General features: G+C 38.8%; 1 pseudogene; it reads right to left on the reverse strand.

The window, feature by feature from the left end:
* Positions 1-70,384: 70,384 nt before the first annotated feature.
* Positions 70,385-242,660, reverse strand: LOC149244434 (exocyst complex component SEC5A-like; annotated as a pseudogene).
* Positions 242,661-263,719: the final 21,059 nt, after the last annotated feature.

A 263,719-nucleotide genomic window follows, 5' to 3' on the forward strand; every position in this document is an offset into this window, starting at 1 on the left:
GTGGTTGGAATCCCAAGCCCACCTAAAAAGGGTTGTGGCCAGTCGAACTGTGGAGAGCCTGGTTGTAGTTGTGTTGAACATAGGGGAGGCTCTCATCCCATGTGTGTGGATGCTTTGAGTTGTACATGCACAGAATGTGTACGATCATCTTGTTGACAACCTCTGTCTGGCCATCAGTTTGAGGATGGAAGGCTGTGGACTTAGTGAGTTTGGTGTCCAGCATCGACTAGAGACTGGACCAGAATGTACTGAGGAACCTACTATCCCGATCTAAGATGATAGACTATGGGATCTCAAAGTGTACCCACACTCATTCAAAGAAGAGTTTAGCAGTGGCTTCTGCTGTGATATTCTTCTTGTAGGCCACCATAATGGCCATCTTCGAGAACCTGTTAGCGACCACAAAAACACAATCATTTCCATGCTTAGTGGAAGCAAGGCCTCACATGTAATCCATGGAGATAGATTCCCAAGGTCGACTTGGGGTAGGCAGCGGGTATAGAGGCCTTGCTTCTTGATGGTCGGTTTGGCATTGGCGCGGGCAGTGCATGATCTGATGTACTTCCCGACATCCTGTCGAAGATTCAGCCAATAGAAATACTTCTATAGTACTGCCACCATTTTTTCGACCCCGAAATGCCAGCAGCCCGACTATAGTGTGCTTCCCAAATCATCTTGGCACCCTCGCTTGAAGGAACACAAAGGTGACCCAAGTGGCATAACAGGGCATCCTTGAGGTAAAAATCTGGAACATGCTAACCCTCCAAGAGTGTCTGGTATGTGTGGCCGAATTCTAGGTCACTTTTGTAGAGAAGTGGCCAATCAGAAGTCTCGTGCCCACAAGAGTTGAGCACGGTGGTTAACACCATGGTCGGTGGTCGACTGAGGCAATCTGCAACATTATTGGTGTTGCCCTTCTTATACTTGATATTCAAATGGAACACTTGCAGGTATGTGGACCACTTTTGATGGCGATCATTCTACAATTTCCCTTGGGTTTGTATGAACTGCAGGGGTCGGTGGTCTGTGTGGATGACTGTTCCTTCCCCAAAATATAATGCTTCTATTGTCGACAGGCCTACATAGTGGAATACATCTCTTTTTCATAAGTGGGATACTTCCAGACTGTGTCTGAAAGTGTCTCACTATCATATGCCACTGGATGCCTGTGATGAGTAAGGACTGCCCCAATAGCATAGTCAGAGGCATCTGTCTCGACCTCAAATGGTTATTGCAAGTCTGGTAATGCGAGCATTGTTGCCGAGCAAAGGAGATATTTCAACTCTGTGAATTCCTTCTATTGAGAATCAGACCAAAAGAATTTTTCTTTCGCTCCTCCCTTAGTGACTTGACTCAAGGGCCAAGTGATATGAGAAAATCCCAGCATGAACCTGCGGTAGAAGTTGGCAAGATGTAGAAAGCTATGAAGCTCTGTCAGAGTGGTTGGAGATGGCCAATCCTGAATGAGTTGGATCTTGGCTGGATCCACATGCACCCCTTGTTCATCAATAATGTATCCCAGATACTAAACCTGGGTCATGCCAAAAGTGCATTTCTCCAAATTGGCACATAGCTTCTGTTGCCGCAGTGTTTGGAGAACCTGTTAGATGTGGTGGAGGTGCTCTTCTCAACTCTAGCTGAAGATCAGGATGTCATCCAAGTATACCACTACAAATGAGTTGGTGAATCGCTACAAGATGTCATCCATTAGCCTCATGAAGGTTGCAGGAGCATTCGTCAATCTGAAAGGCATAACCAACCATTCGAAAAGGGCCTCCTTGGCTTTGAAGGCAGTCTTCCACACATCAGAGGGTTCGGTTGGTACTTGGTGATATCTTGACTTCAAATTGATCTTGCTGAAATATTTTTCCCCCTTTAGTTGGTCCAGGAGGTCATCGATCCGTGGGATCGGGTATCTATTATGAACAATGATCTTGTTCAGCACCTGATAGTCAATACAAAGTCTCCAAGTCCCATCCTTCTTTTGTACCAACACGATCAGGCTCCCACAGGGAGATGAACTTGGATGGATGTGACATTTTTGCAGCAGCTCTTGAATCTGCCTCTTGATTTCATCATTCTCTAGAATGGAACACCGATAAATTGGTCCATTTGGCATCGACGCCCCTGGGGTTATATCGATGGAGTGCTTGACATAACAGTGCAGAGGAACCCCTGCGGGGGAGGTGAAGATGTCCTCATACTCCTCCACAACCTTGTCCATCTGTAGTTGTCATGCCGAGGGGCCCTGTTTGGAGGTCGTAGTCACAATCTTCTTCTTTCCTTGAGGGCATATCATCAGGAAAAAAAAATTTCCCAGTTTTGGAAATGAGCTTACTGCATTGTTTTGCGGTAAACAAAGAGATGGTAGTAGGCAGTGCTACCTCTGTCATCCTGTACAACTTATTTCCCAAAGTAACAATAACAACACAGGGCCTTGATTCATACACAACATATCGCTTCCACAAGTATGGTTGTCCTAATAATACATCAAAAACTTCAATGGGATTAATGTCACACATTACCTCATCATTGAAGGGCTTGATGTTGTATGGAAGGCGACACTGCTAGCTCACGCGAAGATCCCGTCCTTGGTGAAGCCACCCAATGGTGTACTGTTGTGGATGTGTTGTGGTTGGTAAGCCAAGCCGCTTCACAACCTCTGCTGAAATGAGGTTCTTTTGGCTCCCACTGTCAACAATGAACTATCGCGGGGAGCCCTTTACCCACATCTGGGAGTGGAAGAGATGCTCCTCCTCCTTTGGATCTTTGGGTTCCTCCTTCTAGATCTTCATGGTGGAAATGGTGGCATTAGGCTCCGCATCAATAATCTGCTTCCCTTTGTCGTTCCCCTTGTTGGGTTCTGAATCAGAGTCAGAACATGCATATGATTCTAAAACCTTTAGCTCGGCCACTAGTGACTACTTGGCCTGACACTCACTTGTGTTGTGAGTGGAGGTCTTATGGAACTCACACCACTTTCCAGTGTCCTTTTTTGCCTTCACGGCATTTTTCTTTGCTTGCACCTTTGGCAGTTTGTCTTGGGTCACCCCTCTTTGGATTTGTCCTTTGTTCTGCGGTTTGGGGGCACCTTTCCATTGCTTCGGATTAGAAGATCCAAAGTCTCACTTCTTCTGTTTAAACTTTTGCTCGACCTTGACGGCATATCGGTATGTCGTGCTGAGTGAGGAGATGTTCAGGAATTCAATTTCTTCCTAGATGTACTTATGCAGGCAGCCATGATATTTGAGTAGCAAATGCTGCTCTGTATCCTTGATACCCAAATTTGTGCGAAGGGTATGGAAATATTGGTGAACTCCGGCACATCTTGGTCCCTTCCCTGTCGCAGCATGGTCCACTTTATGTATTGATCCTCATAGCTTCCAACAGGGCAGTATTGCTCCTTGATAGCATCTCGAAATGAATTCCAAGTGGGTGCGATTGAAAATAGTGAGCCTGTACTTTCATCCTTCTGCTCGCAGTAGGTTTCCCACCAATCTTTGACATGGGAGGCTGCTTTGAGAAGAGCGAAAATAATCTTTTCCTGACTAGAAAAATCATGAACAAAAAAATAACCCTATAGCAGATTTAACCATTTATCGATGACATCTGCGTCTATCTAACCCTCGAATATGGGGATTTCATAATTAACTTGTACCTTAAATGGTGTCACATTTCCAGAGTAGCTGTTGGAAGCCGATGTGTTGCCCCTAGGTAGTTGTTAAAGTATCTTGGCAAAGCTATCCATCATCGTGTTCCTTTGTCACTTGAGGGCTTCTTTGAGCAAGATTTTGATAGGATCTCCTGCCCCCTTTTCTTTATTTTCATCCGCCATGGGAGGCCGTCAGGATTTTCAAGGTTGGTATTGCAAAGGTTTGACCAATTCAAGCCCTAACTCCTTATATCCTGACCTCGTTGGGGACATGCAAAGAAAAACAGAGAAAAAAAAGCAGACTGCTCTAATACCACTGATCCATATTTAAATAGGAACACAACAAATTACAGAGATAACCATAAACACAGAGATGCAACAAAAATAATACTTCATTTCATTAATGTAAAATATTGAAATATGCTTACAAACAGGAATAGAAATAAACCAGCTAGGGCGATGGTAGCTTATCTTTGAGAAGAGATGTGGTGGCTACATGCCTCTGAACTACGTTACAATGAGTCTCAAGGGCCTTTTTATTATTGAACAATAAGAGCAAACCCTAAACAACTAAAACTCTAACTCGAGGAGATGTAACACTAAGAGTTTATGGGCCCCGTTGGGGTGAGTTGGATAGACAACTTCTCGGGGTTGCGACTTGGTCATATTATCTCTGTTTGACGCGCATGATAGCCCATTGGAAAGATCTCTTCGAGGACTATGATGGAAACGAATATTTTAGACAAAAAAATTGTTCGCAGTATATGTTAGCTCTGCTATTACTTTCAACCTTTTAAGGACAAATGCAGGCCCGATTGGGTTATTGATGATCAAAAAGGGGGTCACAGCAGTTGGTTTTCCTTCCTTCCTTCATTTTATTTATAATTCTATAGCCCCCCGCTACCTCCAGTTCCTCCTCCTCCTTCATGTTTCTATGTTCCCATAGCTCCTGCTATCCCTGTTTCACATCAGCATTTAGTATAAAACCCGTGTTTTCGTAGCTGTCGAGTGCTAGGGTTTAAATGTTGTAAAACCCTAATGATGTGACCGCACATCATAACCCGCCCTTTCCCGTCACATCCACGCAAGCCCATACAATCGCATCCGCGTCGTTCGATCAAACCCCGTAGCGATCGGATAGCATCCGCAACACCCACTCCCGTAACCTGCACACGCAATAGCACGCAGGGAAAGCGGTTTCCCACCGGACCCCCCTGCCACGCATTGCTCATTGAATGTGCTCATGCCCCCGCATACGGATACCGCCTGCCCTCCTGAAGCGGTACGGGGAAACCGCTTACCACCTACTCGTATGTTCCCTACTCATTAAAACTCTCACATCTTTGCCGCCCGATAGCCGTCAGATCTTCCCGACCGCGATCCAAGCCCTCACGTTTCTCCATCCGCGTTTTCTCCCAATAACCCCTGTAAATCGATTGCAACCGTTCATCCACACAATCCAACAGCTGGTATTTATCTTCCTCCATGTTGCCCGTGTCCATAGCCTGTTCTCTACTGCCAAAGAATGAAGTCGATCAACTACCCTATACCTGGCGCAGTTATTCCTCAACCACTACATTTAACAGAAAGGATGGCCAAAGAAGGAAAGGACAACCTCGAGCAATTATGAGCATTTATCAGTCATGGAATGTCTTTGATATTGTACTCCAACTACTCAAGAAGGACATTAGGGTACTAGAGAGTGTCAAATTACTTTGATATCAGAGACCCATATCAGAGAGTTAAAGTGGTTGGTGGTCCATTATGACCCCTCCACGCATAGGATAGAAGATATTATTGTAATCAACCTCCATATATACTGAGAAACAAGATGTAATGAAGGTTGATGGAGATTCTTTTGGTGTAAAGTTCAACTTCTGGAGACTGTAACTATTGTGATACCTGCAGTGTCTGGTCTTCATTTTCAGCTAATACAAGCCTCTTTTGTTGTTAATTGCCCACTTTCCACTTCTTCTTTGTTCCAGGTTGTGCCTGTTATGCATTTTTCATGTGCTCTTGATGTTTAGCATTAGAGGGGCTATCATCCCACCTTTGTGTTAAAATCTAGTATGTAACATTGAGTGTGTATGCAAGTTTCTGTTACTTTAATGCCAGAGAGCTGTCGTCCTGTCTGTGCATTAGGAAATAGATTTACAGACCTTTAACTATTTGCAGCCAGCTATCACAGGGTCCTTTGCATCTGCTGGTGTGGTCAGTATTCTCCATCTTCACCCGTTCCTCAAATTGTGAGTAATTGGTGGTCTAAAGCCTTGTACTCTGGGTGTGTTCACCCATGTCTGGGGTTAAGCATAGTAGAAGTGCTTATCTGGCTTGAATATGCATCATTCCTTCCATTCATCCACCATTTTCCAACATTTTTGTTGAGTTTGTAACGTTCCCGAGCATCTTTGATATACAACCTAGGAGAGTTTCTTGGGGTGATAACATTAATTGGCGTCATTGCCGGGGAGAGGAGATTGAAGCTCAGCTTCCCTGGGAAAATGCCACAGTTCCAGATTTTGATGATAGACAAGGTCTGGACACATTTTCTGGTTGTAATCATCTATCTGGCAACTCCACTGGAGGAAGACTGAGCTTTGGTGACTCCAGATTGAAGTTCTGGCTCAGTTTGTGAGACATACTCGAAGAAATCCTTAGAAATCACCAGCTGAACCAGTTCCTGATCCTGAGAGGACTATTAAATCGAAGAAAGCATCACAGAAAGGGGCATCTGGATTAGGTAAACCTAAGGAATCTCATTCATCTCTGAAAGATAAAGTCATAGCTGAAGATGTACAGTTTGAAGATTTAGAGCCCAGCACTGTTAATAAGGAAATTCCTTCAGAGATTAATTCAGCCCCTTGTGCAGTTAGTTCCCCTTTGAATCTCAGTCCAAAGAAAGCTTCCCATATAGTCCAAAACATCCCTTTGTCTCTGTCATCTATTTCATTGTTTCATACTGCTCAATCTGCCAGTGTCCTTCCACATATCCCAATCATGGCAGGCCATCAAGCACCCACGAAGATAGAAAGAATTGTAGCTGCCAGATATGGACCTTTGGTCTTGCCTGTTCCTTTAAATCCCATGCCTGTGGGAGAATATCAGAAATATATGCCTAAGCTCACTAGCACAGAGGGAGTAACAACTGAAGAACACCTTGAGGCCTTTCACAACTATGCTGATAACTTAGATATAAGTGAAAATGATGTGTGGATGAGAGTTTTTGTCCAGAGCCTTGATAGAGAGGTCAGGAAATGGTTTAGAGAATTACCTTAGAGATCTATAACTGATATTGAAGCCTTAGATGATGCATTTTTGAAGCACTGGGGAGATAAAAAGGATTTGCTATATTACCATATTGAGTTTGGTAACCTGAAGAGGGAAAATGGTGAATCATTGCCTGATTTTAATAAAATATTCAACCGTATGTATAGTAAGATACTAGCTGAGGTAAAGCCTACTCCTACCTCTTCCAAACTCACTTATGCCAATGCTTTTGACTCTGCTTTCTACTTGTTATTGAGAGAAAGAAGATGTGCCACTCTAGTTGACATGCAGGATGCAGCCCTAGAAGTAGAATCCAATATCATGGCTACAGAAAAACTCAAAAGTCAAGCTGATAGAAGGAGGCAAAGAGGTTAGGCTTCTACCTCCTCTACTTCATCTTCAGAGCCTAAATTAGACAAAATGACTAAGATGATAGAGTCACTGGCTGCTGAAAATTCTAAGCTAAAGGTTGAGCAGAATTCAGGGAAGACACGACAACAGAACACATTTGCTCCAAGAAATCCTAATCCATTCAGAAGACCAAATGAGCAGTTATAAATAATTCAGAGGGGTGAAGAATCAAAATAAGATCAAAAAGTTAAAGATCCTTTTCAAAATGTAGTCATGGAGGAGGAACAATTTGAAGATGAGGATGAAATTCACTGCATCGAAGATAAAGGTAGTGTTGCATTTTTGACATTGGCCGCTTATGAAGAATCATTGCTGCAGGAACAAGATAGTCAAGAATGGGATAGAGAAGTTGTCCTACAAACTGAGGAGCAGCGAAGATATAACCTAAGGTCAAATGCAAAAAATGTCAAAGAGAATCCTGCCCAAAGAGATGCTGTCCAAACAAAGTCACAGAATATCAGACAGAGAAGACCAGCAGCTGATCCAGTCATTCTCAAAGCTCCAGTTCAAGAGGTAAAAGGTTCTGATAAGTTATCTTCTTCTTTCAGCTTTGAGTCAGAAGTCCAGAAATTAAAAATATATGTGCCTCTGGTAGAGTTGGTAAAGAGTGAAGTATTTAGAAAGCCTATCCTTGAGGCCCTTGAGCTGAAAATCACACAAATCTCCACTGACTCTGTCAATTTGCAAGATGACAAGCCTGCCATTATGCTTAGCCCCATGATTGAACCTGTTGACAATAATTCTCCATCTTTTATGTCTCCTTGACCATTCATGATAAAATCCTCCACAACTGCCTGCTAAACACAGGGGCCAGCCACAATTTAATGCCTAAAGCTGTCATGGAAGAGTTAGGCCTTGATATCACTAGACCATATCATGATTTATTCTCTTTTGATTCAAGGAAAGTGAAATGCCTAGGATTAATCAAAGATCTGGCCATTACCCTAACTCAGCTACCTATGAAGAGTATGATGATGGATATTGTGGTAGTAGATGTGCCTCCCACGTTTGGCATGTTGTTGTCCAGAGGGTGGAATAAGAGGCTAGGTGGGACATTACAAAATGGTCTATCTTATGCCACTATCCCAGTTTTTGGAGGGGAAAGCAGGAGATTGTACAGAGAAGCACAGTTGGGATACATCATCAATGATGAGAAGAATCCTACTAATCATCCCATATATTCTGTGGACACTGACTTTGGATCATGTATTCTTCAAATAGAAGAATCTCAAAAGGCCTCAATGTAGCTCAGGAAACCAAGAAATCAGGCCGAAGAAGAGCAAGGAAGTTAGGTTTTGGAGATGTTCTTTGATGGAGCATGTTCCAGGGAGACTGCAAGAGCAGGGGTGGTGCAGATATCTCCACAACAGAAGAGCACACAACTGTCTTTCAAGTTGGCTTTTCATGTTACCAATAACATAGCAGAGTATGAGGCTATGATATTGGGCCTTAATGCAACAAAAGACAAAGGAATCAAGAATCTGAAGGTATTTGGAGATGCTGATTTGATCATTCAGCAAGTAAATAAAACATTTCAGGCAAAGCACCCAAGGCTAAAAGCGTACAAAGATTAGGTATGGAGAATCAGAGATTCTTTTGATTATTTCTGTATTTCATATATTCCTAGAGCCCAAAATCAGCTTGCTAATTCCCTTGCAGTGTCTGCTAGTCTATTTATCCCTCCTACACCTCCCAGACTAGTTTATAAAGTCCAAATGAAATATAGACCATCCTTGCCTGACAATGTCCACCATTGGAAAGTTTTTGATGATGATGATGAGATAAATAGGTTTCTGCAAGTCATTGATGAGTTTTCTGAAATGCAAATTGACCAAGAGAATGAAGCCTTGGAAGAAAGCCCCAAATCCCAGCTTAGAAACAAAATTGGTAAAAACAACATTGTCCAGCTTCCCAGCAATCATATTCCTAAGGGTTTAATTCCTTTAGAAAGACTGTTTAACCAAAATGATGTGCCTTACAAGGCTGCCCAAAAAGAAGATCAATCTGCAGTCTGTAAGCATGATATAGGAAGTCCAGGTCAGCCTAGATACGTAAATTTGTCCACTCATCTGTCTGCTAACCAAAGTTCTGAATACTACAAATTAATGAAGCAATTTGCTGATGTGTTTGCCTGGGAGTATAGTGACCTGAAAACTTATGATAAGAAGATAATCCAACATAAAATCCCTCTGGAGAAAGATAATATTCCTTTCAAACAAAAGCTGAGACCAATAAATCCTATGCTTCTTCCTCTAATTGAAAAAGAAATTAAAAAATTGTTGGTTGCCAAGATTATAGTTCCTCTTAGATAATCAAAATGGGTAGCCAACCTAGTAGTGGTGAGGAAGAAAAGTGGAGAAATCAGACTATGTGTTGATTTCAGAAACTTAAACAAATGCTCTAAGAAAGACAATTACCCCTTACCCAAGATGGAGCACTTCCTGCAGAAGGTCTCAGGGGCCAAAGTAATGTCTTTCTTGGACAGATTTTCAGGGTTTAATCAGATTGTTGTGCATCAAGATGACCAAGAGAAGACTGCATTTACCACTCCTTGGGGCACTTTTATGTATGCTAAGATGCCTTTTGGACTGATGAATGCTAGAGCTACCTTTCAGAGAGCTATGGATATAGCATTTGTGAGAGAGAAGGATAAATTTGTTCTTATCTACCTTGATGACATAACAGTATACTCCAGCAACCATCAAAATCATTTGTAGCATTTGAAAAAGGTGTTTCTGAAGTGCAGAAGGTTTGGAATTTCAGTCAATCCTAAAAAGTCACAATTTGCTTCAGAAGAAGGAAAGTCGTTAGGACATATTGTTTCTGCTGCAGGTGTCCAGATTGATCCAGAAAGAGTAAAAGCAATAGAGACCTTGTTTGTCCCAAGATCAAAGAAGGATATTCAGTCCTTTTTGGGCAAAATTAATTTTGTCAAGAGGTTTATACCAAATTTTGTAGAACTGGTGAAGCATGTTACCTCTGTTAGTGCCTAAATCTACCTCAGGTTGAAATGGTACGATCCAGGGCCAACATCAAACCACGCTCAGCCTGGTAGCTAGCCCTACCAGGTCTGGAGAGGGCTCTCTCCGGGTCAATCTCAGCAAATTGTGATCGATGAGGGCTTCAGATAACTGAAATATCTACTGATATTAGGCTAGGAATATGTGTGAAAATGTTTGATTGAATAAAATGATGTTTTTGTTGGCTCTGATTGAAAGGTAGATTTTGGGTGCGTGGTTGAAGGGAAAGTACCCCTAGGGTCCTTTGGGCTAAGACTCTACCAGACTGAAAATTGCTTATACAAAGAAACACACACACACAGCCATCTTTTTTACTTTTAAGCAAATTCTAATGTTTAGGGTACATACCTAAGGTCCTACGTTCGAGAAGACCGTTAGGGTGCAAACCCTTCTTGGAGTTCCCTTCTTCTTTCTTTGACCTGCAAGACAAACAAATCAAAGAACACAACAGTACATGTATAGAAGTTTATGTATAAATCATCTTTATGCTATAAAGTTAGTTATAAGAAACCTTTAAGTAACCACTTTCATAAGAATTCAACACAAGAATCTCATAAGCATAAAGAAAGATTATTCGGGAACAAAGACGTGTTTCTTTATATATAAAGGCAAATAAAGTACATATATCGGAAAGATATCACCTGAACACCTTCAGCAGGCTCCAAGCAAGCTTCCTCCCGGATTCGTTCCAGCCTCCAGCCTCCAACAAGAGCTCCTTCCAAGTCTTACTCAATGATGATGTCAAGGATGAATGATCACCAATACACATGGAAACAAGGGTTTCCTATGCAAAATGGGGGAAGTGCAGAATGCACCAAGGACTTCAGACCTGGTCTAAGGGAAAAATCTCAGCATAATAATCTTGCTCTCCTTTCTCTCTCCCCTTGGCCTTCCCTTTGATGTCTTTTTATACCCTCTCCAAAGTAGTTTTTTAGTTAGGAGTTGGTTGGGAACAGTTGGGCCACGGGCACTAACAGGTGATCCAGCAGGTAAACCCGCGATCACCGCCCGAAAAAGAGGAAATTATAGTTTTTTAAGTGTTTTAATAGATACACGCGGGTTGGGTATGACAGACCCGCGTGTACACGCGTTTAACACAGGGCAAAGTCGCGTATAGGGAATAAAACACTGTTTTTTAAATTTTTGGACCAGGTCTGGAAGGAGGGGTTGCCCTAGGCCATAAGTGCAGCATCACAAACCATAAGAGTGAGATTTGGAGCTATAACAGATGCCCCCTAATGTATGAGGTTAGAAGGGGAACATGATGGCCGAAATACATTAAGTAAGTACAAGGAAAGGAACTCTGCCGAAAAACCGAGGAGGACTTCACCAGAATTCAGCCTGCCAAGCCACCGAAAGGAGATCAGAAAGAAACACTGTCTGAGGCGGGCATACCCATGCTCAGGAAAAGTAAAGCATGTCCGCATATCAAGTACAAGCGGATCCACTAAGTATACAAGTATAAATGACTGTAAAATACATAATGGATCATCTGATCATAATGAGTAAGTACATGTCTGAATATCACATATAAAACTGTCAATGATGCTGAAAGATGCAACGGATCACTGAAATCAAAGACTGATCCCATAAGGTACCAACTGAACATGATGGAATAGGATGGTACTACACTGCAAACTCAGGTGCCAACATATAGAATGTCGCCATGACTGACTGCAACATATAAGGTGGAGTGGTATCAACTAGCAGCAACAGGAGCAACTGTCAAGTGAACCAATGAATGCTGATACAACCTGAGGTCTTCACCGACCGCCGTGGTACATTTCTACACCATGGGAATAAATGATCTGAAGTCGACCATGTGAGAAATCGTTTGATTACCGGTCATTGATGTATACCGTTAACAAACGCGAGACTACTCACCGATAATGATAATGAGCGTCAAGGTACCCAGTACAATCTAACAAGTGTGAATAGATGAGCTGAAGTCGAACACCTGTAAGAATCTATCAATCAGGAGACAATGATGGTTTCCCACTGTCGATAGCGAGGAATCTGCCACTAATGACTGCAAACCCCAAGGTACTGCCAAATGGACTCTAGATCTTTGCCCCAGAGCAATGAGTCGGAGTCGATAGGGAAAGATCCGCTAGAAGGAAGGCATTAAGGCATCCTCCATCAATCTAGCGCGAGTGTAACCCGTAGGCCAATAATGTGGAAGGAATCGGACGAAAAAGATGTAGTAACCCAACCGAAGTACGTTTCCGGCGTACACAAGATGTGGCTAGCGCACGGCAGAAACCCTCTGAACCAACCAATAATGAAAGCTGACACAGAGGCGAGGTATCCACCAATAGGGTCAAATGGAAACCAAGGTACTGCACGAATCCCAATGTGTGATAATGTATGCTGATGTCGAACACAAGGGAAACCACTCAGTCAAAGACCCATGATACTGATCGATGCTGAGCACAAGGTGACCTATCAATAATGAAAATAGGGCCAGGGTGCGGTCTCTAGGTCTGCCCTCAGAGCAATGTGTCGTCGTCGATAAGGACAAGACCCGCCAGCAAGAAGTCAATGGGGACCTTCTCAAACCGGCACGAGTGAAGGACCAATATAACTGATGTGATGATAGACATGACACTGACAACCAGGGATGGCCGACTGAAAAATGAGTCAAGAGACACCGCAGAAAGGCCGACTCAGGCTAACTTCCCTTGAACAAAAGCACGACTCAATGTGACTATGTGGCAGCATATAATGAATCTGTATAAGTTCGTCATGCAGGAGGCACGAACGAACCCTCCATATGATTGGAAGAGATAACCAATCGGGGGAGAACTGACTCGATAAGAAGGTTATGGCTTACCTAAGTCAAACTAAATCCCACCCATGCGGAGGAGACTTTGTTTTGAGTGCTTTGTTCAAGGGCGACACGACTGACTCTAGCTGCCAACAATAAATGGAAATAATGTCCCTGCTCCCGCTCTTTTTGGAATATTTAATTTTTTTGTCTTTTTCTGATAAGCCGGAAAAAGAATAAAAGAATGCTATGGTACAGTGGAAAGAACGAGTGTCGGTGAAACAGATGATCTAGTTCCTGAGAAAGGAACGTTCCTATGCTCAATGCAGGGAGGTGAAAAACTGGTCAGTGACACTCAGAGGTATGTCCCTTCCACGGATCTGGGTATGTCAAGCTGCAGAGGTCAAGGGTATGCAAGGTTGATTTTTGCAGACGTCATGGTCAAAAGTGGGCTTAAACACGAGTCCAAGTGAAGCCGGCTATAGGCCAAAAGGTGCAAATGGTCAACATGCAATGCAGAAGTACAACTCAACACACATAGGAGCCTCTAGGGTATAAGGCCAGAACGAAGCGAAGAAGCAAAGAAGAATGAGTCTTCAACGCATAAGTCATGGCGGGACTACAGAGGACTCCCGAGCCTACTCAAAACGAAGCAGCATGGGCAACAAATGTCAGTGAGGTGCTAACTAGGATGCCCATGTAAAAGGATGGCTCTACCATCATGTCATGATTTAAAGAATCGGCGAGTGAAAATGGCTTGCGAACCATAACATGATGGGGTCGACCCTACGGCAGATGTATCGGTCAAATGGAGGCTAGTATGCATAATGCAACGGAAAAATGGTGTCCCTAACCTATATGCCAGTGAGAACACGATACCTGCCATGACGGGTCAGCAGTCATGGAACCGTCTCGAACCGTCGAAAAATGTCCAAAATGTCCTGAAAAACAACTCAATCTCGACATTCCAAGCTCCCAAGTTAAAAGTGACATGAAACCAAACAAAATAAAATTTTGAAAAAATTTTGCATTTTCAAAACTTATAAAAAGAAATTTTGGACTTACCATTTTCACCGTTTGACTTGGAGAGCAAATTGTGGAGCAAAAGGAGCAAACTTTCCCCGTGACTTATTCAACCGTTCAATCTTGCCGAAAACTTCCAGGTAAGCACTAAACTTGTCTTGCAATCAATTGTGATAGTTTTTAGGAAGTTTAATTAATGTTTCACCGTTAGATTTTTGCAAAAAATTGCTCTGCGGCGTACACGCGGGTTGGATGTATATAAATCGCGTATACGACGGCCCTACACGCGACTGTGTATAGGGTAAACCGCGTGTACGCAGCGAAAAATTTTTATACAAAAAACTAATGGATGAAAATGATTTTTTCTTCCAGGATGACTCTCACACGGCGTGAAAGAGAGCACTCAGCTGTAGATAATGAAGTTATGGACAATGATGAGGCATTAGATGCCTTACGGGGATGCGGATTGTTAAAATTCTTCAAGTTGCCGAATATGAAAGCAAATGTGCGTCTGCTCGAGAGACTTATTGATTATTGGGATGTCGAGGAAGAAGCTTTTATGATTGATCAGATGCCACTCAGGATAGAAGTGGAAGATATATATTTCATCACGGGCCTTTCCCGAAGGGGAGAGGTAGTACACTCCCGGGGCAGGACCCGGAATAGTCTCAGCGTAGACGACTATGTACAACTTTACTGCCCAGGTCATCGAAAGGTCGGGAGTCAGATCTCGATCCCACACGTGGCGAGTTTGTCACTGCGGATAATCTTGTTCACCATAGCTCGAGTGAACGGATCATCTTCGCTACATCAGGCATCACGGGTAAACATGAGCGTAGCAGTGGACTGTCTCACCACGGTGTTTGACTGGTGTACTCCTCTACTTGCCAACATGAAGGAGCAGCTTGCTTCTATCAGGAAGGGACAGACCAAGAACTTTGGGTACGGAACCATTTTATGTACTTTTTTCTTCGAGAAGGTTCCCGCACTCCGCCCCAGGGTAGCAGTTCCCATCTGTAGTCCACGTGATCCACGCATGGGCCGGTGGGCTGACTTGATGAAACGTCTGGGGGGTGGGGAAGTGCCCAGGAATGCATTCGACGACGACTTTTTTGCTTGGTGGGAGCAACAGATCATCGCCATAGACGACTACCCCTATGCTGGACTGGATTTCCGAGGAGATCCTGACCTAGTGTTACCACCAGACGCAGCATGGGGCGAGATCGGTAAGATGTTTTTGATTTTTATGATTTTATGATTTTTAGGATTTTTCAAGCATAATGATGAACTTTGAAAAATATATTTTTTGATGAGATTCAAATGACTGATATGATGATCATGTTCCAGACATTGGGCCTGTGCGACCAGATGGATTCCCACGGCATGGACGGCGTGGCCGAGGAGCCGAAGAGGAGGCTGCGAATGCGGAAAGGACGCTCAACAACGTCCAGCGACACTTGGCGAGATTGAGCTACCAAGTACCGATGGCCGAGATAGAGGACCTTCCTCCAGATATGCAGCGTCATGTGGTTGGGATGCCACGTGATTGGGTTCGCGTCTTTCGGCGCGTGGCCACTGCTATAGTTAGTTATTTAGATGCTCATCCAGAGCCGAGGCATTAGATATGCCTGACATGATTATGGGCATTTGACTCCCAATTTTGTATATTTTGGACACACATATGTACACTCGAGACACTTTGCGATATATATATATATATACAGTTTGACTTTTTGATGCATGATTTTATGATGATGAATGATTGATATGCCAGTCTAATGCTTGATTAGCGATAGAATCAGCTAACCAATTTTGAGATCTTGGAATGTGCAAATAATTAATGTAAGTAAATGATCTTTGCAACAACCTCACCCTTAAATATTGGCGATATAATGATGGATCTCTAACCCGATAAATGTTATTTAACTGAGACACTATCAATTGAGAATCAAGATACACTACCAACGAGTCGATCCCATGAGAGATTGCCTCGGATAATAAATTGATAACAGCTGTATACTCGGCCATATTGTTTGAAGCAGGACCGATACACACGCCTCTCGATGTCATCAACTGACCAGTTGGGTAATAAAGTACCCAAGCTGCGGAAGCAAGATTCCGAGTGTGCCGACTAGCACCATCGGCGAATCCAAAATAAACCAAATCATCCATCAACACCTGCCAAAGCAGACCAAAAAGTGCTGATATCAGAGAACGCTCGATAAGATATGTACAAATATACATAAAATACAAAGAAGTCATCGCCCGGTAAAACTAAGCAAAATACTTCTTTAAATAGAGCCCATTTCGGGGCTCCGCCAGCTTGTTTCCTTCGAAATCAATTAACTCATACGATCCTTTTTCTAATACTCGTTTGATAATGAAAGGACCGTACCACATAGGCTTGAATTTGCCTGCCCCCAAGGCGTCCTTATCTTGGTCATAGACCAAGACAAGGTCACCTTCAGAAAAGACACGAGGTCGGACAGACTTATCATACTGAGTTTTGACCCTTTTCTTATGGGCCTCATTCGTCGTGGCGGCATCTCGACGCTGCTCATCGAGATGTTCCAGGTGAACAAGGCGCTCCTCGAGACTCGAAGTCTCAGGAAGAAGCTCGACAGCCAATTTCAGAGATGGAATTTCACATTCGACCGGAAAGATAGATTCCACCCCGTAAACTAACTGAAAAGGAGTAAAACCAGTAGCCGTTTTAACGGAGGTTCGGTATGCCCAAAGAGCCGGATACAACATAATGTGCCAATTGGACCGATTTTTATCGATTGTCCGTTGGAGTATCGTCTTAAGAGTTTTATTGACCGCCTCGACCTGTCCATTGGCCTGAGGATAGTAAGGAGACGAATGCTCTTGACGGAAACCTAATTTAAAAGCCAATTCGGACATTAGCTGATTTTGGAAATGACTGCCATGGTCAGTGACAATCTCTCTTGGGATACCGAATCTTGAGATAACTTGATTGAAAAGAAACAAAGCTGCCGTGTCACTGTCGTTCTTATAAGTAGGCATGGCTTCAGCCCACTTCGTGAAGTAGTCTACAGCCACGATAATGTACTTGTGATTTGCCGCTGAGGGCGGATTACAAGTCGTAAAATCAATACCCCACTTAGTAAAGGGACCGACGGTGACAACGGGAAAGAGGGGAGCTGGATGCACACGCATCTTGCGAGTAAAAATTTGACACGGGTGACAGCGTTTTACCGCTTCCACACAGTCCTTAAAGAGTGAAGGCCAAAAGTAGCCGGCACGTAAGATGCGCTGGGCTGTAGCAAGCCCGGATAGATGACCACCACAAGCTCCACTGTGGCAATCATTAAGAACAGAGTCTGCTTCCTCTAAGGTTAAACAACGTCGAAGAATTGAATCAACCCCTCGACGGTATAAAGTGTCACCAATGATAACATAGTTTTTAGCCAGGTGACGTAACTTGCGACGTTCATCCTTGGAGGAAGTAGAGGGAAACTTCGAAGTCTGGAGATAAACAATGATATCTCCATACCAAGGGTCTTGTGAAGAGATGAGGAATATATGTTCGTCGGGTAAACTTTCCTCATAAACTACATCCTCTCCACAAGGAAGCTCAGAAATTAGCTCTGCGAAGACCATAGATTTCTTAGACTTGGCGGACAAGAACTCGAGGTCGAATTCTTGTAAAATGACTATCCATCTATTATATTTGCCCCCAATCACTCGCCTACTGAGGACAAATTGGAATGGATTGACCGCCGCTAAGACAAAAGTTTTGCGTAGCAAAATGTAATGACGGAGCCTCTGGACAGCATGGACTGCTACCAAGGCCAACTTCTCAACTGGAGAATAGCGGAGTTCAGGGCCTATCAAGCCTCGGCTCAAATAATAAATCACGTGCTCGACAAGAGCATCGTCTTCCTGAACTAGAACCATACCAATGGTAGATTCTGCTGCAGCGAGATATAAAAGGAAGTCTCTACCGTAATCCGGTGGACTCAAAAGCGGGGCAGAGACTAATGCCTTTTTCAAAGCATCAAACGACCGCTGCGCAAAGTCGTCCCACAGGAATGGAACTCCTTTCCGTAGCAAACGCATGAACCCTTTAGTGATCTCGGCATAGTTTGCTATAAACCTTCTTAAGAAATTGGCCTTCCCTTGAAGACTTTGAAGTTGACGAATTGAAGACGGGGGAGGCAACTGAACTATTGCCTCAACCTTGAAGGGATCAACCCGAATCCCTTCATTGGAAACTATAAACCCTAACAACCGACCTGATGTAACCGCGAAAACGCACTTATTAGGATTCAACCGGATTTTGTAAAAACGACATCGCTCAAAGACTAATCGAAGATGACTAGGATGATCAGTTCTCTTTCGAGAACGAGCAGCGAGATCATCTAAGTATGCCTCGATGATATGTTTGATGTCGTGGAAAGCGTAAGACATGGCCCGCTGAAAGGTGGCTCCAGCATTTTTAAGACCGAAGGGCATCTTTCGATATGCAAAGGTACCCCAGGGACATATGAAGGCAGTCTTATGCTGATCCTCAGGACGAATAGAGATTTGATTATAACCTGAGAAACCATCCATAAAGGAGAAAATCGCATTACCCGCACACTCGTCAATAATTTGATCAATAAATGGCGTGGGGTAATTGTCTTTTGGACAAGCCTTGTTTAAGTCCCTAAAATCGATGCATACGCGGAATGTTCCTTGCTTTTTGTCCACCGGGATTGGATTCGAAACCCAATCCGTAAGAGGAACAGGGTATATAAAACCCGCCCTTAGCAGCTTCTCAACCTCAGCTTTGATAGCCGCTGCTTTCCTAGGGTTAACCGGCCGAAGCCTTTGACGAATCGGTTTTGCGTTTTTGTACGTCTTGATCTCATGTTGGACTATAGAAGGATCAATGCCGGGCATTTCCTCATAAGACCAAGCAAATACATCACGATATTCCTTGAATAGGTCAGTGTAAATTTGAATTTCTTCAGGGGAACACTCACTTCCGATGAAGATATTCTCGATGATGTTAGGATTCTTAGAGATGTTTATAGGTATCGTTTTTGAGATTACCAACATATTACCTTCAGCACGTGTGTGTGTTGGAGCCAAAGGGTTCGATACCGTACAAACATCACTACCAACGAGCTCGGAGAATCTAGATTCTACTTCCTGCAATGGAGGAAGAAAATATGAGCGATGGTGTAAGTCTTCCCAAGGTCGATCTATACCCATCATAATTTCGAGGATTGCTTCTTCAGAAGGTAGAACCGAATCTAAGCAGTCCAAGGCAGAGTTAGAATCAAAGCTCCAAGCGGGGGCCACATGACCATCTAGCTCCTCTTCGGAAAAGGGAGTAGAATGGTTATCTGCAGAGTCTACGATAGCCTGATATCTAAGCTCAGCTGCAGATATAGGAAATGCCATTCCATTAACTTGCCCTTCAACTAATGTGGTCGTAGGCGAAGGCAAGGTCCAAGGGTCGGAAAAATGATGAGTTCGGAAGAACTCCTCTCGAGAAGATTCCTTGGATGATGAAATAGCATTGATTCTTGCAAAAGGAGAGGGAAGATCAAACGTACCCATCAATGAGGAATACATCCCTACTCCTAAATTCTCAGTCGGCGGGCGAGGGTTATCCACCAAAGGAACAGTAGAGTCGGAGGTTGCTTGAGGACTACCCAAACTAGGAACAACAAGAGTGTTGTCCCCAGCGGAGTCGCCAATTCTGGTTGAAGGGAAAGTACCCCTAGGGTCCTTTGGGCTAAGACTCTACCAGACTGAAAATTGCTTATACAAAGAAACACACACACACAGCCATCTTTTTTACTTTTAAGCAAATTCTAATGTTTAGGGTACATACCTAAGGTCCTACGTTCGAGAAGACCGTTAGGGTGCAAACCCTTCTTGGAGTTCCCTTCTTGTTTCTTTGACCTGCAAGACAAACAAATCAAAGAACACAACAGTACATGTATAGAAGTTTATGTATAAATCATCTTTATGCTATAAAGTTAGTTATAAGAAACCTTTAAGTAACCACTTTCATAAGAATTCAACACAAGAATCTCATAAGCATAAAGAAAGATTATTCGGGAACAAAGACGTGTTTCTTTATATATAAAGGCAAATAAAGTACATATATCGGAAAGATATCACCTGAACACCTTCAGCAGGCTCCAAGCAAGCTTCCTCCCGGATTCGTTCCAGCCTCCAGCCTCCAACAAGAGCTCCTTCCAAGTCTTACTCAATGATGATGTCAAGGATGAATGATCACCAATACACATGGAAACAAGGGTTTCCTATGCAAAATGGGGGAAGTGCAGAATGCACCAAGGACTTCAGACCTGGTCTAAGGGAAAAATCTCAGCATAATAATCTTGCTCTCCTTTCTCTCTCCCCTTGGCCTTCCCTTTGATGTCTTTTTATACCCTCTCCAAAGTAGTTTTTTAGTTAGGAGTTGGTTGGGAACAGTTGGGCCACGGGCACTAACAGGTGATCCAGCAGGTAAACCCGCGATCACCGCCCGAAAAAGAGGAAATTATATTTTTTTAAGTGTTTTAATAGATACACGCGGGTTGGGTATGACAGACCCGCGTGTACATGCGTTTAACACAGGGCAAAGTCGCGTATAGGGAATAAAACACTGTTTTTTAAATTTTTGGACCAGGTCTGGAAGGAGGGGTTGCCCTAGGCCATAAGTGCAGCATCACAAACCATAAGAGTGAGATTTGGAGCTATAACAGTGCGGGGATTGAGGCTCAGTCCTGTACAGATCTCAATGGGGCAAGGTAGGCAATTGTTTTTGGCACTTAAAATTGAATGATATTGAAGGAATAGATAGGTGAGGTGTTGAAGATGGCAAGAGAAACCATGGATCCTCCCCAAATAGCTGAAAACATCAAGAAACTAAAGCAAACTTCAAGTAGAGCATTGCAATTTCAATGGATTCTACTTACACTCTTGTTTGTTTAGTTCAGAAGAAACAAGATAGAGAATGGCATACATTACATATAAGCAAATTCACAATTACAAATAAAAGCACTGTACCAAGACAAATTGCCACATGAAGCCCAAAGACTGCTGCAAATCCTAGTCTCAATTCCTTAGCCAAAATGCTGATATGAGTGTACAATGAAGCTCAAGGCTTTCTCAAAAGTCCAACCATCTACCAAAATCCAACCCATAGACTATGAAATTCATAAAATATATACATTTTCTCATCCTTGTACTAAGGGATTGAGCTCAACCATTTTCTTCAAAATAGAATCAGTTACATTAAACTTGGGTCTAATTTCTGAAAATAGGTGTTGAAGATGAACTCGTATCTCCTAAACCATAGCACCCGTTACAAAAATGAAAATGGTTTTTGTAGAAAAGGTCACATTGGAGAAAAACCTCTCTCAAATTTTGGAAATTCGTTTCCAGTTGCTCGAAATATGTTCCACAAGTTCATCTCTAAAACAGAAAATCATTAAAAATTTAAATCTGTGAAAATGAGCTGTAAAGATCTAGTCACGTATCCCAATCTATGACACTTGTGAATAAACGGAACGAGGTTTTTGTTATATGGCCTGTGTTTAACAAAAACCTCCTAGGTTTTTGCAAAATTACTTTCCATCTGTTGTACAATGGCCCTGCACTAAAATGACTAAAACAGTATAAAATATAAAAAATTTGTTTTGTTTTAAACTAGGCTCCAAATATCACCATATATCTCCCACATAGTAGCACCTCTGCATAAACTGAAGGATATTTTTGTTATTTAGTATGTGATGAACAAAAATCTCTTTCACTTTTGAAAAGTTCCTTACCATTATTTCAGAAACTGCTTTTGTACAAAACTTGTCATTGTGTGCAGCAACTGACCTCAAAACATGCATAACCAAGAATCACTCATTGATTTCTTCTAATCCAGGAACCTGTTATGGGAGTGTGATATACCGTTGGAAATATTTTTCCGAGCTTCTTTGATGGAAACACTTGTGACATGTTTTGTGCTGAACATCATTTGTAAAACATCTAACAAAACTAGACATAATAAGTGCTCATGTTGATCTCTGGTGATAGGCTGCGAAGACTGGAACTAACATCGGGTCCATTGGGGATGGTGTTAACACCCAGGTTGTTCCCTATGACTCCCAAGGGAATACGGCCGGGGTAACCACTAACCAATCTTTGGATCACTGTTTCTAGCCAAACTGTGATCAGAGAGGGCTCTCTCTTTATGATTTGTAACTGTTTATGATAGGGTTTTAGGCTAGCTATTATGCACAGGTTTTGTTTATGTTTTGGTTGAAGAATATCCTTCAGATCTCTTGTGATGTGATTTTCAGAGAGTCAAGTACCATTGGGCAATGGAGTCTGTGGCTGTATGTGTTTGAAACTTTGAGATGAAAGATGGAACTTACAAGGCCATTTGAGTGCTTAATAGAACAGATTTTTGATTAAATGACTGGAAACAGGTAACACAAACAGTGAAAGCATTTAAGAATTTTCACTTATTGTTTATATATTCCCAACAGACAGGTTTGAGAGGAAAAGACAGAGGTCTCAGGGGCAAAAATTGAATCCCTGAGAATGCCTATCACAGTAAAAGACACAGTTTTGAAGTGCAGCAATTAAGAATTACAATTCTGTCACTGTATCTGAGGAAAACATGTATAATAGCTCAGTTTGAGTCCAGGGTAATCATGAGTTAAGTCCTGGAACTAGCCTTTCACCTTGCTATCAAGTGTAAAACATTTAAACAACAAAAGAGAACAAAAGACTCGAAAACATATAACAAAGAGATTTGAGAATACTTATTGTTTTATGCAACACCCTGGAATCCTGTAACATTCATCTTTCACCACAATACATCAAAGTACACCAAGCCTTGGAAATTCCATTCTTCCTTTGTATTACTTCTCTGAAAATATTACAGTAAGAGAGAGTTCTCAAAAGAAAATTCCAACAACCCCTTCAACTGCTGTGAAGGGTGAATATATACTTGCGGTGATTTACAAAATATCTGAGTTTTGAGTTATCTCAGATTGTACATTCTTACCAACTACTTAAGATATTATGACCAAAATTTAGTACAGCATTGATTACAGAGTACAGGCATTTTAATGCTCTGTCAGAAGATATTTTAGCCTTTGGGAACAGCTAAGTCGGTCGAGATATTCTGAATAAATGCTGGAAGACCTGTCTTTAAGGCTTGTACGCTGTATCCTGGACTTTTCACTTGTGATTGTGACTGCTGTTTGTGGTGAGTCAATGGTCCTGCTGAGTTGGCTCAGCCTCTGCCTCGTCCTTGTAGATATCTTTCTTCAAAATTGTGCCTGCGCATGTATGCTCATTTGCCTGGAGAATTAGCGCTACTGATTCTGGCCTGACAAAACTGTCTGTGTCAAATTTCTCCAGACATCCTGTGTGGGCAGTTGGTGTGCTAAGATTGCCCCTAGAGTTTCATCTGCTTCTGTGAATTTGAAGAAGTTAGGTGGTGTATCGAACAGATGCTCAACTTCATTCATGAGGAAAAATAGGTTCTCCACCCTGTCATACATAGTCTGCCCGGTTGCTGGCCCTGCGTCTGCTGAAGTGCTGGGCTGTTTTGCAATCTCTGCTACTGCATGGGCATCAATTCTCTTATTGTAATTGTCTAGGGTGAGCAGTCTTCCTACACTGCTTAAAATGCTGGGGAGGCCTCTGTTCTGTAGTGCCACGAATTTTTCCAGGAATCTGTTGATTTCAGTCTGCATATCCTGTGTCCTCCTCTCCAGTGTTCCAACCAAGTTCCTCAATGTTATAACTCTTTTGGCTACAGCAATTGTTTCTGTCCTGTTGGTGATTCCCATGACAGCTAATTGAGAGCTAGTCTTATAGTTCAGAATATTGATCATCCTAGTGGCAGCTTCTGGCATGTGTCCAAGGCTTGCCCTGGCTCTCTGTACTTCTCTGTTTGCTTTAGTGATGAGCACCATTTGCTCATCCATGGTCTCAATATATTGCCACTGGTTGGCAATGGACCGCCCAATGTTGCTCCATAGCACTGCTTTCATTTCAGCTGTCACTTTTTCTAGTGCAAGCTCTTTCTCTAGTTCAACAATTCTCCTCTTAAGAGCTCTTACCTCTCTCTCCTTGGCTGCCTCATTCTGTTTGCTCTTTTCAAACTTTTCATTTACCTTAGCCAAGGTTTTCTTAAGTTCATCCAGCTCTTTCATTTGAGATTCCATGGCTTGGATCTCAGCTTGCAGCTTTTGCATGTCTAAACTAGTATCCTGTTCCGATGTTGTAGTTGTTGTTGCTGTGGATGGCGCTGTAGTTGGTGCTGTAGCTTCTGTTTGCTAAGGAGGAGGAGTAGTCTTTGGAGGGACTTCCTCAAGATTTATTATCACAGGAGGAGGCTGGGAGGGTTGGCCCTCCTCTCTTTGCTTCAGTGCTTCTTGTAGTGCTGCCTTTGCAGCTTCAGTTTGTCCTAGCTGGTCTTGAGTCCTAACCAGCTCTTTGTATAGGGATACCAGCAGGTCTGTAGTATCCTTTTCTTGCCTTTGCTGGGCAACTTCATCTGTTTGTGGATGGATGGTGGCCGGGAGTTTGATTTTCTTTCTTAGGGCCGCCATGTCTGCATCCCTTATCTTCAGGAGTTCTTGGATGCCTTTGACATCTTTAGGATCATGCCCTATATCTATAATTACCTCTTCCAAGGACTTGATCCTATTGTCCTTGGCTTGTGATGATGCTCTTTCTAATTCCAGCTGAGAAGCTGTGTTATCCAGGCTGCTCTTTAGTTTGTAGTTCTCCAATGTCTCATCTGCCAGGGAGGCATACACCATTTCACCAGTTTGTTTATGTAATTCAATCTTGTCCATAGGGTGTATGTCTTTGGCAAGAACCTCCATGTTGGTTCTTAGATAGTCCGAGGTGGACTGAGGATGCAAAGTTGTGGGCATGAAGTGGCTCATTATCATTTTGCCTTCGCTCACATCGAAAGCAGACATGAGTCTCTGCTGGTTGCTAGGAGCTAGGTTTAACAAGTGATTATACAGCTGCACTTTTATGGGATCACTCCTCCTTTTGATGTCAATGAATTGCTGCTTTATACTTGACTGCCCTTCTTTATGTTGACCGGAGGAGCTGACCTCTCCTCCCATAGTCATGTCATGTCCACGCTGAGATGAGCTGGCCGAAAGTTCTCCACTGGGTGGGCCCATGCCCATGGCTTGCCTTACTGCTATGTCCTCCTCTTGGGAGTCATTCAGTCTTTGTCTCTTCTCTCCTCTGATGAAGGATGAGGTGTGGGGGGTCTCTCTCTCCCTTTTCCTGGTCAAGTCCTCCTTTTGTGGTGTTTGGAGGACTGCGGTGTCTACATTGGTGTCTGTCCTGGGAGGCACCTCTGTTTGGGGCTGCTGCTCAGTGTGACTAGGTAGATCTGTCCCCTTTTTCTGCTGCAAGGGCTGCTGTTCACTGGACTGTGCTTCTTCTTGTTGCTGCCCCAGTTCTTGCTGTTCCATTTCTTCTTGCTGCTGTAGCAAGGTGTCAACTTGTTCTTCTGTCAATATAGGTGGCTGTTCCACCTGTTTTCCTTTGTCTTTGCTTGCTGCCTGGGATGTCTTCTCAGTAGTTTGCTGCTGTGCTGCTGAAGATTTAGCAGCTGTTCCAATTTGCTTTCTGTAGGAGAGGGGCACCTGTCCACAAGTTTCCAAGTCAGCTTCTTTTTGCACATTCCTAGCTTCTTTCTCAAGTAATTCTTCCTTAGTGACTTGTTCTACTAGTGTACCCTCTTCCCAATCTAGTGCATTGGCATACTGTTCAATTTCAGGTTGTCTTTTATGTGCATAGTTGCCCAATTTGTATCTAATTCTCCTGAGGGAGATAGAATGATTGGGGTCATAGGGAATCCATTCAAAACTGGTCTGCAATCTGAGGCCTTCCAGGATGCTGTCTGCCTCTTTCCACCCTTCCTCTTTCCTGTTATATAGGAAGGAACCTAGCTGGTTTCTTACCTTCAATTGTGACTTCTTGTTTCTACTCTGAAAGTGAAGGTAATCTGAGTTCCCAAACTGCCTGAAATATTCTAAGGCAAAAAGCCTCATGGGGACATACCTTGGCAACCTAAATGGGTTCAATTCACAGCCATATATCCTAATGACTGTGTGGTTCTGGTAGAAGTACCAGTTGCCAATATTGTAAGATTTGTTCAAATGTAGAATCCTCTTCATTTCATCGGTTAATCTAGGAGGAGGAGTACCTTGCAGCGCTGTTAGGGCTGGATGAACAAATAAATCAATAAACTCACAGTATGTATAGGGTGATACTGAGGTAGAATGAAAGACAGAGGTCCAGAAAACAACTGATCTTGGGATTCCTTGGGCATTGAGTGGCCTCAAAGGAACTGAGAAGGTAGCTGGCTGGTAGAAAAGGAATAAATGATATATATAGGAGGAGTACCTGAACAGTCTCTCCCTTTTCAAATTCATGAACTGCTCATGGATTTTCTCTGCTATGTAAGTTGCATAATCATACTGCACAGCTGGAGGCTTACCAGGGGCAAATATAGACAGCATTGCCATTATGCTGTCATCTACATCTTCCAACCCCCTGAATCCTAGGACATAGCCAATTAGATCCACCAACATTCTGCCCAACTCATTTAGATATTGGTACCCAATAGGAGGGGTTCTGACTGTTTCAGAGCCTGGTGTGACAAACAGTTGGTTGATTTTGACAATCTGGTCACTGGACAGCTTGATCCCTCTGTTAATCAGATTCTGCATGGATAGAGGGGTCAATTTCTTGGCTGTTTTGAAGCGCAGCATCTGGTTTATGCTCTCTGGGGTGATCTGGAACAGGACTAGGCCTGTGGGGCTCATGACTGCTCTTTGGCTGGGGTCATAGCATTCCTGGCAGCTATAAATGAGCTCTGGCATAGGATTGACTTGGGGAAGGTTGTATATGGGCAAATTTGACTCCCAAATCCCCAAGATATCTGCCCCACTGAGGTGCTGGGCTCTTAATTCATTCAACATTTGAATATTGTACTTGGTTCCCATGGGGAACCAATCCAGCATTTGGTAGTCCATGTCTCCCAGGGCTTTCCATGCTAATTCCTGGTGAGGAGCATTGATGGGCTTAATATTCAGTGCAATAGGGGTCTCCATAGCTCTTCAAGTTGCAAGAATTGCAGGTGGACAGGTGGAATGGTAAAAACACAGTCTGGAGGCAGTTCTCTGTGGAAACAGTTGATGTTTTGAGTATCCAAGGGGAATTCTCTCAATAGCAATTGAAATACTACTGGAGTCTAGTGACAGAACTTCTCTGTGGTCTAACTGAACTCTCCAATCGGGTGAATTATATCTATTAGGAGCTCTGCCGGAAAAATGGTGAATTACAGTGGTTTTATGTGAATTGCAGGTTTCTAAAGCTCTGCAGGTACTTCTTGGCCCTCACAATGACAATGGTGGATGAACAAATGGAAATGAACGGTGCAAATAGCGTTTTTATGGTTCTACTATCCCTCTGAGCAATTTCAAGCTTAATGAAGGTCGTATGGAGGGCGAAACGGTCTAAATACCTGTAATTCGATGAGCAGAGGTTGAAGCAAAGGTGCACAGTTGCTGCTTGAGGAGGTCGCCCGGGCTAATAGACTGGTTGGCGAAAATTAGAGTGCAAACGGTCATGCAGAGCGTCCAACAGAAATAACAGTGAAAGTGGTAAAAAACACGGGAAAATTGGTAAATATGGGTTATTTTACCAATTTGGCGCTTTTTTCTGCTGACGTCAGCATGACGTCATTGGTGGGTCATGGTGAGGTGACGTCAGCTGACGTCATCGGGCGACGTGGCAGTGGGTGACTGGTCAAAGGGGCGGTGAGGTGGCAACCCAGTCAGCAGTGAGGTGGACCAATAACAAAGGCAGGTACGAGCAGACAAGGACGTGGCGGCGAGTCAGCGACGGGTAGGTGGCAGTCAAACCGCAGCGGTCACGGTTAAGGCCTTAACCGCCGCGGTTTCTCGGGGCGGTTTAGGTACGGCGCAGAGGCTGTCAGACTTGGCTCCGAGATGGTTCATCGATCGACGCGTGGAGGAGGCGTGACAAGGCGCAACGTCACTTTCCCGGAGGTTAAAGTGCCGCCATAGGATGCGCTCCGATATTGATGTGGACCGTCGGATCTGATGGGCTTGATCCGACGGCTGGCGGAGGAGAAAGATGCGCGCTTCATACTGCGGGCGGAAAAGATTAAACTTTGTGGGTTTTTATGGGTTTTTTCAAATGTTTCGTTTAACCAATAATGTGGTAGGATTGGGGAACGTGCCAGAGGCGGGTATTAACCTTTGCAAAGGTTTTTATAGGCAAAAGGGGTTTGGAGAGGGGGTTTTATCAATGCAGAGGTGATTTGAGGGTAAATTAACTTGCAGCAAAGGGGAAATAGGGTGGAATAGGTTCACCAAAGTGGCCAGATGCCATTTGGTCCCTTTTGAAAAATACACGGCTATTATGCCTAGGGGAGGGAATATACATAAGATTTGGGGTTTTATACACCTTAGTGTTAATATTATTAGGGGTGGGGGTAAGATAGGGGAGGTTATATAGTAGAATTAGGAGTTAATATGAATGAAGGAGGGGAATTAGAAAGGGGGTGTTAGTGATGGACTAGAGAGGGAAAGAAAAGAAGTTAGTGATGCTCTTTGCTGTGAGTTCATGGAATTCACCACTTTGTTTGCTGATAGATTTATTGCCTTGGCAAGAGACCTATTGATGCCTGTGTAATGGTGATCATATTCTTTCTGCAACCACAACTGCCTACCCAACTATTTTGCCTAGCATTTTTTGTTTCTTCTTGGAGGGGCACTTGGACTTGCAACCCTCAATTGCCTTTTCTTTTCTTTGGCTTTTTCCTTTTCTCTCTATCTACTTCTACCCTTATGTCTTCCAAGGTCCCAGATTAAACTTTTGGGAACCTTTGCTTCTCTACCTGAACTACTTGTCTGCCAAGATTAAGCTGTTTGGACAGACTTCTTTCTCTATTCTACAACTCAAAATTGAAACATGGCATGATCCAGATTAGACTGTTGAATCATCCACAAAATTTGAAATAAGGTCCTCAATACTTGAAACACTTTACCCAGCTCTTGCTTTCTAAGAAATATGGGATCTTTGGGATACCAGAGCAGAGCATATTTGGCTTTTCTCTTGCCAATCATGAAATATGAAACCTATTACTATAGGTATCCAACAGTGGCTCCACATGGGGATGGTTTTTCTTTTGAAAGACCAAGAACAGCAGGTCAGATTGCCTTATTCCTTGACTGCCCATCTTAATCTTTGAAATTTGCTGCATGTAATCTGTCAAAATTGTGTGCCTTTTCTTGGAGAACCTCTGATTCTATCTGCCTGTTGCTGCTAGGTGCAGCATTTGGGAAAACCTTTTTTTACATTCTAAAATAGAAGATAATATGTAAGGCTGCATATATACAATGAACCTCTGAATTTCTATCATAGTGAACAGTCAAAATAGTGCTTCAGCATCCTGCCATTGACAGGACCTTCATCCAGTTCAGTTACAGTCAAACTTTTTAGGAAGTAGGTGTTATTACCTTGTACTGCTTGGACAGAAAATGGTCCTTTCCATAAAGAATCAAACTTCCCATGTTTTCCTTTCTCTTCTCTTCTTGCATCCCACTTTAGAACTTTGTCCCCTACATTGAAATCTTCTGCTTTAGTTCTTCTGTCAAAGGCCTTTTTTAGTTTCTCTTGTAGTATCTGCACTCTGCTGAAAACTTGTTCTCTGGTCTGCTGTAAACAGATTATCTGGTTAATCCTTCTTTGCATGTCATTTGGCTCTGCTTGGCTTTCTTGTAGAAGTTTCATAACCGGCACTCCTAGTGATGAAGGAAATCTGGCCTCTAATCCATAGACTAACTCATATGGGCTGGTCCCAATTGATCTTTTAGTGGTTAATCTGTCTGCCCATAAAGCATTTACTAGTTTCTTATGCCAGTTCTTTTTGTTCTCTTCCAGCACTTTCTTTATGATGTTTATCAGGCTTTTGTTTGATGATTCAGCAAGGCCATTTCCTTGAGGATAGTAAGCTGTAGAATGGCCCAAAGTAATGTGAAATTTATGGCAAAAGTTCACCATTTTCTTGGATCTGAAGGCAGCAGCATTGTCTGTTATTATCTTGTCTGGGCAGCCAAATCTAGCCAGTATATTGTTTTCCAAAAATTGAATGATTACTGAATCATTTGCTTGTCTGCATGGGACAGCTTCAATCCACTTGGTGAAGTAGTCTGTTGCTGTCAAGATCCATCTGTGTTGTCCTGAAGATGAGGGATGAATTTCTCCAATGAAATCCAAGCCCCATTGTTGAAAAGGTCTCTCTGTTGCAATGGGCCTCAAAGGAAGTGGCAGCAACTGTCTTTTGCCTTCAAACAGTTGGCACTTGTGGCATGATGTTGTGAATTTCTTCACATCAGAGAACATAGTGGGCCAGTAATAACCAGCCCTTAATATCTTGTCTACAGTGGACTTCCAGTACAAATGTCCACCACAGTCTCCAGCATGGAATTCTTGCATGATATTGTCAGTTTCACTCTCAAGAAGACAGTGCAGCAAAATACCTTCATGGTTTTTCCAGAGTAGATTCTCATCTATCACACAAAATTTAGATGTTTTCATTTTTAGGAACCTAGACTTAGTTCTGGACAGTCCTGGGGGAGCACACAGGTTTTGTAATACATAACAGATATCAGAGTACCATGGAGATTGTTCAAAGGCTACATTGATCTTTGGAGTCGCCAGCTCTGTTTCACTGTCCAGTTGGTTGATATCTAAGGCTTGGAAATTTGCTTCTGTCATTAACTTGGCCAAACCTTGCCCTTTTATCAGCTTTGTAGGCTTTATTTCAATGTCAAATTCAAGTATGTTTGCAATCCATTTTCCTCTTCTACCCTCTAAGTTTTCTTGTGTGAGAATGTCTTTGACAATAGGACTTGGTACATAAGCCACAACATGGGAGTAAAGGATGTAAATCCTAAAGTCTTTGATAGCTTTGATTAAGGCATAGGCTTGTTTTTCCATTATTTGGTACTTTAGAGGAGCATCTCTAAGAGCTCTGCTGAAAAAAGCAATGGGCTTTTCATTCCCTTGGTCATCTTTCTGTAATAATACAGCAGCAATAGTATGCTGGGAGGCAAAAGAAAAAATAATAAAGTCTCTGTCAAACTGAGGGTTAGTTAACACTGGGGTTTGAGTCAAGGCCAATTTTATACTTTCAAAGGCTTGCTTTGCTTCAACGGTCCACTTGACCTTTGAATCCTTCTTTAGCATGTTGTTTAGTAATCTGATTAACTCTGCTAAATTTGGGATAAACCTTCTCAAAAAGTTGATTTTTCCTAAGAATCCTTGCAGCTCCTTGACATTCCTTGGGTGAGGCATTTGTAGGATAGCTTGTATCCTATCTGGATCAATTCTTATGCCATCTTTCGAAATGATGTGCCCTAGAAGTTTCCCTTCTTCCAAGCCAAATAATGACTTCTTGGGGTTTAAGGAAATACCATATTTCCTGCATGTTATGAAGATTTGTCTTAAATGTTTCAAGTGTTCTTGGTCAGATTTTGAAAAGGGTGTAAGATCATCTAAGTAAATGACCAAGAAGTCATGAATTTCCTTTGCAAAAGCAATGTCCATTGCTCTTTGAAACGTTGCCCCTGCATTTTTCAATCCAAAGGGCATCTTCACATACTTGAAAGTGCCCCATGGGGTAGTAAATGCAGTTTTGTCTTGATCATCAGGGTGTACCAGGATTTGATTGAAGCCTGAGAAACCATCCAACAATGATATTCTTGAGGCCCCTACTACCCTCTGAAGGATGTGATCCATTTTGGGTAAGGGGTAGTTATCTTTGAGTGACACTAGGTTCAAATTCCTTAAGTCTACACAAAGTCTAATCTCACCAGTTTTCTTTCTTGTAGGGACCAAATTTGAAATCCACTCAGAAAACCTGATTGGTGCTATGATACCAGCTTTGAACATTTTTTGTAATTCCTTTTCAATGGAAGGAAGGAGCACAGGATTGATTCTTCTCAATTTCTGTTTGAATGGTTTTTGATTAGGCTTGAGGGGAATGGTGTGCTGGATAACAGAGGTATCATAAGACTTCAAGTCCTCATAACCCCAGGCAAAGACATCTTGGAACTCTTTAAAGAGATCAATATATTTGGGCTTTTGATCAGGGGGCAAAGCAGCAGATAGCTTTATTATTTTAGGCTTGTCAGTGGTACCAATGTTACATTCTTCAATTGTTGCATCTAATGGCTGCATCTTTGGTTTCCTGGGGACATCATTTGAGTCAAAAATATCCTCTAGTGGGGTAAGGCCTGCTGGAAGAAGATTGTCTTTGAGTTGTATGATTTCATCTTCAGCGTTGCTCAGCTCTTCACAGTCAATTTGGTGAATTTGCTGAATGTTTTCTTTGTTGAAAATGGTTGGACTGAGTAATTGTTTGGCTGTTCTAGGTGACATTGGGTGGTCAGACTGTTGAAACTGTAATTGTGATTGACTTGCTCCATCAACTATTTGAGATTGACTTGCTGTCTCAAGGTCAATATTTAATCCTGTAAACTCTTGTTGCAAGGTTAAAAAGTTGTTTATTTGCATGTCATTCTCAAATACTTGCCACTCTTTGACATTGTTTGGAATAGAAGGCCTATATTTGACCTCTGCCGTGAAACAATTGTTGGGTTGTAGTGGAAATTTGAAGGTGCTGGCAAATGTTGCCAAGCTATGTGCATGGAGATTGTGGCCCCTTGAAATTTTTGTGATAACAAACTCAGGAAAGGTCTCTAGTATTTCAATTACAGCAGACCTATAGGACCTCAGCCTTTTGTCATTGGTGACAAAATTCCCTTTTACTTGTTGAATTACTAGATCAGAGTCCCCCATGATTGAGAGGCTATGTGCTTGTAATGATTTTGCAATCTTGAGGCCTAGTAGCAGAGCTTCATATTCTGCCATGTTGTTAGTGCATTTAAAGTTCAATCTATAAGCCCGGCCTTCTGCATAGCCTTTCTCTTTGTTATGTATCCATACTCCAGCTCCTGCCCCTAACTTGTTAACTGAGCCATCAAATTCTAGGACCCACCAGATGCCTTGCTGGTCAGGAGATTTCAAATTCTGTTCATGGGATGGTAGTGTGAGCATGAGTTGGGGTTTGTTCTCCCATTTGTTTTCTAGGATAACTTCATCATTTGCTTGACCATCTTTGACCACTAGAGGAGAGCTAAAGTGTCTTGTTGAACTGATTGATGTTTGACAGGTGCTACTTGTTTGATCAAGGTTTTGTTCTTGTATAAGTGTCTCCGTCTTAATATCACTGCTTGAGAGGCCTGCACTGTCATTAAAGAGGATAAAGGAGTCTATGTCCGAATGAACAGCGTATATTGGGAAATTTTGGGGTTTCTCTTCACTGCTGACCATATATTTCATGAGTGTTTCCCTATAAAGTCTCTTTGGTTGTCCAAAGACAGAGATGGTTGCATATGACATGTCTAATTGCAGGGAGCCTTGGAGTTTCGCTCCCCATGATCTTGATAAGAGCATCCCATATTTGGGTGGGATATCAGCAACAACAACATCCATTAAAATGGTTTTGTTGGGAAATTGAACCAAGGACACACATAAATCCTTAATTAGGCCCAAGCATTTGACTTGACTAGAATCAAAAGAAAACAGGTCTTTGTATGGTCTTGTGATGTCTAAGTTTAATCTTTCCATGACTGCTTTTGGCATCAGGTTGTGAGAGGCACCTGAGTCAAACATTGCATTATGCAGTATTTTGTCATGTATATGCAAGCTGACATAAAACGGTAAAACCCCTGTGACTACTGTTTTTCCATCTACCTCTGGGCCAAACAGTAATTCTGGAGTGTCATCTAGCACATTTACATCATCTTTGCTGTTGGTGAGCTGAAGGGATTTTTTGATCTGTTGCTTATATATGTCATGCTTGGCTAGCTCTGAAAGGGGAATTGCTATCTTTAACTTGCCAATCTCTGTTCCTAGGTCAAAGGGTTTATCAATTTGGATTTTGGAGTCACGGGTAGCAGTTCTTTCTCTGTTCATTAGATCTTCTTGGTGGATTTCATCCTGATTTTGGAACCTGCCCCTTATATTGATGTCTTGAGGGTTAATGTTTGGGTTAGGGTGAGAGGACGAGGCTGCCATGGGCTGTTGTGGTGGGGACAGTAGTTCAGTGACCTCCTCAACCACTACTTCCTTTGTAGGCAAGTTTGTTTTGTCATTAGGTTCAGTGACTAAGGTTTCTTTAGATTGTTGTTTCTCCTTTATCTTTTCGGGCTGATTCACGTTCACAGTCCTACTCCTTAGTTTGTATTGCTTATGGACTTCATAGACAGCAGTATCATATCCTTGTTTAAAGTCAAAGGATTCTCCTGATTGAGTTTGGAATGTTTTGCTTTCATCCTCCTCATGGTCCTCCTGAGTTAAGAATACATGACTTTTGCCATCCAGACCTATTAGGTTGATTTCAAGATCCTCATTGAGCTGATTTGCTGAGGAAGTTTCTGCATAGTTTTCTTGAAAAGGGGGTCTGATATCTTGGTCAGCACCTGTCTTTCCTATATTGGGGTTCTGGACTCTCCTAAAATTTGGGTTTCTAGGAGGGTTGTTTTGTGGTGCCTCCCATGATGATTTCCTTTCTACTGATTCCACTCTCTCACCTAGTCTTTTCATGCTGTTTAGAATTGCATCTAACTTTTGATCAAAACCCGAGGGTTCTTCTTTGAAACCAGTCTTCTTTTCCAGCTTTGCCCTGTTTCTTTTGGCAATTAGGTTGGCCTCTACAGTGACTGCAACCCTTTGGGCTTCTGCAAGGGTTGGAGGGTCTCTTTCTCTCAACTGATAGGCCATATCAGAATCAAAACCATCAGGGAAGTTATAAAGGGCCAAATCAGGAGGGGGCCTTAAGTTCTGGGGGATAGCATTGTATATGTTGTTAAACCTAGCACAATACTCCAAAACCGTTTCTTGGGGACCTCTTTTAATAGTGTTATATTCACCAAGTATATGGTGCGGATCTCTCTTTTTCTCCCATCTGTTGGTAAATTCCTGGTATAGAACTTCAGGGGTTGCAATGGAATTTGCATTTAAGGATCTAAACCAAGTTCTGACATCCCCAGTTAAGCTTTGAACAAAGATTCTCATCCTGACACTGTCATCATCTATTTCATAGGTCTCAAAGTGGTCTTGCATCTTTTTAGCATGCTGGATGGCTGTCAAAGGGCCATGGGAGTCAAAAAATGAGAGTCTAGTTTGGTAGTCTTGGGGTAGAGCTGGAGCATTGGCTGGTATCTGCAGAGGTGCATATCTGTTAGCCATATTTATGGGGTTTATAGGGTTAATAGGAACAAATGGGACAACAGGGATTACAGGTGTAACCGGGTTAAGAGGATGGGTAATAAGTGGGGAACTGGTTGAGGGAGTATGTGCAGATGGTGAAGATGGAAGGAGAGGACTTTGAGGGGTTGATGGTGAACTGGGGGAATTGGGTGTGGAACGGAAAAGAACTTTGCAAGGAGTGGGAATGAGGATAGGTTGGTCCGAACTTATATTTGAATCAGCAGGCTTGTCCTGCTTTTGCTGTCTCCTTATGTTCTTTGGTATGATATTTGGGTTATCGACAATGATGGGTTGATTAGGGTCAGGGTTTGCCCTAGTGTGCCTTGGGTTTCTTTTGGGAGCCAGCTTCTAAGTATTCTTTTAGAACTTTATACAGAAGTTTTATATGTACAAGGACTGAACAAGCATTCTGGAATGACTATATAGGTCTCAAAGCTAAGATGAAGTTTCCCTAGCTAACTCTTCCCTAAAGCTGTCCCTGTATTAGAGAAACAGTCCTAAGGCCTCTTGGCTAGTTTCAGGCTTGATGGTAGCTTTGGAAGATAGATAGTAATTGAAAAAATCTTAAGTCCCCAGTGGAGTCGCCATTTATGTTAACACCCAGGTTGTTCCCTATGACTCCCAAGGGAATACGGCCGGGGTAACCACTAACCAATCTTTGGATCACTGTTTCTAGCCAAACTGTGATCAGAGAGGGCTCTCTCTTTATGATTTGTAACTGTTTATGATAGGGTTTTAGGCTAGCTATTATGCACAGGTTTTGTTTATGTTTTGGTTGATGAAATCCTTTAGATTCTTGTGATGTATTTTCAGAGAGTTGAGTACCATTGGGCAATGGAGTCTGTGGCTATATGTGTTTGAAACTTTGAGATGAAAGATGGAACTTACAAGGCCATTTGAGTGCTTAATAGAACAGATTTTTGATTAAATGACTGGAAACAGGTAACACAAACAGTGAAAGCATTTAAGAATTTTCACTTATTGTTTATATATTCCCAACAGACAGGTTTAAGAGGAAAAGACAGAGGTCTCAGGGGCAAAAATTGAATCCCTGAGAATGCCTATCACAGTAAAAGACACAGTTTTGAAATGCAGCAATTAAGAATTACAATTCTGTCACTGTATCTGAGGAAAACATGTATAATAGCTCAGTTTGAGTCCAGGGTAATCATGGTTAAGTCCTGGAACTATCCTTTCACCTTGCTATCAAGTGTAAAACATTTAAACAACAAAAGAGAACAAAAGACTCGAAAACATATAACAAAGAGATTTGAGAATACTTATTGTTTTATGCAACACCCTGGAATCCTGTAACATTCATCTTTCACCACAATACATCAAAGTACACCAAGCCTTGGAAATTCCATTCTTCCTTTGTATTACTTCTCTGAAAATATTACAGTAAGAGAGAGTTCTCAAAAGAAAATTACAACAACCCCTTCAACTGCTGTGAAGGGTGAATATATACTTGCGGTGATTTACAAAATATCTGAGTTCTGAGTTATCTCAGATTTTACATTCTTACCAACTACTTAAGATATTATGACCAAAATTTAATACAGCATTGATTACAGAGTACAGGCATTTTAATGCTCTGTCAGAAGATATTTTAGCCTTTGGGAACAGCTAAGTCGGTCGAGATATTCTGAATAAATGCTGGAAGACCTGTCTTTAAGGCTTGTACGCTGTATCCTGGACTTGTCACCTGTGATTGTGACTGCTGCTTGTGGTGAGTCAATGGTCCTGCTGAGTTGGCTCAGCCTCTGCCTCTTCCTTGTAGATATCTTTCTTCAAAATTGTGCCTGCGCATGTATGCTCATTTGCCTGGAGAATTAGCGCTACTGATTCTGGCCTGACAAAACTGTCTGTGTCAAATTTCTCCAGACATCCTGTGTGGGCAGTTGGTGTGCTAAGATTGCCCCTAGAGTTTCATCTGCTTCTGTGAATTTGAAGAAGTTAGGTGGTGTATCAAACAGATGCTCAACTTCATTCATGAGGAAAAATAGGTTCTCCACCCTGTCATACATAGTCTGCCCGGTTGCTGGCCCTGCGTCTGCTGAAGTGCTGGGTGGTTTTGCAATCTCTGCTACTGCATGGGCATCAATTCTCTTATTGTAATTGTCTAGGGTGAGCAGTCTTCCTACACTGCTTAAAATGCTGGGGAGGCCTCTGTTCTGTAGTGCCACGAATTTTTCCAGGAATCTGTTGATTTCAGTCTGCATATCCTGTGTCCTCCTCTCCAGTGTTCCAACCAAGTTCCTCAATGTTATAACTCTTTTGGCTACAGCAATTGTTTCTGTCCTGTTGGTGATTCCCATGACAGCTAATTGAGAGCTAGTCTTATAGTTCAGAATATTGATCATCCTAGTAGCAGCTTCTGGCATGTGTCCAAGGCTTGCCCTGGCTCTCTGTATTTCTCTGTTTGCTTTAGTGATGAGCACCATTTGCTCATCCATGGTCTCAATATATTGCCACTGGTTGGCAATGGACCGCCCAATGTTGCTCCATAGCACTGCTTTCATTTCAGCTGTCACTTTTTCTAGTGCAAGCTCTTTCTCTAGTTCAGCAATTCTCCTCTTAAGAGCTCTTACCTCTCTCTCCTTGGCTGCCTCATTCTGTTTGCTCTTGTCAAACTTTTCATTTACCTTAGCCAAGGTTTTCTTAAGTTCATCCAGCTCTTTCATTTGAGATTCCATGGCTTGGATCTCAGCTTGCAGCTTTTGCATGTCTAAACTAGTAGCCTGTTCCGATGTTGTAGTTGTTGTTGCTGTGGATGGCGCTGTAGTTGGTGCTGTAGCTTCTGTTTGCTGAGGAGGAGGAGTAGTCTTTGGAGGGACTTCCTCAAGATTTATTATCACAGGAGGAGGCTGGGAGGGTTGGCCCTCTTCTCTTTGCTTCAGTGCTTCTTGTAGTGCTGCCTTTGCAGCTTCAGTTTGTCCTAGCTGGTCTTGAGTCCTAACCAGCTCTTTGTATAGGGATACCAGCAGGTCTGTAGTATCCTTTTCTTGCCTTTGCTGGGCAACTTCATCTGTTTGTGGATGGATGGTGGCCGGGAGTTTGATTTTCTTTCTTAGGGCCGCCATGTCTGCATCCCTTATCTTCAGGAGTTCTTGGATGCCTTTGACATCTTTAGGATCATGCCCTATATCTATAATTACCTCTTCCAAGGACTTGATCCTATTGTCCTTGGCTTGTGATGATGCTCTTTCTAATTCCAGCTGAGAAGCTGTGTTATCCAGGCTGCTCTTTAGTTTGTAGTTCTCCAATGTCTCATCTGCCAGGGAGGCATACACCATTTCACCAGTTTGTTTATGTAATTCAATCTTGTCCATAGGGTGTATGTCTTTGGCAAGAACCTCCATGTTGGTTCTTAGATAGTCCGAGGTGGACTGAGGATGCAAAGTTGTGGGCATGAAGTGGCTCATTATCATTTTGCCTTCGCTCACATCGAAAGCAGACATGAGTCTCTGCTGGTTGCTAGGAGCTAGGTTTAACAAGTGATTATACAGCTGCACTTTTATGGGATCACTCCTCCTTTTGATGTCAATGAATTGCTGCTTTATACTTGACTGCCCTTCTCTATGTTGACCGGAGGAGCTGACCTCTCCTCCCATAGTCATGTCATGTCCACGCTGAGATGAGCTGGCCGAAAGTTCTCCACTGGGTGGGCCCATGCCCATGGCTTGCCTTACTGCTATGTCCTCCTCTTGGGAGTCATTCAGTCTTTGTCTCTTCTCTCCTCTGATGAAGGATGAGGTGTGGGGGGTCTCTCTCTCCCTTTTCCTGGTCAAGTCCTCCTTCTGTGGTGTTTGGAGGACTGAGGTGTCTACATTGGTGTCTGTCCTGGGAGGCACCTCTGTTTGGGGCTGCTGCTCAGTGTGACTAGGTAGATCTGTCCCCTTTTTCTGCTGCGAGGGCTGCTGTTCACTGGACTGTGCTTCTTCTTGTTGCTGCCCCAGTTCTTGCTGTTCCATTTCTTCTTGCTGCTGTAGCAAGGTGTCAACTTGTTCTTCTGTCAATATAGGTGGCTGTTCCACCTGTTTTCCTTTGTCTTTGCTTGCTGCCTGGGATGTCTTCTCAGTAGTTTGCTGCTGTGCTGCTGAAGATTTAGCAGCTGTTCCAATTTGCTTTCTGTAGGAGAGGGGCACCTGTCCACAAGTTTCCAAGTCAGCTTCTTTTTGCACATTCCTAGCTTCTTTCTCAAGTAATTCTTCCTTAGTGACTTGTTCTACTAGTGTACCCTCTTCCCAATCTAGTGCATTGGCATACTGTTCAATTTCAGGTTGTCTTTTATGTGCATAGTTGCCCAATTTGTATCTAATTCTCCTGAGGGAGATAGAATGATTGGGGTCATAGGGAATCCATTCAAAACTGGTCTGCAATCTGAGGCCTTCCAGGATGCTGTCTGCCTCTTTCCACCCTTCCTCTTTCCTGTTATATAGGAAGGAACCTAGCTGGTTTCTTACCTTCAATTGTGACTTCTTGTTTCTACTCTGAAAGTGAAGGTAATCTGAGTTCCCAAACTGCCTGAAATATTCTAAGGCAAAAAGCCTCATGGGGACATACCTTGGCAACCTAAATGGGTTCAATTCACAGCCATATATCCTAATGACTGTGTGGTTCTGGTAGAAGTACCAGTTGCCAATATTGTAAGATTTGTTCAAATGTAGAATCCTCTTCATTTCATCGGTTAATCTAGGAGGAGGAGTACCTTGCAGCGCTGTTAGGGCTGGATGAACAAATAAATCAATAAACTCACAGTATGTATAGGGTGATACTGAGGTAGAATGAAAGACAGAGGTCCAGAAAACAACTGATCTTGGGATTCCTTGGGCATTGAGTGGCCTCAAAGGAACTGAGAAGGTAGCTGGCTGGTAGAAAAGGAATAAATGATATATATAGGAGGAGTACCTGAACAGTCTCTCCCTTTTCAAATTCATGAACTGCTCATGGATTTTCTCTGCTATGTAAGTTGCATAATCATACTGCACAGCTGGAGGCTTACCAGGGGCAAATATAGACAGCATTGCCATTATGCTGTCATCTACATCTTCCAACCCCCTGAATCCTAGGACATAGCCAATTAGATCCACCAACATTCTGCCCAACTCATTTAGATATTGGTACCCAATAGGAGGGGTTCTGACTGTTTCAGAGCCTGGTGTGACAAACAGTTGGTTGATTTTGACAATCTGGTCACTGGACAGCTTGATCCCTCTGTTAATCAGATTCTGCATGGATAGAGGGGTCAATTTCTTGGCTGTTTTGAAGCGCAGCATCTGGTTTATGCTCTCTGGGGTGATCTGGAACAGGACTAGGCCTGTGGGGCTCATGACTGCTCTTTGGCTGGGGTCATAGCATTCCTGGCAGCTATAAATGAGCTCTGGCATAGGATTGACTTGGGGAAGGTTGTATATGGGCAAATTTGACTCCCAAATCCCCAAGATATCTGCCCCACTGAGGTGCTGGGCCCTTAATTCATTCAACATTTGAATATTGTACTTGGTTCCCATGGGGAACCAATCCAGCATTTGGTAGTCCATGTCTCCCAGGGCTTTCCATGCTAATTCCTGGTGAGGAGCATTGATGGGCTTAATATTCAGTGCAATAGGGGTCTCCATAGCTCTTCAAGATGCAAGAATTGCAGGTGGACAGGTGGAATGGTAAAAACACAGTCTGGAGGCAGTTCTCTGTGGAAACAGTTGATGTTTTGAGTATCCAAGGGGAATTCTCTCAATAGCAATTGAAATACTACTGGAGTCTAGTGACAGAACTTCTCTGTGGTCTAACTGAACTCTCCAATCGGGTGAATTATATCTATTAGGAGCTCTGCCGGGAAAAATGGTGAATTACAGTGGTTTTATGTGAATTGCAGGTTTCTAAAGCTCTGCAGGTACTTCTTGGCCCTCATAATGACAATGGTGGATGAACAAATGGAAATGAACGGTGCAAATAGCGTTTTTATGGTTCTACTATCCCTCTGAGCAATTTCAAGCTTAATGAAGGTCGTATGGAGGGCGAAACGGTCTAAATACCTGTAATTCGATGAGCAGAGGTTGAAGCAAAGGTGCACAGTTGCTGCTTGAGGAGGTCGCCCGGGCTAATAGACTGGTTGGCGAAAATTAGAGTGCAAACGGTCATGCAGAGCGTCCAACAGAAATAACAGTGAAAGTGGTAAAAAACACGGGAAAATTGGTAAATATGGGTTATTTTACCAATTTGGCGCTTTTTTCTGCTGACGTCAGCATGACGTCATTGGTGGGTCATGGTGAGGTGACGTCAGCTGACGTCATCGGGCGACGTGGCAGTGGGTGACTGGTCAAAGGGGCGGTGAGGTGGCAACCCAGTCAGCAGCGAGGTGGACCAATAACAAAGGCAGGTACGAGCAGACAAGGACGTGGCGGCGAGTCAGCGACGGGTAGGTGGCAGTCAAACCGCAGCGGTCACGGTTAAGGCCTTAACCGCCGCGGTTTCTCGGGGCGGTTTAGGTACGGTGCAGAGGCTGTCAGACTTGGCTCCGAGATGGTTCATCGATCGACGCGTGGAGGAGGCGTGACAAGGCGCAACGTCACTTTCCCGGAGGTTAAAGTGCCGCCATAGGATGCGCTCCGATATTGATGTGGACCGTCGGATCTGATGGGCTTGATCCGACGGCTGGCGGAGGAGAAAGATGCGCGCTTCATACTGCGGGCGGAAAAGATTAAACTTTGTGGGTTTTTATGGGTTTTTTCAAATGTTTCGTTTAACCAATAATGTGGTAGGATTGGGGAACGTGCCAGAGGCGGGTATTAACCTTTGCAAAGGTTTTTATAGGCAAAAGGGGTTTGGAGAGGGGGTTTTATCAATGCAGAGGTGATTTGAGGGTAAATTATCTTGCAGCAAAGGGGAAATAGGGTGGAATAGGTTCACCAAAGTGGCCAGATGCCATTTGGTCCCTTTTGAAAAATACACGGCTATTATGCCTAGGGGAGGGAATATACATAAGATTTGGGGTTTTATACACCTTAGTGTTAATATTATTAGGGGTGGGGGTAAGATAGGGGAGGTTATATAGTATAATTAGGAGTTAATATGAATGAAGGAGGGGAATTAGAAAGGGGGTGTTAGTGATGGACTAGAGAGGGAAAGAAAAGAAGTTAGTGATGCTCTTTGCTGTGAGTTCATGGAATTCACCACTTTGTTTGCTGATAGATTTATTGCCTTGGTAAGAGACCTATTGATGCCTGAGTAATGGTGATCATATTCTTTCTGCAACCACAACTGCCTACCCAACTATTTTGCCTAGCATTTTTTGTTTCTTCTTGGAGGGGCACTTGGACTTGCAACCCTCAATTGCCTATTCTTTTCTTTGGCTTTTTCCTTTTCTCTCTATCTACTTCTACCCTTATGTCTTCCAAGGTCCCAGATTAAACTTTTGGGAACCTTTGCTTCTCTACCTGAACTACTTGTCTGCCAAGATTAGGCTGTTTGGACAGACTTCTTTCTCTATTCTAAAACTCAAAATTGAAACATGGCATGATCCAGATTAGACTGTTGAATCATCCACAAAATTTGAAATAAGGTCCTCAATACTTAAAACACTTTACCCAGCTCTTGCTTTCTAAGAAATATGGGATCTTTGGGACACCAGAGCAGAGCATATTTGGCTTTTCTCTTGCCAATCATGAAATATGAAACCTATTAGTATAGGTATCCAACAGTGGCTCCACATGGGGATGGTTTTTCTTTTGAAAGACCAAGAACAGCAGGTCAGATTGCCTTATTCCTTGACTGCCCATCTTAATCTTTGAAATTTGCTGCATGTAATCTGTCAAAATTGTGTGCCTTTTCTTGGAGAACCTCTGATTCTATCTGCCTGTTGCTGCTAGGTGCAGCATTTGGGAAAACCTTTTTTTTTACATTCTAAAATAGAAGATAATATGTAAGGCTGCATATATACAATGAACCTCTGAATTTCTATCATAGTGAACAGTCAGAATAGTGCTTCAGCATCCTGCCATTGACAGGACCTTCATCCAGTTCAGTTACAGTCAAACTTTTTAGGAAGTAGGTGTTATTACCTTGTACTGCTTGGACAGAAAATGGTCCTTTCCATAAAGAATCAAACTTCCCATGTTTTCCTTTCTCTTCTCTTCTTGCATCCCACTTTAGAACTTTGTCCCCTACATTGAAATCCTCTGCTTTAGTTCTTCTGTCAAAGGCCTTTTTTAGTTTCTCTTGTAATATCTGCACTCTGCTGAAAACTTGTTCTCTGGTCTGCTGTAAACAGATTATCTGGTTAATCCTTCTTTGCATGTCATTTGGCTCTGCTTGGCTTTCTTGTAGAAGTTTCATAACCGGCACTCCTAGTGATGAAGGAAATCTGGCCTCTAATCCATAGACTAACTCATATGGGCTGGTCCCAATTGATCTTTTAGTGGTTAATCTGTCTGCCCATAAAGCATTTACTAGTTTCTTATGCCAGTTCTTTTTGTTCTCTTCCAGCACTTTCTTTATGATGTTTATCAGGCTTTTGTTTGAGGATTCAGCAAGGCCATTTCCTTGAGGATAGTAAGCTGTAGAATGGCCCAAAGTAATGTGAAATTTATGGCAAAAGTTCACTATTTTCTTGGATCTGAAGGCAGCAGCATTGTCTGTTATTATCTTGTCTGGGCAGCCAAATCTAGCCAGTATATTGTTTTCCAAAAATTGAATGATTACTGAATCATTTGCTTGTCTGCATGGGACAGCTTCAATCCACTTGGTGAAGTAGTCTGTTGCTGTCAAGATCCATCTGTGTTGTCCTGAAGATGAGGGATGAATTTCTCCAATGAAATCCAAGCCCCATTGTTGAAAAGGTCTCTCTGTTGCAATGGGCCTCAAAGGAAGTGGCAGCAACTGTCTTTTGCCTTCAAACAGCTGGCACTTGTGGCATGATGTTGTGAATTTCTTCACATCAGAGAACATAGTGGGCCAGTAATAACCAGCCCTTAATATCTTGTCTACGGTGGACTTCCAGTACAAATGTCCACCACAGTCTCCAGCATGGAATTCTTGCATGATATTGTCAGTTTCACTCTCAAGAAGACAGTGCAGCAAAATACCTTCATGGTTTTTCCAGAGTAGATTCTCATCTATCACACAAAATTTAGATGTTTTCATTTTTAGGAACCTAGACTTAGTTCTGGACAGTCCTGGGGGAGCACACAGGTTTTGTAATACATAACAGATATCAGAGTACCATGGAGATTGTTCAAAGGCTACATTGATCTTTGGAGTCGCCAGCTCTGTTTCACTGTCCAGTTGGTTGATATCTAAGGCTTGGAAATTTGCTTCTGTCATTAACTTGGCCAAACCTTGCCCTTTTATCAGCTTTGTAGGCTTTATTTCAATGTCAAATTCAAGTATGTTTGCAATCCATTTTCCTCTTCTACCCTCTAAGTTTTCTTGTGTGAGAATGTCTTTGACAATAGGACTTGGTACATAAGCCACAACATGGGAGTAAAGGATGTAAATCCTAAAGTCTTTGATAGCTTTGATTAAGGCATAGGCTTGTTTTTCCATTATTTGGTACTTTAGAGGAGCATCTCTAAGAGCTCTGCTGAAAAAAGCAATGGGCTTTTCATTCCCTTGGTCATCTTTCTGTAATAATACAGCAGCAATAGTATGCTGGGAGGCAAAAGAAAAAATAATAAAGTCTCTGTCAAACTGAGGGTTAGTTAACACTGGGGTTTGAGTCAAGGCCAATTTTATACTTTCAAAGGCTTGGTTTGCTTCAACGGTCCACTTGACCTTTGAATCCTTCTTTAGCATGTTGTTTAGTAATCTGATTAACTCTGCTAAATTTGGGATAAACCTTCTCAAAAAGTTGATTTTTCCTAAGAATCCTTGCAGCTCCTTGACATTCCTTGGGTGAGGCATTTGTAGGATAGCTTGTATCCTATCTGGATCAATTCTTATGCCATCTTTCGAAATGATGTGCCCTAGAAGTTTCCCTTCTTCCAAGCCAAATAATGACTTCTTGGGGTTTAAGGAAATACCGTATTTCCTGCATGTTATGAAGATTTGTCTTAAATGTTTCAAGTGTTCTTGGTCAGATTTTGAAAAGGGTGTAAGATCATCTAAGTAAATGACCAAGAAGTCATGAATTTCCTTTGCAAAAGCAATGTCCATTGCTCTTTGAAACGTTGCCCCTGCATTTTTCAATCCAAAGGGCATCTTCACATACTTGAAAGTGCCCCATGGGGTAGTAAATGCAGTTTTGTCTTGATCATCAGGGTGTACCAGGATTTGATTGAAGCCTGAGAAACCATCCAACAATGATATTCTTGAGGCCCCTACTACCCTCTGAAGGATGTGATCCATTTTGGGTAAGGGGTAGTTATCTTTGAGTGACACTAGGTTCAAATTCCTTAAGTCTACACAAAGTCTAATCTCACCAGTTTTCTTTCTTGTAGGGACCAAATTTGAAATCCACTCAGAAAACCTGATTGGTGCTATGATACCAGCTTTGAACATTTTTTGTAATTCCTTTTCAATGGAAGGAAGGAGCACAGGATTGATTCTTCTCAATTTCTGTTTGAATGGTTTTTTATTAGGCTTGAGGGGAATGGTGTGCTGGATAACAGAGGTATCATAAGACTTCAAGTCCTCATAACCCCAGGCAAAGACATCTTGGAACTCTTTAAAGAGATCAATATATTTGGGCTTTTGATCAGGGGGTAAAGCAGCAGATAGCTTTATTATTTTAGGCTTGTCAGTGGTACCAATGTTACATTCCTCAATTGTTGCATCTAATGGCTGCATCTTTGGTTTCCTGGGGACATCATTTGAGTCAAAAATATCCTCTAGTGGGGTAAGGCCTGTTGGAAGAAGATTGTCTTTGAGTTGTATGATTTCATCTTCAGCGTTGCTCAGCTCTTCACAGTCAATTTGGTGAATTTGCTGAATGTTTTCTTTGTTGAAAATGGTTGGACTGAGTAATTGTTTGGCTGTTCTAGGTGACATTGGGTGGTCAGACTGTTGAAACTGTAATTGTGATTGACTTGCTCCATCAACTATTTGAGATTGACTTGCTGTCTCAAGGTCAATATTCAATCCTGTAAACTCTTGTTGCAAGGTTAAAAAGTTGTTTATTTGCATGTCATTCTCAAATACTTGCCACTCTTTGACATTGTTTGGAATAGAAGGCCTATATTTGACCTCTGCCGTGAAACAATTGTTGGGTTGTAGTGGAAATTTGAAGGTGCTGGCAAATGTTGCCAAGCTATGTGCATGGAGATTGTGGCCCCTAGAAATTTTTGTGATAACAAACTCAGGAAAGGTCTCTAATATTTCAATTACAGCAGATCTGTAGGACCTCAGCCTTTTGTCATTGGTGACAAAATTCCCTTTTACTTGTTGAATTACTAGATCAGAGTCCCCCCTGATTGAGAGGCTATGTGCTTGTAATGATTTTGCAATCTTGAGGCCTAGTAGCAGAGCTTCATATTCTGCCATGTTGTTAGTGCATTTAAAGTTCAATCTATAAGCCCGGCCTTCTGCATAGCCTTTCTCTTTGTTATGTATCCATACTCCAGCTCCTGCCCCTAACTTGTTAACTGAGCCATCAAATTCTAGGACCCACCAGATGCCTTGCTGGTCAGGAGATTTCAAATTCTGTTCATGGGATGGTAGTGTGAGCATGAGTTGGGGTTTGTTCTCCCATTTGTTTTCTAGGATAACTTCATCATTTGCTTGACCATCTTTGACCACTAGAGGAGAGCTAAAGTGTCTTGTTGAACTGATTGATGTTTGACAGGTGCTACTTGTTTGATCAAGGTTTTGTTCTTGTATAAGTGTCACCGTCTTAATATCACTGCTTGAGAGGCCTGCACTGTCATTAAAGAGGATAAAGGAGTCTATGTCCGAATGAACAGCGTATATTGGGCTCCCACATTAATAATTCCAGACTATAGCAAGGAGTTCCATGTATTCTCATTTGCCTCTGAAGACACCATTGCAGTAGTTCTATTGCAAACAGGTGAAGAAGGTTCAGAGCATCCGGTGGCATTTTTCAGCAAAAACTTGAGGGATGCTGAATTGAGGTATGATATTATTAGAAAACAAGCATATGCTCTTATCAAATCCTTGAAAGCTTTCAGATTTTATATCTTGCATTCCAAGATAATTTCATATGTGCCCTCTGCTGCAATAAAGGATGTCTTAACACAACCTGACGCTGATGGAAGAAGGGAAAAATGTATTGCAAAGATGATAGAATTTAATATAGAACTAAAGCCCACCAAGCCGGTTAGAGGTCAGGGTCTTGCTAGATTGTTAGCTGACGAAAATTGCAGATCATTGGATATTGATTTCCTGTGCACAATTGCATAAAGTGGTCAAACAGATGAAGAAGAGGAAGCAGCTAAACCAGAGAGAAAGCAGTCAGTGGAAGAAAATCTAGCTTCTTGTGATTGGTATTCTGCAATAATTAATTTCTTGTTGAAGCTAGAAATCCCTTCAGGCTTAAGCACAAGTCAAGCCAAAACTTTAAAACTTAGGGAAGCTAAATATTGCATTAATGAAAATCTGCTCTACTGGAGGGATCCATCTGGAATGCTTTTGAGGTATCTGGACAAAGAACAGTCAATAGAAGTCATGCAGCAGTTTCATTCCAGCATGTGTGGAGGACACCATTATTGGAAAACCACTGCTCACAAAATTCTCAGAGCTGGGTACTATTGGCCCACTTTATTTTCTGATGTATTTTCATTTGTTAAATCTTGTGACAGGTGCCAAAGATTTGAAGGAAAATAGCAGTTGAAGTCTCTGCCCTTAAAACCAATACAGGCAAAAGGACCTTTTCAGCAGTGGGGCTTGGATTTCATTGGAGAAATCAATCCACATTCTAGTGGCCATCACAGATGGATATTAGTATCCACTGATTATTTTACCAAGTGGATTGAAGAAATTCCTACCAGAAAGGTTGATCATAATGTGGTCATGAAATTTTTGACAGAGAATATCTTTACCAAATTTGGTTGTCCACATAAATTAATCATAGATAATGCAGCAGCCTTCAGGGCAAAAGAATTGGTAGGAATGTGTGATTCTATGGGTATTCAACTTGTTCATTCCACCTCATATTATCCTCAAGGAAACGGTCTAGCAGAATCCTCTAATAAAAGCCTGATAAGGATAATTAAGAAGCTGTTAGAGGACAATAAAAAGAATTGGGATTCAAAGCTCAAGTATGCATTGTGGGCTGGCAGAGTGACCATTGAAAGATCCACAAGGAATTCTCCTTTCAAGATGGTATATGGTACTGAGGTTGTATTCCCAATTCATTTGACTCTCCCTATGGCAAAATTCCTTCAAGCAGAACAGAATGAAGAAGAAGACATTGCAAAGAGGATCACTGATTTAGAAGAAGTAAATTAGATTAGAGAATAGCTGGTTGAAAAGGTTGCAGCACATCAGAAAAAGATCAAGGATGCTTTTGACAGAAAGACAAAAACAGATAATTTTCAGGTTGGAGACTTGGTCCTTAAATGGGATGCACTAAAAGAAAAGAAAGGCAACCATGGAAAATTTGATGCTTTCTGGACAGGGCCTTTCATCATTTCTCAGATTCAAGGGAACAACACATTCATACTTAAAAGTATGGCAGTAGAGGTAGTTTTTGATGGCCCAGTTAATGGGCGTTTTCTGATAATTTATGTGTTTTAAGGTCTTTTGGCCTTAAAGTTGTAAATATTTTATTTTATCAGTTTATTGTAGGCAAAGTAGACTCCATGCCCAATGGAACACTAGGAATTTTGCTAATTTGTTTTCATTAGGAAGGCATTGATCTGCAGGTTCTTGAGACCTCACAGGGAGGATCTCATCCCCAGAAGGAGCCAGTGTTAGCTCTGCTATTACTTTCAACCTTTTAAGGACAAATACAGGCCTGATTGGGTTATTGATGATTAAAAAGGGGGTCGCAGCAATTGGTTTTCCTTCCTTCCTTCATTTTCTTTATAATTCTATAGCCCCCCGCTACCTCCAGTTCCTCCTCCTCCTTAATTTTTCTACATTTCCATAGCTCCCGCTATTCCTATTTCACATCAACATTTAGTATAAAATCCGTGTTTCCGTAGCTCTTGGGTGCTGGGGTTTAAACATTGTAAAACCCTGATGACGTGACCGCACACCATAACCCGCCCTTTTCCATCACATCCATGCAAGCCTGTGCAATCGCATCCCTCTGTCCGATAAAACCCCACCGCGATCAGATAACATCCGCAACACCCGCTCCTGTAACATGCACGCGCGATAGCACGCAGGGAAAGCGGTTTCCCACCGGACCCACCTGCCACGCGTCGCTCATTCAATGTGTTCGTGCCCCCGCATACAGATACCACCTGCCCTCCCGAAGCGGTGCGAGGAAACCACTTACCGCCTACTTGTACGTTCCCCACTCATTAACACTCTCGCATCTCTGCCGCCCGATAGCCGTTGGATCTTCCTGACCGTGATCCGACGGCTCACATTTCTCTATCCTCGTTTTCTCCCGATAACCCCTGTAAATCGATCGCAGTTGTTCGCCGACGCAATCCAACAACTGGTATTTATCTTCCTCCATGTTGCCCGTGTCCATAGCCTGTTCTCTGCTACCAAAGAATGAAGGCGATCAGCTACCCTGTACCTGGTTTAGTTGTTCCTCAACCACTACATTTAACAGAAAGGATGGCTAAAGAAGGAAAGGACAACCTTTAGCAATTATGAGCATTTATCAGTCATGGAATGTCTTCGATATCATACTCCAGCTACTCAAGAAGGACATTAGAGTACTAGAGAGTGTCAAATTACTTTGATAAAGCAGCAGATTGTATCAAAGACCCATATCAGAGAGTTAAGATGGTTGGTGGTCCATTATGACCCCTCCATGCATAAGATAGTACATATTGTTGTAATCAACCTCCATATATACCAAGAAACAAGATGTAATGAGGGTTGATGGAGATTCTTTTGGTGTAAAGTTCAACTTCTGGAGACTATAACTACTATGATACCTATAGCGTCTGGTCTTCATTTTCAGCTAATACAAGCCTCTTTTGCTGTTAATTGCTCACTTTCCACTTCTTCTTTGTTCCAAGTTGTGCCTGTTATGCATTTTTCATGTGCTCTTGATGTTTAGCATTAGAGGGGCTATCATCCCACCTCTGTGTTAAAATCTAGTATGTATCATTGAGTGTGTATGCAGGTTTCTATTACTTTAATGCCAGAGAGCTGTCATCCTGTCTGTGCATTAGGAAATAGATTTACAGACCTTTAACTGTTTGCAGCCGGCCATCACAGGGTCCTGTGCATCTTCTGGTGTGATTAGTACTCTCCATCTTCACCTGTTCCTCAAACTGTGAGTAATTGGTGGTCTAAAGCCTTGTAGTCTGAGGGTGTTCACCCATGTTTGGGGTTAAGCATAGTAGAAGTGGTTATCTGGCTTGAATATGCATCATTCCTTCCATTCATCCACCATTTTCCAACATTTTTGTTGATTTTGTAATGTTCCCAAGCATCTCTAATATACAACCTAGGAGAGTTTCTTGGGGTGATAACAGTATATTTCCAAAAAGACATCATTTAGGGCCTCAAAACGGCTCTGAAAGTTTAGGACCTGAAAAACTACTAAAAATATTAAACTATGCTACAATTAAGGAAACTAAAAAACTGAAAGAAGCAATGGTGGGGGTCCAAGTGGAATTGATGGGTGGCCACCAATATCCACCTAGATCATGTGTTCTCTACGAGATTCGTTGGATAGTTTGGTTGTTGCAATAGGTAGCAATACAACTACCTTAAAGTTTGACGAAATAGTCTCATCCTTGTTGTCGGAGAAGATGAGATGAAAAAATATGGAGGTCCAGAATGGAGATGCCTTGTCTGTACGAGGATGGTCCCAAGATAGAAACGAAAATAAGTCCTCGAGTGGGAGATCTAAATCTAGAGGGAGATCTAAATATCCAGAAAAACCTATAAAGGTGTGCTATAAATGCGAAAAAGAAGGCCACTTCAAAAAGAACTGTAGATCTAAAGCTCTTGAGAAATGAAAGGGATCTAATAATACTCCTTCTATAGAGGATAAAACCACCTCAAATGAAGGTGGGGATGTGTACTTGGCTTATTCTTCAAGTACACATGTAGATCATGAGGCATGGTTGATTGACTCAGATGCACCCTTTCACTTCACTCCTCACAAGCAGTGGTTCTGCGAGTATAAGAATAATGATGGTGGTAATGTCTTCTTACGGGATGACAGGAAAGCTAGAATCATCAGATGTAGAAAATTCAAGATAAAGTTGCAAGGTGGAAGGATTAGAACACTTACAGATGTTCTACATATCCCTTCATTGGCCAGAAATCTGATTTATGCATGCAAGATGGATGATGCAGATGTAAAAATAGTGTTCGAGAAACATACCTGTAATATGGTTCAGGGAGCACTGGTATTGATGTGGCGAGTTCAAATTGGAACTTTGTACAAACTTCTAGGCAACAATTTTATTGATGGGTGCAACAATTTTGTGGTTCATGAAAGTGGAGCAGAACGTCTTGTGGTCTCTAGAGAAAAGACCATGCTATGGCATCAAAGGCTTGGACATATTGGAGAGAAGGACCTTTGAATACTTCATGGTAATGGTATCGTAAAAGGCATGTCTAATTTCTTTGTGGATTCTGATTTTTTTGAACATTGTGTATGTGGGAATCAGAATCTGTTAAGTTTCCCCTCTAGGGCTAAGAGGGCGAAAGGAATATTAGAGCTTATGCATAGTTATCTATTTAGACCTGTGTCAATTCCATCACAAGGTAAGTCTGTGTACTATGTATCATTTATATATGATTTCTCAATGAATACATGGATATATTTCCTTAGGAAGAAATCTAAGTCTTTGACAGGTTTAAAGATTTAAGCCTTTGGTGGAAAACCAAACAGAGAAGAAGATAAAGGTTTTGAGGACAGATAATGGTGGAGAGTTCTACAAGAAGGAATTTGAAGAGTTTTGTAAGAAGTGTGGTATAGCATGACAGAAGACTACTCCATACACACCTTAGAAAAGAGATTTGCAGAAAGAATGAACATGACACTGATCGAAAAGGCAAGAAGCATGCTCAGTGGGGCCAGGTTAGGACAGGAATTCTAGGAAGAGGCAGTGGAGACTGCATGTGACCTGGTTAATAGATCACCTTCATCAGCATTAGAGGATAAGTCTCCACATGAGGTATGGATTGCTGAGAAACCCTCTCTTTCACATGTGAGGGTATTTGGTTGTGATGCATATGTACATGTGCTAAAGAAGAAAACAACCAAGTTGAATAGTAAATCCGAAAGGTGCATCTTTATTGGGTATAAGGATGGTTTAAAAGGTTATAAGCTTTGGAACCTAGAAGCAAGGAATGTTGTGTTTTATTGGGTAGCATCGGATGTTCTCTAGCTTTGAAATTTTGTGGAGGGGCTAGAACACATGAGATCTCAAAAAACCAGAAAGCGATTGGAGAAATACCACCTAGATGAGGAGTTATTATAATAATTAATATTTTTATTCCATTCCTAAGTCTAATGTTAGGAAAATAAGAATATTAATGGGTATTAATAAGAATATGGGTGTGTTGTAGTGGCTAAAACCACCCTCCAAAATTGTGCCTTAGCCTCGTTTTGGAGCCTCCCTTCCAACCTTCACAGTAGCTTGCCTTGCTTTGTCAAGTTCACAAGCTGCAGTGTCTTTCTTGCAGAAAGGCAGCCTGTCGGTCACAGCTTGATCCATTCCCCTCATAGGTTGTTCACCCGGACTTAGTCTAGTTGCAGGCTGAGTATCTTCCCCTTGAAAATTGTGCATTTATGGAGGGCAACCAGCCTTCCCCCCAGAAATTGTGCAATCCTCTCTCGCAGCCTGCTAGGCTCTAGGATTGTGAAATCTTGCCTACCAACACTCCCAGTCGGATTTGCGCAAATTTCCCTAGCAGGGCTACTCAACCCAAAATTTGCGCAAATATGGGCATTAGTCAATTGCTCTACCCAAAAATTGCACAAATCTCCTGGCAATTCAGCCTAGCTCCCAGTCAAAAATGTGCATTTCCTTCAAGCAGTTGAACAACCTCTTGCATGTGCAGCTCAGTTGACTAGTTCCCTTTGAGACTAAGAAAAATAGACTTGCATGCATAAACTGCTTCTCCCAAGGAAGCATGCAAAGGAATCTCTTGTCTCAGGGATCTATGTTTAGCAGTTGGGGGTTACATGCAAGGAGAAATTCAGAAACCTCCAACCAGGTGTCGCTTCCCCTAGATTTGTGGCATGCACATCACAACCTCGATGTTATCAAAACTCATCATCCAGATGCTGCGATCTCATTCCTCACATCAACCTTGCAGCTTTGACATCCCACATAACATCTAGGAGCAGTCGGCACATTTAGCTCAGCTGTTTTAGGGTAAGCCCGCTTCCCATGCCTTGTGCTACATTTCTATCGCTTTTTGTGTTTTCACTTGTGGGAGTTTGATTTTCTTGATTTCTTTGAACGCTTGTTGTTGTTTACATATATACTAGCGTGTCCTAGATTTGTTTCAGTTTTCGTTGCTATCTCACTATTGTCGCATGCATGGAAATGTTTTGCACAGACGTTCGCCCAACCAGCGAACTGCCTCACCCGCATGCATGTTGATCAGTTTGTTGAATCTTTCTTCATGTTTTGCATGCATTATTAATCACTTCTTCTATCACTGAGTGTTCCCATGCATTCACTGACTTATTTGCTTTTAGTTTCCCATCAATGAGTCGAGCCAACCTTGGCCCGGGCTCTTCCTTCACCAAGGCTGCTTTGTGCAATCTAGGAAAGGAAGGCTCACCTTCCTCTCCAAATTTGCGCATTCCTACCAAACACTAGCCTCCAGGACTGTTTTGCACATTTCTGGAGGACAGTGGCTACTTGGCCCAAGAAATTGCGCAAATTTGTCCCTAGGCCAACATCTCTTCCGAGCTGGAATTGCGCATTGCGCAATCTCAATAGTCAGCAGCAAGATTGGACTGTGCATTGCGCAGTTCCAGCAGTCAATTAGTCTCCGAGTAGCCCAGACTATGCCTTGTGTAGTCTTTGTAGTCGATCTCCTGAACTCCCAGCCGAAATTGCGCAACCTTCATGATCATTCACCCAAGTATGTTGCAAGTCAATTCTCGTGTTCATTTTGGTTTTTGACTGATAGATTGCTTTCCATGAGTGTTTCCATGTCTCTAGGTATCGCAGGTGTTCATATGCCTCTAAGAAGTATAGGTACAATGGTTTCCAGGAGAGCAAAGATGAAGACACTGTTTAGAGCACACTTGGGGATGCAGTCGATCAAGTGCCTATGGACGTTCCTACCCATGAAGACATCAAGTTGTTCGTAGACAAGGACATCAAGATATGACAGTAGCAGCATCACAACGAGTAGCACCATGAACAACAACTGAAGACAACATACCAAATGCAACAAATGCAAGAGGAGGGTTGTTGACAACATGGAGGTGTAACAAGGTTGTGAGTTGCAGCATGTCCATTAATGATGAAAGCAACTTTGGAGACTCCAGCTATGAGGTGACAATGTGACATGAAGATCGTGCAAAGATAGAGAATGGAACAAAGAAGGAGTTGCATGTGTTGAAGTAGAAACTCAAGGAAGAACATGAAGTTGCACATACAGATGAATGAGTTGTATCACGACTAGGAGCAAGAGAGGGCGCAACATGCACGCACAGGTGAAACTGTGATTTTACAAGTTAAAGATCCATCCCAGTAGATGGCACAGAGCAGACATGGTGAGCAATGTTGTTGATCGCATGCAAGGGATTCATCAGCATGCATGTCATTGTGCACACGCATGTAATCCAACCCATTCAGCACACTCACCAAGGCGACAAAAAGAAGCAAGTATAACTAGAGCTGAGCATGTACTTTGGCAAGATGATGCGCATGACCACCAGCACACACATGAAGATCATCACAAACACTATGCAACAGTGTGTTTCCGGTTCAACTGCACCCAAGAAGACCATTTGCATGTTAGCAGACGAGTTGGATGAAGGAGCTGAACCAATGCACCAGCTGCAATGGAGGCAAGAGTTCGCTTCAGCAAGATAACACCTTGAGGTGTATGTACACCATCATGGACGACGAAGCTTGGCATCATCTCAACACCTTCACCATCACAAGCATGTCAAATAGTTGGGCTCATCATAGTGAACCTTTCACATGAACCTTGTTGTAACAATCGTTGCACTCGTTCAGACTGATCCATGATTGATGTACATGTTATCTTACCTTGTATGATGTGACTGCTGCATCCGAGTGGACTTCTCTATTGGAAGTTGTGCATGTCCTTTTGTGTTCCTAGCTGAGTTGGTACTGATCTTTCAACTTGGAACTCACCTTCACCTTCTTCTCCCTTCGAAGTGTTAGAACCTCTCATACACCTTCCTTAACTCACTGCATCAGTCACACCCTTGCCACTGATAGAGTTATCTTACTTTCCTCTATGAGACATCATAGTGAAGGAATTACCTTACGACCCACTGTTGGGACTCCTACACCAAACTGTCTAAGGTCTAATTGGCACTTCTTACCCGGGAGATCCCCTTGACATGTTGGCAGGTCCAGCACTGTCAATAGGGTGATAAACGTCTACGTAATGAGGATCAAGTCTATTTTAAGCTTAGCCATTCATTAGGGACTCAATCTTAGTCCTTGATTCATCAAAAAGAAAAGTATAAGAAGAGGCTTGAGGATCAGTTGGAGATACACTTGAGAGATCAATCAGTTTTATTTTTCTTGGATGAAGTTTGTTGAGAAAATCAAACAAGTGATCTGTTGCAGCAGAGGGGCAATGATAGTTGAGGTTGGAGGATCTTCTCCAGGACCTCGAATACACAATAGAGAGAGGTAGAGGGATTCCAGAGGATGTAATACAGACCTATGGAGGCTGACATGGGGCCAGGAAGGGCCCATGCATTCCCAGCGTAGGGGTTGAGCCACCCTCTAGCAGAAATCTGAATTCAGCTAGGGGAGAAACATGTCTAGCCGATAAGTTTGACATCAGAGTTTAAGAAGGCAGAGGAAGCAGTGTAGTGCTGATGGAGTGTCCCAGTGTGCTCCACACAGGCCCATGTAGCTACTGCAAAGGGGCAACGTAGTTGTAGCCGAGGACAGTTAGTCCAGTCATCGAAACAGAGAGATTTTACTGGGTGAAGTGAGGTAACCTTACTTAGTTTTCTTCCAGTATATTTTTATCTCTGTAACTAGATAGCCAAGAGGGCATTCAAAGTTGTATTCAAAACTACTTCTTAATAATAGAAAACCCTCAGAGCTATTGCACCGGATTTCCTGCATTGGGTTTTTTTGGGGATGTTTATCCGAAAATAACGATGTCCCTAGTGTGTTTGTCTCGTTCTATTTTTAGTTCATGATATGTATATATGTGTAGTCTGCAATAGTGTTTTCATCATTGTTTAAATAATTAAATAACTTGTTGAATGTAAAAACAAGTAGGAGATGATAAACTGGTTATTGCAATAGGATTTCTGATGTGTAGATTCATAAATTTTCACATGGTATCAAAGGATTGCAGATCATAGGAGACTGAAGACACCAGCCAGGAGATCCAGAGAATTTGTTGCAGAGAGTCAGCTGTCCCAAGTGACAATGTTGTTCCAGAGCCAGAGACATAGAGGGCGAGTGACGCAATGCAGAAGAAGTGACGCAAAGGGTCACACAATGCATGCGTCAACATTCTCAACCAGGTGATGGTGACGCACTTGTTGGGAGTAGCCCATGCAGTAACTACATCAGCTGTTTAGGCCAGCACAGAAGTAGAGAGGGGTAGATTTGGCTCACATAGAGCCATGTCATCTTTCCAGACTAGGAAGGAGTGACGCAATGGATTGGAGCAGCTGATCTAGGTCACACAGTGATTGCATAGAGTGAGAGGAGCTCATATTCTTTGGTTATCGGGGCTAGGGGAGCAGAGCATATTTGATCAGAGGAGATGGTGGGACGTTGTTGTTGTTGGTGCAGAACAGTGTCTGTGGAGACAAAGCTGAGGTAGAGGGAGTCACTGCCTTGACAGGTTTCTAGCCAAAGAAATCTAGATATGGGTTGCAGCAACAAAGGAGGATTGGAGAGGAATGATTCGACATTTGGTCGGAGGATTTTCATGAAGGAAATCAAGACTCAGAGGGAGTCTATAGGAGCTTGTTTCTTATAGGATTTCTAGCACCAAAGAAATCCAAACCCGAGTCTTGCCAGATTAACAAAAGGAGAGGGAGAAGAGAAGAAATCCTATTTTTGAGTAGAGATGGTAGTCAATGGATTAAGGGATAAGGAAATATTGGATGGACCATCTAATTTTGTCATATGGAAGGCCAGGATCGTGGAAATCCTAGACAAACATCACATCAAGGACTATACCTTGAAAGTAGTTGTTTTTCTGGTTGACTTTGATTTGTTAAAGAAGTATGAGGAGGCCCAGGTGAAGGCCAAGTACATAATCCTAGACGAGGTAAAATATCATGTAGTACCACACATTGATGAGAAGGACATATAAAGGGAGATGTGGGAGATGATGACCACCTTGTACCAGGGCACTTCCATCCAACAAAAGATGCTATAGGAAAAGTAGCTGAGACAGTACCAGATGCATGAGGGAGAGGAGATCGATGCCTTCTTCCTCAGGTTGCAAGGGATTCATGACGAGTTGACTTCAATCAGAAACTACACTAGATCCCGAGTTCATGGTTAGGAATACCATGAATACAGTCACCGAGGATTGGGAGATATTTGTTTAAAGTATCTTGGGCAGAGCGACTCTCCCCAGTAGGGAGGAGATGTGTGAAGCTCTTGAACAAGAAGAGATGAGGAGGTTGACCAAGGCAGGGAGTAGAGGCAAAGGAAACCGATTCAAAAATCACGAAGAGGAGGATGCAGCTTTCGCATCATCGGGGAAACAAGGGCAGCAAAAGTGGACGAAGAAGTATCTTTGCAAGGTCAGATTCTTCAAGTGTGGGGAACTCGGACATTATGCCACTTAGTTCCCCTAGAAGAAGGGCAAGGAGGAGGCTTCTGAATCAAAGGTCACTCAAGTAAAAGCTAACAAGGAAGATGAAGATGACGATTGTGCCATGAGTGCTCATGCGCCTCTAGAGAATATGTGGGGTGACATGGAGTTGTAGTCGAGAGGACTACATACGTGCAGGATCCTTATGGTTCCCAAAATGTTGGATCACATATGGTTACGAGAGCCCTTAACTACAGTAGAGAAATGACGGGTGTTGGTTGGAGTGAGGTGTGATGGAGCGACAGTGGCAGAGCTAGAATGCCAAAGGCTGAGGCAGCGTAGTGGATTTTGTAGCAGTGCGAGAGGCACAGAGCGATTTGCAGCAGTGCAGTAGCTTCAGAGGGTTAACACATATTAGCAGTAGAGGTAGCTTCAGCAACACGAGGAATCTAAACTGACCGATATATCAGTTTTGGCTGAAGTTTTAGTATCTTACTTCTTGGCAACTGAGTTGCAGTGCAACAGTTAGCAATGGCTATGCTATGGACAACATGAGGTAGCATTTTGAGAGGGACCTGTAGTATAGATGTAGCAGTGGAAGTGGCATAGTCATGGGTAACAGCATAGGAAGAAGCAGTGCAATGGATGAATGGAATTAGACCGAGCATTAGTAGCACAGAAGACCGATGCAATGGATCAGTGTAATGCTTCGAAGGGGAAGTATTGCTAGATCACATTCCTCGCTAAGAGGGACTTTTGTTTTTGGGTATCGCCGGATGTGCTCTAGTTCCTAAATTTTGTGGAGAGGCTAGAACACACGAGATCTCCAAAACCAGAAATCGTTTGGAGAAATTCCACCCAGATGAGGAGTTATTAAAATAATTAATATTTTTAATGGGTTCCTAAGTCTAAACTTAGGAAAATAAAAATATTATTGAGTATTAATAAGAATATGGGTGAGAAAATTCTAAGTGACGAGGATAAAGTCTGTTTTAATATTAGATGTTGATTAGGGACTTAATCTCAGTTGTTGAGTCATCAAAAAGAAAAGTATAAGAGGAGGCTTGAGGGCTAGTTGGAGATACACTTGAGAGATCAATCAATTCGATTTTTCTGGGGCGAGGTTTGCTGAGAAAATCGAACAAGTGATCTGTTGCAGCAAAGGGGTAGGGATAGTTGAGGTTGGAGGATCTTCTCTAGGACCTAGAATACATAGCAAAGAGATTCATAGAGACACCAAAGGAGGCAACGTTGACCTAGGAAGGCTGATACTGAGCAGGAAGGGCTTGCATATTTCCATCGTAAGGGTTGAGCCACCCTCCAGTAGAAATATGAATTCAACTAGGGGAACAGCAGGTTCAACTGAGAAGGCTGACGTCAGAGTTTGAGGAGGAAGAGGAGGTAGTGCAGTGTTGACGCAATGTATCAGTGTGCTCCACCCAGGCCCATGCAGCTACTATAAAGGGGAAACACAGTTGTAGTCGTGGGACAATCAGTCCAGTTGCCGAAATGAAGAGAATTTGTCGGGTAAAGTGAGGTAATCTCACTTAGGTTTCTGCCAGTATATTTTTCTCTGTAACTGGATAGCTGAGAGAGCATCTAGAGTTGTATTAAGAACTAGTGCTTAATAATAGAAAACCCTCTGGGCTCCTGCACTGGTTTTCCTACATTGGGTTTTTCTAGGGATGTTTGTCCAAAAATAACGGTGTCCCTTGTGTGTTTGTCTCGTTCTATTTTTAGTTCATGATCTGTATGTATGTGTAGTATATAATAGTGTTTTCATCGATGTTTAAATAATTAAATAACATCTTGAATGTAAAAACAAGTAGTAGATTATAAACTAGTGATTGCAATGGGATTTATGATGTGTAGATTTAGAATATTCACAGGTTGTGTACAGTCGAGATGTGGTGTTTAGAGAGGTCAAACATGTTATTAAACATGAAATATTACCAAATGAACTTAAGAAGTTAGATTTTGAGCTAAAGGAGGAAGAATGAGACACTACAGCAAAAGAGGAATAAGAAGATGAAGAGCCTCAAACTCTAGTTGTGAGAAGATCAGTTCGAGAAAGAAGGCAACTAGAAAGGTATAGTCCATCTGTTTTCTGTTCAATCTTTGTTTTATCTATTACAAATGATGATCCCAAAACTGTCAAGGAGGCAATAGATTCAGAGGATGGAAAACTCTAGAAAGAGGCCACAGTTGATGAACTGACATCTTTGGACAAAAATGAGGCTTGGGATCTGGTGGAGTTTCCATATGGAAGGAAATCCATTGGAAGAAAATGGGTTTTTAAGAAGAAGATTAATGCAGAAGGGAAGGTGGAGAAATACAAGGCTCAGTTGGTAGAAAAAGCTTATTCTCGGGTGCCGGGAATTAATTTTTTTATATTTTTTCTCTTGTTGCCAAGGTAGATTCTATTAGATTACTTTTATCTGTTGTTGCTATTTTTTATTTTTAGATACAATAGATGGATGTGAAGACAACATTTCTTCATGGGGATCTGGATGAAGAGATCTACATGAAGCAACCTGAAGGCTTAATGGTGAAGGGAAAGAAAGAACTGGTATGTAGGTTAGAAAAGTCTTTGTATGAGTTAAACAATCACTGAGGATGTGGTATGATAAATTGGATACATTTATACAGGGACTTGGCTTCACTGAAAGAAAATTTGATCATTTTGTGTATTTTAAATTAATTGGTGACCATGTTATTTATCTGGCATTATATGTGGACGATATGTTGTTGATCGAAAATGAGAAAGAAATTATCCATGATTTGAGGACCCAATTATCCTCCAAATTTGACATGAAGGATCTCGATGCTGTAAACTATATTTTGGGCATGAAAATTAAATGAGATCAGGCAAAGAGGAAGCTCTGGTTAAACGAGAGGAAGTATTTCGAGACAATACTGCAAAAGTTTAATATACAGGATAGTAAACTGATGAAGGTTCTTATTCCTATAGGTGTAAAGTTATCTGTTGAACAGTTTCCCAAGACATAAGAAGAGGAAGGGAACATGTCCCGTGTTCTATATGCAACTGCAGTCAGTAGCTTGATGTATGCCATGGTATGTACTAGACCAAACATTACACATGTAGTGGGAGTATTGAGCAAGTTTATGCCAAAACCAGGAAAGGAGCATTGGACAACAATGAAGCAATCTTTCAGGTATTTGTGTGGCACTAGTGATTATGGTATATGATACCAAGGAAGACTAATATTCGACAGAACTTTGGACATACGTGGCTTTATTGATGCAGACTGGGCTAGAGATGTGGACTAGAGAATATCTACAAGTGGTTATGTGTTTAAGCTATTTGGAGATGAAGTTAGTTGGATGAGAAAGAGGTAGCCTGTAGTGGCTCTTTCAACTATAGAGGCAGAGTACATGGAAGCCACTCATGCAAGAAAGGAAGCAGTTTGGTTGTAGAGATTGTGTCCAAGTATGGGCTTAGTACAATGAGCTAGAAGGATAGACTGTGACAACCAAAGTGCAATTTTCTCGGCAAAGAACCCTACTTATCTAATCAGGAGATCAAAATTTGCACAAAATCCAACGTTGTCAAAATGGTGTGGAACTTGAATGAGTGCATAGTACTCGTCAATCGGATTCCAATGGTGGGAATTTCACTCAAATCCGAGCTCGTATGCCGAAGTTATAGCAAGTCAAAGTTCAGGTTTGGCTTGGACACGTGGCACGATTGAATGACATGGTAAAGGTCCCAATGAATGGGGAAGCGCGAAGTGGCAGGCTTTCATTGGGTTTCGCATATCACATATAAAAAAAACAATGGTCGTGGCTTAAGAATCGGCTCCCAATAGTGTCGATTTGCGATTTTCGATATCATAATCACACATCACTGAATGTTAAGGAAATCAGCCCCAGGAGTAGTCAAAGTTGTCATTTGATATATTGGAATCGCAGAGTCGGGTTGCGATTTGCGATAATCACAATCGCATATCGCACTAGTATCTCGTCGATATATATGTTACCGAGGGACTTCATCAATGCGATTTTCATATGTAATATCATTTTAGAGTTGTAGTTTATAACTCGTTGGGTCTACCAAATTACGAGATCGCATATCGCAATGCGTTAAGTCCTGAATATAAGAATCACTCCCATAAAGCCGATTGCGATTTGCGACAAAGCTGCAGAACCATCACCTTTTCGACTGGACCAACCACTTTGTATGTGACCACTCAACCTTAACCACGAGATAGGCAGGGAAGTAGGCAGGACCGCTAATTTCGGTGGAACTACTAGAATTAACTCTAGATAATGAATTTAACTGGCAGTGAGCTAGATTTGGAGGAGAAAATTGTGGAAAGATTGACATGAGTCATAACTAAGGCAATTTTCGACCAAAAGGGATGCAGAAAGAGGCTAGATAGCCATTTTTGAGCATTCTGAACACATTGGAATAGGTTTCAGGATCAAAGGAGCACTTCTGGTTATATGTTTTGCAAAGTGAAGCCTATGGGTGCCATGGTCAACCAGAGTGTTGATTTAGTTTATGGAGGAATTTGAAGATGGAGATGACCTTGCATGGGTCTTCCAGCCTCCACGTGATTTCTGTAGCATCCATTACATTGTTGTAGCTTTATTTCTTCTTTTCTCTATGTGTTTTGGAGAAGCGACTCGTTTATGTACTTCAAGTGGATTGTGGTACTGTTTATGTTCTTTGAAGTTGGAGTATGGGGTCTTGGTGTAAGATGCATGTGTTTTCTGAAGGTTTACATGTTTGACTATAGGTTAACATGTGTATGGAGTGAGATATTCTTTCAGAAGTTATTTCTGTGAAGGAGAAACTAGCCATTCAATTTCAGCAGTTTATGCACTCTTCTTTTCTAGATATTGAGCATAATGAGAAGGGGTCATGCCTCTAGGGATGATCCAAGGAGAGGTAGCCTAGGAGGGGTGAACTCTTTTAACAATGGCTAGTGTATTACTGATTGAGGCATTCTTCCATTCAATGTTTTAGTTTCATGTTTTAAGTTTTCTTCATGAAACTAACTTAAGTAAACACACATGAAATTCATGTTTTTTACTTGCTATTTTGGAGTACAAACCTCAAGCACATTTTTATATTATAATGAGGCTCTTAGAACAAAAATATAATATTCCAAATTTAGGTGAAGTTGGTATCAGAGATTAGGTTTTCTTTGTGCAAGGAGGAATTGGCTGTTGTTTGCAAGTGAATGTGTTTTGAAGCTCAAGTGAGGAGAAGGTTTTGAAAAGGAGAGAGATTGTTATATTCTCTACCACCAAGTTCTGCCTCAAATTGCAGTAGAAGCTTTAATCAAAGCATGTCCTAAGGAGGAGAGCCTACAAGAATGTTAGTGGATGTGAAGGCTTTTAGAAAGGCTTTCTTAGACATGGTAGAAATGGTGAAAATAATCTATGAAGAGAGGAATACCAAATTGCAAGGTGAAAGCTCTAGACGTCCAAGAGGAGAATGTTCTGCAAGAGAAGAAGGTAACAAGAATGGTGATAAACCACAATCTTCATGTTTTTCTACAACTCTTATGCAAGATGGCAGTGTAGAAATTCCCTCAGAGAAGGTAGATGGGCAAGTTTGTACCTTTTGCCCACATGATGTAGAAGATGGGGTTCTATTAGCACCCAAATTCAAGGAGCTGAAAGAAGAGAGCCAAAGAGTCCAAGAGGACACATCCAGAATCAAAAGGAAATTCGAAAAAATATTTGTATGTCAATCAAAAGATGAGGCAAATGGTAATAATTTACATGCTTCTTCCTTATATGAAAGTGTTGATGTAAATTCATTTGCAGCCTTTGAAAAACATAGTAAAGGCATTGGATCCAAGCTCTTGACCAAAATGGGTTACAAGGGAGGAGGCCTTGGAGTAAACTAGCAAGGCATTAAAAATCAAATTGAGGCCAAGGAGAGATCTAAATATGAAGGTTTATTCCACGTTGCAAAAGGAGAATGGTCTTCTAGAGACAACTCATGGGTATCGTGTTCCTTTTGCCATAGGAGAGGACATGAGAAGGCGAGATGTTGGGATTTGCATCCAGGATTGGTTCCTGCTTGGTTCCTCAAGCATAAGGAGGACTTGAAGTGCAAAACATCTCCAAAGAGAGATGAAAAATTTGAAGAAGAAGGGAAGCTAAGTTCTTGCAATGCAAGTTCCTCACGCAAGAACCGTAAGACAAAGGACTCCAAAAAGAGTTATGATCGTCCTGTTAATTCGAATGCTTTTCATAATGGAAAACAACATTCTCATTTGAATAACATGTTGAGGAATATGTTTTCATGCTCCTTTTTCCTTTCATCTAAACATTGTGTAGATAAGTGCAATAAAAGGAAGGAAATCATCAAGGAGATGTTTATGTCTAATGGAATTGAGACTGAAAAGAGAAAATCTCATCCAAGGTTAAAGGCAAGTGAGCCAAGAGGAGCTCAAAAAAACTTTTGTACTCACAACAATATTGGTGGACATTGGGTCAAGAACTGTTGGAAATTATTTCCACAACTTCATCCTCGTAAGGGAAAGCAAATCATGCAAGCACCAGAACATGAAGCGACAAAAGAAAAAGTGGCACAAGATGTGACCATCCCTGAAGTAGCTTCAGAAGAAGATAAAGTTCAAATAGAGGGTTCATTTAATTCGTTGGGTAAGAAATGGGTGGACTATTTATCCAGCTGAAGTTTGTAAATTTTTGTTTTGCACTAGTTGCATATCCCCATAGTTGGGTAATTTGTAAAATTGATGTTCATAAATAAAGCACTTATATGCAATACTATTTTATTTAAGCATTACAATGCTAGTTTGGTTTGTTGATAGTCAATTTGAATGGAAAATTTGGGAGTCAAGTTTATTCCATTTTGTAAAATGAATTTCTATTTGTAGTTTCAGAAAGCATTTTAAAACTATTGTATGAGTAGTTGCAGCACATTTAGTATGTTCCAAATGTGTTTAGCACTCAAGTTATACAAGTATTCACTCTGTGAGGCTTGTTTTGGTCCATTTGGCAAAGTATTTTAGGATCTTATCCTCGATAAGGATTTTGCAGATGAGCACCTTGGAATTATTCTTGGAAAGGATGATGCTTTGGATGGCCCTAGTGACATGGACAAGTTGATAAGAACATCCAACTTGAATTATTTATCACGTTATATTTTAAGTTTAGCTTGAGAAAAAGACAAGACAAGTACAAGTCAGGGCACTGCAAACATCGATTGGATCAATTTGGAAAAATGAAGGAATTGTACCTTCAAATGCTAAACAATTGAAAGTAAACTTTTTGAGACCAAAAGTTTCTCAGCAGGGAAGAGTGATGAGGAGCTCAAAATTTGCCTAAAATTGAAAGTTGTAAGAATGGTGTGGAACTTGAACGAACACATAGTTCTCGTCATTCTAATTCCAACAGTGTGAACGACACTCAAATCCGAGCTTGTATGCAAAAGTTATAGCAAGTCAAAGTTCAGGTTTGACTTAGACATGTGGCAGGATTGGATGACATGGCAAAGGTCCCAATGAATGGGGAAGTGCCAAGTGGAAATTTGCCATTGGGTCATGCATATCACATATCGGAAGAAAAAAAAACTAAAACTAATAAACAAAATAAAAACAATGGTTGCAGCTTAAGAATCGGCCCCAGAGGTGCTGATTTGCGATTTACGATATCAAAATAGTACATCACAGAATGTTAAAGAAATCGGCTCCCAAAGCAACCGGGGTCGCGATGTTATATATCACAATCATAGAGTCGGGTTGCGGTTTGCAATAATCGAAATCGCATATCGCAGCAGTACCTCGTCGATATATATGTTACCAAGGGACTCTGTCGATGCAATTTACAGATGCGATATCCTTTCAGAGTTTTGGTTTATAGCTCGTCAGGTCTGTCGGATTGCTAGATCACATATTGCAATGTGTTAAGTCCTGAATATAAGAATCACCCCCGGCAAAGCCGATTAGATTTGCAATAGAGCTGTGGAACTGTAGCATTTTTTGCCAGACCAACCACTTTGTATGTGACCACTTGACCTTAACCACGAGATAGGCAGGGAAGTAAGCGGGACCGCCAATTTCGTCGGAATGACTAGAATTAACTCCAGACAATGAATTTAACTAGCAGTAAGCTAGATTTTGAGGAGAAAATTGTGGAAAGACTGACAGAAGTCATAAGGAAATTTTCGACCAAATTGGATGCAAATAGAGGCTAGATAGACATTTTTGAGCCTTTTGAACTCATTGGAATAAGTTTCAGGAATAAAGGAGCACTTCTGAATAGGATTTTTGCAAGTGAATCCTATGGGTTCCATGGTCAACTAGAGTGTTGATTCCGTTTATGGCAAAGTTTGAAGATGGAGATTACCTTGCAGGGGTCTTCTAGCCTCCATGTGCTTTCTGCAAAAGCCATTACATCAATGTTGTAGTTTTATTTATTATTTTCTCTATATGTGTTTTGGAGAAGAGACTTGTTTATGTACTTTAAGTGAATTGTGGTACTCTTTATTCGCTTTGAAGTTGGAGTATGGGGTTTTGGTGTAAGATGCATGTGTTTGCTTAAGGTTTACATGTTTGACTGTAGGTTAACATGTGTATGGAGTGAGAACATTTGTAGAATTTGTTTCTTTGAAGGAGAAACTAGCCATTCCATTTCAACAATTTATGTACTCTTCTTTTCTAGATACTGAGCATAATGAGAAGGGGTCATGCCTTTAGATCTAATCCAAGGAGATGTAGCCCAGGAGGGGTGAACTCCTTTAACAATGGCTAGTGTATTACTGATTGATGTATGCTTCCATTCAGTGTTTTGGTTTCATGTTTTAAGTTTTTTTCATGAAACTAACTTACGTAAACAAACATAAAATTCATGTTTTTTACTTGCTATTTTGGAGTACAAACCTCAAGCACATTTTATATTCTGATGAGGATCTTAGCACAAAAATCTAATATTCCAAATGCAGATCATTATCATTTAAAGACAAAGCACATTGATGTTCAATATCACTTTGTGAGGGATATGGTTGAGGACAAAAAGGTGTTGTTTGTAAAGGTGGACACTTTGAGTAATGTTGCAGATACATTGACAAAGTCTGTGAGTACTAAGAATTTTCTTGGTGTAGAGAAACAATGGGTGTTGCATGGTTGGACAAATCACTAAGCTCTCTTGTGACTCCATGTGTGGAAAGAAAACAAGAAGTGGGCGAATGTTGGGTGTGCGTTATATTCTTTCCACGACTAGCCCCATGCGCATATGGTTTTGTTCATGGGTTTTGCACATGGTTTTAGGCATGATGGTTTTCTACCCACGGTATCTTGTAGATCCGGTTAAGGGAACTATGATTATATTCTAATCCAGGATTAATGGATTGGGGTTTATGAATGCTTCAACACACACACACACACACACATATATATATATATATATATATATATATATATATATATATATATATATATATATATATATGTGTATTGTAACATTGAAAGGAATAAAATGAAAAATCGATCTGCTAGTCTCAGTTTTGGGATCTAGGGGGAATCTTTGTATATTTGTTTTATGTTTCTCGCCATTATATAGTTTTTGTTTTTAAGGATTCGTTTGCAAATAATTTTTGTACATGGTTAAAACCTACAACTTGTGAACCATCAAACCATGATTATGTATCCTTAAATACGTCTTAGAGCCATATGCCCCTTTTACATAAGTCATAAAATGCAACTTTATTTAAAAAATAAAAAAGATAAAAATAAAAATAAAAACAAATAATTATAGTTATACCCATGAGCATGTAATTCCATGAAAAATAAACTTGATTCGTTACCAACATCTGTATTACTTCAAATACAATTACATAATTAGCCAAATCAAACACTCTTTATCTATGTACTTCTTATTCACATGTTTTTGTCAATGCTCCACATTAATCCTTGTAATATTTTTTCATGTGTTATTTACCATGGTTCATATACCATGAGCACTTCTTCATTTTCTATCTCGCATATTCCCACAATTTCTTTTGTATTAAACCAAGCATTCATCTAGACCAAAAGAATCATCTATTCCTCAACAATTCCAACCTCAAATTGGTGATATCAAAACCAAAATCAATAAACCACATGCTTCTGAAATGTTACACATCTTCCAAACTTATTTAGATCAATCTACATCTTAATGACGGAGCATTGTAGTTCACCCAATTGAATCAAAAAACCCTATTGTATCTTTGGAGAGTCCCATCATAACACTACACTTGAGCTATTCATGCACTACCTCTCATGGACCATGCAAGCATAAGTAAACCAACACTACCATGTAGATAAAAAAGAAAACCCTTCCATACACAAGCATGTCTCACATAATAGTAAGTTCGAACTAATAAACATTAGCTTCAAGCTCATAAAATATCCTCTCTCCACTTATCAATTTAATCACATGAAATCTCCATGATTTCATGTGTATACCAAAACATGTGACCTTATTACTTACTCGAAACTTGTTCACACCTTTATGAGTAGAAAAAATATTCATACACACATGTCCTCCAATATGTGTGACTCATCCATCTTCTTTTTACTCATTGATTGCTTGGTTTCCATACCATCTCGATTCCATTTTGACCAAACTATGGTTTTTGATCTCTTTATGCTTCCAAATGCTCACTTTGTTATCCTCCTTTCATAGTACAAACAATTGCACAAGGACTCCAATGTCCTCCACACAACAACACTTTGTTATCCTCCTTTCATAGTACAAACAATTGCACAAGGACTCCAATGTCCTCCACACAACAACAGTTATAGTTGTGACACTACCATGTTGAGTTTTTCTTATATCATGTAGCATTGCCCCACTGCGTTTATGTCCATAACTTTGTTGAATATGCACAAAGCCATCACATTCAAAAGGCACTCACATTGCCTTATGTCCTTTGTCCTTTTCCACTAACATTAATTGCAAATGCATCTCTGCAAACCCAAAAACATGGATCTGGCTTTGGATATATAATAGATTCAATTATATTTATATGATCTCAATGGATCTAAGCATTCAAGTAAAAATATCGTGCACCACTTATACATCTATTTTGATCAAGCCAATCCTTCAAGTGCTTATCCATCAATTTTTTCATTTGAAAATTCATGCGCCATTTGAGAAACACCCAACCCATTCTCACTAAAGTGTTCATATATATCAAGCTTTAATGCTACATGTTAAATAAGAAAAAAAAATGCATAAGAATAGAAAAACGGAACATAACAAAGACATATAGAACCAATATTTACAATAAAACCCTTAAAAAAAAACCATTATCTAATTGATATCTATTATCTCTTTAGCCAAACTTTTGATGTATGAAATGCTTTCCAAAGCAATTATATCCTGAACGATGAAGCATATGATATCACATCAAATGGTTTATTGTCTGATACTTACCCTACTTTGTCACTTGAGAGATTCTTGTAAGGGTGATTTGTTATATGTTTATTTCTATAGCATTAAGAAATCCAAGCATATTAGCATACAGTTACGAGTCATCAAGAGATCCGTATTTACACATGCAAAGTATATTAAAATTAATAGCAACTTAACAAGTATTTATAACAACTTCTACTTGAACCATTCTTGCTTCAGAGAAATTGCATGGATCTTAATAGTTATAACCAGCGCTGAAATTTGATAAGGAAAGTGTTTATAATAGAGCACACCATAAACCAGAAAACAGCAGTTGATAAAAGTTATTCAAAACGCATTTTCTTAAAGTTGTAATTAAAATCTCGCGAAAATGAATTTAAAACCTTTATCAACGAGAAATCCTGGAGCACCCTTTATCAACTTGGGATTTCCCAGCAAATCTCGGTAATAAGACATAAAATGACAATGGCTTTCAATCTGGATTTATTTGTTCCAACGGTTAAGAAATTTTCAACATACATAAACAGAGTTCTAAGCTCACTTGTTTTAGATCTACAAAATCAGAGACAAAACACAGGCCGAGTGCTTTCAAATATTCAAACAGTGATGGCCTTCCGGCCGGGCCTATCAGCCACTTTTAGGGTTTTGGCGATCAACTTCTGCGCGCGTCTGCTCTGAGCTTCGATCCGCATGCTGTCACTCTTATCCACCTTCCTGTAAGGCTTCTTCAGTTTCAATCTCTTTATCTTCGATTTCAGAATGCATACCAGATTCTCCAAATGATTCCCCATGCCTTCCAAAACCAAAAAATTAACAAAACACAATTATTGCATGCATATTTACCATAAGCAGTTCACAGATCTTTAAAATCCTGCACAACAAAACACTAATACGTAATAATGAAATTTCATTAAGTCAAATTCGATTCTATTAATCGTAGGGTTTTTTGGGCATAGCTGTTACAAACCCTATAGCAAATCAGAGAACAAACGAGCCTGAAAATCCTAGAGAAGCTCATGACTTTGAAAGCAATACACAGAGAATAATAGTGAAAACTTACCAGAGAGCCTAAAATGCAATAGAAGAGCAAATGAATCAGAAAGCTTCAAAAGCTGGTGATCTCTTACACTTCTCTGCAAGTTTCTGTTAGAAACTAATTGTCATATATAATGCATAAACTGCACTGGTGGATGTACAAACTGGGCTTCAATGGCATGCCACTTCATAAGCATTAATTACGTACCACGGGCACCTACTCTGGTCCCAAGTAGCGTATGCTCGCCCCATGTGGTGTGCCGTGTGAATTATATTGGCTGGAATGTGAATGGTGCAGTTTAACGAGGCGAAATTTAGCTTTCTAATTGGAAACATATTATTTATTTCTTATTACTCTTTAACATAGCATTTAATTTATATTTCTAAAAATATAAAATTTATTTTAATATTTTTAAAGAGTCTGAGGAAATTTATATTCAATTACTTGAAATTATATTTTTTTAATTAAATTAAAAAAAAAAAAAAACAAAATTAACTAAATTTTAAATAAAAATAAATTGAAAAATCTGATTTAATATTATATAAAAAAGTTTATTAAATTGAATGATATAAAAAAAATTCATTTTCAAAATATATAATAAAATTTATAAACCACACAATGAACGATACTGGTTGGTTCGAAACGCGTCGACAAATGATGTTTCATGTCATCTTCGCGAAAAATCTTTTGTAAACTTAAAATTTATAAAATTATTTTCCGTGCATATATATTTGTTGATCAACATTAATTATTATATGAGTAATAATAATAATATCCATTTTTAAGGTCACAGCCAAGCCAGACACCAAATTGGTGTATGAGACGCCCTTGTTTGTGGGACAAGGGACCCACCTCCGCACAGCAATTTGATTGCTAAGTCTACGAAGGCATACATACTCTACCCCCCTCTGGTTTTGAACCTGTGATGAGAAAGTATTTTTCAAGACTAAAAGTGACATACTCTTTAGTCCCAAGGTGTTTTGGGAATTGACCAACACCTTGTTTCACTTCAGAGCTCATGAGTATTAGTTCATATATATATATATATATATATATAAACAATTAAATGGTGTTCTTTAAGCATGTTACATTTTAGAGTTTTTTGGTATGGATTCAATACTCTGAAAAACCGTTTACAACTCAAACTTGTGATTCCGAGAATTTTTTGTGAAATTATAGGAAAATTGGATAGAAAATATGCAAAAAAAAAAAAAAAAAACAAAACAAAAAAAACAAAAAAACAAAAAAAAAACAAAAAAAACAAAAAAACAAAAAAAAAACCTTTAAAACATAAAACAAATAAACTACAACCAATTAAACAGTTAAAAAAAATAAAGTGATAGTTAAATTTAATTAAACTAATTTTAATGTGTATCGAAATAGTTAAATATAATTTATTATATGCTCGTTGCTTTTACTTGGAATGTACAAAACATACCATTCCAAGAATCCTTTTAAGGTAAAAATACATTTAGAGACTATTTAAAATAATTAAATTAGGGTAGTTTGATTATGAGATATTATCAAATTGTCTTTTTCTTTTGATCAATTATGTTTAAAATTTGATAGAGATTTTTTAACATTGTAAATTTAAGTGAATTAGGTAATATAAAGAATTTAAGTATATAGGTGGATTTCAACCATATATTTAAAAAAATAAAATAAAAAATTGTCTAAAATTGTATTCTAAACTTTTGATTCAAAATATAGAAAAAAGTTATTTGAAAAAATTTATTTATATTTTATTCAATTATTAGAATAATTTTAATATTATATTATTTATAGAATATTTATTTATATTTATATTTTTTTCGTTTATTGATTTTTCAATGTAATAATTAATTAAGTTGAATTATATCTATAAGAGAATGATTTTACTATTTTGTATTTATTATGATTGAGTGACCTTTTACCTATTTATTAAAATTTAATAATGATTTTTCTAATTGAATGTGTTTTATTGTTATATTTTTTAAGTTGATTTTTTTTTAAATAATTTATAATATTTATATTACATTAATGGTTAAGAGAATGCTTTTTTTTTGTAAGAAGTTACAGGTTCAAAGCTAAAGGGAGTAGAGTATATATGCCTTTGTTTTAACCTTAAAATTAGATAATAATAACAATAATAAAGTAAATTTAAAAAATTATAAAACATGTCAAAAAAATCTAAAACCTATATAAATTTATGTATTATTAGAATTTTAATAAAATTAAAAATAAGAATAATTTTTTATATAAATATGTAAACTCTATATAAATATAAATAATATTATTAAGAACCACTATAGATTTATCTTAACTTCGGATATATCATGCATTTAGAAGAAGCAAAAATTTTCTGGTATAAATCTTTTATCAAATTCTGCATTTTAAAAAAAAGGTATCTTTTAAAATATTTGACTTTTTTAATGTTTAATAGATTCTAAATTAAGATAATCTATATTAATTATAACACCATAAAGAGAAAGTTTATTCTGTTTAAATTTTAGGCATAGTTTAATTTATAGATTAAATAGATTTTTTTACTGGAATTTCGCAAAAAAAATCACAATTTCAAAAAATAATATGATTTTTGTTGTTGTTTAAAAAACATTTTTGAATGTATAAATAAATTTAACGCCCTGAAAAAAGGTAAAGCACTCAAATTTCATAGACTAAATAACTCAACTTCAAAATTTTAAAAATATTTATCTCAAATAAAATATCCTAAAAATTCCATTCCCCATATAAATTAGACTACACCCAAATTTATATTTTAAATATAACCAAAATAAAAAATAGATTCTATAACTTTAATATCAGTGTTGCAAACTAGTTCTACTCATGTTTTCCCTAATTGACGTTATCCCGAATCAAGTAGATATATGTTGAGTGGAACTCATCGCGGTATATGGTGGAGTTCACGTTAAATATTTCAAATTCAAGGTATGCATGTTATCTTCGCACTATAGATGATATCATGTGATGTCAACTTATTGGTTGAAGGTATATTATTGTTATTTTAATATATATATATATATAAAATGATTTATTGGTTGGAATCTTGTTATATAATTTTTAGAGTTATTATGATTTTATTATTTAAAATATAATTTTAAATGTATAAATAAATTTATATATATTTTTAACAAATTAAACAATTTAAATTTATGATTTTTAAAAATTTGGAGTGTAATTTAAACTAGATTGATTAAGAAAAATGATATATATAAAATTTAAAATTATTAGAATTATAAATTTAGAGTATTAAATATATAAAATTTAAAGAATTAGTCTATTTATAGACGAAATATTGTTTTTCATTTGAATTTATCATAATCTATTTTTAAAAGTTGAATCCATTTTTCCAGTAATCTCGGTCACATCATGAACTTAAAACGTTTATTACTATACCAAATTTCACATGGAGACTAAATATGGTGAAATCTAAATGTTTACATTTTACTTTTTTAAGGAAAAAAATGTTTTAAGCTCATGATGTGACGGCGTTTCCTGGAAAAATTGATTCAACATTTAAAAATACATTTAGTTTATAGGATGGCATAGTCTAACTTATAAAAGAAATTTTATTTTTCACTTTTTCTCATTAATTTTAACCAAAATCCCAAAGAGATTTTTTAAAAATTGAGTTTAAATTGTTTAATTTGTAGAATTCGAGTACCCCACAGGGTGTTAAATCCATTTATGCATTCAAAAATATATTTCAAACAACAAAATATCATATTCTTGCTTGAAATCCTATGGCTTATTTTGTCCACAAGTTACACTGCACCATTTTCACCATTTTCAGTTTAAAGCAATTGGATCTAGTAGTCCAAAGAAAGAGGTTAAAGTTCAACACCATTTTCAGTTTAAAGCAATTGGATCTAGTAGTCCAAAGAAAGAGGTTAAAGTTCAATTAACCAAACCAGTGAAGCTTAAGAACTTAGGGAATGTATTCCTTAATAACACTACTTCCAAGGTAATGTTTATTAAAAGGCATTATCAAAAAAAGATAATAAAATGATCTCATGGTATGAGGATGAAAAAGTAGAAGTGTTTTGGCATCTCATCTTTGCCACACATAGATAACTTCAGCTATGAGATCCTCATGTCCTAGTAAATAAACTACCACCCAAAGGGGTTTGATCCAATGATGGAAAGTGAGAAGTTAACCACGATGGGGAAAGGTTACATTCCCATGAGGGATTCCTTGGACCTATGGGGGAACCTTGAGGTTGTGGTTGAGCATGTGGTTGCACCTAGAGAGACCATATTAAATGGTTTCATGACTTGTGCACAAATAAGTGGGTCAAATCCCACACTAATGTCCTCGTTCTAAAGAAAAAGAGTTTGAAAGAGGGGGACAGGTGTTTTACAGCCATGAGGAAAGAGTGTTCATGGGAATTAGATCAAATGAAAAATAACCAAGTGGAAACTTATGGCCTCTACCAAGGTATTTTGCTTGCTAAAGAAAACCATGTTCGATCACTCATAGTTTTGGGAGATTCTATGTTAATTGTTTAGCATATGGTCAAGGACTCTTCCCTAAAGGATAAATCTCTTGAAATAATTTTATAAAGAATTAGAAAAGTTGCAGAAGACATATCCTCAGATTTATTTCATATCCTTTGGGATATCAAAAAAGAAGTTAATCTCCTATTAAAGAAGGGTACAAATAGATTCTTGGGTATCTAAAGATAAATGGTCATCACAAGCCTTCCCTCTTGCCTTAGAAAATGATGTTTTTATTTAAATAAAGAGGAAATTGTATTTAAAAGTATTTAGGGGGCCTTGTTTAAACATGGCACCCTCAGGAAGATAATGCATCCAACTAAGATCAATATTCATTACACCATCATATCACTAGTCATTCACGCTAGGATGGTAGCCCTTTCCAACCTGAGGAGTTCATAGAACTCCACAATCCAAACCATGCTCTCATGGGTTGATTGAGAGTGTGGGATTATTGTGAGTGTATGGCTCTCTTCTGCAACCATCCTCCTTGTCACGTGACTATAATAGGACGTGGTATATGGTAGCGATGAGGGAACTTAGTAGCAACATTTCAAGTTGGAAAGTCCCCCCCACCCCCATCCGAGTGGTACCTTTCAGTGGGTCTGAATGGATTTGTTGGAAGAATATTTGTTATTGATGTCAAAGCAAACACTAGCAAAAGAAGATAATTACATAGGCTTGTATTGGACATCAATCACTTTCCAATGAGTATTCACTCCTCTCCTAATTCCTCCTCATTGAAGAGAACTATATTTTACAAGTTAGAAAATCTATATTTTGTCTCTTAAGTCAAGTCGACCTACATAAACATAAGTCATCCCCTCTCCAAAATGCATGCCAATTCATACATGGACGAATTAGTATAAATACAGCATATGAATTCTCCATTTTCGCATCCAACTCAAAAAAAGAAGACAAGAAAAGAGATTGGACCTAATGTAGAAGGAAAAAATTCATAGCCCATGAACTTAGAGGCAAGGAAAAGCAAGATTTTTCTATTGTTTTTCTTTGTTTTGGATTAGGGTTAATTGGTGGACATTTATTTACTTTTTCAAGCCATCTAATGTTGGAATACAACCTCCTTCGTTTCCTCTTAAAGTAGAAGTCTCGAACCTCTAGGAGCAGAAGTCTCAACCCTGCTATAATATAAGTCTAAATCCTATGAAGCAAAAAATTCAGGCTTCATACCTCGCCCTATGGAGCAGTGCTTGGCCCTTGACTAGGGAATCTCTGTGACATTTAAAACTCAAAAAATTTGGCCTAGTTCGGACCTAGTTTTTGTTGCACTATTTAGATAAGTTTGGATTTTGAAAAAGGCTAATTTGGACCATAATTAAAGTAGTCTTGGAGCACTCTTGAGGTCACTTACAACAAACTTGAGTTGGCTTGAGTGTAGACATTCTTCGAGAAATTTTTTTATCATATTATTAAAAATATTTGGATCCTCTCTCTTGTGAACAAACTTGACATTATTTCATCAAATTTTGAAGAGTTTTTGCAGAAAACTATTTGGAGTGCCTTTGAAGAACTTTGGAGCAATCTTTTTAAGCATTCATCAACAAGCTTAAATACATGAGAAAGTTCTAGTAACAACCTGTAGAAGACTTTTTATGTAGACTTGAATCCATTGTTGGAGTGGCCTTTAGAACATTTGTTGTGCAGACTTGAAGAAATTTTTGGAGAGGCCTTTAAAAGACTTGTTGTGTAGACTTGAAGCCATTGTTGGAGTATGTTATGAGACCAGCTCAAGAAAAGATAGAAAAGATAGATCAACGCCTTAGAATTCAGCCTCTTCGAGGGGGCAACCTCCTTTACATTACATAAATGAACAATTCTTCGATGATACAAATGAAAAGATCTCCTTTCTATATATAGGAGTCTAAGGGGTCATAACATAATCAGAGCCGACAAAGCAATAATAATGTAAGGGCACAATAATAACAATAGTGGGCTTCTATGGGGCACATTAGTAACAATATGGGCACTACATGGGTACATCAATATAATAAGTGGGTTGTACTAATAACAATAAGGGGTTACACTAGTAGAATAGGGGCCTAACATGCCCCTCTCCTTCAAAAAGCGTTGTCCTCAACGCTTGAGTAGTTCTTGATGCTTCTGTATAAAATTCTTGTCCTCCCATGTGGAATCTTCATCGGGTAAGTTCTTCCACTTGATGAGATACTCTGAAATTGATCGATTTCGTAGCTGTCAGGTTCTTGTTTCTATGACTGCTCCACGTTCCAATATGATTTTTCCTTCCTTTTCCATATATGGCAATATTGTTTGAATTGGGATCTTTTGCAACTTTTGAATAAGTGTTCATATTTCTTTGTCCTTCTTCCATTCATCCCTTGCTTCGTTTATCGAATCTAGTTGGATAATAGAAATAGCACAAAACAATGCTTCCACATCCTCATCCTTGAAGAGTCTTCCCATTTGGTAAGGTCGCCATTTTTTAAGTGCATGTAGTATTGCCAACATTTCCTTGTCATAAAGAGCTTGCTTTAGATGTAGCAGTAAAAATACCCAATCGCCTACATCAAAACATTTTTCACTATGATGTTGATCTACCAGTTGTTTCATTTGATTTTGCATCGAAGTGGCATTATCCTTTAAAAGTTGGAGAACTTGTTGTTGATGCTCGATGTGATCTTTCACTGCTTGAACCTTTTTCTTCTTGATATGTCCTTAGAGTTTGAGGAGTTGTAATTTCTTCCAATCCTTTACAAGATATGTTCGGATTCATTTCTTGACACTCGATGTGATCTTTCACTTCTTGAACATTTTTCTTCTCGATATGTCCTTCTATCTTGATAGTTTGAGGAGTGGTAATTCCGACCAGTGAATTACAAGATATGGTTGGATTCATTTCTTATTTCTTGATGTGATCTTTCACTTATTACACCTTTTTCTTCTTGATATGTCCTTTTATCTTGAGAGTTTGAGGAGTGGTCATTCTTGCCAATAGTTTACAAAATATGTTCTGATTCATTTCTTCTTTCTTTAGGGTCGGGTCCTAGCATATATCCTCTTCTTTTGATGTTTCTTGATCTTTTTCTTCCTCCTCTTCATACTCTATGTAAAATAATTTCTTCTCATCACACTTATGACCTTTAGTGCATTTGCTATCACAATTGTAACAAAGCCCTTTTTCTCTTTTTTCTTCCAATTGTTGTGGTGTAACCCTTGTAGGTTGTGGAAGGCTAGGAGAAACAACACGTCCATCTTTAAAGTTGTGAGGGGTAGATTCCCTTGTTGCCATAATTTTACTTTCAAATATGTCACAAAGCCCTTTTACTCTTTCCAATTGTTGTGGTGTTGCTCTAAAGAAAGTGTTGCTCTTTGTATCCTCATAATGTGCTATCATTTCCTCCGTGAGAATTGACCACGTAACAAGTTGTTTACAAGAACAAAGCCCTTTATACCATAAAAATTAATCCGGTTCTAAAATGAAGATGCAATACATACCTTTTGTAATAGTGGTTCACCATGTAGATCAAAATATTGCTCCATTTGAAGTATCCAATTTACCGGATCCTTGCCATCAAACTTCCTCATCTTGCTTTTTCTTGATTTTAGGACTTCGATCTTGAAACGACTGTAACTCTATACTTGTGGATATTTAAGTTCTGAAATTTCTACCTATAGTAGCCCTCTGTGTCCTCTTTGCAATGCTACTAGTCTGATCCAAATTGGATTCTCCAAAAAAGAGTTATGCACAATCACCCAAGATGACCTAATTATAGACCTTTCCAGAAGAGCGCACTTGTATGAAGTTCCACGTGTCAAGTTTTCGACCTTTGGCTCTAAAAATGATATACAAGAAGCTACAGTCCGTCCTCTTTCTGTACCTTCTTACGAAATTTCAATCCGATCCCCAGAGAGAAAGTTATGACGATTTTCCCCAGGTCACCTGTTTTGAATGTAATTCAGGAGTCTGCAAAAGACCAACTGCCTCAGAGCATATCTCCGCAAATATTGCGCAAAAAGATCTAAAATTTGGACCCAAGGTTCAGCGCAATTTCTTATCAAATGGGTTTTTTTGCGACTTCTGAAATGTCACAGAAAAAAAGTTATAGCGAAAATGCCACGATGACATGTTTGGAGCAGCAAAACCATAGAATCCAAAGCTCTGATACCAAATGTTATGAGACCAGCTCAAGAAAAGATAGAAAAGATAGATCAACGCCTTAGAATTCAGCCTCTTCGAGGGGGAAACCTCCTTTACATTACATAAATGAACAATTCTTCGATGATACAAATGAAAAGACCTCCTTTCTATATATAGGAGTCTAAGGGGTCATAACATAATCAGAGCCGACAAAGCAATAATAATGTAAGGGCACAATAATAAAAATAGTGGGCTTCTATGGGGCACATTAGTAACAATATGGGCACTACATGGGTACATCAATATAATAAGTGGGTTGTAATAATAACAATAAGGGGTTACACTAGTAGAATAGGGGCCTAACAGAGTAGTCTGTAGAACTGTTGAAGAAAACTTGAAGCCTTTTTTGGAGACATCTTACAGAGGTTGATATTGAAGTGTTTTCGGAAAGGTTGGAGCCTAGGAGGATTGGAGTCCTCATTTTGACCAAGTTGGTGCTTGGATTTTTTGAGAGGATTGGATTCCTTATTTTGACCAAGTTGGTGCTTGGATTTGTTCAAAATTGGAGACTTCAAGGAGTAAGATATTTTATTGTACAAGTGAAAGCTTGTGAATTATTGTTAGAGGATTGGAGTCCTCGTCATATTCATCAATAAAATTATTTTTTGTTCTATTTCTTGTGTTCTAGTTTAATTTGTGATAAAAATATTAACTAGCATAATATAACAATTGAAAGAAATATTGAGTCACATCCCCTCTCAGCAAGGAAAATTTTAAGAACCCCCCCTAAATTTATATGTATAATAAATGGGTGAATCTCCATGGTATATAGGAAAAATGGAAGGCGATTTTATCAATAATATAATATGTATATATAATTTTTTGGCGAATCTCTCACCAGGCATGGCAAATATTTTACTCAATTATAAAATCTTGTAAGATCTTGGCGAGTCTTTCACTAAATAATAAAACTTTGTAAAGTCCTAGTGAATCTTAGCATTGTGAACTCTGAGAGAATTTTTTGAAAAGGTATAAAACCATATATGACAAGAGCCACATGGTGGCAATATCACTGTTTTTTTTCACATTTCCACGACATGGAAATTGTTTATAAAATTATAAAAAAGCCAACCAAGTCCCTTATAATATGCAGGTAAGCTTATAATAGAGTCTGATACCTCTACTATGCTTGTCTTCATTCAAGTGTCATAGCTGCTATACTTAACACTGTGAATCACAACTCTCTCAGAACTCAACTCTATAGTGTAATTAAAACCTTTGGAAATTGAATCTGACAACTCTATAAAAAGGATTAGTGAAATAGAAGCTTTTGTGAATGAGCCCACTTACTATCACTACTAAACAATCAATCTAGACTATGAAGTCTTCCATCTTGATCATAATCGTGCTCACGAACAAGGGAGTGCGACCACCTTGCCTGACATAATGGCCATCATAGCTTCCAATAATCAACAACCACCTTGCAAGGACATCCTAGCTCATGTCTCATGAATTTTATTCATCAATCTTAACTGATATAAATCTTATAAAGATAATATTAGAATCCTCTCCAGATTCACTGTTAATACAAGGGTAAAGGAAATTTTCTAGCTTAAGGCACTAGCCAATACCAACTTTGGTATTTGTGACCCCTTTGTGGGGATGCACCTACCCTACCCCGTTGGGTTTCTACCTTGTAATATAGTTCAAGGATCACAAGAATTTCCAATCTTCCTACTCCATTAGACACACTTTATATGCTATACATAGTGAATGGAAAAGAAGCATTATAGAACACACAATTTCACAGAAGGAAGAAAAATCTTAGCCAGTTCAATATCAAAATCTTAACCACTAATTAATAAAGAATAACAAGTAGTGTAATGAATTGTTCTAAGTTATTTATTTACAAGCTGTAAGGAATGTAGTGGAATGGAAAATATAACTTAGGCAACCCTTCAATATTTTCTACTAATATGTTTGTGCATGTACATATGAAATTAAGAGCATTGTTGAATACAGAGTTTCCTTTTCTCTTGCCTCCATTTTGACAAATCAGTGTGAAATCAGTGTCACTTTGAATCTCCTTTCCTGTGTGGATGTTTTGAAAAATCAATGTGAAATCAAAGTCACTTTCAATTTCCTTTCCTACAAGGGATCACATCCATAGTTGATTAGTAAAAGATAATCTACTATATATTATGTTCAAGAAACTGACTGCAATCTACAGTGGAAATGAGACCTCAATTCTTATTCTGAATTTGAATATCTCAAGACAACATAAGAGATAAAAATGCATATGGCCTTAGTAGCTAGAAAACAATCACTCCATCATTACAAGACCACCTAGATTTCGGCACTTAATCTAAATAATGGCACTAGTTGTAGTGCTTATTTGCATTAACACCATGGAAAAGCAACAAGAATGTTTCAAAGCACACTTATTGGAAAAGTTGTAACATTTCGAAAATATTTAATGATAGCATCTGAACCTTGTAGCTATGGTGGGGAAACTAGGGAACCCAAATCTTTGAAGATATCTCATACCAAATCTGAGAAAAAAATAAAAAAGGGAAAAAATCAAAATCTATAAATCAAGAAATGAATTGTTTACAAATCAAATACAATTCCTTTAACTAATAGTTAAATTGTGGTGATATATTTAAATATTTAGTAAGAGGGGAACTTAAAACTATGGAATATTACCTTTGTCATTACTGTCATCCCTCAGTGACTAAGATTACAAATCAATACTTATGGAAAGATTGTAAGAAATTCAGTGAAATAGTAAAGCATAACCTCTATTTTCAAGCAAAAAAATCAAGAAATTGTTACATCAAGAGCCATAATTGACACATAATCAATGAATCAAGTCCTTGTATGGCATAGGCTTTTTTCACAACCTCTATTTTCTCAATAACTAAATCAAGACATTGTATTTGGTTATTGCCAAAAGGAAACTGCGTTCAAATTTGGAAGAGGATCTTATCAAAAGACATGGATTTATTCAAAGCTACAAAGCCTAATGGGTTACTGAAAAATAAGTTGGAATATGGGATCATGATACTTAAATTGAAAAAATATGCTTTCCTTTTAGAAACATTACAATTATACAATGTTTTTTGAAAGCATTAGAATTTGAAATTGGGCCTTTCTATCAAGACAAATTTTCATTAATAGAATGTACTTTCCTACGTGAAGCATTGTAGATATCCAAGAAAAACTTGAAAAACATAAGAGAACTTAGCATAATGTACTTTCTTTCCTTCCTTAACATTCCTAAAGAGTTGAGGTTCCCCAAGTCATCAGGTAACTTTTGAAGGAAATGAAAGTTAGTATTAGTCCAATTCACAACTAAAGATGTGTCACAAATATGAGGGGGCATCTCCTCCAAATCACAAAAGTGCTCCAGGTTAAAATCTAGCATTATTGGAAGCTTAATGCTCGACTTGGTGTTATTGAACCCAGACATTTTTCCAATCTTCACTAAAAGCTTAAAGATAGCTTCTCTAAGTTCTACATGACTTTACTATGTTCTTGAAGTGGGGGCACATGCAGCCTTTCCAAGTGAATAGTCTTAAACTAAGTGAAGATAAGGTCGATAGATCATTCAGTGTGGATCTCTTTAGCCCATAATTGAATACTATGTCCCTCTTGAACCCATAATTGAATACTATTAGGACTTTCAAATTTTTCATGGAACTCAAAAATGTTCGAAGAAAGTATTTGCTTCCAGAAAAGAGTAAAACTAAAGCCTCTGCTTGAGGACAATTGATGTCACACCACTATACTTCTCCATGGAATCTGTATAGGTAAACCACAAATGAAGAATTCCATTAGAATATTGTGTTTATTGAATACACAAATGAAATCATTGCATTTCTTTAAAATATCTTTTGAAATCAAAATTACCGAAATTACATTTCCATGACCTAGAGGGTGTAGGATAAAATTCACTCGTGTCACTCATAGAAAGCATGAGAAAAAACCTAATACTATATATAAAACCAAGAAAAATTCAAATTCATCACTTCTAGGGACCTCGTAACCACCTTGCCAATACACAAGTATGTTCCTGTTTTCAGTTAGAAAAATTACCCAAATTACAATCTGTTTACTCCAGCCTATGTTGGAAAGTTATAGAAGGATGACTAGTGTAATCAATCCATTCTTTTTAGCCCTAGATTTGTTTCAATTTAAAACAGAAGTATACAAATATACTTGTCCAATGTCTATGCTTTAACCATTCACCTTAGGATGTTTTTACAATATAGTTTCCTAAGTATATTTAATATATTCATTATCATAAAAACCAACCTATATCCATCTTAACTCCACATCTACCACTCTTAGGGGGATGGAATCTATTTATCCCTCTGAGTACTTGGGTCTTATCCCTCTGAGCACTTGGTAGACCCAGAATTAAGATGGATCTAAGATGATAGAATTTCCCCTTTAAATAGTCTATGCTCACATGAATATCATGGTCTTACCATGGGTCAATACCATGGGTTATCATAAACCTGGGCTTAAAAATTACTATTAGTAATCTATAAAAATTAATAAAATTAATAGTTGATTTTTATTTTAACCAAGCTAAAATGTTTAACCTACATTAAATTACAACATCCATTTTTACTCTTGATCCACCAAGCCCCGAGAGGGATCAAATATTTTTTCACTCTATGCTAGTTTGCATATCACGATATTTAATACCTCTCAGGGGTTAGTAGATCCAGAGTAAAGATGGATCTATGCTCGTTTAATTCCCCCATTTAAATAGGCTACATTCCAGGTGAATACCATGGGTCATACCATGTGCCATTTTGGTGAATACCATGGGTCAATACCATGTGCCATTTTTATTTTTATTAATACTAATATTAGGGTTAATAATGTTTTTTGCATGGTATTAATAATAATCTAGCCCATGGTATTTGTTGCATAGTATTTTGCTCATAGGTTTCACCTAAATATAACGCATTTTTTAGTGTTCCTAAATATAAGGTGACTTATGGAGTAAATATAAAAAAATGTTTTATTTGTTTATCACGCCTCTTGTTTATTTATATTTTTATTAATTTACCATACCTCTTTTACAAATATGGTATTTGGCCCATAGGATTCACTTAAATAAAACCTTTTTTTTGAACCTTCATAAATAGAACGAGGGTTATGGACTAAATATAAAAATAGGTTTTATTTATTTACCATACGTCTAGTTTATTTATATTTTTATTTATTTACCATACCTTTTGAGTAAGTATAAAAAGACATTTTATTTATTTACCATACCTCCACTTTACTTATATTTTTATTTATTTACACCCTTGCATGTATATAAGGTGACTTATGGAGTAAATATAAAAATTGTTTTATTTATTTACCATACCTCTCATTTATTTATATTTTTATTAATTTACCATACTTCTTTATAAATAAGGTATTTGGCCCATAGGATTCACTTAAATAAAACCTATTCTTGAAAATTAGGGCAAATGGAAGGTTGTAACTCCTAATTTCAAGGGCTAGATTTACCTTTTTTACCCTCTCCCTTAAAATAAGGTGGGCTATTTGAGGTGATTTGTAAAAATGTACTATGATACAAAATAGTCGCCCACTAAAAATTTAAAACCCCGTAATTCCCCCAAAGGGCGAACATTCGCCCCTAAAATTTTCCATGCCTCTCAGTATTCCCAACAATTGGAATTAGATCCAACTTCTTCAAGATTAGCCTAATAGTTGGAAGAAGTATTTTTGAATCACAATGGCTAGTAAAGATGGTAAGGCCTCCCAATTTGATGGATCATTTTTTTCCTTTTGGAAGGTCAAAATGGAGTACTACTTAATGTCTCTTGGAGTAGATGTTTGGAAAATTTTCAAAGACGGATACAAGATCTCATTTCTTCTTCGAATAGATTCGAAGAGGAAGAAATCATATGTGGCAAATGAAAAGGCCTTCAATTCTATAGGAAGTGGTCTATCAGATTAAAAATTCACCAAAGTTATGGGTATTAAAATAGCTAAAGAGATGTGGGAAAAGCTCATCTATATTTATGAAGGAGATGAAAAGGTCAAAAAGAAAAAGCTTCAAACCTATAGAACGTAGTTTGAAAGTTTCAAGATGAATGATGAAGAAGAAATTGTTGCTTATTTTCTTCGAGTAGATGATATAGATAACTATCTCAAAGGACTAGGTGAAGATGTCAAAGAAAAGATGATAGTCCAAAACAACTTGAGGTCTCTTGTAGATCGTTTTGATTCTAAGGTTTGTGCCATAGAAGAACTAAAAGATTTGGACTCACTATCAATGGTTTAACTTCATGGAATTCTCACAAAATACAAAATGAGGTCAAGAAATTCAAATCATAAGGAAGTGACATTCAAGGCATTCATGACATCAAGAAAGAGAAAGAATTGTGATTGTCATAGTGATAATTTTGACACTGAAATGGCACAATTTTTCAATAATATTAAGAAAGGATCCAAACTAAAAGGTAAGTTACCTCCCATTTTCTTTAGATGTGGTAAAATAGGACTTTATGTAGCACAATGCCCTTTTAAATATGATAGTGATAATGAAGATGAACCTAAGAGAATAATCTTCAAGAGGAAAGGCTCAAACAAAAATCATTTCTTGTCCAAACAAGATAGTGATGACTCTAATGAATAAGAAAAATACAGTGGGAGCAATGAAGTATTGTCTGTGGACTTCAAAAATGAAACAAATAGTTCAAAAGAAGAATAAAATCTAGAAGAAATAGAAGGAAATGTGGAGGAACTATTGATTAGTGCCATAGAAGAAAATGAGATACTTAGGAAAGAGAATGAAAAGTTATCTAGAGAAATCAACTCTCTCAAAACCAAGAAAGAAGATGGTAAAAGAAGAGAAGTGTTGAGCAAAAAGCTAAAGGAAAAGGAATAAATCTACAAAAAAATAGAATTTGAAGTTGTATCACAAAAAAGAGAGTTGGAAAATGCCAACAAGAATTTGAAGAGTTTCTAGACCTTGGATTTCATTCTCAACTCTCAAAGACCACTACATGACGAATATGGACTTAGCTATACAGGAAAATCTTCCAATTCAAAGGAAGAAACCAATTTCCATCATGAAGAAAAGCCTAGAATTTTGGTTGGTGTCCTTAAATGATCTTATCATTATAACCTTGCAGGAAACAAAATTCATCCAAGGAATGAGAAGCAACCCCTTCCTGAAAGGAATATTTCATCAAGGAAAGTTTATCCTAATAGGTATTGGAAAATTATTTTACTTGGCCACTATTTCTTTTGTAAAAATTTCAGTCACCAAGAAAAACATTGCAAGGCTTATCAGAGTAATCATCAAAATAAGATTGTTGAACCAAAGAGGAAAGGCTAAATCATGACTTATAAATACTTTTTGCCTTTTTCAAACTATAGTATAGAATGTTACAAATGTAATAATTCAACCCATATAACATAAAATTTTCCTCTAGAATAAAGAGAGAAATTTTGGAGAAAGAAAACTGGAGAATCTACCTCTGAAAATTGCAATCTAATTTTATGTGCTCAGAAAAATGAAAATCAATGGTTTGCAGATAATGGATGTTCTAGGCACATGACAGATTACCAAAAAAGTTCATCTTAATAAGCAAATAAAAAGATGGAAATGTGACCTTTGGAGACAATGGATCTGCAAAAATTGTAAGTAAATGCATAATGAGTCTCATCAATGGCAAGGGAAAAGCACAAAATGCAATATATGTTGAAGGAACTGTGCATAATATTCTAAGTGTCAATAAAATATGTGATCATGGACATTATCTCATCTTTTTTTCTAAGGAGTGTTAGATAAGGAGATTATCTTTAGGAAAATTGGTTGGAAGACATGTAAGAACAACATATAATGTATACATTCTTAGTGAAATTCAAGAATAAAGATGTTACGTGAGTCAAGAAAATAAAAGTTGGTTATGGCACAAGCGTTTGGGACACCTAAGTTTTGATAACTTGGTGAAGATTAGCAAAACTTAAGTAGTATGAAATTTTAGCTTTTGGTAGCAATGGATAGGTGGTCTAGTCTATATGTTCTCTAAGAGGATAAGGAATACAAGAGGATAATTATCTCCAAGACCTAGGAATTATTTCTAAGGAAAATGCTTCAATTATATTCATTAGCCAATTACTAATTATTTTCCTAAGTCTAAATTACGGAGAATCACTAATTAAATCATATTAACTGAGGAAAATCAAATTTTCTCTAGATACTTCTAGAAAAGTCACTTGATGAGGTCAAGATGATCTTAGCCATCGATTGTGATGAGCTCATGGTCATTGGTTTCCAAATGAGATATTATGAGAGAAAGTTGATGAGGTTTTAGATAATACACAAAGACACTTAGTGGTGTGATTTGGAGTGAAAGCAAGGGCAGAGAGGGAGACACCAGCAACGGGGCTTCAGCAGAGAGATTGGGAAGAGAATTTTCGACGAAATTGTCCATAGAAATTCAAACATTATAGTGATATGAAGGGAGGCTAAATTATTTTGTAGAGAGGCCATACTAGGAAGTGTGAATTCTCTAGTGCATAGAGCTAGGAAAGAGATCCATTTCCATTTGTCAAAGACAAGTGCAGAGGAGGAGCGAGTTTCTTAGTCTAGTTGTAGGTAGAAGAAGACATTGCAAGAACAATTTTCAAGAGGTAGTGAAAATTCGAGTTTGGACCATGCTCATTTTCAGATTTCCAATGTGAGTTGCAGGCATGAGGTGGAGTTTGAGTTGTTTTGTAGAAGGAAAACTATTCTTTCCAGTTCAATTCTTCTAGTAGAAGTGGAGAAAAATATTCACAGGAGATTTTCCATTGAGAGCCAAATGGTTGTTGTATTTCTTAAATTGGTAAAGAACTATTAATAATATAAATATGCATCTGCAAAACTATTTTCCCCATATTAGGTTTTTCCAAGGACTATTGTCCAAAAATATGAGTATCAATAATTTTTGTTTGTGTGCATTATTTTCGAGCTCTTGTATTTATTTGTGAACATTGTAGTGAATTAATCATTACTTGATGTAATAATTTCTAAAGACAAATAAATTGTATTAGTTATAAGATTAAATTTCTAGTTACTACAATTAAGGAAATTTCACATGGTATGAGAGTTAATCTAGGTGCAAAGGGTTTGCAAGAGTAAATGAGTGCTCTAGAAGAGAAAGATGAGGCTTTTAACCTAGTTCAATAAATTCATATTTCTCTCATTTATTTGAGTCTCACAAATTTCTAGAGATGGCATGACATGATTAAGAGATCAAGACATATTAGATGGAGCCTCCAACTTTGGCGTGTCGAAGGCCAGAATATCATTCTTATTGGATGAGTATGGACAAAAGGAGTATGCATAAAATGTAATTATCATACCTTTAGATCCACAATAGCTAGCAAGCAGAAGAAAGAAAATTTGAAATCCAAGAGGATTATGCTTGATGGGGTCAAGGACCATATTCTTCTACATATTGTTGATATGGACACAACAAAGTAGATGTGAGATGCCATAGTAAAATTGTAAAAAAATCTTTCAGAGAATAGGAATATGATTCTCAAAGAGAGGTTGAGGACCATGAAATAACATAAGGGTGAAGATGTGACCCCCTACCTCAACAATGTTTTAATTTCCATAAATGAATTTATTTTAGTAGGAGACAAGCCAAGTGATTATGCGTTAGTACAGATAACACCAAATGGGTTTTCCAAGGAATGGAGTATGGTTGTCCAAGTGATTTATAGGTCAGACACACTTCTAGGATGGGATCGCCTATGGAGTGACTTCACTAAGGAGGAGTTTAGCCTCATCTTATTTAATGGCACTAGTAGAAACAACAAGGCACCAAAGGTAGAAAGGGAAGATGAAAATGTCACACTAGCAGGAAAGGGAAAGGTGAAGAAAGAGTCCAACAAGGGATCTAGCTCAAAAGGAGAGAAGAAGAAGATTTAACAAAGGTCAAGTGTTTTGGTTGTGGTCAACATGGACACTATGACATCCAATGTCCAAAAGGAAGGAAGGATAAGAAGGGGAAGCAGACAACAACTTCAACGAACATTGAGGATTTGTCTTCTTGGTTGGAAGATGAATTCACTCTCATAGCTTTCCTCTTTAGCTCAATGTCCACAAGTGTTTGATACATAAAAAATAGAGCATCAACACATATGAAGAAGATTAGAGACTATTTCTCCAGCTGCAAGGAAGAGGAGATGGACTTCCAGATACATATGGGAAACAGGATGAAGTGTACTCCAACTGGGAGAGGTTCCATCAACATTTAGAGGGAGTCAAGCAAGAGAAACAATGTTGCAGGTGTCTTGCATGTGCCAGGTTTGGGCATGAACCTAATTTCAATTTTTTCACTACATGATAAGGGGTATGATGTTTACTTCATAGGGAAAAAGGTGTATATCAAGGACCTGAGTTGGAAGAAGTTCAAATAGATTGCCGTTCTATTCAACAAGTTATATAAGTTGCAATTCAATTCTCCAAAGGCACTTAGCAGTAGCACTAACAATGGAAAAGACTTGGGAGAGCTATGATAGGAGGATGGGACAATTACATCATGGAGTACTTGGGTTTCTCATGGATACCATGACAGGGGTTCCATAATTGAGCACAAAACATGATGATATGTGCAAGGGGTGAATTATTACTTAGGAAGTTAGCAAAGGCAATATTCCCAAGGAGTGACAATAGAGCCAGTGGTGTGCTTTAGTTAGTACACTTAGATATTTTTGGCTTGATGTCCACCAGATCTCTCAAAGGCTATGAATATTTCATGACCTTCATAGATTATTTCTCTAGGAAAACCTAGATCTATTTTTTGAAGATGAAGGACGAGCTCTTCAGTCGCTTCCAAGAGTTCAAGGCTCTTTTGGAGAACATGATAGGTAAAAATATCAAGGTGCTTTGAATGGAAAATGGAGGCGAGTATATGGGTAAAACCTTCATTGGTTTTTATGTGAAGAAGGACCTCAAGAGAGAGTGGCCAACTCTTAGGGTCCGACCTTAACCCCTTTATTAGTGTTTTAATCCCAAGAGGCCCTGTAAGAGTCATGATTAGTTAGTTTAATAAATAAATCTTGTAATCATTTTAAGTGATTGACCTGAATTATAAAAAAGGGACCATAATTAGTTATAATGGGCTATAGATAATAAATAAAGCAGTTAAACCACGTTATGCAAGGGGCCATGAGTAGTTAGGTTTTTGGGTCTCGGGAAACTATATATTGTTGAAGATAGTAAGGGAAGTCTTGGCTTGTGTTGTGTAATTGAGCTCTACTCTACTACAGGTTGCATCCTCAAAGAGGCAAGTCAACAATATTGCTACATATCTTAAGAAAATATTTACATTATTATCATCTAATTGTGTTATTTTCCATGGTATCTCTGGCATATTTTACACTTATGATATTTTCTGCAGGTCAGGCATACGACAGAGCACTTTCGAGGGCAAACTGCACCACCCATTTTAGAAAAAAATAATAGGCTAGAGACGTGTTCCAACATCTTTAAATTATAAAGATTGTTTAGTCAATTTAATGTTTGTAAATTGTAAGCATAAATTATCGACCAGGGCAGGTAAACTGATGAAGTACAAATGCACTGTATGTGTTAGAAGTTGTTTAAGTTAAGGTTATTATGTTATTGTTATCTAAATTAATGTAAAACTCTAGAGTCAGTATTGAGATGATGTTATTATGTATACTAGGAAGTTATTTCTAAGATTTGTTAATCAATTACTCTAAATGATGTTTCTAGAATTACTTCTAATTGAATTGAGATTTTTAGAATAGTTAAATAATGATATTAACTCTTTTCAATGAATATATTAAGTTAATCTACTTTTCAACTTATCACTTGTTTTTCGATTTTTTTTAATGCTGCAGCTAAACAATTTTAATTATGGAAACATGAAATGACATAAAGAAAATCCTATTTTATCAATTTCAAAAATGAAATATGCTTGAGTTCAAATGCTAAGAAAGATTATCACTCTTATCTACTGCAACTTCATTCAATGCAAAAGTAAAGCAGAAACAAAATTACTAAGCTATGAAATAACTAAACTATGAATGAAACGAAATGACTAAGTTATACTAGATATAAAGAAAATGAGATGATTGAGTTATGCTAGGTATGAAGAAAACAAGATTATTGAGTTACACTAGGTATGAAGCAAACATGATTATTGATACAGAGATCAATCAAGTGACCCTAGTTGTGAACTCCATTGAACTGCATCATAAAAATATAAAAACAGGGCATCCATAAATAAAATCTATGAAATAAAAGAAAATCTAATTACATTGAATCAAAGACCTGATATTCACGCAGGGACCCTCCACGAGGTAGTCAGTAGCTTTAATCAACAACACATAAAATGTATGAACCAAGATATTTGCATTAATCCGAAAAAGAGTTTCTATAGGATCCTTGAAAATTACATACAATGGTGCACCCTTAACACCCAATTTCCATTGTTCTTATAGAGTTTTTAATTAACAATATGAGAAAGTCAAGCCTACAGGTCTTCACTACAATCCTTATCAAAACCAAATCATATCGCTTATTTGTTGATTTGCTATTGAAAAAGCAAATCAATAATATCTCTTGAAACTCAAACTTTGTTCCAGCACATTATTTTGCAGTTGGCCGTCATGGTTGACCGTGTTGTGATGCAGATATATTGATCAATTAGATAAAAAAAATAGGAAGAAATCCATGAGAGGATCATTTCCTATCTACCCATATACTCCTTTTTTGAGCTGGCACACTTGAAACCTGTCAACAATGCAAGTAGCTGCGGATCTGTGGATTAGCTGCAGAATCAAGACAATTTTGTAGCTACATGTAAACTTTAATAAAATAATAAGGAATATTGACAAAATATGAAAAAGAGGACATATGAATGCTTACCTTAACAAAAACTTATATTTATTGCATTTATTTGGATGATAGTGATGGGAAAAAGGAAGTAACATGGATGAAAAGGGTGTTAGGATAAAGTAGTTTTTGGACTCTACAAAGATTTGTCATTATGTGCATCAACATGTGATCGGGGAATCATACATGTAGGAACTAAAAGAAGTGGTCATGTTTGTTAGAATCCCTTGTAACCCTTGTTGGTACCCATTCTAGTAGTATCACATTAGACAACACCTGTACATAGACTATACTTCAACATACTTCTGGTATATTGGAAGTCGCATAAGGTTACCCTAAAACTAACCTTAGATAAGTCATCGATACTCTTGCTGCTATAGTATAGCAATAATATCACTCGGGGAGATTATTCACATGTACCTAGGGTAGTCAAGTAGTACAACTAATGGCATGATCGATACTCCTTAGTTAGAGATTTGAAAGATTGGGTCGAGTACTATTATTGGAACCCTAGTGCATATCATGATATGTAGCACCTCACACTCTTTATTTTCATAGTTCCCTCACTTCTTATTGATTTGCACCACATTTTGTGGTATCTAGAAGATGGGGTTTCTTCCACTTTAGTCTTGATCAGTTGGGATAACCAAATTTCGATGGATTTTTCCATATCCAGCAATTGGGGTTTCTACCTTCACAATATTGATCAGTTGGGACTGCCAAATTCCTATACAATTTAGAGTATCGATATTTTGCGATTTCAACTGCCACAATATTGATTAGCTAGGAATCATACTCCTCTTAGAGAGAAAAAAATTGGTGGCCCCAAAATTCCACTTCCAAGAGACTTAATCCACAAGATTCAGGATGACAAGTTGATCGCAATGATACCATCCACCAATAAGCATCCATTTTTCCCACGTTCCAAATTTTTTCTGAGGTGCTTTCAAGTGACCTAGATCAACAAACTCCTAATGTTAAGTAAACAAAAATTTTAACTTGAGAAATTGCATGGTATCTATGAGGGCTCAAACTATGGAGAACCTCTAGAAAAAAGTGGAAGACATCGAAGCAAGCATCACTACCAAAACCAAAGGCACAGTTAAAAATTCCCTAGAACCCATACTACCATACAACAAGGATAAAGGCCCCATGGGGGAGGGAAGCCATGTTGATGGAAGCCTAGAAGGAGAATCTGGCGACAATCGATATGAGGGGTATCATCATTTCCACGGGGGCCACCAATATTCTAGAAATAAGACACCCAAGATTAACATGCAAAAATTTCATGGTTATAAAACCCAGTAGTGTGGGTGGCACAAATGGAACGATATTTTAAACTCAACAATATCTAGAATTATGAAACTAAACTACATGTGGTAGCTTTTTATTTGGACGAAGAATACTCGTAGTGTTGGAAATGGCATCAAAAATGATATACAGGAAAGCAAACTTGGAATATATTCTCTAAATCCATTTGTGCTCATTTTGACAAGGACTGTCACTTTCTCGGTCACCTCACAAAACTCAAACAAACTGGTATAGTCTGAGACTACATCACGACATTTGAACAACTAGTCATTCAGACCAAGGGCCTAGGGGAACCCTTCTATATGGAATGTTTCATGGATGGCCTCAAGGAAGCCATCTAGACACATGTTAGAATGCATCAACCAACTACATGATTGGAAGCTTTCCATAAAGCTTTAGATGCAAAAGCTACTATTAATGCCCAATCTAGTCATCCTTCATTCACATCAAAGGCATGTCCCACCCCTACTAGTGGCCTCACCCAAACCCTTAAGGTGCAAAAGGTTTCACCAACGGAAATGGTCAAAAGTAGAGGATAATAACTATGTTACTATTGTGATGACAAATATTCCATAGGCCAAAAATGCAAGGAACCAAATTTCTTTCAGATTGACGCCACAGAAAATAGCCCAAAAGATGAGATCCAGCCTACTAAAGTGTCAAGGGAGTACGTAGTTGAACCCCAAGATACCACAACAGATACTACAACAATTCCCAATGAATCAATTATATCCCTCCCACATTAGCAGGTATTTCTTCTCGAAAAACTCTTAAAATCAGGGGTGTTATTAATCATCGACCAATAGTGGTATTGATTGATACTGGCAGCACACATAATCTTCTCCATAAATGGGTTGTTGAGGCCATGCATTGTTTTGTGCATGTAATATCCAATTTTCATGTCCTTATAAATGATGGGGGGACCATGAAATGTGAAGGACGTTGTGAGAACATAAAGCTCCATATGTGGGACTATCACCTTAAAACACACATGTTTTCCAATGAAATGGGAGGATGTGACATCTTCGTTAGAGCAAAATGGCTTCGAACATTCAGCCTCATTATCATGGACTTCTAAGAGATATATATGAGCTTCAAGCAATATAGACAAAATCATATGCTCTATGGGCTCTAGTTAGGTGTTCCTACTATTCAGCTCGCATACAATGGATAATTTTTTAAAAAAGGACACCATGGGGTAGTTGCTCAATTCAATACAATCCAGAAAATTAAACCAATCCCCACCAACATTCATCTAGATCTGCAACATGTGTTGAGTCACCATCAACATGTGTTTGAAAAACCAAACGAACTACCCCTTTCTTGAGTTGAGCATAATCATAGCATCCCTTTGATTCAAATAGTCAACCACCCAATGTCTACCCCTATAGGTTTCCATTCATATAAAAGAATGAGATTGAAAAGATTATTAAGGAGCTACTAGAGGTAGGTGTGATTCATCCCCAATGGTCATAAAGTTTGTCCCCGCGTTTTTTGATGATATACACATCTACAACAAAACATGGGAAATACATCTTCAAGGAAAATTAGATGGAAAATATGCCAAAAAAGCCCTTTAAGATGAACAAATAAACTAGAACCAATTAAATAGGTAAAAAAGAATTATAAAATAATAGTTAAATTTAATTAAAATAATTTTAATATGTATATCAAATGATTTTATCTTTTTCTCAGTTGCTTGGAATTCAAAATATAATTCATTATATAATTGTCACTTTTTACTTGGAATGTGTAGAACATACAATTCCAGGAAATCCTTTTAAGATAAAAATACATTTAGAGACAACTTAAAATAATTAAATTACAATATTTATAAGGATGGTCTAATTAGACTATTTATAAGGATACTCTAATTATTAGATATTATCAAAAGTTTTTGTCTTTTTCTTATGGTCAATTATGCTTGAAATTTGACGAAAAAAAATTAATATCTGAAATTTGAGTGAATTATATAATCTAAAGAAAATGGAATTGATGGGTAGGATATTTGGCGAGGAAAAACTGACTATTAAGAACTAGGGTTTACAAAAGAAATTAAGCATTGGGCACAATGGAAGGGCATAAGGGGGGGAGCACCACTCCCTCCTATAGTAAGACAGTCTCCAGTCGCGGCAAGAAACTGCTGGAGGCTGAAAAAGGGTTTTTAGGAGGAGGAAAATAAGACAATAGAGACACACAGGAGTAGGAGAATTGGCAGGAAAACATCAGAAGAGAGAAAATAATAGAGGAAGATAATCAGAACACCGAAAAAAAAAACAAAATGGACCGTGTAAGCCTAGGTCAACTATCATACCCAAAGTGGTGTTAAGTGATCCAGCGCTGCAAGCCCATAGGGACCACATGGCGACTTATGTAGTCATTTGTAAATTTATGGGGTTATGGCCAATGAAGAAGGCTTTACAAGCATGGATAAAGAATCACTGGAAACCTAAAGGGGATATAAACCTACACCTTGGATCAAAGGGTCTCTTCACTGTAGTATTCACTAACATTGAGGATAAAGACAATGTGTTTGAAGGAGGGCCCTACTTCAATGCTGTTGCGGGCCTCTATATGCGGCCTTGGGTAATGAATTTTGTCCCAGAGCGAGAGACTTTCACTTCGGTCCCGGTTTGGGTAAGACTCTACTCCTTACCACTGGATTATTGGCAGCCAGAATCATTATCAGCAATAGGAAATAAACTATGGCATTTTGTAAAAATATCTGAGGCCACCAAGAGGGGAAAGTACACTTCCTTTGCCCGTATATGCGTGGAGATGGATCTCTCTAGAGCTCTACTAGATGAAGTGATTCTGGAAATGGAGGATCATGAACTACAAGATATTCTTGAAAGGGAGCATCTAGATCTAGAAAAATTCCTAGAGCAGGGAACCACTGAAGGAATGGTTCATTACCACAAGGTGAGTTGAACAGAGTGCAACAAATGTTTCTGTGGAGAACTTAGGCAAAAGGGTTGGGAGACAGAAGAAACCTCGAGAGTTAGGACAACGAAGGGGTGAAAACAATGAAAACCGCATCACGACTCGCTCCCAGGAACCCAGACAGGAAAAGGGGTAGGAGGAAACAAAACGAGCTGCTGATAGAATGTGGAAAAATGATGATAGGTTCAGGTAAGATGAAATACCTAACCAGCTACTCTTTTACAAATATTTCTTAATGAAGCTCACAACTTGGAATATTAGGGGTCTAGGGAGTAAAAGGAAACAAATGAATCTTAGCAATATAATGAAAGAAGAAAAACCAAATATGATTTTCATCCAGGAAACTAAATGCTCAATAGAAAAAATAAGAGAAATACACATCAAATGGATTATTAGATATGAATTTCTAGAAGTCAAAGAAAACAAAATAGCAAGAGGTATTCTCACCCTTTGGAACCCAAAAAAGCTAGGTATCTTGGATGCCAAAGCATCTAGGAACTATTTATCAGTGGTTATTCAACCTTTGGGAGACAGGGAAGTTTATTTAATCACAAAGATTTATGGTCCAAAAAATCCTAACGACAAACTTAGACTGCTTACTTCGCTGGAGGATCTAAGATACAGACATTCAGGAATACCATGGATTTTAGGAGGAGATTTTAACATGATCAGATCTGTGTCGGAAAAAAAATATGGAACAAAAACACTAGGTAGACTCCATAGCATTTTAGAATTTTATAAACAATATGAGGTTAGTAGACACAGAGACAAGTAATGGCCTCTTTACCTAGAACAATAAAAGACGAGGAGAGTCTCAAGTAGCCTCAAATCTAGACAAATTCATTATCTCAGAGGACATTATGCTCACAGGCCTTGATATGTCAGCGATGATACTCCCTTTTGGGGGCTCATACCATTGGCCTGTTCAACTTGAGGTATCCTGTATAAGAACCCCCATAAACAGACCTTTTCGGTTTGAAAATTTCTGGCTCACCCATCCAGACTTTATCGGAAATATTGAAAAATGGTGGAAAGAGGAATTACAGTTTCAGGGCACGAGAATGTTTCTCTTGCATAAAATATTGAAACATATTAAAACTAGGCTCAAAGATTGGCATAAGAATGAGTTTGGCAACATTTTTGAAGCTAAAAAAGTTGTTGAAAGGAAAATATAGGAAATTAATCAAACCCTTATCACCGATGGCTTCAATGAGGGAAGAAATGAACATGCTAACAATCATCAATAGGAATGGGAAGAATTATGCAAACTAGAGGAAATATTCTAGAGACAGAAATCAAGAGTACAATGGCTAAAAGAAGGAGACAGGAATACAAGGTTTTTCCACAAATCTACCATGGAGCACATGTCTCACAACAGGATCTCAACAATCAAGGATTCCTAAGTAACCAACTCAACACCCACAAAGATATAGAAGTTGTGTTGGTTCAGCATTTCCAAGACATAGCAGAAGAACCTCTCTTAGACAGATCACAATTCATCAGTGACTTCACAAAGCACATTCCTAAGCTAGTAACAAGAGAAGATAATTATAATTTTAATAGGCCTGTGAATGAAGAGGAGGTCAATGAAGTCATCAAATATATGCAAAATGGAAAGGCACTAGGCCTAGGTGATTTCAATGTAGATTTATTCAAAGCCTATTGGGGTATTGTCAAGCAGGATATCCTTAATGTAGTGGAGGACTCCAGGAAAAATAGAACTGTTTTGAAGGCGCTCAACACATCTTTCATTTCCTTAATTCCAAAACAGGATAATGCTATGACACTAGATAGATTCATACTATAGCTTTATGCAATGTGGTGTATAAAATAATTTCCAAAATAATTGCCAACAGGCTTAAACCCCTCCTACCAACTCCAGTTTCTATGGAGAAAACGGGGTATGTGGAAGGCATACAAATCCTCAACAATATCATTCAAGCTCATAAAGTGGTTCACTCTCTTATAATCAATAGGTAGGCAGGAATGATTATGCAACTGGACCTAGAAAAGGCATATGATAAGTTAAATTGGGCCTACATGAGGAAAGTTCTTCTAGCTTATGGATTTGACCACAACTGGGTCAGATGGGTAATGGCCCTTGTTACTACCTCTAGTTTTTCAAGCCTATTAAATGGTTCTCCATCAAAGCCCTTTAATCCTTTGAGAGGTATCAAATAGGGAGATCCTCTCTCCCCTTTTCTCTTTATTCTTATGATCGAAGGACTAGGCCTAGCTATCAAGTCTACCAAAGAAGAAGGTAAGATCCAAGGTCTCAAACTAACTAGGAATGGAAATGCTTTGACCCATCAACAACTTGTGGATGACACCATGCTACAGGGTATACCTATGGTCAAGGAATCTCTAGCTTACAAACAAATCTTGAAAGAGATTGCTATGGCCGCGGGTACAGAGGTAAGCCTCTCCAAATCAAAGACTTTCTTTTTTAACACTAACATTGCTATTTACAGAAATATTTCTAGAATTCTAGGCTTTCAAAGAGATATGCTACCATCCAAATATTTTGGAATACTGCTAATAGACAAACCTTTAAGCAAGACAGTATGGGAGCTTTTGATTAATAAGCTACAAGACAAGAGATGAAAATGGATGAGTAGGTCTTTGAACTTGGCAGGTAGGCTTGTGCTTACAAAAGTTGTCCTACAATCTGTTCCCATCTTCATGTTCTCAACCCTTCCAGTGCCAAAAGAAGTCATGTAACTATGTAGATATATCCAAAGATATTTTCTTTGGGGTAAAGGGGAAGAAAAGAAAAAATGGGCCTTGGTAGCTCGGGAAAAGATATGTAAACCTAAAACACATGGAGGTTTAGGATTGGATGATCTTGAAGCACTAAATAAATTTTTGGGGGAAAAATTATGGTAGAGATGGCTAAAAGATTCAGATGCCCCCTGGGCACAAATTTGGAAACAGAAATATGCAAACAATTGGCAAGACAAGGATCACATTAGAATGTCTAGAATCATCAAAGGCTCCCACATCTAGAACAAATCTTGGGAGAATAGAGCCATAGTTCAAAAAAATAGTTTCTGGGAAATTAGAGATAGAAACCTTGCATGGTTTGGGAGGATAAGTGGCAACAAGAACCTAAAATGTTAAGAGAAGACTTTGCAAATCTCAAGAATGATACTGACACCAAAGGGTTACTCAGAGTAAATGAATTTTGGGATCAAAGAAATAATGGAGGAAAATGGAGAACTTGGAAGGAAATGGATTACATGGATAATGCCACCTTGAAGGCACAGGCTGATGCTCTAACAACCAGCTTGGATAAGGCGAAAAGGAATATCTTGATATCAGTTGATTTAGAACAGCTAAGATGGGGAAATAACAATGAAGGCGCCTTTAACCTTAAAGAGGAAAAATGCATAGCCCTTGGGATTGACTCGACAAACCCGGATTGGGTTTGGAAGAGTCTTTGGCAGACCCAAGGATGGATGAAAATTAAACTGTTCATGTGGTTAGTGTAGCATAAGAAAATTCTAACCTGGGAAAACCTCAAGAAAAGAGGTGTTTTTGGCCCATCCAAATGCCATCTATGTGAATCACAAGAAGAAACTATGGATCACCTTCTCAACCTCTGTACATTTACTTCCACATTGTGGAATGGGATTGCCTCAATATTCAGACAAATAGATAGGGACATGGGCAGCATTACCAATACACTAAAGAACTGGAGGAAAAACTTCTCTGATTATGAAACATAAACAAAACTTGGGCTTTAGCTCCAAGCTTCCTTATCTAGGATGTATAGAAAGAACACAACAATAGAATTTTCAAAAATAAAAAGGTTTCTCCCCAGAGCATCATGGATCAAATTTTAAGACAGCTCAAGGAGACGGTTGGATCTCTAATGCAAAAACCCCCTAAGAATCTCCCTTTAGATGCTGATGTGCAGATTCTACTTTAGTTGGGTATGCGGGGGCTTATTACTCAGGCCAATAATAGAAATATAAATCAAATTTTCACTGATAAAGACTTTTGGCATCCTCCCCCTCAGGGATTTATGAAATGCAACATAGATGGGGCCTCAAAAGGAAATCCAAGCATGGCTGGGTATGGGGGAGTGATAAGGGATGAAAAGGGTTGCATACAATGCATTTTTCATTGTAATTTTGGGAAAGACACAAAAAATATGGTGAAGCTCATGGCCCTAGAGCATTGCTTAGAAATCCTGAAGAACAACAATCTTCATAACATCATAATTGAAGCAGACTCTGAGTTGATTGTCAATTCGATTAAGAAAATATGTTGTGGCTCGGCTCTGGAAAAAGTTTCGAGACATCAGAGGCTTCTTCAAGTTTATCAAAGGATCCAATCCCACCTTCAGAACATGAGGACCCTAAGTTTCACGCATGTGCGACGGACTGAAAACAGATTGGCGGACATTTTAGCCAATGAAGGAGCTCTATGTCCTAAAAGCAGCACTAAATATAGATGGAAAGAGGTTCCTCGGGGCAGATTGAGGGATGAATGTCTCAGATAGGTGAATGTGGACCAAGAACTCTATCAGAATAGGGGATACTAGCAGTTTGTAGAGTTCTAGAATTAGTTGATGTACAGTCTACATGCAGCAGCAATCCTGGGACATTATTGAAAACAACATCCAGTCCTTTGTCAGTTTTATCAGCCCAGAACCGTTCAGACCCAGGGTTCTCAGGTGGGCGATGATTTACAGCAAAGGGATCTCTATAAACTTATCTTATAGCACAGATCAACTCTGCTTTGGATCTGTGAGGAGCTGGGATGGCGAGCATGCAGTAGGGAGAAATGGCGGCATTCCGATCAATGCTACTGGCAGTGGCACACATGTGTCTCCCCGCTGAATTGTTGGTAGTGGATGCAATGAATTGGCAGTATTTTAAGTCGTACTATAGTCAAGACGTTTTTCGGGTTTTGGGTGTCCTCAAAACCCAAAGCGGTTTTCTAGAAATAAGCCTGATGCCACTCATCGCTCAACACGTGGCTCAATGAGGAAAGAGAATACCACCTTCATTGAGCGGGTATTCCTCCTGCTTCTTTTTAGCCCGATATTCCTCTGAGCCGTTGGATCAAACAGTTGTGGATCAACAGCCTAGGTTCACTGTGCATGTTGGTGGGTCCGGGTTATATTCTTGGCTTCCTTAGAGGACCCGAAATCTTTATTTTGTGGGCTCTAATTCCTCTTTGGGTCCATTTCTAGTTTTTCGGGGACACGTGTTTTAGTGTCATTTTGTTCCTCGACTATTGGATCTAGGATGATGGGTCGAGCGATTTTTTGATTTCTAGGCTCATTCCTCGAGCTGTTGGCTCTTGTCCCAAGGCACAAAGTGATAGCCAAATCTTTGGCCCTCTTCTACCTTGGGTTCTATGTATTTTATGTAATCTACTTTATACAGATAAATGAATAGAAGGACCGACTCTTGCTTAAGCAAAAAAAGAATTATATAATCTAAAGAATCCAAGTATCTAGGTTGTTTTCAAGAATGTATTTTTAACAAAAAGAAACAACAATTTTTTCCAAAATTGTATCATCACATTTTAGCCCAAAAAAACACAAGCAACAATTTTGTCCAAACTTGCATCATCAAATTTTGGCCCCAAAAGAACAAAAACATCCATGAAAATATTTATTTATATTTTCATCAATTACTACCATATTTTTAATATTATATTATTTATAAAATATTTAGTTATATTTATATGTTCCTTCTTTATTCAGTTTTTCAATGTAATAATTAATTTAGTCGGGTTATATCTATAAGGGAATGATTTTACTATTTTGTCTTTATTATGATTTAGTGTTTTTTTCCTATTTATTAAAATTTAATAATGATTTTCTTAATTGAATTTTCCTTAGTGTTATATCTTTTTGTAATTTGAATTTTATTTTTTTTTGGAAAAAAGTCATATATCACATTAATGGTTAAGAGCATGTGTTTCCTCCTAAGAGGTCACAAGTTCAAAATCATAGGGGAGTAGAGTAGGTATGGTTTAGTAGACTTTAGCAGTCAAATAGCTACGAGGAGGGGGGGCCTTTTCCCATAAATGAGGGGGTCTCATACACCCATTTAGTGCTTGGTGGTGATCTTAAATAAAAAAGTATCAAACTTATATGACTTTATGTATTATAATAAAATTAATCTTAAAAATATTTTTATATAAATATGTAAAATGTATATAAATGTAAATAATATTATTAAGAATCACTATAAATTTATCTTAACTTTAGATTTATTATATAGTTAGAGAAAACAAACTTTGAATATAAATCTTTTATCAAATTTTACACTTAATTTTTTTTTAGCTTTTAAAATGTTTAACTTTTTCAATATTTAATAAATCCTAAATTAAGATAATCTACATGGATTCTAAAATTGTACGAAGCAAATTTTGTAATATGAATAATAAGTTTGTAATATGTGAGGGTAAATTTAAGTATTTTCATGACAATCAACCCCTTATACAGTATGGAGCTCACAATCCATTTTTGTCATTTTTGTTTAGGCCATATTTTAAAGTGTTTCAAAAAACAGACTCTTCCTATGAACACATTTTTAATTTACGAAAATGTCAAATGCAAGGTATCATCATTTATAGATCATTACTAAAAAGTTAAGATAAAAAGTAATGTAATATTTAGGCTAAATTTGAAGAGTAGTTTAATTTATAGAAAAAATAGATTTTTTTATGGGATTGGATAAAACAATTTCACAATTTCAAGAAATATTGTGATTTTTTATTATTTAAAATACATTTTTGAATATATAAATAAATTGAGCATCTGAAAAACCTTTGGGCACTTGAATTTCACAAATTAAATATCTTAAACTCATTTTTTCTAAATATTTATATTATAATTAGCGAAAAAAATTATTATGAAAAAATCATTTCTTTTATAAATTAAACTACACCTAAATTTATACTTTTAAATATAAATATAAAAAATAAATAAAAATACATTTTATCAATTTAACTATGAAAATTGCAAACTCATTCTATGCATGTGATCCCTAATCAATTACATCAATGTTATCCCAAATCAAGTAGATATATGTTGACTAGAACTCATCGTGGTGTATGGGTGGAGTTCACATTAAATATTTCAAATTCAAGGTATGCATGTTATCTTCACACTATAGATCATATCATGTGATGTCAATTTGGGATCAAGGTATATTATTTTTATTTTTTAAAATTATATATATATATATATATATATACAGTTTAATTAATAGATGAAATTATTTTCTAACAGCTATAATAGGCCAGGAATGAATATAATAACCTCTGAGTACATGAGATATAATGCCCTTTAAGCTGACATGGGGAGGGGGATCAAAACCGAGGAAGCCCTGCTAAACAGGAAAGGGATCTAAAGATCTGAATGAACCATTTGGAGGAGACATGCATGCTATAGTCGTTATAAGCGGCAGAAACCGAACCCATCAAATTTGCAGAACTGCATCGGAGGTTGGATCAACATCTCTAGTCATTTGGGAATGTGGGGGGATACCTGAAGGGCCACCCCCTCATGAGGTCTGAAACATCTCACACACACCTGGGAATCACTGGGACAATCGTCTAGATCACCAAACTGTCAAGTGTACGAATCTCAATCGTGCGATAAGGAGCTGATGTCAAGCATGTGAGAAACAACCAAGTCAAAGGGCAATAATGAGTCCCTTTGCTTGATCCGAGGCACTGAACAAAGATGGAAGCTGGAACCAAGGTACATCACCCTCTAGACTACCCTTTCAGAACAAATGTGCTGAGGTCAATGGAAGAAGGCTCACCATAGTTAAGGAAATGAGGAATCCTTAACAAAGACATGAGGGAATATAGTAGAGTGACTGATGGACTGACACTAGGGATGGTGATGGAAGGAAGAAAGATGAATGGCGAACTGGTGACTTCCCTTATCAGAGCATAATAAAAAGTGTTTGACCTCACAGCGACTGACTAGATTCTAGAGGGGATGGTCGATGGCTCAAATGGGGGTTTGACAAAGATAGATGAGAAGGACTAGAGACCAAATATGAATAAAATGGAAGAAATGTGGCATGATGACTAATGAAACATCGTAATGGGACTCAATTGGGACTTGAAATGCACTCCATAAGTATAAGGGTGACACATCTCGGATTCCCTGAACAAGGGTGACTCGATGATGTTAAGCAAGATTTGTCACTATAGTTACCTTCATCCCACAGGGGTGGTTGAGTCTTGAGCTTCTTGGTAGTCAACCACCACATGGAATTCCCTGCCATGGGTTGGGTAGTCTTGAGGAGAAATACTCACATGATGAGCTAGCCTAACCCCCTTTGAATCAGGTTTCTGATGCACTCCGGCTTTAACCGTGGGATGGTGAAGGATTTTAAGCTCCCTAATATGTCAACTTATATGTTTCAATGAAAAGTGACCGATGGGTGTTATTGGAAGCCTATCCCGTTGCCCCTACCCCTACACTATAAAGATTGTTTGGCCTTGATGCCCAAGTGGGCTTAATATATGTCTGTTGATTTATTAAGGTGTATTGTTTAAATTTTTGGCTTGGCGGTGTTAACCAGGCTCATGTTCGCTTAAGGTGTGAGTATGTGAAAATGATGTGTCAATTGGATGAGTTAATTAAGCATGCTTCATGATGCCATGTGTTGTTGAAAGTAAAATTTTGAAAATACTATAAATAAATTTGAAAATGATAGAAGAATAAACATCCAATCAATCACACAAAACCCCACCCACAAGGGCTACTAAGAAGCTAAGCAAGAGAAGGAAAAACAAGCAACTCAAAGACACAAAAAGAGGCCAAAAATATCTAATGTCAAGGGATTGGTATCTAAAGTCACTAATATGTTATAAATGATGTAGACAAACAATAAAATCAGAAGTGAAAAATGCTACAAAGGACAGATGTGAAGCTCAAAGCCCCAAGATTCTCAAGGGGATCCTAAGGTGGAAAAGGTAAACCCAAAATCTAAAGGGAGAAAGGTGAAATAAACATATCCAATGGATCTGAAAGTAATGGATCATATCTAAAAATTAGAGGTTGAGAATGTTGAAAACCCTAGACTCCTCACTCAACAAATCTCTTCCTAACAATGTGGAGGTGTACTATAAAACCTAGGGGGCTATTTCCTTCATCAAAGAGACAAATCAAGTGGATCTAGGCCTAAGGGAGACTGACAAATAGAGATGAATAACCCAAACCAGTATGTAGACAACACTCTCTGCAAAACTGTAAAAATTTTGAAAAATTTCCAGAAAATTTCCAGAACACAACTACTAACCTGGAATTGAGGAAAACGTAGGTTTTGAGCCAAAATGTTTGCTCTGAAACACACTTATGGGGAAAAAAAGTGCATTATGTTCCCGGGAGTCTTGGTTGGCAGATCTAGCACCAATTTTGTCGCCTCCTGCTCGGCTGGTACCTGTGACCTACAGAAAAGACCAGAAACCCAATATAATCCGAAAAGTTGACGAAAGGGTTTAATATTATAAATAGAAATTTATATAAAAAAATAGCTGAATAAAACCCTAAAATTAAACTATATATATGAGCCTCTCTCTTGTGAACAAACTTGACATTGTTAGATATAAGGATGAACCACATTAGTTGGTTCGAAACGTTGACCAAATCCTAACGATGTGATTAATCCGAAAGATAGATATCTAAACTTGACATTCTTTGATCAACTTTTGAAGAGTTTTTGTAGTAGACTATTTGGAGCACCTTTGAAGACCTTTGGAGCACTCTTTTTAAGAATTTTTTAACAAAATTGAATACATACTTGAGAAAGTTCTAGCAATAGCCTGTAGAAGACATGTTGTTCAGAATTGAAACCATTGTTGGAGCATCCTTTAGAAGACTTGTTGTGCAGATTTAAAGCCGTTATTGGAGCAACCTTTAGAACACTTGTTATGCAGGCTTGAATACATTGTCAGATCAACTTTTAGAATACTTGTTGAAGCAAAATTGAAGCCTTTGTTGGAGACATATTGCACAAGGTAATACTAAAGTCTATTTCGAAAGGTTGGATCCTAGGAGGATTGGAGCCCTCATTTTGACCAAGTTGGTGCTTGTATTTGTTTAGAGGATTGGAGTCCTCAATATATTCATCAACAAAATTATTTTTTGTTCTATTTATTGTGTTATATTTCTTGTGGTTTATTTTAATTTGTGATAAAAATATTAACTGGCATAATATAACAATTGAAAAAAATATTGATTCACTTCCCCTCTCAGTATTTCCAACTAGTGGAATCAAATGCAACTTCTTCAAGATTAGCCTAATATTTGGAAGAAGGATTTTTTAATCACAATTTCCAGTAAATATGGTAAGGCCTCCCAATTTGATGGAACAATTTTTTTCTTCTGGAAGGTCAAAATGGAGTACAACTTAATGTCTCTTGGAGTTGAAGTTTGGAAATCTATTATAGACCCATACAAGATCCCATCTCCTCTTCTAGTAGATCTGAATAGGAAGAAAGCATATTTGGCAAATGAAAAGGCCTTAAATTCTATAGAAAGTGTTATATTAGATTCAAAATTCACCAAATTTATGGGTATTAAAATAGATAAAGAGATGTGGGATAAGATCATCCAGATTTATGAAGGAGATGACAAGGTCAAAAAGGAAAAGCTTCAAACCTATAGGGGGTAGTTTTAAAGTTTCAAAATGAATGATGAAGAAGATATTGCTACTTATTTTCTTTGAGTAGATGAGGTAGATAGTTGTCTCAAAGGACTAGGTGAAGATGTCAAAGAAAATATGGCAGTCCAAAAGGTCCTGAGATCTCTTCTAGATTATTTTGATGCCAAGGTTTGTGCCATAGAAGAAGTAAAATATTTGGATTCATTATCAATGGATGAACTTCATGGAATTCTCACAACATACGAAATGAGGTTAGGAAATTCAACTCATAAGGAAGCGACATTCAAGGCATCCATGACATCAAGAAAGGGAAAGAATTGCAATTGTAACAATGATGGTTTTGATACTAAAATGGCACAAATCATCAAGAATTTGAAGAAAGTATCCAAACCCAAATGTAAGTTACCTATCATTTTCTTTAGATGTGGTAAAATAGGAATTTATGTTGGAAATAATACTGAGAGGCGAGGGGGGGGGGGGGGGGGGGGGGGGGGGGGTGGTCGAGGGTGAACCAGTGAAATCAATAACCTTTTCTTTTCATACTCTAATTTATATACGCTACATCAATGAAGGTAACTTGCGTGTACACACAACTGTATTTAAGGCAACCAACGTATATCCAACAAACTTATGATTCAGTTAATTCATCATATGTTGATCTTTAATAAGTGCATTAGTACTTTATTAACCATATAAATAGTAACCATTTGCAATAATAATAGAACAAACCATCACACATAAGAAACACAAATGAACACCAAGATTTAAGGTGGAAACCCAGTGCGGGACAAGAACCACCTCCTGCTATCTTCTTTTAAAATAAGAAAAACCTACTTACAATCTTGTACTAGTGCAGACTCATACCAGTACGTAGGCACCCACTTGCAGAAGGCTACAACCTTCTCTCTTTCTCCAGCTTATACTAGAAGGGAGCTACAACCCCATAGCACTTTTATTAGCCGATCCATTTACTAGTACGTAGGCATCGGCCTACAGAAGGCTCCAACATTCACTCATTTTCCAGTTGCTACTGGAGGGGAGCTCCAACCCCCTGTCTCTTGCACTAGTCAATCCATTTACTAGTATGTAGGCACTGGCTTACAGAATGCTACAACCTTCACTCGTTCTCCAATTGCTACTAGAAGGGAGATCCAACCCCCTAATCAAATCACCAGCCACTACTGGTGGGAAGCTTAAACTTCCTCACTGAAAGCTCCAACCCTCAACATCCTCCAGGGACCACGTTTCATAAATTTTCAGACTGGATACTCCTGGAACACAACACCACAATCCAAAGGCCACGTTTCATCAAATTTTCATACTAGACCCATCAACAACATTGAAGCTAAAAGTCAATCACAATTGCAATACAACCATCAAATACATCTGCATCAACCAATCACTAAAACTTAATCATCAATATCTGAATCAACCACAACTGAATCAATCAATCACTGACAACCCATCATCACTGAAGCAGATCACAATCAATCAATATGAACTTTCAGAACACAGTCACCAGAACACAAAGTATAACCCAGAACTCTGCAACAACAACCAGATCCAACTGCAACCTCAAATATCATATTTCAAAATGTATACACTACTTGGATGTGACTTACCAACGTGTAGATGCACTTTTATCAAAGTGAACTAGTGTACATATTTGAAAATACTAACTTAAAACTTCACAACTATTCCAAACTTCAATCATACCCATATCAGAACATTTAAAGTGTAAATCATGCATTAGCATTTAGATCTATAATATCCATGATCAAACCATATAATAATAATTGATTTTAGGTCTCATGATCTTGATCCATCATTATATCTCATCCCGCATCAACTGTTAAGGCTTATCCTTAGTTCAGATCAAGCAAAGCACTAGAAACCCTTAACATGCATATTTCCTTTTGATCTCACTCTTCATAAGATATTCATTACTTGCACACCTATCCCTTTTATATTCTCCTCCTTATATAGTTTTAGGCCTTTCTCAATACCTCAGACCAAAACCACTTAGGACCAATACCTTGGACCAAATACCTCGGATCAATACCTCAGACCAAATACCTTGAACCAAATACCTTGGACCAATACCTTAGACCAAAACCTTGATTTTCAATCCTGTACGCGATTTTCTTCTTTCGAGAGTGTGTGTATACATATACACTCTTTTTTTTTATGTGTACCTGCGCATACACGCTACTTGGAAAAAGTGAACAAGCGTATACCTCTCTTTCTTCAATCTCGAGAGTCTGATCTGTAATCCTTTGCTGTTAATCATGTTGCACTGTGAACTATTATCTATGTGGGTTACCATCAAGGACAACACCTGTATCACAACTCCAAAAATCTCCCCCTTTGGACTTGATGGCAACAAACAACAACACTAATACACTCTCCCCCTTTGACATCAAGGGAAAAGGGTGGACAAAGATATTATCCCCCTCTGATATACATTATGTTTTCCATGTGCCCCCTGAGTACATGCTGAAATATCTGATTAAGCTCCCCCTTTGTACATGCTGAAATGCACTAAACTATCCATGCTCCCCTTGAGCATGTGCAAAGTCTGCAAAAATATCTTCCAAAAGAAAATCATGACTCTGTAACTCAACTATATGAGTATTACCTTCGTATCACCAATGAATCATACATACATCAATCTCCCAACTAAGTGGGGATACACCAAGTGTTTATACATGAATGAAATAGCAATCATCCTTCCCATGCATAGTGGGGTTACAATTTAGGTATTTTTATGACCTTTACATCAAATGGTATACATGACATTTATAACAAGGACCAACAATCTAGACAAGACCATGATAGTCATCAACAACTATCATACACCATATATGAACTGCACCATCAACATCTTCTAGTAGCATCAAGATCAAAAGTCTGTATATGTCCATCATCAAAAGATTCACCTGAATCAAAACAACTATGTGGATCAAGCAATATAAGTATCTTCATGTACCAAGATATTCTAACATAATTCCAATAATGCATTATTAGAAGCATATGCTCCCCTTGAAACTATACCAACTGTTCATTGTCAGATCTGATCATTGCAAATATCAATAAGAATCATCAAGGCATCACCATCAACCAGTTATTCATCAACTTATTAAGAGTTTATGAGGGCCAAAAATACTTCCACATATCATCAGCAGACTGTAACCATCATCAATCAGAACAAAACAAATAATTTATAATTGACTGAACCATATTAGATCACTTGTATGAGTCTTTCCCACTATTTTTTCTTCAAACCAACATATACGCGATTGTGAAGCTTCAAACTCACATATATACGTGACTTGTATTCATGATAACTGCGTATGAGATTTAGAGCACTAAATTTGCTCCTGCATTCCTTTGCTATATGTCCAAACTTGTTTCATGCATAACATCTTACATGTTTCATATTCCCTCTATAGCATTCAATGGCATTGTGACCAAACATATTGCAAGAAAAACAATATCCCTTAAAGTACCTGGAAGCTGATGATCTTTCTATGCGATGGTCTTGAATCATTCTACTTCTGCATCTCGTTGCAACGTGTCCAAAATTATGACATATAAAAAATTCAACATTATTCATTAGAGAAAATAACTGACTATCACTTCCATAGTTAGGAGTAAAATATTTTATTTTAAGAATTTCTTTCCTTGGTTGTTGATGGGGTTGACCTCTCATCTTCTTGTTGAGCATTTCAGATTTTGCATTGGAGTTCCTTGCTTCATCTTGAGAGTTAGATTCACCTTCAACAGATTCATGAAAACCAAGACCAGTTTTGATGGTAGGATACCTTTGACTACTAATAATATTATCCAAAATATTAGTACTTTCTTAAATCGTAACAGTTTATCCTTTTCTTCTAAATTATCTTTTAAGATATTTACCTCAACCTGATATTACTCTTCCTTTTCCAGATATTGCTTCTTCAAGATTTCTTCAGCCTTTCTTCCTTCTTACACCTATTGCTTTTATTAGAGAATCTCATTTTCTTGTTCTTCATCTGCTTGAGGTAGTTCTTCATTCTGCTTATTTGATTTTTCAAGATCTTCTTTTAGAAAGAGGATCTTAGCTTCAAGACTTTCATAGTAACTGGATCTATCTTTAAGTCTCTTGATTGTTGTACTCTTTTCATTTACTTCATTTCTTAATGATGTCACTTCATCCTGCAACTTTTGACATTGATCTTCCTTTTCCTTGTACTGCTTCCTTACTTTGTTTCCTTCCTCCAACTGAGCTTTTAATATGGTAACTTCTTCTCTGAAGGCACACTCCATTTTGTTAAATAGATCTTGTTGATATTTGATTTTATCTACGAGCCTTTTAACTTATTCCTCTATGTTTCTTTCACAATCACTTTCAATATATTCAACATTGCTTGAACAGAGAAAAATATCACTAGAATACCAAATATTTGTACCTGATACTTCTTTCGCTTGTTCATCTTCAATTTGAGGTGATTCTAAATCTTAATACTTTCTTCCATGTAACAGCCAATTATCTCTATTTTTCCTTTGAGATGTCTTCTTCTTATCAGGTGCTTTCTTCTTCAGTTTCTTTCCCTTTGTTTCTATGGATCTCCTTCAAGCAATCAAGCTACTGCCAAAGGACCTCCTCTGATAAAAATTGTTGGAAATAATACTGGGAGGGTGGAGGGGGGGACGGGGGGTCAATAAGTCAAATCAATAACTTTTTCTTTTCATACTCTAATTTATATACGCTACTTAAATGAAGGTAACTCACGTTTACACGCAACTGTATTTAAGGCAACCAACATATATCTAGCAAACTTATGATTCAGTTAATTCATCATATGTTGATCTTTAATCAGTGCATCAGTACTTCAATAACCATATAAATAGTAACCATGTGTAGTAATAATAGAACAAACCATCACACATGAGAAACACACATGAACACCAAGATTTAAGGTGGAAACCCAATGTGGGACAAAAACCACCTCCTCATGTCTTATTTTAATATAAGAAAAACCTGTTTACAATCATGTACTAGTGCAGACTCATACCCGTATGTAGGCTGTAGAAAATCTAGTGCAGGTTAACCCGATAATTCAATATAAATCAAAGCAAAATACCATAACCTACTTCTACTATCAATTTGTGGAAGCTTAAAGATCGAGCTGAATAATATAACTAGAAGAAGAATCAATCGCACAATAAACATGAAAATAATTTTGGGAAAGCCTCAGCTAAAAGCCCCACTATCTGTATTATCATACAAGGTGGAAATACATAAGAATTATACAAATCCTTAGCTCTCACAGCTAGCCAGCTCTCAATACAATCCTCACAGGTACTCACAGCCAATCTTAGCTTCTCTCTAGCCTTCATCTCTACCCTCCAAGCTCCTATTTCCTTGAGATGTTCCTTGTGGATGATCTTCACCTCACCAAGTGGAAAACCTCTGCACCTAGTGGATGATCTCTTGATCTCACACACTGTCAAAACTGCACAATCCTCAAGGAATGATGCCTTAACTACATGCATGAGTTTTCTTTATAGGAAAACATATGCAACTGATAGTACATTATCCTTGACATTAATCTCAACTGGATCTTTCTTAGAATAGACATGCATGAGTTTCTGATAAGGGAATCTTCAGTTAATTGGAGTAGCACTAGTTGAGTGCATACATGCATCAACTGACTATTAACTCACTTTTAGTTCCTAAAACAGTTTGGAACTAATTAAGCTGGACTTAACTCAGTAAATTGAGTTAACTAATTACATATCTAATATAACTCAATATTATCTCATGTTGATGCCTTGAAAATCACTGCAACAACATCGGGGAAAACCACTGGGTCCAAACCTTAAAAGCAGCTCATTTTCCGTTTGGTGTGGTGACTCCAACTGGAAATAATGGGACCAATTTCCCAATGATTGGTAAATAGGATGGATAAGTGGTTGATTCTCTAATATAATGATAATGGATGAATGATTCGATCTAAAAAGTAAAATTATGAACAACTATCCTATCCCGGGAAATTTCTGCTTTAGTGTAACTTTTGATGATCTTTATCCACAAACAGGCATATAGATGACTCTATTGGTAAACAAAGACATTTATTCATATGATAATTACTTTGTTCAAGTAGTTGAACAAAGTAATCATTAAAACATTATTACACTATTCTTCATATATCATAGACATAAATATGATTGAAAGAATAACACTCCTTGAACATTCAATAGTGATAAGCATAAGTACTGCTATTAAAACAAATACATATATCCAATGATAGCAAGATTAAATAAACGTTGATTCACATGAAAGAATGAAATAAGAGCATAGATAATAGTACCATATGTTATTTGGATCACTCCTAATATCAATCGCATTCAAATTCCTTCTTCTAAGTTAGAAACACTTCCACAACAAGGCAATAGTGCACATCTCATCAAAGCTTTCTTCGTTAAAATTCAAAATACTAGCCCAGTCTTTATAAAAAAATATATCAGAAGCACAATAGTGTGACTTATTGATTTGAGTTCATACAAAAACTGAGGACCCTTTCTAAATGCATGAAAGGGCCTATAAATACTAATTAGGCTAACTAATTACAAAATAATAATGGTATTAAATGGTACAACTATATCATGAGTATCTCCTCAAAATAGGCTTGTTCGCAGTTGGCTCCATGATTCATTGTTTCGGATGATCTCCCTTTGGCTTGAGCTAGAATATAGCAAGCATCGGTTGCAATTCTAGAGGGCGACTCAGACGAGAATGCAGTTGGGCTGAGTATGTGGCATCATGGATTTCGGGAATCATGTAACCAATCGCATCAGTTAAATATTTGAGTGCGGCCCTTTGACTATATGGTTTAATTAAGAAAAACCAAAAGGTATCCCAAGTTAAACTTTGGATGCCGGCAATTAATATTCCATTCTTCTCCAATTCTTGATTGCATGTTTGTTCCAATGCTTTGGCTGACAGCAATTTACCTGGAGTGCGTTGTGAAATCATGTTAGACAGATAAAGAGTGTCATTGATTAACTCAATTAAATTACTGGTTGATAATCTGCATCTTTAGGTTTCTCTCTCTGCTTTCATTAGTTGTGACTGCCATTCTAGGAAAAGGATTTCTTTGTGTGATTCTAGAATTTTAGGCATATTCACGGCTTGCCCTTCACTGGTGTCTTGCCAAGCAAGAAAGTTGGTTAAATTCTCATCGGCCTGTTCCAAATCCTGCCTAGCATTGACTGATTTGTCAACTATTGATGCAGTAATCTCACAAAGGGGCTCAACCAGAGAAATGTTATGACATAGAAGTTTTAGCTGTGTAATCATTGCTTTATTGATTTGGAGAGCTTCGGACCTGAAATCTACTGGTTGCGGAAGACTCTTAAACTTTTCTACCTGGTGTGACAGTTGAGCGATTTGCTCATCTTTCGTCTTACTCATTTGTTCATTCATTGTCTTCAACCTTGCCAATGCTTCGGATAATTCCTTTTGTTTATGTACTGCACTTAATTCTATCCTCTGCTTCTCCTTGAGCAATTTCTCATTTAATTGATTGTTTATCTGTTGATGTGTTGATAGTTGCTATTCTAACTGTTCTATTTTTTGTTGTCTTTCGAACACCTGTGACTGCAATGAAACAATTGTTTGGTCTCTTTCCTTAAGTAGATTTCTTACTTCCGAGGCTTTATCCATGGTGGTTGCCGAATAGGCTCCGGCATACTGAGAAAGTTTTGTAAGGTCATCGGAAGGGTTAAATTCCTCCTTCCACACCACTTTAGCCATCTCTATTTGTGCTGGTAAAAGGGAATATTTATCAAGTCTTCTCCTTTTCCTTTGTCTTTTCACTACAGCCCTGTGTTTGGGACTGTAAAAGACATCTAATGGTGGTATGTTTTCTATCTGCAAAATAATTTGATCGGATGGATCTTTAGGAATTATTTCTGCATCTTTGCTGGTGGATAGTCCGCTGGTCCCTTCAATTGGAACTGTAGTTGTTGTTGTCTCTTGACCGACTGTTACTTGAGGTGTGTTGAACCCTTGTGAAGTCTCGGGATTGCTTCTGATAGAGTCAAATTGTTGCCACTCTTTGAGGAGTTTGAGATCAATCTGAGTATCTATATCAATATATTCACTGTCCTGTTTCTTTTCTTTCTCCTACTCTGTTTCCTTTTCTGGTTGCTTTTCTTGTTTGGGAATCTTCTCTGCAGCAGGAGGTTTGTCAATAATTTGCTGTTCAGGCTCGCTTGACTGAGTTGTTGGGGTAGTAGCTAATAAGTCAAGAGGTAGAGTTTGCAACCTCTGTTCTCTGATTCTATTGAATTCTACCAACCCTTCATCTTTATATTTCATTTTGGCCAATGTTTTTACCTGAAATAATGATTCTGATGAAGAAAACAGGTCGTCAAATTCATCTTTTTCATGATCAAACTTTGTAAGTTTGGCTTTTTCAAGCACGTTATAGGCAAGCTTTCCTTGGGTCGTATTGTCTATTAGGGATGGTTGCAAGATTGAGCATGTTTATTTTTTCTGTCTCCTTCTCCGCATGCTTGTAATCATGTAGAGTGTAAACACTGCACCTCAAAGGAAATGTAGGCCACGACTGCTTTTTAGAATTCCTAAGAGTTTTGGATGTTCCTGCTGTGGTTATTTGGTAGGCCAACTCTCGAGCCAACAGCTTATCAGGTATATACAAAGGAAGGACATGGGGTCTTGCTAGGCTACCATAAACCCTTATATATATGAACTTGTCTTCCCCAAACCAATTTCCTACAGCAGTCAAGTCAGTTGTTGCTTCCTCGAAAATCATTGGGGCAGGCTTATCAAAAATGGCATAATAGATAGGTAACATGAAACCATTACAGATTTGGTACAAGTGGTCTTTATAGTGTGCCTTCCATAACATCTGATGATAAATAAGGATTGGGTTAGGGTACTGTGTAGTCCATCTCCACCCGAGTACCAGGTATTTAGAATTAAAGCAAAGAGTATCCATAATATAAGCACTATAATAAAAAGGGGGAATGCTTCTGGTGGTTTTACGTGCATTTGATCTGAAGTCAAGAATTGCAGTGGCTAATTTATCGGACAATATGTTTGCCCAATCCATAACATAACTATTAACCGCCGCTTCCATTAAAGGAACCATTTCAATAGTGAACTTTGCAGAATCATGCATTCCCCACATTCTACACATCATTGCCCCAACATAACAGTAAGGAGATGATAATGAATCTACAAAGTACTTACCCGATGATTAATTGGGGCCGATTCAGTCTCGTTCTCTGCTGTGAATTTTTCTAGAAACTCTTTGTTGTATTTCTTTTCAGATTCGGGCAAATGATACATCTTCCTTAAGTCATCAGGCTAAAATGAACCAAAAATTCTTCCGTCAACTATTCAAAACGTTCTATTTGAAACTGGAATTTCTTCAACCACCCATCTGACTACATCAGTGTATGGAATAATTTTCTCTCGTGCTACTATCCTGTGCAAATATGAGTCAGCTAAATCTTTCAGTGAAGCTTCTGATTTATTAGTTGAGTCTGCAGTAGCTTCTTCCGACACTTCCTCAGGCTCCTCTGCTTCAATTAAATTGTAGATACTTTGCCAACTTGTATTTCCAAGGCCGAGACATGTAATGTCTGAGATTAAACCTTTTTTACTTGGTCCTAGATCACTGGTGGGCAACATTGTTGCTGTAGGAGTTGCTGCTGCCACGGATCTCTTGGATTTCTTTCCCATTTGTTTCAAATTTGTTATTTCGGCGGAGTTCTACGCAACGAATGAAAACAACTTGATACAGAGAATAGGTAGTATGAGCCAATATGAAAGAATTATATCGATTAGCGGATAATAAAGGATTATAGTGAAACTGCCGCAGATACAATCAAAAGGAAAATCTCGGCATAACTGCTTCATTAATTGGTCGTTTACCCTGTCAATCATGGTAAAGGAGTTTTTAAATACCCATCATATCGTTTATATGATGAATGATCCATTCAAGCGTGGCTTAGAGTTTTTGGTGGATAATCAGAAGTAAATCGCAATCAGTGATTGGTAATGTGAACGGGAAGGTTTTAATAATAGTCCAAAATATCCTTCAATCACCAAAAGGTGATACAATCCATGCAAGCCTTTTTTAAATATGTTTTGAAACATGTGCCTTGATTTAATGCATCGCATTCGGGGATGGGTTCGGGTCATATTACTTATGCCATTGCAAAATCACCGATCGCCGATGGCGATTCACCTTATCCCATCGAAGGATTTGAAGATGTCACAATTCATGTATTGAGTTGTTACAGCCGACTGTCGATGGCAATATCCTTTATCGCATCGGGGAAATGAGGGAGGTGTTTCTCTATACTATGTGTTTTTTCTTTTCCCCGATATCCGATAGCGATTTCCTTTTTCGGATCGGAGTGAGTCAATGGATCTTTTATATATGTTTTTCTTATTATTTCGATATGCGATCTTGCGACTAATTTATCGTAATAACTAAGAACTTTATAATTATTTAAAAGACCTATTTTATTTCTGTTCAAAAAGGTTTATTTTAAAATATATCATTTCCATTGGACCTTTTTGATGAGGGTTTTTCTAATGATGAGTTAATACTGATTTATTCACACAGCTAAGTTTAAAAGGGACCCATTTCCTATTACGATTTCTTAAAGAAAAATTTATGAAATGGGGGGTTGTTGTATAGCACAACATCTCCTTAATTTAAGGGATAATTGTTGCATGACTTCAAAAAGACTTCTAACTTGAATTTCTCCAACTAATTAATTAAAAATGGATTAATTAATTATTTCCAAGTAGTTGTTAAGACTAAATTTGATTTTAATTCACAATTTAATTCAAGGACAAATTAAATTGGAATATTCTTGTTGCCACATTTCAACACTCCCTTTCAACAAGAAATGGATTATCTGCCACCCAGATCATGTCTCTATGGAACTTGAATTTACACTTTGACGATGCCTTTGTCAAAATGTCAACATCTTGCTCCTCGATCGAAATATACTGCAGCAACATGATCCTCCCATCATTAGCAGCTTGCTTTACGTTGTAAAGCCAACGAGAACTCAAAACCGACTTGTTCTCCGGTCTCGGAACCATGTCCCAAACACTGTTATGAACTATGGTTCATACTACTCCACCATAGCATCTGTTGGGTAGAAAAGGCCTTGCGTAACAATTTTGGGGCTTAAAGCCTAGAAGTTTGGGAAATAATACTGTAAATCTCCGAAATGCGCAGAGCAAGAAATGTAATAGGTCGAGTCAAGGGGTTGTCTGCCCAAAAGTAATATAGAATAATATGAAAGTAGGTCAGTCTGCCCATGGTCCACGGACCATGGGAATGTATAAATAGAGTGAGACTCTAAGGGTAGAAGGTATTTTGCGGCTGGAGAACAGTGTTATGGGCTTTTGAAAGTAAATGCACTCTTAGTCTATACATCCGGGTTGTGAAATGTTAGTAGTTGGATAGAGGCTCTGCAGCTGTGTGCGCTAAGGCCTGATAGAATCCACTACTGTGTGCATGGACCCCTGCAGCTATGTGCGTAGGGCAGGAAGTGAATTGTACTGAATCCATAATATTAATAAAGATAAGTTGGTTTTGAAATACTGTGTAAACTCTGAAACATTGTGGTTCTGGTTCATTTCTGGTTTATATATCTGTGTCGATCTGTGTGCTATGCTTATGTTTTAAATTTATGCAAATCTATAACATTTTTGGGTGTGCGTATTGGTTATCTCTATTAAATAGTTGCTTAAAGACTGTAAGGAGTAGATCTGATCTATAACAAACTCCTAAATAATAACTATTAAGGAAATGCCTTGTTTCGGATCTATGCGGAAGTAAAGTAGTGCGAGGCCACAGACTGGTTCACAACCCCTCTAGACCACATCAAGACATCCCAAGGGTGCGGAAACCTAGTTCTAGCACCCTCCCCTGCTACCTAGGGTGAGACCTCAGTCCACGCTCCGTGGGTTGTCGCTGAAAGGGCTGGTAGCTGCGGGATTTGTTTGGTTAATAACTCTTCCGAACCTGGGTCAGGGCCCAATAAGCCAACAAATGGTTCCATTACCGGGACTGAGATCTGCCTAAGGGATGTCTGATGTCATGACACTGGAAACCTATGAAGAAAGATTCTGAGGATTGATTGGAATAGGAGTGGTACGAGTTCATAGTAGGTCCTAGCACATTGACGCGCAAACTAGAGGTTAAACATGACAAGCGCGATCTATTTGCTAGTATTCAAAGGAGCAGGAAGTGAATATCTAGAAAAATTTTGTTTCGTAGTAAGGGTAGTATGGGAAGCGCATGGAGTTACGGATGATAACATCAAAAATGCCACCCTTGTTAGTGCACTACAGGACCGCGCGCTAACATGGTATATAAAGTACTCATGCGATCACCCGAATGTGGGAACAACGGAGATCTGGGCTAAATTGAAAAAAGAATTTAGCCAACTGAAATCAAAGACGTAATAGATCATCAGGTTCAAAGAGATCGCGATGATGCATGGTGAAACCCCATGGGATCTGGATTAGAGATTGAAAAGCACAATCTGCGAGGCTAACATGACATTGAAGGATGCACAACACTTCACGTGGTTTGTGGCATCTTTGACACCACATTTGAGGATGGCGTTATCACAGCAAAAGATCTCAACCCAAGCCGAAGCATTAGAGACCGCAATGAGGTTGCACGAAACCCCAATACAGGATCTGGGGTTGGGAGTTCAGCAAATCCACATGCAAATACAAAACCTATGTTTAGAAATGCAGAGTTTAAGACAATAAAAGGAACCTGGGCCAAAGGCTCGGGAGGAAGTGTGGTGTATAAAATGTAGAAGCCAGGGCCATGATAAGGATCACTGTCCGGTCTTTGCAAACTATGTGGCAGTGGGGGGACCAACACCATTGTGACCAGAGGCACAAGCAGGGCCAAGCGCGACACCCTCGCTCTGGTGCACAATCTATTAGTTGAGAGGAAATCACAACACAGACAACTATCATCTACTCCCAAAATTTAACGAGACCCCCCAGAAGCAATTTTGCAACTTTAGCAAACTAGTGGGCCATGAGGAGTGAGACTGTCGTAGTTATCAATTATTGAAGGACTGGTCACCTGCCTACAGAATGCAAACTGAAGTCCAAGGTCAGGATTGAGCTGCGATAGCGCGCAATGGGTTCCAGGGATGTGGACGAGGATGGGGAGTAATGGGGCCAGGAAGGGGTCGTGGGCAGCTAATTTGTTACAATTATGGAGGACCAGGGCACTACGCGTGAGATTGTACTAACCTTACCAGAATATCATGCCCCTACTGTGATCAGTTTGATCATGAAATGATAGATTGCCCCACACGGATAGCATAGATTCGTGAGAAAAGGGCAGCACAACCTACAATGATGTAGAACGTCTAGATGATGAGGTCTGAACAACGCGAGGAAGACCCCAATGTGAACATGATGCTTAGAAGTGGCATGGCCACAGGGGAGGATAAGGGGAAACTAACCAAGGGCGATACAGGGGTTCGCAAGGAGACATGTCTGGAAGCTAGGAAGAGCTTCGCGGAGGTCTCTACCCCAGGTAGTAAGGATCAACCCGAGCCAGAAAGGGATCCCTCGATGCTAACTACCTTTTTAGAGACATGCATGAAATTGCTTCACGACAATAGGGTGGTTAAAGGATTACAAGAGTTGATAACTAGGTGCGCAGGTTCAGGTGAACCTCACGTGGTTTGAAAATTGGGGAAACATGCTTCGCATACTGGGTGGGAAATGTGATTAACGATGTAGATTGGCGACTATGAGATGGATCAGATCATTCTGGACTTGGGCTCAGATGCAAATGTACTACCTAAACAGACTTGGGAGCACATGGGCAAGCCCACACTACAATGGTCTCCTATTCAATTGCGAATGGCGAACCAATAGAAGATCCTGCCCATGGGAAGATTGCAAGGAATTATAGTAGATATAGAAGGTGCGAGCACCCAAACGGACTTTTAGGTAACAGAAATCATGGATGAAAGTAGCCCTTACCATGCATTGTTAGGGATATACTGGGCCACCGATATGAATGGGGTTATTAATTTAAAGAAGCAGAAAATGATATTTGAGAAGTCACTCCATGTAGTCATTACGCTAGACCCGACTGAAGGACCGCATTACACTGAACCCATGCGCGACAAAGGAAGTGATGATGAACTAGATTGTATCTACAGGATTACTACATGAAATCAAGATTGGGTCAATCCAACTGTGGAGGGAAGAATATTGTGGGGCCATGCTGAGTCCTGCACTGAAGATTCAAATGAGGAAGATGAGCGGTAGCATAATCGGTTGAATGAAGTTACCACATTAAACTGCAACATGATGACTAGGTCACTGTATTGCATCAGAGCTCAGAATCGCAACCTACCTATGTATGATGAGCTGATAGCAGTAGATGAATTCCTGACCAAGTTTGAAAGCATGGTACCAGAGCACCAATGGTTTGATGCATTGAGATGGGCATTGCGCATGACACCTGCACGTTGGTGGGGCACACATGAAGGAACCTTTGAAGATTGGCACGGCTGCAGGCGCATGATGCAGATAAGATTTGGGAAGCTGGAATTACGAATAACTGAGAAATACAATGGATGTGATGACCCGCGCATGCACCTTACTAGATGGGTCCAAGCCTATGGAGAATAGCTTCAATTCGAGTGGGTACACTTGTTTTATCATACCCTAGATGTCATTCCAAGGAACTGGTACACTAAAACATAGCTCCGACATGGTATAGGTGAATGGGATATCTTGTGAGAAGGATTTTTATTAACATTATTATTTGAGGACCAATGGATGGACACTATTGACGATGCATTACAAGTAGTAAAGGCCGCCATTTTCAAGGTACCATTGGAACCGGAAGAAATAGTGCAGCGAGATTGGTCGCACCAGCTGATCCAGGCCCTTGAATGTTACAATGTACAAATTGAAGATGATGAGGATGGTCCTAGAAACATCAATATTCCAGAAATCGAGGGGAGTCACGAGGTGCACGGACTAGTGATCGAGGACCCCGACATCACCGCACTACTGAAAACAAAACAATTGAACATTGGCACAGAGGAGGAACCGAAGTATGCAACACTTGGGGACTATTGGGATGATGCAACGGTGGAAAAGGTTGTCAAATTACTTCGCGAGTATTAGGATTTATTCCCAACCAAAATTAAGGAGCTAAAAGGAATCCTCGATGAACTCAAGATGATGAAGATAAATCTAAAGCCAGATGTGAAGATAGTTAGTTAAGCAGCAGCCCTATTGGTTGAATCCAAAATATAAAGCAAAGGTCCGTGAAGAATTGGATAAAATGCTTGCAGTAGGAATAATTGAACTAGTAGAGGAATCCGACCGAGTAAGTCCTATGGTTGTACAGGAGAAAAAACAAAAGGGAGAAATTTGCATCTAGGTGGATCTCAAGAAGCTCATTGATGCATTTGTTAATGATCCATTCCCAATGCCATTTACAGGCGAATACCTAGAAAATGTTGGGGGACAAGAAGCCTACTCCTTTACAGACGGTTTCTCGGGGTACCACCAGATCAAGATTGCACCAGAGGATAGGAGTAAAACAACGTTCGCTACTGAATGGGGTTGTTTTCAGTATACAGTGATTCCCTTTGGACTAAAGAATGCGCCAGTGATATTCTCATGCATTGTGGTAGCTGCATTCAAGGAATTTATACACAAGTTCTTAGAGGTATATCTTGATTATTGGACCGTATTTGGGCTGGTTAAGAAACATACTGCGAGCTTACAGTTAATGCTGGATACTTGTCAACGACACCAGATTGCGCTAAATATAAAGAAGTGTACTTTCCTCATCCCCTTCGAGAACTTGCTCGGCCATGTGGTCTGCAAGCAAGGCCTGATGGTAGACCCGACAAAGATTGTTGTCATACTCAATCTGCAAGCACTGCGAAGGAACAGTTGTTGAAGAAGGACACTACTTATTGCTGGAATGAGGAATGTAACAAAAGTTTGGAAACACTCAAGGAAAAGATGGCATCAGCTCCTATATTGGTCTTTCTAAAATGGGACATCTAATTTCATGTGCATGTTGACATGTCATGTATCACACTGGGAGCGGTACTCACACAAGAAGAAGTGGAAGGAATTGATCACCCAATCACATTCGTAAGTTGAGAATTCTCCAAAGATGAGAAAAACTACTCCACTATTGAGTGTGAGGGATTGAAGATGGTATAAGAGCTCCATAAATACCACCACTACTTACTCAAAGGACACTTTAAGATGTATACTCACCACTCAGTGCTAAAATACCTAGTGAACAAGCCTATGTGGGGGGGGCGTATTTGTAGATGGTTGTTATTGTTTCGAGAATATGATTTTGAATTCATCGTAAATCTAGGGCGTCTAAATGCGGGCCCTGATCACCTATCCCAAATTGATAATGGTGAAGAACCCACGAACGTGGAGGAGGGACTACCTGATGCACAACTTTATGCAGTATGCATCACGAATGGCCACTTTGAGGATATAGTCCACTTCTTAAACATAGGAATTGCACCGCAGGGATATTCTATTCAGTAAAAGAAAGAATTGGTGATACACATAGTGGACTTTACTTTTATTGCAGGGAAGCTCTACAAAATTGTTATAGACATTTTTGGGCACTGCAACCCCAATCATAAATGTCCATAAACCAAGGACTCCTAAGTCCCTAAAGGTGTTGTTCCAACCCCTAAAAGAACAAGGTCAACTGATACAGCATCTCCCAGAAGTTCTCCATGAAAAACTACTCAGAACTGGTCAAAAATGGACCATTTCACCTACTCCATGGTCAAAGTGCGTCGCATCCCACCTGAATACACACAGTAGGTGTGATGCATGTTGAAAATCCCTTCTATGGGATGCGATGGGTGAGAGTGGACAAATGGCAGGGTCAATCCGCAAGGTGGAGGAGCATGGAATCTTCCAGAAACTTCTCCTCTGACACTTGCCTCTCTACATTCGCCCAGGGATGAGTAAGAGATCATCAATCTCCAAGTGGAATCAAGAACTATTAGAGAGAGGACACTAATCAAATCTCAAAAGCTGACTCGTCTCCCTTGCAAACATCTATATATGGATCCCTCATCCCAGAGATCCAGGGGCTGGAGTTTTGTATCTTGTAAGGAAGTGTTGTTGGTTTCTTGGTGCAATATCATAGTGTTGGGTGATATAAGCTTTTCATGAGGTGAAGAAGGGCTTTCTTGCTGAGAGGATGATGCTAGGTTAGAACAATTGGTTGTAATCCTCTTTGCTCTTTCTTGATTATCAGTAAAGCTATTCAAGTTTTCCTCCACATTCTTGTATGATTGATGTTATATGCATTTTTGTGGTCAATATATATCTTGTCCTATATTGTTTATGATAATAGATCTATGTTCTTGGATAGTGTTATGCTACTTTGATTCTATAAGTTCTCTTTGAAGCTAGGTAGACGAGGAAGCAAGTGGCAAAGACCTATCAGAAGGGAGAGGAATCGAGCATGGAACCAAGCGCAAGACAGAGGTTGGTCTCCTTATTCCCCTCTTATCTATTTTTCATAAAGGAAAACGAAAGTAGTTTTTAGTTTGTTTGTTTCTAAGGTAGCTACCAGCCTTAGTGGGACTAGCAGCTCTGCATAGACACTAGTTTTCCCGATAACAAAAATGGGTAATGATGAAATATTACACAGATCTGTACCTAAATTCGAGTGAGGACAGATCCTGGCCAAAGCACATGGGGGGTTGCTGGAGGACATTATGCGAGCCACGCCACAGCATAGAAGATTCTTCGTGCTAGATTATGATGGCCAACTCTACATCAAGACTCAAAAGCGTACTGTCAGGCGTGCGCGGTATGCCAATGTACTAGGAAACCATCGCGAAAGAATGAAATGTCGCTCAAGCCACAGATGACGCCGCAACCATTTGAGAAATGGGCGATCAATTTTGTGGGGCCTATCACACCTCCAGGAAAGACAAGGGTGCGCTATATCATCATGGCGACAGAATACTTGACCCGATGTGCGTAAGAATAATTGGTTAAAGACTGCATGACCGCTACAGCTGTGAAATTATTGTTTGAGAATGTGTTAACGCGATTTGGATGTCCAGACATTCTAACGAGTGATCGCAGAACAAATTTTCTAAATGAGACTATCAATGCACTCACTAAGGAATTTCAAATATATCATCAACAGAGTACATTGTACCATCTACAAGCAAATGAGACTGTTGAAGCATTTAACAAAATTTTGGAGACAACATTGACCAAGGTATGTAATGCGCAGTGAAACGATTGGGATTTGTGCATATCTGGTGTGCTATGGGCATACTAAACAACGTGAAAGAAGATGATGGTCCAGACCCCTTTTTGGTTAGTCTATGGCAAGGGTGTTGTCATGCTAATGGAGTACATTGCACCTAGTTTACAAATAGCAGCGGCGATAGGCATGGTAGATCATGTGGCTTTGGAAGAGAGGATTGCGCAACTGGAAGAACTTGAGGAGGAACAGTTTCTAGCAGGATTCCATCAGCAGGTACAAAAGCAGTGGGAAAAATCTTGGTATGATCGCCATATGAAGTTGCACACATTCAAAGAAAATGATCTAGTATTACTATATGACAGCAAGTTCAAGAAATTCCCTAGAAAACTCTGAATGCATTGGTTAGGACCCCATGTAGTCAGAGAAGTCACAGATGGAGGCGTGGTCCAACTTGCCAAGTTGAATGGGGAACCTTTCCTAGGAAGAGTAAATGGAAGTTGCCTGAATCTCTACATGGGTAGGCCAACAGCCTGACTAACCGACAGCAGGATAGTCTCACTGCTCCAGGAAATTGGAAGAGAGCGCAAGAAGTTAAAGCAGTCAGTGGGGGACCTGCGCGACGATCAGGGGGCACGCCGAATTGGTATGAGGTCATAGTCGCGCAGAAGGGGTTGCGCTGCTACATGGACAAGTAGAGAGGTGTCCATTGTTGACACTATCCATGACAAGATGTCTAAGTTATGGCAAAAGGGAGCGAGCGGTAGGCAATTAAGAGACAAGGTATGAGCCAGATCTGGAATGATCTACTGCAGGCTTAACGTTACAGCACTAGAAAAGGAGGGAACCAATGAATTTGAATTTCAGAATGCTTATAAATCATAGGGGACATCCACCGAACAAGATGCATTTCTGAGAAAAGAAAGCTATTGTGCCTTCCCACCGCTATGGAACTAGTCATTGTCTATGCTTAAGGAATAAGACCGAGGGTTGTGATATGGCCAATGAAGATGCAGGACTTTCTGAATAGTATGGTGTTGATGGCTACGGCCACCGCACAAAATTCAACATCGATGCTAGGGGATGTGTTGAAAATTGTTAGACACGAAGTAGAACTGGTCCGGATGCTGCTGCCTAACCCATGGGCTAGTCAGCGAACCATAAAAGATAAGGGAAAGGCTTTAAATATGGATACAAATGGTGGAATTGTAGTTCACAAGTCGTCTCTGATGCACCTTGAAGATTGGGATCTCGCGGACAACAGACATGGTCTTGCAAAATTGCAACACAAGCTATAGCAGACAGTGCGTATAGAAGATACAGAATTGGAAATTGGCTGCATTGGCACCAAGAGGTCTTGTATATGATGCCCCAGCTCGAGCTAAAATCCTATGAGGGGGTGCTTTGTGTTAACCGAGTAGACTAGAATGAGCATCATCGGTTGCGTGAACTAGTGGAGGCAGTGGAGTAGGAGCGAGATGAAGAGTTGTAGGAGTCAAAGATGGAGCAGCAGAACAGAGTGCATCACTCACAGGGATGGTGGACTGCGAAGTCTAGGCAGCGCGTATTGCAGCACCAACGAGTGACTCAAGACGAGTCACGTTGATTGTGTTGGGGGCCTATTGGGTAGCAAGGGCCCCGCGTAATGGTTTTGGGGCTTAAAGCCTAGAAGTTTGGGAAATAATATTGTAAATCTCCGAAATGTGCAGAGCAAGAAATGTAATAGGTCGAGTCAAGGGGTTGTCCACCCAAAAATAATATATAATAATAGGAAAGTAGGTTGGTCTACCCATGGTCTGCAGACTATGGGAATGCATAAATAGAGTGAGGCTCTAAGGGTAGAAGGTAGTTTTTGGCTGGAGAACAGTGTTATGGGTTTTTGAAAGTAAATGTGCTCTAAGTCTGTACATCCGGGTCGTGAAGTGTTAGTAGTTGGATAGAGGCTCCACAGCTATGTGCGCGGACCCCTGCAGTTGTGTGCCTAGTGTAGGAAGTGAATTGTACTGAATCCAGAATATTAATAAAGATAAGTTGGTTATGAAATATTGTGTAAACTCTGAAACATTGTGGTTTTGGTTCATTTTTGGTTTATATATTTGTGTCAATCTGTATGCTATGCTTATGTTCTGAATCTATGCAAATCTATAACATTTCTGGGCACGCGTATTGGTTATCTCTATTAAATAGTTGCTTAAAGACTATAAGGAGTAGATCTAATCTATAATGAACACCTAAATAATAACTATTAAGGAAGTGCCTTGTTTCGGATGTATGCGGAAGTAAAGTAGTGCGAGGCCACAGACTGGTTCGCAACCCCTCTAGACCACATCAAGACATCCCAAGGGTGTGGAAACCTAGTTCCAACACCCTCCCCTGCTACCTCAGGTGAGACCTCAGTCCATGTTCCGTGGGCTATCGCCGAAAGGGATGGTAGCTACAGGATTTGTTTGGCTAACAACTCTTCCGAACCTCAGTCAGGGCCTGATAAGCCAACAACATCAACCCAAATCGACTACGGCATTGCTTCCTCAAAGGAATATGGCTCTATCTCAACACATTCCCCAGTAAGGGCCATGTATCTAGTGTACCCCTCAGGTGACCTCTTCTATCTGCGTTGAGAAGATGGTGCTCCCACATTCTCTCTCGCATCCATCAAAAATCTGTCAGCTTCTCTTGTGCGCTTCCGTCCATCTCTAGAAGACTCTTCTTGAGTGGATGTCTCCACTCCTGGAACCTCTACATGTGGCTACTCCGCATCAATCTGATGCTCCTCATCCTTAGAGACCAACAGTTCCTCCACAACCTAGAGTTGGAGCTCCCTCTCAAGGGAAACTCACATGGCCTTCTACTCATCAAACTTGAGATTTCTGTGAACCACTATCCTCCGACTGATATGCAAGTACACCTGATAATTGTGAGGTGTATCAGTGTACCCCATAAGTATCCCCAACTTTTTTGTCGGCTCAAGCTTCTTCCATGTATCCTTTGTCACATGGAAATATACCGATGAGACAAAGATCCTAAAGTGACCCACATCTAGTCTCTTACCAGAGAAAGATTCCTCTGGCGTCTTCATCCCAAGTATGCAGTGTGAGCTTCTATTTTGCAAGTAGACTGCTGTGTTGCATGCCTCAACCCACAAGTGAAGTGGTAGGCCTTGGTCATGTAGCATTTCTCGTGCTGCCCCTACAATAGTTTTTTTCTTCCTCTCGGCCACCCCATTTTTTTGTGGGTTATGAGGTGCCGTCAACTCTCATTTAATTCCTTCCACTGCACAGAAGTCCTTAAACTCTTGAGAGACATATTCTCCATTGTTGTCACTTCTCAAGGCATTGATCTTCTTCCCTGACTCTTTCTCGACCAAAGCTTTGAACTCACAAAACTTTATGAATGTTTGGTCCTTCTTCTACATGAAATAAATCCAGCATTTACAAGAATAAAAATCAATGAAAATCACATAATACCTTTGCTTCGTTGTGGATGTCATCGAGAATGGTCCACACACATCAGTATGAACTCGCTCTAAGATAGCCTTTGCTTGACTGTCTCGATCATGAAAGGAAGACTTGGTGTACTTTCCTAAGGTACAACATTTGCATGTGTCAACTTGCTCAATTTTACCTTTGGGAAGTCCTGTAGATATCTGCTACATTATCTTCAAGGCCCCATGATGCAAATGGCCCAACCACCTGTGCCGTAACTCACTAATGTCTTGGCTTTGCACCATCATCTACCTCTAGTTTATACAGATTCTTCACCCAAATCCCTATCCTCTTGGTCTAACCTGTGACTATGTGTCTTAGGAACGCATTTCCTTTACTAAAGACAACATCATAGCCTTTGTCCTCCAACATCGCAACCGATACCAAGTTCTTCTTTAGTCCAAGAACATACTTCACATCTGTCAAGGTGATAGGAGCTCCATGCTCCCTCTGAAAAGAAACCGTGCCCATTCCTGAAACACTATACCTTCCATCGTCACCCATCTCTATGCGCATCTTGAGGTCTTTCTCCTCCAAGGCACTAAATAAACTTTTATCACCAGTCATGTTGAATGAGGCTCCACTATCAAGATACCAGACGCAACCCATCATCGATGACACCATGCATGCGATGAGGGTAAAGTCTATTTCGAACTGAGTGGCTAATGCCTCACCTTCTGATCCTTCCGAGGATCCCTTCTTGGACTTATTCAATGGGAAATTAGTTGCATAATGTTCCATCTTGCAACAATTAAAGCATATCACTTTAGACTGTAGAAATTTTGAATAATTTAACACATATTCACAGAGATTATCCTGATAATACAACTATAAGTGGAACATGTATAATACATAATCTCCTCTACATTGATCATCAATTTACAGAAGCAGAAACATTCACAGGCGCACATAGAAGCATCAATCAAACTCATTAACACAGTATGTATCCCGGGGAAAGCATCTCACTAAAAACCCCAACTATCTGTATATTATATTGATTGAATCATGTAAAATTACAAAGTACAATGCTAATCACAAGAAATCCAGTACCAGCTCCACCTGTTACACACAATACAACTCAGATTTGATCTCCAAATCTATTCCACTGCTTGCCTGCCTCTCCAGCTCAATACCTGCTCAAGAACGGATGAGAATGGCTTACCAAACTCATATTTGACCTGAAAATAATCACTCACACTCTGTTGGATGTGAGCACAGGCTACAATTCTTGATATTGGCCAATTCATTGGCATACTCAATCCCTCTGATTGTGCAAATCATCATGCATAGCTATAGTCACAACTCATAGCAATCTGATCCTCTAACACCTGTTGTTGGGTCCCTATAATATTGGTGATTACCCCATTACTATTGTAGTTATACCCCTTATTTATATTGTTGTGCCCCTATTACCCCCATATTGTTATTTCTGTGCCCCTTAGAATCCCTCTATTGTTATTTTTGTGGCTTTATATTATTATTGTTAGGTCGATTGGATTATATTGTGACTCCTTAGACTCCTATATATAGAAAGGAGGTTTTGTCATTTGTATCATCCAAGAATTGTTCATTTATGTAATGTAAAGGAGTTTTCCCCCTCGAAGAGGCTGAATTCTAAGGCGTTGATCTTTCTTTTCTATCTTTTCTTGAGCTGGTTTCATAACATTTGGTATCAGAGCTTTCGATTCTAGGGTTTCGCTGCTCCAAACAGGTCATTGTGGAATTTTCGCTATAACTTTTTTTCTGTGACGTTTCAAAAGTGGCAAAAAAAACCCATTTGAGAAGACATCGCGCTGAATCGTGGGTCCGAATTTCAGAGAATTGAGCACGATATTTTCGGAGATATGATCTGAGGAAGTTGGTCATTTTGCAGACTCCTGAATTACATTCAAAACAGGTGACTTGGGGAAACTCGTCATAAATTTCTTTCTGGGAATCGGATTGAAATTTCGTAAGAAGGTACAGAAAGAGGACGGACTGTAGTTTTTGTGTATATATTTTTCAGATTCAAAGGTTGGAACAGTGACACGTGGCACTTCATACAAGTTCGCTCTACTGAACTAGTCTATAATCAGGTCACTGTGGGAGATTGTGCATAACTCTTTCTTGGAGAATCCAATTTGGATCAGACTAGTGGCATTGGAAAGAGGAAATAGAAGGCTACTACAGGTCACAAGTTCAGAACTGGATGATTCGAAATTACAGAGATACATCAGATTCAATATCAGGCTTCTACAAAGTAAAAAAAAGGTGTGTAGTTTTTTTTTAATTTTTGCATAAGCTTGGTTTGAAGGAATTCAAAGGGCATAGTAAAGCATTATTATCGGTAACTGATGCCCCGAGGAAAGAAAATGCAAACACCTAGTAAGGAACCTGAAAGCTCTAGCATGACTCATGAAGAAGAGGAAGAAATGCTACATGATATATCAAAATTACAAGAACAAGTGCAACAAATGTCACGCTCACAAAAGCTAACAGATGCTAAGATAAATGGCGTGGAATCTAAGATAAAGGGCATGGAAGCTAAGATGGATGATCTGAAGACAGATTTGAGGACAGATTTGAAGACAGACATGGCAGATTTGAAGACAGATTTGACAAAATTTCTACAAGAAATACTTACTAATGGTGAAAAGGTAGTAAAGGAAACTCATGATGAGAACAAAAGAAATGTTAATCATGATTCCATAGACTCTAATGTTGGATCGAAGACCCACCATATTCCAAAAATCGATATGAGGAAGTTTGATGGCAAGGATCCCGCCACATGGATATTACAGATGGAGCAATTCTTCGATCTCAATAATGTGCAAAACACACAAAAGGTACGTATGGCAACTTTATATTTGGAACCAAATCAGTTTGTATGGTATCAATGGCTTTGCTCTCGTAAACAATTTATCACTTGGGCAATTTTTACGGAAGAATTGATAGCACATTATGAGGATACAAAAAGCAACACTTTTTTTAGCCAATTGATAAGTCTCAAACAAAAGGGTTCAATAATGGAGCACATTGAGGAGTTCCAAAAATTGAACATAAGGGTAAAAGATATTCCAGAGGAGCATAGGATTGATGTGTTCATAGGGTCTTTAAAGGATAATATCCAACATGATGTGCGCCTTTGGGAACCTGATTCATTAGAGAAGGCATTCAGGTTAGCAAGAAAAATGGAAAGCAAAATTATGGCAACTAGGAAGCATACCATTCACAACTATAAAGACGGAAGTGTTGTTGCCCATAGTCTTCCACAACCTACAAGGTTGACACCACAACAATTGGAAGAAAAAAGAGCAAAAGGGCTTTGTTACAATTGTGATAGCAAATACACAAAAGGTCATAAGTGTGCTGAGAAGAAATTATTCTACATAGATTGTGAAGAGGAAGAAGAAAAGGAGCAAGAAAGGTCAAAAGAAGAGGATATATTCCAGGAACAAAGCCTAGATGAAGAACAAATAAATCCGACCATATCTTGTAATGCATTGGCGGGAATTACCACTCCTCAAACCATCAAGATAGAAGGACAAATCAAGAAGAAAAAGGTAATAGTGTTGATTGATTCAGGAAGCACCCACAATTTTATTCATTGTAGGGTAGCAAAAGAATTGAATTGCTTCCTATATCCAGCACCAGAGTGTCAAGTGATGATTGCAAATGGAGGAACAATAAATTGTTCTGGAAAGTGCCATAATATCAAGCTATCCATGGGAGAATATGTATTGACTAGCCCAATGCTTTCCATTCCAATGGGAGGTGCTGATGTTGTACTAGGAGTCCAATGGCTACAATCCTTGGGTACAATAGCTTTTAATTTTCAAGAACTTTTCATGAAATTTTCTGTGGAAGGAAAGGAAGTTGAATTAAGGGGTATTGCAGGGAAACCAGGAAAGATAATCAGCTCTAATGGCATGACAAAGCTTCTAAAAAAGGAGCAAAGAGGTGTAATTGCACAATTATGTTCGCTAGATGTTTCCACATTGGAATCATCTATTTCTCCAGATCTCCAAAAAGTCCTGGACAATCATTCCAAGGTATTTGAGACTCCCAAAGGTCTCCCACCTATGCGTGATCATGATCATGCTATTCATCTGATTCCAGGAAGTGTTCCTCCAAACATCAGGCCGTACAGATATCCCTATGTCCAAAAAAGTGAAATTGAACGTATGGTTGCAGAAATGCTAGAGGCTGGTATAATTCAACCGAGTCAAAGTTCTTTCTCAGCTCCAGTAGTATTGGTGCACAAGAAGGATGGATCATGGCGCATGTGTCCAGATTATAGGGAGCTCAACAAGCTCACTATTAAAGATAAGTTCCCCATTCCTGTCATTGATGAATTACTGGATGAATTGCATGGATCAATTTACTTCACCAAGTTGGATCTTCGTTCGGGATATCATCAAATCAGAATGAAGATTGAAGACATTCCGAAAACGGCATTTAGAACTCATGAGGGTCATTATGAATTTTTGGTCATGCCTTTTGGCCTTACCAATGCACCTTCAACATTTCAAGGTTTGATGAATTCAATTTTCAAACCATTCCTTAGAAAATTTGTGTTAGTATTTTTTGATGATATACTAATCTACAGCAAGTCTTGGAAGGATCATGTTGAACATGTTGACAAGGTGCTACAACTATTGGAGGAGAAACAATTATATGCAAAAAGATCCAAATGTTTCTTTGGAGTCCAGGAGGTGGAATATTTGGGTCATATTGTATCTCATGAAGGAGTTAAGGTAGACCCTAGCAAAATTAAAGCCATTAAGGAATGGAAAATCCCCACATCCATAAAGCATCTGCGAGGATTTCTTGGGTTGACAGGGTATTATCGCAAGTTTGTTAAGAATTATGGGAGAATAGCAGCACCTCTAACAACATTATTGAAGAAAGATGCATTTTCATGGACTCCGGAAGCAACAAAGGCCTTTGAACATCTTAAAGAGGCAATGTGCCAAGCACCGGTCTTAGCTACACCGGACTTCACAAAAACCTTTATTGTGGAATGTGATGCTTCAGGAAATGGAATTGGTGCTGTTCTAATGCAAGATGAAAGACCCATTGCTTTTGAAAGTCGTCCAATCAAGGGAAAGTTTTTAACAAAGCTATTTATGAGAAGGAAATGTTGGCAATACTCCATGCACTTAAGAAATGGCGACCCTACCTAATGGGAAGACACTTCAAGGTAAAAACGGATCATGATAGCCTTAAATACTTTTTAGAACAAAGATTATCCTCTGAAGAGCAACAAAAGTGGGTCACAAAGATGTTGGGTTATGACTTTGAAATCATCTACAAAAAAGGGAAGCAAAATGTGGTGGCAGATGCACTCTCAAGAAAGGATGAGGATGTGGAAGCATTGTTGTGTGCCATTTCTATTATCCAACCAGATTGGATAAACGAAGCAAAGGAGGAATGGAAGAATGACGAAGAAGTGTGGGCACTTATTCGAAAGCTACAACAAGATTCCAGTACTTCTGATACATTTAGCTGGCAAAATGATTCGTTATGGTACAAAGATCGCTTATACCTCTGTAAGAATTCCCAGCTAAAACAAAAGATTCTTATGGAATTGCACACTTCTCCCTTAGGAGGGCACTCAGGATTTTTAAAAACTTACCACAGGGTTAAGAAGGAATTTTTTTGGGATGGCCTTAAATCAGATATTCAAAAGTTTGTGGCGGAATGTTTGGTTTGCCAACAAAATAAAGTTGAAACAATTAAGACACCGGGTCTATTACAACCTTTATCCATTCCAAGCCAACGTTGGGAGGAGGTTTCAATGGATTTTATCACAGGTTTACCCAAGTCTGAGGGAAAGAGTGTCATCATGGTGGTAGTTGACAGACTTACCAAGTATGCACACTTTTGTGCATTATCACATCCATTTAAAGCCAGTACAGTTTCTACTGCATTTATGGAAACAGTTCAAAAGCTACATGGAAACCCAAAGATTATTGTAAGTGACAGAGATCCCATTTTCACTGGAAATTTTTGGACAGAATTATTTTCTTGTCTTGGTACTCAGTTAGCTCATAGCTCATCTTATCATCCTCAATCTGATGGGCAAACTGAGATAGTAAACAAATGTTTGGAAGGATATCTTCGTTGCTTTGTATCTGATAAACAGACACAATGGGTCAAATGGTTGCCTCTGGCTGAATGGTGGTATAACACTTCCTTCCATACAGCAACAAAAATGACCCCATTTATGGCACTTTATGGGTATCAACCACCATCCATCACATCATATTTAAGAGAAAATTCTAAGGTTCAGGCAGTGGAACATCACATCGAACATCAACAACAAGTCCTCCAACTCTTAAAGGATAACCTCGTGTTGGCACAAAATAGAATGAAACAACAGGCAGATCAACATCGCAGTGAAAGAAGTTTTGATGTAGGTGATTGGGTATTCCTACGGCTACAACCATATAAGCAAATGTCCCTAAAGCAAGCTAAGAAGGATAATAAATTATCACCAAAGTATTATGGTCCGTACAAGGTGTTGCAAAAGATTGGTACTATGGCATACAAATTGGAGCTTCCTGCAGCTTCTCGATTGCACCCAGTTTTCCATGTTTCATGTTTAAAGAAGGTTATAGGCGACAAGCTCCCAGTTCAAACAATATTGCCAGAACTTGACGAGGAAGGAAAAATTATATTGGAACCGGAAGCAGTCACAGAAACAAGAACTCGACAGCTACGAAATCGATCAATTTCAGAGTATCTTATCAAGTGGAAGAACTTATCCGCTGAAGATTCCACATGGGAGGATGAGAATTTTATGCAGAAGTATCCAGAACTACTCAAGCGTTGAGGACAACACTTTTTTGAAGGAGAGGGGCATGTTGGGTCCCTATAATACTAGTGATTACCCCATTACTATTGTAGTTATACCCCTTATTTATATTGTTGTGCCCCTATTACCCCCATATTGTTATTTCTGTGCCCCATAGAATCCCTCTATTGTTATTTTTGTGGCTTTATATTATTATTGTTAGGTCGGCTGGATTATATTGTGGCTCCTTAGACTCCTATATATAGAAAGGAGGTTTTGTCATTTGTATCATCCAAGAATTGTTCATTTATGTAATGTAAAGGAGGTTGCCCCCTCGAAGAGGCTGAATTCTAAGGCGTTGATCTTTCTTTTCTATCTTTTCTTGAGCTGGTTTCATAACACCTGCCCCTGCTGAACTGAACATGCACTGACATGCAACTGAGTTAACTGATGTATTCTATAGTTTCATTATGAGTTAATAACTTGTGAATTAATTAATAACTAATTCACCCAACTCATCTCTAGTCTATTGATCAGTTAGACTAAATACAACCAGTTTAACAAAGCTAAACTGAACACAACTCCATCAACTGCACCTCCAGTCCACTAAACTCAACTCACTTGAGTTCTAACTGAAGTCCTGCATGAAAATATTAGTCATCCCATAGGTAACCACGTATTTCCTTCTGGGATCTGCATGTACCACATCCGTAGCTCATCCTGAAGTGCTCCAAGAGAATAAGATCAAGTTTATAGTCCAAATATTATTATGAGACAATAATATTTGACTTTTCTATTTTTAACAGCCAGTCTAAAAATAGACTTTGATCACTCACACTGTGATCACTCACACTGTGGTCACCCACACTGTGATCACCCACACTGTGATCACCCATACTGTGATCATCCCTGCTGGGATCAAAAATAGAACTTGTGCCATAATTTGCCTGCGGGCCCACTTAGTGAAGGCGACTCTTTTCACTAAGCTCCATCATCTTGTTGCATTCTCAACAAGAATTTCTTGTTGCACACTTTTCAACACTCCCTCTCAACAAGAAAGGCTTCCTCTCAAACTCGATCCTGTAACTCTGGAATGTTCTCCATGCAACACATCTGGTCGGTCCACTTGCTCTGTCATCAAAGTCTCTGACTACTATTGCCTCTGTCGACTGAAACTCTGCATCTCTGTGCTCTTCAGTATCTGACTGGTCTAGCCTCTGTCACTTTGATCTTTGACTGCATCCGTGCTGCTGCTGGTTCTATCTCCCAGCATTACATCCGCACTGCACCTCCCAACTGACCTCCCTGTTGGGACAGAAACACCCTCTGATGCTGAAGCTCTACCTGCTGCTGACAAGTGCTCCCTCTCTGACATCTGCGCTACTGCAACATCTCCATGCATCTTGCACCATTGCACACCTCTCTGTGCCACCTAACATTGTGCAAAACACTTGTGCCTCTCGCATTGCTGCAGCCTGCTAGCTATGCATTGTCCTGGGATTCCCTGCACTGTCGCTCTCTCTGCCGCTCCATACGCATCTGTCTCTACCCAATCAATCAGTTCCTGCTACTACACATTGGGGCCCCCGTAGCAAGGTCTTATCCAAGAGGTTGAGTACCTCAAGGATCCTGCCCATCCTCCTTGGAACAATCAATCCACATCACCCCACCTCCTACCTGGAGGTATGGCTGCATGCGATCCCTCAACCCACCTGGCTCGAAGTTTCCCCATACTGGAGGTCTCTGCATGAGTAGATGTCTCTACTTGATCTCCTCTCAGCTTCCCTTGTTGTGGCTGCTCCACAACCTCCTGAAGCTGCTGCACCAATCGTGGCTCCTCCACAATCGTCTGAGACTTCTTCTGGCTCTACATGTTGAGAGGTAATATACGCTCCCTCTCAACCACCAAGTCTCCATCAGTTGCCTCACTGCTCAAGGCTTTGCATGCATCTTGAACCTCAAGAGCATACAAGTTCCTGACCCGTGAACCAATCTCATGACAACGAAAGCATCTCACCTTCGACTTGTCAACCTTCTTCCCATCATTGGAAGAACTGGATTCGGAAAGAGAACCCTTCTCCTTCCCCTTCTTCACCTTACTCGCTAAGGCACAGTTCTCCTCATCCTGCATGGATGAAGAACCGTCTCTGGTGCTCCGTCTAATCTCCTCCTGCACAAGATCCGACCAAAGTCTCTCCCATCCTGGCAGTTTCTCCCTTCCATTCACCGAGTCCTGGTAGCTATGCCAACTCTTAGGAAGGTCAAGGAGTGCTAGACTCACCATCCTCATCCGACAGTCACCCCCACACTTCCCAGCTCATCCCGGCATTGGGTGAACTTCATGAGATACTGAGGCATACTGTCTCCATTCTCACACTTAATGTTTCTAAGTTTCACTCTTGCTTGGGAATTAAATTCGAATTCCACCAGCTCAAAACTCAACCGCTTCCGATCTAGAATTCGTGAGAACAAAGTATTTCTTGTACAGAGATTGACTGTATGGGAATTCACCAGATATCTCACCTTCCAAAAGAAGGATGAATCCAGAGGCTACCTCGCCTGATTACAAACTCTGCCTGAAGAAATAAAATGTAAACACTTTCTGAATAATAGATCCGATGCTCAATCCTCGCTTGATATCCTGTAAAAATCTCTTCTACAAATCAAGCAGCTCTGATACCATGTAGAAATTTTTTATTTTTTTCTACAAATCATCTAGCTTTGATACCATGTAGAAATTTTGAATAATTTAACACATATTCATAGAGATTATCCTGATCATACAATTATAAGTGGAACATGTTTAATACATAATCTCCTCTACATTGATCATCAATTTACAGAAGCAGAAACATTCACAGGCGCACTAGAAGCATCAATCAAACTCATTAACACAGTATGTATCCCGGGGAAAGCATCTCACTAAAAACCCCAACTATCTGTATATTATATTGATTGAATCATGTAACATTACAAAGTACAGTGCTTATCACAAGAAATCCAGTACCAGCTCCACCTGTTACACACAATACAGATCAGATTTGATCTCCAAATCTATTCCACTACTTGCCTACCTCTCCAGCTCAATACCTGCTCAAGAACTAATGAGAATGGCTTACCAAACTCGTATTTGACCTACAAATAATCACTCACACTGTGTTGGACGTGAGCACAGGCTACAATTCTTGATATTGGCCAATTCATTGGCATACTCAATCCCTCTGATTGTGCAAATCATCATGCATAGCTATAGTCACAACTGATAGCAATCTGATCCTCTAACACCTATCCCTGCTGAACTGAACATGCACTGACATGCAACTGAGTTAACTGATGTATTCTATAGTTGCATTATGAGTTAATAACTTGTGAATTAATTAATAACTAATTCACCCAACTCATCTCTATTCTATTGATCAGTTAGACTAAATACAACCAGTTTAACAAAGCTAAACTGAACACAACTCCATCAACTGCACCTCCAGTCCACTAAACTCAACTCACTTGAGTTCTAACTGAAGTCCTGCATGAAAATGTTAGTCATCCCATAGGTAACCACGTATTTCCTTCTGGGATCTGCATGTACCACATCCGTAGCTCATCCTGAAGTGCTCCAAGAGAATAAGATCAAGTTTATAGTCCAAATATTATTATGAGACAATAATATTTTACTTTTCTATTTTTGACAGCCAGTCTAAAACTAGACTTTGATCACTCACACTGTGATCACTCACACTGTGGTCACCCACACTGTGATCACCCACACTGTGATCACCCATACTGTGATCATCCCTGCTGGGATCAAAAATAGAACTTGCGCCATAATTTGCGTGCGGGCCCACTTAGTGAAGGCAACTCTTTTCACTAAGCTCCATCATCTTGTCACATTCTCAACAAGCATTTCTTGTTGCACACTTTTCAACATAGACATGTCACCCTTCTTCCCTCCATGAGAAGAATTCAATTTGGAATGAGAAGCCTTCCCCTTCCCCTTCCTTGCCTTACTTGCTAAGGCCAAATTTTCTTCATCATCATCCTTGGATGAAGAACCATCTCGTGTTCTCCTCTTGATTTCCTCCTACATAAGATCTTACCATAGTCATTCCCAATCCGATAGTTTCTCCATTCCATTCATAGAGTCCTGGTAGCTATTCCAACTCTTTGGAAGGGCAAGGAGAGTGAGTATCACCATATCATCATCGACAGTAGTTATTCCCACACTACCAAGCTCATCTCTGCAGGTGGTGAGCTTGTTTAGATATGTGGAAATAGTATTGCCCTTCTCCATATTGATTCTTCAAAGATTATCCTTGAGTGCTAGAGGTCCTTCAATGTCTTCCACATTGAAAATGGAGTATCCTTCCCATGGAGACTTGAGACAATATGGTCTTGAACTCCCTCAAGGATGATCTGTCTCACCTTTGCCACATGCTTCTTCCACTCAGCCAACTCTTTTGCATTAGTTGAAGCTAGATTTTGGATTTCTTAATCAATGAATTCCTTCAAGCCATTGTCTTCTAATACAACCTCCATTCCATATTTCCATGCTATGTAATTTGAGCTACCTTCCAGGGCACACTCGAGTCTCAAGCCATAAAACGCCATTGGCCAACCTTGAAGTATGATATGAATTCAATTTGCACCTACAACCCCAAACTTAAAACTTCAAATTATCTTCTAAATATATTGTTCACAACTTCGATATGGTGTAGAAAATTTCTACAAATCTAGCTTCGATACCATGTAAAAAATATGGTGCAGGTTAACCTAATAATGCAATATAAATCAAAGCAGAATATTATAACCTACTTCTACTATCAATTTGCGGAGGCATAAAGATCAAGCTGAACAATATAACCAGAAGAAGAAGCATCAATCGCACAATACAAATGAAAATACTTTGGGGAAAACCTCAGCTAAAAACCCCAATAACTATATTATCATACAAGGTGGAAATACATAGGAATTATACAAAGCCTTAGCTCTAATTGCTAGCCAGCTCTCATTAAAATCCTCACAGATGCTCACAGTAAATCTTAGCTTCTCTCGAACCTTCCTCTCTACCCTCCAAGCTCCTATTTCCTTACGCTATTCCTTGTGGATGAACTTCACCTCACCAAGTGGAAAACCTCTGCACCTAGTGGATGATCCCCTAATCTCACACACTGTCAGAACTGCACATTCCTCAAGGAATGATGCCTTGACTGCATGGATGCTTTTTCTTTATAGGAAAATATATGCATCTAATAGTACACTATCCTTGACATTAATTTGAACTGGGTCTTTCTCAGAATAGACATGCATGAGTTTCTAATGAGGGAATCTTCAATTAATTGGAGTAGCACTAGTTGAGTGCATGCATGCCTCAACTGACTGTTAACTCAATTTTAGTTCCTCAAACAATTTTGAACTAATTTAACTGGACTTAACTCAGTAAATTGAGTTAACTAATTACAACTCAAATATAACTCAATCTTATCTCCTTAATTTAAGGGATAACTATTGCATGACTTCAGAAAGACTTCTAACTTGAATTTCTCCAACTAATTAATTAAAAATGAATTAATTAATTATTTGCAAGTAGCTGTTAAGACTAAATGGGATTTTAATTCAAAATTTAATTCAAGGACCAATTAAATTAGAATATTATTGTTGCCACATTTCAACACAGGAACCCACCTACTGAAGGCTACAACCTTCTCTTGTTCTCCAGCTCTACTGGAAGGGAGCTACAACCCCTTAGCTCTTTTATTAGTTGATTCATTTACTAGTATGTAGGCACCAGCCTACAGAAGGCTTCAACCTTCACTCATTTTCCAACTTCTACTGGAAGGGAGATCCAACCCCTTAGCTCTGGTACTAGCCGATCCATTTACTAGTACGTAGGTGTAGGCCTATAAAAGGCTCCAACCTTCACTCGTTCTCCAGCTGCTATTGGAAGGGAGCTCCAACCCCCTAATCAAATCACCAACCACTACTAGTGGGAAGCTTCAACTTCCTCACTGAAGGCTCCAATCCTTAGCATCCTCCAGGGACCACATTTCATAAATTTTTAGATTGGATACTCCTGGAACACAACACCACAATTTGAAGGCCACGTTTCATCAAATTTTCATACTAGACCCATCAACAATATTGAATCTCAAAATCAATCATAGCTGCAATACAACCATCAAATACATCTACATCAACCAATCACTAAAACTCAATAATCAATCTCTGAATCAACCACAACTGAATCAATCAATCACTAACAACCCATCATCACTGAAGCGGATCACAATCAATCAATCTAAACTTTCAGAACACTATCACCAGAACACAGACACTAGAACACAAAGTAGAACCTACAACTTTGCAACAACAACCAGATCCAATTGCAACCTCAAATATCATATTTCATAATGTATACGCTACTTGGATGTGACTAACTAGTGTGTATACATGCTTTTATCAAAGTGAACCAGTGTACAGATCTGAAAATACTAACTTAAAACTTCACAACTACTCCAAACTTCAATCATATCGAGATCAAAACCTTTACAATGTAAATCATGCATTAGCATTCAGATCTAGACTATTCATGATCAAACCATATAATAATAATTGATTTTAGGTCTCATGATCCTGATCCATCATTAGATCTCATCCCCTATCATTCACTAAGGTTCATCCTTAGTTCAGATCAAGAAAAGCACCAGAAACCCATAACATGCATATTTTCTTTTGATCTCAGTCTTCATAAGATATTCATTACTTGCACACCTATCCCTTTCATCTTCTCCTCCTTATACATTTTTATGCCTTTCTCAATACCTCGGACCAAAACCACTTAGGACCAATACCTTGGACCAAATACCTCGGACCAATACCTCGGACCAAATACCTCGGACCAAATACCTTGGACCAATACCTCGGACCAAAACCTTGATTTTCAATCTTGTACGTGCTTTTCTTCTTTCGAGAGTGCATGTACACTACTTGGACAAAGTGAACCAGCGTATACCTCTCTTTATTCAATCTCTGGAGTCTGATCTATAATCCTTTGTTTCTAATCCTATTGCACAGTGAACTGTCATCTATGTGGGTTGCCATCAAGGACAACACATGTATCATAATACCAACACTTTGTGCAACAAAGTACCCTTTTAAATATGATAATGATAATGAAGATGAATCTAAGATAATAATATTCAAGAGGAAAAGCTTAAACCAAAGAATTTCTTCTCCAAACAAGATAGTGATGAATCTGATGAAGAAGAATAATATGGTGGGAGAAGTGAAGTATTGTTCATGGACTTCACAAATGAAAAAAATAGTCCAAAATAAGAAGAAAATCTAGAAGAAATAGAAGGAAATGTGGATGAACTATTAATTAATGCCATAGAAGAAAATGAGAAACTTATGAAAAATAATTAAAAGTTATCTAGAGAAATCAACTCTCTCAAAACCAAGAATGAAGATGGTAAAATAAGAGAAGTGTTGAGCAATAATCTAAAGGAAAAGGAAGAAATTTGATAAAAAAAAATGGAAGTTGAATTTGTATAACTAAAAGGAGAGTTTTACAAAGCCAATAAGAATTTGAAGAGTTCCCAAACCTTGGATGTCATTCTCATCTCTCAAAGACCAATACATGATGAATATGGACTTGGGTATATAGGAAAATCTTCCAATTCAAAGGAAGAAATCAAAGTTCATCATGAAGAAAAGCCCAAAATTTTTGTTAGTGTCCTTAAAGGATCTTATCATTATAAACTTGTAGGAAACAAAATTCATCCTAGGAAGGAGAAGCAACCCCTTCTTGAAGGAATATATCATCAAGGAAATTTTCTCCTAATAGGTATTTGCAAACTATTTTCCTTGGCCATTTTTTCTTTCGTAAAAATTTCAGTCACCAGAAAAAAATTGCAAGGCTTATTAGGGTAATCATGAAAATAAGATTGTTGAACCAAAGAGGAAAGGCCAAATGAGGACTTATAACTCCTTTGATCCTCTTTCAAACTATAGTATAGAATGTTACAAATGTAATAATCCAGGCCACATAGCATAAAATTGTCCTCTAGAACAAAGAGAAAAAGTTTGGAGAAAGAAAATTGGAGAATCTACCTCTAAAAATTGCAGTCTATCTTTATGTGCCCAGAAAAAGGAAAATCAATAGTGTGCAAATAGTGGATTTTCTAGGAACATGACAAGTGACTACATATTTTCATCTCAATAAGCAAAGATAATGATGGAAATGTGACCTTTATAGAAAACAGATATGCTAAAATTATTGGTAAAGGCATAGTGAGTCTCATCAGTGGCAAGGGAAAAGCACAAAATGCACTATATGTTAAAGGAACTAGCATAATCTTGTAAGTGTCAGCAAAATATGTGATCAAGGATATGATCTCATCTTTTGTTCCAAGGAGTGTGATATAAGGAGATCATCTTCAGGAAAAATGGTAGAAAGAGTAGTAAGAACAACATATAATGTATACATTCTCAGTGAAATTCAATAAGAAAGATGTTACATGAGTCAAGAAAATAAAGGTTGGCTATGGCACAATCAAGTTTTGATAACTTGGTGAAGAATAGGAAAACTCAAGCAATAAGAAATGTTAGTTTTTGGTAGGAGTGGACAGGTTTTCTAGTCTCTATGGTGTCTGAGAAGCTAAGGAACATAGGAGGATAATTATATCCAAGACCTAGAAATTATTTAGAAGGAAAATGATTCAATTAGATTAGTTAATCAATTATTAATTATTTTCCTAATCCTAAATTAGGGAGACTGGGTAATTAACTAGTATTAATTAAGGAAAATCAATTTTTTTCTAGATACTTCTGCAAAATTCACTTTATGGGGTCAAGATGATCTTAGCCATGAGATCGTGGCCATTGGTTTCCCAACAAGATATTATGAGAGAAAGTTGATGAGGGTTTGGAGCATACACAGAGACACTTCATTTGTGATTTGGAGTAAGAGCAAGGGCATAGAGGGAGACCCCAACAATGAAGTTTCACCAAATTATTCTGTAGAGGCCATACGATGTAGTGCAAATTAGCTAGTGTGTACAACTGGGCAAGAGATCAATTTCTAGTTGATAGAGATAGGTGTCAGAGGAGGAGCGAGTTGTTTAGTCTAGTTGCAGGTAGAAGAAGACATTGTAGGAATGATTTTCAAGAAGTAGGACGAGTTCTTGTTTGGGTCATATGAATTTTCAGATTGCTAATGCAAGTTGCAGGCAGAAGGTGTGAGTTGCAGGAAGGAGGTTGATATGTTTTGTAGAATGGAAACTCTCTTTTCCAGTTCAATTTTTCCAGTAGGAGTGGAGAAAAATATATACTGGAGATTTACAGTTAGAGGCAAGTAGTTGTTGTATTTCTTAAATTGCTAAAGAATTATTAATAATAGAAAACCTCATTTGGAGAACTAGTTTTCCCCATATTGAGGTTTTCCTAGGGACTATTGTCTAAAAATATCAGTGTCAATAACTTTGTGTGTGTGCATTATTCCTCAGTTCTTGTATTTATTTTTGAATATTGCGATAGTGAATTAATCATTATTTTCTATAATAATTTCTGAAGACAAATAAACTAAATAAGTTAGAAGATTAAATTTCTAGCTACTACAATTAAGAAAATATCACATGGTATCAGAGTTGATCTAGTTGCAGAGAAATTTCAAGAGTAAATCATTGTAGCCCACGGGAAGAGAAAGTTGAGGGTTTTAATCGAGTTTGATTTTTTCAGATTTCTTATTTTTATTTGAGTCTCACAAATTTCCAGAGATTGCACAGTAGGATTAAGATATCATGGTAGATTGGATGGAGCCTCCAAATTTTGTGTGTGGAAGGCCAAAATATCATTCTTATTGGATGAGTATGGACTGAAGAAGTATGCAAAAAATGTAATTATCACACCTTTAGTTCCACAACAACTAGCAACCTACAAGAAAGAAAATTCCAAAGCGAAGAGGGTTATCCTTGATGGGTTCAAGGCACATATTGTTCTGCATATTGCTGAGATAGACACGGTGAGGCAGATGTGGGACACCATAGTAAAATTGTACCTAAATCCTTCAGAGAATAGGAATATTATTCTCAAAGAGAGTTTGAGGACCATCAAATAGCATAAGGGTGAAGATGTGACTTCCTACCTCACCATAGTTTGACTTGTCAGAGATGAGTTAGTTGTAGTAAGAGACAAGCCAAGTGATGACGAGTTAGTACACATAACACTAAATGGGTTTTCCAAGGAATGGAACATCCAAGTGATTATAGGTTATACATATGATGAGCACCAGTATTGCAACAAGGATGCTGCAACTCCTGGGCTACCAGCTTTACTTATCAACCTGGGGTTCGTACAAACTTAGAGGTGACAGTGCTATATGCAAAAGTAAAAGTGAAGGTCCTACCTATTGTCACTGTTCATTCAATGAGAGACCCCAGGGGTTCCAAGCCAGAATTCTATAGGGTCAGAAGAAGCTTGATTCTTTGATGGAAGAAGAGAAAATTTATTCTAAGAGAGCTACTCTACTGCAGTAATGAAGAAAAACACATGTAATGCTAAATCACACCATATCCTAATTAACCATTTAAACAGCTATGCTAAGAAAATTGTTGAATCAATCCTAACATAATGTTGCTATCTAAGTTACAACAGTAAAGGGCATCAAACCATCACAATGTATAAGAAAGAAAACTACAGTAAATTTGTTTTCACTTTTTTGGTTTTCTTTGGTAAAATCAAGCATGCAATTTAATTGTTCTTGTGGATGTGGCAGGTGGATGAAAGGTGGTTGAGGATGGCTAGAAGGTATATGGAGTGTTTGGATGGTGTGGGAGGGTCCTAGGAGGATTTCTGTGACTTACTATAGGTTTCCCATCAATTCGACCTCAAAACAGGTCGTTTCAGGAAAACCTACAGGATGTACTGGAAACCTACAGGATGATCCTGTAGGAATGACAAGAAACCTACAGGATGCATCCAAAAGCTAATGTTGAGGTGTTGAAGGTGTTTGGAAGCTTGGAAAATTTGTGTGATGAGTGGGATAGGGTTTTAGAAGGTCTAGGAACACTCAGGAGTCAATATCCAAGAGAAGAGATGGCTATATTCGCTCAATGTGTCTAGGGGAATTTCAATGAAAAAGGACAAAAAAAATAGTGAGGGTGATGGTAGACCAAGAGATGGTTGAGGTGGATGAGGTGGAAGATGGATGTTGGTGATGAAGTCTAGACCTCCTCCTAAAGTACCTGTAATGCTTAAAACGTGTGTCTTCCAAGAACTATGCAACAATATACATTCTCATAAACTAGAAAAGCATGAATTAATTGCCCATATTATGCATGAAGAAAGTGTTGAAGGAAATGAGAACATGAGTGAGATCTTATTGCAGAAAGAGAGTGCTGGAAAAAGATGACAATGAAATGAACCAAGTACTGAATCAAGAGAACAAACTCCAAATCTCATGCAAGAACTAGAAATTTGTTTTGTTGGGGTTACTGAAGGTTCTCTTCCTCAAGTCATGGTCTCAGAGGGAAGAGGTGAGGCCGAGATACCTGCTAACAACCTTATGATGATATTTTTATGCTTGCTAACCTGATAATTGAAACAAGGCACAAATGGAAGAAAACTAACATACAACCAATCTAATCTACACTATTGTAATGGAAATGCAGCGACTTAAGAAAATGAACAATCAAACTATGAATCTATACTAACATACATGTACAATAAAGAGGAGCCTTGGCTTCTAGGGTTGGGCCCTAACCCAAGAGCTTCAGCCCTCTGAGCTAATTAAGTGTTGGCTCAAAACAAAACCCATTCCTATTATCAAAACAATGGATTACATCAAAAACTGTTACAAGTCTTGCAGCTCGAAAATAGAGTAGAGTTTTACAATAAAAAATCTGAATCCTACTGAGGTCCTAGGCCTCTCTACTTATACATCTGAAGTCTCCAATGACTTCCTTAAAATTAGGGAGGCTCGGCTCCCAAACTTGAGATAAACTGGTGCTTTGTCCAAGGAAAATTTTAAGGATGGAAATTTTTCTTGAAGTTTAAAAACATTGGCGAATCACACTAATCCCTAATATGCAAACTATAAAATGTTTATTGATATATTTGTAAAATTATTCAAATTTATAATGATTTTATATATAGTCTCTATATAATGTTGGCGATTTTTAAGGTAAAATTATTTTGTATTCTAAAATTTGGGCGAATCGTCTTTTATAAAAATTGGAATTGGCGAATCTTTTTTGTGGAAAAATCATGGAAAATTAGCCCACTGGGCGAACATTAGCCCCTAAAATTTTCCATGGCTTTGTCTTTCACTTGCTCGGTTGCTTTCCAGTCCTCATGACTTGGCTGTTTGCACTCTGAGCTGATGGAGGAATATTCGAATGGAGGAGTAGTAAATGAGGAGGATTTACCTCCTATAATTCCAATCCCTTGTCCGATTTGATTTTTGACCAAGGTATTTTCCAAAATTCCTTTCTTTTATCCTTTAATCCTGCATTAAATGCACATTATACCATAAAGAAAAATATCCAACTCTAACTCATCTCATAAACAAAATATAATCAAAAGTATGCAATAAGTTGTGAGAATATCTAGTTTGACTAAGCTAGGAGGTGAATTAAGGCCCATATAATTACCCCATGATGAGGCTCATCATCACCCCTCTACTAAAAGTGTTGCTCATCCTTTGAGCAATTTAGTCAATGTCCATGTCCTTCATGGCTCTAGTAGCCTCTCTGACATCCCATGCCTTTATTGTGGTCTCTTCTTGTTGTTCATAGAAGCCTGTTTTCTTTTCTACTTATTCCCACTGCCTCTTTTCCTCTTCTTATTTTCTCCCTTCTAGCATCCCTAGGAGTAGTGGTGGACTAAGTTTTAGGCCTATCCAATTGACCTTCAACCTTTGCATTGATTTCTTATACATAGGTTTCCTGTTGAGTGCCTCTCTCAACCTTTGAGGGGAGTGGTATTCTCTAATATTCAAGCTATGTGGAAGTGTGTTCCATCTCCTTAGGTAGGCATGTATACTATCATCTCCTAGCAGCCTAAACATATCCTCAAAATGTGAAATTGCTTTCTCTTGGGCAGCAAGATATCTAGGTGCCAGCTGAGGATCATTTGCAATCATATTGTGGGTGTTGATTAGGGCCATGGGATTTGATTGTTCAGCTCTAAAAAAGAGGCTCATTTTTCTCCCTTGCCAATATTGTTTTCATCTCTGCAGCCCTTGACTCCTCATTGTTCATCCATGATGCCAAAGCCATTAATTGTAGGTCTCCTAGCTTGGCATTAGGATCCCAAACATTCATGCATGTGAGGGCCATGTTGTGAAAGTAGAACTCAACCATTTTGGCCCTATCCTCTAGTGTACTTTGATCACAAAGATCAATAAACTGCCTGTAGTCCTCAAATGGCATGGTGCCCCTTTATGCTAGTGTTTTAATCTGGAACTGTATCCATTGTTCTTTGAGGTAAAGAGCATAGGATTTAGTTGGCATCCTACACTAGATGGCCTCAAAGGAGAGGCTAGCCATACATGCTAGTTGGTTCTCCCTTTCCTGTAGTTGTCCCCTCAACAATGCATTTTCCCTCTCAAGTTGATCTCTCATTATTGCTTCTCTATCCCTTAAGCCACATAGCTTTTTGCCCATTTCTTTGAGCTTCTCTTCCATGTGCCCAGTGTCTTCCACCCCTTTCGACTTGACGATTTGCATCCATCAATGGGTTATGTCCCTCTTCTCATCAAGTTCAAAAAATAATTGGATGGAAAATTTTTGAGGTATCACCTTGCCTCCTTCATTAAACTGGTAGTAGGAGTCTAGGTTAGGTTGGGGACTTGGTTCCTTTGTTTTAGGGTCTTCCTCTTTTGTTCCTTGTTGCTCCCTATCTTGATTTCCAATTTGTATGCTTCTTGTAGTTCTTGCAGTGTATCCTGTAGGACTATTTTTGCTTCCTATAGGTTTTTTTGTGGATCCTGTAGGATGTTCTTACCATTTAAGGAAGTTGATCTAGTACTATGCCTCCTTACATAGGTGATTGGTGAGTTAGGGGAAGGCATTTTGTCTCTTGGTGTAGGGTAATCTTCAATCTCGATAGGGATTTTTGTTGATATTTTTGGCTTCCCTTGTTTGATTCTTGTGCTCTTTCTTGTTTTGAAATATAGAGGGTGTTGCCTCCTTCTTTCCCCTTTTTGCTTGACTGGTGTGCTGAGAGTAGTGAGGGAAGTTTCTTCCTCCCTCTCAGGGTCCTCTAGAGATGCCCTAGGTGACTCCTCCTTGTGTTATTCCCCTTCTATTTCAATTCCTTCTTCCTATTTGTTTTTCTTATCTTCTTCCTCTTGTTGTTCTTCCTCATCTCCATCAGTTTCTTCCTTAGTTTCCTCCTTTGTTTCATCATCATCCTCCTTCTCTTCTCCCTCTTCTTATTCTACTTCATCATGTTCCTTTGTATTAGTTTCTTCTTCATCCATCTCATTCCCATCTAGCTCTGTATTTTCTTCTTTTTGTTTTTCCTCCTCCTCATGATAGAAGGACTAACATCATAGGTGAGGGTTTTTATGTCATCCTCTGTTGTCAAGTCTATGAAGACTTACCATGTTATAGGGATCCTGAGGTTTTGGAGGGAATCATCAATGAGGATCCTGATCAACCCATGGTGAGCCAATTGTTAGGAAGTCCTTTCCTTTACTTTGTTGCTAGAGTCTATGAGTGATTGCATCAGGAAATAGGGTATGTCGAATCTTTGGTGAAATGGTGTCTCTACACCAAATATTAATTCTTCAAGGATCCTAAAGTGGTAGCCATAAACAACACTGTATCTACCCTCATATGAGATATATTTGATGAGTTGGTAGCCTACCTCACTCCATGGGTATGGAAGACTATCCCTCCTTACTCCATTTTTATCCTATGTGGGTTCTTCACCTTCTAAAAATAATTTCCTTTTTGCCACCTAATTGTCTTCTTTGTCTTGTTTTCTCCATGGAATTCCTAGGGAAAGTGTTGTGACCCTATTGATGAGCTCTGGGGTGAGATCTATAGTAAGCCCTCTAACTATAACAGTGGCATGGGTTCTGCTATGTGGGGTGAGGGAATGAGCAAATTCTTGAGCCACCTCATCGTCATACCATGTGAAATTTTTGAAAAACCCCATCCAGTTGTGTCTTCTAAAGATTTCAAGCACTTGGGGGTGTTGTTGTATCCTCATAGTGTTTGTGGGTTCTGTCCTATTAAACCCTCCTATCATCTTTCTTGTGAGGCTTGATGAGAAAATGAGAGGTTTGGCACCAACTTTTTTAAATTTAGGAGGAAAACAGTGCTTACTGTGTATGTAATTTGCCTCCTACAGTTGCTAACTCCACTAGATTTTAGAGCACTTCTAGTTCATTTTCTTGTAAATGGGGTTGGATTTTTAGATCCTATCTCCTTAAAATAGTGGCAGTGGTAATTCCCGTGATATCTCCTCTTGAACTCTTCTCTGCCTATCATGTAGACTGCCTTTGTGTATCCTATAGACTGCTTTTGTAGGAATTCCTGTGCATGCTCCTGTATAAGTTCTCTTCCAGAATGATGGATCCTTACTTTTGATGGGTGGCCAGAGTTATGAGAGTGACTTGAGTGAGGGAGTTTTGAGGAGGTGGAATGCATGAATGCATGCAAACGATATTTTATTTCCCTCTATGTTGTTTCAGGGTGAGTTGGTGTGCTGGCAACAGAGGTACGTTGCCATTTTTGGACCGTTGATCCCCACTACCACTTCATCATTTCCTCTCCTCATAATTAGCTCCCACCTCAGAGATCTGTAGTTAACCACCTCTTGTCCTATTCCTTCTCTGTCTTTGAGTTCACTATAGCCACATGTGAGAGGACACCTAGTTTTGTATGTGATGACTGAATGAAGGTGGCCAAGTTAACTAGCCACCTTTTCACTTATAAACCAACTATCTCGTAACCCTTACAAATTTTGATCAAATGATGCATATGAGTGAGTGAGTGAGATACTTACCTGTGGTCTCGATGCCATGTTTCAATTGTCAAAGATCAAAGGTGTTGTGTTGTTTATTTGTTGCATGGTCATTCTTCTTCCTCCTCTTTTTGTCTGTTGATGGTTTCTTGGCTTCTGCAGGTGTCTGTGACTGAAGATCTGATGTTATTGCTGCTATGGAGCTCCTGGATCATCCTATTGAAGACCTGTAGCTAATGATTGACATTCTGTGGGCTAGGTTGTTACAAGATTTCCTACAAGATGTCTTGTAGCTACTTCTCCCTTAGAATTTTTTAATCATGTTGCCAGTTGGGGCTGTGAGGATGGTGCAATGAATGGACAGAGGGAGTAGGAGTTTGTGTGGAGCAAGGAACATTCAGGTAATGCTCTTACTCTCCTCTATTTTTCCTTTTTTTTTTCTCTTTTTTCATTACTGGCAGAAACTAATCTCTTTTTGTTTTGGATGGTGATTGCAGGGATGATGATAATGGACGAGGTGAGGTGTTAGATCATGTCTAGGATGAATTTTAGGGACCTACCAACCCTACCATTCACCCTCGGATTACTTCCTATAGGTTTTCCGAGCCACTGTAATTCCTACAGGATCATCCTATAGGTTTTCAGGGGATCCTGTAGAAAACACAGTCTACGCATAAATTGAAGCAGTGGAGTGGAAAACGATAGAAATGATGGAGTGATGCATGGTAAGCAGTGGAGGAGTTGGATATGTGTGAGGTAGGGTTCCCTTTGGATCCTCTTTTTGCTTCTTGATTGTCTTTCTCGGCCACTTGCAAATAACAATTATATCTTTCTCTCTCTCTCCTTTTTTTTTTTTTTTTTTGAAAAACACCTAGGCTGCCTCAGAGAGGTTTTCACCCTATATTTTTGCCTGGCTACCTCAATGAAGGTTTTCACCCAGGGATCATTTTATTCTTCTTTCTATTTTTTCTCATCCTTGGGCTGCCTCACAAGGTTTTCAACCCAAGTATGGGACTCAGGTGCCTCATGGAGGTTTTCACCTGAGTCCTTATTCTTCTTCTTTTTTTTTTTTTACTTAGTGACCTGATGAGGGAGGAGATGGAGCTTTCTCCACCATCATCACTATTTTATTGATATTTTCAATGAACTCTTGCTTTGATAAAGGCCTCTTGTACATTTTCAATCAATGTCCATTAACAAGCAATGGAATGGCTTCTTCATCTATAGTTCTGATTTGCATTGAACCATTATCATGGCATCTCTCCACCACATAAGGTCTGAGCCATCTTGTCCTTAGCTTGCCCTTGAATTTTTTATACCTAGAATAATATAACAATGCCTAATTTCCCTCTTGGAATTGCTTCTCCTTAATATGTTTATCATGCCATATCTTCCTATGAAGCTGAACTATCCATGTATGTTGGAGGGCTTGCATTTTGAATTCATCCAAGTCATTCAATTGGAATAATCTTTCTTTTTGTGCATGAAAAAGATCCAAATCTAGTTGGGCTTCCATCCTTAATGTGTTATATTCAAACTCAATGGACAACAAACCCTTTTTCCCATAGACCAGCTCATAGGGTGTAAATCCAGAGGTGGTCTTCCATGTTGTATTATAGGCCCAGGTGGCCTCAACCAGTCTCTCTGCCTAATCTTTTCTGTTGATACTCACTACCTTGGTTAAGATTCCTTCCAGTGCCATGTCGGTCACCTCCACTTGCCCATTAGCTTGTGGATTATAGGGAGTGGAGATCCTATGCTTGATTTTGTTATCGCTGAGTAGTTATTCAATCATGTTGGAGGTAAACTGGCCACCTTAGTCTGTGACTAGCTCTCTAAGGTACCCAAATTTGTAGAATGCATTCTCCCTTAGGAACTTAGCCACTTTCTCTTATGTTGCTACCTTAATTTCCTTGGTATCATCGCACTTATTCAAATAATCAATGCACACAATAATGTACTTTTTTTGCTTTGAAGGAGGGTTGATAGGCCCAATGAATTCCATGCCCCACTTGTCAAATGGCTCGAAAGTCACTTGAGGCTATAGGGGAATTTCGTCTCTTGGAGTAGGCTTTCCCATCCTCTCACACCAATCACACTAACTAATGTACTTTTTCACATCCTGATGAAGAGTGGGCCAATAATAGCCTACTTGTAACACTTTGAATGCCATCCTCCTTGCTGCAAAGTGACCTCCACAAGGCCCATCATGACAGGTGAGAAGGATGTCAAAAAATCCCTCTTCCCTTACACACCTTCTCAAGATTTGATCTAGGCCATGTTTGAAAATATTTCCCCCAATCCAGGTGAAGGGGGTTCTCTTCCTGACTATCTTGCTCTTTTCTTTGGAGGGCAAGTTTGGTGGGAATTGTGTTGATACAAAATAGTTTGCTATATCAACAAACCATGGAGAGAGAACTGAAATAGCAAACAAGTGCTTGTCTGGTAAATAGTCATCCACCATTCCTTCTTCACTTGCAAGAAGATTCACCCTAGACAAAAAATCTGCAACAACATTTTCTTTGTCGGGCTTATCAACAATGGTTAGATCAAACTGTTGTAATAAAAGGAACCACCTTATAATTTGAGCATTCACATCTGGCTTGTTCATTAAATATTTGATTGCAGCATGGTCAGTATGCCCAAATGTTTGATAACCTATAATGTAATGCCTAAATTTGTTTAATGAATGCACAACAACCAGGAGTTCCTTTCTGGTCACTTTATAATTTAGCTCAGCCTTTGACAAGTTCTTACCGATAAAATAGATGGCATAGGGCACTTTCTCCTCTACCTAAGCTAAGGCTTCTACTATGGCTTTGTGTGAGGCATCAACATGAATATGAAAAGGGAGGGCTCAGTTTGGGCCTCGGAGAAATTGTGCAGTGGTTAACTTACCCTTTAGCATGTCTAAGGCCTATTGATAGCTTTTTGACCATATAAACTTAGAATCTTTGACCAACAACCCAAATAAAGGAGAGGACAACTTGCTAAAGTATTTTATGAACCTTAAGTAGTATCCAGCTAACCCTAACAAACTTCTGACATCTCTCTAGTTTTGTGGAGGTGGGACCCTTTGTATGATTGCTATTTTGTTTGGGTCCACCTGCAGTCCTTGCTGAGATATTGAATGACCTAGCACAATCCCTTCAGTAATTAAGAATTCACATTTTTCTGGACTGAGAGACAGGTTCATTTCAATGCATTTGTGCAATACTCTACCTAAGTTTGTTAGGGCTTCTTGAAAATCATAGCCATAAGGTGTAAAAACATCCATATAAATTTCCATTGCGTCATGTACTAATTCGGCAAAAATACTCAAGACTGCTCTCTAGAATGTGGCAGAATCATTACATAGACCAAAAGGAAGGACCCTGTAGGCAAAAGTGCCCCAAGGATAGGTGAATGTGGTCTTATCTTGGTCTTCTAGGCAGATTTGGATTTGGTTGTACCCATTGAATCCATCTAGGAAAGAAAAAAACTTCTTCCCTGCCCGGCCATCCAACACTTGGTTAATGAAGGGTAGGGGAAAATGATCCTTCTTTGTGGTTTTGTTCAACTCCCTATAATCGACACAAATTCTTCACTTGTCATTTTTCTTGGGAACTAAAACTAAAGGAGAGACCCACTCACTGTCAGAGATAGGGTAAATGAATCCTGCATTTAGCATTTTTTGCATTTCTTCTTTGAGTATATCTTTAAGAGATGGATTCATCCTCCTTTGTGGTTTTCGAACAGGCTTTGTTATGAAACTAGCTCAAGAAAAGATAGAAAAGATAGATCAACGCCTTAGAATTCAGCCTCTTCGAGGGGGCAACCTCCTTTACATTACATAAATGAACAATTCTTGGATGATTCAAATGACAAAACCTCCTTTCTATATATAGGAGTCTAAGGAGTCACAATATAACCCAGCCGACCTAACAATAATAATATAAAGCCACAAAAATAACAATAGAGGGATTCTATGGGGCACAGTAATAACAATATGGGGATAATAGGGGCACAACAATATTAATAAGGGGTAAAACTACAATAGTAATGGGGTAATCACTAGTATTATAGGGACCCAACATGCCCCTCTCCTTCAAAAAAGTGTTTTCCTCAATGCTTGAGAAGTTCTGGATGCTTCTGTATAAAATTCTCATCCTCCCATGTGGAATCTTCAGCGGATAAGTTCTTCCACTTGATAAGATACTCTGAAATTGATCGATTTCGTAGCTGTCGAGTTCTTGTTTTTGTGACTGCTTCTAGTTCCAATATAATTTTTCCTTCCTCGTCAAGTTCTGGCAATATTGTTTGAACTGGGAGCTTGTCGCCTATAACCTTCTTTAAACATGAAACATGGAAAACTGGGTGCAATCGAGAAGCTGCAGGAAGCTCCAATTTGTATGCCATAGTACCAATCTTTTGCAACACCTTGTATGGACCATAATACTTTGGTGATAATTTATTATCCTTCTTAGCTTGCTTGAGGGACATTTTCTTATATGGTTGTAGCCGTAGGAATACCCAATCACCTACATCAAAACTTCTTTCGCTGCGATGTTGATCTGCCTGTTGTTTCATTCTATTTTGTGCCAACACAAGGTTATCCTTTAAGAGTTGGAGGACTTGTTGTTGATGTTCGATGTGATGTTCCACTGCTTGAACCTTAGAATTTTCTCTTAAATATGATGTGATGGATGGTGGCTGATACCCATAAAGTGCCATAAATGGGGTCATTTTTGTTGTTGTATGGAAGGAAGTGTTATACCACCATTCAGCCAGAGGCAACCATTTGACCCATTGTGTCTGTTTATCAGATACAAAGCAACGAAGATATCCTTCCAAACATTTGTTTACTATCTCAGTTTTCCCATCAGATTGAGGATGATAAGATGAGCTATGAGCTAACTGAGTACCAAGACAAGAAAATAATTCTGTCCAAAAATTTCCAGTGAAAATGGGATCTCTGTCACTTACAATAATCTTTGGGTTTCCATGTAGCTTTTGAATTGTTTCCATAAATGCAGTAGAAACTGTACTGGCTTTAAATGGATGTGATAATGCACAAAAGTGTGCATACTTGGTAAGTCTGTCAACTACCACCATGATGACACTCTTTCCCTCAGACTTGGGTAAACCTGTGATAAAATCCATTGAAACCTCCTCCCAACATTGGCTTGGAATGGATAAAGGTTGTAATAGACCCGGTGTCTTAATTGTTTCAACTTTATTTTGTTGGCAAACCAAACATTCCGCCACAAACTTTTGAATATCTGATTTAAGGCCATCCAAAAAAATTCCTTCTTAACCCTGTGGTAAGTTTTTAAAAATCCTGAGTGCCCTCCTAAGGGAGAAGTGTGCAATTCCATAAGAATCTTTTGTTTTAGCTGGGAATTCTTACAGAGGTATAAGCGATCTTTGTACCATAACGAATCATTTTTCCAGCTAAATGTATCAGAAATACTGGAATCTTGTTGTAGCTTTCGAATAAGTGCCCACACTTCTTCATCATTCTTCCATTCCTCCCTTGCTTCGTTTATCCAATCTGGTTGGATAATAGAAATGGCACACAACAATGCTTCCACATCCTCATCCTTTCTTGAGAGTGCATCTGCCACCACATTTTGCTTCCCTTTTTTGTAGATGATTTCAAAGTCATAACCCAACATCTTTGTGACCCACTTTTGTTGCTCTTCAGAGGATAATCTTTGTTCTAAAAAGTATTTAAGGCTATCATGATCCGTTTTTACCTTGAAGTGTCTTCCCATTAGGTAGGGTCGCCATTTCTTAAGTGCATGGAGTATTGCCAACATTTCCTTCTCATAAATAGCTTTGTGTAAAAAATTTCCCTTGATTGGACGACTTTCAAAAGCAATGGGTCTTTCATCTTGCATTAAAACAGCACCAATTCCATTTCCTGAAGCATCACATTCCACAATAAAGGTTTTTGTGAAGTTCGGTGTAGCTAAGACCGGTGCTTGGCACATTGCCTCTTTAAGATGTTCGAAGGCCTTTGTTGCTTCTGGAGTCCATGAAAATGCATCTTTCTTCAATAATGTTGTTAGAGGTGCTGCTATTCTCCCATAATTCTTAACAAACTTGCGATAATACCCTGTCAACCCGAGAAATCCTCGCAGATGCTTTATGGATGTGGGAATTTTCCATTCCTTAATGGCTTTAATTTTGCTAGGGTCTACCTTAACTCCTTCATGAGATACAATATGACCCAGATATTCCACCTCTTGTACTCCAAAGAAACATTTGGATCTTTTTGCATATAATTGTTTCTCCTCCAATAGTTGTAGCACCCTGTCAACATGTTCAACATGATCCTTCCAAGACTTGTTGTAGATTAGTATATCATCAAAAAATACTAACACAAATTTTCTAAGGAATGGTTTGAAAATTGAATTCATCAAACCTTGAAATGTTGAAGGTGCATTGGTAAGGCCAAAAGGCATGACCAAAAATTCATAATGACCCTCATGAGTTCTAAATGTTGTTTTCGGAATGTCTTCAGTCTTCATTCTGATTTGATGATATCCTGAACGAAGATCCAACTTGGTGAAGTAAATTGATCCATGCAATTCATCCAGTAATTCATCAATGACAGGAATGGGAAACTTATCTTTAATAGTGAGCTTGTTGAGCTCCCTATAATCTGGACACATGCGCCATGATCCATCCTTCTTGTGCACCAATACTACTGGAGCAGAGAAAGAACTTTGACTCGGTTGAATTATACCAGCCTCTAGCATTTCTGCAACCATACGTTCAATTTCACTCTTTTGGGCATAGGGATATCTGTACGGCCTGATGTTTGGAGGAACACTTCCTGGAATCAGATGAATAGCATGATCATGATCACGAATAGGTGGGAGACCTTTGGGAGTCTCAAATACCTTGGAATGATTGTCCAAGACTTTTTGGAGATCTGGAGAAATAGATGATTCCAATGTGGGAACATCTAGTGAACATAATTGTGCAATTACACCTCTTTGTTCCTTTTTTAGAAGCTTTGTCATACCGTTAGAGCTGATTATCTTTCCCAGTTTCCCTGCAATACCCCTTAATTCAACTTCCTTTCCTTCCACAAAAAATTTCATGAAAAGTTCTTGAAAATTAAAAGCTATTGTACCCAAGGATTGTAGCCATTGGACTCCTAGTACAACATCAACACCTCCCATTGGAATGGAAAGCATTGGGCTAGTCAATACATATTCTCCCATGGATAGCTTGATATTATGGCACTTTCCAGAGCAATTTATTGTTCCTCCATTTGCAACCATCACTTGACACTCTGGTGCTGGATATAAGAAGCAATTCAATTCTTTTGCTACCTTACAATGAATAAAATTGTGGGTACTTCCTGAATCAATCAACACTATTACCTTTTTCTTCTTGATTTGTCCTTCTATCTTGATGGTTTGAGGAGTGGTAATTCCCGCCAATGCATTACAAGATATGGTTGGATTCATTTCTTCTTTATCTAGGCTTTGTTCCTGGAGTATATCCTCTTCTTTTGACCTTTCTTGCTCTTTTTCTTCTTCCTCTTCACAATCTATGTAGAATAATTTCTTCTCAGCACACTTATGACCTTTAGTGTATTTTCTATCACAACTGTAACAAAGCCCTTTTGCTCTTTTTTCTTCCAATTGTTGTGGTGTCAACCTTATAGGTTGTGGAAGACTAGGGGCAACAACACTTCCATCTTTATAGTTGTGAGTGGTATGCTTCCTGGTTGCCATAATTTTGCTTTCCATTTTTCTTGCTAACCTGAATGCCTTCTCTAATGAATCAGGTTCCCAAAGGAAAACATCATGTTGGATATTATCCTTTAAAGTCCCTATGAACACATCAATCCTATGCTCCTCTGGAATATTTTTTACCTTATGTTCAATTTTTGGAACTCCTCAATGTGCTCCATTATTGAACCCTTTTGTTTGAGACTTATCAATTGGCTAAAAAAAGTGTTGCTTTTTGTATCCTCATAATGTGCTGTCAATTCTTCCGTAAAAATTTCCCAAGTGATAATTTGTTTACGAGAGAAAAGCCATTGATACCATACAAACTGATTTGGTTCCAAATATAAAGTTGCAATACGTACCTTTTGTGTGTTTTGCACATTATTGAGATCGAAAAATTGCTCCATTTGTAATATCCATGTTGCGGGATCCTTGCCATCAAACTTCCTCATATCGATTTTTGGAATATGGTGGGTCTTTGATCCAACATTAGGGTCTATGGAATCATGATTAACATTTCTTTTGTTCTCATCATGAGTTTCCTTTACTACCCTTTCACCATTAGTGACCATTTCTTGTAGCAACTTATTCATATTTATCTTCAATTCTTCCATGTCTGTCTTCAAATCTGTCTTCCAATCATCCATCTTAGCTTCCATGCCATTCATCTTAGCTTCCACGCCCTTTATCTTAGATTCCATGCCATTTATCTTAGCTTCTGTTAGCTTTTGTGAGCGTGACATTTGTTGCACTTGTTCTTGTAATTTTGATATATCATGTAGCATTTCTTCCTCTTCTTCATGAGTCATGCTAGGGCTTTCAGGTTCCTTACTAGGTGTTTGCATTTTCTTTCCTCGGGGCATCCGTTACCGATAATAATGTTCTACTATGCCCTTTGAATTCCTTCAAAATAAATTTTCAAACCAATCTTAAGCAAAAATTTAAAAGAATCTACACACCTTTTTTCACTTTGTAGGAGCTCGATATTGCCTCTGATGTATCTTTGTATTTTCAAATCATCCAATTTTGAAATTGCGACCTGCAGTAGCCCTCTATATCCTCTTTCCAATGCCACCAATATGATCCAAATTTGATTCTCCAAGGAAGAGTTATGCAAAATCTCCCACAGTGACCTGATTATAGACTAGTTCAGTAGAGGGAACTTGTACGACGTGCCATGAGTCACTGTTTCGACCTTTGGCTCTGAAAAATATATACAAGAAACTAAAGTCTGTCCTCTTTCTATACCTTCTTACAAAATTTCAATCAGATGCTCAGAGAGAAAGTTATGATGATTTTCCTCAGGTCACCTGTTTGGAATGAAATTCAAGAGTCTGCAAGAAGACCAACTTCCTCAGATCATATCTCCACAGATATAGTGTGAACAGCTCTGAAATTTGGGCCTAAGATTCAGCGTGATTTCTTCATAAATGGGTTGTTTTTTTAGATTCTGAAACATCGCAGAAAAAAAGTTATGGCAAAAATTCCACGATGACCTGTTTGGAATGAAATTCAGGAGTCTACAAGAAGACCAACGTCCTCAGATCATATCTCCGCAAATATAGTGCGAAAAACTCTGAAATTTGGACCCAAGATTCAATGTGATTTCTTCTCAAATGGGTTTTTTTTTAGCTTCTGAAACGTCGCAGAAAAGAAGTTATAGCGAAAATGCCACGATGACCTATTTGGAGCAGCGAAACCTTAGAATCCAAAGCTCTGATACCAAATGTTATGAAACCAGCTCAAGAAAAGATAGAAAAGATACATCAACGCCTTAGAAGTCAGCCTCTTCGAGGGAGAAACCTCCTTTACATTACATAAATGAAAAATTCTTGGATGATTCAAATGAAGAAACCTCCTTTCTATATATAGGAGTCTAAGGAGTCACAATATAACCCAGCTGACCTAACAATAATAATATAAAGCCATAAAAATAACAATAGAGGGATTCTATGGGGCACAGTAATAACAATATGGGGATAATAGGGGCACAACAATATTAATAAGGGGTACAACTACAATAGTAATGGGGTAATCACTAGTATTATAGGGACCCAACATGCTTGCAACCTTCTTTGATGTATATGTAATGAGTACACACTGAGGGGTGTACTCCCTTCATTCCTTGTAACTCCAAGCAAAGGCTTCTAGGTTTTTTCTCAACATTTTGCATAGCTTTTCCTCTTCGAGAGCAGAAAGAGATGGATTAATTTTCAAGTTTTTCTCTGGGCCAAATTCTATGGTTTTGACACGAAGTGGGTTGGGATCAGCCAAGCATAAGTCAATTGGATGTTTGTTCTAGGTTTCCTTACTTCTTCTTCTAATGGTAACGAACCAGGAGTTGGACTTTGGAGCAGTTGCTCAATTAAATCATCCTCATCTTGATGTCCTCTTCCTATGGTTGCTTCCAAAGCATAAATTTGGGTGGAATAAACCTCATCTTCTTCCTCCTTCTCCAACCATAAAGGTAAATCATGCTCTAGAGAAGGTTGAGTAGGAGGGTATATGACTAACTATTTGGACATATGCCCATTCTTGATGGTCATATTCCTAGTCCTGCAGCTAATGTAAGCATCGATTGTGGCCAACCATGGCCTCCTAAGGATGAGAGGGTGACCAGTAAGCTTAGCCTTAGGCTGGAGAACTAGAAAATCTACAGGGTACTCCCAAGAGTCAATGGAGACCATTACATCCTCCACAATTCCCTCAGGGGTGACTGTGCAACGTCTACAAGTTGCAGAACTATTTTTTTCTTCCTCAATGACCCTTGGAGGTTGAGCTTGAGCATGGTGTCCTTGGTCATCACATTAATGGCAGCCCCAAGATCGATCAGAGTGTGTGGGACGATGGTGCCATTGATGTGCACATCTACTATAGGACTTCCAGGGTCCAAATATTTCAGACATATTACCTGCCCTAGCATTAAGTCGAACAGTTGCCTAATGACATTAATGGTAGGGGCATCCCTTTTTCTTCTTCCTGGATGCTTGAAGCACTTCTCCTCAATCAACTTATTGTAAATGGGGACATCTTTTATTGCCTAGAGAAGGGGGATCTTTACACCTAGATTTTTCAATTCTCCCAGAAGTTCAGTTTCTTTTGGGGTAGGCTGGAGTGTTGGGCTAACCTCTCAGGAAAGGGTGGATTTACTTTAAGGTTTATTTCCTCTCTTTCTTCCTCAACCTCCCTATGTGGAGAGGGAGGTTGGTTATCCGGGATAATTCTCCCGGATATTGTTGAGATTTTATGTTTTAATTAATTTTGGAAAAAATATCATGTATGTGACAACAATAGGATTAGTTGCTATATTAGCTCCAGTATTTTTTGAGGAGGAGTTAATGCATCCTATATTTGTTGTGAAGGAATTTATGATTCAGTTTTATACTCCAGCTATAAGAAATGTAATCACGTAGAGGATTGTGAGAGTGTAGAGAAAATAGGGTGAGCTGAGAGTATGTGTGAAGAATTAAAATTGTTGTAATCTCTTGTTGAATAATAAGATTGTCGATGCCTCTGTTTTGGTGGATGTAGCCCAGATTGGTTGGGTGAACCACGTTAAAATATTTGTGTTATGGTTTTGTGATTTTGTATGTGTTGTGTACGTATGTTTATTTTTATTTCCGCTGCGCATTGTTTGGTCTAACAATTGGTATCAGAGCGGCGAAGCGGAAGCGTGGAGGGCCAGAAAGGGCTATTGGCGCAAAAATGAAAGGTTTAATCGCACCAATTTCCTGCCTCGCATGGATTTCATTTCAGGCGTGGGTCTTCTGCCGTCAAGGAGCTCCAGGAAGTTTATTTTGTTTCAGGCGCGAGTTTTCCGCCATCGAGGAGCACCAAGCAGTTTTTCCTTCTGGTAAACCTATAATTTTTTGTTTTTCTTTTCAAATTGTAATTACACGGTACGACAGAGGCATTTTATAGTATAAAGAAAAGGCATTTTTAATTTGGAATTGGAGATTCTGTTTGTTACAACATGGTGAAAACTCAAAGTGCTCGTTTTGAGATCGAGAAGTTCAATGGCAAAAATAACTTCGAAATCTGGAAAGTGAAGATGCATGATCTACTTGTGCAACAAGGCGTGGCGAAGGCGCTTTTGGGAAAATCCAAACAGCCTTACACCATGACAGATGATGAATGGAATGAGTTGGATGGAAGAGCTCTGAGTGGTATTCAATTGTGTTTAGCGGATGATGTTTTGGTTAACATCGTGTCAGAGAAAACTGTTGCTGGTTTGTGGACAAAGCTTGAGAAGTTGTACATGAAAAAATCCTTAACCAATAGGATTCTTCTGAAGCGACAATTGTACAGTCTGCGCATGAAGGAAGGTACAACTATTACTGATCATTTGAATGTCTTTAATACTCTCCTGGTGCAATTAGAAAGTATAGAAGTAAAATTTGAATCAGAAGATAAAGCTATAACTTTATTATGCTCGTTGCCCGAGTCATGGGATCATTTTGTTACTTCTATAAGTCTAAGTATATCAGAAACCCTTGAATTTGATGATGTTGTTGGAGCTTAGGTTGATAACAGATATTAGGTTGATCTCCTAGTTTCTACAGCATAAGCTAGGTATGATGTCTCTCCACTTTATACTTGTTGAGCATGCATATTGTTCAGGTTCGGATTTGGCTGGGCAGGCATCTAGGGTTGCTTGGGTGGAGCAGAGTGTAGGGGTTGTGGTTGGGTAGGTGGTGGAGGCAATAGAGCTGGAGCATTGTTGTATTAGGGCCTCCACCCCTGGAGTAGTGAACTCCACTGAGGTTGTGGCAGAGCGTAAGGTTGAAATGATTGGCTAGCTAGCTGAGAATGATATTGAGATGCATAGGACTAAGGAGGGTGTGTAGACCAGGAAGGATGAGTAGGGGGTCCACAAGAATTTATAATTATGGTTTGTTTGGTGTTGTAATATGCATGGGATGATCCTTGCATACCTTGCTGGTAAGGTCTAGGCCCAGGAGGTATCCTTTGGTTGATGTAGAAAAGCTGCTCAGTGACCCCTTCATCTCCTTGATATACAACTTTGAGTCTGGGTAAAGAAGGGAACTTGTCTGTGGAGTGGTTTTCTTCACATACTGAGAAAATTTCAATACAGTTTAATGGAAATTCATTACTAGGATGCCTCCTAGTGCATCTAGGACAAATGATGATCAAGGCTCTCTCTCATTCCTCTTGCTTTCTTTTGATGTTCATGGTATCCAATTGCAAGGTAAGGGTTTGCAGCATCTCACTTTTCAAATCTTCCAGCATATTTCCAATTTCACCCTTGATGGATGAGTTGGAAGATGATGTATTGGTCATAGGTTGACTACTCCTACCCTTTTTCCTGCCTGCCCTAGAATGGCTTCTAAAGACATTCTTGATATCCTCATGGGGTAATTGGTAGATATCTCCTCCTGCTAACAAATATAAGGAATATAGAAGATCTTCCATTACTCCTCTAAGGAGGACCAACTTTAGTGACTCAGGGTCAAGTGGGCACCGGGCCCTTTTGTAACTGAGCTGGAATCTTTCTTCGTAGTCTTCTAAGGATTCATCCTGTACCATGGTCATCCTAAAAATTTCTTCTTTAGTATCCTTTGATCTACAGTAGTCCCGATATTTTTTGTTATAAGCCTGTTGCATCTGAGCCCAAGTTGTGATGGTATTTCCAGGTAAACCCATGAACCAACGCAATGTTGCATCCTGGAGTGTAGATGGAAACAATTTTAACTTTATCTCATCATCTGTATAGTCATAGGTTCATCATACAACAAAAAACTCAAATAGGAAAGTGTTAAGGTCCTCTATGGCTAGGCCATGGAACTGAGGTAGGGTAGAGGGGCTTATATTCTTCATCTTAGCGCCCCATTGGTTTCCCTGATGGGGAAGGCACCCTCAACTCTCTCTCTCTATTCCCTCTGTCATTTTGGTTTTCATCCATTGGTTCAGTAGAGATGGGTTCTTTGTCTTCTTCTTCCCCAATAGGTTCTTCAAATATTTTTGGTTGCTCACCTAAAGGGTCCTCCAGTTCACAGCCACCGAAGAAGAGAGAAGGTTGGCTGTTGGATGCAGTGGGGGTATTTAGCAATAATTTCCCTATTTTTCCCTATTCCTATGAGGCATGAAAGGAAGTGTTTTTGGGTTGGGTGGATAATACTTTGTAGAAATGAAATTGCTAATTGAATCAAAACTACTGATAGAAAAAAAACTACGTATAGAATGGAAAGGAAAGCAGATAATGACAACAGAAAGAAAGGAATCTACTAGATTAATTTGCATAAATAAACTAATCCCAGAACATTGGATACTAGAAATAGAAGAAAAGAAAGCAGTAATCACATTCTACTTAGACACCTCCCCAGCAACGGCACGAAAAAGTGATCAGCACCAGTATTTCTGCAAGGATGTTGCACCTCCTGGGCTACCAGCTTTACTTATCAACCTCGGGTTCGCAAAAACTTGGAGGTGACACTGCTATATGCACAAGTAAAAGTGAAGGTCTTGCCTATTTTCACTGGTCATCCAGTGAGAGACCCTAGGGGTTCCAAGCAAGACTTATATAGTGTTAGAAGAAGCTTGATTCTTTGATGGAAGAAGAGAAAATTAATTCTAAGAGAGCTACTCTACTGCAATAATGAAGAAAAGAACATGTAATGTTAAATCAAACAATATTCTAATTAACCATTTAAACAACTATGCTAAGAAAAATTGTTGAATCAACACTAACCTAATGTTGCTATCTAAGTTATAGAAGTAAAGAGCATCAAACCATCACAATGTGTAAACAATAAAACTAAACTAAATCTATTTTCACTTCTTTGGTTTTCTTTGGTAAAATAAAGCATGCAATTTAATTGTTCTTGTGGATGTGATAGGTGGATGGAAGGTGGTTGAGGATGGATAGAAGGTTTATGGAGTGTTTGGATGGTGTGGGAGGGTCCTAGGAGGCTTTTTGTGACTTCCTATAGGTTCCCCATCAAGTCGGCCTCAAAGCAGGCCATTTCAAGAAAACCTACAAGATGTACTAGAAACCTATAGGATGATCCTGTAGGAATTACAGGAAACCTACTGGATGCAGTCGAAAGCTAATTTTGAAGTGTTGGAGGTGTTGGGAAGCTTGGAAAAGGGGTGTGATGAGTGGTATAGAGTGTTAGAAGGTCTAGGAACACTCAGGAGTCAATATCCAAGAGAATAGATGGCTAGATTTTCTCAATGTGTCTAGGGGAATTTCAATGAAAAAGGACAAAAAAACTAGTGAGGGTGATGGTGGATCAAGAGATGATTGAGGTGGATGAGGTGGAAGATGGATGTTAGTGATGAAGTCTAGGCCTCCTCCTGAAGTACATGCAATGCATAAAACATGTGTGTCTTCCGAGAACTATGCAACACGATACATTCTCATAAACTAGAAAAGCATGAATCAATTGCCCATATTATGGATGAAGAAAGTGCCGAAGGAAATGAGAACATGAGTGAGATCTTATTTTAGAAAGAGAGTTCTAGAAAAATATGACAATGAAAGGAACCAAGTACTGAATCAAGACAACAAACTCCAAAGCTCATGCAAGAACTAGAAATATGTGTTTTTGGGGTTGTTGAATGGTCTCTTCCTCAAGTCATGGTCCGAGAGGGAGGAGGTGAGGCCAAGACACCTGCTAACAATCTTATGGTGATCTTTTTCTCCTTGCCAACCTGATAATTGAAATAAGGCACAAATGGAAGCAAACTAACATACAACCAATCTAATCTACACTACTGTAATCGAAATGCAGTGACTTAAGCAAATAAACAATCAAACTATGAATCTATGATAACATACATGTACAATAAAGAGGAGCCTTGGCTACTAGGGTTGGGCCCTAACCCAAGAGCTTCAGTCCTCTGAGATAACTCAGTGTTGGCTCAAAACAAAACTCATTCTTATTATCAAAACAATGAATTACATCAAAAACTATAACAAGTCTTACAGCTCAAAAATAGAGTAGAGTTTTACAATCAAAAATCTAAATCCTACTGGGTCCTAGGCCTCTCTAATTATACATCTAAAGTCTCCAACGAATTCCTTAAAATTATGGAGGTTCAGCTCCCAAACTTGAGATAAACTAGTGCTTTGTCTTTCACTTGCTCGACTGCCTTCTAGTCCTCATGATTTGGCTGTTTTCACTCCGAGTTGATGAAGGAATATTCGAATGGAGGGGTTGTAAATGAGGAGGATTTACCTCCTATAATTCCTCTCCCTTGCCCCATTCAAGTTTTGACCAAGGTCTTTGCCAAAATTCCTTTCTTTTGTCCTTTAATCTTGCATTAAATGCACATTAGACCACTGTAAAGAAAAATATCCAACTCTAACTCATCTCATAAACAAAATATAATCAAAAGTATGCAATAAGTTGTGAGAATAGTGGTTTGACTAATCTAGGAGGGGAATTAAGGCCCATATAATTACCCCATGATGAGGCTCATCTACATACTTTCAATGTCGGATTATGGAGTGACTTCACTGAGGAGGAGCTTATGCTCATATTGGTTAATGGCACTAGTAGCAGCAGTAAGGCATCGAAGGTAGAAAAGGAATAGAAAAATGTCAATATAGCAGGAAAGGGAAAGGTGAAGAAAGATTCTAGCAAGGGGTTCAGCTAAAAAGGAGAGAAGAAGAAGAAGACTTATCAAAGTGGTTGTGGTCAATATGGAAACTATGACAGTCAATGTCTGAATGGAAAGAAGGATAAGAAGGGGAAGTAGACAACAAATCCAATGAAATTTGAGGATTTGTCTTCTCGGTTGGTACATGCATTCACTCTCATAACTTTCCTCTTTATATCCATGTTTGTAAGTGTTTGATCCATAGACAGTAGAGAATCAACATGTATGATGAAGAAGAGAGACTATTTCTCATGTTTAAAAGGAAGAGGATATGGACTTCTAGATAAAGCTTGGAAACAAGATGAAGTGTCCTCCAATTGGGAGAGGTGACATCAAATTTTAGAGGGAATCAGGTAAGCGAAACAATGTTTCAGATGTGTTGCATGTACCAGGTTTTGGGCATGAACCTGATTTCAGTTTTTTCACTACAGGATAAGGGGTATGATATTTACTCCATGGGGAAAATGGTGTATAAAAAGAACCTGAGTTGGAAGAAAGTCAAACAGATTTGGGTTCAAAGAAACAAGTTATACAAGTTGCACTTTGATTCTCCAAAGACATTGATCAGTAACAATAGCAGTGGAAAAGACTTGGGAGATCTATGACATAGGAAGATGGGACACTTGGATCATGGAGCACTCAGGTTACTCAAGGAGACCATGAAAAAGGTTCCAGAATTGAGAATAAAACATGATGATATTTTTAGGGAGTGTATACTTGGGAAGTTCTCAAAGACAACATTCCCAAGGAGTGACAATAGATCCAGGGGTGTGCTTCAATTAGTACACTCAAATATTTGTGGTCTGATGTCCACTATATATCTCAAAGGCTATGAATATTTCATGACCTTCATATATGATTTCTTTGGGAAAACTTGGATCTATTTTCTAAAGATGAAAGACGAGGTCTTCTTTCACTTGAGTTCAAAGGTCTTGTGGAGAACATGAAAAGTAAAAATATCAAGGTGCTTTTAATGGAAAATGGAGGTGAGTATATGGAAAAAGCCTTCATGGGTTTTTTGTGCGAAGGAGGACATCTGGAGAGAGAGGAGGAGGACATCAAGAGAAAGTTGTTAGTCATTAGGGTCCAACCCTAACCCATTTATTAATGTAATAATCCGAAGAGTCCCAATAAGTGCCATGATTAGTTAGTTTAATAAATAAAGCCTCTAATCATTGTAAGTGGTTGACCTACATTATAAAAAAGGGACCACAATTAGTTATAATGGGTCATAGCTAATAAATAAAGTGGTTAAACTACATTATGTAAGGGATCATGACTAGTTAGGTTTTTGGGTCTCAGGAATCTATATATTTTCAAATATAGTAAGGGAAGTCTTCTCTTGTGTTGTGTAATTGACCTTTTCTCTACTGTAGCTTCCCTCCTCAAAGATGAAAGTGAATAGTATTGTTGCAAACCTTAATAAAATATTTCCATTGTTATAAGCTCATTGTGTTATTTTCTATGGTATCTTTGACATATTTTGCACTTATGATATTTTTTATATGTCAACCATACTACAAGTGGTATCAAAGCACTTTCCCGGGCTAGTCTCACCACCGATTTTACAAAAAAAAATTAGGCTAGAGATGTGTTCCAATGTCTTTAAACTACATATATATGTCATTACATGCTTCAACCGGTGGTTGGGGAACCATACACACGGGAACTATAAGAGGTGGTCATGTCAATTGGACTCCCTTCTAATCCTTGTTGGTACCCCTTCGAGTAGTAGTGCATCAGACAACACATGTACATGGGTTTCCCTAAAACCAACCTTAGATAAGCCTTCGATCGTCTTGGTGCTACAGTACACCAAGAATAACACTCGAGGATATTACTCACATGTACCTAGGGTAGTCAGGAAGTACAGCTAAGGGCATAGTCAATCCTCCTTAGTTAGAGCTCTTAAATATTGGTCTGATTACTATTGTTGGACCCCTAATATATATCGTGAAATGTAGCACCTGCCACTCCATATTGCTATAGTTCTCTCACTTCTTTTCAATTGGCTGCCACATTTTGTAATATCCAAAAGCTGGGTTTTCTTCCACCACAATCTTGATCAATTGAGATAGCCAAATTCCTAGACATTTTTCCATATCCAATAGTTGGGGTTTCTACCTTTGTAGTATTGATCAGTTGGGACTGCCAAATTCCTACACAATTTGCACTATCTAAATTTTGGGATTTCAATCGCCGCATTATTGATCAGCTAGGATTAATACTCCTCTTGGAGTAAAAAAAAAAGTCTTGTGGTTCCTAAATTCCACTTGCAAGAGGCTTAATCTACAAGATTCAATATGATGAGCTAATCGTAGTGATACCATCCACTAGTAAGTGTCATTTTTTTTTGCATTCCCAATTTTTTCCTAGGTGCTTTCAAGTGACCTACATCAACAAACTCCTTGTCTCGCACCTACTGCAGCCATACTAATTTTAAGTAAAAAAAAAATTCACTCAGGAAATTGTATGGTAACTATGAGGGCTCAAGCTATGGATAAAATCCAAAAAAAAAGGTGGAATATATCGAAGCAAGCATCACCACCAAAATTGAAGACATAGTTAAAAGGGCCCTAGAACCCATACTACCATACATTAAGGATAAAGGCACAATGGGGAAGGGAAACCATATCGATGGAAGCTTAAAAGGAGAATCTAGCCACCATCAATATGAGGGGTATCACCATTTCCATGGGGTTCACCAATATTTTAGAAATAAGACACCCAAGATTGGCATGCACAAATTTGATGGTTATAACCTGGTAATGTGGGTGGCAGAAATGGAAAAATATTTTCAACTCAATAATTTCTGGGATGATGAAACCATACTACATGTGGGAGCTCTTTATCTAGACCAAGAATGCTCGTAGTTGTGGAAATGGCATAAAAAATTCTACACAGGAAAGTAAACTTGGAATATATTCTCTAAATCCATTTATGCTCATTTTGATAGGGAATCTCACTTTTTGGGTCACCTCACAAAGCTCAAACCATAACTGGTACATTCTAAGACTACATCATGTAATTTGAAAAACTTGTCATCCATACCAAGGGCTTAGGGGACGACTTCTATATGGAGCATTTCATCAGTGGCCTCAAGGAAGCCATCCAGACACATGTTAGAATGAATCAACCAACTACGTGGTTGGAAGTTTTCTAGAAATATTTAGATGCAAAAGATGTTATTAATGCCCAATCTAGTCATCCTTCATTCATATAAAAGGCATGTCCCACCTCTAATAGTGGCCCCACCCAAAACCTTAAGGTGCAAAAGGTGTCACCAATGGAAATGGCCAAAAGAAGAAGACAAGGACTATGTTAATATTGTGATGAAACATATTCCCTAGGCCACAAATGCAAGGAACCAAAGTTCTTTCAGGTTGACACCACTAAAAAAAGCCCAAAAAATGAGGCCTAGCCTACTGAAGTGTCTGGGAGTACGTAATGGAACCCCAAGATACTACAACATATACTACAACAACACTTGATGAATTAATTATATCACTCTCGAATTATCCTATATTTCTTCTCCATAAATTCTTAAAATCAGGGGCTTTATCAAGAATCAACCAATGGTGGTATTTTTTGTTGATAGTGGAAACACATAATATTGTCCACAAATGGTTTGTTGAGGCCATGGATTTTTTTTCTGCAGAAAATATCCAATTTTTATGTCCTTATAACTAATGGGAGGACCATGAAATGTGAAGGACATTGTGAGAACATAAAGCTCTAGATACAAGACTATCACCTTAAAACACACATGCTTTCTATTGAAATGGGAGGTTGTGACATTGTCCTCGGATCTAAATGGATTCGAACATTAGGCCCCATTACCATGGACTTCCAAGAGCTATATATGAGCTTCAAATAGAATGGAAACACTCATCCTCTCTGTGGGCTCCAAGCAGGTGCTGCTACTATCATTAGCTCACATTGAATGGAGAACCTTTTAAAAAAGGGACACCATGGGGTAGTTTCTCAATTCAATGCAATCCAAGCCATTAAATCAAGCCCTGCCAACATTCATCCAAATCTGCAATAGGTGTTGAGTCACCATCGAAAAGTGGTTGAAAAACCCAAGGAACTAACCCCTTCTTGTGGTGATCATGATCATAGCATCCCTTTGATTTGGGTAGCCAATTGCCCAATTTTTTCCCCTATAGGTATTCATTCAAACAAAAGAATGAGATTGAAAAGATTATTAAGAAGCCACTAGAAGAAGACATGATTTATCCCCAGTGGTCACAGTGTTAAAGAAATATGGGGAGTGGTGCATGTGTCTCAAATCTAGGGCCCTCAACAAGCTCACCATCAAGGAGAAGTTCCCTATTCCAGTAGTTAATGATCTCCTTGATGAACTCCATGGAACCCAATTCTTTACCAAGTTGGATCTCCACTTAGGATATCACTAGATCAGAATGAAAGTACCAAACATTCCCAAGACATCTTTTAGAACCCATGAAGGTCACTATGAAATTTTGGGTATTCCCTTTCGTCCGTGTTGTTAGCACAAGGAGTTACTCCTAGACTGCAAAAGGAGTAATCCTTACACATCATGATTTCATTTCAAAATTTAAAAGGGTTTTTTGAGTGGTGGGATGGCTTCTCAAGGAGTTTTGAAATGATTGTGTTCCTCTTTAACTTTCATGCATTTGGCAAGTTGTGGCAAGCATAAATTGTATGGTTAAGTGAGTAATATAGGGGAGCAGATGAAAGAGAATAGGTAGCTAATAATTATCCTAAGAAACTGAGTATCTTAGGACAGTCACTTCAACTACATAAAGCCTTGTAACAAACTCTGTTTTTTGGCATGGAGAATAATAGTTAGAAAGTATAAAAATGTATAAAGTATTTCACAAATCCTTTGTGAAACCTTCATTAACAATTTCTACATAAACTGATATTATGATTTACAAAAAATTGAATAGTAGATAAGTCATCATTAAATTCTCTTAATGATTCTCACTCATACTATACTAGTTGTTGTAATTTATCATTTAAAAGATTAAAATAGGCTTGACATGGAAGACAACAATTAGGAAGTAAAAACATGTATAAATTATCTCACAAATCCTTTGTGAAACCTTCACTAGCAAGTTCTACTTGAACATATATTATAATTTACAGAAAACTAGGAAGTCGATAAGTCATCATTAGATCCTCTTAATGATTATCACTCATACTATACTAGCTACTACAAATTTATAATTCAGAAAATTGGAAAATAGGAGATAGAAAAACCACACATTAGATATAACTCAAATCACAAAGCCCTCTAGCAGGAAGTGCATAAAAAGCTATTTTATTAGGTTGTGTCTTCAGGTGAGCTAAAATTGAACCCTGAAATGATATTTACAAAAGGTATATATAGGGAGAGAGGCACCAACTCCAACTCTCCTTTATTGGTGGTTCCACTATATGCTTGTTACATGAGTGTATTTTAGACATTAATATCATCTCCCATCGAATCACAACAGAAAGTATAGGTGTAGATGAGAAGAAGGTGAAGAATGACACTTTGCTATTGGAAAACTAACTGGCTACTCCTTTTGCTGCTAAATTTTCTCTTTATGGTCTTGCCTGTTGAATGACCATATTTATTCATTAAAAATAACCTTCAACAACCTCATAACTATCTTATATCCACCATCTTTCTTATCCATATCGTTATGAGTTGTTGCCTTACAAAACTGGCTCGGAGGTTTGCTGTTGATAGCTGTATCTTTTTGTTGTGACAGGTGCTATCTGAAATTCCGGTAATATCTGTAATGGCGAAAAAACTGGAAACACTTCGAAACTTTCGGTAGGATAATGTTTCCACTTCAAAATTTCAACAAAAATTCTTCAAAATACCCTTTCATCCTATGTGAGTTGTAGCCTCTGCAAGCTTATCCAAGTTGGTTTTAATTCTAGTAGATTAAGATCTTGTAAGTTTTGTTGTGTCTTCTTTGATGATGGTCTCTCTCTTTTCTGCTTCTTTTTGGATCTTTTTCCCTTTGGAAGACTCTAATGGTTGGTCCATGGGAGCTTTTCCTCTTTGTTTCTTCAAGGATATTATGATTTCTGCAATTGAGGGATCCTTATTCTCCAAATCTATAGGCTATTCTTCTATAACTATTACTTCCGTTAGCAAACTAGGGTTATTTAGGGCCTTTGATTTCATTCTGTATTTGTTCTTTTGCCTAGTATGCCTCCTCCTAGTTCCAGCAACTAGTTTTAGCTCTTCCTTCTTGTTTTTATTGGTTCTTGTATACCCTACTTCTTTCAATATTTCCTCATCAGAATCAAGAGGTTGGTCTTATTATTGATGTTCATGTGCTTCTGGAATTTTAGGAAACACCTGCACTTTAGATTTCTCTTCAGCTACAAGTTTTCTTCTCCTAGTTCTTATGTAAACCTTAGGAAAAGGTCTAATAGGAGGAACCATTTTTGAGCTTTCAAATTTCTGGGCAGAAGAGATTTCTCCTTACTCCTTTTTCTTTTCAATTTTAGTAGCTGAAGGCTTCTTTTTGTTGCTTTTGGCACCTCTGCTCACACCTTCGCTTCTTGTCTTTCTTTTGGAGCTTCCCTCAGCTGATGCAATTAATGTCCTCTTTGTTTGAATCCATGTTGACGAAGGATTAACAATTTCTTGGGGTTTTTGTGCAAGTTGGCCTACTCTGTAAAACAAGAAATGGTCCCAAGTCTAGTTCCTCTTTTTCAATTCTTCTTCAACCAGAACCTTGATAATTGCCTGATGATACAAGTTATACTCTGATGCTTCTTGATGTGTTTGAATCCTCACTGCCATTTTGGTCAAGCTCTTCAATATAAAATAAGGCAGATTAAGAGTCCTCATACCTACAAAATGAAACAGAAACCTGATATGGTAAAGAAAAACTACTATATATCTTCTCTCACAAGTGAGGAAAATCTTAACTAGCTTGATTGTTTCTTCCCATTCTTTCTTCAGATAATTGCTGGGAATTCCTTTGCCCTGGTTGGGATCTCTGTATTCATTTCTGATAAAAGCATTAAGATCTCCCCCAATGATAAGTTTTCCTTTTAACCACTTTTCTCCTTCTTGGGGAAGGTTAAAAACCTCTGTAATAGATTGTTCTGAAACCTGTGTTATAGGACAAATTCATCTCCTAATCAACTCAAAGGTGAAAGACAAGATGAATGAAGAAATGACCACAATTGTAGGCCTAGAATCCACACTAACGCTCTCTATACATTGACAACCTGCTTTATAAAGCTTGTTAACAAGCATAAAGGAGCATTAGTCACCCTTCTAACTCTTGTTGTTAGACCAGGGGGAGTGTTAGTGAACTTAAGTGATGTTCCAAAGGTTATGCCAATGAATCTGCTCATAGATATCTAGATATTAAATCCCTAAATTTGTGCAAGAAAAGCAAGGAAACTCCAAAAATCAAGATATTTGGAGAAATTCTATTCTGAGAATGAAGGCAAATGGGAAAAATCTTGTAAATAGGGCAAGTTCATGGTTTTTGCCCTAATGAACTATAGGTGGAGTTTGGTAGCCCTAATTCGAGTGCTATATAAGCAACGAGAGGGTCATTGCAAATGGATCAGAGCATTTGGAAGGATAGCCCATAGAGCTGTTGTGAACTGTCATATTCTTGAAGGAGCTAGCTAAAAGAAGGAGAGAGAGAGAGGAAGAAGGGGTAAGGAAGGCTGATACAATGAATTGTTGTAATCACTCTTCCATTCTAAATATAGAACTGCAGTTGTGTTCCCTACTCCAAAGTGTCGGTGATATTGTGCATTTATTTGTTCATTCTGATGCTTGTCGAGTTGAGTAGTTAAGTTATACATTTATACATGTTTGTTATGGATTCTTACATTTATTTTCAAAAGTGTATGCTGTGATTGGTTTGCCTTGTCCTTTGTGCAGGAATTGTCTTGGAGCCGGCTTAGAAGGAGTTCTTCTTGCTGCACGGAGATCCCCAAGCGAATCTAGAAGGAACCAAAGGTGATCCTCTTTCCATACCCTGTCAATTTATGTTTGATAGATGAACATGTGTGTAACTGGTAGCTTTTGCAAATAATCTTACGGTATGTCGAAGGTCCCAGGATGGCCTTTGAGGGTAGTTTTCATCTCGTGCATTTTACCCCATAGCAGAATTGATGACTCCACTGGGGACTATACATCTAGTTCCTGGTTACCTGGACTCCTCTCAGATCTTCTCTTTCTTCTATGAGCTTCTTGCTTCTTCAAATCCTTTTTTGATCCACCATCTATCTTGTTTCATCCTGCAAAGTTGTATTCTCCTTAAAAATTGATCCTAAAGGCCCTATTTTTGAGCTATTTCTCTCACTAACGCAGGCTGCTAGTCTACACAGAGCTTTATAAAGCTCTTTGACTGTGCACAGGGAGCATTAGTGGCCAAACTAAAGCTCTGTTTACACACAGACAGAGCATTAGTCTCCCATTTCCATGTTTTTCAAGAGATTTTGTTGGCCAAAAGGAGGGGAAACTTGTCTTAGGGCCTAAAGTAAGATCTGCAGCAGTATCATGCTAACAAATTTGGTGTCTTAAAATTTATTTTTTAAGAAAATGTTTTAGTTTTTCTCTCTTAAAAGTCATTTTTTTTTAAAGAAAAGCTGAGAAATTGTATATCTCCTTCTGTCGAAATAGTTGTAGGTTGCTTCATTTTGGTTTTCAGTAGTTGTTAGGGAATATTGAGAAAATAAACTTTCAGCTATGCAAGTGTTGAATGGCTTTAGATGCACTGAAAAATCCATGAATATGTGAAATGGTACATGTGTAGAATAAGACTTGTTTGAATAAGAAATTGATTTTTTTTTTTCAAAGCATTGTTATACATGGTTTATTGAGTCGAGAGTCTCACCATTTTCATACGTCAACACCCCTACAGAAGACAAATAAGCAAGTACACTAAAATTTACATTAAAATCAATCAATTACTCTTTTTTTTTTAGGAAATCAACATTAGCTAGATTAAGACCTTGGGATAAGCATGTGAGTGAACTACCCAAGGTTGAAAATCAAAACTAGTGTCGTTAACAAGTGAAAAATCCTTCTGCACTCATATTACCAGGACCACTCCACTCACAATGGACCGAAATAGGAGACAACATCAGACTGTGATTGAAGGTAGCCTGCCTTCTCTTACAACTCCTTTGGGAATTCTGTGTATTGGGGGTCTCTTTGGGGATTTCGAAACTGAGTCGGGGACTCAGGTATCCTGCCCACACAGCGTACTGTCTATGACTATGTCCCCCCTGGTAATGTTTGTGATTTGAGGTATCTATAGTGGCCAAACCTTCTAGGTACTTACACAAGGTGACTAGGACAGGTTGTCCTTGTACCTAAAACAGACGGACCTACTTTGTCTTCAGTTTTTGGGAGGGTGCTCGTCTTCACGAGAGTACTTGGCCCCTCAATATGATGTGTAGTTAAAGCTCAAAAGTGACCGTAATCGTACATTTGGCCATCCTTCTCTGTTACTCATTGAGAAACTGGGTTTCACCTCCAGTAATCGGTGTTTATCAAATGAGGTAATTTCCTCTGTTTGCTGATTGACATATTTAGTGTATTTTTTCTTTTTAGATACCTAAGTGCTATCGTTTTTTGAGACTTTAAAGAATATCACATTAAAATCTATTTGTTAAAACTTAACAGTGATTGTGGCTACATCCAGCCCCCATCATCAATCTAGATGATTATTAGGACTTCCTCCACTCACTGTGGAGGATCTGTCGAGTTCCATTGACTCGGATTCCTCATCTTCGAGGAATCAGTCTCCTAAATTGCACACGGGGTCTATGTAGATGACCGACGATTCTGATTTACCGGAGGATTTCTTCACGGAAGGATTTCTTCCTCATTTTAACACTCCGCTTACAGATTTTTTGGAACCTCTCATTACTCATGCGGTACTAGTGATTCCTTCTTTAGTAGGTGGAACTTTCCCATCTATCCAGCTAGTGCCTTAAGGGTTGTGGAATTATAGAGACACTGTTGGTCCTCTACCACTTACCCAGTCGACAGTCATCACAACACTGATAATGTGGAATCCCACAATCCCGTTCGTCCCAAGTACTGCAACTCACATAACACCCTCTATAAGTGGAACCCAGCAGATGCCAGGTTCCACTCCTATGGTGCCACAAAGCATACCTTTGACTAGTGCCACATATAGTGCTCCATACAACACTTGATGCGACACTATGGGCACAGTTCTAGTTTACCAACAACAAGGTCAGCCGCCAATGTATAGTTCCAACCCCCGGATTCAAATATTTAGGGCAGTTCCCAATATGCACATGCCGGTGGGGAATGTCACAGTTCCCCAGCCGTTCTCAGGAATGCATGGACAGTCGGTGATTGACATGAGTGTTCCCTCTGTCAATCAAAGCCATATGGTTAGTTCTGTGTCGGTTGGGAATCCACAAGGGATTCCCACCCAATCCATGGGGGCACCCTACTCACAAGCTTAGATGAGTCAAGGGGGCACTGCTTATACTGGGGGAAACTTCATACCCCAGTATCAAAATCATCGTGGAAATCCCATCTAAAACACCATACCGCAAAGTAACTGTTACACCACACAACCCATGTACACCAAGGGGAACCAAATGATTGGAGGAGCACATATCTCCTCAGGTCATCCGTCATCACCATGGTTCGAGTCGTGGGCACCCAACAATTTACCTTTTTTGGCAACGTCGGATATTACCAACTTATACAAGTTGACAAACGACCCCATCTACCACAAATTATAATGGTTGTCGATCCCGCATAAAATACCGACGAACATTCCTAAGTTCGACGGAAAACAAGGGGAGGATCCGGGCACTCATGTCACCACCTACCATCTCTGGTGTGTTTCTAACTCTATGGTGGATGACAGTGTCCGGTTACATCTTTCTCACCACACCCTCACTGGCAATGCTGCAAAGTAGTATATTGAGTTACCACGCGCATCAGTGAATACCTTTGACACTTTAGCAATGGAGTTCCTAAAGCACTTTCAATTACCTATCCATTATGAGACAGGGACAGAGCTCCTTAGTTCATTTCGTCAGGATACCGCCACCCACATCTCCGATCATATCCATGAATGGGGACATAGGCAGAGGTTAGTCAAAGCTACCATCCCTAATTTTCTCTTAACAGACTGGTTCTGTAAGTCGCTACTCCCACAAATCGCTAGAGATGTCGCTCTAACTGGTGCAATCACAGAAGACCAATCCATACGTCATGCCCAGTGCTTAGATCTGATCTATTCGCAATCTAGCACTCTTTACGACATAATCCCCTATGCTCCCAATAACCCCAATCCTCCCACCACTCAACACCCTAGAGCGCACGCCGACGGGATCGTCGATGCAACCTCCAGGGGTCACTGTAAAACAACTTTGTGGTTCCATTGCCAAGCTAGTAGTGGACCCCTCTACGAAAGTGACTGCTCTTCCTGCCACTGTGATAAACTCTATGTAGTCTACACAAAATCCCAGTGGTAAGAAAAATATCACTCCTTCTGTGGAGCAGTAAACAAAGAAGCCCAACCTAAAACAGAAGGCCGATGCTCCTACTGTTGATGAAAAGGATAAACCCACCAGATATCCATGTAAACTCTATGCTGAAGACCATGAAACCTGGCGTTGTCTATGGCTTCAGGAATGCACTGATTACCTTGCCAAAAGGGATACTGGTAAGACCCCTGTGGTCCTTAGGAATCCTTTTCCCACTCAGCAGTAGGAAAATCTTATTGCAAACCAATAACAACCCACGCCAGGGGGCAACAATGGTTCACAACACCCTTCAGCTCGAGAAGGATCTTCTAGCGTTTACACATTTGGAATGGTAGATCTCGCCACAAGAGCCAAATCTTATGGAGCTCCTGTCGCTCATGCAACGGAACCATCCTCTAGTCCAAACCCACCGCCGCCCAACAGTCTGCAAATCGAAACGCCAGTTGCAGACCTTGTAATTCGACCCCCAAAAGGGGCACTTTGACGCACAACGCACAATACATCTACTCATGCTGCCCAACACTACAACATCGTAGAGGATTTGGCACAAGTGCCATCGGCTATGTTGGCGCTCGAAGTATTACAAACATGCCCAACACAATGGAAAGCTTTGCTTTCGGCTATTGGTGGTATCGACCCAGAGGATTCCATGCTTGCTATTTTTGACATGGACAAGTGTAAACCTCCCCTTTCTCACCAGCTTTCATTCCAGGTGCGTATCACCATGAAAGGTAAAGGTATACACAGAACTGTCATCGACAAAGGTGCTTCGACCTGCATCATGTCAGCTTCATGTTGGCTCGCCCTAGGTTCTCTAATCCTAACCCTACTGTTGAACTCCCTAAAAGATTTTGACAGCCACATGTTTATCCCAAAAGGATACCTAGCTAGTTTCCCCATCACTTTGAGTGGGAAATCCATAATGGTGGACATAGAAGTCGTGGACAGAAAACTCGACTATAATCTCTTGCTGGGTCGCAGTTGGACATATGCCATGATGGCCATCGTATCTACTATCTTTCACATAATCCAATTTCCTTTGGATGGAAAGGTAGTTATAGTAGATAATTTGTCTTTCTACACCCCTGATTATTCACCATTACCAAGTGCCTCCGAAGCCCTAGTAGGAGGTGGAACTGACTCTTATGTTAGTTTAGGTATCGGTCTACTAAAGGATTCTTCCCTCATGGGTTGTTTTCTTCTTCAGCCGCCGAAGGTTTCACAGATTTTCAATATGCTTTCATCTATTCCTCATGAACAAACCGATCCATGGATCCTAATGGCTCCTTCAGACATTGACACATACGGAGTACAAATTCCGTTGTCACCAGCTGAATTGGCTTGCGAAGCCATTCAAATTGCATCCAAATCTCCGGTCACTTTGGTTTCGACCAACGGTACCACTGCCCCACCCATAACCGCCTTTTCTTTCGATCCACTCAATCAAGTCCTACCGCTGGACGAAGCTATTAGAGAGATCACGAGGTTAGAAGGCTGACCTTGGGAGGATTCGCAACATCATGTTTCGATATCTGATTTGGACATGATGCCTCTTCAAATCCTGCCATCCGACACACATGAAATTGTTTCCTCACCGTATACGACTATCCAACCTTTGGACTCGGAAGGAAACAGGGGCAATATTTTGAAAACATTTCTCCTCGATATTTTTGTCATGACAGGCATCATGGAAAACATATAGATTGGAGCCAATCACAATCTTGAGGAAATTGTGAGCTTCACCTACCCATTTAGGGACTTCCGTGATGTTTTTCCTTGGTCTTATGAGGAAATGCATGGCATAGACCCTTCTATTGTCAAGCATGAGATCAAGGAAGATTGAGCATTCTTTTTATGGTATTTTTCTTGCTCGTTAATCTGAAAAACCTCAAGTCTCCTTCTTTAGGCTCGTTAAACTACTACAAAGAACAATATAGCATTTTTGGAGATATTTTATTTCTCTTTAAAAATATATATATATATATAAACATCTCCGAGTTTTTTGTCGTGGGGCTCGTTAAACATATACCGTGATCAATAGAGCAGTGTTAGGGATATTTTATTGATCTTTAAAAAATATAAACATCCCCGAGCTTTCATCGTTGCACTCGTTAAATCTATGCAACGATAAATAGAGCACTGTTAGGGATATTTTATTGCTCTTTAAAAAATATAAAAATCCCCGAGTTTTCATCGTTAAGCTCGTTAAAATCTATTTAATAATGGCATAGCACTTTTGGAGACATTTTATTGCTCTTTAAAAAATATAAACATCTCTGAGTTTTTTGTAGTAGGGCTCGTTAAAATATCAATACCACAATCAGTAAAGAACTTTTATGGATATTTTATCGCTCTTTAAACAATATAAACATCCCCGAGTTTTTCATCATTTTTACTCATTAAATATATGCAAACAATGCTCTGAGCACCTCTTTTTTGATCTCATTCCAGCTTATAAATTGAAAAAGACCAACAGAGCATCCTTTTTAGGCACTTTTTTCTCGCTCTTTAAACTGAAAAATCCTGAGCTGTGTCTTGTTGCTCGTAAACATGCTAAAGATGACCCAAGCATTATTTCAGGTACTTTTTCTTGCTCGTTAAAAAATGAAAAATCCTAAGTTTTTGTTACTGAGCTCATTAAAATTTCATGACAAAACACGAGTTTAGTCCGTCGCCTCGTACTCATAACAAAATGAGGCCGACATCTATTGGAAAAAGGTTTCTCTTTATCTGGGTTCCATAGATTAAAATAAGGAAAAGTAACCGATCCAGGTATACTATTAACCTTTTGTCGCACCCGGTTAACAACTATGACAAAGGGACCACCATGGAGTCTCTCTTTATGCTCTTTTCAGACTCTGTAAATATGAAAATACCACCGAGTTGTCTAGTCTAGACTCTTTAAATACACAGACAAGATATAGATTCGTTCTTTTTATGATACTTTTCAGACTCTTAAAAGATGAAAAAATTGATGAGTTTACCTGTCTGGACTCATTAAACTAATCAGATAGGGCAAAGAGTCATTCTTTTTGTGATCATTTTCAAACTCTTGAAACATGAAAAGATCTATGAGTTTACCCATCTAGACTCATTAAAAATCAGACGAGGAAATTGGACAATACAGCTGTATATTGTATTTGAAAGCGTGGTTTGGCAGCATTCGTTCCCTTGAACATGGAACTCCCTCAGATAAACCTTCATTTTGATAGCCTCTCAATATGAACTCTACCAACCTATGAGTTTTTAGCCTATATACCCTGATGTAATTGCATCTCTGTATCTTAAACACTCTGTAGTGTTCATGAGTCTAGTGCTATCTAGTTAAAACCATTGTCATGCCTTCTATTGTTCAATGGTCCCTATTTTTTTCCTCTATCAACTAATCCTACATATCCTTTCATCATGCCCTCCATTTTTTAGACCCAAAAGCTCAAAATATTCTTCAGAAAACAAAATCATCCTTGTCCGGTTTCGTGTCAACTGATGTAGGACACGTCATTGCCTACCTTTCGACAGGTTTCTTCCTATCGACTTCAACACTCTATCTAGGAAGATAACCTAGAAACACATTCAGTGCCTTGGTGCTTACAGACATTAGTGGCAGGTTACCTTGTGTTTGATCATGGGTTTTCATTATTGGTTCCTGGTTAAACGATTCTACGAGTGTTCAACGATAAAAAATCTTTCACACTCATTAGTTTGCACTGTGCATCATGGAGACCATCACCATTATTGGTGGCCTTCCTCACATTTGTTAACAGTCTCCATTATTGGCTGGTAATCATATGATTTCGTGCATGTTCGGCGTCAACTCATTTTATCACATGTACCGATCTATGTTTTTCGGTGAAGTGGGAATCAAGACCTTGGGTAGAGACTTGCATCATTCAGCCTTGTTTCCTCTCCCAAGCTGCGATATTGTTATTTGGAGATAGAAATTTCAAGATTATCTATTATGACATTGGATCTGCCCTGTGCCATATTGGCGGCCAGCATTGTTATATCTCCGAGGAGAAAATTATGTTGGGTGTGGAGCCTGATTATCTTCTATATTCAAAGGTATCGCCACATTGGACCCCAGTTCGAAATGGGGGTGGCAACGCCGCCCGTAAAATATTCGTTGCAGGGGGGGTCCAGGGGGGGGCAGCTGTGACCTTTGGGAGCCCCCCCCCCTGGCGGGCCGTTTCGGGGGCAGCGCCCCCGAAGCTAAAAACAACTCTAAAATTGCCTTGTAAAAGTATAGTAATTTCTAGTCAATCTGGGCCGTTCATTAGGCGAATGATCTGACGGTAGAACTTATGTTTAGTTTAGGGTTTTTTGCCCTAGAAGGCAACCCCTCTCTTTGTATGAGGGCATTGTATTTGAGGCTGTGTGATAGATGTGTATTAAGTGAGCGAGAAACAAAGAGGTGAGACTGTGAGAGAAAACAGAGGATATTACAGTGGATTTGATGTAGGTTGTGTCTCTTCATTTTGCTGGATAATAGAAAGGAAGGACTGGCTATTCGGGGTGGACGTAGCCCAAACTGGGTGAACGACGTATATATGTGTCTCTCTTGTTTTGTGCGTTTTCTGTGTTTATATTTCTGCAATATTTTATGTCTTCCATTGCTCCGTAATATATAATTTTCTAACAAATTACTCTGACATAGCTACTGAGCATGGGAATGCCCAACTTAGGACATGATTTTAGCAGTTTATATATATGTATCTTTGTTGTATCAGGTTTTCCTTGCTGCCCAAAACTTCTCTCTATCTCTACAAAGATTTCGACAGCAAATTATAGTGTTTTTTCATAAAATATTTCAGCCATCGTCTCTGCCTCTGATCTCATACTTTAGGGGGCATTTGTTATAGGACAAATTGACCTCCTAATCAACTCAGAGGTGAAAGACAAGATGACTGAAGCAATGACCACAATTGCAGGCCCAGAATCCACACTAACACTCTCTATACACTGACAACCTGCTTTATAAAGCTTTTTAACAAGCATAAAGGAGTGTTAGTCACCCTGCTAACTCTTGTTGTTAGACCCGGGGGAGCGTTAGTGAACTTAAGTGATGTTCCAAAGGTTATGCCAATGAATCTGCTCATAAATATCTAGATATTAAATTCCTAAATTTGTGTAAGAAAAGCAAGGAAACTCTAAAAATCAAGATATTTGGAGAAATTCTATTCCGAGAATGAAGGCAAATGGGAAAAAGCTTGTAAATAGCGCAGGTTCATGGCTTTTTCCCTAATGAACTATAGGTGGAGTTTTGCAGCCCTAATTTCATTGCTATATAAGCAATGAGAGGGCCATTGCAAATGGACCAAAGCATTTGGAAGGATAGCCCATAGAGCTGTTGTGAACTGACATATTCTTTAAGGAGCTAGCTGAAAGAAGGAGAGAGAGAGAGGAAGAAGGGGTGAGGAAGGTTGATACAATGAATTGTTGTAATCACTCTTCCATTCTGAATATAGAACTGCAGTTGTGTTCCATACTCCAAAGTGCCAGTGATATTGTGCATTTATTTGTTCATTCTGATGCTTGTTGAGTTGAGCAGTTAAGTTATACATTTATACATGTTTGCTACGAATTCTTACATTTATTTTTAGAAGCAATATGCTATGATTGGTTTGCCCTGTCCTTTGTGTAGGAATTGTCTTGGAGCCAACTTAGAAGGAGTTCTTCTTGTTGCACGGAGATCCCCAAGCGAATCTAGAAGGAACCAAAGGTGATCCTCTTTCCATACCCTGTCAATTTATGTTTGATAGATGAACATGTGTGTAACTGCTAGTTTTCACAGATAACCTTACGATTTGTAGAAGGCCCCTAGAAGGCCTTTGAGGGTAGTTTTCATCTCGTGCATTTTACCCCCTAGCAACCTGCAACTAAAAACCAAAAATGGTAGCTTCCTGTCCATTGAAAGTCTGAGAAAATTCACAGGCTACTCCTTGATGTGAGTCTCCTAACCTCTTGTAGAGTGGATACCAACCTGCCTGAGCGAACAACCTTCTGACCTTCAGATTAGCATCGACTAACTTAGCTCCTTGGGGTTCAATTCTCTTGAGCTTTCCACCTTTCCTAGACTTTGGTTCCATAGAATATATGCTTTCTGATTATGAAGAATAGGTGTCAAAGTGTGAAAGATTACCCAATAGTTGTTGCAACTATCTTGAGTTAGGCTACCTAGAAATCTGGCAAATGTTCTTAAACTCCTTAATGAGTATCTCCTTAGCTACTATTCCAAAATTTGAAATGGTGACATTTCCTTCACTTTCGAATATTTGAGATGAAGCTATGGTTCAATCTCCCATGCATATAATCCTTCATGATTACACAAGATCTCATGTCATGGTAGACAACATGTAGTTGTAATGGTGAAGTCGAGTTGCCTTGGAGAGTCCAATTGATCTATTACAGGTGGCTGTATGAGAATCTTGCAAATCTGGCAATGTTCCTGCATTAATTCGGAATGGATGGAAATTCCAGTAGTGAAATACATGGAATGGAAAGAACGACCATTAGAATTTAAATTACTGGCTGAGACTGACTTTGTAGACACACTTAAGATTTTGGGAAACCAAAGTTATTTAAGATGGGTGGGTAGAAAACAGTTGGCTATGGTTGTGGCTGACACTTAGTAAACATGATCAACCAAAACGAATAATGACTACTACTTGACTTGACTTGGAGTTTGTGACCTATCCCATCACGAAATCTCATGATTTGGATTACATATTCTGATGTTATGACATGTGGACAATAAAAAACGGTTGAGTTTCGGCTTTATTTTTTAAAAACTGGAAATGCTACAGGAAATTACGGTAGCATCAGAATTTTTTTAAAGAAAATAGGAAATAAAACAATAATGGAAATACTGTCTGAAAAACAGGGGAGACTATCTGAACGAGAAAATCGGGTGCTACCGAAAATTCCTGTAGCACATGAATTTTTTTTTTAAATTTACAAAATTAATCCTAAAAAAAAAAAATTTCAAAACCTACTCATGACTTAACCTAGAATTGTGCTAACACTTGTAATGCCCTGTCCACCTTTCAAATTCTCATGAATCACCTTCTCAAGCCTTATCTCGGAAATTTTTTCCTAGTATTGTTTTATGATATACTCATCTACAACAAAACATGGAAATACATCTTCAACACGCTGACTAAGTATTACAACTTTTGAAGGATACTAAATTATTTATCAAATTGTCCAAGTGTTCTTTTGGAATGGAAGAAGTGGAGTACTTGGGACACATTGTGGACCACAAATGATTACAGGTGGATCCAAAAAAGGTTCAGGAAATGTAAGATTGGCCACAACCTTGGACCTTGAAAAGTATGTAAGGATTTTTTGTCTCATGATATACTACCACAAATTTGTCCTAAATTATGGACACATTGCCTAACCCATAACAAATATTTTCTAGAAAAATGCATTCTTTTGTGTAGATGAAACTCAATAGGCCCTCTTGGATCTCAAACATGCCATGTGTTCCACCTTGGTTTTGGCCCTCCCAGATTTTACAAAATGCTTTGTGATTGAATGTGGCGCTTCAGGGACTGGCATTGGAATAGTCTTAACACAAGAAGGTTGACCAATAGCCTTCACAAGTGAACAATTAAATGGAAAGATCTGAAATGACCATCATAGTCTAAACTTTTTCTCGAGAAGGTACTATCCTTTGTGTAGAAAATAAATCGCTTACCAAAATGTTGGGATATGACTATGAGATAGTATATAAGAAGGTTTGAGACAATGTTGTAGTTGATTCCTTGTCACAACAAGTTGAGGAGGATGACATCCTCTTATCCTTATCCTTTCCCATTCCATCTTACATTATTGAGCCATAAAAAGAATGGTTTTCCCATCCATCTATCTCCCAACAAATCTAACGGTTACAAGTGGATCCTAACCCCTCAACAAGTTACACTTGGTGCAAATATATTCTTCAATATAAGGATCATGTCGTTCTCTCCCCTAACTCTACTCTCAAACTACACATCCTAGAAGAGTTGCACTCCTCACCCATTGTAGGAAATTTTTGTTTTCAGAAGACTTATGCTCGGACGTGCGACTCCTTACTTTGGGAAGGGATGAAATAGGGCATTCTTACATTTGCAGTTGAATGTGATGTCATCTAATGCAACAAAGGGGGAAAATTTAACATGCCATGTACCTTACAACCCTTGCCGCTACCTGCTTCTATATGGACGAATGTCTCCATGGAATTGCTTGAAGGCATCCCTAAATCAAAAAATAGTGTTTCGTGGACTTATCCCTCTTTTGAACAAGATCGATATCCCTATACTTCAAAGAAACCTAGTAACAAATTACCAGGAACTGCTACCTTTCTCTAGACTATGATTGACTGGAGTAGATACTATGATGGAGGCCACTTACCATTTAAATGAAATGATTGATGAAGTCCCCTTCAAAGCTTTCGACCATCCACTCCATGATGATTTAGAGATCCTCTCGTCACTCCCCATAACTTCTCCATGATATCCTGAAGGATATCTTCATAGATAGAAATAAACAAGAGATCAAAGCATCCAGTATATAATATAAGAGATAAATGGAGTAATTAACCAATAAATATGTAATCATAATCTATATACGTGATCAAGGAACCATGCAAATCATATCAGCTAAGATGTACTTGAGAAGAACAATTTCCTTTATATTGATAAAATGGGGAATATCCTTACAACCGTGTAGCCTTGATGTTGCAAGTCCCTTCCCACAATCTCCAACCCTCTCCTTGAATGAATAGCCTTCCAACTTTATTCCTGTAGCATAAGCCTACTTCCAACAATCCTCCTCAATCCTTAGGCTTGGGTTAGCTTTATAGGCCAAGAGTGGGAAGTTTGGAATCCATTTTCCAAGGGATGAGATCCACTCATGGTGGGATAGGGATTCCTCAAAGAGAGGGATCTGCTCCATGATGGAAGGGATCATGAATGAATAGGAAACCATTCAAAACTTATTAGTTGGGATAGATGCTACCAACAATGCTTCTAGACTTTAATTTTTGTCTTTACATGCATTAATTCATGTTCACAGGTAATAGTGTAGAGTTCTTTATAGACTCCTCTCCGTATGAGATTGACACAAAAAATAATATGAAAAACACCCAAATTCTTGCTATTTTTTTCCATGATTGCTACTAATGATCTCTTATGCTTATTTGCAGGGTTTTGAGCTGCAAATATGGAGTGGAGAGAGTGTGAACATGAATAAGAAGACATAGATACTCTAAACCATCCAGAAACCATACAGGCATTGACAAACTATGGCCTGTACAAGTTTTTCACCATTCTGGGCATGAAAGCCCAATTAGACTTGCTAGAATGGATGGGGGGCAAGAGGAACATTCAAGAAGAATGTTTCATAGTTGGAGACCATAGAGCTTTCATTGATGCTAATGACATGTACTTATTGATAGGACTTCCACGTCGTGGGGTGGAAATCAAACTGTTTGGGCATAGGCGAGGTGGTGAAACCAATCCCACCTATCTCATATAATATTGTACTAACAAAACTGCTCTAAAAGATGGAGAAATGACATTAAGACCATTTCATCAATTCCTTTTAAAGCTATCAAGTTCATCATTGCATGACTATGTGGTAGTGCGGATTTGCATTTACTCACAAAGGCTCAGATGCAAACCATCATAGAGTGTTTGAAACCTACAATATTCAACTTGAGCGAGGTTGTAGTTGCCAATCTAAAAGGGAAACTAAGTAGAGTCAGTTGTTTCTAGTTTCCCCAGATCGCACATAATCGCGAGGTACTCTCCCTCTCAACCACCAAGTCTCTAACCTTTTCCTTGCTCCTCAAGGCTTGACCTCTACAGTGAACCTTACATGCTTTCCCTATAGCAATAGGCTAAGGTTTGTTAGAAAATGATGAATTTGAGGGATATCAGTGATGGGAAGTGTTTAAGAAGGTATATTAAATATAGGGGAAGGTGCAAATTAAAATACTTTTGGTATGATGCCTTTATTATGTCATTTTCTCTGGATCGGATCCATCTTATCACTCCATGGGTAGCTATAGAGAGAAGAGGACCTTGGGACCCTCGCATGCTGAAATGGATCACACTTATGGCACACCACAAAGTTGGCCAAGGAACAATGATCATATATACTCCTGAATTCTCTGATTTGTTGGAAAACCAAATCATTATGGTTGAAGATTTACCATACGTAGGGATGGATTACATAGGTGATCTACAAATGCAACCGCCACCTCGGATGTAGTGGGTAACATAGGTAAAACTTCATACTTTGGTTGATTTTTGAAAATATTCAATTTTTTTTTTTTTTTGGTATCTGATGAGCCCCAAAAATGGATAATTATATGGGATCATTCAGCCTCCTAATTCGACTCAATCCACCATTCTCATTAGTTTATTGCATGTTTTTTATTATATTTATGCTAATACAGTGAATTGGGTTAGTCATTATGCCAACAAGTCTAATGGGTGCTTTGTGCAGATTTTTAGTCAATTTTGAGACAAAATCAAAGGTTCAAATGAGCACTTGGCAGCCAAATTCGTGGAGAGGATTTTTAGGAAGGCGTCCCCTTCATTTATGGGCCCTTAGCTAGAATTCTCCACCATCAGCTCAGAGTTCAAGGGCCACCACATCAATTATCACAAGGGCAGTTGAGCAAGGGCTAGTAAAGGTGTTGTTAACTACAAGTTTTGGCAGTTGAGTTCCTAAAGTTTAGGAGGGCTGTTGGGGTCCTTAATTTGTATAAAAAAGAAGGCTTAGGGCCTCATTTCAGTTAGTCACTTTATAGGTAGAAGTTAGCTAGTTTGTAGTTCGATTTTATTCATTCTTTTAGTCATTTTTTAGGTAGTAGATTAGCTCTGCATTTCAGCACACTTTCAAGCTTTCCCTTGTGGATAGTTTTTGATGTAACTATTATTTCTTGCTCAATAAAGATGAATCCAGCTTTGCACCAGCTCTAATCTCTCTTAGGAAGTTGTAGCTCTTGGGTTTGGGCCCAACCCAAGTGCCCAATACCTCCTTTGTTTACTTTTATGTGTTTTTGCTGCATTCTTGGAATAAAATCTGCTATTTAGATTTAAATCTTGTTTTGTTGTTTAGGTTGCTTTTGATGATTAAAAAGGATTTTCATGTTCATATTGATTGATAGGTTAATAATAGAGAATATATTCATAAAAAGGCTATCAAGCACCTCTGATATCGCCTCTCCCTCAATGGGACCATGAGCTGGGACCAAGGTGTCCTTGCTGCCACCAAAAACACTCTTTTTGCTTCATCATGCAATTATTAGTGTTAGATTCTCATTTGCAGAAGTTGATACCAGTTGTGATTACATGCTCAGGTTCATGATTGCTTAGTTTGCATAGCTACTTCACATGATTTCGTTGCAAATAAACTGTTGTTCATCTTCTTTGCTGTTATTTAGGTCAGATTAGGTTAAAGTAGCTAAGTCCTTGATTTTTCGAGTCTTTGTTTGTTCAGTTTGAGAAATAACTTGTAGAGCACCTGTAATACCTCTCTATCTATCCTTACCCCATCCATGCAACCTGCTCCATCCTCTAACTCGGATTCTTGCCATACAGTTGCCACATTTTCCGACTTTGCCCTAATTTCTACATTCTTGTGCATCATTGCTCCCTCCATCCTTGAACCAAATCCAATCACTCCTTAGCCTCATGCACCAGGTCCTAGACCCCTTAACATCCTTATCCAACCTCCATGTCCACTTTCCCACCGTTTTTCCTCCATCAACCCTCCAAAATCCTCTTTTCGGAACATCTTGTAGAACCCCTGCAGAGTTCCTGTAGAAGCTCACAAAAGCGATTTCTTGAGATCCGATCACTGTGAAACTCTCTAGAAGGGTGTTAGGGACTCCTTAGGCCCTCTTCTAACCTTCCCAACCTCCTACAAGCATTTCCTTTCGCCAATCCACCTCTGCACAGTGAAAAACAGTTAAAGCACATGCATAATAATTCTGCCAACTTACTCAAAAATACAAAAAGATGTTTTTTTCCAGATTTCATTGTAGAAGTAGCTTAGTCACATGAATTTTACCTTCCTAGAAGTCAATGGCATCCATTTCCACTCCTTTCATCGCTTTTCTTGCACCGGTAGGTTTAGTCGGTAAAACTAGGGTTTGCTAAGATTTGCATTTCCTTTCTGCTTTCAGTTTCTTTCTACAAGTAGATTAGCCTCCTTTGAGTTAGCTTTCATCCATCAGTTAAAAAGCTTCTTCTAAGAGCCCATAGAAGTTGGATTAATCTCCTATCGGACTTGTGCCATCTGATCAAGTGACAACCGCGGCAAGAGCTAGTACTTGTGCATACAGCATTGTCGCTTCCAAGTTTGTTACGAACTACCTGGTTGATAAAATTAAAGAAGGGAGTTCCAAGAGTTGCAGCATTATTGCTGCAATGCTGGGGCCCACCATTATTTTTGGCACCATTGTCGGGGAAGCGTCAGAGTATTGGTGATTGCTGCTTTTCTTCTATTTTCTACTACAAGCTTCTACTAAGTAGTTTATTTCATTTCCATTCTGCAATTTCATTTCTGCAAAAGTAGATTAGACATTTCTTGCTTTCATTTCATTTCAGCAAGCGTAGATTAGATATTTCCTACTTTCATAGATTAGCATTTCAATTCTGCAATTTCAATTCTGTAAGCGTAGCTTAGCATTTCATTTTTGCAATTTCATTTCAGCAACATAGGTTAGTCCTTTCCTGCTTTCATTTCAATTCCGCATTTTCATTTCAGCAAGATAGATTTTAGTTAGTTTCAGTTCAATCTATTTCAGTATTGCAGGTACAAGCAGAAAAAAGAAAAAAACAACCAAAAATATTTCCTTTCATGCCTTGTAGGAGTAGAGATAATTCAGAAAAATGATTGCACAACACCCCCACTGCTTCACACAGCCAACCTTCTCTCTTCTTCGATGGCTGTGATTAAAGAACCCCTAGGTGGACAACAAGACATATTTGAAGAACCTCTAGGGGAGAAGAAGAAGAAAACATTCCTCTAGAGCAAATGGATACAAATAGAAATGTTGGGAGTAGTACCTTATCTAAAAATGAATTTGCAACTCAGATGGAAGATTTCAAGAGCGAGGTGAGGCAATTTCTTGCCATGCAACTGGATACCTTGAAGATCCAAAGGAAGCAAGAGGAAGCCAAGAGGGCTTTGGACATCTTTTGTTCTAGGTGCACTAGAAAGCATCCTAGGAACGAATGTCCAATGCACTCCCTAGAAGTGTGTTTCGTCTGTGAAGAATACCATCCTACGAATTAGTGCCCTTCCTTGCCTGGAATTAAAGCTTCATATCAGAGAGCCAAAGGGGCCACTGAATCACTCTATTATATGAACCAAAGGAGGCCACATGGACCCATACCCTACCAGCAGGGAATGCAAGGGACATCCTAGACCTATTACGACCCCTATCAAGCCACTTCCATGCCTTCTTGGGGTCCCCCTGCTCATCGTTCCTAGTCCACACCCCCTCCTTGGTCGTATCCTCCTCAATACCATGCTTCTCCAGTTGCTCATTCGTTTCACTCTTATGCTTAGCCACAGCCTCAGTGGAATGCACCTAATCAGGGGTGGAGGCCCGAGTACAACTCTCCTCCCGCTCATTTGCCTCCACCACCTACCCAACCACAACCCCATCCACATCCATCTCAAATATACACCCCCACTCAACTACCTGTGCCACCATTTCCAAATCCACACAATGGAGTAGCTCAACCCAATTACAATGCTAAGGCACAACATTTTCAAACAACTCCTTTTGAGCTCAATGGTATTCACCATAGCTCAGGAAGAGTATTGAAAAATAGAGATTATATTGATAGCATTGAAGGACCAAATCCAGCAAAAGAAGATTCAAAAGAGGAGATCAAAGGACCATGGGCTGCACTTGGTGAAGAGAAGACATCAAAATCAAAGGTTGAGAGTGCTTCCTCATGGTTACCATCAAATCCTCCATGTATTCAAGAGAAAGATTAGCAAAAAGAGGAAGATGTGAAGGTCATGATAGAAGAAGATATGGAGAATGATCCAGATCAGCAAAAGGACCAAGGATATCAGAGCTATATTGAGACATGGATCCAGACGGTCACTAAGTTGTAGCAGTACTCCCTTCTTCAGCTATGTTTGATCCCTTCAAAGTCAAATCATTTGGTCTTTGAAATTCGGATAGCTATCAAAGCATGCATTTCAAGCCGCCACATCATTTTGTCTCTAATCTCGATGTGCACATGGCTCCATTGGAAGTATTCTTATACTTGAAAATGATTTTGTTTTTCGAGTAGGGTAGGGTAGAAAAAAGAGAAAAGAGAAAAAAAATGAAAATAAGAAAGAAAATAAAAATCTAAGGTGAAAACCTCCTCGGAGGCACCTTAGATTGGCTCATTGATTGAAAACCTCCATGAGGCAGTCAATGGGCTAGAAATAAGAGAAAATAAAAAGAGAATAAGATCTCTGGGTGAAAACCTCCCTTGGAGGCGCCCAGGGCAGGCAATTAGGGTAAAAACCTCTATGAGGCGCCCTAGTTGTTTTCAAAAAAAAGAGAAAAAGAAAAAGAAAAATAAACCTAATTTCCATTTGAATAATTGTAGGTTGCAGCAAGGACATTGCAGGTTAGGAGGATCGCTCAAAACAAAGACAGAGGAATTTTTGTTCCTTCTACAGGAAGTTCTGTGCCTTCTACAAGAAGTTCTGTGTCTTCTACAGGAAGTTCTGTGTCTTCTACAGGAAGCCTACACACAAGCCAAAATTGATATCTGAAGAGGACCAGAAGGCTAGGAATATGTCCATGAGGCCTGAAAGCATCCATGTTTCCATCCCTCACCCTTCTATATCATTTTTCCATCTCATTGTGCTTCTTTCCTAAAAATTGCGTGTTCTACAGGAAGTTCCTGTAGAAATTACAGGATTTCTACAGGAAGCTAGAAATGGATTTCAAAAAGGCAATTTGGCAAACATGATGGCTTCCTCACGGGTTCATAAGTCCTCCTAAAATCCTCCAACCTCTCTCCCATCAATTCCATGCCTGCATCATAGCCGAAGCTCATTTTTCCTTACTATGCAAAAAACGCAGAATGCTTGGAAGCAAAAATACATAGTGCTGAAATTTGTTTTTTCCCTAGCTTGAAAACTGTGCATCCATTTGCAAAACTATTACATGGGGAGTTGTACAGGGATGATGGAAACATTCCCAAGCAATTTCAACCAATTCCAGTGCACGGTTTCCAAGAAATTGGCCTCCATCATCTTCAGAAATTTTTGCATTTTCTCCATATCCGTGCATCCATTTCAAAACCTGTTTCATGGGGAAATGCATATAGGTGATAGTAACCTACCCAAGCAGTTTCAGCTGATTCCAATGCACGGTTTCCGAGAAATTGACCTCTGTAATCTTCAACCATTTTCCATTTTTCTAGAAATCTATGCATCCATTGATCGCAATTTTGCTATGGGAGGTGCATAATGATGATAGGAACACGCTTAGAAAGTTTCAAATCGATCCGGTCTATCATTCAGGAGCAATGGAGAAAATAAGTCATTGCCTTGTAAAAATTCAACATCAGCAGCTTGAGGGTGCAAGTCTGAATGTGGAAACAAATTCCTGCAGCTTAGATCCGGCCAGAGGATACCTGCACAAGGAAAACAACCATGAATCAGCCACCAAGCCATCATGCAACCACAGAAACAAATGCATGCAGCAAATGAAAGTCCACAACAACCACGCTCGACTTCCAGGTACGTGACTAAATTCATTCCTCTGATTGCATGAATGTAATTTGAAAACTGCATGAACAATGAGATGGTTGTGGTTAAAAAAATCGGTGGCCAGCCAACTGGCCACCCTCATCTAGTTCAACAGCGCTCAGTGGGTGAATATGACAAGTGTGCTCAGCCATCTTAGGAGGAAATCTGGAAATAGGTACTGGTGACCGTTTAAACTTCAATGTAATTGATGGAAGTGATCACAGGTAGAAAACATGAAGTTTCAGGACAAAACTACCATATGCATGGAGCCAACGCAACTTTTTCCACCTCATCCCCTCACCACGAATCACGCCGCAATTAAAACATGCTCGGCTGAAACCACCTATTGTTCATTTGAACTTGCAACTGAAGTATGCGTCGTCCACTTCCACAAAATGATTAACTAGTCATCCTCCACCGGTTTTCTACCTGTCTTCGAGATTCTGTTGTGTATCGGGCTCACTCAGAGGCACAGTAGCATTCTACAGGAACCGGGGGGGGGGGGGGGTCTTCTATAGGAAGTACGGCACAGCTTTCTGGAGCAGAGAAGCCTGGACTTTTCTTAGTCTAATTTGGAGTTCCAAGAGAGGTAGGCTCAAAAACACTCTTCGATGGATGGTATATTTCGAAAAAAGTGGTGAATTGAACTGTCTTGAATTGGAGGGTTAGAGACAAGTCTGCCTGTGAGTCGAAAATAGCAGTTTTCTTGTGTGTTGCATGGAATTTCTCAGTTGGTTTTGCGTCAAAATTCTCCTCCACTGTTCCTGTTAAGAAAATTCCTCCTGTAGAAAAGATAAAGCACTGTGAGGGCTAACCTGTGTATGAAGAATGTGAATTTTACATTGTTGTATGTATGTTGGGGATGAAAATTGAGCTTTTCACTCTGTCTGTGGAAACCTAATTCTTCCTTATATACACGGACAACCGAGTTCTGGGCAGCAATAGCTTTAAAACCAGGGAATTGGTGCTAATTAAAATTTGAACACTTGAGAGATCCCTTCTTGAATTTCAGGAGAGAAAACCAGTGATGAAGGAACACGGGACAGTGAATCACAAAAAGAAAAGAAAGAAAAAAAGGGAGAAAGGGCCAGATTGCTAAGCCTAAAACAAGGGAAGAAACAACAATAAAAACACCAAGGGAAAAGAGGATGCAGCGCAGAATAAAGAAGGCCGAAAAATTCCAACTGAAGAGTGTCACAGCCAAAGCAACCACACAGAAACAAAAGGAGAAAACACAGTCAGCAAAACAGGCAGAAATGGGCACAAGGATTTCTACAGGAAGCGGGGGAAAAGGAGCAGCAAGAGGAAAAATCACCTGAGATATTGGCTAGGGAGGCAGTAACTGTGTTTGCTGCCCTAAGCATATATCCAAAGAAAAAAGGGAAGCGAAAAAGGGAGACCCCCATGTACTTTAAGGCAAGAAGGAGCACGCGGATAAAAGTGGGTAGACCCAAACCACAGTCAAAGGAGCCAATTGTCATTAAGGACACAACAACTAAACAAAAGGAGGAGTCTCATTCAAAGATAACCATCACCTATGAATGAGGAAGCCAAAAACCTTCACTTGGAGAGAGAGAATTCAGATGATGGACTCAAAGACAGCTCTACAGGAAGCTGAGATAATTCTACAGGAAGCTGAGACAGTTCTACAGGAAGCTGAGAATTCTCTACAGGAAACTCAGGCTAAGTTAAAAGAGATCGAGAAATTGGGGGAAAATGTGGCCAAACAATCACAGGAAGAAGGAAAGACAAGGAAACATCTGATGAACAACAAAGAGAGGACAAGTTGTAGGCTGAGGTTGAGGTGCTAACAAAACTGCTACAAGAAAAGGAGCACAGGCAGTGGGAAGAAGTAGAGAGAAAAGCATGGTTTCATGACCGAGAAGAGGACATCACTTCAGAAGCTTGGCATGACAGGGAGGCCACCAGGGCCATCAAATATGAAGAGATAGATTAGTTTCTCAGAGGATGAGCAACACTTTCAGTAGGGGATGATGATGAGCCCCAAAAATGGATAATTATATGGGCTCATTCGGCCTCCTAATTCAACTTAATCCACCATTCTCATTAGTTTATTGCATGTTTTTTATTATATTTATGCTAATAGAGTGAATTGGGTCAGTCATTATGCCAACAATTCTAATGGGTGCTTTGTGCAGATTTTTAATCAATTTTGAGACAAAATCAAAGGTTTAAAAGAGCACTTGGCAGCCAAATTTGTGGAGAGGATTTTTAGGAAGGTGTCCCCTTCATTTATGGGCCCTTACCTCGAATTCTCAACCATCAGCTCGGAGTTCAAGGGCCACCACATCAATTATCACAAGGGCAGCCGAGCAAGGGCTAGTAAAGGTGTTGTTAACTACAAGTTTTGGCAACCGAGTTCCTAAAGTTTAGGAGGGTTTTTGGGGTCCTCAATTTGTATAAATAAGAATACTTAGGGCCTCATTTCAGTTAGTCACTTTGTAGGCAGAAGTTAGCTAGTTTGTAGTTCAATTTTAGTCATTCTTTTAGTCATTTTTTAGGCAGTAGATTAGCTCTGCATTTCAACACACTTTCAAGCTTTCCCTTGTGGACAATTTTTGATGTAACTATTATTTCTTGCTCAATAAAGATGAATCCAGCTTTGCACCAGCTCTAATCTCTCTTAGGAGGCTGTAGCTCTTGGGGTTGGGCCCAACCCAAGTGCCCAGTACCTCCTTTGTTTACTTTTATGTGTTTTTGCTGCATTCTTGGAATAAAATCTGCTATTTAGATTTAAATCTTGTTTTGTTGTTTAGGTTGCTTTTGATGATTAAAAAGGCTTTTCATGTTCATATTGATTTGATAGGTTAATAACAGAGAATATCTTCAGAAAAAGGCTATCAAGCACCTCTGATCTCACCTCTCCCTCAGTTGGACCATGAGTTGGGACCAAGGTGTCCTTGTTGCCACCAAAAACACTCTTTTTGCTTCATCATGCAATTATTAGTGTTATATTCTCATTTGCAGAAGTTGATACCAGTTGTGATTACATGCTCAGGTTCATGATTGCTCATTTTTTATAGCTACTTCACATGATTTCGTTGCAAATAAACTGTTGTTCATTTTCTTTTCTGTTATTTAGGTCAGATTAGGTTAAAGTATCTAGGTCCTTGATTTTTCGAGTCTTTGTTTGTTCAGTTTGAGAAATAACTTGTAGAGCACCAGTAATACCTCTCTATCTATCCTTACCCCATCCATGCAACCTGCTCCATCCTCTAACTCGGATTCTTGCCTTACAGTTGCCACATTTTCCCACTTTGCCCTAATTCTACATTCTTGTGTATCATTGCTCCCTCCATCCTTGAACCGAATCCAATCGCTCCTTAACCTCATGCACCAGGTCCTAGACCCCTTAAAATCCTTATCCAACCTCCATGTCCACTTTCCCACCATTTTTCCTCCATCAACTCTCCAAAATCCTCTTTTCGAAACATCCTGTAGAAATTTCAGAACATCCTGTAGAACCCCTGTAGACTTCCTGTAGAAGCTCACGAAAGCAGTGTCTTGAGATCTGATCACTGTGAAACTCTCTAGAAGGGTGCTAGGGACTCCTTAGGCCCTCTTCTAACCTTCCCAACCTCCTGCAAGCATTTCCTTTCGCCAATCCACCTCTGCACAGTGAAAAACAGTTAAATCACATGCATAATAATTCTGCCAACTTACTCAAAAATACAAAAAGATGTTTTTTTCCAGATTTCACTGTAGAAGTAGGTTAGTCACATGCATTTTACCTTCCTAGAAGTCAATGGAATCCATTTCCACTGCTTTCATTGCTTTTCTTGCACCTGTAGGGTTAGTCAGTAAAACTAGGGTTTGCTAGGGTTTGCATTTCCTTTATGCTTTCAGTTTCTTTCTGCAAGTAGATTAACCTCCTTTGAGTTAGCTTTCATCCATCAGTCAAAAAGCTTCTTCTAAGAGCCCATAGAAGTTGGCTTAAGCTCCTAGCGGACTTGTGCCAACTGATCAAGTGACAACCGCGGCAAGAGCTAGTACTTGTGCATACAGCACCGTTGCTTCCAAGTTTGTTACAAACTACCGAGTTGATAAAATTAAAGAAGGGAGTTCCAGGAGTTGCAGCATTATTGCTGCAATACTGGGGCCCACCAATATCCAAAAATAATTTTCTGAAATTATCATGCAGATGTGGTCCCAATGAGGCCAATTGGATTATGCAGGTATGATAGACGTTGTGAGCAACTAATAGCTCCTACAGAGCCGAACCTAGATGCAGTGGAGGCATTGAGAAAGATATAGCATAACCTTTTGATCCAGGTGGATGTTTTTGGCCACCCACCTATTCCACTTGGACCCCCACCACTGTCTCTTTCATTCTTTTAGTTTCCTTAATTGTAGCAAAGTTTACTATTTTTGGTAGTTTTTCAGGTCCTCGACTTTTGGAGCCATTTTGAGGCCCTAAATGACGTTTTTTGGGAAACCTTGGGCCATCTTTAGTTTTTGATTGATGTTGGTCACTCAAAGGTTGTAGTTCTCAGATAGATATTTCTAAAGAGGTATTGTGCACATCAAATGGAGATCGTATGCCAGATTTATGACCCCGGGAAGTTGATGTACCAATTTACCCAAATGGGGCCCATAGTTTTGGAGCTTCATCTCCTAGGGTTAGGTGTTTGGATGTTTAAGGTTTTCCATTGTTTCTCAATAATAAAGAGGCCTACGAGCCTCATTTTAACACAATTAAGAGGCATGTAGCCACCACAGATCTTCTCCAAGATAAGCTACCATCACCCGAGCTAGTCTTATTTCCATTCTATTTGTAAGCATATTTCAGTATTTGATATTAATGAAATGAAGTGTTATTTCTGTTGTATCTCTCTATTTATGGTTATATTTGTAATTTGTTGTTCTTGTTTAATTTTAGATCATTGGTATCAGAGCAGGGCTTTCTCTTTCTATGTTTTTCTTTTCATATGCCAAACGAGGTTGGGATATAAGGAGTTAGGGATTGAACTAGTCAAACCTTTGCAAGGCCATCCTCACAAATCCCAATGACCTCCCATGGTGGAAGAGAAGAAAGATGAGTGGGCAAGAGATCCTTTTAAAATATTGGTTGAAGAAGCCCCCGAGTGACAATGGAACGTGATGATGGAAAACTTTACCCAGATCCTTTAGTGGCTACCCAAGGGATACACATCTCCTTCTAGCAGCTACAATGGAAGCGCCACACCCTTTAAGGTACAATTTAACTTTCACACCCCATATTTGAAGATAAGATAGATGTGGACGTTGTAGTTAAATGGATAAATCTACTAGAAAGATATTTTTTTGTTCATGATTTTTCCATCCAGGAAAATATTATTTTTCCACTTCTCAAAGTCACCCCCCACATCAAGGACTCGTGTGAAACCTATTGTGGGAAGAAGGAAAAATGTACACCCTCACTATTTTTAGTCGTACCCACTTGGAATTCATTCCAGGATGCCATCAAGGAGTAGTACTACCCTGTTAGGATCTATGAGGATAAATACATAAGGTGGACCATGTTATGGAAGGGAAGGGACCAAGATGGGCCAGATTTTACCAATGTTTTTCATACCCTTCACACAAAGTTAGGTAACAAGGATTCTAAGAAACATTTGGTACTCAAGTACCACTACTTCCTAGAAAGGTATATCCAGGATGAGATGGAGTTCTTGGACATCTCCTCGCTTGGCACAATGTACCGATAGGCTATCAAGATTGAGTAGAAGTTTAAATAGAAAAAGCGAGACTTTGGATCTCTGAATCTAAAGTAAGGGAAAGGCACCCCCAAACCACAGAGCAAAGGGCAAAGCCAAGGCAAGGTGACCTAGGATACCCCACTAAAGCCATAAGAAAAGAACATGACAATGAAGACAAAGAAGGACATTGGAAAGTGGTGTGAGTTCCATAAGAGCTCCACTCACAACACAAGTGAGTGTCAGGCCAAGCAATCTCTGGTGGCAGAGTTGAAAGCTTCTGAGCCAAAACCCGACCAGGGGAATGAAAAAGGGAATAAAATCATTGACGTGAAGCCTAGTGCCAGTGTGTCCACCACCAAGATCCAAAATATTGAGCCCAAATATCCAGAGGAGGGGGAATGCCTATTCCACTCACGGATGTGGGTGAAGGGTTCTCTGCTACAATTCATTGTCAACATTGGGAGCCAAAAGAAACCCATTTCAGCAGAGGTCATGAAGCGGCTGGTCCTAATGAATATAACACATCTACAGTCATAGACCATCGGGTGGCTTCACCAAGGACAAGATCTCTGCGTCAGCTAGTAATGTCACCTTCCCTATAATATCAATCCCTTCACAAATGAGGTACTGTGTGATGTTGCTCCCCTTGATGTTTGCGATGCATTATTAGGAAAACCATACTTGTGGAAGAGTTATCTTGTATATGAGTCTAGACTCTGCTTTGTTATTATTTCTTTGGGTATTAAGTTATACAGGATACCGGAGGTAGCCCCGCCTACTGTTGTCTATTTGATCTCTTCTAAGAAATGCAATAACATCATCTCCTAGACTAGGAAATTTGTTTTCATTCTAATTCATTCTCAAAGTAAGGGGAAGATCATATCCACATCCATGGCACCCGGAAATGGTTCCTCCATGTAGAAGAATTAGGTGGATGTAGTCGTGGAAGAATACAAGGACATATTCTCCTCACCCACACGGGTACCCTTGCACTGTTAGGTCAAGAATTTAATTGATCTGACTCCCGAAGCACCTCTACCCAATGGGCTCATATATCACCACTCCATTCTGGAAAATGAAGAGATCAAGCGGAAAATCTAGGAATTGTTGCAAAAAGGGCACATCTAACCAAGTTCCTTGCCTTGTAGGAGCCCGATTATACTTGTACAGAAGAAGGATGGGACCCTAAGGCTCTACATTTTATTATCGGGAACTAAACAAAATCACTGTCAGGAATAGGTATCCAACCCATGGATCACTGACCTTCTAGACCAACTCAAGGGGCCCAAGTATTTCAGCAAGATTGATATGAATTCTAGCTATCACTAGGTTCCAATAGAGCCCAAAGATGTATGGAAGATCACCTTCAAATCCAAGGAAGGCCTTTTTGAATGGTTGGTTATGCCCTTCAGGTTAACAAATTTCCCTACAACGTTTATGAGGCTAATGGATGACATCTTGCAGTCCTTCACCAACTGATTCATGGTTTTTTATCTAGACGACATCCTCATATTCAACAAGAGCTGGCAAGAACACTTGCAACACATTCGGTAGGTCCTTCAAACCCTTCAGCAACACAAATTGTTTGCCAACTTGGAGAAATGCACCTTCGGCATGAGGCAAGTCCAATATTTGGGTTACATCATAGATGAGCATGGGGTGTATGTGGATCTAACTAAGGTCCAAATCATTCGGGATTGGCTATCCCAAGCACCATCTAACAAAGCTTCATAGTTTTTTGGGCCTTGTAAATTTTTATTGGAGGTTCATGTTGGGATTCTCCCATATCACTTGGCCTTTGAGTCAAACTACTAAGGGTGGGGCGAAAGAAAATTTTTCCTGGTCCAAGTCCCAACAGAAGGCATTCATTGAGTTGAAGCACCGACTCTACTTTTCACTGGTACTCACACTACGAGACTTACAACAACCATTGGAAATCAATACAGATGCCTCAAACTATGCTATTGGTGCAATCCTCACCCAACACAGGCATCCAGTGGCCTATCATAGTGAGACACTTTCCAATACAATTCTGAAGTGCCTCAACTATGATAAAGAGACTTATTCCATCGTGTAGGCTTGCTCGTAATGGAAGCATTACATTATGAGGAAGGAGACGATCATCCACACCAATCACTGACCTCTTCAGTTTATGCAGACACAAGGGAAGTTGTAGAACGATTACCGTCAGAAGTGGTCTACATATCTGCAACAATTCCAGTTGAAAATTAAATACAAAAAGGGAAGCACTAATAATGTTGTAGACTGCCTTAGCTAACCCCCAATTGTAGCATTGACTACTGCTCTCAAATCTTGTGGCCATGAGACCTCTGGATGGCTACAACTATACAAAATTGTTCCAGAGTTAACCTCCACATACCAGATGCTAATAGATGGAAGGAAAGTTCCTAATTTCCACCTCCAAGATGCTTTATTATGCTACCTGGGCCACCTTTGTGTTCCTTCAAGCGAGAGTGGCAAGCTAATTTGGGAGGCACACTATAGTTGGGTTGCAAGACACTTTGGTGTGGAGAAAATTGTGATTGTACTACAAAGGTACTTTTATTTTCCCAAACTTCGACTGGATTTTGGGAAATATATCAAATCCTGTACTTTTGTGCCATTGCCAAGCCAACAATAAAGAAGAAAGGCATGTACACTCCTCTACCTACTCCCAGCCATCCATGGGAATCCATCTCCATGGAATATATTTTTAGCCTCCCTTCTACCAAGAATGGTAATGACTGTGTATTTGTGTTCATGGATAAATTTTCTAAGATTTCTATATTGGCAACCTGCAAGAAGAGTATCACAACAGAAGAAACTTGCAAACTCTTATTTGAATCAGTATGGGTACATTTTGGGATCCCACAGACCATTATATCAAATCAGGATAGCAGGTTCCTGAGAAGATTTTGGTGGAGCCTCTGGACATTATTGGACATCAAGCTTACCAAGTCAATTGTCTTCCATCTCCAGATTGATGGCTAGATGGAGGTCATCAAAAAAACAACTCCAAATGAGTACGACATATGTTCAAGCTACATGGCATGCCACTCCAAATGAGTACAACATGTTGTCACTCACTACTTTACAAGTTTCCAACTACCCAGAATGCCTAATAGCAATGAACTTGAAGCAATTTCCAACGCAAAAAAATCTCTTAGAGATAAATCAGGCCCTCTCCATTGCCTAGTCGTCGAAAACATATTTCTAATGGTATATGGAAGTCCAAAAATGGAATCTTGGAGCAGATGTTATAGAATTTTGAATTTACCATTGTAAAGCCCAGAAAATAAAGAGGAATGACCAAGTATGAAGGCAAATCACAATATCGAGGACCTGGGAGCCTATCGCAATTGAAAATTAGAAATCGGAGGGATCCAGGGCATAGGCTTATGATATATCAGTGGGTTATGGTACCAATCGCTAATATTGCAATCCTGCCCCCAGAGTCTCACATCATCGGCACATCGGAATATCAACGTACCAACGATGGGCGGGGTCCTAACTTTAAATCCTCACTCTATTGCGATTTGCAATATAGTGTAACATCATCAAAGGAGGCTGAAAAGAGTTTATAAAGGAAATGCGGGAAAAAACCAAGGCAAGGTCACCCCCTTCTCTCTCCTCCACATGGAAGTACAGCTTATCGGTGATCGGCGATGGGTAGTCCCACATCCCACAGTCCTGTATATTGGCCATGTCGCATTCCCATAGTACCGCGATCCCACAGTCCCAAAATCCCACGATCCCGCAGTCCCATATGGACCCTGCAATATCGGATGGTCCATCCTTAAGGAATTGCGGGCGGTAAACATGTTGATAGTGTTAAAGTGTCGGGGAGGGAAGAGGTCGATTTACACTAAAAATCACTGAAAAATCAAGGGCAGGCAGACCCCCCTTTCTCTCTCCTCTGAGGGGCCACATGGAAAACTACCCGCAGTCCCACGATCCCACAATCCTACAGTACCACAGTCTCACGGCCCCGCAACATCACGCAATATCATCGATTTGCAATCTAGTGTAAAAGCGTCAGGGGAGGCCGAAAAATATTAAGTAAGAGAATCCATGGAAAAATGAAGGCGGGGCAGACCCTTTCTCTCTCCTCCATGCAGTAGTACAGAAGGTGACATGGCAAGGACAGAGGACAAGTGTCACTCAGAATCAACATTTTCAAGGGTCCTACAGGAGCATTTCCAGGTGACACGTGTCACCACTCATAGGGTGACACGTGGCAGTGGTGACGTCAACCCCCACAAATCGGTGATTGGCGATTACAAAAATTAAATTGCTCCTACACCAAAGTCTCCCCATCTTTCGATTGTGATATGAATGGGTTTCTTCCCAGGTGTGATATTTCATGTTTTCTACCCTATAAGGATTTCACATCCAAACAAGTCAGCCCACGCTATGAAAAGAAGTGAATGGGTCTTCCTCTCCCAGGTTTCAATTGCGATATCTTCAGTGGGCCCGATCTCAGTGATCGTCAATCGCCATGTCAAGGGGAAGCACCAAAGGTAAATCATATCAATCTCTAGGATGTGGTATTCGAAGTAAAAAAGCAAAAAGCACCCTGGACAGGAGCCTGAAGGCCTTAGCACTTGAGGGCTAAGCCCCTAGTTGTAGCCCCCAGTCATATGATAAGAAAAGAATAAAGGGGATAAACCAAAGGGGGCAAGGAAGCATCAGAGCCTGCCATTCTACAATGCTTTCAAGAGTAAAAGTCTCGCTGCCCCAGAGCCCCTATAGTATGGTACAGGACTCTTAAGGCAAATGGGTCAGCATCTGAAGTGTTAAATCAAATCGTGGCACAACAATAGACCAGTAAGGGGGGCTCAAGAAAACTTAATGGCATGACATGGAGCTCCACTCTGATACCTGTAAAGCACTGTCGAGACTATCCCCCATTTCTACTTTGTGATAGGCACTTATATTCGACCCACTCCCTAATCTAGAGAACAAGTCATTCACGCAGTAAAGGTAGCAACGACAGGGAACCCGCTGAACAACCATAAGGACACATGATGACAGAGATGTGGCTTGATAAGAAGCCTTCAGAGGAACCTGTGTGACCTCTTCCTCCATCTTCATGTTGTTTCTTATTATTTTCTGTAGTTTCTTATTTCCAAGAAAGGGAGCAGATCCCGATTGTAATATTTGGGAAATGAAGCCTTACACTGGCCGGGACAGCTAGTCTAGCAAACAGCTCGAACTCAGGCCAAGATATTTGTCTTAAATGTAACCCAAGCTCTTCCCCTCTTCTTATAAATAGGGGAAAGCAACATTATACAAAGGTTCCAGAATTTCTCACCCGATGGGTCTGAACACTGTGATACCAATTTGGATCACAAATCTATAAGAGAATGACTTGTATTTCAGGCTATATTACTTTACACAGGTAGATATTTTAGACTAAGCAAAGAAATGGTGGTGATTTTGCCTTCTAAGTATTGCAGTATGTTATCCTCCTATTTAATTCCATTATGTTCATATTCTTCTTTACATTCATTCTATAATAGCTGCTAGAAATTATTTCATGCTTCCTTGTAGATCCATGTGTGTTGATTTATAATGCATATACCTTAATGAAGGGCTGAAATTATATCTTTAAACTAATCTATGTGAATCGTAGCACTCATCCTCTCTCCAGTCCATTATCTCTGCTTGTAACTCAAACAAATGTATAATTTCCCATTGCTTGCATCTCTATGTGTTCACTATATAATTCTGAATGTTTTGGGCTCTATATGATGAGTTATGCTTTCTCCTAATCCTCTCGCATTTACTCAACAAAACCTATTAAGCTATAATCCCATTTGAAGTAATCGACCTCCGCTTTTTTATGTGATACTTCTAGGAACTGTGTGTGTGAGGAAGTACCTGAAATACATAACTCGTACCTTTGGAGGAATGAACCAAGCCCCCTTATTATCTTTCATTACATGACAATTGGAGTGCTACAAACCCCTCACATATAACCTTTCATGCACTCCTCTACTTAAGATGTCCTAGGCACTGGTCTATAATCAACCCAGAGGTTGTCTCTAGGAATATTTCTATCTCTCCTGTAGTACTTGTGTTGTCGATGCGATCTGAAGCGACAACATCTTTCTAGCATCATTGTCAGGGAACGGATTAGAATATTTTTCCCTAGGTACAACAAAATTTTACATTTCCTATGTTAGATGAGTAGGGGAAGTGTGGGTTGAAGATCTCTCACCTTGGTGACTCCACTGTTTCATTCTATGGTAAACATCCTAGCGACTCCACTGTCCATTTCTCTAGTTGATCATCCCGGCTTTCAGCTAGCCCAATACTTACTCTGATGTTATAGCAACCGAAGCTTTCCCTACTTTTGAAACTAAAATAACTCATACATGGAGGTTTTCGAGATGGCCCTTCCTGCATTTCTAGCCAACCAATTTTCCTTACTAGATTTGTCTTCTATTTTTGGTTATCCCAATCATTTCCCTGCATTTCATGAGTGGAATACTCATTTTCCTAGATTTAGTGGGAACACAAAGAGAGGACCTAACCAGCACCTCAAAGACTTTCATGAATGCATGGAGAAACAAGGTATTCTTCTTGAATATGTACAAACGAAGTTGTTCAAATTATCCTTAGATGATGATGCTAGAGTCTGGTACAGAAAAATACCTTGTGGCAACATATCTTCCCTAAGAATTTTTCATATAGCATTCAATGACTATTACAAAGGATTATATCCACTGAATGCTCTATTTGAAGATTGTTTCGCATACTTTAATGACGAAGACATTCCCGAGGTTGATGACTCTACTGAAGATGTTTATGGAGCTCCACTCTGGGAAAACATCTACTCACATCAAGAAGCATCACCCACTGAGCGAGAAAGTGAAGAAGGAAACATCATTGAGCTGCCAACAAACCCTCCAGGGTCTGATTCAAACGAAAGTGATTTTTCCCCGTCCTATATGACTATGGTGAAGAGTCAAGTGATGCAGAGCCACAATGCTTCCAATCAGGGGAATTTGTGCAAGAAGAGGAAGCCAATCAAGAAGTCAGCAAAGAGCCTCCAGTTTTCAATGCTCAAATTTTTGCTAGAGAAGAAGACAAAGAACCTCCTCCAAATCATGATTCATATTATTCATAGGAGGAAGAGATGATCACTAGGGTCAAAAAAGGGTCATTTACTATCAAGTGGGGAGAAGGCTCCCAACAAGAAGTTTTTCAAAAAGAGCCCAAAGCTAAAAGACCATGCAGAGCCTGTTGTTGCCTGCTGCAGAAAGATTACTGCCAAGAATTTTCAACATATTCTCTAATATATGACTCTTACAGTTCATAAAATGAAGAATTTGTTGCAGATTTCCAAGAGGGTTGGCCCATTGAAGAATGGGTAGTAAAAGATCAACAACAAGTTTTTCTTGAAAAGGCTAAAGTGGAGGATCTGGTTAGTGGTTGTGGATGCCCTGGTCAAGAGGATATTAGTGAGCAGACTGCTCATGAGAAAGAGGCAGCTACAAACTTTCCCTGTCCATTCCATGATCCTATGGCTGAGCACATGAGCTTATTCTTAAGCCAGCAACAAAGGTTATGCTAGAACCATGCATCAAACTTTTCATTTGCAGATTTTTCATGTTGCATGCCTGTTTTAATTTTTAATTTGCAGTAGTATGAAGGCATAAGGTCCATTACTCAAATGAAAGTCTCATGGAGATTTTGCTGGTTATAAAGCTCATATATTACTGACTCCCTACCAAATAGTGAAGGATTATGGTCTGCAGGTTCTTAGCACCTTGCCAGCAAGGAATTGTCCCTAGTTGGAGCCAATGTTGTCACTTACTCCTTTATAAGTTGCCAGCTATCCAAAATGCCTAATAGCAGTGATTTTTAAGTCATTTCCAATGCCAAAAAATCTCACAAAGATAAATTAGACCCTCTCCATTGCCTATTACTCAGAAAGAGCTTTCCAATGGTTTATGGAAGTCCAAAAATGGACTCTTGGAGTAGAAGTTAGAGCATGTTGAAGCTACCATTGTAAAGCCCGAAAAACAAAGAGAAATGACCAAGTATGAAGGAAAATCGCAATATCAGGGACCCGGGAGCCTATTGCAATTGAAAATCGGCTATCAGAGGGGTCTCGGGCATAGGCTTATGGTTTATCGACAGGTTATGGTACCGATCACTGATATCGCAGTCCTACCCCCATAGTCCTGCATCATCGACACAATGGCATATTGATGTATTGATGATCAGCGGGGTCCTAACTTTAAAGCCTCGCGGTGTTGCGATTTTCGATATAGTGTAACATTGTTAGAGGAGGCCGAAAAGAGTGTATAAATGAAATGCGAGAAAAAAATGAGGTAGAGCCTCCCCCTTCTCTCTCCTCCATGTGGAGGTATGGCTTATTGGTGATTGACAGTGGGCAGTCCCACATTCCACAGTCACGCATATCGACCATGTTGCATTCCCGTAGTATTGCAATCCCATATTCTCGCAATACCGCGATCCCGCATTCATGTAGTCCCATGATCCCGCAGTCCTACATGGCCCCCGCAATACCCGATGGGTCATCCTTAAGAAACTGGGGGGGGAACACGCTAATAGTGTTAAAGCATTGGGGAGGGAAGAGGTCGATTTATACTGAAAATCACTGAAAAACAAAGGGCTGGCAGACCCCCTTTTCTCTCTCCTCCGGGGGCCCACGTGGCAGACTACTCGCAGTCCCGCAATCCCGCGATCCCACAGTCCCACAACATCACATGATATTTTCTATTTATGATCTAGTGTAAAAGCACCATGGGAGGCCGAAAAAGACGAACAAAGGAAATGCATGGAAAAATCAAGGATGGGAGGACTCTTTCTCTCTCCTCCATGTGACAGTATGGAAGGTGATGAGGAAATTACAAAGGAAACTGTCACTCAAAATTGGCATTTTGAGGGGTCCTACAGGGGCATTTCTGGGTGACACGTGTCACCACTCACAAGGTGACACGTGGCAGTGGTGACATCACCCCCCGAAGATCAGTGATCAATGGTCACACAAGTTAAACCACTATTACACCAAATTCTCCCCGTCTTGCAATTGTGATATGCGAGGGTTTCTTCTCAGATGTGATATTTCATGTGTTCCACCCTGTAAGGATTTCACGTCTGGACAAGTCAGCCCGCACTATGAAAAGAAGTGAAAGGGTCTTCCTCTCTTATGTTGTGATTGCGATATCTTCAGTGGGCTCAATCCCAGCTATTGGCGATCACCATGTCAAGGGGAAGTGCCAAAGTAAACCGTATCAAGCGTTGGGATATGATATTCGAAGTAACAAAGGAAAATTCTCCCCAAATAGGAGCCTAAAGGCCTTAGCGCCTGAGGGCTAAGACCTTGGTTATAGCCCCCAGTCATATGATAAGAAAAGCAGAAAAGGGGCTAAACCAAAGGGGGCCAGGGAGCATTAGAGCCCATCTTTTTGCAACACTTTCAAGATTAAAAGTATCGATGCCCGACAACCTTGATAGTATGATATAGGACTCTTAAGGCAGATGGGTCGGTAGCTGAAGTATTAAGCGAAAGCATGGCGCAACAGTAGACCAGTAAGGGGGGCTCATGAAAAATTAATGGCATGGCATGGACCTCCACTCCAATACCCAGTAAATGATTGTCGAGACAAGCCCCCATTTCTACTCTACGACAAGAACTTACAGTCAACCCACTCCCTACTCCAGAGAACAAGTCATTCACGTAGTAAAGGCAGAAGTGACAAGGAACCAGCTAAATAGCCAGAAGGACGCATGATGACAGAGATGTGTCTTGATCAGAAGCCTTCACAGAAACCGCAAAGGACCTCTTCCTCCATCTTTCTTCCGCTTCTTATTACTTTCTATAGTTTCTTATTTCCAAGAAACGGAGCAGATCCCAATTGTAATCTTTGGGCAACAAAACCTTACACTAGGGGAGATAGCTAGTCTAACAAATAGCTAGAGCTCAAGCCAAGATAATTTTTTTAACTCTAACCCAATCTTTTCTCCTCTTATTATAAATAGGGGAAAGCAACATTATACAAAGGTTCTGGAATTTCTCACCCGATGGGTCTGAACTCTGTGATACCAATTTGGCTCATAAATTTGTAAGAGAATGACTTGTATTTTAGACTGTATTACGTTACACAAGAAGATATTTCAAAATAAGCAAAGAAATGGTGGTGATTCCCCCTTCTAAACATTACATTATGTTATCCTCATGTTTAATTCCATTATGTTCATATTATTCTCTACATTCATGCTATAATAGCTACTAGAAATGATTTCATGCTTCCTTGGAGATCCATGTGTGTTGATTTATTAATGCATATGCTTGAATGAACGGTTGAAATTATATCTTTAAATTGCTCTATATGAATCATAGCACCCATCGTCTCTTTAGTCCATTATCTCTTCTTGTAACTCAAAAAAGTGTAGAATTTCCCATTGCTTGTAGCTCGATGTGTTCACTATAGAATTCTGGATGTTTTGGGCTCTTTATGATGAGTTATGATTTATCCTAATCCTCTCTCATTTACTCAACCAATCCTATTAATTTTTAATCCCCTTTGAAGTAATCGGCTTCCGATTTTCTATGTGATACTTCTGGGAACTATGTGTGTGAGGAAGTACCTAACATACATAACTCATACCTTTGGAAGAATGAACCAATCCCCCTTATTATCTTTCATTACGTGACAATTAGAGTGTTGCAAACCCCTCACATATAACCTTTCATCACTGCTATACTTAAGATGTCCTAGGCACTGGTATACAATCAACCCAGAGGTTGTCTCTAGGGGGATTTCTATCTCTCCTACAGTACTTGTGCTACTGGTGCGATCTGAAGTGACAACACAACATATCATCCCTAGGCAAATATTCAAACTGAAGCAGTAAACAAATGTTTGGAGACCTACCTATGGTGCTTTGCATCTGATAGAAAAGACCAATGGGCGCAGTGGTTACATTTAACAGAATGGTGGTATAATAATAATTATCATGAGGAAACTAAGATGACACCGTATGAGGTGGTGTATGTCCAACTTCCACCTTCACTAACTTCTTATATTCTAGGATATTCCAAAGTGCAGGAAATTGATAATTTTATTTAGAACTGAGCCTCCACTCTCACCCTTCTGAAGGATAATCTCCATCAAGCGCAAAACCAGATGATGCAATAGATTAACCAACATTTCTCAGAAAATGTATTTTCGATTTAGTGACCAAGTGTTTCTTCAATTCTATCCTTATAAGCAAATGCCTCTCAAAGAAATGGGCTTCCAAAAAGTAGCTCCAAAAATTTATGGGCCTTATCAGGTGATTCAACATATTGGCTTTGTTTCCCACAAACTAGCCCTACCAGCCACTTCAAAAATCCACCCCATATTCCATGTCTCTTGCCTCAAGAAATTTGTCGGGAATAATTGCAAGGTACAAACTATACTTCCTGAATTGGACGAGGAAGGTTCTATTTTGCTCAAAATAGAACATGTCCTATATTCACAGGAATGACATCTTCATGGACACATTATCAAGGAAGTCCTCATCTAGTGGAAAGACACCTTACCAAAAGATGTGACATGGGAACCAACAATTATTCTCTAGAAATTTCCACACCTCCATCCTTGAGGACAAGGTTGCTTTTGAAGGGAGAGGGCATGTTAGGGTCCAACCCTAACCCCTTTATTAATGTAATAATCCCAAGAGGCCCTGTTAAAATCCATGATCAGTTAGTTTAATAAATAAATCCTATAATCATTGTAAGTGGTTGACCTGCATTATTAAAAAGGGGCCACAACTAGTTATAATGGGCCATAGCTAATAAATAAAGTGGTTAACTTGCATTATGCAAGGGACCATGAGTAGTTAGGGTTTTGGGTCTCTGGAAACTATATTTTCAAATATAGTAAGGGAAGTCTTGTATTTTGTTGTGTAATTGAGCTTTGCTCTACTAGAGGTTGCCCCCTTGAAGAGGCAAGTGAACAGAATTGTTGCAGATCTTAATAAAATATTTCCATTGTTATCATCTCATTGTGTTATTTTATGTGGTATCTCTAGAATATTTCACACTGTCAAGCCTCCATTTTGTCATATTTAATACATCTTTTTCCCTCATATTTTTACTTAGTTCTCATAGTTATTGTCATCATTTTCCACATTCTTGGGCTAATTCTCTTAAAAATAAGCATGAAGAGGTAAATTAATAAATTTCCTTTATTTTCAATGATTTAAGAGTATTTATATAATATCACCATTAATTATAGATGTTTTCTTCTTCTCTATGCAACATTATCTTGCAACCTTAATCTTGTATCATGATTCTGCACTCTTGATGATTCCCACACTAAGAAAAGATTGTGTATGTTGTCTTCATCACTCTGCAAATCTTTGGCATGTCAAGGTTCTCAGGAAAACATATGGAGTTACGAACAAACAATTGGTCAGCCAACTTCTATGTGCAACAAATTTCTAGTTTATTCCTGCACCAACAATAGTTCCTACACTAATTTGGGGCTTGACCTATTAACGTACTTCTGGTAGAAAACAGAGACATGGTTTTGTTACAGGGAAAAGTGTCTATACAGAACTGCTAATCCCACTAAGGCGGGTAACTACCTTAGAAACAAACAAAGTAAAACTACTTTCATTTTCCTTTATGAAAGATAGATGAGAGAAGAATAAAAGAGACCAACCTCTATCTTGCGCTTGGCTCCTTGCTTGATTCCTCTCTCTTCTGATAGTCCTTTGCTACTTGCTTTCTTGTATACCCAGCTTCACAGAGTACCTGTAGAATCAAAGCAGCATAACACTATACAAGAACATGGATCTACTATCATAAACAATTTAGGATCAGATGTAAATTGACCATACAAATGCGTAAAACATAAATGACACAAGAGTATGGAGGAAAACTTGAATAGCTTTATTGATAATCAAGAAAGAGCCAAGAGATTTACAACCAGTTGTTCTGACCCAGCATCATCCTCTCAGCAGGTAAGCCCTTCTTCACCTCATGCAAAACTTAGATCACCCAACACTATGATGTTGCCTCAAGAAACCAACAGCAATTCCTTACAAGATGCAAAATTCCAGCCTCTGGATCTCTGGGATGAGGGATCCATATATAGATGTCTGTAAGGGAGATGAGTCAGCTTGTGATTTGATTAGTGTCTTCCCTCTGATAGTTCTTGCTTCCACTTGGAGATTGATGATCTCTTACTCATCCTTGGTCGAATTCAGAGAGGCAAGTGTCACAGGAGAAGTTTCTGGAAGATTCCATGCTTCTCCACCTCGCGGATTGACACTGCCATTTGTCTCTTCTCGCCCATCGCACCCCATAAAAGGTCTTTTTGAAATGCAATGCACCCAATGAGTGTACTTAGGTGAGATGCAATGCACTTTGCCTATGGAGCAGGTGAAATGATCCTGTTTTGACCAGTTATGAGTAGTTTTTCATGGAGAACTTCTGGGAGAAGCTGTAATCAATTGACCTTGTTCCTTTAGGGGTTGGAACAACACTTTTAGGGACTTAGGAGCCCTTGGTTTATGGACATTTTATGCTTGGGGTTGTAGTGCCCAAAAATGTTTATAACAGTTGCCCCCTAAAGCATGAGGTCGTTAATATTTTTTATGTCGGGTGAAATGCTTTATCATGAGGACCCGAAGTTCTTTCAAGTTGGAAGGAGACCTGTAATAAGATACAATACAATACATTATCTTCATAATATTTTCATGATCTAGCTGAGGCGGGCATTCCCATGCTTAGGTTTATAATTTCATTTTCATGTACATAGGACAGACAATCATCTGAGTGTAGACTGATGATTCTGGTAGAGCCATCATCCCTTTGAATGGATGATTATCTGTGTAGCAATGATGTACATTTGATGTCTTTATTTTCCTGAATATATATCGCAGCCCGGATGGATGAACCTAGATTTGGGGTCTTCAATCTCGTTCGATCTTCACTCAAAGTACAAGTCGATCCATGTGAGAGATGTTCTGGAGTCGAACATGAAAGACATCGCCTGATTACCAGCCAATGATGTAAGTTGTTAACAGGCGTGAGAGGAATCACCGATAATGATAATGACCCTCAAGGTACTGCAGTACAATTCACGTGGTGTGAATAAATTACTTAGCGTCGAACACCACGCAAAATCTTTCAGTCGAAGGTCATTGATGTAAACCTGTCACCGGAAGTGAGAAACTTGCCATTGAGGCATGCAAGCTTCAAAGTACTGAAAGGGTTGTCCCTAGATTGACTTCTTGGATAATGAGCTGATGTCGATAAGAAGTGATCCGTGATAGGAGGGCCTTAATGAATCCCACATCAATGACACAGAACAGAGCAAATGATTTTAATGGAGGTGAAAACGGTCTGGTGATATAAGGTTCAGGGTGGCGGTCATGAAAGAATGGAATGCAAATGTATTGTAGCGGGTGAGACACATGTGAATTCTCTGAGTGACTTCTCTTGAACATATCGGCGACACTAACATGATGGATTGGTAGCATTAACCCCAAATGCAGATGGTGTGATGTGACCATGGTGATGTGACCAGTGAATGAAACAACCCAACCCGACTTGGATGCGGAGTGAAAGTGTCATGTTCAAGAGCGACTTGCTACCAACAAAGTTTCTTCAAGTTTTCTTCCCAATTTTTCCCCAGTCATTGCTGACCAGTACCTCTTTATTTTTTTCAAGCTTGAGGAGGATAACATATGCTTTTTCTATAATTTTCCCTTCGGGAAAACCCATCGCTATGTTTTAACGAGCCTAGCGATAGTGAAACTCGTTCTTGTCTGCTATGGACAAGTTTTTCGCTATTAGGTTTTAACGAGTTTAACGACAAAGATAGCTCGGTCCTTTTCAATTTTAGAGAGTCTGAAAAGGGACGTAAAGGAAACTCCAAAAATCCTTTTTCGTCATCTAATCCCTTAAGTCTGAAAAAGTATAAAACAATACAGAAGGGATGAATTTTCGATACTTTTAACGAGCCGAACAAAACAAGCGCTCGATCTTTTTGTGTAATAATCCCTCATGTCCAAAAAGATTAAAATCTAAGGGAGGGGTAGCACTTCCGGTCCCTTTGACGAGCTGGAGAGGCAAATAGCTTGGCAATCTTTTCATATTTTACGAGTCAGTTGAAAAGAGCTTAAACGAGACTCTTCTTTGAGGAACGAGTGATAAATTTGGGTAGCAGCTGATTCCAGGTAAGGTTTGGAATTTCCCAATCATGGCAGTGTTACAAAGACGGCTAACAGGGTCACTCTTCGCAGTTGTTCCTCAAAAGGGGTAAACAATCAAATGGAGGTGAATGATCGACCAATACAGAGTGGAGGTGATGATGAGAATACGACCAAGGCTTTAAAGGCTGAAGTACTACATTCACGACAGTTGTTTACAAGAAATTGGTTCATTTTTTATTGAGCTTAAACGGTGGGGGAAACATTTGCTCATTGCTTATGTTTATTTTTTAACGAGCATGGAGTCCGCATTAAAACTGCTCGATATATCTAGTCGTATAATAAGGATGTCTCATATGTAAAAACGACAATTTTTCAAATCTTTGCCCCACATCCTTTCTTTATGCAAGTTAGGAAACAACCAATCCTACGAGTTTAAAGGGTTAGAGGACCTACAAATTTAAAAAATAAATGGTCACTCTTCGCTTGCATGCCAAAAGGTTTGCATGCCCCCAGGTATAGAGACATAGAGTTTCAAGGTTACCCCGCAATTTCACAGACAAAACATTTGTTTTGCCAAAAGGTCTACCTCTTTCAGGTTACCAAAGATTGTTTTATCTGCACCGCAAATAAAACACTTCTTCGGCGATGCCTACCGAAATAGACAAAGGCGAGTGGCGCAGACGCCTCCACCCACATAACTTTGACAAGGGAATCTTATTCCAGTCTAATCCCTTTTTCCAATTACGGATGGGAGTGTCAGACTAGTCATAATCTCTCGCGGAAACCTATCCTATACCTGAAGTTTTCCTGCCGAAGCAGACCAGGGTGCATGCCCCCTGGGTTTCAGTCCTGTCCCCCGAATTACTCGCGCTCATCGGGTGGACGGACTGGAGATTGATGAGACATTCCTTGCGTGAAAAGACCATTCAGGGATGGTATATGACTATTTGCTATGCGTGAACCGGGGAATGAAAGCTGGTCTACAAGCTTGACCACTCTTCCTTCGTGCGGAAAACACATTACTCTAAAGAGTGATGAGACAATGGCTCCCATGCAATAAATATAGTCTCGTCCAAGGAGTAGATTATAATCCAGGGGTCCTTGGACTACCATTACGTTCATGTGAACGGTTTTCCCTCTCAATGTTATGGGCACATTGGGAAGGATCCATAACGGTCAACTGGTTCCTTTGTCAAAGCCTGTTAGATTCCTCATCTCAGGCAAAAGCGACGGCGAGCCGAGCGCTTTCCAAGCAGTCGAGGAAAGGATACTCAGAGAATCCCCTTCATCTATGATGGTACCGGCCATAACCATTCTATATACTTGAGCAATGATTCGGAATGGTACACTAGCCGGTAAACGGGGTCTGCCTAACTGATTCCAGTCGAAGGAAACAACTAGGTTAATTGGAGGTGGGACCGAATAGACAGCCAGGTGTGACTCTGACGAAATTCCTTCCTACGGTAAAGGAATGGGTAAATTTCCCCCATGTTCATCGGAGTCTGTGTTTACGAAAAGAATTTGGACGGTGTCATCCTTGTTCTCTTCGGTGAGTGTATCATCTGAAGATGGAACCTCTACAGGCAAGACCGGGTCAACTGCCGCCTCGACCTTTTGACTTTCATCTGGTATGGATTCAGATGGTTTATCTTCAATGATAGATGCTTCGGCCGACCACCTAGGCGAGCCAGCCGGATTTTCAACTAGTGCCAGACTCGGCAAGAGTTTTCCTATATCCAGGAGGAAGTCGTAACGGTGAAACCAGACGATCGTCCAAAATTCTTTTAGACTCATCTAAGAAGGGACAGCGGTGGACGACGTGATCACCTTCACATAGTTTACAAGGAAATTTGCACTTTCCTTTTTGTCCAAGGGCTTCACTTTCACTAGTTGACGGTGTGCTTTCAACATGATCATCAGGGGTTGACGACACCGGGTTGTGCAAACAAGGGGACCAGTCCCTTAAGATCCGAGGGATGCAGGGACAATCTCAGTGATAGTGGTCTCCTTTGCAAATGACACATGGCGATTTAGGCCTGGTCGGTGCAGTGTGTGGATTTTCGCTAGACGATGCTTTGTTGCCCCTTTTCGCCTTTGGCTCCTTCTTCTTATTCTCTTTCTTCTTCTTTTCCTTCTTCTTCTCAGGTACTTGATTTTTGGCTTTTACCAGCCTCGTCAAGCGAAGAGGAAGGAGGAGAGGAAGAATTGGACGAAGTAGAGGGTTGGGGGGTAACTCTGGAATTGTCTAACTGCTGACTTGATTGTTCAGGAATTGCGGTGTTCTGAACGATGGAGGTTGAGAAAAGCCATACGGGCAAACCAATCGTCAATCCTAGAAGTGACAATGTGTCCATGTGGGGTGCACCAACATCTCCCCAAGAGGAGAAGGGACTAGGATTTCCTCCAAGGGGAACTCCTTGGTTGGTGGACTCCATTCTCTCAACCTAAGACCAACGTAGGAAAGGTGGTGATTATTCCGTTTAAAATAAATTTTAGACACTTTGACACAACTTGTTTTTTCAATTTTTAAGAGTCAAGAAAAAAGAAAAGATGACTCTAGTCGCCTTCGATTTTTAATGAGCCTGAAGTGACAAGTGCTTAGATGGACCGTTTCCGTTAAGGAGTCTGAAAAGGAACGAAAGGGACTGCTCTGGAAATCTAGGCAAAGGAATTACCAAACCAATCGCAAAACTGCAGAATACTTTTTACAATACGGCAGTCAATCTTCCCGAATGTTGTGTTCAGTGCATTGCGATCGATAGGGTGGCAGACACGGCTTCCTATGGATAAAGGATTAAGCCTATTGTGGTCTCCCAAAATATACTCGACGGTACATGGGAGCACAAGTCCGTACTGGCACTTATCGTCTCAAAGTGGAGGAATCACCCAACCAACAGTGAGAACAACAGTTACCAGGCTTTACGACGCCGGAATACGTCTCTAGCCTAGACTTCTAGATGTTGTGCGTTAGGTTCCAAAGCATTGTTAGATTCATTAAATTTATTTTATAGTTGATCTTGCTTAAGAAATTTTCCTTTCAGGTTCACCGCGTGATGTAGATGTACAATTCCTAAAATGCAATCTAAGATGATAAACAGCCTTTTTATCTTCTTTGTGCAATGAAAATCCTAGCTACTAAGGAAAGAGAGACAGTATTCTTTCAGCAAAGAGCATAGAGCACACACTATATGCACTGTCCTAAATCAGACCAATCAAACAGTCTAAATGCAAATGCACATGCATGTATTTGTTTTCAGCCTTCTTAATATGTGAATGATAAAAGAAATCTAATGCGCAAATCTGAATTCTTTTCAAAGAGACAATTACTAACAAGTTTCTTTTCAAAATCAAAATGAAGACAATGACAACACTTTGCTATTTGGAAACGAAAACTTGCTTTCGACACTAGAAAAACCACTAATTCAGATCAAATACAATAGTAACAGGGTAATCGACTATTAAGAACAATCATATTCTCTTCTATGACTGAAAGCGACACTTGCGACACTTTCAAATCAAGAAACTACAATACAATTACGTTACTTTTTTGCAAAGGAGAACTGAAAATGACTCAACAAATACACAAAAACATTTACAGTTCTTTGCACAATGGAGGCAGAATAACAGCAAGGAAAGGGGTTTCAAACAGAGGTGTACTGACTACAGCCAGCAAAATTCTTGAATAGATCTGAAAAGAGTGAACAGAAATTCAGGACCAATGCCTAGTCTGATCAGCGCACCTGTAACACAGTGAATTTGAAATGCAGCGCACCTACTACACTCGGGAAGTGCACTGAATTTGAGATTCACAGAACAAAGAGTGCGTTGGACCAGAAACGAGACTTTGCTTGGGTTCCAGGTCACAGTTTGCAGTTCAGTTCAGGGATTTTGGCCGAGCAAGTGGTAATCAGTAAATCAACAACAGGGGTAGATCTAAGTTACTAGAGCTACCACAAGGGCAATTAGAGAGTTTGTAAATCAGTTGTTTAATTCATAAACAAAACCCGGAGATTGACTGAAGCAACATTTATCTACTTTGCATTTGCATAGAAAATGCAGTTTGAAAGCTACCTGGCTCAACTTCAGGCTCCATCTGTAAGTTTATAAAGTAAACAAATGTAGATAGACAAACAACCTAGTTCCTCCCCAGTGGAGTCACCATTTTGTTACAGGGAAAAGTGTCTATACAAAACTGCTAATCCCACTAAGGCGGGTAACTACCTTAGAAACAAACAAAGTAAAACTACTTTCATTTTCCTTTATGAAAGATAGATGAGAGAAGAATAAAATATACCAAGCTCTGTCTTGCCCTTGGCTCCTTGCTCGATTCCTCTCTCTTCTGGTAGTCCTTTGCTACTTGCTTTCTTGTATACCCAGCTTCACAGAGTACCTGTAAAATCAAAGCAGCATAACAATATACAAGAACATGGATCTACTATCATAAACAATTTAGGATTAGATGTAAATTGACCATACAAATGCGTAAAACATAAATGACACAAGAGTATGGAGGAAAACTTAAATAGCTTTATTGATAATCAAGAAAGAGCCAAGAGAGTTACTACCAGTTATTCTGACCCAGCATCATCCTCTCAGCAAGTAAGCCCTTCTTCACCTCATGCAAAACTTAGATCACCCAACACTATGATGTTGCCTCAAGAAACCAACAGCAATTCCTTACAAGATGCAAAATTCCAGCTTCCGGATCTCTGGAATGAGGGATCCATATATAGATGTTCGTAAGGGAGATGAGTCAGCTTGTGATTTTATTAGTGTCTTCCCTCTGATATTTCTTGCTTCCACTTGGAGATTGATGATCTCTTACTCATCCTTGGTCGAATTCAGAGAGGCAAGTGTCACAGGAGAAGTTTCTGGAAGATTCCATGCTTCTCCACCTCACGGATTGACACTGCCATTTGTCTCTCCTCGCCCATCGCACCCCATAAAAGGGCTTTTTGAAATGCAACGCACCCACCGAGTGTACTTAGGTGAGATGCAACGCACTTTGCCTATGGAGTAGGTGAAATGATCCTGTTTTGACCAGTTCTGAGTAGTTTTTCATGGAGAACTTCTGGGATAAGCTGTAATCAGTTGATCTTGTTCCTTTAGGGGTTGGAACAACACTTTTAGGGACTTAGGAGCCCTTGGTTTATGGAAATTTTATGCTTGGGGTTGTAGTGCCCAAAAATGTCTATAACAGGTTTATGTTCATAGTGATGTTTTCATGCTTCCACATGAGATAAAATGCATCTAGGTCATACAGATTGATTTTTAGAGAATAATTAATGCTTCAGACCCAAATTTGCACTAGTTTTCAAACTTTCAACTCCCTTCTTGATTTGCGTGCAAACGAGGGAAAATCTAAAAATTATAGAACATGGGTTTTTCTCAAAGTGTACGAAACTAATAACACGTAAGTCTTTTTCCAAAATTCGACATGTTATAGGAGAAACAAAGGGTTTTATGGAGAAGATTTGTTAAAAATGCACAAATTTTTAGATTTATGAGTCATGCACAAATTTGAAAAAATGGGTTATTACATCCTAAATTCGTAATGTAACTTGTATAAAAAGACATCCATGGCATGTGCTAAAGGAGGATGATGTTATTCTAGTCTTATATTGTTGGTTTGGACCTTGAGCACATGGCCTCAAATGTAAAAGACTCTGTATTATTCAATACAAAGGATTCGTGGCACATTTTATTTTATCCATTTGTGAACTTTATGATTAATTTTGTCTCTGTAAATTAGATCACTTTTACAGGGAGCGAGCTGGTTAGTTTCGGCCCACCAATCTAGCTCATCAACCCCTCTTCTTTGCACCTATTTATATCATAGTCTATAGATCTATTGATTGGTGTGTTCTTTGTTATTTGTGTAGAAATTAATGTGTAGATTCTAAACTTCTCATGAAATTTTCTAAATCACAATACTAGAAGCTACTCTACTAATCTATGGAAGTAAATTCATGATTGAGAACACAAATCAATAACATGCATCAATATTCAACACATATACACATATATTTATCTAGGGGAAATAAACTTCTCAAAATCTCTTGCTATTTGTATTTCATTAATCAAAGAATCTCGATGAATATAATATGCTCTGCTCAAGCTTGAGCTCAACCTGCACCTGTATCTTTTATCCTCTACCTAACTAACTAACTTTGGCTAATACTTAGCCAAAAATTTGAGCTTCCAAGCTTTTATTTCCTTACATTGTTCCCTTCGGAAATTGCCCCTATTTTTTTAGGAATTTCTCACCAAGGAATTGTGCAATTATCATAGGTCAATTCTTTGACTACATGCACCACCTGTACAAATTGAACTAGCTTACAACTAATAGTACACTGCCCTTGAACTCCTATATCAACTGGGAAACTCGAATTCTCTGCATGCAACAATTATTTTGGGCTAATTGATCAGTTAACTAGATGATCACTCAGTGTGGAAAATGTTACACACCCACAAATTGACCTCCACTTGTTCTTCTTACAATGAGAACTAGTTAAATTGACAATAACTCAAATTAACTAAAATAGATTGCTACAAATTAGCATTCAATCATGTAAAACTAAACTCAAGTGTCTCCAACTCAAATTTACTAAGTTAACTGAGTAACAAGAGCCATGTCACCTTAGTTAACTACCTCCAAGTATTCTTCTAAAATTGAAATTTGAATTTTAATCTAGTTTGACCAAGGCAAAGTCAAAACTAGATTTTCTTGCTACATTTTCAACACTCCCTCTCAGCAAGAAAGGGATTATTAGATACCCCAATCCTGCTTCTATGGAAATCGATTTTTCCTCTTGACAAGACCTTTGTCAAAATATATGCATCTTATTCCTATGTTGGAATGTACTACAACAACATAATATACTTCTGCACACATCCTTGTAGATGGTGATACTAGATGTCGATATGCTTGGATTGATCATGAAATACTAGATTCTTAGAGAGTTTGATACAACTTTGATTGTCATAGTAAATCATTGTAGGATCCATATTCTGACCAAATAACCTAAAAATAATATTTCTCATCCAGATAGCCTCACATGATGCTTGACTTGCATCCATGTACTCTACTTCTGTTGAGCTAAGTACCACAAATCTCTGTGTCCTGCTATACCAAGAAACTATTGCTGACCCAACACTGAAAATTCCTCCTGAAGTGCTCTTCCTGTATGATGGACTCCCCACCTAATCTGCATCTGTGAAGCCTTGCAGCTTCACTCCCTCTATTTGTTTGTACTAAAGACCAAACTGAGTAGTTCCTTTGAGGTATATCAACATGTCCTTTTCTTCTTTCCAATACAATTTGGTTAGATTAACCATTTCTTGAATAAGTTGGTTAACTACATAACACATGTCTAGTTGTGTGTTCACCAAATACATGAGTGAACCCACAAGTGGCCTATAAATGGTAGCCTCCACTTTCCCACCTGAAGTGACATCCTCTTTCTTCCAGTTACCTGCTAGAGGAGTGTCCATGGGTTTTCTACTCTCCATGTGCAACCTCTTCAGTATCTCATTGGAATACTTTCCTTGAGAGGAAAACAGTTCCCCATCTCCTTTCCATACCTCCAAACCAAGGAAATAATGCATGAGTCCCATTTCCTTCATCTCGAACTCTCTTGCAAGGTCCTCCTTGCAAGATTTGATCAGTTTCTCATCACTAGTAAGGATCAAGTCATCGACATATAACACAATAATCAATAATTTACCTTTTACGACAATGTGACAAAGGTTTTCATTTGCTTCACTTTTGGTGAAGCCCAAACCAATGAGATAGATATCGATTGTGGTATACCAAGCATGGGTGCTTGCATGAGTCCATACAATTCTCACTTGAGTCTACACACATGCGACTCTCTATCAAAGATCTCAAACCCCTTTAGTTGCTCAATATACACCTCTTCCTCAATAAATCCATTGAGTAATGCTGTCTTCACATCCATCTGGTGGATCTTCCACCCCATCTATGCTATCAATACTAGAATTGACTTGATGGATGAATACCTTTCTACTGGAGAAAAGGTCTCCTCATAGTCAATTCCCTCCACATGAGAGAACCCTTGGCCACAAATCTGGCCTTATGTTTCTCTATGCTCTTGTCTGCTGCATGCTTTACCTTGTAAATTCATCTCGAACCAACCACTGATTTTCTTGTTGGTCTTGGGACCACTTCCCAAACATTGTTTCTGACAATGGAATCATATTCCTCTACCATAGCATCAACCCATACTAGTTGTTCTGCAACTTCCTCTAATGAGGACGGTTCTATCTCTACCATCTCACTCATCATAGCCATGTAGCTAATGTACCAATATGATGACCTCCTCTACCTGTGTTGTGATGTGGGTGCTCCCACATTCTCTCTAGCATTTTGTAATAATCTATCAGCTTCCTTGGTTTTCTTCCTTCCTTCTCTAGATGTCTTTGCTTGAGTGGATGCCTCCACTCTTTTCTCCTCTACTTGTGGTCGCTCCACAACTTATTAAGGCTCCTCCTTTGGAGCAAGAAGATCTTGATTAGGCCGCAATTGAAGCACCATCTCAAGGGAACACCTCATTTCCTTCTCCTCATCAACTTTCACATCCCTCATAACCATTGTCATTGATCCAAGTGGATAGTGGTGGCCACTCGTCAATTCCACTTGGACCCCCACCATTGCTTCTTTCAGTTTTTCAGTTTCCTTAATTGTAGCATAATTTACTATTTTTAGCATTTTTTCGGGTCCTAAACTTTCGGAGTCGTTTTGACACCCTAAACGGTGTCTTTTTGGAAATCTACCGTGAGTGACTTACAATAAGTCATTTTTTTCATCGTAGTCCACAGAGAGATGTTTCCAACGAGATATCATGTGCGTCAAACAGAGACAATATGACTAAGTCACGACCTCAGGAAGTTGGCTACCCAACTAACCCAAACGGGGCCCATAAACTCTTGATGTTACATCTCCTCAAGTTATGGTTTTGGTTGTTTAGGGTTTGCTCTTATTGTTCAATAATATAAAGGCCCTTGAGCCTCATTGTAATGCAGTTCAGAGGCATGTAGCCACCACATCTCTTCTCAGAGATAAGCTACCATCGCCGAGCTAGTCTCATTTCCATACTGTTTGTAAGCATATTTCATTATTTGATATTAATAAAAGAAGTGTTATTTTTGTTGCATCTCTGTATTTATGGTTATATCTGTAAGTTTTTGCATTTCTATTTAAATTCGGATCAATCATATTGAGAGATGGCAAGTACACATGATAGTTTTGAGTTGTATCAATGTACCCCACAAATATGCCCAACTCTATTGTAGGCTCTAGATTTCTCCTTGCTTCCTTGGAAACATGGTAGTAAACTAATGATCCAAAGATCCTGAAGTGTGACACATCTGCTTTCTTCCCTAAAAAATCTTCCTCCGGTGTACTCATGCCAAAAATCTTGTGAGGACTCCTATTATACAAATAGATTGTTGTGTTGCATGCCTCAGCAAACAAGTGTAGAGGTATGCGTTGGTCATGCAACATCTCCCATGCTACTCCCACAATACTTCTATTCTTCCTCTCAGCCACCCCATTTTGTTGTGGGTTATGAGGTGTTGTCAACTCCCATTGAATGCCTTCCTTTGCACAAAAAATTTTAAACTCATTCGACACATACTCACCACTGTTATCGCTCCTGAGAGCCTTCACTTTCCTGCCAGTCTCTTTCTCAATAAGTGCTTTAAAGTCAAAAAATTTGGGGAATGTCTGGTCTTTCTTCTACATGAAGTAGATCCAGAACTTCTATGAGAAATCATCTACAAAGATAACATAATACCTGTGTTTGATAGTGGAGGCTATCGAGAAAGGTCCACAGACATCATAGTGGATCCTTTAAAGGATTGCATGTGCCCTACTATCCCGATCATTGAAGGTGTATTTTGTGTAATTACCCAGTGTAACACTTTGCATGTATCTCATTGTTCTAGTGCTCCATTGGGGAGATATGTAGAAATTTGTTGCATGATCTTCAAAGGCCATGACGCAAATGGCCAAGTATTCTATGTCATAATTCATCGACATTTCAGATCTGTACCTTCTATGCTTTTGTGCTCAATGTTGCATAGTATTATACATCTAATTTATAAAGGTTCTTCACTCGAACCTCGATCTGCTTCACTTGTTTTGTGGCAATGTGTCTCAAGAAAGCCTTCCTTTTGTTGAATATCACATCGTAGCCATGGTCTTCCAACATCGTGATGAAAAACATATTCTTCTTCAAACCCAATACATACATCACATCCTTAAGCCTGAGAGGGGAGCCAAAATCCCTATGAAATGTAATTGTACCAATAATAGTCATGTTATACCTTCCATCATCTCCCATATCGATGTGCATCTAGAGACCCTTCTCCTCCAAGTCACTGAAAAAATATTTATTTCCTTTCATGTGGAATGAGGCATCGTTCTCAAGATACCACACACTACCCATCATTGTGCTTGTCATGCATGCAATGAGGGTAAAATCAAGTTCAAAATATGAAGTCAAGGCTTCACCCACTGTTTCTCCTGCAGTCTTCTTGCTTGTCTTCTTGTGTGGACATTTAGTGGCATAGTGTCCCAGTTCATGACAATGAAAGCACTTGATTTTGGACAAGTCTTTCATTTTCCCCCCTTGATTAGATTCTTCTTTGGATTAGTATTTCTTCCCTTTCCATTTTTTTTCCTTTCCATCCAAGGTGTATTTTTCTTCATCCTCGCCCTTGGATGAATTCTCGTCTCTGTTTCTCCACCTTATTTCTTGTTGCACTAGATTAGACCATAACCATTCCCATCTTGCTAGTTTCTCTCTACTGTTTACCGAATCTTGATAACTATGCTAACTCTTGGGAAGGCCCAAGAGGGAAAGAGATACCAGATCTTCTTCAAGGACAGTAACAATGACCCTTCCAAGTTCATCATGACACTGTGTAAACCTGATCAGGTACTGCATAATTGTTTCATTCTTTTGCATCTTAATAATTTGAAACTTATCCTTGAGTGCTAGGTTCCAGTGGTCACTATTGTTCTAAAAAAAAATTGTTAGTGTTTTCCACATCGTGACATAGTCTCTTTCCCATGGATATTCGAGACAATATGATCCCAAATAATATGATCCTCCTCACTTTAGCCACATCCTTCTTCCACTGAGCAAGATCCTTGGCATCACATGCTGGGGGTTTTCTACATTTGTCTTGATGTATTCTAGCAGCCCATTATCATCCAATACGACCTCCATGTGGATCTTCCATGCCACAAAATTTGTGGTTCCTTCCAAAGCATACTCGAGCCTAAGTCCATTGAAATCCATCTTCTCTGTCCTGGAGAAAACCTATAACATTAATCTTTAAATTCGAACCTCCTACAACGAAAAGTTTGAAATATCTTGTCTACTGTGAATCTAGCTCTGATACAATGTAGAAATGAGTGTGTATATTCTAAAATTTTCATGAAATTTTCTAAATCACAAGACTAGAAGCTACTCCACTAATCTGCGAAATTAAATTCATGATCGAGAATACAAATCATTAACATGCATCAAGATTCAACACATACACACAGAGATTTATCTAAGGGAAAGCAACTGATCAAAACCCCTTACTATCTATATTGCATTAATCAAAGAATGTTGATTAATACAATATGCTCTACTCAATCTTGAGCTCAACTTGAACATGTATCTTCTATCCTTTTCCTGACTGACTGCCCTTGGTCAACACTAATCCAAAATTTTGAGCCTCCAAGCACCTATTTCATTGTGATTTTCCCTTTGGAAATTGCCCCTATTTTTTTAGGAATTTCTCACCAAGGAATTGCGCAATTATTATAGGTCAATTATTTGAATGCATGCACCACTTGTACAACTTGAACTAGTTTAAAGCTCATAGTACACAACCTTTGAACTCCAATCTCATCTGGATAACTCAAATTCTCTGCATGCAACAATTATTTTGGGTTGATTGATTAGTTGACTGAATGATCACTCAGTGTGGAAAAAGTTACACACCCATAACTTGACCTCCATTAGTTCTTTTGATAGTGAGAACTAGTTAAACTAACAATAACACAAATTAACTGAAATAGATTGCTACAAATTAGCAATCAATCATGTAGAACTAAACTTAAGTATCTCCAACTCGAATTTACGGAGTTAATTGAGTGACAAGAGCCATGTCACATCAATGAACTACCTTCAAGGATTTTGTTGAAATTCAAATTCAAATTTTAATCTAGTTTGACCAAGGCAAAGTCAAAACTAGATTTTCTTGCTATATTTTCAACAATTTGAATGTGCTAGTCCATTTTATTACTTTCAGATCTGAATTTTTTTTCAATATGTCACATGATGTATTCAAAGTAACCCATTTTAAGCCTGTGTGGAATGCATGTAGACTTGTAAATACGATCAATGCAAAGGTGATAAATTAATGTTATGATTTTAATGTTTGAAAATACTTGGAACATGACGACGAAGGTTATCTTATAGATCCATAGATTATTGAGATGCATAACTCTTTTGAAAATATTTTAATTTTAATATAAGATCGGATTTTATTATCATGGATTGTGACATCCTTATGTTAGCGTTTGTTATATTTTTTACAATGGAAACCAAACTTTTCATGCAAATTGAGAAGGATCACTATTTGAGAGCTACAACTTTGCACACAAATTTGATATAAATCTATTGAGGACTTCTGAGATCAAAAATGAATTGTTTCTTTCCCTAACTTTGTCAAGTTTGGTTGTGACAATAAATACACTTTCCAGAAGTCATATATTCTCCAAATTTTGATTGGTTATGGTTTTATATGCACAGGCTTCGTTTTTTAGTGATGAGTTTGAGAATATTGAGTTTGTATCATCACATGAAATTTCATTCTTATCCCATGATGAATTTTTTATTAAATTTTTTTGTTGTAGATTATCTCTTCTAGACGTCAATTGGATTTGACTTAATTGGTGCACACCAACTTTTGTAGTGATTTTCATATTTGGGATGTATTGAATTTACATTGCATAAGCACCAACTCCACAAAGAATTCAGGTTTCAGATTGACTTGTTGACATCGATCTGTAACTCTTTTAAGAAGTTATAAACAAAATAATGATTTATGCTTTCAGGGTCATGATTTGGTTGATTAAATTGAGTTTAATTTTTTAATGACATTTTGGAATTTGTGTGTAAGTTTGTGTTGAAAAATGTAGCAAGAAATTTTTAATTTTATTTTGCCTTGATTAAATTGAGAAAAATAGAATTTCCACATTAGCAGACAATTTAGATGTACTTCACTTGTGTGACATGGCTTGTGTCACCTAGTTTACTCAGTAAATTCAAGTTGGATGAGTTAGAGTTCAATTAAGCATGTCTGATTGCTAATTTGTAACAATCAAAGTCAGTTATCTCAAGTTGTTTTTAGTTAAACTAGTTCTAACTTTTGGAGGAACTAGTGGAAGGTCAATTGTACAGTGGGACTTCAGTCAAACTTAGTGATAATCCAGTGAACTGATCAATCAACCCAAAATATCTATTGCATGTAGAGAATTTGATTTCCCTTGCTTTGGTGGAGATTCCAAGGAAGTGTAACATCAATTTTAGACTAGTCTTGAGTGTATAGGTGTTGCATGCAGTCAGATGAACAACCTTTGGAATTGTGTAATCCATTTTGGAGAAATTCCTCAATAATAGGAAATTAGGGTCCAATCACAAGTGGAAATTAACTAAGTCTGGGTCATAACTTCTCAGTGAGAGGAGAGATGGGTTATTCAGTTGCACATTGTGCTTAGTTGAGAAAAGCATTTGTAATACATGTTTATTCATTAGATTAATGCAAGCACGCATTGGGCTTTTTAGAAATTTCTTTCCTAAGGAAAAATATTATGTAATGTGTGCTATTTCTTATTGCATATCTGAGTAGGTTGTGTCCTGTGATTTTGATTAAAACTTCATAATCAGTTGCAAATCTACACCAAGATTTCTACATGGTATCAGAGTAAAATTCACAATAGAAAATAGTTTTGAAGTTTTTGATATGGAAGATCAAATTTGTAGTTTAGTGTAGCATGATCTCTCTAGAGCTGAGAAGATGACCTTTAGTGGGTTGAGGCTAGAATATATCTTCGAAGACACTACACTTTTGTGAGAATTTCCCTCAAAAAATTCATAACCATATTTTTCCAGTGCAACTAAAAAATATCTGCCTAACTAGTTAAAATTTTTCAAACAAACTCTTATTCTAACATTTAGCCAAAAAAAAGTGACCATTTATATTAACTCCAACCATTTAATGATTCTTTTGTTGGAGGGGTAAGAGTTGAAAATAATTTTTTTCGACCGAATATTTTTTTCCAGCCGAAAAAATGTTTATATATATGACCGTCATCAGGCCGTTGCAAACTTTTCTATAGTTGTTGGTTCATTGTTGGTTTCCGCTCATTGTTCGGTTGGCCTATTGGTGCGTTGGAGGAATTTTCTCGGTAAGTCCTTATACCTTAATACAAAGCAGTTTTTTTTGATGATTTTTTTTTTTTTTCATAAGACAAACAATTTTTACACTGCATTAATGGGTGCACAATCCTTCGTTTATAATGCAAACAATGTTTTCACTGGATTCATAACTTTTGTTCGTAATGCTCTCCTTCTGGAGTGAATTTTGTTTTTTACGGTTATTTTGGGCGTTTTGACAGACTTCACTCTAGCTATGGTCATAATTGATTTAAAAATTCTTGTCTGTAGGCTCTTGATGACTGGGAGGACCATATAAAATTTGTCTGTGACGATGGAGATTAATACTCATTGTATCTTCTTTGTGGCTTTAGAGATTAATTTTCATTGTATCTTCTCGGAGTTGTTTATAATGCGATTTTTTGGAGATTCCGGTGACGCGGCGGAAGAAATTGAGGTTGAATCTTGATTTGTTGCAGTTAAAATGGTTTTTTAACTGCATATTTGGATTCAGCACCCTGAAAAACCTCTGGGACGCTTTCATTGTGCAGAAACTAGCTATCAAACTTGCGATTCCAATAAATTCCTGCGGATTTCGACCAGAAAAACCCGCCGAAAAAACTTTCAAAAAGTCGCGTTATAGACAACTGCTATCTTCTCTGTGGTGTTAGAGATTAATTCTCTCTTATATATGTACTTTGTTTACCTTAATAGAAAGCAAATATTCTTTGTTGAAAAAAAAGCTTGTGTTCATAATGAAAACAATGTTTGTACTGCATTCACGCGTGCATAGTCCTTCACTTCAAAGGCAGAACATGCTTTAGATATTTCACGAATTTTTCGTCTCATAAATGGACGAAGAACATCAGATTCTTCAAGTTCCCAAAATTCATTTTGTACCTTAGTTTCGTAAACAAATATAATGTCTTATACCATTCCACCAACTTCATCCAAGGAATGATTTGAACACTTTATGTCACCAGGTTGTCTTCAAAGGAATTTTGTCTAGAAGTACTTCTTTAATATTTTACTGAACCAGGAGTGCCATTTGTTGTTGGTTTTTGTTCGTTGTTCGGTTGGCATGTCAGTGCATTGGAAAAAAAAATTGTATAATTCCCTAACCTCTATTTTTATTTGTTACATCTTCGTTGTTCTTCATCGCTATTTTCAGTCCTTTGTTTTTATTCGTTACTTCACATGATGAAGGTATGGTGTATGGTTTTTTGTCAACATTTTTGTCTTTCTGTTTTGAGATCCAACATTTGAGGTGATGTTTTGAGTTTTGTCTTCCTCCACAAGGAATGCCCATAGGAGGTTTTGGGAGAATTTGAAAGGAAATATTAAGAGACTAGTTTGTTGTTTATTTGGCTTAAATCACTGGAAGTTGTAATGAATTTGTGCATTTCTGAAAATTTCCAGAAATCACAGAAAATATATTTTATATGTTTCTAAAAAAAATGTCATTTATCTTCCACAAACTAATTATTTGGAATAAATTAAAAACATATTATATAATGTATTTAAAAAAAACCGGAAATTATAAAAAGAAACATGTATAAAGTAAGCAATTTTTTCCCTCTTTGATCTTATCCGACTTACAATAATATACTCTTTATTAAAATAAATAAAGTACTCCTTATGGGAAAAATAGAAAATAAACATGTATAAAGTAAGAAATTTTACCCTCTTTCATCTTAATCCAATTCTTGTGAGTCCCATTTTATACGGTTGTAGAAGCATTCTTACCCTTGATTTGAGAGAGCTCAGCTGCAATTTTCACTAGAGATCCTACAAACTCTAGAAAACAATTAAAAAAGGTGAATATCACCGAATCCTGCATTTGGTGAACTTCCATATTCATATCATGGGCCTTAGACGAATCACACTTCAAAGTTTCTACCAACTCACTAATTTCATCCATTGTAGAGACTAGAATTTCACGAAAGGATAAAGGCAAAGAAGAAATAGCAAAAGTTGATCCATTGCATTCAAGAATATATATTGGCACCCATTATTCATCATTGACAATATCTGATGTAGTCATTTTCATCCAAGCGCAGACCCTCAATATGAACACCTTTATAACTTCTATTCATAATGCTCTCCTCTCTAGAGCGACTTTTGTTTTTTATGGTTATTTTGGGTGTTTTGATAGACTTCTCTTCAGTTGTGGTGATAATTGATTTAAAACTTTTGATGTCTGTAGACTCTTGATGACTTGGCCGACCATATTGTATTTATCTATGCTGATAGAGATTAATTCTCATTATATCTTCTCTGTGGCGTTCTAGATTAATTCTCTTTGATATATGTACTTTCTTTACCTTAATCGAAAACAATTTTTCTTTGTTGAAAAAATAATTGTTCGCAATGAAAACAATGTTTCCACTGCATACATGGGTGCACAGTCCTTCCCTTCAAAGGTAGAACATGGTTTATATATTTCACGAATTTCTTGCCTCATAAATGGATGAAGAACATTGGATTCTTCAAGTTCCTGGAATGCATTTTGTACCTTAGTTTCATAAATAGATATAATGTCTTGTACCATTCCACCAACTTCCTCCAAGGAATGATTTGAATACTTTACGTCACCAAGGTTGTCTTCAAAGGAGTTTTTTCTAGCAGTACTTCTTTCAAGTTTCATTGAATCGGGAGCACCAGTTGTTGAACCTCGCTTAGCAAACTTCCCATTGAATATTGAAAGAGATAATCTCCAAAATATTGGTACATGGTGCACAATGACATATGTAATTCTATGAATGAGTCTTCCTCTAGGCGCATATGCTTCTTCACTAGTCACCTATTTAAGATGAGACTCCCCTCTTATATCATTATCACCCAGCAGAAGGGAATAATCTACTAAACAATTTATTTTTATTCTTGTTGAATCTGCTTCTTTCATCAATAACACATGTTCACAAACATGGGAATGAAGAGCATCCATTTGTGCCTCAGGATCAAATGTACATCCTTCTAAGAGGCCACAAATTTTGCGGTTTTGAATATTAAGATAATGCCAAACTGGATCTGACTCAGGCTCCAACTTCGGCAACATCCTAATGGTATTCTCAATATTAGATTGTTGTACTTGAGGATCCTCCATAGACTTGTAAAGTTTTGCCTTGAATTCTTGCACCACCTTTTCAACCTCTTCGAGAACTCCCTTTATTAGGCCTACATGAGAAGGCAACACAATTGACTTCACTTTCCTATATTCTATAACTGCCAAGTCATACTCCCCATTGTTGATGAATTCCCTAATTGTGTTGGCAAATTAAATATAGTAAGAACTCTTTTCAACATCCCTTGCAAAGACCTTATTTTTCAGCTTGAACCTGGCATTCGAAAAGGGGCTCAAAAGGATGTTTGCAACAATATCCACGTCATGAACAACATTACCTAGACCTTCTGGATTTGACTCTATTTGTTTTAATTTCGACTAAATATCATCAATTGTAGTTTTACAAGTGTTAAACACACGCATGGTAGCAACAGAAATGATAAACAGGAGAGTGCATTTATTATTAAAAAATGATATACATCTATAGTACATGGTGTGACCCTTGGATTCATATTACAAGTGGTCTATTGGACTCCTTTTGGTTGTTCAGCTTCCACACCAACCCTTAGAGGATTAGGTGTCCAACATTCCCCCCTTAATCCGCAGGGTTATGTATGAGTCCAAGAAGAGAGCTGTAATAAAAAATGTGCAAATATGCATGGCAACACTAGGCTGAATGTGCTCTCTGAAATGTTGATATAAATGGCAATGGTTTACGGATGACCACCAACACTGGAATGCTTAGTGTAGTTCCCAAAACTCTTCCAAGTCTAGCATGAAGCTCAAGTCTTCTGCTAGAGGAAGTGCTCCTATTGTTTTGAAGAGGGAAACCCTCAACTATGAAAGGGAGGTCTCACCCCGCATAAAAGGGAGAACTTCAACCTGAAAGGGGAAGTCTCAACCTGTGATGGTTTAAGGATGACCAACAACTCTAGAATGCTTAATGCAATTCCTTGAACTCTTCCAAAATTGGCAAGAAGTTGAAGTTTTCTACTAGAGGAAGTGTCCCCAATTCTTTGAAGAGGTGTTACAAACTGAAGGCATGCTCAGGGGCATCTTTGTTTCTGGCTACAACTCTGAATCTGGTATGGCAAGTTGTGGCTCAGGCTCACTTGATGTGGCTTTGAAGCTTGTATATGACCATTATTTCCCCCCCTGTCAGATACAAGGTGAGATGATGGATAAAACTCAACTGCACGACTGTTCAATACTCTAGAACAAGTTCTGACATGTGACTGGAATATCTTCTTGGTCGTTGATGCCCATTGCCAAGAAGCGACCATCCAAATTGAATCTTTGTTCTTGCAGTAGGCTTGTTTTTGAAGCATATGTTTGAAGAATGACTGGTTTTATGACAGTGCTTACATGGATGAAGATCAAAATAGTGATATTTCAGATGGACAACTCGGTCACAGTGTTGGCATTTCACATTCTGTTGTTGTTGCTGTTGCGGAAGAGAACCAGAATCTGAAACAGCTGAAGATGAACTGCCATGAGGAGCAGGTGAAGATGAACCGTCGTGAAGAAATCCAACACTTTGAAATCGAATTGGTTTGGAGTAGTCTGGAATATGAAAGGACACGTCCTTGTCATATCCAAGACCATTTCTATGCTTGTTGTAGACAAGTTCTTCCCAAGGTCTGATGATGGGCTTGAGAAGTGCATACTGAACTTCTGCATTTGCATGTACAACTGCTGCTTCATTGGGCACTAGATCTGAATCAACTTGCTGCTTATGGGAGTCTGTTTCAATGTTCTGAACAGAAACAGGTTTAGAATGATGAATCCACTGTGGTAATTCTTCCTACTGCAGTTGAGATTCAAGCTGCAAAAAATCAATCTGTTCATGTACATCTTGTAAACAACTGTGAATATCCGTGAGAAAATCCTTGTTGATTTTCACCGTATTATCCATAGTAGAGAGTATTAGATTGTTCAATAACTTTAAGATAGTACTAATTGGAGCCATTTTTTTTGGCAAGTCAATCTCAAAAAAATAGTAAAACAATGAGAAAAAGATGGACACCAATTTCTCTTTTATATAAACTTATGGCAACAACTTCAAATCAATCTTGGAAGCTTGCAATAGATTCAACACACAAAGAAGGTTGATATCCGAAAAACAGATTCCTCATGCAAAAATGAATTTTCTCCAATTCACCTGAGAATTTAACATCCAACAAGGCAACAAGAAATTCAGGCCTCAAAAAAATATATCACTGTACCAGCCTCGAATCCAAGAGAACTTTTCGTGGCAACAACTTCAATCTAGTTCAATGAACAACCTTTAAGAAAATACACCAATTCTAGTTCAATAACAATCTTTAATATGATCAACTAGTAGATCAAATTAAAGGTTAAGATGGCTATACTATAGAGCTCGGATGGCGAAATGTTCGAATTGGAAAAGCCTGTGGCATTGATGTCCAATGTTCTGAAGTTGTCGATTGAGATGGATTAGAGAGATGGGATAACCACACTCATTTCTATGCTGAGCGTGGACAGTTTAAGCAAAATTGTGAAATTGGTTAAGGAGTTTTGCGAATTCCATCATGCCCACATGTGTTCGATTCCCCTGGTCTTTGGATCAGAGTTGATGCGTGTTTTGCATCAAAAGCCTCGTGTGTGGAGGAGACAGTGCAATCGAATGAATTTGAAAAACTCTGTGAGAAGCGTTGAAGAAATTCAGCTCATGGACAGGAACCATGAGAATTTCTTCAATTAGTGATTGTAGTGATGACGCTTCCCATAGTTGTTCTAATTCTAGTTCTGTCTTGATCGACTTTGGCAATCAGTCGTTGATGTCTATCTCTCTTGAAAGGTATTCCAGCGAGGGTTCTAACGCAGCCCAGATATATGGAGACAGAGGTATCACATTTGCGCAAGAGAGGATAAAGGGATCTTCATCATCTGGTAATTATTTCCACATCCTTCTCCGTAGAGAAATAAGCGGGAAGAGAACCCGGGTGTTCCCTTTCATTTTTCGGGATCATTATCATGTGCAAGCCTTCGATATTATCGATTGTTTGCTCGATATCAGCGACGTGGTATTTGCAGGTGAGTTGCTATTACTCTTCGGTAGTAAACCCGCGATTAATCCATACATTACACGGGATGGAGAAATCAAAGTTGGAGTGGTAGTATTAATAGCCTTTTCGTACATGTGTTACAACAACAACAATCAAGGAATGATTATCCTTGATAACTGTAACATAATGATCTGAATACATAGATATGTTGGAAACAGATTTTCCAAATATGCTGAAGAGTATCAGGTATTCCAAATAACTAATTACCAGATACCAAAATATAATATCATATCAGTCCAAAAACTTTCAGAATTGTCTTAGACCGATCAGCACATATTAACATGTCAAACTGAAAAGATTTACAAGATTGAAACGCTTTCAAAAACATATCAACAATCCTTGATAAGAGACACATAATTGAGAATCAAGGTCCAAAATCAGCCATTTAGGTCGTGACTTGCCAAAATTCGCAACAGAATAGAGTTCAGAGGTGCCCTTGAATCTTGAAAAATATTAGCATTCCTCCATTTCCACAAGAACCAGCAGACAAGGATAAACAAAGTTCGCCAGGATAAACTCTGCTCGCTCCACCATTTAAAGCCATCCTGAACAGAGGAAAAGACCAGGTAAGGAAAACCGAAAGACAAAGAAAGTTCATACCAGATATGGAGAGATGTAGCACATTGGAAGAACATATGAAAATTTGTCTCAGCCACATTTTGGCACATGGCGCATCTGCCCGGACCATGCCAACCTTTCTTTTGTAGGACCTCCCAAGTAAGGTTCCTGTTCCTGAAGACCAGCCACGAGAATAAAATCATTTTAAGTGGACATGTCGCCTTCCATAGTTGAGGAGGAAAGAGCAGGTCAGAATTACATGAGAGGCCTGAAGACATTGAAGCATATAAATCCTTTACTCGAATAGGCTGAGAAGATCGCGGAAGAGCCTAGACCAGAGCATCCCTGGAGCCCGAACGATGAATCCCCAAGCCGTTTAGGCTCTGTAAAACAGAGTGCCAAAGGGGACGCATGGAGAGAGGCAAAAGTAAGTCCTCCCCTTCCTTCCATACAGGAGATGAGTGAGACCAAGTTTTAATCAGCTTGTCCCACGTGAAAATACCCTTTGAATGAAGGAAGGAAACCAAGCGAGGAGAGAAAGAGGAATCCAAACCATTAACTATGGAGTCGAAACCAATGAGAATGCTTGAGCCCGAGAATATTTTCCATCGTAAATTTTCCATGAAAAAAGGCTGAATTTTCCTGAAGCTTAACCAGATAGCAGACCCTTTTTTAATGCCCAAAGATTTCCTTCTGTACCAGGACTCCAAACTCCTGCCTTTTAAATATTTCATATTAATAACTTTGCTCCACGGACCCTTACCAAAGATACCTCTATGAAGGGACTTACAAAGAAGGGCTTTCCCGAAAGTCCTCATATCTAAAAGACCCCAGCCCCCCGCCTTCTTCGACTTAGAAATAGAATCCATCTTAACTAAATGAATCTTATTCTGAAAAGCTTTACCTCCCCATAGAAAATTGGCAGCCAATGAGCTCATTTTGTTAATAATAGAAGCGGGAAGGAAATAGAGGTGGGCCCAGTAAACCGCCAATTGAGATAGAACTGCCTGCACTAAAATAAATCTGCCAGCTAAAGAAAGAAATCTTGACTCCCATCCAGAAATTTTTTTGTAGAAGCGGTCAATTAACCATTGCCAATCCTGTTTGGAATTACCTTTTGCCTTCAGGTTGAAACCCAAATATTTGAACCCTTCCTTGATCGAAACCGGGTTGATGCCGATCAGTGCAGCTATCCATTGAACAGTATCCATATTTGACTCATTGTGATACAGCGAAGATTTGTTCCTGTTGATAACTAATCCAGATGCTATCTGAAACTTATCAAGGATTTCATTTAGGCAATACCAGGTTGCCCTGCAGAGCATGGCAAAAATGAGGACATCGTCAACAAAGAGATTGTGTGATAGGAAAGTGTCCTTGCAGATCCTGATCGGCCGACATCTTCGTTCTGAAACAGCTTTGTTGATCTGTAGGCTGAGAGAGTTCATTACCAAGATGAATAGCAGAGGGGAGAGGGGACAACCCTGACGAAGTCCCCTCTCCGCTAGGAAAAAAGATGATGGAATTCCATTTATAATGACTGAATATCTGACATTTTCCACACACGCCATTATCCAGTTGATGCCTTGTGATCTCAACCCAGTTTTTGCCAGCAAGATTCTTAAGAAGCCCCAGTCGACGCAATCATACGCTTTTTTCAAATCAATCTTTAGGATAGCCGCATCGATATTGTTTGACAACATTGAGAACAAACATTCCTGAGTCATGGCCACAGCATCCAATATGTTCCGGTCTTTTAAAAAAGCGTGTTGATCCCTTGTTATAAAGGAGTTAAGAACTGGCTTCATCCTTTCAGCTATAATTTTTGAAATGATTTTAAACAAAATATTACATAAAGAAATAGGTCTGTAGTCGTGAAAAGAGTCTGATCGATCCTTTTTCGGAATAAGAGCAATCAGCGTGGAAGATAAAGCACTGTGAATACTACCTGACATACGGGAGGCCTCCACCATCCTCAGCAAATCCGCTTTAAACATGTCATAGAAGTGTGAGAAGAATTCGATTGGCCACCCATCTGGCCCGGGACTTTTATCCCTTTTGAAAGCTTTGATAGCAGCTTGGAGCTCCTCTTCCGTTACCGGCTTAAAAAAGTTATCATTTGCTGCCTCGTCAAACATCTCTGGCATCAAGTCCACAGCCCAGAAGATATCATTAATGTTACCCTGTTGCCTTCTATATTGATTCTGAAAGAACCTTGTTGCTTCTGCAGAGATTTCTTGCTGAGAGTAGAGGAAACCTCCATTGCCATCTTCGATCTTCCAGATAGAGTTTTTCCTTCTTCTGGCATTTGCAAAATTATGAAAATACTTCGAATTCCGGTCCCCTTCCTTGAGCCATATGGCTCTGCTCTTGAGCCTCCATGAGGCCTCTTCCTTTAGCAGCAGCATTTGTTTCTTTTTTTCCAGTTTTCTAATATGACTTTTTTGCTCAAAAGTCAGGCAGTCTGGGTTTGCTGAGTTGATAAAAATTTCCAATTCATTTTGGATGACTTTCAGCTCCTGTTTATCCTTCTTTTTCTTTCAGATTTGCCAGTCCTTTGCTACGGCCCTCAGACTTTGGATCTTTTCCCGAAAAGTCATGAGAAGGGCCATTTCAGATTCCTGTAGTTCCTTCCATTTTTTTAATATAGTTTCATTGAAGGATTGGTCTTCTAAAAAGATCCTGTTGAATTTGAAGGAATAACCAAGCCTATAATCCTTTTCACGCCATTCAAGGAAAATAGGCCTATGATCAGAGGTGAAATCATTCCCAATAAGAGAAAACGGCATTCCCCATTTCGCAATGATGCTAGCATGAATGATAAAACGATCGATCCTCTTTGCAATGTAGGCTTGCCCCGTCCTACTGTTATCCCAAGTAGGCATCATTTTATCAGGCATGATATCCACTAAGTTCCTATTTAGAAATTCCTTTCGAAGTCTGTCAGCCAGAGGATCTTTTTTCCTTATGGAAGAAGCCATAACCGAGCGTCGAAGCAATAGAGATCGAAAACCGGGACGAAACCGAAAAAACCCGACCGGAAAGCGGAATGAAGCCCAGTCTCAGAGGGCAGGGAGCTTCAATTTTCAGAGAAAAAATTAAAAGCTACGTTACCTAGATCACCCACAATAGGCAACTGTCCATAAGAGACCCAGACCCGGAGAGTACCCAGTACCCCGGCCGGGAGGCCGAAAGAGAAACCTAACTCCGCTCGCAGAGGACTTCTCTTAAAGGATGACAGAATGAAGTTACAAACCAAAGGATTTCTTACCAGGTGTCAGCCTGCATGCAGGGGGAGGACACGTCCATCCTTCATGCAGAAAACTAAAAGCGTGTCCTGAAAACTATTAAGGTGGTCATGCAGGAAAAGGTGGCGCTAAACCTGGTTGGCTGTATCTGCAAGGTGGCTCTAACACCTGGTTGGTTGTATCTGCAAGGTGGTTGGCTGAGCAGTCGGCCGCTCGCTGGTCGATGCTCTCCCGTGTTCCTCTCCAAGCCCGCCTTGATAACTGTAACATAGTCCGTGTATAATTTCCGAGATATTTTAAGCTTACAAATTTCATCAATAAAAGAAAGACGGATGATATAGAGGTTATAGAATCCTATTTCCAGGAGAGTCCAACATATCTTGTTGGGAATTTGATATCTCAAATTGCAGGGGCATAATTCACAATATCAATGACAATTTGTTCAAAGTTTTCGAATTGAAGGAGCACTCATGCATAGGCCACGAGTGTATATCCCATGATATGGAGCAGCGATGAAATGAATAGTCCAGTGATGAAATGAACAGTCCATCCAGTGTGCCAAGGATATATCCCACGATATGGAGCAGCGATATATCACACGATATGGATGAAGCCCAAGTTATGGGAGGAGCGGTCGTAGTTCTGTCCCACTTACCATGATCCCACGCAATGTTCACCTTATGGAGGCTGTTCTCCTCATCATGATTAGGCTGGTCCTTGAGCTGCAAATGGGAGCCCACATTACAGAGATCGTTTAAGGTAGAGGCGGGAGCGGCTACGATGGGAGTCTCCATGACTCTTCATCTTTCTGCCATGGCAGAACAGACTGAGAGAGATTTTCTAAAGCAACCAAAAGTCTTTCTCAATTCCAAGACGTCTGGAAGGGGAAACGACCTGGAAAAGGTGGCAATAGGTTTTAGAAGAATGTTGGTATTGGCTTCAAGGGACGTACATCGACAAGAGGTGTCCATTCACTAGTATTGTTTCAATAAGAGGTTGTATATTAGCTGGAACATGTTACAGTGTGGAAGAAGCAACGCACATTGAATGAAACCGTTTCAAAATTAGGGAGTCGACTATGTATGATGAGCACCAATGTAGGAGTCGATTGTATTCTTGGATGGGAGGTAGTGTCAGAGCTGTCAGGCTAGCCAGAATCAGCAGAATAATAGTGAGAGAGATGTCAGTCTACATAGGCAGCATAGGGAGTTACAAAGGATAGGGAAGCCAAAAATGGCGCTGGAGAAATGACAGAGGTTGCAGCTAGAATTTAGCTGAAAAAATATTCATGAAATGCAGAACTGATGGTAGAAATGACCTGCATAGAAAGGCCATAAAATAAATGGCTCAAATATCAGCAGGGCAGGATATCGCCCGCTCTGATACCATGTTAAACACACACATGGCAACAACAGAATATGAATGATAAACAGGAGAGTGCATTTATTATTAACAAATTATATACATTTATAGGACATGGTGTGACCCTTGGATTCATATTCCAAGTGGTCTCTTGGACTCCTTTTGGTTGTTCAGCTTCCACACCAACTCTTAGAGGATTAGGTGTCCAACAACAAGACACAATGCAGCCAAATTTTTCTTTGACGAGTTGCTTCCATTGTTGTCCTCTATCATGCAAATCAATTTTCAAGGATAGAGCACCAAACTCCAGGTTTGTTGCACTTGTATTTTGGTGGATACGAGATAAGAAACATTTTGCATCAAATTTTCAGAACGGTACATTTCCTTTCCAATTGACTTTTAAGAGGGATATTAGAGCATTGAGCTTCCATTCCTCAATATCATTTAATTACCTCCTATTTCGATTTATTCAGGTGGACATTCATCTTATGTAAGTATGTAAGCAAAGAAATTCCAATTATTTCAATAGCATACCCCATTTGGGGTGGCTCTTGAAGTAGTTTACCCTTAGGAGATAATATATCTCACTTTATATCCTTCCCTATAACGAGTAAGCTTCTATATATAGAACTATTAACACTAGAAAATCAAATACGACTGAACATATACACATTAGGATCTGATATCCATATAAGGAAACCTTGGGCAAGAAGGCATAACGATCCATTTTGCATACCAAACTCGATGCACCCACATAAGTCCAGATAATGATTTCTTCCTCTACATGTTTTAACCTTAGCATATTCCTTTGTTGGAGTTAATCATCATATCAATGTCAGATATAAAATTCTAGGCTAAATCCTTCTTGTAATATTCCATCATTCAATTACAATAGATATTTATTTTTCACGATTCTCCCATAATCGAAGGCATTTGAAATAAAGAAATACATTATTCATTTTATTGAATTTGTTTTTTACATGGATCAAAAAACCCATTAAACATGCTTGAAAAATGGACATTATGCATAGAAGTTTCTTGTCATCCCAATCCAGGGAAAGAAGTGATTACTTATGTGTCATACAATATTGCAACAAACAAAGTCCTCTAAAAGAAAAGGAATGTACTTGGAAGGACAACAAACAATGAGGTATATTATATTGCATTGATAGAAGGCTTAAGAACAGTTAGGGAGTATGGATCCAATGGAATTTTATTCTTCACCAATTATAAAATTTTCTGCAACCAGATGAAAGGCACATACCAAGTAAAAAGGGAGAGGTCAAAACAACTGCATGGAGAAGAAAAAAATATTGTTAGTCAATTTCAATCATTTAGCATAAGACATTGTGAAAATTTTAATAGGATGTCTAACAATATATTGTATGGGGCAATGCAAATTCAAGATTTGTATGTGAAAGATGAATTGGTGTCAAGAAGCTCTCCATCAAAATTTATTGATGGACATTGTAAGATATCTTTGATATGTGTGTGTTTTTTAGTTATAAATGTGGCATTTTTAATGACCATGTGCTTTTTTCAATACTATACAAGTGTGCACCCACTATGTAAGTACAACTTGGTGAACTTGACATGTTTTAGAAAATTTTGCATTTAATTCTCAAAATGTGCACTTTAGCATTTGTGTTTTTAGTCTTGAGTATATTTGAAATGAAGAATTTACACCAAATAATTTTGAAGAAACCCTTGGATAGTTACATTTATTTGTCTTATTAATTTTATGAATTCTTGATCTTTTTAAATAGCAATTTTAAAGGTTTTTAAATGCATGAGGGTCTGTATCATCACATGAGCAATTATATATATGCCTTACCTCAAGGACGAGAAAATGGGTTTAAAAATAATCCCCAGCCCACCTTTAAGGGGTTTAAAAAGAAAAAAGAAGAAGAGAGCGCTTTCAAAAGATTAGAAACCTTTAATAATAGGTGAATTTTTAAAATTTACATTAAGAATTTGACTATGGAAATTTCTGCAATCCCTACAAATCCTTCCTTTAAAGGGCATTTTACACGTTGGATTTTAAAAAATGGAAGTAGTCTTTAAACCAAAATTTCCAGCTATACGCTAATCAGTAATGTTGGTGGCCACTTACACTCAACTGGTTTCAGAGATAACAACTACCAATAATCGCGAGCTCACACAGTCATTGGTCATACACGAATTACCCGCACATAACATTTCTTATGCATTACTCATTCGCAATAGATTAACAAGTTTCTTTGATATCCAATTCTAACAATAGTTTTAGACCATCTTTGTGTCTTTGCTTCCTCACATAATATCTCTCTCCAGATATTTTTCAAAATTCTTTGACATACTCCCATACACTCGCTTTCCTTCTACTCGCACCAATCATCTTCAACTAGTTAGCTTCCTACATTGGTGTGTGGTTGAGATATTCACTTAACCAAGAGATTGTATGTCCAAGATAGATTAATTATCTCGAGACATATCTTGTTGTATTTATATTGTATTATTATTTCACGTGAATAGTAATTTTTAGTGCATTTAGAAAATCTTTGTGGCACAGATTTTACAACTGAACTCCCTAGCATGTCGTTTTCCATTAGGATTGTCCTTTGGAAGTAGGTAAAAATATTCAGATTGTATGGGGATTCAAAAGTCTTTATGGTCTGGTTGAATGAAAGAGTTGACTTAAGGGTCCTTCATTTACAATTACGGGAAAGGAAAGTCTCCTAGATAGAGGAGCATTAAGATGATGTGCAAGTTCTTAATACTTACAGGGAAAATAATGCATTACCCTATATGTTATCCAAGGAAGCTCTAGTATTAAATGTTGGGTTAGTTTCCATCTCAAAAGTGTCTAATGGTAATGTGTTGTTCATTTTGTCCTTTAACTTGTTTTGATCTTGTTCAAATAGGATTTAGTTAAGTTTTAAGATATGTTTAAGGTCCAAAATGTATCTCGGATTTTATTCTAAGCCAAGTTTTTAAGTTGTCGAGTGTGTTTTTATGCAACCAAGGGATTGTACTTTTTGGTTTCTTATGAAATATCAAAAGTATGTTTTTTCTTTTCATAAAAAAAAAAACAAAGTAAGCAAAGCTAAAGTGAGAATAATGCAGGGTAGGAATTTCAAATTTGAAACACCTATAAAATTTGTCAATTTATGCAACTTTAGTGCCTGTTTTGTGCATTTTTATAAGAAATATTGATGAGCAAAGAAAATTTCTGGTTATAGTTAATAAGAAAATCCCCTGGTAAAAACAACTTTCCCATCAAATTTCTTCCCTAAATTATTGATATTTTATAATATTTTATCTTTTATTTAATGAATAATTTACTTTTATTATTAAAAAACAGAAAATGTAAACACTAAATTTAACTCAAAGAAATTACACAATTTTTTTAATACTAAATTTGTAAAATAATTGTAAACAAATATCTTTTCGATTAATCTCATTATTAAAATTTGGTCGAATTTTATTGTTTAAATTTCAATTTAAACCATTAAAAACTATTTTTTTAAATATAATGATATGAGTGTAGGTAAACCTTAAAACTAACAGTTATAACCATGTGATTCGAGTGCTTAGTAATGAAGGCCGTAGTAGATAGATCAAATATTTAATGCTATGCGCCAAACAGTTAATAGTGCTTGTCGGAATAGTTATTGATCCCCGTCATTCCAAATCAAACATTAATTTTTAACGGTGCCGGAATAGTTATTGATCCTTGTGTGAAGTGCGTAAAGTGCGTTGGGTGGGCGGACATTTTCCATTGAAAAAGAAAACAAGAATCCATCGAAACTTGTGGTCACGAGGATACACTAAACAACTCGCGTACATAAATGCTCTCTCAAGCATATACATCTCATTTATTAAAAAAACATAAAAATTAACCATCTTATTTATTTAAAGTCTACTAAGATTCACATGGTTTACCAAACCTTAAGATTAAATAAAATTGTTTAAAATCTTATTTTTTTTTATGATTATAGTTTTTTTGAATTAAAAAGTCAACGAGGGTGGTAGTGTGATAAATATTCGCAAAATTAGATCAAATGTGAATATAAAAAAGTTAATTTTCATTAATTTATTTATTTTTAATAAATTTGATTGTGTAAGAGTAAATATATTAATTTAAATCGAAAATTTAAAATATAAATGATTTAAGCAAAATCTTTAGGTAGAAATTACATAAGAGAAATTTTTGGTTTAAAAAACTAGCCGTTTAATACACCCGTTTCTTATTAATATTTTTAATAAAGTAATATCATTATTTAAATATTATTTTTCAAAAACTAGTAATATTTGGTTTTAATAAATTAATTTAAATATTATTTTCCAAAAACAAGTCGTTTAATATAGTCGTATCTATTAATATTTTCTAATAAATTAATAAACTAATATCATTATTTAAATATTATTTTTCAAAAACTAGTCATTTAATATAGCCTTGACTTACCCGGATGCGGGTGCCACGCAGAGGAAGGGAGGAACGCCACATGGTCAGCATGGGCGGGCTCAAGCTTAAGCAAGTCATTAAATGCTCTACGCCGCCCTGGTTGGCAAGCGTGAGAGCAAGGGAGCGAGAGGACGACCATTCATTGCCGCGGCTGCGCTCCATTAACTGTGGCAGAGACGAGTTATGGCTTACCAGGACCGAGGCAAACCAATGCAGCATAAGTATGGCGAGAATTGGGAATGTTTTGTGTCGGATCAAGTCCGAATTGTGGAGGTGGGTTTATGGGCGTCAAGGCTCAGAGCATAAGCTCGAGAACTCCCTCTGGCTTCCGGAAGTGGTGAAAGGGCATCAAAAGGGATTGAAGGCTGTCTTGCGCCCTCATCGAACCGCAAGGAAATTATATCGCCGAGACAGAGGCTCATTAGCCGTCGCGGTACAGGACGAGGCGGAACTTCACGCCCCCCGGCTGCCAATCCGTCTTCAAATTGTTGTCGCTGTCTGTGCCACCGGGTGGAGGAAGCAAATCCCATCCAGTCGCAGCAATTTATGGATGTCAGGACGCAGGATTCAAGAGCTGCCCGCTACCTGCTTTTGGCACAGCGGTTTTCTCTTTCAGCAATGCCCAAGGCAATTCCAACATTCAAGCTCATGTCTCAGTCTTATTCATGGAAGAAGCGAAAGAAGAAGTTGGGGAGCAACCCAGTGCCCAAACTCATCCTGCAGAGAGCTCCAGAGTTGCTGAGGAAAAGGAAGGGGCACAATCCGAGCCAGGGGTCACTCCACCAACATCTCAACCAGCATCTGCGAAAGGCAAAGCCAAGTATGATTGGGGACCCCCACCAGAAGGCGAGTACTGGATTTATCCGGAAGATTCGGATGAATAGATGCTAGCTCGACCAAGCTTCAGTCCTCAGACCGAGCTCAGGTTTTTTTGTGAACTGTTACTCTTATCACCAATGTTTAATGTATGTCGTGAACATTTATGTTTGGCTTGACAATTATGTAGTTCAGTGCATGTCCACTCCCCTGCGAGGGATTCTGCTGAAAATTTTCCTTTTCTCTCTTTTGCCCCTGCGTGGGATAGACATTTTTGCTTTTTCTGGTCTTCAAAGCTCTACAGCCTCTGCGTGGGCTTCCAGTTTCAGTCTTGGTCTCAATGATATCGCCCCTGCGTGGGTGTTCAGTCACAAGGAGAATGCCCCTGCGCGGGTAGTTGTTTTAGTGAATCTCTATCATCCAGAGTGCCATCCCAGGCCTCTGGCGACATGTAATCCTGGATGTAATTGTTCGCTGCTGTTACTGTAAATAATAGAATTAGTATAGTTTTAACGATAAAAAAAAAAAAAAAAATATATATATATATATATATATAGCCCTGACTTAATAATGTTTGTTTTTAATATATTAATAAATTAATATCATAATTTAAATATTATTATATATTGCTCTTTATTATTATGTCTCTATATTGCTCTCTATTTAAGCCTTTGCCATGGTATTTCATCTAGTCCTGATGAATTATTATTCAAATATAAAGGTTACTTGAAATTATGTCTCTATATTGCTCTCTATTTAAGCCTTTGCAATGGTACTTCATCTAGCCCTGATGAACCACACTTTTTGGTTTGAAACACATAGGCCAAAAATTTCTCTTATGTAACTTTTACCAATTTTTTTTTTACTTAATTCATTGTGATTTAATAGATCACAGGAAAATATATATATATATATATATATATATATAATTAAATTAATTTTATATAATATATTTAAAAAGCCATTAATTAAGCTGATAGGACTTCCTTTTGAATGAGTTCAATCATCAACACTTTCATTCTCTTATTGACATCTGGCATATGGTTTCCTACTTGACATCTGGCTATATCTTTTGTTGTTTGACACTCTCTCCAAAACCCAGTTATGGTTTGGTGGCATTATTGCTTAGCTCTCTCCAAAACCCAGTTATGCGGTGCACGATCAACAAATTCATGCTTTGAAAACCCTGTTTTGCGGTGCACACAAATTCGTGCTTTGAAAACCCTGTTTTGTGGTGCACGATCAACAAATTCGTGCTTTGAAAACCCTGTTCTGTGGTGCACGACCAATTAAGATGTGCTTATTCCGTGCTTCCATGACCTTACCGGCAGCCTTCTTAGATCAAACTTCATCAACAAACAAACAACCCTATTTGACAATCCCACAAAGTATAACAATGTTCAAACTGACAGAGGAGCCTTGTTTGAAAATTTCATGAACGGAGCCGCAGTTCGTGAGCCGAAGCTGTGTTCATAATACATATAGAAAATACGGCAAAGCGCTAGAGCCCTTTAGGTAAATGTAATGCGAATCTCTGTTGCATACAGTTATTTTAATGAATCTCATCTTTTTTAGGTTTTGTTGAATGCACTCTCTATAGCCCATGAATAGCAATGAAAATGGTAGTTTGTCTGAAGTTTTGCATACCAGTGATTGTAATATTATTTTCTTCACCCTCCTACAATTTTCCCAGCCGCCACACTATTCACGACCTGATCCAAAGCACTTTGCCTTTCAGGGTTCTTGGTAGTGAACAGGCTCCAGAAAGCCACTCTCTACTTTGGACTGCGAACAGTGCTCAAAATTAGGGCTTTTTCTTTTGGCGATTAGTATAAGGGAAAAACATGTTCAATTTTATCCCATCCTCACCCCCATTAAAGCTCGAAGCTCTAAATCCTAGAGGTTTTCCTCACCCCCATTATGACCAACCACTTTTAATAGTATATGCTTGGAGATCGTAGGTTGAGGACAAGGAGGAAAAGCTCGAAGCTCTAAATCGTGGATGTTTTTAGTGAGAAATTTGAGAGGTTTAGAAGAAGACTCATTCGCCTTGGAATTGCATTGTAGTGCCCGCTAAATCTTAATTATCTGGTGCAACTGGCTGGGAACAACACGCCTTTCATTCCCAAGGTAAAATTCTTCTGAATTATCAGCGTTAGATCTCGAATTTCGAGCTGGGAATTGCATTCCAGAGTTTGAAGGGGTTTTGTGGAGGATTTTAGCATTAATTTACGCATTTTACCCATCCGTTGCCACAAATTCTCAGCGTTTGTGGGAAATTGGGGATGAAAAATCTCTTCTTCGGAGAAATGAAGGGTTTAAGGTCGAGAATTCTGAGACTTTAGCATCAATTGATGACATGCAGAAATAAACACTGGCCAAGAATTCAGGGACAAATGACAACAGTTCCTCGCTCAACTAGCCATGAGTCTCATAAACTTGGAATAGGGAAAATAGCCTTAGAAACTCCCTTATGCTTCTCTTTCTTCCAGTACTTGTCATATTTGTCGAGACATGAAAACAATCTAGATGAACTTTCTGGTGAATAAGATGAAGCTTATCGTCGTTTGTGCTTTCTCTTCCTTTTGTCATTTCTCTCAGTTGCATCTGAAGAGGAAAAACCTGCCTTCTCGTTTTCCTAGGTTCCTTCTCCTCTTTGTTAACAAATTCTCCTTTGAGCCTTTTGCTTATTTCTGCAGCTCGGAGAGCAGCTGCCTTAGTAGCAGATTTTACTGTTGATGCCCTGTTGGCAGCCTACTGTGATGCCAATGTCTGTGATCCGGATTTAAGCAGGAACGCAATAGATTACAGAGATAACCATAAATACAGAGATGCGATAACCATCAAAACAGAGATGCAGCGGAAATAATACTTCATTTCATTAATGGAGAATACTGAAATATGCTTACAAATAGAAATAACCCAACTAGGGCGATGGTAGCTTATCTCTGAGAAGAGATGTGTCGGCTACATGCCTATAAACTGTTTCGAACTGTGTTACAATGAGGCTCGAGGGCCTATTTATTGTTGAGAAACAATGGAAAACCCTTCACATTTAAAACCTAACCCTAGAAGATCAAACACCAAATTGTGGGCCCCGTTTTTGGGTAAGTTGGTACATCAACTTCCCGGGGTCGCGAATTGGTCGTACTATCTCCGTTTGACGCGCATGATAGCCCGTTGGAAAGATCTCTCCTAGGACTACGACGGAAAAGACGATTTTTAGATAGAATAAGCGTTGGCGGTGGATTTCCCAAAAAACGTCGTTTAGGGCCTCAAAACGGCTCCGGAAGTTTAGGACCCGAAAAAACTGCTAAAAATAGTAAACCGTGCTATAATTAAGGAAACAAAAAAACTAAAAGAGACAGTTGTGGGGGTCCAAATGGGATAGGTGGGTGGCCACCAACATCCACCTGGATCAGTCTGTTGCATCATCAATGCTTGTTGAAACTGTAGTTGCTGCATCATCACCGGCAAAGAGCCTATTTGAGTAGTATTTCTACTTGCATTAGAAGCAGATGTTACCATCTTTGGAGGCACTACTTTTCTCATCTCAACATTTAAACGTTGCCCACCAACGTCCATATTGTTCAATGACAAAGCACCCTGGGTTTCTTCTGGCTTGGAATACTCTACATAAAGCAATTCTTTTGAATCTATTAGCATGAAGTCAATGAGAGTTCCATAGTAACTAAAAAGCTGACGCAATTTCTCCAATGTAAGCAACATACTGATATTGCTAACTTGGAGTGTCCTTGACAGAAGATCATGTTTAATTGTTTCCTTTGATAAAGTACTATTGTCACCCTGTACCTTTAAACCTGATCATGAAACAATGTCACTGCCTTATTATGAAGTGAGTGTTTGAAAGTATACAAAGGCTTTGAGTGTTGCAGTGTGAGATTTCAACAAATGGATTGAAAGATGTTTAAAAAGAGATATATCGAACAGGATGATAGAATAGAATTTCAAGAACTAAATCATCTTCGTATGGATTGAAGTTTCAAAAACAAACTCATTTTTGTTCATAAATCAGAGAAAACTAATTTCCCACACATGCATCTTTGCCGAATAGTTTAGGCATTTGCACAGATTTCCCCGATTATATATTTCCTTAGCATGAGAAATACCATCACAAGAAACTTTATGATTTTCACATCAACTTCAATTTCATCTTAGGGAACTGTATAACTACTAAATTTTCCAGCCAAGCATGTAGAAAACTTCTCATGGAGCTATTCGAATGCAGGGGAAAAAAAACTTTTTTCTATCACTAGCAGAGAAGAAATAGTTTACTAAATTTATTAATTGACAATTTAATTTGAAATTTATATTTCATATTTGCACATCACATATCTCATACAGTTATATAGAGCTATATAAATCTTCCACACTCTACGTTTGGATCCTATAAAGGTCTTCCAAAGGCAATAATAATAGTTCAATTCATTCATACATCATTATCTTCCTTTAGCATTTCTTCTCTTTTTATAAGTGGCCGATCCCAAACTTTAGTATGTAAATTGGAAAAGATGAGCATAAATAATGAAGTCTATGAAATGAGGGCTGATTCAAGCGCACATATTTTGAACCTGAGAATTAATTATGAATGAATGAAACATCTCTACATGGATAAGGATGATTGAATGCAAATGCAAATATATATTACCTTTCTTTGGGATATCAAGTCCTGCTTTAGCACTATTTTGAACAAATGGCAGAGTGCAAGGAAACCATCTGATGCTTCCCAAAGTTGGACTTTTGCACCAACATTTGTGTATGCAATTCAACTTCCAGGGCTATTGTTGACCTTAGTGATATATCACACAAGGTTGACTTGAACTCAAAACTGTCCCATTTAAGAAGCTGGCATCCAAAAGTTTAATTTGTACTTTTGATTGTCATTTTACTTGAATGTGAAAAGAAGTTCTGTAAGATGTGGAGATCCTTCAACAAAAGAAACAATTAGCATGCAAAATTCTTTGCATACCGATCTCAATGAATTCTCAAATACTATTTCATCCAATTTTTATTGTCAAAAGAACATGATACAACTTCATCATATTGAGATGTCCAAATCTGTCATAGACATTATTGATTGCATTCGAACGGATTATGAAATGGTTTATGAGTTAGATAATGAGCTAAAAAGAATAGTAGATACATTTCCAAACCTGAAAAAGCTTTGTATTCTACATGTTAATCAGGTAGATCTAATGAGTTTGATCAAGGACAGGGTTTCCCAAATAGGTTCCTTGAAATATGATACAACTTTGAGAGGACTAGATCCTATGTTATCATCACTTGAAAGAATACTTAAATCATATTTCTTGCCTTGGAGTGATCACGAGGTCTTGGTTGTGTCCAGAAAAAGTGCATTTTTTCCTCTATGCAAGAAAATATCTATACTAGGTTTGAAGCTTCATGCCCTTGATTGGGATCAGGGAGAAAATTTGGACAAGGAGCAAGATAAAAAATGTAGATCAAGGGAGGGAAAGGCATATTATGTTTATGGGCTGAGTTCGTTTAAGAACAATGAACCAAATTGGGAAACTCATGATTGCATTAAGCAAGGCTTGAGTGGAGTAGTGACAGAGGGTATCCCATGTTGTAGACCAATTCAGCTTCTGGAGCTGGGGGTATTGTGGGAAAAATCAGATGAGTCCAAATTAATATCACATGGATCTTTTGATGAACTAGTAGTTGTACCTAAGCTAACCTTAACTGACAACACCTACAAGTCATTACCAACTCCCATGTTTTGTGATGCTAAAAAATAACTTATAGCCTTATCTGTTACAAAAATGCTTCTCCATCAACAAAAGGAGCATTCTACATCTGCAAGTGAATGGAGGGAGGGGCCTGCAACAATCATAGTTGTTTTCCTCTTCAGAAAAATATACAAGATGAAGACAATTGCAAATTGATTAATTTTACAGATCCTTCTTTGAAAGTGACTTCAATTTTTTTTTTAATATAATGGAGTATTTTGATAAGCACCAGGATAATCAACCTGAAAATAATGGTCCAGAGCTCTCCGACAGTGTTGGTATATCAGATATTCCAAGGTTCAAGTCTGAGACTGTTCTGGGCGGGGTACCTGACAACATTGACATGAAAACATAGGATAATCTACAAAATTAACTTTAATCAAGAACTAAGAAGGTCTCTTTATTGTTCAACTCTATGTTTGTATCTAGTGATCTGTCATTTTACTTGAATGTGAAAAGAAGTTCTGTAAGATGTGGAGATCCTTCAGCAAAAGAAATAAGTAGCATGCAAAATTCTTTGCATACCGATCTCAATGAATTCTCAAATACTATTTCATTCGATTTTTATTGTCAAAAGAACATGATACAACTTCATCATATTGAGATGTCCAAATCTTTCATAGACATTACTGATTGCATTTGAACGGATTATGAAAAGTATTCAACAGGATTCTAGAAATTGGAATCTAATAAATAGACTAGAAACCGCCCTAAAAAAAATCCATTCACCGGGAATCTAATCAAAGTTTGATAAATCAAAACATAATTAATATTTTTGTAGCTCTAATATATCATACATCATAAAATTTGCCATGTTTAATGTGCTTCGGCCATCCTATGCATCAAGATATGTATCGTTGAGTTTCTTGAGGGATTTTACGTGCCTTAAAGAGTCTCTACCTTTTTTAAATTGTTTTTCAGTAGTTGTACGTTTGAATGAAAACAATGTGTTTTTCTGTTCTGCTCTCTTAATTCCCTTGGTGTTGCCTTTTAAGCATAACTATTGAAAAAACCGTATAAACTAGTTAGTGAGCCTTATGAAAAGTAACAACGTTGAACCATAAAAGCCCGCTTGTTCATATATGAGAGTTGCATTACCCAAATTGAATTTGAAGTTTTCTTGATGCAATATCTATAGGAGTCATGACTTTTGTCATTTAGTAAATTACTCTAAGTAAGAAGAGTTACAATTGTGGAAGCATATGTTTGCGTAAAAGTTAACCAATACCCAAATTGAAAATACAATTGAGGTTTTAATATATATCTATATATATATATATATTTATTAATAAAATATTTTAGACTGTACATCTTTTTTTTTTTTTTTTTTTCCGAAGGTGGTAAAACCTATCAACTCAGGTGTCAAACCAACAGTGAGGACAGCCATCTCTGGCTGCTATATGCGAATGCTGGGTTTGACTCATCACTGTTAAATAGGAAAACCACGCCACCTGGCATAACCCTGCTGGTGGTCCGTAATCGGGAGCAGGTTCTCACTCCTGCCAGATGCCTCTGGGTCTTGGGCCGTTAACCTGTTTCCTTACGTCCGAGGAAGACGAGCTCTTAGCCAAGCAGAAGCAGTTTTACGGCATACTCCAGGCCGATTTAGACTGTACATCTTATATGGTTTCCAACATTCATTATTTTCTATTTTTAATAGTTTTTACAAAAATACTTGTACTTTTAAATCTTTTATAAAAATTCAACAATTCTAACTTCATAAGTCTATCGGCCTCTCTTTGTACCTTTTGGGACAATTTCTAGTAATAAAATAACACACTTACCCAATGTCCTTGCTTCTCTATTGTCCATCTCCACTTGATCCGCTCGGTACGCTTGTGGGAAAAACAAATTGGAAACAAATTCTGTGAATTTCTTCGTTTCACCCATAGGCAGTTGTAGCTGAGAAATAGTTGGAACTATCATCATGTTATGGTGTGCCAATATCCATTGATATCTAATTGGGATAAGAAAGGCATCAATAACTATACACTCACTTACTAGCACTGAACAAATTTTATAACATTAATTGCAAAAGACTTTTTATCGATAAGCTTGCCATTCCATGATGATGTCAATTTCTTGCGATATATCCACGCTTTCTTAACTATCAAAGGATTTTTATTTTTATTTTTATTTTTTTCCGAAAGTTTCTATATATTTTTTAAAAGTGATTTATTATTATAGTAAAAACATATGTTAATAAATTTAATTATAGATAATTATATAAGTATTTTAATATAGATAATATTAATTAATTATATTTTTTAATTTTTAGTAATGATATTCAACAATATAATATTGTATTAGTTGTTTTATTTTTGTGATGAAATTTGTTTTTTTCATTAAGTTATATTTAAGCTAAGTGACATTGTGTAGCTTTTGTTTCTATTTACTATTACATTTAAAATAGTAGAATTTTTATTTATTTATTATTTTAATTAAATTCTATTAATTCAAAAAAACAGATTACATCAGAGGGTTAGAAATTTTAAAGAACATCTTTAACATTTCTAGTTTGACACACCAAAATTGTTTATGGTATGTTTTTTCCTTTTCTCCTATAGATATCTACCCAACCTACAAAATTATCAATTACAATTGAGGATAAGACCATATCCTCATTTTTTTTAGAGAGCTTGATTGCTTCCAGCTCACCCGAGCACAAGTTTCTTTATCATTGTTGGAGTGGTCAAACTCGTGGGTGCACTTCTACCTGTTGATTATAGACGTGATTATTGTTGATGCTCATTCATTATCCCTTGCCGGGAGATTCTCCTTACTAAGGGATGAGGTTTTGTCACTGGGATCTGCTCTAGATTTTGAGAAGCCAAGATGTCTGGGGTTGTCTTATGTTGTTGTGAATGGTTCTTTTTCCTTGTGAAGTTCTTGACACTGCCTTCTGATTCGGCCGACCACGATTGGATTTTCTTGGCTCCAAGGAGCCGCACAACCCTTTTGAGGATGAACATGCATTCGGAAGATGCTCTTGCTGTTAATAAATTATACACCTGAAAGCGGTGTTTTCGTAATCCAAGGGTTGAGAATGTTCCTTTCCAACAAACTTAAGACTAATCTTATTCGGTAATCATTCACTCAAATCGAGAAGAATGAGATGAAGCCTTTAGCCAATCTTTCGCTCTCTATTTTGATGAAGCGACCAATTAAATTACCAATTTTTTTTAGGATATCTGGTTGAATTCATAGGAGGGGTGAATTTGGGAGCCTTACCCGTACCAAAGTAGCTAGACATTTTATGGAAAGAAGGTTAAACTCTGGAAACCTTTGCTGAATTGAAAGACCTACATGGCCCAGAAACAGGCCCCTAGTCGAAACCCTCTATTAGTCTTAAAAAAACCTTTTAAAGAATTTGATTAAAAATATTAGGTTTTAAATTATATTTTTAATATTGTAATTTTAAATTATACATTTAATTATATAATTATTAAATTGGAATAATAATTTTAAAATTAATATAATTTTTATTAATTAAAATATAATAATTACACTTTATTTAAAGTTAATATATAATTTAATTTAAAATAAAAATTAAATATTATATATTTATATAATAATTAAAAGAATAATTTATATAGATTAAAATGATAATTATTCAAATTAATTATTACAAAATTTTTTATTTTTAATTATTAATATTATTATTAATTATTATTTATATTTTTTCTTATTATTATTATATATTTTATTTTTTTTTAATTAATTTACAAATAAAATAATAACTAATAAAAAAAACCCTGGTTGCAATGTCCAGAGCTTGTGCCACACCCTCAGAATTATTCTAGACTCTGAAACCTTTCCAATGGTATAAGAATCACTTCAATCATACCTTGTATGTGAAAGTTATGCCCCTCACAAATTCACCTACTATGTTGACCACCATGGTACAAATGGTTTCCATGTCAAGCCCACCACTCATGCATGTGGGCATAGCCACATGTAGAGGGATCTCTCGTTGATTTCCTCAGCTATATGAATTAAAGCCTAGACTTTGCAACCCAAATTTTGAACACAAGTTTATAGTGGTTATGGGTTTACACATAATTTGGGTTTCTTATTTTCTTTGTTTATGTCTCAAATTGCTACAATTCTCCTCTTCAAATGAATAACTCCAAAACTAGCTCTTTTTCCCCATCATCATTGAACATACGACTTTGTCATGAGGTACATAGCCCATGCTTGGGCAACTCTAATACCTCTTCTCCCATATTCTCATAACCACTTGGGGCAATCGATAGTTCAACATGAAACATCATCTATCAAAACATTAAATTAAGCCAAGACAACAAACTATCTAATCTCCCTTATGACTTCCTAATCAAGCTATCATTCAAGGCATCAGGATATGTATAGGATTACCCTTCTTCTTCAGCTTTAGCAATTTTATAATTAAATCAAAATATTTGTACATCAAACAACCTTGGTAATATATCCATATTGGATTTCTAGAATTATATCCTTTAATAACATTACATTACAAAACTCGGAGATTTATAAAAAGGGATATTACAAATTCAGTGATAACCAAAGTAATTATCAAGTTTGGTGAAGAATTGTTCTCCTTGTAACTAATATAAGAGATTAGCAATAAATTGATGGGGAATTCAACTTTAACTATTAAGTCATTAAAATCATCAAAAGGAGAACACATGCACCATGTGCCTTCTAAGGACTATGACAATTGGAGTAGAGTGGGGATTGGTACTAGTATATATGATACCATTAACTAATAGCTCTCGTACAATCTTTTCAATTTGATTCTTTTAGGAAAAAGGATGATGATATGGGTGCACACTAGTTGATAAGATATTATGAATCAATGGAACGTTATGACCATGCTCTTCACATGACAGTGGAAATCCTTGTGGATGTTTAAAGACTTATTAGTGTTTCTCTAATACTATATACAAATTTGGATGAATTGGATGAGAGTAGTCCTAAAATTGAATAGATACAAACCGACCCCTTTTTAGAACCTTTTCCATACAATAAGAGTTGTTGATTTTTGTAGAGATTAGTTTGAAACCTTTGAGCATGTCATAATCACATCAAGCTTTCACTCAATAGACCTATAATATAGCATGTTATCACCAAAAAAGTATCACCTAGTCATTTCTAACTAGGCATATTGAAATCACCATGTAGGATTAATTTTACCATAGTAAAATCACTTTCACCATGGGAAATAATTTAGTAAACCTTTTTTTTAATAATATCTGATTAAAACTAAAACTCCATGAGAATAATTGAATAAATCATTATTTTTTAATTTTCTCTACGAATAATTATTAAATCGTTTGTGATAAGTATTCCTTGTCACATTTAACTAAATAACCTAAGAATAATTAAATAAATCACTATTTATTTATTATTCCTTAAATCTATTAGTGGAATAATTGTTAAATTACTATTTAATAATTATTTCAATTTCACACCATTCTTAATCCTCGTGAAATAGTTAATAAATCATTTTATTTGTTAATTATTTCTAAATAAAGATATTTGACCATTTTGAATATATTTTCCCTCTTCAGAAAATATAATAAAGTATTCCTAACAATTAGATCTTGATTTGGTCAATATTATTTTATTATTTTCCATTTTCGAGATCAGCCCATTACTTTGTTATAAATAAGAGAATTTTCGATTCATTCTTCAGCATGATCATTGTCATCGTCACCACTATCGTATTCTTGCATTTGAGATTCCACTAGAGTTCTACATACTGTTTTGGGTTTTTCTCATATTGAGAGAGAGAATCGATCACTAAAACATCAAGGACATCAAAGGACCCATCCCACAGAGGGGGATTTGCAGACCCTTTTGTAGATCTCCTTCACTAGGTGTTATCAATAAAGATTATTATTCATTTAAAAGTCTTTCCATATTTGGTTATTACATTGGATTTCTATTGTTATTTGCTATTTTGGATCGCATATATCTTTTTATTGCAGGTTTTTATCATTTTATTATTGTAGATCTGAAGCGTAAGCAACCACAAATTGTTGTTAGGGTCACTTGTCACCAGTGACTTAAGTGAAGTGTTTTTGGTACACCTTCCAAGAAATTTCATACTAACATAGCATGTTGGTCATGGATATTAAATAATAACCCTAATCTATCTTGATATTGGAAAATATCTACCATTATCCTTTTATTGAACCCATATTGAACCACCCTCCCAATGCAAAAACAAAAACAAAAACAAAACCAAAAACAAAAACAAAACTATTTTTATGAGATATCTTATGCATACATTTTTTGTGACATTTTTAATACCTATTTTTATTGCTTCCCCTAGTATAAAGATATGACATTACTCTTATAGCCCTATCGATCACAAAATTATCTAAAATATGTAAACTAGTGCATTAACATCCCTACATAGGGATATTCCATTGTATGAAGATAGACCTGGGTTCAAGGGAATGGTATTATATTACTTTTACCCCTCTTCATGGTTATAAATTTTCTAAGGAGGGGCTTATGTATATGGATATCTGTTTGTAGACTTAGAAAGGCAAGCCACCTCAATTTGTAACTCTTCATCCTTTAGATCTATGATCCAATGGATGTTTTAAGAAAAGTTAAGTATTTATATATAAGTCTTATCATTGTAGTAATCCTTAGGTGAGTGACTTGACTGATAACGTAATCCCATTTTCATATCATTAAAATTCAAAAGAACTCTCATTTATAGATATTTGAGAGATTGTGATCCTAGGGCTCAATCTAATTTAGGGAATTCTTATTGTCCTTTTAGGTCGAATGAGTCATTTCTTCCATGTACTCTATCATTTGATTATGTTTTTAATATATTAATATAAATATCACTTTTCTTAAACAATAAAGTATGTATATTATGTTGTAAAAGGGGTATATGGATCCTATGGGTTAAAATTATGATCCAATAGTGTTTGAAAAATCCACCCATCTTCGCTCATGTGTTCCCTTCCCATCCGATTATTATTGCAGGTTGCCAAGGGGTGCACTCATCTCAACCCACCTGTGTTAGAACCTCTCATGCACCTTCCTTGACTCACTACAACAGTCACATCCTTGCTACCAACAAAGTTGCCTTACTTTCCTTTGTGCGAAATCGTGGTCAAGCCATTGTTATACAACACACTACTGGGACTCCTACACCAAATGCTCTGAGGTCTAATTGGGAATTCTTAAGGGGAGATCCCCTGACATGTTGGTGGGTCCAGCACTATCAATAGGGGGTTAGGAAGAAAAGATCAGTGATCATGGTAATCATTCCATGGCATTTCATCTGAAGTAATGACCTCCATAATACTTTCGTCGATTGGAAACGTATAATCGAAAGGATTAGGGAGTGAACATGGCTCTAACCAAGGTAAAGGAGAATAATCATCATTGGTCGCATTCACTCGATCAATATTAGAAGATGATGGGTCAGAAAATAATTGAACTTCCTGATAAGCCAATTCAAACGGGCCCAAAGGAATCTCATTGCCATAGGAAGCTAATTTAGACTCTAAAGGCAGTATCAATGGATCAGAATATTCTATAGTGCTTGATGTAATCATGTTAACCTTGAAAATATTAGAAGGAAAATTTGGTGGAGGGAGCGCAAAGGTTCTCATCATTGATGAATATTTGAGTAAACCAACAATAATATCCTCATAAAGAGTATATGTTTTTCTAACAAAAGGTATGCTACCCATAGAGTTAGGGTTTGACATGTAGTAAGACAACTGGTCTACTTTGACAATTTTCCCTTTGTGATGAAATTTTATCATTCGAAAAAGGGATCAGACCACTATTGACATAGTGTATGTCCAACTTCGACGAATTAAAAGGTTGTAATTAAGCTGAGCATCAACAAGTTCAACTTCGATCATGACTGTTTTACACTCTATCTCTATGGGAAGATCGTTGAGGATTCCATAAGAGAAAAAACCTCTTCCATCAAAGGCTTGCAGAGTGATAGTTGACTGATTGATGGTTGGAGAACCTAAAGCTTTCCAACAAGAAATCGAAATAATACACATAGAATCTCCTTTGTCAACGACTGTGTGAAATAATTATATGGTTTTAACAAAAACTGGAATCTGGAATGATAGTAGATGAGGGTGTCTTGGGATATGACTCTCAAGATCAAATATAATTAGGTTAGAATCTTGTGGATAAATAGATCCTATGGCTGATAATAAAATCTTTCGTTGTCTCATGCATTTTTGCAGCACTTTGAGAGTTGACATTGCAGAAGGAGACGTAGCCAGGTCTTCAACAATGTTATAATTTTGTGTAGCTCTAGCATGTGGGTTGAAATCTGATTTCCGAAGCACACCTTTAGGAGGCGGTCTAATCATCATGTCAAGATTCAGTTTCTTGTTCTATATTGTTTCAACAGGAGGAGGAGGAATTGAAATAGAAGGTTGAGTAGATGAGCTAGACTCATTTCCATTATCAACAGGACAATTAGACCTGTAATATTTTGATCTTGTAGCTACCATAACTTGTTGTGAAGACATCATTGATATCTTGCGATGTGGAAGAGGAAGATGTATTATGAGAAACAATTTTTCTATCTTAAGAAGGAAATGGATCCTTCAAAATAGTGGGAGTTGGAGAACCATTAATGAATTTGGAAACCTCTGCCTGATGTGGGAATTCCTTCATATAATGATCCTCATTGCAACTAAGGCAAGGATAACGAGATTTTTGTTTCTCGTTAGTAGGCTCAGTTTTAGCGGGTTTCTCTTTAGAAGAAGCATTTTGTTTCGATTTACCTATCCCCTTATTTTTACCTCTGGTTGACTAACTCTTGCCAATATATGATTCTACGACATTAATTTTGGAAATAGCTTCCGGAGAAAGGTTTTGAGACAGTGAATCTTGTATGGCCAAAGTCTGAGTACTTTTAAAAAAATTCTTTTCCCTTTAGAATGTTGGCTAATAGAACCTATTATACCATCAAAGGGATTAGATCATGTAGGAGTTGTAATTATTGGATCATCTGTAGGGTAAGATAAATTCAGGATTTTCTCGTACAAGATGCCAGACTGGGTGTAGACTAAGTCTAAATACTAGGCACGAGCAATTACCTGCTCTTACGTGATGACAACTCCCTTAGCAATATCTTTGGTAATAACAGGAAGAAGTGACTTCGTAAACCATTCAGCTAAAATATGATCTAGAATAAAAGCTTTGACTAAGTGACATCTACCTCTCCGTTCATGTATATGATCGGAAATATGAGTCTATTTTTATTGTTTCAAAGAAGTCAATAGTTTGGTACCAGTACCATATCGAATCAGTAGTTGGAAATGGGTTAAAACAATTGTTTCTAGAGAGTTAAAGTTATGGAAAGAGGTGTGAGGAAGCTCAATGTACCATTTGGCTACCGAACCGGTTAAAGTTCGTTGGAAAAGGCAAAGGTAGATAGAATCATCAATTAGAGTCATCACATGATTAGATGAGTCTTCTCCTTATTTGCCTTCAATATCTCGTATGTCACTCGATAACCTAGTACGAATCATCGGTCAATAAGGATAATAGAAAATGGGATGAATCTTTAACCGGGATAAATCAGGTAAATCTAGGGTTGCAATAAATGGTAATTTTCGATTAGGGTCTTATGGTAAAGTTTGATAACCTTGCGGGTTAAGACCAACCACTGGAGGAGCATACCCAGGATATCCTAGAATAGCATGTGCAGCTAGAATTGGAATTCCACCAGGGTATCCAGGGTGAACCATACTAGGTTGAGGCTGAATAGGGACTTGACAAGTATGACCAAGGTATGGTTGAATCTACAAAGGTTGCGCTTGACCCATTTGACCTAAGTAATATTTCCCATGTATAGGTTGAACTTGCAAAGGTTGACCTTGAACAAATTGACTTTTAATAGGTTGAATTTGAATAAATTGATCTTGAAAATGTCAGTTTTAGAAAGTTTGACCTTGGAAAGGTGGAATTTGAAAAACTTGTCCTTAAAAAGGTGGAACCTGATAAACTTGACCTTGAAAAAGTGAGCTTTGGAAAGCTTGATCTTGAAGAGGTGTTTTCATTGTTCCTATAGTGGGTTTCCCAATAAGAATATGTGGTATACACTGGACCATAGGAATGGTTTAATAAGAAGAAAGCTAAGGGATCCCCTCAGTGGTTTGAGGAACTAATATTTGAGGGGTAACTGGAATAATCATTTGTGATACTCCTGGGATAGGTTTCTGAGGAGAACCTAGAACCAATTGCGAAACGGGTGTTTGAATAGTTGTTTGTGGTGCACTCTGAAAAGCTCATTGAATCAGTTGTTAAACTGGTGTTTGAGGAATTCCCTTGACATGTTATTGGACAATTGTTTGTGGAATCACCTGAACAGGTTGTTGGATAGGTACAAAA

Source organism: Pinus tabuliformis, chromosome 8 (genome assembly GCF_031772625.1).
Source record: "Pinus tabuliformis cultivar Carrire ecotype Pingquan chromosome 8, CPIR1, whole genome shotgun sequence".
Lineage (NCBI taxonomy): Eukaryota > Viridiplantae > Streptophyta > Pinopsida > Pinales > Pinaceae > Pinus > Pinus tabuliformis.